The 266,377-nt window shown below is 49.6% G+C and overlaps 5 protein-coding genes and 3 long non-coding RNA genes across 10 annotated transcripts; 3 read left to right on the top strand and 5 right to left on the bottom strand.

Annotated features, from left to right (window-relative positions):
• Positions 1 to 2,223: 2,223 nt before the first annotated feature.
• LOC115655404 (inositol-trisphosphate 3-kinase B-like) lies at positions 2,224 to 13,321 on the bottom strand. The gene is made up of 8 exons (XM_030570825.1): positions 13,224 to 13,321; positions 9,362 to 10,134; positions 5,994 to 6,078; positions 5,507 to 5,720; positions 5,026 to 5,230; positions 4,589 to 4,690; positions 4,165 to 4,236; positions 2,224 to 3,786 (listed from the first exon to the last, which is right to left on the bottom strand). The coding sequence occupies exons 2-8, from the start codon at positions 9,806 to 9,808 to the stop codon at positions 3,547 to 3,549; spliced, it is 1,365 nt and encodes a 454-aa protein (XP_030426685.1). The 5' UTR covers positions 9,809 to 10,134; positions 13,224 to 13,321; the 3' UTR covers positions 2,224 to 3,546.
• An 11,099-nt stretch (positions 13,322 to 24,420) lies between these two features.
• On the top strand, positions 24,421 to 41,261 carry LOC115654774 (atypical kinase COQ8A, mitochondrial-like). Of its 2 annotated transcripts, XM_030569533.1 has the most exons (15): positions 24,421 to 24,527; positions 30,307 to 30,452; positions 31,081 to 31,365; positions 31,677 to 31,743; positions 33,842 to 33,919; positions 35,108 to 35,230; positions 35,519 to 35,604; positions 35,737 to 35,877; positions 36,361 to 36,442; positions 36,896 to 36,989; positions 37,302 to 37,443; positions 37,762 to 37,869; positions 38,835 to 38,900; positions 39,063 to 39,149; positions 39,676 to 41,261. In XM_030569533.1, exons 2-15 carry the CDS (start codon positions 30,315 to 30,317, stop codon positions 39,952 to 39,954), a joined length of 1,776 nt encoding a protein of 591 aa, XP_030425393.1. In that variant the 5' UTR covers positions 24,421 to 24,527; positions 30,307 to 30,314; the 3' UTR covers positions 39,955 to 41,261. The 2 variants fall into 2 exon arrangements, with proteins under 2 accessions (XP_030425393.1, XP_030425395.1); XM_030569535.1 differs by lacking the exons at positions 38,835 to 38,900; positions 39,063 to 39,149.
• Positions 41,262 to 65,566: 24,305 nt separating this feature from the next.
• On the top strand, positions 65,567 to 97,251 carry EHD1 (EH domain containing 1). The gene is made up of 5 exons (XM_030569500.1): positions 65,567 to 66,094; positions 71,333 to 71,430; positions 87,786 to 88,198; positions 93,092 to 93,256; positions 94,480 to 97,251. Exons 1-5 carry the CDS (start codon positions 65,691 to 65,693, stop codon positions 95,002 to 95,004), a joined length of 1,605 nt encoding a protein of 534 aa, XP_030425360.1. The 5' UTR covers positions 65,567 to 65,690; the 3' UTR covers positions 95,005 to 97,251.
• Positions 97,252 to 103,280: 6,029 nt separating this feature from the next.
• On the top strand, positions 103,281 to 161,762 carry CDC42BPG (CDC42 binding protein kinase gamma). The gene is made up of 36 exons (XM_030570754.1): positions 103,281 to 103,437; positions 124,753 to 124,844; positions 125,252 to 125,335; positions 125,708 to 125,803; positions 126,306 to 126,454; positions 126,625 to 126,718; positions 126,994 to 127,194; positions 128,482 to 128,730; positions 129,006 to 129,085; positions 129,648 to 129,763; positions 130,501 to 130,622; positions 130,891 to 131,133; positions 132,605 to 132,715; positions 133,331 to 133,530; positions 134,728 to 134,821; positions 137,207 to 137,331; positions 137,875 to 137,989; positions 138,227 to 138,375; positions 138,857 to 138,945; positions 140,002 to 140,054; positions 140,641 to 140,745; positions 141,136 to 141,204; positions 143,020 to 143,125; positions 143,459 to 143,592; positions 144,039 to 144,178; positions 150,644 to 150,725; positions 151,087 to 151,303; positions 151,712 to 151,774; positions 153,452 to 154,039; positions 154,458 to 154,555; positions 155,007 to 155,091; positions 156,186 to 156,306; positions 156,890 to 157,007; positions 157,442 to 157,556; positions 158,023 to 158,108; positions 160,624 to 161,762. The coding sequence occupies exons 1-36, from the start codon at positions 103,281 to 103,283 to the stop codon at positions 160,687 to 160,689; spliced, it is 4,812 nt and encodes a 1,603-aa protein (XP_030426614.1). The 3' UTR covers positions 160,690 to 161,762.
• Positions 161,763 to 163,581: 1,819 nt separating this feature from the next.
• Positions 163,582 to 164,911, bottom strand: LOC115654951. Its single transcript, XR_004001309.1, has 2 exons — positions 164,450 to 164,911; positions 163,582 to 163,845 (listed from the first exon to the last, which is right to left on the bottom strand). It is a non-coding gene; the product is annotated as an uncharacterized LOC115654951 (long non-coding RNA).
• An 868-nt stretch (positions 164,912 to 165,779) lies between these two features.
• SCYL1 (SCY1 like pseudokinase 1) lies at positions 165,780 to 194,551 on the bottom strand. The gene is made up of 18 exons (XM_030569877.1): positions 194,378 to 194,551; positions 192,658 to 192,798; positions 191,272 to 191,394; positions 189,881 to 190,101; positions 188,875 to 188,965; positions 187,394 to 187,549; positions 186,462 to 186,620; positions 185,371 to 185,478; positions 184,652 to 184,765; positions 181,098 to 181,253; positions 180,398 to 180,586; positions 180,090 to 180,165; positions 179,810 to 179,992; positions 177,419 to 177,558; positions 168,030 to 168,131; positions 166,680 to 166,982; positions 166,263 to 166,329; positions 165,780 to 166,180 (listed from the first exon to the last, which is right to left on the bottom strand). The coding sequence occupies exons 1-18, from the start codon at positions 194,492 to 194,494 to the stop codon at positions 166,056 to 166,058; spliced, it is 2,571 nt and encodes an 856-aa protein (XP_030425737.1). The 5' UTR covers positions 194,495 to 194,551; the 3' UTR covers positions 165,780 to 166,055.
• An 11,035-nt stretch (positions 194,552 to 205,586) lies between these two features.
• On the bottom strand, positions 205,587 to 213,950 carry LOC115654989. Its single transcript, XR_004001314.1, has 2 exons — positions 210,981 to 213,950; positions 205,587 to 210,628 (listed from the first exon to the last, which is right to left on the bottom strand). It is a non-coding gene; the product is annotated as an uncharacterized LOC115654989 (long non-coding RNA).
• Positions 213,951 to 219,464: 5,514 nt separating this feature from the next.
• LOC115655422 lies at positions 219,465 to 226,857 on the bottom strand. Of its 2 annotated transcripts, none has more exons than XR_004001387.1 (3): positions 226,744 to 226,857; positions 224,632 to 225,458; positions 219,465 to 219,732 (listed from the first exon to the last, which is right to left on the bottom strand). It is a non-coding gene; the product is annotated as an uncharacterized LOC115655422 (long non-coding RNA). The 2 variants fall into 2 exon arrangements; XR_004001386.1 differs by lacking the exon at positions 219,465 to 219,732 and adding an exon at positions 222,421 to 222,969.
• Between the last annotated feature and the right edge of the window lie 39,520 nt (positions 226,858 to 266,377).

Raw genomic sequence — 266,377 nt, 5'->3', positions numbered from 1 at the left:
GGTTAAGTGTGATTTCCCCTCTCCTGGTTTCTGGGTTTCAGAGTGTAACACACACATTCCCATTCCATGGGTGTGGATGTATGTACAGGGCCAGCTTTAGGCCAATTCCCCCGATTCCCATGAATCGGGCCCTGTGCCTAAGAGGGCCCCACAAGGTAAAGCCCCGGAAGACAACAGCTGCCGACGAAGGACTCTCCGCCGAAGTGCCATCGGAAACAGCAACAACCCTTTGAGCTGCTGCCGAATGGCTGCCACTATCTGCAGCAGCAACTCAATCGCTGCCGCTGTCTTCTGCCACATTTCGGCGGCAGCTCTTTCGAATTGGGCCCTGCCCGTCCTAAAGCCAGACCTGGATGTACTGAGTGTCTTGTTCAATGAATCAAGGGTCAGCCCTGGGTCATGGTCAGTTTAGGAAATAGACTGTGAAGGGGTAACTGCATCGTGGTCGATAACATACATGGGGCTGGGAGGTGGGCACCTGGGGTGAACCCCTGCTCTGGCATAGGAGCTTGGGAAGTGCCTGTCACTCTCTGCGCCTATAGTGCCCACCAGCACTGCTGGAGGGCTGAGGATAAATCTTGGAAAGATGGTGAGGGACCCAGATACTCCAGGGAGTGCGGGAAGGGTGGATAGGGTCTCTGGTTGGTGTTAGCCAGGAGCTCAGACAAGATGCCCACTAGGGTCCTTGCTGGTCCCAGAAACCCTTGTGCTCCTTTCTCTGTGGTCTTTGTCTCAGTGGAAGCGACTTCCCTTTCCAGGTAGGGTCCTCTAAGCCAGGAGGCAGCCCGAGGAAAAGGGCCCCTGGGCTGGGAAAAGCAGGCTTGAGCCTGAAGGAAGCAAGAAGTGTTTAGCAGTGGGAGCTTCGATGGTTTAGGTAGATACGGGGGGGGCGAGGGGGGCACGGCAGGTGGAGCATGGCCACACTATTCCCGGGGGGAGCTGTGTCTCCCTGGCCTGTGCCAGCTGTGCAGGGGCAGGTTGATGGCCACAGGTGCCTGTGTGCACAGCTCTGGAATGAGCTGGTTTCCCTGGTTTTTTTCTCTCCCCAACCTGTAACCTTGGCATCAACAGTCTCCATGGCAACACAGCCTGTGATTGCCACCCTCCCGCATGCAGCTCTAACAGTGGCAGGGGGGCGGCTCTGGGGCATTGTCTTCAACAGGGACAGGCATGAGACCCACCAGCCCCAGGGCAGAGGGGGAGAGGACAGCACTTGGTTAAGGAAGCAGATGGGGGGCTAGAAGCCAGGAATCCTGGCTCTGCTCCTCTAACCACTCGACCCCTGCCCCTGGCAGGCATAGAGACGCAGGAGTCCTGGCTCCCCAGCACCTGCAGGGAGGGAGCCCTTGGCTGCTTCCCCCCCCTCCCCCACCATGCCCTTCCCAGCTGCCCTGGGGCAGTTGCTGGCATGGCCCTGGGCCTGGGTTTGTGCCTTGTTATCCATGGTGATGGGGGGGGGGCCTCTGGAATGTTAGCCAGCCCTGACCACAACATGCCTGCGGGGACCCCCACATGCACACACACAGCAGCACTTCAGGGGAATCCTCACACACTGTGCCACAAAGGGGCCCAACCCCCATCCTCCCACACTGACCCTCCTGCTGTACTGTGCTAGAGTCCTCCCAGCACCCACCCCCTGCATGTGATGGGCTACTGCATGTAGACAGGTGCACCGCTTCAATGTCTGTGGGTGTGAGAGAGACATGGAGCTGTGTGTCCTGGGGTGTCAGGGATGATAGACACTTGCAAGAGGAGTGGAGCTGGGTGGCTGAGGGAGAGCTCATGGGGCTGAGATAAGATTGAGATATGTGGCCGTGGTGGGGAGCTGGGTGGCTGACAAGGGAGAGCAAGTGGAGTTGAGTCTGTTGAAGTGCAATTTGTGGTGGTGGTGGTGGGGTGTGTGTGTGTGCGTGCACGCGCACAAGCATCCCTGTGCAAACAAGGGTAGGGAAAGTGATTGTGTATCCCCCTACTCTGTGCCCACAGCTGTTGCCAACATTAGAACCCAGGAGTCCTGACTCCCAACTCCCTTGGGTACTAACTCCTGGACCCTACCACTTCTCCTTGCACAAGCGTGCACACCCCCCCCCTTCCCCAGAACAATTAGGCTCAGATTTACCACCTATTCATTAAATGTCCCCCCACCATTCCACCTCAGCCAGGGGCCTCAGGTGCCTCTACGCAGGGAGGGGAAAGCAGGGGCTCAAAGGCTGCTGCTGGGTTAAGATACACTAAGGTTTTATTAAGGGGATGATGCAGTGAGCTGGGCTTGAGGGTTGTAACCTCCACAGATGGGGCCACCTCCCCCCGTGCCACCATCTCCTCCCTGGTCATTATGATCCTGCATCACAGCACCTCAGGTGTGGGGAAGTGTCAGTCCTGTTCCCAAGGGCTCCTGGCACTTTCTGTGGGGGGGCCAACTCGAGCCCCTGGGGTAAGGTGATCGGTACCTGCTTGGCTGGACTGACACCTCATTAATTTCCCTCCATGGGGGAGTGACGCCTCCTGTTGTGGCTGAAGAAGCAACATGGGGAAAACTAGCGTCCCTCCCTCTATTCTAGAATCACAGAACTTGCTGGGGCTTAAATTTAAACCCTGCCCTAATTTCTGATCCCCTGAAACTGGAGCAGCACTGGATCCTCCAAGCTAACTGGCTGAGGCTTTAATTGTTCCAGTTTTTCTTGGTCAAATTCTATCTCCACCCCACCCCTTTTTGTTTGTCCACCTCCCCTCTCCCCCTCCCAGCATGAGGAGCAGCCACCTGTGGTGGGGCATGCAGGCTGTTTGTACAGGGACCCCTTGCCTGATGCTAAGAGGTAGCCACCTCTGGGGTGAGGCATGGGAGCTGTTTATCTGCACACTGCATAACATGTTTTTTTTGTATCCAATTCAAGCTCTAGCAGAGGAGGCTAGTAAGGGCTGCCCAGGGCGACGTAGCCTCAGGGCTGCCTGGGGCAGCGGGGCGCTGTCATCTTGACTTCACAGCGGAGAATCTCCTTCCCATTTCAGGTGCCCAAGGCGATTTTAGACTCCCTCCTCCTCCCCCAATTTGGGTAACCAGAGTCACGGCCAACACCGTCTGGTGCTTGTTGGCAATTGCTACTAAAGGCGACCCCAGGCTGTGGCTATTGGTAGAAGCAGGGCCAATCTGGGCCCCGACCTCACCGCCCGTCCCCTCCTGGTGCTGACTGTTAGGAATTAGTAGCATGAGTCCAGGCTGTGGAACCCTTGGCCCTTCTGCCTGAGAGCCGGGTCCCAGATTTCAGAGGCTGGGCTAATGGATACACTGCACCCTGAGTGTGGTGGTGTTTCCTGGGGTGTCCTATGGAGGAAAGACCCACTGAGCCCTGCCCCACCGGGGGAGGCTCCATCAATGCCAGCGAAGATGCACTGGGGTCCTGGGGAACCCCACACAGCTCCCCCACAATGGCCCTAGAGAGGAGGCGGGTGAGTCACATTCAGATGAGGTCTCACAGGGCCCCACAACGTAAGGCTCAGGGTGAGAGCAGTTCTGGGGCTTCCACGGAGGAGGTGGCTGCCTGGTCCTCAGGGTGTGCTGGGGGTTGGCATCTCCTCTGGCCCCAGCCTACGCTGCGCAGCCTGCAGGGTTTGGGTGAGGTGGTGCAGGCCGATCAGGTAGCCGTCCTCGTGGCTGCCGCGGGTCCATGGCACATCATGGCGCAGGGCCAGCTGGGGTGGTGCCAGCAGTGTCTTGCCGAAGTCGATCATCCATACATTGGCCCGGCCCTGGCGGTCATGGACGAAGAGCAGTGAGCTCCCAATGACCTGTGGGGAGAGATCGGGCATTTATAGCTAGGGGGTGCCAGCTTTGCTACAGCCCCAGGGAGGTGAGGAATGGGAAACAGGGCATTTCCCCTCCCAGGGAGCATCAGCTTCAATCCAGCCCCAGGGCCAGGGCGCTGGCTGACATGGTGGATCCCTTTCCCCTCTTGGAGGTGCTGGCTCACAGCTTGGGGGGGGGGGGTTGTCACCTTATTAGGAGGGTGGGTTTGGCCTCACACCCCTCTGCTCTACAGAGGAGCTGCTTTTCCCTCCTTCCTCTCTTTGCCGAACCTGTCCTTCGCCCTGCACCTGCTGCTGTGGACCTTCAGACTGTGCTGGGGGAGGGAGAAGTCCTGGATGCCTGGGTTCCCCTAGACTCACCTCGTGGGTGCGGAAGAAGGCTGATTCGAGCAGTGCGCTCCGCATGCTCTCCAGGCGGCTCTGGTAGGCTCTCTGTAAGGTAAAGGTGGGCGGAAGCAGTCAGAGGGTACCCAAGAGAAGGGGGGTGTCTGCTTTGTGGGGCAGAGGGGCATGGAGCAGGGCAGACAACCAAGCTGCCTCTCCCCACCTGAGGGCAAGTCCAGTATAGCATGACCACACTGCCCCATGGCCCTGTGCTTTAGCCCCAGACCTCTGTGAGCTAGCCCCACAACTCAGCTGAATTTCCCCGATTGCTCTCCAAATACCACCAACCAGCCTTGTATCACCCACTGCCCCTCCCTGGCCTCCCCGCTCCCGCAGTGCCATGCAGTGGGTAGCAGGGGCCCAGGAAGTGACCCCATGGGACCTGGTGCCCCTCCCTTACCAAGATGCTCCCCTGTCTCTTGGTGAAAATCAGGAAGGTGTCCATGATCTGCTCCTGGGTCCGGGTCTGTTTGAAATCCTTCTGCACAGCTCCCCCCTCTATCTGTGAGACACACGGCAGGGTTCAGGCAGACAGGCAGCCCCCGGGAGACTTCCCCGTACAGCAGCCATCCAGTGAGAATATGCAACTGCCTTGGGAGTTGATACAGGGCCCCCTCGCCTGGTGTGGAGATGCAGCCACCTCTAGGGTGAGGCACAGGGACTGTTTATGCAGGGCCCCTTTGCCTGGTGCTGAGATGCAGCGACCTGAGGTGGGGCACAGGGGCTATTGATGCATGGATCTCTTGCCAAGTGCTGAGATGCAGCTTCCTCTGGGGTGGGGCTGTTTATACAGGGAGCTGCAGCCTGGAGCAGAGCCCCTATTTCCCTTTCACTCACTGTCACGCCCTCAATGCGGAAGCCCAGCGAGGCGGTGGAGCTGATGTGCTCGCGCCATTGCATGTAGCGGGGCTTGGTGACCGCCCTCTGGCTGTGCTCCTCGGCCGTAGCAGCGCTTGGATCCACCTTTACCATCTTCTGGTACATATCCTTGCGGGGGGTTGGCTTCAGCAGGGCCTTGGTCAGCTCTTCCTCCAGGTACGTCCTATGGGCAAAGGCAGAGGGGTGGGGAATGGGACGTGGGGGCCTTTTGCTTCTAGGGGGTTCCAGCTTCAATTTGGTCCCACGGCAGGGGGACAGGAAAGGGACATGGGGCCTTTTGCCTCTAGGGGGAACCGCTTCAGATGTGGCTCCAGAGTGGAGTTCCAGCTGGCTCAGGTGGGGAATGGCACAGAGGCCCATTTTCCTCTAGGGGGCATCGGTTCCACTCTCCAGTGGCAGGGGGTTCCACAGGCATATGTCCCCCATCCACTGCACTGACCTCACCCCCATCTTGCAGTCCATGATGCTGGGTACGTCGAGGCCACGCAGCAGATCGTCCATCTGGATGTAGTGCTCGCCGTCCTTCACCACCACACCGTGGTAGGCAGGCACGTAGGGCCGCAGTGCGTCACCCATCAGCGCCTCCAGGCAGGTGTTCTCCACGGTGCTGAACTTCTTCAGGATCTGGCCCCCCTCACTAGGCTTGAAGTTACCTAAGGAAAGGGGTGGGGATAATGAGGGTCAAGCAGGAACCTTGGCATCCTGGGGCTAGTTGGGAACAAAGGGCAGTGGGGCAATACCTGGGCAGGGAATTCCCCTGGCCAATGATGCTGCCACACTGAGAGACAGTGGCAAGGAATTCCCCAGACCACCACTGTCCCCAGGCACCTGGACATCCAAGCCACCATAAAAAGGGCTGAGAACCCAGCAATTCTCATTCTGCAGTAGGGACCTGGCCTGGAATGCCCCCCGAAACCTCTTCTCACCTTCATGCCCTGCCAGCTGCACCCAGGAGCTATGACGCCGCAGGGACCAGTGCACCATAGTGAAAAATGTCTTCCATGACTTGGTCTAAAGGGAAAGAAGGCAACTGTCAGCATGGCAAGGGATTGTCCCCCGGTCTATTTCCCTCCCCTCTGAAAGTGAGACTCTCATCCTAGCCTCCTAGCACATAAGCAGCCCCTGAGCCACACCCCAGAGGTAGCTACATCTCAGCACTGGGTGAAAGATTTCTATTTAAACAGCCCCTGTGCCCCATCCCAGAGATGGCTACAGCTCAGCGCCAGGGGAAGGATCACTGTAAGAGCTAATCTACAGCAGCAATGCTTTAATGTGGCTTGTGTGGTCGCGGCCCAGCGCTGGGAGACAGCTCTCCCAGTGCTCTTAAAAAACCACCTCCACAAGGGGAATAGGTCCCACCACTGGTGCACTGTCTACACTAGTGCTTTACAGTGCTGAAACTCGCTGTGCTCAGGGGGGTGTTTTTTCACACCCCTGTGCAAGAAAGTTGCAGCGCTGTAAAATTGCCAGTGTAGATCAGCCCTAAGTTCCTGCACCCCACCTCAGAGGTGGCTGCATCTCGGCAGAGAGTGAGGGAGCTCTGTATAAACAGCCCCTGCGCGCCATACGAGAGGCGTCTGCATATCCAGCTTGCGGTGTCCCCAGCTCATTGTTGTGTGAGCTGCCTGGCGCTGAGTCACTCCGGTGCTGGGGCTCAACCGTCCTTCCTGCCACCGGAGCTGGCTGCAGCCGCCTTACTAAAATGCGCCTGGGGGTCAGGGAGGGGCTAGTGCTTGCATGAGGGATGGTGCACGCTTCGGGGAGCAGGTGTGCTCCCATCTCCCACAGAGGGCTGGGCAGTCTCCCGTAGTGCTAGGGGGGCTAGGGTGAAGGGCTGGTTGGGTTTCAAAGGGCAAGGTGCAGCTCTGCCAAGGAGGTGGAGGGGCTGTTTCCTGGATGTGTGTGTGTTCACAAACATGCTTGAGCGACTCCAATCTCAGCTCAGCAACCTTGGTGGGCCTAGTCCCACAGGAAGGGAGCTCCCAGCTGCCTCGCACGCATGCACCCAACTACACACGCTGCAGGCAGAGTGAGTCTGGTGTGTTCACACATTGCACAGCCTGGTGTGATGCACTGCTACACACACACAAACTGCAGGAGGGCTGATCTGGGCATCATGCCCTGTTGCTCACACTGGCATGCTGTACACACTCTACAGAGCCCTGGAGCCAAGGCCCCCTGCAGTGATGCAAACATGCATGCTGGATGCAAATGAACCCTTAGAAAGCCCCTGAGCTAGGTATAGAGCAATGCTGCATAAGAATACATGCTTTGCAGAGACACAAAGCCAGGGGCAATGCATTGATACACACATACACACACACTTTGCAGAGGCATGGAACCAGGCGCAATGCATTGCTGCTCTCTCTCACACACACTTTGCAAGTGCCATGCACTGATCCCAGCCTTGAAGCTTGGCTGCAGTGCCCTGCAGAGGAGCTTGCACTAGGCATACTTATGCAATCCTGTGGGTGCCCTGTGCCCTCCAGGCAGGGCGCTGGCCCTGCTCCAAGTAGCACCCGCTCCCAACCAGTTTGCAGGCTGCAGAGGAAACCCAAGGCCTGGCACCCACCCAAAAGAGCTCACTTTTTCCACAACAGTAGGCTCCAGTCAGCCCCTGGTTCTGTCAGGAGTCATATTAACCCTTCAGGGGGTGGGGGAAGCTGGGAAGGTGTCGGGGGGGCGGGGATAGATTCTGGAAGCAGAGGAGGCAGGTGTCCTGGGCAGCACAGGAGAGGTGGGGAGCAGGGAAGGTTCCTGGGAGCAGGGGAGGTGGGAGGCATGAGACATGGGGAGCACAGGGAATCCCAGCAGGTGGGGCGGGGGGGAGAGAGACGGGGGACTTTCCAATCCTGTCCTCCCCCAGCAGGTCACTGGGGAATTCATCTGTCCAAATCTGAGTGTCCAGAGTGGGTGGGGCTGAGCCGGGTGCTGGTGGGGGAGGGGTGTAGGGAGGGGATGTGGATCCCCCTCTACACCCACCCCCCACTTCCTTCCCTGACATGCCAAGAGAAAGGTTGGAGCCAGGATGCGCCCTCATATCCCTCCCTACCCCTGCCTAGAGACCCCTGCTCTTCCCCATTCCCCATGCCCCCAGGCCAGGGCAATGGGGGGTTGTGGTAGCAGATGCAAGGGGGGTATTGACTTTCCAGGTGCCTGCTCAGCCTGAGAAGGGAGTAGAGGGCTGGAGATGGAGGTTCCCTGCCCCTCCCCCCAGCAGGCAGCTGGCACCAGCAATGCACAAAGACATGGACTGGCATGAGTCCAGGGGGAGGGGCAGGGAACAAAGCCCTTGGCCCCGGTGCTGGCTACAGGGGACCCCGGAGGCCTTTAAGGCAGCCAGCACTTCCCTCCCCCATTAATCACTGCTTGGCCTCCGCCTCCATGGCACCAGGAGGCAGGACCCAGGCACTGATCCAGCTACCAGGGGGATGCCCTATTTCCAGCTGCTGAGCCAGCCAGCCCTCCCCCCAACAGTTTCCTGCTCTATTGACTCATGGGAGGGGGGGCCATTTTCTCAGCCAGGGCTGAGGAAACCACATACAGGGAGGGGAAGTGATGTCAGAGCCCAGAGGGGAATCCTCCTGCAGATACTGAGAGACTGAGCAGGGAGAGACAGGCAACCCCCACATAACACAATGAAGGCCTGCCCCACCCCCCTCTCCTGCAACACAACACAACCCCTCTATACAGCATGCACAACACAACCCCAACACAATACAACCCCTCTGTGCAGTGCAATCACAACACCACACAATCCCTACCCAACACAGCCTCTGTGCAATAACTCCTCTGTGCAGCATGCACAACACAGCACAACATCTCTGCAGTAACCTGCACAAGCCTATCCCCAGGGGAATGGCTGTGTGTGTATGTGTGTGTAGGGGAGTGTCAGTGCACGGGCAGGGTGAAGCTAATGCACCCAGGGACCTCCTCCCGCCCACGCCTGCAGCAGCGCCAACCTAATGGCCGTGGGCCGGAAGGCGTGGGAGGCAGCAGAGATGCGGGGGAACGGAAAGGGGCTGCTCTTCCCACCCGCCTCTCCAGCTCCAGCCAGGCCTGAGGTGCTGGGGGGGAGGGAGTCTGAGAGTCACCTAAGGGTGCTCCAAAAGCTGGTACCCCTCAATCCTGACCTGCAGCCCCCTGCTATCCCAGCCCTGGGCTCCCCCACCAGCTCTGCCAGTGCCCCTCAATCCCAATCTGTAGCCCCGTACTATACCAGCCCAGTTCCCTGGTCAGACCATCACACACCAAAGGCAGCATTTAGCTCCACCCCCTGGGCCCTTTGTCTCACCTTCCTCAGCATCTTCCTCCGCCCAGGCTTCCCTTTCTCCTCTTCCTCACTGAAGACCTCATCGGACTCCTGTGAGGACTCGAAGGAGGAGCAGGTGGAGGAGCTGGAGACAGAGCGGCCGTGGCCACCACTAAGCCCACTCATGGCAAGATGCTGGAGCTTGGTGGCTTCTGGGGGACCTTCATTTCCCTTGGTCCCAGGAGCAGATGGGGCCTGGACTCCCTTTGGAGAGCCATCCTCAGGAGATGCCTTTGCCCCATCCAGGGCCAGCCCCTCTCCCCCCACATTGATGGGGAACCCTGGGCCCTGGACCAGCTTCCTTCTCCAGTTGGGATCCCCCAGGGCACCCTCCTTTGTCACACAGGGAGCAGGGCAGCCCTGCCCTCCCTGAGCCAGAGCCTGGGAGATGCCTTTTGGACAGGCCTTGAGGCTATTAAGCCCCTCCATAGTTGACCCCGTTCCTAGATTGTCTCCCCAGGGCACTCCAATTTAGGGTTCAGCTCAGACTGACTACAGGTGGCATCTCCTTGCCCTGGGGAGCCTGACAATGAGTGGGTTGGGGCGCTGCATTGCTGGAAAAGGGTGGGGTCTGCCCTGCAGGGAAAATAGCACAGAGAGGGAAGGGTTAATCTGATATGCTGAAGGGGGGATGCTTGGTGGCAGCCCTTAGGAGCACCTTCCCCCTACACTTCCCCAGCCAGGCCAGCTCCAGGCCTGTGATCTCTGCCTGGCATGAACCCCAGGGCCCGGAGAAAAGTGATTTCACAACGAGCCTGAAAGAGGAAGAGAGAGAACAGAAAAGAGCTGTGAGAGAATTTTCCTAAACAGCTCTGCACCCCCCGAGGCCCAGCCCATCTTGGGTAGGGTGAACAGACGTCCTGATATTATCAGAACCATCCCAATATTAGGGGGTTTTGTCTATTACCACCACCCTTTGCCCTCCACAGGGCCCTATTGCCCACATCCCGATTTTTCACATTTGCTATCTGGTCACCCTAATCTTGGGGATGCCAGGATCCCCCTTCTCCAGGAGATGCAGCTATACAGACCGAAAGCTATGTTTCCCCATTTGGCCAGGAGAGAAACCGAGGCACAGAGCAGAGTGAGGGGGTCTGTCTCCATGATCCAGAACTCAGGAGTCCTGCTCCTAGCCTCCTCTCTACTTTAACCCACTAGACTCCACTCTCCCCCCAGAGCTGGGGAAAGAACCCAGGAATCCTGACTCCTAACTGTAGGTGGTCGCTTTTGATTCCCTATGATCTAGTGTGATTGCTTGTGATCCACTACAATTGTGATCCGTAATCTAGTGCATCTAATATGATTTGTCACGATTAATTGTGATCTATGTCAGTCAACGTTCAGCCAGTGTGTGATTTACTCCAGGATCCAGCCTGGTCTCTCAGGCTGTACTGTGATCTGGTCAGCTATATAGGGATTGATTGTCATCTACTCTTTTGTTCTGTTAGGACCTGTGGGAAACAATTTTGATTGGCTGAGAGCCATTGAGACTTCCTGTGATCCATTCAGATCTGCTGTCAAGCACTACGATGCGGTGTGGACTTTGTGAACTGCTGAGAGCCAATGAGATTGTGATCTACTTAATAAGCTGTGAGTTCACTGACACCTGTTGAGATGTGTTGTTCTGTATTGTGATTTGCTGGTATCTATTGAGAATTACTGTCATATACTGTGACCTGCTGAAATGTCCCCACAGCTCAGCTGAGATGGGTTGTGTTCTGCTCTGGGGTTTACTGAGATCTGCGGGATCTGTTTTTATCTGCTGTAATCTCATTGTGGTCTTCTATGATCTAGTGAGATCCAATGAGAGGTGCTGCAATCTTATCTTCAGGGCGTCAGCCAGTTACCTGCTGGGGTCAGGAAGGAATTTCCCCCCCCAAATTCAGAACCAAACAGAGGGATTCAGGGCAGAGGCAGAGGGGATCACCTTCCTCTGGAGCATCAGAGATCAGCCACAGATGGAGAGGGGACACTATACGGGGTGGACAGTTGATCTGAGATGGTCCGGAGATTCCTCTTTCTTAGCTGCTTGGCTGGCAGGTCTTGCTCCCATGCTCAGGATGTAACTGATGGCCAGATTTGGGGTTGGGAAGGAATTTCCCCAGAGGTCAGACTGGCAGGGGTGTCTTTGGGGTGTCTGCTGGGATTATCCGGCTATATCTCACCTCACCAATTCTCTGCCACCACAGGGGCCTTAGACACCGATGACACCTGGCTCTGTCCTATTCTCTGCCTGGGGCTCAACAGTTTGGTCTTGTGAGGACTGAAATGCTTCAATCTAACTAAGTAATTGAGCTTGACAGAGAGGTCCCTGGGAGAATTTTAATGGCCTTTGATACACAGTAGGGCAGACTGGATGATCTCGTGATATCTTATGCCCTTATGGGAACTATTATGATCTGATCTTCTGATGTGACCCATTTTGATCTGCTGGATCTATGGAGACCTGTTCATATGTGTTGGGATCTGCTGTGATCTATGGAACTCTACCAATATGGGTTGTGATATAACGAGATCTGCTGTGGCACACTGGGATCTACTGGGACATTCTACCTGGGGAAAGGCCTTGGATCCTTCGCTCTTTGTTAATTGAAAACTAAATCCGCACAGATCCCTGGGGAATGGACCACAGGGACCAACACTGTCCTGGGTCCAAGAAGGGGGACGGGTAGCTGGGTCTCCATGCTGGAGACAGCGGCGGCTTCAGGCTCCAGCGCTCCAAGTGCGTGCCTGGGGCGGCAAGCCATGGGGGGTGCCCTGCCTGTCCCTGCAAGGGCGGCAGTCAGGCAGCCTTTGGCGGCGTGCCTGCGGGAGGTCCACCAGTCCTGTGGATTCAGCGGCAATTTGGTGGCAGGCATGCCGAAGCCATGGGACTGGCGGACCTCCGGCAGACAAGCCACCAAAGACAGCCTGACTGCTGTGCTTGGGGCGGCAAAAAAGCTAGAGCCGTCCCTGGCTGGAGAGTGGGGGAAGTCAGGGAAAAGTGGGTTAAACACCACCACCACGCCCTGCCTCTCAACAGGGTTTTCCAGCCTGGCTCCAGGCCCAGCACTCTCCCTAGCAAAGAGCCCCCGCCTGGGGCTTTTCAGAAGGCGGCTGGGAATGAGATGAACAAACTGAATCCCAGGCCAGGGTTGTGGGCACAGGGGGAGGGGAGCCTGCTGGCCTGTAGCCATAGGGCAACAGCTGGGAGGCAGGGAGGGGGACACAGGAGGGGGTGAAGGAGGCTGGGATCGCTTACTGTGAGCCAAGAGGCTGTGCGCCTCCTCCTCTACCCGCTAGACTCCTTTGTGGGGCAGAGAAGGGCATATTATTAGGGGACGATGTGCGTGTGTGTGCAGAAAGGGGGTTGGGGGAGCTCTCCCTGCCCCAGAGATGCACAAAGGGGTGAGGAGAGGGGTGTCTTGCTGCCCTTCCACAATGATTCGTGTGCATGGAAAATCCCATGGGCAGCTGCAGCCATCAGTGGGTTCATTGGCCCAAGGGGGCGCTATGGGTTTGGGGGAAAGGAGTAGGAGGATCGGATGTGGGGACTAGAACCCAGGAGTCCTGGCTCCCAGCCTAACCGATTAGACCCCACACCCCTCCCGTTCCCGGGGTAGGGGTTGGGGTGGGGGTCCTTTCCGCCATGTGGACCAGGAAATGCTGCAGTGACCCCCACCCCCAGGGAATTCCCGCGGGTCGAGGGCGGGCGTGCATGTGGGGGCGGCGTCCATGCCCAATCCCGGCCCCGAGGAGGGGGGGGGGCGTCCTGCTGCGAAGCAGACGGGACATCTCCTCTCCTCCGATTTCAGCTGCCCCCACCCCGAGGACCCTCCCACCCACGCTGCGCGATGTCCCCTACCTTCCGAGCCAGGGTCCGGGCTAGTGTGGCACAGGCATCCCCGCGCAGCGAGCCTGGCCGCGGCAGGGAGAGGGCGGGGATGGCAGGGGAGGGAGAATGGCTGACAAATTGCCCCCATAAAATTAGTCCTGCGCTGCCCTCTGCTGCTCAGCCGAGGGACTGAGTCCGTCCAGGCCCGGGGGAGCTGCAGGAGTGGGGGAGGCTGCGCCTGGCGGGGGCGCTGGAGGCGGCTGTAATGTGGGGGGCGGGGCAAGGTCCAGACGCGGAGGGAACCACCAGGGGGCATGGATCACAGGTGAGCAAGTCAAGAACCAGCATCAAGTGTAACAATGCACAGTCAACCTGGGGAACTCTGCCAGGGGATGTGAAGGCCAAGACAATAACAGGGTTCAAAAAAGAACTAGATAAATTCATGGAGGATAGGTCCATCAATGGCTATTAGCTAGGATGAGCAGGGGTAGTGTCCGTAACCTCTGTTTGCTAGAAGCTGGGAATAGGCGACACTGGTGGGATGGATCACTTGATGGTTTCCTGTTCTGTTCATTCCCTCTGACGCACCTGGCACTGACCACTGTCAGAAGACAGGATACTGGGCTAGATGGACCTTTGGTCTGACCCAGTAGGGTTATTCTTATCTTCTTAATTCCCTTAGAGCTGAACACCAAACCCGAGGCATAGCTCCGTCTACCCACCCATCCTCATATACACTCACCTGTCCCCAGAGCCACACATCAACGCACACCCCCATCAATCCATCTATTCACTCATCCATTAGCATATAAACCCATCTGTCAACCCAGCCCCAAATACACCCACCCATCCATTCCCATGTCCATCTGTCCATCCACCCATCCTGTGTACCTCTACTCATCCATTCCCATATCCAACTGTCCATCCACCCATCCCATGTACCCTCACCTGTCCATTCCCATATCCATCTGTCCATCCCCCCTCCTCATATACACCCACCCATCCTTTCCCATATCCATCTGTCCATTCCCATATGCATCTGTCCATCCACCCATCCCATGTACCCCCACCCGTCCATTCCCATATCCGTCCCTCCCCCATCCTCTTATACACCCACCCATTCTTTCCCATATCCATCTATCCATCCACCCATCCCATGTACCCCCACCCATCCATTCCCATATCCATCTGTCCATCCCCCATCCTCATATACACCCACCCATTCTTTCCCATATCCATCTGTCCATCCACCCATCCCATGTACCCCCACCCGTCCATTCCCATATCCATCTGTCCATCCATCCATCCCATATACACCCATCCATCCTGTGATGTTGCACCCCATAATGCTTTATAGAAATATGATTATGAATGTAAATAAGACATACCTGGAATATGTTTTATGCTAGATATGCTATGTACAGGGGCAGCTCCAGGCACCAGCATGCCAAGCGCGTGCCTGGGGCAGCAAGCCATGGGGGGTGCTCTGCCCGTCGCCACAAGGGCGGCAGGCAAGTTGCTTTCGGCGGCATGCCAGTGGAGGGTCCACTGGTCCCGCGGCTTCGGCAGACATCCCGCAGGCTGCCGCCAAATCCAGAGGACCGGGGACTTCCCACAGGCAAGCCACCGAAGGCAGCCTGCCTGCCGTGCTTGGGGCAGCAAAATACCTAGAGCCGCCCCTGGCCATGTAACATATCTTTGCAAAGGTTATGATCTACTGAGTGTGCTCATCCTATGTGTATGAATGTATCATTTTTGTTTCTGAAAGTAAGAATATAAAATGTAACTCTGAGGTCCTATTGTAGTTATGCAAAGTGTGGCCATTAATGGTGGTTTGGAATCTTGATGGCTCCCATTAACCAGGACAATTGGTTGTAAATGGCTCTGTTTACTTGTAAGTCTTCCTGTATACGTGTGTACTGGCAAGTGGGTAATGAAGTCTTACAGTGACATGTGATCATGTCACCTGAACTGGAATCCATCTTTAACCTGGTGCTTTTCCATTCAGAAGGAGGGGTGGGAACCCAGAGAGAGACAAAGGATTCCCATCTTGTGCCAAAGATATGTAATCCTTCTGCCCCTCTGAATTGGCAGCAACAAGGGCCGGGTTCAGTATCCAGGGGTTCCGTTTCAATAACACCATGCATAACCGGCTCGAGTCCTCACCCAGTGACCTGGGACACTTACATACCACACCCCCCTGGGCGCCTCTAGGAAGCAATACTTCCCCTCTCGCAAGCACGGAGTCTGAGTGTAGCAAAATCTTTCTAATAAAGGAAGGAAACAATGCGGCATCCCACTGGAGAAACACCACAAACAGGATTATAACACAAACCATAAACAAACACAAAAAAACCCACCCCCATGTACGTTTGGCAATGTCCTTTTCCCCTTAGGGTCTTAAGTCCAATCACCCCAAAGTCCAACAACCCAAAAGTCTCTGGTCAGTGCCACCCCAGAATTCGAGAGTTTATCTGCAGAGTTTTACCCCTCCCCAGCCTGGGTGGAAAGGGGGGGGAAGTCCACACAGGGTGTTAAGGGGCACCTTACGTGGGCCAGGGCCAACTGCTCCGCCTCTCCGTGGAGTTCTACTGCAGCTTTCACCACGACCAGCTCCACCGCACCAGCTGTGCCGCTCCTCCAGCTGTCCCTGCAAACCGCTTCACTCTGCTCACTGTTCCATGGGCTGCTCCAACACGCTGCAAATTGCTCTGCTCTGCCAGCCACTTAACAATAGGTCTTCAGGCTCCCCAACTAGTTAGCACAGCACTCCGTGATCTCAATTCAGCTCTTTCAGTGATTTCAGCTCTTAGTAGGGGAGTCCTGGTGCTGGTGCACCATTGGCCCAACATGAATTCAGCTCAGCAGTCTCTAGATAGACTCCTAATAGAATTAAAAATTAGTTCTACTCTTTAACACTGGAGAGAGGAGGATGTGCAATTGGTGTTCCAGGCCCTCAAAAGGGGCCCATACCATCAGGTACACACACCAGTCCCCAACCTCTCTCCATTCATGGGGTTTTGGAACCCATGTCCCATGTTTAGCAAGTACCACCCAGCTGAAGTTGAGTCATTTCTGTCACAAAGCAGTCCCATCCCAAGCTGCTGTGGGGTTATGCTAAGTGTGGGGGGGGGATGCATGCCAATGCAAATTCTTAAAATTCTTTCCACACTCTCTACAATTCACCACCAGATGTCAGGGTAGCGCTCATCCTGACTCTGCTTACAGATAAATATTAGGGGGTGGAACAGAACAAAGGGGGCTGCAGAAATCCCCTAGCTACTACCTGAGCTGGAACAAGGACTGTACCAGGGGAAAGGATTGTGCCCAGACTAGAAAGGATATATCTCCAATATATATCTCCAGATCAGTGGCACAGCTATGGGCACCCGCATGGCCCCACAGTATGCCAATATTTTTATGGCCGACATGGAACAACGCTTCCTCAGCTCTCGTCCACTCACGCCCCTTCTCTACCTACGCTACATTGATGACATCTTCATCATCTGGACCCATGGGAAGGAGTCTCTGGAAAAATTCCACCACGATTTCAACAGCTTCCACCCCACCATCAACCTCAGCCTGGACCAATCTACACGGGAGGTCCACTTCCTAGACACCACGGTGCAAATAAGTGATGGTCACATTACCACCACCCTATACCAAAAACCTACCGACCGCTATGCCTACCTTCATGCCTTCAGCTTCCATCCCGGGCACATCACACGATCCATTGTCTACAGCCAAGCACTGAGGTACAACCGCATCTGCTCTAACCCCTCAGACAGAGACCAACACCTACAAAACCTCCACCAAGCATTCTCACAATTACAATACCCGCATGAGGAAATAAGGAAACAGATCAACAGAGCCAGACATGTACCCAGAAGCCTCCTACTGCAAGACAAACCCAAGAAAGAAACCAACAGGACTCCACTGGCCATCACATACAGTCCCCAGCTAAAACCTCTCCAACGCATCATCAGGGACCTACAACCCATCCTGGACAATGATCCCACACTTTCACAGGCCTTGGGTGGCAGGCCAGTCCTCGCCCACAGGCAACCTGCCAACCTGAAACACATTCTCACCAGTAACTGCACACCGCACCATAGTAACTCTAGCTCAGGAACCAATCCATGCAACAAACCTCAATGCCAACTCTGCCCACATATCTACACCAGCGACACCATCACAGGGCCTAACCAGATCAGCCACACCATCACCAGTTCATTCACCTGCACGTCCACCAATGTAATATATGCCATCATATGCCAGCAATGCCCCTCTGCTATGTACATCAGCCAAACTGGACAGTCGCTATGGAAAAGGATAAACGGACACAAATCAGATATTAGGAATGGCAATATACAAAAACCCTGTAGGAGAACACTTCAACCTCCCTGGCTACACTATAGCAGACCTTAAGGTGGCCATCCTGCAGCAAAAAAACTTCAGGACCAGACTTCAAAGAGAAACTGCTGAGCTTCAGTTCATCTGCAAATTTGACACCATCAGCTCAGGATTAAACAAAGACTGTGAATGGCTTGCCAATTACAAAACCAGTTTCTCCTCCCTTGGTTTTCACACCTCAACTGCTAGAACAGGGCCTCATCCTCCCTGATTGAACTACCTCATTATCTCTAGCTTGCCTGCATATATATACCTGTCCCTGGAAATTTCCACTACATGCATCTGACGAAGTGGGTATTCACTCACGAAAGCTCATGCTCCAAAACGTCTGTTAGTCTATAAGGTGCCACAGGACTCTTTGCTGCTAGTCTGTGAAAGACGCTTATTGGAACATCTCTGAGGGTGAAGTTTCATCTGTATACAGTTTCTTACTGTATTAGGCTTAGACTTGCATGTCTTTATTTTATTTTGCTTTGTAATTTACTTTGTTCTGTCTCTTATTATTTAGAACCACTTAAATCCTACTTTTTATATTTAATAAAATCACTTTTTTGCTTATAAATTAACCCAGAGTAAGTAATTAATTGCTGGGGGAGAAAACAGCTGTGCATATCTCTCTATCAGTGTTATAGAGAGCAAACAATTTATGAGTTTATCCTGTATAAGCTTTAAACAGAATAAAATGGATTTATTTGGAGTTTGGATCCCATTGGGAACTGGGTGCTAGAGATAGGAATACTTTCTAAGGCATTTTCAGTTAGTCTGCAATTTTGGGGGGACGTGGTTTAGACCTGAATCTGTGTTTGCAGCAGGCTAGCATCTGGCTCAAGACAGGGTATTGACGTCCCAATCTGCCAGGGAAAACGGGCTCAGAGATCGTCTCAGCACACCAGGTGGCGGTCCCAAGTGGGTTTCTGTAACCCAACCCATCACACACCCACTCAGCCCCATACACACCCACCCATCCATTCCCATATCCATCTATCCATCCACCCATCCCATATAAACCCACCCATCTATCTATCTCCATATACTCCCATCCATCCGACCATACCCCCATCTTCTACACACTCACTCATCCATTTCCATACCCATCTCCATACATACACATCCATCCACCTAGCCTCATAAAGACCTACACACACGTTCATCCCCATAGCCACTCATTCATCTACCCATCCCCATTCACCACCCAACAATCCCCATATGCATCTTTCCACCCATCCATCCATCCACATACAAGCCCTGGCATCCACCCATCCACCTCCATATCCATCCTGCTGTCCCTATATACATCCACACACCCATCTATCAATCTATCTATCTAATTCTTTTCTACTTTTATTCTCTCTCTCTCTCTCTCTCTCTCTCTCTCTCTCTCTCTCTCTCTGGATCTATAAACTTCAGCCCCCTCCATGCCCCACCCCACTATCTCAGTTTTTCTCTATCCTTGTTTACATAATTTCTTCTCCAAGTATCTCAAAGCTTAGATTCCTTCACACACTCTTCCCTCCACCTTCCACATCCACCCCTCAGTGATTCCCCACTTGTCATGGTATAATTCCCCACTCTAAACCTTAGCGTCCAAAAGATGGGGTACCAGCATGAATTCCTCTAAGCTCAATTACCAGCTTAGTACTTGTAGCGCTGCCACCAACCAGGAATTCCAGTGCCTGGTACACTCTGGTCCCCCCAAAACCTTGCCCGGGGACCCCCAAGACCCAGTCTCTCTGGATCTTAACACAAGGAAAGTAAACCCTTTCCCTCACCGCTGCCTCTCCCAGACTTCCCCTCCCTGGATTACCCTGGAAGATCACTGTGATTCAAACTCCTTGAATCTTACAACAGAGAGGAACATCCACCTTCCCTCCTCCTTCTCTCTCTCCCTCCCAGACTCTCCCTGAGAGAGAAAGTAATCCTAACACAGAGAGAAATTAACCTTTCTCTCCCCCTTCCCTCCTTTCTCCCCACCAATTCCCTGGTGGATCCAGACCCAGTCCCCTGGGGTCTCACCAGAATAAAAAAACAATCAGGTTCTTAAACAAGAAAAGCTTTTAATTAAAGAAAGAAAAACCAGTAAAAATTATCTTTGTAAATTTAAAATGGAATAGGTACAGGGTCTTTCAGCTATAGATACTGGGAATACCCTCCCAGCCTAAGTACACAAGTACAAATTAAAATCCTTTCAGCAAAATACAAATTTGAACTCCTTCCAGCCAAATACACATTTGCAAATAAAGAAAACGAACATAACCTAACTCGCTTTATCTACCTAATACTCACTATTCTGAACTTATAAGTGCCTGTATCGGAGAGATTGGAGAGAAACCTGGTTGCACGTCTGGTCCCTCTGAGCCCCCAGAATGAACAACCACCAAAAACTAACAGCACACACACAAACTTCCCTCCCTCAAGATTCGAAAGTATCCTGTCCCCTGATTGGTCCTCTGGTCAGGTGACAGCCTGGCTCACTGATCTTGTTAACCCTTTACAGGCAAAAGAGATATGAAGTACTTCTGTTCCATTAACTCTTAACTATCCGTTTATGACACCACTCCAGTCCCCTTCCACCCTCTTCCCCCATCCCTGCATCATTGATCCTCCATCCCAATCCCCCACCACTTGCCCCTTGCCTCCCCCCATCCTCTTACCCCCTGTCTCTCCCACAGTCCCACATCCCATTCTCCAGCCATCTCCCCGCAACAGCACCAGACAGAGCAGGCTTTCCAGTCCTTTATTACCCCTTTAGTCAGAGTCCTCTGAGATCTCATAGACAGTGACACGCAGCTTGTCCAGGTCCCACTCTGCTGGGCAAATCTCCTCTCCCTGGGCCCCGCAAGCCTCTTGCAGCCCCTGAGTTTCCAGCGCCTCCCTGCGCCTCCGCAGCTCATTCAGGAAGCCCTGCAGCTCCCTCTCCATCTGGCTCAGCCTTCGTAGGTGTCTCTCCTTGGCCTTCCTCGGTGTGCATGCAGGGCGCGGAGGCACAGCCACTGCCTTGCTGCCCAGCTCACTGCCTACTGTGCTGCAGCCCTCGCTGGCCTGGCCGAGGGGAGAGAGTTGGGGTCAGGGCCAGGACAATTCCAACTTCTTCTCCCCTGGGGGAGTCCCCACCACCAGGGATGGATGGATGGATAGATCGAGGGGGATGTGTATGTGGATGGTTTGACGGGTGAATAAATACACAGATTAGTATGTATAGGGCTAGATGGGGGGATGGGAGGGGAGCATGGGGGGGATAGATGAAAGAACGGGTCTGGGAGATGGAGGAGTGTGTGGGCATGAATAGATGGAGGGGTATAAATGAAGGTGGATAGATAGAAGTATATAGTGACCCCGCACATTTCGCCATCCTGCCCCACCCTGACGTTTGTAACTGTCTCCCCGGATCCTCCAAGGACCCCATGGCAAACCCTCCCTGGCAGGCCAAGGGCAGTGTGTCTGTCTCATGTCGTGTGCCCCCCACTCTCCTCACCCCTGTCTGTCTCCTGCTGTGATGACCCTGGGGCGGTTTCTCTGCATGCCTGGCCAGCAGTGTATCTCAGAGACAGAGGGCAAGGGCCTGGGCCTGGGATGTCCAAGGCAGGTAGCTCATCCCCCTTTGTCAGCAGGATCCCAGCCTAGGATGCAGGGACCATGGGAGGGTGTGAGATGCACTGGTCTGGAGCCACATGGCAGAAGCTGTCAGCTGAGGGACATGTACTCCAGGCTTTAGTCCTATCCTCTTTGGCAGACTGATGTAGGCTCTCACCCTTTTTGCTGGACTGGTGGTCCCCCCCTCCCCTTTGCCAGGCCACTTTTCCTGCCCCCACCCCGTGCCAGGCCAGGGGCTCCACCTCCTTTGCCAGACTGGTGTGTCTGACCCTATTCCTGGCTAGGATTCTGCCCTCTTTGTCGGATTCATGTCCCCACCTCCTTTGCCAGGCTGGTGTCCCTGCACCCTCACCTCACTCTGTGCTTCCTCGGCCTCCTCCTCTTCCTCACAGTCGGGATCCGATGCCACAGCCTTGATGAGGCCATACAGCACAGCCACAGCCACCCCACACACCATCACCACCTGCACTGGGCTCCCTGCCCGGCCCTCGGCCCCAGGCCCCTCTTGCCTGATGCGGAATTGCTTCTCACAGGGCCCCTCGGCCCAGCCAAGAGTCAGGGTCCCGCTCAGGACAGCCCAGTGCAGCAGGAAGGGCAGAGACCATACTTGGGCAGCCATGGCCTGATCCCCAGGGAGTTGCCACAACCTGGCACATGGGCTGCTCCAGAACCCGCCACGACCTCACAGCCATATCCCATTGTGTCCTCACCACTTGGGGACCTCTCAGCTAGAGTGGCTTGGGGGAAAGGCACCAGACTGGGAGTCAGGGGGTCTGGATTCTGCCACAAGCACCCCTGACCTCGGGCAAGCAATTGAATCTCTCTGCTCCTCAGTTTCCCCATCTGTCAAACAGCAAGAATAATCCCTCCTTTGTCCATCTAGACTGGGAGCAATTCAGGGCAGGAGCCGCCTCTCGTGCATCTGTGCCCCACCTAGCACAATGGAGGCCCTGATATGCCTTGGGGTCTGTGCAGCACCTGGAACAATGGAGGCCTGATCTCAGTTCGGTCCTGTAAAAGTACTGTCACAATAATAATAGGTAAAGCAATTTTGCTGCCCAGAGACAGGAATAGAACATAAGAATCCTCGCTCCTAATCTTCTTGTCTAACCAATACTCTCTTGTTTAACGTCACCTGGAATTTGACATTCCGGACATCAGGAGGCTGTGTGTGTGTGTGTGTGTGCGTGCGTGCGCGCGCGCGCTAACAAGCCAATTAAATTAAGGCTGACAAGTTGACAAGAAGGTGTGAGTATCCGCAGAGGGAAAATTACTTTTTGTAGTGACCCAGCCACTCCCAGTCTTTATTCAGGCCTAATCTGATGGTGTCCGCACCTTCTTGTCAACTGTTTGAAATGGTCCACCTTGATTGCATTGGCCCCATTAGCACTACAAAAAGTAATTTTCCCTCACTTGGTATTTTCCCCTTCTTGTTAACTATTGAGAATAGGCCACTTCCACCTTAATTTAATTCGCTCGTTACCACTGACCCCCCACTTGATAAGGCAATTTCCATCTTTTCACGAAAGCTTATGCCCAAATACATTTGTTAGTCTCCAAGGTGCCACAAGGACACCTCGTTATTTTTGCTGATACAGATTAACATGGCTACCACTCTGAAAACTAAAGAGTTAGGTCACCATAAAACAGCTTATGTCTACCTAACTCTGTAAGCCTCTACACAAAAATGTCGTTTTCGTTGATGTCACTTGCTTGCTCCGCTGCATTAATAACTCCAGTTCCACAAGAGGTGTAGAGTCAGTGTTGATGTAGTTAGATCAATGCAGTGTCAGTGTAGACACTGTGGTGCTCACAATTGCTGTTGCTGCCTTTCAGAAGCCATCTCACAATGCCCCACACTGAGAGTTCAATTGGTACAAGTGCTCCTGACGAGGACATATCACAAGGAGCAAAGTGTAGACACGCACAAGTGGTGTAATTACTGCAGTGGCTGTATGCCAACATAAATTAGCTTGACAATTCTGTATTATAGACGTGCCCATGGTCACTGACTGTATGTCACACACACAGAGTCTTGCACAAGCATTCAATCTCTTACACACACATATGCTCTCTCCATCTCACACAGAGTGGCTAATACACAATCACTCACACATATTCTCTGTATTTCTCACAGTCTGTTTCTCTCACACACATGCACTCAGCTCTCAAACACAGTCCCATACACACTGTGTCTCTCAGACATAGTCTGTCTAATATACACACACACAATCTCACACACATTCTGTCATGCACATTCTTGTGTACACACTATCTTTTAACAGATGTACAGTCTGTCGCACATACACACAAAACATCTTGTGCTCACATATACCGTATCATGCACACACTCCCAGAGTATGCTTCTCTCTCTCACACACACAATCTGTGTTCCACACACACAATCTTTCTCCCTCTTTCAAACTCTCCTTTGTCATGATGCCTACAAAAACCTTAATAGTTAGGCTGCTGGTGTGCAAAAACCACTATCAAGCTGACTAATAATGCCTCCTCTGTCCCTATCTGGCTGTTGTCTCTTATTCTTAGACTGGAAGCTCTTGGGGGCAGGGACCATCTTTCGTTCTGCACAGCGGTTAGCACGACGAGGGCCTGGCCCATGAGAGGGGCTCCTAGGTGCTACCACAATACCCATCATAAAAAGGAAGCACATCTTGTGTTTTGATTCAATTTTTGATGCTTTTTATTTCTCTTGCTAGGAACTTCTCCACCCCCCACCCCCCATGCACCCTGCACATCCAGCAGCCCCCCCCCACACACACACACTGCACCATGGAGGCTAGCTGGGCACCCTGGGGGACGTTTAACCTAATGTCCCCCTGGACATCCCACTGCAGGCTCCCCTCTGGCTCAGGAGCAAGATAGTCCCCTACAAGGAGCTTGTTGCCACCTTGAGTCACAGGTTGCTGATCCAGCCTGCCGGCCCCTCCTTGTGAGCAATGAGCCTTTGGGTGACCCTGTTACCCCCCCTCCATAACCCAGCGGAGGGTTGGTGGGCAGCAAGTGACTGGCTTCGGGGCGCTCTGTGGGCACCATGCCAGCCCCGTGCCACAGGGCAAGCCGGAACGCTGGGATGCAGGGGGGCCGCGGGGGGGCTTGGTGAGGGACACGCCTACTTAGTCCCCATTGGCCAGGATCTACGGCGACGTCATTGCACGGGCTTGGGGAGCGATGTGGGCTGACAGAAAGAGGCTGGGAACAAAAGTGCTCGAGCAGCAGCCGGTCCAGACTTCGGATCGGGGGGTCCAGCTCCTCCCGCCCCAGGATCCGACAGGCTGAGACCCCGCCGCCGCCCCTCTGGGGACCACGGAGGTAAAGAAACAATCTCTGGGTGCGGACAGGGGCAGGAATGGGGGGAGTGGGGCTCGCGGGGCTGGAGGGGGGATGCTTGGGCGGGGATGGGGGAGCGGGGCTGGAGGGGGGATGCCCGGGCGGGAATTGGGGGAGCGGGGCTGGAGGGGGGATGCCCGGGCTGGAATGGAGGGAGCGGGGCTGGAGGGGGGATGCCTGGGCGGGAATTGGGGGAGCGGGGCTGGAGGGGGGATGCCCGGGCTGGAATGGAGGGAGCGGGGCTGGAGAGGGGATGCCCGGGCTGGAATGGGGGAAGCGGGGCTGGAGAGGGGATGCCCGGGCTGGAATGGGGGGAGCAGGGCTGGAGGGGGGATGCCCGGGCTGGAATAGGGGGAGCGGGGCTCGCAGGAGGTGGAAGGGGATGCGCAGGCTAGGTTGCGGGGAGCGTGGCTGGCGGGGTGTTTGTTCTGGCTGGGGTCAGAGGATCGGGGCTGGAGGGGGGATGCCGGGCGGCGATGGGGCTGGAGGGGGGGTGCCCGGGCAGGGATGGGGGAGCGGGGCTGAAGGGAGATGTCCAGGTGGGAGTGAGTGGACGGGGGAGGCCCTGGCGGGAGCGGGGCTCACAAGAGGTGGAGGGGGATGCGCAGGATAGGTTGGAGGGAGCTAATCTGGCGGCGGCGGGGATATGTTCTGGCTGAGGTGAGAGGATCGGGGCTGGAGGAGGCATGCCCGGGCGGCGATGGGGCTGGAGGGGGGATGCCCGGGCAGGGATGGGGGAGCGGGGCTTAAGGGGGATGTCCAGGCCGGAATGGAGGGAGCGGGGCTGGAGGGGGGATGCCCGGGCGGGAATGGGGGGAGCGGGGCTCGCAAGAGGTGGAGGGGGGGTGCCCAGGCTAGGTTGGGGGAGCGGGGCTGGCGGGCTGTGTGTGCTCCGGCTGGGGAGAGAGAATCAGGGCTGACGGGGATGCTCGGGTGGAAGTGGAAGAGCGGTGCCGGGGTTGTCCCGGCTGGGATGAGAGGATCAGGGTTAGCAGCAGGGGGCGCCCGGGTTGAGATGGGGCGGGGTTTGCAGGGGATGCTCCTAAGGCATGAGTCCCGCCCCTCCTCCCCCCGCTGGTGGGGCTGGCGCTGGGTGCCAGGGGACGTGGTAGTTGCCCATGCGAACCTACGTGCATTTCTGCACACAAGCCCCGGGCTTGTGCTGTTGCAACGCCTGGGCTGGGCTGGGCTGGACTAGTAGGAGCGAGCGGGCTTGTTGGCTGCAGCACTGGGAAACAGGGAGGGCGCTGTGATGCACAGATCCCCGGCAGTGGGGTCTGAGGGAGGGGGGAAAGACAGGGCTACAGACAGAGGGGAGGGAATCTGAGCCAGTCATAGCCCTGGGATCCAGCCCAGTGCCCAAATTCTGTGCTGCATCCAAATTAAGCTAGTTTCTGGAGCCCAGACTAAACTGCCCTAACCCCTGTGTCCATAGCCTGATCAGTTTCCTAACCCCATGGCTAGGAGTGAGGGGCAGCAGCAATGACCTCTGATTGCTGGCTAGGAGGAGGTCAGTTCTGGCTTATTGTAAACTGTAAGGGAAATAAGCGATACAATCTATTAATGACATGGGAATGATTGGGATGCAGGGCCTTTCCCTTGCAGGAAACACCAGCAGATCCAGCCCCTGACTGGGCCTTTGCCCTCTAAGCTAGTGGTTCTCATGAGGACCCTTAACAAATTTCACTTGAGGACCCCTAACAAATTTCAAATGGAGGTGCGGACCCCTTTGGAAATCTTAGTCTGTGGATCCCCAGGGACCACGGCTTCAAAACCACTGATCTAGGCCACCAGTTCAAATGCCCAGACTAAATAGGCCAGCAATCAACAAATATCTCATAATAGCAAGATCTCAACCCTGTAACTAGCCTCACAAAGATGTTTATTTGTGGTAGCCTCTAGGAGCCCCAGTCATGGACCAGAGTCCCACTGTAAGAACATAAGAGCTGCTACACTAGGTGAGACCATGCTCCGTCTTCAGTATCCTGTCTCCAGCAGTGGCCCATACCAGAGCTTCGGGGGTGGGGGTGTAGAGAACAGGTCAATTATAGTGTGATTCACCCCTGTGTTCCACTCCAGGCTTCTGTTAGTCAGAGGTTTAGAGTCTCCCCGAGCATGGGGTTACATCTCTCACCATCTTGGCTAATCAATCCATTGACTGACCATGAACGTAGCCAGCTCTTTTTTGAATCCCATTATACTTTTGATCATCACAACATGCCGTGGCAATGAGTTCCACAGTTTAGTTGTGTGTTATCTGAAAAAGTACTTCCTCTTGCTTGGATTGAACATGCTACCTGTTAATTTAATCAGGTGACCCCTGGTTTTTTTTTGTATTGTGTGAAAGGGTCAATAACACTTCGCTAGTCACTTTTTCCACACCATTCATTGTTTTATAGACCGTAGTCATTTCTTTTCTAAGCTGGACAGCCCTAATCTTTTTAATCTCTCCTTGTGTGAAGCTGCTCTGTACCCTTGATCATCTTTGTTGCCCTTCTCTGAACCTTTTCCAGGTCCACAATATCGTTTCTGAGATGGGGCAACCAGAACCGGACATGATATCCAAGGTGTGGGTGCACCATGGATTTATAGAATGGCTTTATCATATTTTCTTTCTTATTTCCTATCCCTTTCCTAATAGTTCCTAGCATACTGTTAGTCTTTTTGACTGCCGCTGTACACTGAGCATAAGTTTTCAGATGACCTTCCACGGTGGCCCCAAGGTCTCTCTCTTGGGTGGTAAGCTAGGGAAGCTTTCTTGTGCTAGACACGGTACTAACAAAAAGATGTCTCTGCCCCAAAGGGCTTCCAATATAGCTGTGGAGCCCCAGTGCTGGAGTATTAAAGGTTTTTGGGATGGAGTAAGGTGGGAAATAGACTGTATGAACCTCCCCCCACCCCAATTTCCCATGATAACCTCAAAATTTGTTTACATGGAAAGAATTTTACAAATCAAATTTACATGGCGCTCTATGTGTTTTCCTTAGATTGATAGCTTTTAAGGCCAGGTGGCACCTTTCATTCCTCTTAGCGCAGACACTGAAACCGATCTGTCAATTTCCACTTCTGATTATGGAGTCAGTTTCTAGTTCATTTCACCCTTGGGGTCTCAGGTCCCAGCTCAGTGCTTCAGTGTTTGATTACAAATACCTCAAGGCCAGGAACGGATTTTGCTTTGCTTTATTTTGAAATAAAAATGATCCCCACTGGAATTTTAAAAATTCCCAACCCCTTTCAGTTGGTCTCAGGTTTTGTATAGAGCCAAATTTGACTTTACAGCAAACTCTCTAAAATCAGAATGGACAAAATCCTAAACTGTTTTGTATAGTATTGTTGTGCACTGTTAAACGCATGCCATGTTCCTTCCCAGAGGTGGCTGCATTTCAGCACTGGGTGGGCGATCCCTGTATAAATAGCTGACGCGATCCCAGCCCAGAGATGGCTGCGTCTGAGCAATGGGCGAGAGATCCCTGTTTAAATAGCCCCTGTGCCCCACCCCAGAGGTGGCCGCATTTCAGTGCTGAGTGAGCAATCCCTGTGCAACATTGCGGTTAATAATACCTAGCTCTTATATAGCACTTTTCATCTTTAGTTCTCAAAGCACTTTACAAAGGAGGTCAGTATCATTAGTCGTATTTTGCAGGTGGGGAAACTGAGGTACAGGGAGGTAAATGCCTTGCCCAAAGTTACCCAGCAGGCCAGTGACTGAGCTGGGAATAGATGAACTCAAGAGTCCTGGCTCCCAGCCACCCCTTCTCTATCTATTAGACCCCACACCCTTCCCAGAGCTAGGAATAGAACCCAGGAGTCCTGACTTCTAGTCCCCCCTTACTCTGATGAGTAGTTACCTTCCGCCTACCTATATGCCCCGGAGAAAAATTCAATAGCAAGCTTGTGTGACTTTTCCAAAACTAGATTTGGGGGCGGTGAGGAATTGAACCCCAGATGCCCTGTACTTTGCTTCTGGGTTGTATTCCTGACTCTGGGAGGAGAGTCGGTTCCAATGATTAGAGTTGTTCAGAGTTCGGACTACTGGCTTCATCCATTGTCTGTTCCTCCTCTCTGCTCCATGTCTTGTGCTCTGTGGGTGTCCCCGAGCTGAGGGAACAAATGAGTGGAGGGTCACAAGGTGAGACAGGGTGTGCATGTGCATCTCAAATTCCCTGGCCCCCAGCACGTTTCAGACGTGCTCCTGCCTGATGAGACTGGGTGACTCAGAGGAGCAGCACAGCCTTTTTCCTGACCACAGCTGCGTCTTCCAATGCAGAGGAAAGATGCTGACTCAGCAGCCTCTGGGGACATGCTCTGTCTGGGTGTGCTCCGAGTCAGGGGGCTGCAGCAGAGAGAGGCGCCCCTCCCCACAAAGCCACCATGCTACCTGTAGCAATGGGTCTCTGGTGTAACGCCTCTGGTGGTAGAAGGGAACTCGGTCTCTGGCCTGTTAGTCCTTAGCCTCTGTTGAAGAGAGATGGTGAGGCCATGGGAGGCTGGGAACCAGGACTCCTGGGTTCTACTCCTAGCTCTAGAAGAAAGATAGTGGTTAGAGCAAGGGGGACTGGGAGACAGAACTTCTGGGTTCCATTCCCATTCTCTGGAAGGGGAGTGGGGACTAGTGGTTAGAGCTGAGATTTAGGCTCCTGGATTCTGTTGCAACCTCTGGGAGGGAAATGGGGTCTTGTGGTTTAGAACACAGGGAAACTGAGAGTCAGGACTCCTGGATTTTATCCCCAGCTGTGAGAGAGGGGCTAGTGCATTAGAGCAGGGAGAGCTGGAAGCCAGGAGTCTTGGGTTCTGGCCCTGGAAGGGGGTGTTGTCTAATGGTTAGAACAGTGGGGAGGGCCTGGGAATAGGATTCCTGGCTCTCTCGTCAGCTATGGGAGGGGAGTGGTCTCCTGTGGTCAGAGCTGGGTGTCAGGATTCCTGAGTTCTGGCCCTGGCTCTGGGATGGCAATGTGAATGCTTCAGAGGAAGGGGTTGGTCAACTAGGGGTGTGAGTGGGCTAAGGGTTAACATGGCTCCAAGGCAGTGGCCAGCCAGCCAGGGGCACCCAGATGGGGCTAGGCCTCTTTGATGGGGTACACTGGCTGCCCTGCATGTAGCCTTATGCTAATGGATTAGCAGTATCTGTGACCTGGGGCGCAATGGCTAAGATCGACTGGCAGCTGTCCCTGCTGCCTCCTCTGCAGGTCCCCAGGGGATTAGCAGCAGAGTAACCCCAGAGCTGTCTGTGGGAGGAGGGCTGTAGGGCAGAGTGGAGTATCTGGAGGCAGGATGCCAGCCTCACTGTCCAGCCTTTTAAGAGCTACAAAAGATCAGTTAGTGAGGGGGCTCTCCTGCACCCGTGCTACTTCCGAGGGGCTGTAGTGATTAGAGTGGGGGAACTGGGATTCAGGACTCCTGGGTTCAATGTCCAGTTCTGGGCAGGGAGTAGAAGTCAGTACTCCTTGATTCTTTTGCTGGCTCTGGAGCAAAGTGTATTAGGCTGGTGACCCAGTGAGGATTTGTACAGTAAATAATCCTGGATAATTTAATATTAGATTTTGTAATATTTATTAACAGAACCCCGGAATCCTGACTCCCTGTGCCCCTGCTCTAACCACTAGCCCACCCTGCCTGTACACTCTGAGATCATCCCAGGTCATTCCTTCACATGCTGGGTGTCTGTGTCCCATTGGTGGGTTCAGGACATGTCTCCGGACAGGGCTGTGTGTGTCTCTGTTCTGCAAGCTCCCTTGAGCTTTTAGTGGTTCCCTCTCTGCAGAGCCCTCCATGGCTGAGATCATGATGAAGAAGGGGCTCCCCCTGGCTGGCCGGACCCTGGGGGAGTTCCCAGTATCCCCTCTTCGCTTTGTATCAGCATCGGGGGGCTGCCAGAGGAAACTGGACCGCTTCAGGAGAGGAGACAAGGTACAAATGGGTCTGGCCAGAAGGTTAGAATCATAACAATGTAGGGCTGGAAGGAATCTTGAGGGATCATTAAGTCCAGCCCCCTGTGCTGAGGCAGGGCCAAGTAAACCCAGAGCATCCCTGACAGGTGTTTGTCCATCCTATTCTTAAAACCCTCCCATGACAGGAATTCCACAGCCTCCCCTGAAGTTTAACTACCCTTAGAAAGTTTTTCCTAATATCTAACCTAAATCTCCCTTTCTGCAAATTAAGCCCATTACTTTGTGTCCTGCCTCCGGTGGACACAGAACAGTTGATCCCCGTACTCTTTATAACAGCCCTTTATGTATCTGAAGTCTGTTATCATGCCCGATTATCTGATGAGAGTGTGCGTATTGGGAATGGGATACGGGGCCTTTCCCCTCTAGGGGGTGCCAGCTCCAATCTGGCCCCAGGATGGGACGACCGGATGACCCAAGAGGGCTAGGAATGGTGCCTAGGTCCTTTCCTCTCTAGGGGACACCATTGCTGATCTGACTATAGGGTGGGAGGACAGGCTGGCTTGTGGGGGGAGGAGACTGGGACAAGGGGTACCAGACAGTATCCCAGGCTCCACCTATAATGGGGTGATATTTCTCCCCTTTCCCAGACTTGCAGCTCTGACGGGACCATTACATCTGGTGTTATCCCAAAATCCTTTGCCAGTCCCAGACCTGCTCACCCAGGGTGCTGGTCTCCTGTGCTGGGGCAAGGGGCTGGCTCTCTGCTCTGGACACCACAGCTGGACCACGTCCTGTCCCTCTTCCTGGTCCGCTCCGTGGGCCCCTGGCGCTTCTACCATCACAACTCTCCTGCAGTGGGCAGGCTGACAGCTGAAGATGTGCAAAAGGCCAGAGACACCAAGGTGCCACCCATCCAGCCCTACAGACATATGGTAAGGGGGTGGGTCTAGTGGTTAGGGCAGAGGTCTGGGAATCAGGGTACCTGGGCTTTATTCTCAGTTCAGGGAGAGGAGGAAAGTAGTGGTTAGAGCAGGTAGTCAGGACTCCTGGGTTCTATCCTCAGCTGTGGGAGAAGAGTGGGGTCTAGTGAGTTAGAGCAGGGGGGCTGGGAGACAGGACTCCTGGGTTTTCTTTGTGTCTGTGACCAGACAGTGGGTAAGAGTACACAGGGCTTTCTGCTCCCATGCCCACATGGGATAAGACAGGTGCTGTCTGGGAGAGTCACCCCCGCTCTGTTTTGCAGCTCAGTGACAAATCCTGTGAGCGGAAGGTCCCCGCGACTCGGCTCGGCAGGCTGGCCAGCTTTGGGGGTAAGAAGCTGTAACAGTGCTGGTTCTGGCGGGACCCAACTGAGAGTGCCAGTTCAGGACAAATTGCTTAAAGCAGGGCAGTTACAGCCCAAGGCTGGGGTTTTCCACCTCTAAGGCAAACCAAACCAGCCAGACAAAGAGGACTTTGATCTCACCCCACTGGCTAACCACAAGTCACACAAGCAATTCCCTTAGACACTCCAGTTTCCCAGTATCACCACCAGTGCCACTCGTCATGGGGATGAATAGTTATGAAAACCAGCACCCCAATAAAAGAAAAAAAGTTCTCTCGTTCCCAAAGAACCAAGCCCCAGACCCAGGTCAATATACAGATCAGATCTTACCCACAAATCACGCTGTTGCCAGTCCTTCAGAATCTAAAATCTAAAGGTTTATTCATAAAAGGAAAAAAATATAGATGAGAGCTAGAATTGGTTTAATGGAATCAATTACATACAGTATTGACAAAGTTCTTGGTTCAGGCTTGTAGCAGTGGTGAAATAAACTTCAGGTTTAAATCAAGTCTCTTGAGTACATCCACAGCTGGGATGGGTCATCAGTCCTTCGTGTAAAGCTTCTGTTTGCAGCAAAGTCCCTCCAGAGGTATGAAGCAGGATTGAAGACCAGATGGAGATGAGGCATCAGCCTTTTATAGTCTTTTCCAGGTATAAGAACCAGGGGCAGTTATAGGTATTTTGCCACCCCAAGCATGGCAGGCAGGCTGCCTTCGGGACCAGCGGACCCTCCACAGGTATGCTGCCGAAGGCAATCTGCCTGCTGCCCTTTCGGCGACGGCAGAGTGCCCCTAGTGGCTTGCTGCCCCAGGCATGCATTTGGCATGCTGGTGCCTGGAGCCACCCCTGATAAGAACACCTCTTTGTTCTTACTGTGGAAAATTACAGCAAAATGGAGTCTGGAGTCACATGGGCAAGTTCCTGCATACTTTGCTGAGTTATAAGGCATATCTGCCTTCTCTTAATGGGTCAGTTGTATAGCTGATGGTCTTTAACGGGCCATCAAGCAGGCTAGGCAAAGCTAACACCAACTTGTTTGGGATGTCACCCAGAAGCAGAGCACAAGTTTGAAGTACAGACAGTACAGAGCCAATATTCATAACTTCAACTTCAAAAATGATACACGCATATAGACACCATAATTATAACCAGCAAACCATAACCATATCGTAGACACCTCATTTGACCTCGTTTATACAAGATTCGGTGCCTCTACAGGACTTTGGTTGCAACCATATTCTATATGGTCCCAGATGATGTCAATAACGTCACAGAAGCATTCAGCGCATGCCCTGATAAGGGACGGTCTTCCCTGCACAGGGGTACCAGCTGACCCAGGGGATGGGAAATGGGGCATTTCCCCTCTAGGCAGGGCCGGCGCTTCCATTTAGGCGGCGTAGGCAATCGCCTAGCGCGCCAGGATTATTGGGGGGCAGCCTTTTGCCGGCGGATGGTGGCAGGCAGCTTGGACCTGCCGCAGTCGTGCCTGCGGAGGGTCCCATGGTCCCGTGGCTCCAGTGGAGCTGCCGCAGGCCTTCCTGCGGACAGTCTGTGGCTCCGGTGGACCTCCCGCAGGCACGGCTGCGGCAGCTGCACCAGAGCCGCGGACCAATGTGTGGGGCGGCGAAATGGCCGTGCACCTAGGGCGCTAAAAACACTAGTGCCGGTCCTGCCTCTAGGGGGTCCCAGCTTCAATCGTCAATCTTGTCAGAGGGGCCCAGCGTTGAACAGATCATGGAGGCGGAGTTGGCGGGGGATAGGTCCCTGTGGGGTCAGGAGAGGCAGCTCAGCAGAGAGCGCTGTGTTGTGTATAGCACTAGCCCTGCTGCACCCAGTGTGGACGGACACACACACAGGCTGGCAAGCTGGTCTCCAGGGCAGCAGGAGACAGTAGGTCAGGAAGGAAAGTGTTCCCAGGGGCCGTGTCAGCAGCTCCATGGGGTTTAAGGGGTGACTTGTTGGATGCTTTGTGCGAGGGTGCTCTGGAGGTCAGTGTGAGGGTGGCTTGGTACCCCCCTCCCCCGGTTGAGCAATGAAGTAGGGCTGGTTGGCGTGGTGTGTTATTCCTCCACTCTGTCCCCAAGGCTTAGCCGTGAGCGTCGGGATTGGGATCCTGGTGGAAGCTGCCAAGAAATCCTTCCAGGCAGAAACAGTTGTGAAAGGTGAGTGAAGGACAATCAGACTCTCCCTCGCACGCTCAGACACACTGGTGGTCGGGTATGGACACAATCAGAATCCTTCTCACACATTCAGATATGCTCCTGGTCAGGTACAGACATAACTGAAATCCCTCTCGCACACTCAGACACTCCTGTGGTCAGGTGCAGACACAATTGGAATCCCCCTTGCATGCTTATTCACATGTACACATGTGGACATACGTGCTCTGGTGAATACACCTGGGGCCCTTTTACACTAACTCACCCCTAACAGTAGCAGTGTTGGAAGCTGCCTTTGGGGGCAGGGGCTCAATGCACAAGTAATCATGCTTGGGCACCTGCGTACGTAGAATCTCACACTCCCTGGCTCACATGCACACTCAGTGTCTTGCACTATTGGACACCCATCTCCATGGTGCACTGAGGCTGCCTGGAGACCGCTGCCCTGTGTGTGCGCAATGGGAGTGGGGCACATCTTTCCTGTGACCTCATTGTCTCCTGTGGGGATTGGGGGAGAAAAGCGGGTCACAACCAAAGGGCTTGAACCCGTGGCTTGGGCTGGAGGGCAGGGCACCAGCTGGGCCAAATGGCTGGTGTGATTCTAGCTCCAGGGGGAGCAGGGTCTTTGCATGTGGCCACCAGGCAGGGTGGGGCCCCTTGCCAGCGGGACTTTTCCAGTGATGTGGGGAGCAGGGGCAGTACTAGCACTGGCTGATTGGAAAGGATTCATGTGGGGGGTGAACAAATCATTTTGTTTTGGCTTCAGAGCCTCTGGAAACAATTTGTCACTGGTAATGAAGGACGTGTTAGATCAAAAAGTCTTTTCAAGTTGCAAAATTGCAATGTTTTGTTTCAGAGCTGACCCAGCCGGTCCCTGCAATTTCTCCTGAATTGTGCTGAAAGATTGAAAAATGTCTTTAAATGAAAAAAGTGACAAAATCCACATGCCTTTGGGAGAGGTTTGGGGGTCGTGGAATTGCCGTTTGTCAGTGAAGTAACGGGTGGGGTGAAAAGGATAAGCCAGCTCCAGTGAGCAACACCCCTCCCTCCCCCCACGAAAGGGGATACTTGGCTGCCAGATCTGTGATGCTATGGTTGACAGGCAGGGATCCATGCTGTTGGGGGAGGGATCTCCCCAGAGGTTATGGGGGATTAGCTCTGACCACTCCTTTGTTCTCCTGCCACCCTCAGGTGAGCCATCACCCTCCAGCTCAGGTGCCCTCCTGTCTGAAGCCAATGCAGAGAGAATCGTCCGGACCCTGTGCAAGGTGCGGGGCGCGGCCCTGAAACTCGGCCAGATGCTGAGCATCCAAGGTGAGGAGGCAGGAGGATTGGGAGGGGGGCAGCCAACACCCCCAAATCCAGGGCAGGATCATTCCCTACAGCCTATTTGCCAGGGCTCCCTAGCACTGAACTCCACTGCATCCCCCCAGGTATAGGGCTTGCTGCGGGGACAGTTCCCTAGCCAGACCACCCTTCGCTCTGCCCAGTTTCACCCCACTGCTCCTCTCCTGCAGCCTGGCATTGTGGGGACTGGCATCCCCAATGTCACATCCCCCCCAGTGCAGCCTCTGATGCTCCCCCTGCTTTGTACCCCCCCAGATGATGCTCTTATTAACCCTTCGCTCCAGAAGATCTTTGAGAGGGTCAGGCACAGCGCTGACTTCATGCCCACTAAGCAAATGATGGTGAGTGGGGTCTGGGAGGGGACAGACTTGGAAGGTGGGAGGACTGGGGGGGGGGGCATGGGAAGGGAGAGGCCAAACCTGAGGTGTAGGGGTAGTTGGCACTTACCCTGCTGTTCTCCCTTCTCCATGCAGGGGGTGCTGAACAGCGAGCTGGGCCCAGAGTGGCGCAGGCGGCTGGCCTGGTTCGAGGAGCGCCCCTTCGCTGCTGCTTCCATTGGGCAGGTGCATCTGGCGCAGCTGCTGGATGGGCGCAATGTGGCCATGAAGATCCAGGTATCAGCAGGGCTCAGGCGAGCCCAGATCCCCCTGCAAGCAGCCCGAACTCTTCGCAAGCAGAGCAGCGGCCATGTGGAGGCTGGTCTTCCTGGGTTGCTGGTGGCAGCCATTAGAGACCGCTTCCCCTGGAGCACTGGGCGAAGGTGGCCATGTTGGAGGGCAGTCCCCCTGGTGCACTGGTGGCCATGTTGGAAGCTGGTTTCCTGGAGCACTGCCTGGCAGTCATTTCACCCCATCCAGTTGGCCGCCATGTCCCAGTCTGGCCCTCTGTGGCTGATGCCTGTTTGCCCAAGGGGCTGATGGGAAAGGTCTTGGCATCTGTATGATTGGACTGAAGGAGCTTCCCTGGCTGCATTTAACCTCCCACTCTGGCTCCTTTGAGGACCTCAATACCCCTGTGTGCCCCCTTTGGTTCATGACATCTGTGCCATGGGCAGGCCCTGTGGCCGCTGGGTCTGACCCTGTTTCCCTTTCCCCCAGTACCCAGGCATCGCCCAGAGCATCAACAGTGACGTCCGGAACCTCATCTCCCTACTGAGTCTGAGCAACGCGCTGCCTGAAGGTACCAGGTCCCAGGCCCAAGGGCCACATTTCCCCTGGGTGCTACCACGCCTTGCCCCCTCCTGGTCCCAAGAGAGCCCAAGCCCTCCTAGGCCTTCCCCCAAGAGTCGGGACCCTGGTGTCCTGGCCAAATCCCAACACTTCTAATGACATTCTGTGAGCGTGGTATGTGTGGGGACGGGGCTGGGAGCCAGGACTCCTGGGTTCCGTCCCCAGCTCTGGGAGGGGAGTAGAATCTAGTGGGTTAGAGCAACAGGGGCTGGCAGTCGGGACTCCTGCGTTTCAAGCTTGACCATATGTGGCTTTGGGCAAGACCCCTTCCATCTGGGAGCCTCAGTTTCCCTGTCTCTGGAATGGGGATAGTGACAGAGGGTGTGACTCACCCTGGGCTCCCAGGTGCTGGGCTGAGCTGGGCGCTGGCACTGACGTCCCTTCCTTGCCCACTTCCCCGCAGGGCTTTTTCCTGAACATGCTATCGAGGTGATGAGCCGTGAGCTGGCCTTGGAGTGCGACTACAAGCGGGAGGCTGCCTGTGCCACGAGATTTCAGTAAGTGCCCATGTCAGTGTCACATCCACACTGGCCCAGTCGCCCAGGAGATGGTACAGTCAGCCATTCTGGCACACTTGCCTGGGGGCTGGTGGTGTCAGCCACACTGGCACAATCACCTGGAAGAATGGTATAGTTGGCCACTCTGGCACAGTTGCCTGGGAGATGGTACACATTGGCCTAACTGCCTGGTAAAGGGATGGTACAGGCGACCACTCAGGCACAGTCCCCCATTGTGTGTGTGTGTTGTGGGGATTAGGCTGGTACAGAGCCCACACTGACATAGCCTCTCCTGTTTCGTTCCCCCCACAGGCAGCTGTTGCAGGGTGACCCGGTGTTCTATGTCCCATCAGTGATCAGTGAGCTGAGCACCCAGCGGGTGCTGACCATGGAGTTGGTGCCCGGCTTCCCCCTTGACCAGGCCCAGGGGCTGGACCAGGAGACACGCAACAGGGTGAGGGAGGAAAGACACTTGCATGCACATGGGATCCCACGCGCTGGAACACAATCCTAGTCTCTCTCTCACCCCCTCTTGGGATCCCCCCATTGGATGCCCTCTGCTCATGCCTGCCTCAGGATCCTGAGCCCGCAGACCCTGTTTCATGCCTGACCCTTTTCCCCTTAACTCTGGGACATGGAGCCAGTGCTGCTGTTATCAGAGAGGGGCAGTTCCCAGCCTGATCCTAGTGGGGGAGGGGGGCTGTCATGAGGAGGGGCAGAGCAGGGCTGGGGGCCACTGTGTTCAGCGCTGGGCTCTCTCTCACCCCCACAGATCTGCTCCAGTATCCTGGATCTGTGCGTGCGGGAGCTCTTCCATTTCCGCTACATGCAAACCGACCCCAACTGGTCCAACTTCTTCTATGAGCCACACAGCGGCAAGGTACGGACACCCCCGCATTGCCCTCCATATCAGAACCAGCCAGGAGCGACCCCTTTCCCCGAAGGGGGGGACCCTCTACAGCCTCACCATGTTAGAGCCAACCAACCACGACCCCCTTCCCTAGGGTGACCAGATGTCCCGATTTTATAGGGACAGTCCCAATATTTGGGGCTTTTTTAATATGGGCTCCTATTACCACCCTCCCCCCGTCCCAGTTTTTCACACTTGCTGTCTGGTCACCCTACCCTTCCCTGAATGGGGGAGCCCCCTACTGCCCTGTGTTGCTGCAACCCTCTTCCCAGCATAGGGAGAGACCCACCACCCCACACATCTGCCTCCTCCCCACTGCACCTCTGTCTTTCCATGTCACAGCCTGCCAGCCATGCCTTCTCCCCAACATGAGGGGATTCCCCCCTGCATCCTGTCTCCCTTCTACAAGCAGTGATCTACTACCCCCACCCCACATGTCCCCGCACTATGTCCCTGCCCCCCATGCCACAGCCTGCCAACTGTGCCTGAATGGGCTGAGGCCCACCCTGCATGGCTGACACCCCTGCTCCCTCCCTCTCATCAGATCCCCCTCCCCCAGCTGCACCTCTCACTATGAACCCCTCAACCATGTCCTACCACCCCGCCACGTGCCTAGACCATATACCCCATCCCAATCATGCAGGGGTTATGGTCCAGATGCTGAACGCCAACCTGCCCCACAAATGTAACACGTTCCACGGTACTGTCCCTAGGGCACAGCTTGGGGGCCTCCCCCTGACCATGGGCAGCAGCACTCCCTTCCCCCAGTAGTGTCACTCAGTTTGGGTCCAGGCAGCTCAACTCCTTGCCCGGCCAGCACTAACAGTGTGATCTGTGGGGGAGGGTGGGCTGATCCTTCCCCTGCCCCCATAGCTCATCCCAGACCTGGGCTTCCCAGCTGATTCTGTCCCGCTCTTCCCTGTGTTGGACACCAGGTGGCGCTGCTGGATTTCGGAGCCACCCGCAGCTTTGACAAGGCCTTTACGGATCAGTACATTGAGGTGAGACTACTACTGTCCAGCAGGGGGTGCTGCCGGGAGGAAGGCAGGAGCTCTGGCTGCTGGTCTCTCTCAGCAGAGGGCGCTGTAGGGAGTGGGGCAGGAGTGTTTTGAGCCCTGTGCCCATCTCACAAGGCCTCTGGGCTGCTCTGCTAATGGTTCCAGATCATTAAGGCTGCGGCTGAGGGCGACCGGGCTGGGGTGCTGCAGGGATCCATTGCGCTTCGGTTCCTCACCGGCTATGAGACTCAGGTGAGACCCTTGGGCCCCTCCCTGGCCACAGCATGGGGGTTGGGGGGCCAGTGCCCAGATGATGGGGGGCAGAACCTTGCTCCCCCAGCCATCTCCATGCCTCCAACCTCTGCCTAACTTCCCTGGCTCTCCTAGCCAGTTCCCTGCACCCACTCCTGCCTGCCTGTGTGCTCCCCTCGGTCACCTCTGTGCTCCTGGGTCCTGCCAACCTCCCCATACCTCTGACCCTCAGCTCCCTCTGTCTCCCCTGCTACCTGACCCCACCCTATGTCTCCCAGGCCCTGCTCACTGCCTCAGTCCCTCTATGCCCCCCACCCTGTACTCTAACCCCATCCATGCCTGCCTCGGTCCCGTCCACCATGTTTCCCTCCAGTCCTTGCCCACCCACTCAGCCCTCTCTGTGCCCCTCAGGTGCTCTCACACTACTATGGTCCCTCATGTCCCCCAAGCTCCCAGCCTACCCCCCCATGCACCTCCTGCCCCCAGGCATGCTGCCCTGGGCCTGTCCTATGCTCCTCTCCCCCAGGCAATGAAGGATGCCCATGTAGACGCCGTGATGATCCTGGGCGAGGCCTTTGCTTCTGATGGCCCCTTCGACTTTGGGGCCCAGAACACGACACACCGGATTCACACCCTGCTGCCCATTATGCTGCAACACCGCCTAACACCGCCCCCCGAGGAAACCTACTCCCTCCACCGCAAGATGGCCGGCTCCTTCCTCATCTGTGCCCGGCTTGGTGCCCGCATCCCCTGCCGGCCCATCTTCCGCCAGGCCTACGCCCGCTACTGGGGCCGGGAGGGCTGAGACTGCAGAATGTCGGTGGTGTCCTGGTAGGGTGGGGGGCCCCAGCAGACATTTTGGGGTGTGGCACCTGGGAGCTTACAGATGCCATCGTGGAGAATACATTGGGAGCCCCTGCACCTTTGAATGACTGGAGTTTCAAGGAACCTTTCTGGGCTGGGCTAAAGGGATTTTTGAAGGAGACTTCATGGAATGATGGGAATTTCAAGGGAGCCCTCAGGTTTGTGACAGTTTCAAGGGGGCTCTCAGAGACTGGAGAATTTCAGAGAGGCCCTCATAGAAGGATGGGACTGGAAATTTCTAGGGACCCTTATGGGTAGGTTTCAGGTGAGTTTTGAGGGAGCCCTCATAGAATGAGAGGCATTTTGAAGGATCCCTCATGGAATAAGAGGAGTTTCAAGGGAGCCCTCAGGGATGTGGGAGTTTCAAGGGTCCCTTATTAGGAAGTCTTATATGAGTTTCAAGGGAGCTTTTACAGGATGATGAGATTTTTGAGGAAGCCTTTAAGACCGGGAACGCCTAACAGAGGGAACCGGGGAAGGGGTGATTGGGTAACTGTCATGGACTTGAGGAAAGGTGGGGGGGTTCCTCTTTCCCACCCTGGTCATGCTGGTGAATTCTACACTGGGGAGCCCAAGGCCTGTCGCCCACTGTAACCCTTCCCCCCACCATGAGTCTGCCTTCTATCCATCTCTGCACCCAACTGGGATCCCCCACCCAGAAACAGGCCCTGCGGCTCCATGGGGAACCCTCCACTTCATGCTGGCATCAGAGGCAGAGCAAAGGAGTTGATGTCTTGACCCTCCCACAGCAGGGGAGAGACTCCATCTGTTTCCCCATCTGCACGTATCTCCCCACCCAGTGTAGCCCATTGCATTGTGGTGTATGCCTGTCTTCCCCTAGGGCCAGCACCCGGCGTTACAGCCCATGCAAACTACAGGGTGCGTGCGCGTGTCCTCACCCAGAGCCTGAGCCAGGCATTACATGCACTTTACTGTTTGGATATCTTCCTCTAGGGGCAGCACCAGGCTGGGTGTTTGTGCATGTGTGCATTTCCAAGTAGGGGCTCAGACAGGCGTTGCAGCCCATGTACATTGCTGTACGCTATCTCCGCCTAGTGGGAGAACCAGGCACTGCAGCCCATATACATTGCAGTGTGTGTATGTCTCCCCCTACCAGGCATTGTAGTCTGGGCACATTGCAGTGTGTGTCTCCCCCTAGGTGTAACTCTAGGTAATGCAGCACATGTGCATTGCAGTCTGGGTGTCTTCCCAAAGAGGCAACTCTGAGGATTGTAATCCAAATGCAGCAACCAACATATCCCCAATAAAAAGAATGAAATGCTGAACGGGTGTGTTTGTGTGCGTGGCAAAGCCATGGGGTGGGGCAATGAACGGGACTTCACAATGGTGTCAAGAAAAGCTCCGGGACAACAGCCCAGTGTGAGTGGCTCCCTGAACTGGTTAAAGACATGTCTCCCACTGCAAAATGGGGAGGGGAAATTAGACCCGTGGATTCAAGAATGCACTTTGGCTATTACGGGGCCTTTTCTGATAGCCAGGTCTGGGAGATGCAGGTGGGGCAGGCTCTTCTACTCTGCTTCCAATTGCTGCATGGGCTGAGCTATAGGTGGAGTGACCCCTGCTGGCCAAAGATGAATAGCAGAAGAGAGTCGATTCCAAGCATAGGGGAGAGGACTCAGACTTGTGCCCCAAAGGTGGTGTCATAGCTTTCCTTCTCAGATCTGAACCTTAGAGTTCAGAAAATGAGATACTAGCACTTGAATCCTCTAAGCTTAATTACCAGCTTAGATCTGATAGCACTGCCACCACTCAAAAATATAGTGTTTTGGGGCACTCTGACCTCCCCAACCTTCCCTGGGGACCCCAAGAACCCAGATCCCTTGGATTCTTAAAACAAGGAGAAATAAACCATTCCCCCACCTTTCCCCCTCCCAGAATTTCCCTCCCTGGGCTATCCTGAGAGATACTGATCCAACCTCTTAAATCACCATACAGAGAAGCATCTCCCTTCCCTTCCACAAAGAGGCAAACAGATTCAAGGAAAACAGAGAGAGATTCTTTCTCTCCCCCCCCACACGTCCTGGTGAGTTATCCCAATCCCCTGGAATAAAACAAGGGAGACAAGAAAAAAAATCAATCAGGTTCTCTAAAAAGAAACCTTTTAATAAAGGAAAAAGTAAAGAATTATCTCTGTAACTTCAAGATGTAAATATTACAGGGTCCTATAGCTTACAGACACCAGAAAGAGACTTTCCCACCAGTACCAATACAAATCAAAATATTCCCAGCAACTACACATATAAAAGTTAACCAGCCAGATCCACAATTGCAAATAGAGTAAAAACAATCAAAAAGCCTAAACCGCCTGTTTTTACTTACTATATGAAAAGAAACTTAGAGAGCCTGTAGTAATGTCTGGTCTCTCTCAGACCCGCCAAGAGAAGAACACACAACGGACAAAGAACACACACAAAAGCTTCCCTCCGCCCAAATTTAAAAGTATCTTGTCTTCTGGTCAGGTGTCCTGTTCCCTGCTTGTAACCCTTTACAGGTACAAGAGACATTAACCCTTAACAATCTGTTTATGACAGGTGGGCAGTGGATCTATCCTGAGGGCAAGATGGGTTAGGCCGCAGCAGTTTCAAAGTGTGGGTTGGGACCCCAAAGAGGGTTGCAATCCCATTTGAATGGGGTCACCAGGATTGGGCCAGCATTAGACTTGCTGGGGACATGAAGCCTGAGCTCTGCTCCCACCCAGACTTGTGGGGCTCTGTCTCCGCCCCCTCCCCCAGGGTCCTGTAGTGATTTTGTTGCCAGAACCGCTGGGCTAGGGGCTGAGGGGCTATGTCTGTACGTTGCACTACTTGCAGCTAGCCTGTAGGGGCAGAGTGTCTCAGCCCCTTCCATTCATGCACCTTTGTTCCTGGTGGCAGGAGAAGGGGATGGAGCACTAGGAATAAACTCCCAGTCCCTCCCCTCAGCCACATGGGGAAGATCAAGGACAGGGCTCCCAGGGGGAGAAGGTTAAGAAACTGCACTTCTGCCATCTGACCACTAAGTGGCGCCCTCATCCCTCAGGCTGATTCACCCAGTGCTGAGATGCCGCCACCTTTGGGATGGGGTGCAGGGGCTGTTTATACCAGGATCTCTCCCCTGGTGCTGAGATGCAGCCACCTCTGGGGTGGGGTGGGGTGGGGAATTGTTTAACAAAGCTGCTCAATAGCTTAATGCAGAAGAATCCTGTATCTCACTGAAATAGCAGGGGGCATTTACGGAGGAAGCATGGAGTGTCCCTGAATTAGCACTTGCCCTTGACGCATGACATACAAGATCATTGATAATAATAGGAGATATACCTATCTCCTAGAACCGGAAGGGACCTTGAAAGGTCATCAAGTCCAGCCCCCTGCCTTCACTAGCAGGACCAAGTACTGATTTTTTGCCCCAGATCCCTAAGTGGCTCCCTCAAGGATTGAACTCACAACCCCGGGTTTAGTAGGCCAATGCTCAAACCACTGAGAGGTGGCCAGAGCTGAATTTCACTTTGAGGCAGGGCCCTGCAGGGTTAAAGGACTGAATATCTGCCACTACAGACAAGGGCTCTGATCCCCAGGACTCTGGCTGCAAGGGTCTCCTCTTCCTAGGAAGTCCTGCAGGAGGCACTGAGAAGAAACCCTTTGTCTGGCAGAGACACCCCTCTCTTAGGCCGAGCTGCGCTCACTCCAGTGACCTACATTTAAGGGCAAAGTGCTGAGCGACGAACATGACTGACCATTTGGAAAGGAGGACACATGGAAAGCCAGGGCATCTATACATCCACACATCCATTGCTGTCCACTTCCCTCTCCATCCATCCCTGCACTCATCTACCTATCAGTCTGTATCCACACCAGCCGGCCAGACACATACCCTACAGCCAACCATCCCCTCCCTCCACCTACATCTCTCTCTCTGACTGAGGTTCTTTCCAACACACCCTGACTCTCAGTGCAGGGCTGAGGTTTGTGGCATAGGCCAGGATTCCTGGAAACTGATTCCCTTTGGGATGGGCTCATCACACACTTTCCCCGCCCTGCCCCACTGTATGTCCAGGAAGTGGGGAGCTCACATGCACACACACACGCACACACTCCCCACACTGCCCTTGGCCCTGACACGCCACCCAAACCGAAAGTTCTCTCCCCTCCACCCCTGGGACCCGCCCTGCAGGCCAGTGAACTGCCTGGTTGCTTTCTAGAGATAAGGTGGGGGAAGGATCCCCAGCCTGGGCCTCCCCCCTGTCTAGGACACATTCCAGAGTCATGGGGGGGCCCCAACTCCCCTGTGTAGGGTCAGAGCTGCAGGTGCCAGGGCAGGGGAGCCAAGAGTCAGTATCTGTGTAGTACCCACTGCAGGCTGGTGTACAGCAGGGGTGTGTGAGCCCCTCTAGGGGGAGAGGTTTGCACACATCCTGGGCTTGGGGAGGGGCTCTTCAATCATGATTCAAGGTGGTGGGATTTGGGTCCAGATGTTATTCTCAGAATGATTCCCAGCCCCCACCCACCTGTCCTAACCACTAGACTCCACTCCCTTCCCAGAGCTGGGGATAGAATCCATGAGTCCTAGTTCCTTCTGGGGTGTGTCCCTTCCCCCCTAGCACAGGAGTGTTTATCTTTAACCTTTGCCAAGCACTGTCTCTGAGCTTAATTGCCCCTCTAAGCATGGGGGGGGGCATTTTTGCCTGGGTCTCTGACCTACCCCCCAGATAAGAGGGTTGATGGGAATGGGGATATAACGATTAATCCTGGAGTTCTTACAAGGGGTCAAAGCCAATGCAGGAGGAGGGCTGGGGGCGTTAGAGCTGGGGGCGCTGGGAGCCAGGATTCCTGGGCTCTATCCCAGTGGTTCTCAAACTTCTGTCCTGGTGACCCCCTTCACACAGAAAGCCTCTGAGTGCGACCCCCCTTATAAATTAAAAACACTTTTTTACATATTTAACACGATTATAAATGCTGAAGGCAAAGTGGGGTATGGGGTAAAGGCTGACAGCTCGTGACCCCCTATGTAATAACCTCACGACCCCCTGAGGGGTCCCGACCCCCAGTTTGAGAACCCTTGCTCTATCCCCAGCTCTGAGAGGGAAGGAGGGATCTAGTAGGTGAAAGTGAAGGGGGCTGGGAGTCAGGTCACCTGGATTCTTGCCCCAGCTCTGCGAGGGGAATGGGGGCTGGGGTTAGAACCAAGAGGTCATGGACTGAGCTAATCTTTTGACATTTAGCCCCCAGATGGGGTCCTTCCAGGGCAGGCCAAATTTGGCCTTTGACTCCTCCGGGGGGGTTGTTGGGGCAGCCCCTCCTTGCTGTGGGGGAGGAGGGCTGGGTTGTGGCTGGCTGTACTTTGAATCCCGAGGTGCTTATCAAATATTTACAGCCAGGCTAATCATTAACTTTCTGGTGCTTTATGGGCCTGGCCTCCTGGTGAAAAGATAGCCCAGCCCTGCCTGGCCCATCAGTCCCTCCAGCCCTGGCACGATATGGGCTGGCAGGGGCACAGCGAAGGGGAGACAGACAGACAGACAGACCCTAGGGAGATGCCAAGGTAAGACTCTTTCCAAGGTTTTTTTTCAATCCGCCTGGTACCCTCCTCCATTTCTCTGAACCTAGCATTGGTCTTTTAACCCCTTCATTTCCAGACAGGTTGATGTGCCTGCAGGGCAACAGTGTCACCTGCCATGTCTTTTCCCGACCCCCTTGCAGGGACTCAGGGGCCATCTCCACGGCACCCTGGAAAGTGTCCCTGAATGCTTTACCTGGCATAGAGATGCAGGCACCCATGGGCTGGGGCGCAGGGGCTGTTTACTACAGGGGCCTTTACTCATCAGTGAGATGCACCTGCCTCTGTGGAGGGGTGCGGGGGCTGCTCATACAAGGATCCCTTGCCTGGCACTGAGATGCAGCCACCTCTAGGGTGGGGTACAGCTGCCGTTTAACAGCACACAGCAACACAGCAGTTTGAGACGGGCAGTAAAGGGGAATCTGGTCTCTCATTGACATGGCATGGGGGATAGAGGAAGGCCAGATGGAATCAGCCCAGCTGGGATGTGCCCATCACAAAGTCCTAGTGTAAAGTACCTCGGGATCTCAACAAGCCACACAGGCTTCAGAGCGCTTGGCCTTTTGATGTCATTGCAACCTCTCAGAGGCACAGCAATAGGAAGGGACAGAGCCCCACGCTGGAGTCAGGACTCTCCTAGGTGTCTGAACAGGAAGTAGATATGGCTTTTCAGTCTGCTATTCTGGGATTCAGGACTCCTGGGTTCTGTCCCTGAATTTGAGAGAAGAGGGGTCTAGGGGCTGTTGGGCATCAAGACTCCTTGGTTCTAGCCCTAGCTCTGGGAGGGGAGTGGGATCTTGGGGTCAGAGCAGGCAGGCTGGGAGTCAGGACTCCTGGGCTCTATCCCCAGCTCTGGGAGGGGAATTTGAGGGGAATATGGGGGTGGGGGCTGCTGAATGTCAGGAATCCTGGGGTTTGCTGCCCCCTCTCTGCTGCCCCCATGTGAATTCATTTGTCTTACCAGAATCTCTGTGTTTCTTCCTCTATTTCCCTACCCAGCCTGGCCCATGTTCCTGTGTGCCCCTGTGTCCCCTCCCTGGCCCTGGGTCCTGTCCCAACCGTCGCCCCAGGGTGCGGGATCCAGGCAGAGTTTATGAAGGAGAAAGGTCTGGTTTATTTCCTTGCTCCTGTCCACACTTCTGCCCGGAAGTTATTGGTTCATGGGGAATAAGGCTAAACCACCCACCAACTGGGAGCTCCTCCCTAGAGATTGACTGGCATGGAAGCCCCCCACACCACTCCCTACAGCACAGCTCCCCCTAGTGCCGCACTGGGACACTGACTGCGTGGGAGAGCGCCCCCACCCTGCTCCCTGCAGCACCAGGAGCTTTTTCTATCTTGATCCCTGCTGAGATCCAATTAGGTCATTTGAGGCCTGGTACAATTAATAAAATCCTTAAAGCTTTTTCAGAGTCCCCTCCCTCATACATTTCCTTGAAACCCTGGACTTTTATGCATCCAGCCCACAATCTGTCAGAGACCTTGGGTCCCACTGGATCAGAGTCCTTTTCTTATGGCTCCTTATCAAGGAGCTGTCTTTAATAGCACTTGGCACCCCAGATGCCAAGGGGCAAAGTTCAGCTCCCGGCCTGGGTGCTGCAGGCAGTGGAGATTGTAAAGCAAGCAGGCTTCATTGCTTTATTGCCCCACACGCCTTATCGCCCCAGCTTCCTTATTGCCGGGGAGCTGGGCTAACGATCCTGTGGATGGTGAACTTGTGACTCTGTGCCAGTTTCCGGGTGGCTCAGTAGGGAAATCTCTCCTCTCCCTGCCAATGGCCCAGTGCAGCACTAGGGGGCGCTTTGCAGCAGTGACCTGGATGGGGGGGCTCAGAGGGGGCGCTCTCCCCTTGCAGCCAGTGCTGTGCAGCCCTCAATGTCCCAATGCCATCTAGGGGTGGCTGTGCTGCAGTGAATGGGTTGGAGGGCCATTAGGGGGCACTCTCCCCTCACAGTCAGTATTGATTTAACACAGTCTGGGCACTGTCATTTGGGCAGCTCCATTCTGCATCCTTTATTCGTTTTTCAGCAAATCTACTTCTCTTCCTGTCCTAAACGTTTGTGCAGCTGCATCTCAGCACCAGGTAACGGATCCCAGTAATCTGCTTTTGCATCCCACTGCAGACAGCTACATCTCAGCACTGCACAAGGGCTCCCTGAATAAACAATTTCCATTTAGCTGGTGTTACAACTTCCACATTTCTGACCAGAAGTTTGAAACCACCAAAGAAAAGACTCCCCTACTGTGAACCAGTCCCTGGATTTGTACTGAGTCCAGTGCTTGCTGGGACAAGATTCTGGAGTACTGTGTAGGTACATATGTAGTGCATACATGATCAAGGCTTGTGGCTATGTATCTCACTAGCAAGTCACAATGTCTTTGATTTAAATTACTCCTAGTAATTTAGCCCAGAGCTGGCTGCGTCTCAGTGGTGGGAAGCACTCTCTGGGATGCTTTAGGATGCTCTAGAAATATTCGTATGATTTATTATTAGGCTAATATCAGAAGGAAGGAGAAACAACTCAGGAAAGGAGAAAAGACACAGCCGCATCTGCTCCTGTGTTTGTATGGCATGTCACATCTCAGGGGCAATTCCTGGCTGGTCCCAAAGCACTTCCATGATAAACATGAAGATCAATCCATAAAAAATACTAATAATTGGTACTGGTTTCCTTATTCCTTCAGGTGCCCAATTCAGGATTCCCTGTCCCTGGCAGGTGACTATCTCTTTCCCCACCTGAGTCTGGCACACAGCTATCACCTCCCACCAGCGATGGACTATCCAAGCATCACCTGTAGAAATGCTTCCCCTCGAACTCGGATCCCAGAGTGCAGGAAGCCCCCATTGCACATGATCCCCTGGGGCTGGAAGTGACCGACCCTGCAACACAAACTGCCTCCTGCCTAGTGGGAGACTGCCCCCTGCTGGAAGGTGATGCCTATTGGATGTAACAGCAACTCCATGTGGAAGGTTTCATCCCTTTTCCAGTGGGGCTGCTGTTATTTTTGATAGGCTGTCAAGAGCATCGCATGGAGCAGGGGGCAGAAGCGGGGAATATCAGCTAAAGAGTGCTCGGGGTGGGGGATAGGAGATGCTGGGTCGAGCCCCACCCCCACCTCCAAAGGGTGTATACGGGTTAGGGCCTCTAGGTATTATTGTAATACTCAGAATAATGCACATACCATAATGGGGATCCTAAGCTCAGTTGAGGCCTCCGGGTGCTACCATAATACTATTAATAATGCACACATAATAGAACCCCAATCTCAATCAGGGCCAGGGCCGGCTCTAGCAATTTCACGGCGGCACGCTGCGGGGGGTGCTCTGCCGCTCGCTGGTCCCGCGGCTCCGGTGGACTTCCCGCAGGCTTCCCTGTGGGGGGTCCGGTGGTCCCGCGGCTCTGGTGGACCTCCCGCAGGAGTGCCTGCGGATGCTCCACCGGAGCCGCGGGACCAGCGAACCCTCTGGAGGCACGCCTGCGGGAGCTCCAGCCCACGGCGTGCCACTCCAAGCACACACTTGGCACGCTGTGGCCTGGAGCCGGCCCTGATCAGGGCCTCTAGACACTACCATTCTACCACTAATAACGTGCACTCCAGAAGGAAACCCTGATGTGGGTTAGGAACTCCTACTGTTACCATAATACTGCTAATAATATGCATCTCACAATGGCATTGGGCCCTCTAGATACAACTTTTATACTACTACTAATGTGCACCCCCTAATGGGGCCCCAATCGTAGTTGGGGCCTCTAGGAGCTACCATAATATTACTAATAGTGGGCATGACATAATTTGTTCCCCCTCCAAATGGTACAGTAATACTGCTAATAATGCACAAGCTTTAAGGAGGCCCAATCTCAGTAATACACTTAACACAGGCTGACAACAGCCAGTCCCATGCTGGGAATCAAGCTGGAGATTCAGAGGGCTCCGGCCAGCTCTTCCTTGTCTGTTGTTCTAGATCTAGACAGTGGGGCCGTGGGTGAGCAAAGACAGGAGGGGGGCTAGGGAGCCGGTTTTCCACCTGAAGCAGGGCTGGAAGGCGGCTCTGGGACACAGTGGCTTTAAGACTGGATGGGGGCAGGGAAAATAGGGAGCAGCCCCCCAAGACCCAGTGCACAGGACTATGACCTATGAATTGACAGCCAGTCCTTCTGCCGCCTCCTGGCTGTCAGTTCTGTAGGGCACAGGTATGTTCACCTCCATGACTTCAGCATGGTGATGGGCGGGTGTGCCAGGGAGCGATGGGTTATGTGGGGCTGGGGTAGGGGAGATGGGGAAGACCTGAGAAGGGGAAATAAACTGGATTCCCAGCAAAGACGTGTGAGGCTTCTTATTGGCTCTACAATCCATGCGGGAGGCTGGGGGGGAGATTTTCACCAGCATCTTCTGGGCACCACAGGATTAATGGTCTAGCAGGAGTCCCAGCAGGAGTGATGCCAGGGTTTTTGGTGCCCTAGGCGGGGGTCCTTCCGCGTTCCTGGTCTTTGGGGCACTTCAGCTGTGGGTCCCGGAGTGAGTGAAGGACCCGCTACAGAATTTCTGCCGAAGACCCGGAGCGCGAAAGGACCCCCCGCCACCAAATTACCGCCGAGGGCAGCATAATGCCGCCCCCCCCAATCCTGGCACCCTAGGCGACCACCTAGGTCGCCTAAATGGAAGCGCTGGCCCTGAGTCCCAGATACCAGACCCCTACCTCATTAGCTGCACGCTCTGGGGGATGGGCAGGGGGAGCCAAGCTCTGAGACCCTGGGGGAACTCATATGGGAACACAAACATCAACCCCCATCCCAGGACCACAACTACTTACCCCAGCCTGGAAACCCTCTATCCTGAGGGCTGGTGCCAGGCTGAGGGGTGTGCCAGAAGCTATGGGTCAGGCCAGGCTTGGAGGGAGTGTGTGCCAGGAAGTACAGGTGAAGCCAGGCTTGGGAGGGGTGTGTGCTAGGAGGTCTGGGTCAGCCAAGGTAGGTAGGGAGTGTGTGTGTGCATGCGTGTGCGTGTCAGGAGGTCTGGTCAGGCCAGGCTGGGGGGGTGCCGGGAGGTATGGGTCAGTCTACGCCTGGGGGGAAGGGTGTGCCAGGAGGTCTGGGTCAGGCTGAGGTGTATGCCAGGAGGTTTGTATCATGCCAGGGGGAGAGGGGCAGGAGATCTGGGTCAGACCAGGCTGGAAGGGCGTGTGTGCCAGGAGGTCTGGGTCAGGCCATGAGGTCTGAGTCAGGTCAGGCTGGGAGGGTGTGTGTGCCAGGAGGTCTGGGTCAGGCCAGGCTGGGAGGGGGTGTGTTCCAGGAGGTCTGGGTCAGGCCGGGGTGTGTGCCCGGAGGTTTGGATCATGCTAGGGGGGAGGGGCAGGAGATCTGGGTCGGGCCAGGCTGGCGGTGTGTGCTAGCTACGGGTCAGGGCAGGCTGCTGCTTGGGGGGTTTCCAGTCCCCCGCCCCCCATCATGATAATCCGGTTCCCCCGCCAGTGAACAGAGTACACCAAGCCCTCCCTGCAGTAACCAATTGTATCCACCAGGCGGCGCGCTAAACTCGCGTTTGCCGCAGGTCTCACAAGACGCTAGCAGCAGAGCTGAGGTTAGAAAAACCCAGGAGTCTTGATTCTCAGGTGCCCCTTTTCCTGCTCTGACTCACTAGGCCCCATTCCCCTCCCAGAGCTGGGAATAGAACCCAGGAATCCTGCTGTAAGCAGTGGGGAAGGCTCCCCCTCAGGTGACACAAAGGGGACATGTGGCCCCCACCCAGGCTGGAGTTTAGCTGGTGCTCCCTGGGGTAACGGGGTTCCCTGGCCAGCACCCCTCCCCCGTGGTCAGCGGAGGCTGTCTGGGCTAGGCACGGGGAGGAGGATATGAGCTCATGGGGTGTTGGCTGCTCTCTCCTGCCAGCTGCTTTGCAGTGAGCTCAGCTCTGGGCTATGACAGGCCATGGCCCCGGAGACGGGAGTGGGGAGGGGTTTCATATGATGGGAGGAAGGGTTTGGGGCTGGGGCTGCAGCTGCTCAGAGGTTAATACACGTGGCTTCCTCCTTTGGACTCCAGCCATGCTAGAGAGTGGGGCCAAGCGGGATAGAGCTGTGGCTCTCAACCTTTCCAGGCTACTGTACCCGTTTCAGGAGTCTGATTTCTCTTGTGTTACCCCAGGTTTCACCTGACTTAAAAACTAGTTGCCTACAAACTCAGATGAAATACAAGTGTCCCAGCGCAGTTACTGAGAAATTGCTCACTCTCATTCGTACCATATGATTCTAAAATAAATCCATTGGAATATAAATATCGTACTTACCTTTCAGTGTGTAGTATATAGAGCAGTATAAACAAGTCAGTGTCTGTATGAAATGTTAGTTTGCACTGACTTCGCTAGTGCTTTTTGTGTAGCCTGTTGTAAAACTAGCAGGGGCAACTCTAGGTATTTTGCCGCCCCAAGCACAGCAGGCAGGCTGCTTTTGGTGGCTTGCCTGCGGGAGGTCCCCGGTCTCACGGATTCGGCGGCAGCCTGCGGGAGGTCTGCCGAAGCCGCGGGACCAGTGGACCCTTCACAGGCAAGCCGCCAAAGGCAACCTGCCTGCCGCCTTTGCGGCGATCAGCAGAGCGCCCCCCGTGGCTTGCTGCCGCAGGCACGTGCTTGGCATGCTGGGGCCTGGAGCCACCCTGAAAACTAGCCAAATATCTAGCTGAGTTGATGTACTCCACAGAAGACCTCTGTGTACCCCAGGGGTATACATACCCCTGGTTGAGAATCACTGGCTTAGAGCAGGGGGCTGGTAATCAGGATTCTTGGGTTCTATTGCCAGCTCTGGAAGAAGAGTGTGGTCTAATGGTTAGAGTGAAGGGGCGCTGAGAGTCAGAGCTCCTGGGTTCTGTACTCAGCTCTGCCGGAGCAGTATAGTCTAATAGTGTGGGGAAGAGGGGGGAGTCTGTGAGTTAGAAACTAGGATTGCCAACTCTCCAGGAATTAAAGATTATGTCATGTGATGAAACCTCCAGGAACACATCCAACCAAAATTGGCAACTCTAGTCAGGACTCCAGGGTTCTCTTGCTAGGCTCATATCAGTATGACCATGAGACGAACTGGATGAGTAAATATATTTGTGTAAGTGTTTGCAGGACCAGGGAGGATTTGATCTAGCAGAACATATGGGATTATCTAGAGGCCCTGACCAAAATCAGGGCCCCCATCAGGCCAGGCACCACACTGCCAAAATTGGGGCCCCTATTGTGCCAGGCACTGTCCAGAAACACAGTCTCTGCCCCGAAGAGCTCACAGTCAGGGCCGCCTCCATCTTTTTTGCCACCCCAAGCAACGAAGAGGAGTGGGGGAAAAGCTGATCGGTGGCAGTTCAATCGCACCGCTTCATTCTTTGGCAGCAGCTCAAAGAGGAAGAGAGGGAATGAGGGTCCTGCCGCTGAATTGCCACTGAAGACCTGGACGTTGCTGCCCCTTTCCATGGGCTGTTCCTTCGCTGGTGCCTGGAGCTGGCCCTGCTCACAGTCTAAGCAGACCAAGGCAAGATTATTCCACCCCATTTTACCTCTGGGGAAATGGAGGCACAGTGTCTGACCCAAGGTCACACAGGCAGTTTTTGGCAGAGATGAGACTAGAACCTAGCTTGTCTAGCTCCCCATCAAACATCATAACCACAAGCTCATCCTTTAATAGCCAGGCATAGGGCTAATTGTTCCCACCAACTGTCCTCTGCCAGTGCTGACCATGGAATGAGAGCTGTCCTGAGACATCATCCGGAGCCAGGATTTTATGGAGGAAGAGGCCATTCTGCGGGGCAAACACTCCAGCCTTGTTTACAAGGTGTGACCAGCCAGATGGGCTAGGGAGAGGGAGCAGTAGAAGCAGGAGCAGAGCCAGTGAAACAGCTGAGAAGGGGTAGGTGTTGCAATGGAGAAGGCTCTTGCACCTTGCTCTATGCTAATACCACGCTCAGACTCCTCTGCATTCACTGTAGTGTCCCTGTGCCCCAGGGCCCTTGATCTCCCTCTCCTCACATATCAATGCTCTCCACTTTCTCCATCAACTGCCACTGCCATGTAAGAGCCCCCTTCTCTGGAGCTACAGCACTCCATGCTGGGGGAGAAGGGCATGCAAGAGCTTCTTTCACTGCAGCCCCCACCCTCACTTTCTCTGGGATCTGGATTATTTCACTCCGAGAGTAGCTCTGAGTTTGGGGCTCTGCCAGCATCATGATAAGGGTTAGGGCTGGGTCTCTCCTGTTTTCAGAGAGGAAGCATATTAGCATGTTAACATGAGCAGGGGAACATTTGCTGTTCAGGCAGGGAAGTTTCCTGGTTTTCAGAGCTTGTTAGAGAGTCTAGACTCCTGAGTTCTGCCCTCAGCTCTGGGAGAGAAAGCGTCAGGGCTCCTGAGTTCTATTCCCAAGTCAGGGAGAACGCTGCTCAGCCCCTGCTGAGTGCATATGGCCTGCAGGAGCCTAGCTTCTGAGTAGATGTTGTAGGGGTCGGGACTCTGCCTAAGACCCTATTGTCTGAATCTCACTCCATTTTTCTAATTAGATGTAGTCTTCTGTCTCCCTCCGAGCTGGTACTTTCCCCTACAGATGGGGACATTAACCCCAAAGTCGAAGCCAAATCCTAACACACTCAGTCCCATGCTGCCTCCCTTCAGTTGGACACATGGTCATCCTTCACTTCCTGTCTTAAACTTATGCTGCATGCAGCAGCCCCCTGTCCCCCACCCCAGAGGCTGCTGCATCTCTGCATTAGGTGAGGGTTCCCTGTGTAAATAGCTCCCCACATTCCACCCCAAAGGTGGCTGCATCTCCTCACCGGGTGAGGGAATCCCTGGATACTCACAGTGGCCCACCCCTACGCCTGGGATCCCTTTATAAACAAGGCCCGATCCATGCCAGAGGTGGGTGTATCTCAGCCTCCACAAAGTTCAGCTGAATCCTTGAGGGGGCAGGAGAGGGGAATGACAGGGCATGAGAATTGCAAAAGCTTTTTGCAGTCCCCGAGGGGTCAGTGAGAAGCACAAACAGGGAGTGGTAAAGCCTGAATTCTTCGGCTGGTTGGAATGTGAGCCAGGAGGGTGCATGGCTGGGCAGGGTTTGAGGAATCGTTGCCATGATCCTCTCCCTGCGAGTCCTTGGTTTTTACTGCCTGCTTTCCCACTCCTTCCCCAGCTCTGCCATGAGCTACAGTTTTCCTTTGCCTGGGAACCCAGACAGTAAACTTTTAATAGCGGAAAAAATGAGGCACTGGCCCCTTAAGGGGAATCCGCAGCCTCTCTCCTCCTGTTCTCCCTTATTTGGAAGGACAACTGGGCTGATTTTGTTCTGGTTTCTTGGCTTGGGTTCTCAGAGGCATTTTTAGCCATTGGTATTTAATCCCCAAGCAGCCCAATGGCATCCCCCATTCCCACAGCCAGCTGGAGGGATCCGCTGGGACAAAGGCTGGTGCAATGAGATCTCTTTGGAGTAGGGCTTTGCAAAGTGCATTGTGTCACGGAGCATGGGGGAGTCCAGTCCTGCACCCCTCTTCCTGGGACTCCCAGTTACTCTCAGCCAGCCAGTAAAACAGAAGGTTTATTGGACAACAGGAACGCAGGCTACAGCAGAGCTTCTAGACACAACCAGGATCCCTCAATCAAGTCTTTCTGAGGGTTCAGGAAGCTTAGTCCCCAGCTTGGGATTCCCTGAATTCCAACACCCAGCCCAAAACCGAAACCGAACTAACCCCCTTCAGCCGACTCCTTCCTTTGTCCGGGTTCCCAGGCAAAGGTGCTGACCCCCTCCTCCCCTACCTGGCTCAGGTTACAGGCTTAGGTCCTGTCCCTCACCTAAAGTCCCCCCCAGCTCTCCCATCCCCCACACAGACAGTCCCTACTGCATCACACATTGCTTGCAAAGTTAGCCCTTTAATGTGGTTAGAGACATGGATATGGTTGGGCTGGATCAGACCCATGGGCCCACCCAGCCCAGTATCCTGTCTCCAACATTAGCCATCATCAGACGCTTTGAGGGGAGGTGCAAGAAAACTCTTTAATGCACAAGCATGGAGCAGCTGGCCCTATGGGCCAGCAGTCAGGTCAATTCTCTTTCCATTCCAAGGGACAGTAATAAATATAACCCCAGGGTGGGCAGTGGAGTGGGGAGCCCCAGCACAGGATTGTTCTATATAGCTATCCCTCACGCCTCCCGAGAAGGGCAGTGTGGTCTAGTGGGTAGGACTGAGGTTTGGGACTCCTGTTTTCTATTCCTGGCTCCACTGTGCGACCTTGAGCAACATTCCTTTTCTCTTCTGTATCCCCTTCTGCTGGTATTGTAAACTCTTTGGGGCAGGGACGGTCTCTCACTCTGTTTGTGTGTGCAGTGCCTGGCACAGTGGGGGCCCTGATCCCGGTCAGGGTCTGTGCAGTGCCTGGCACAATGGAGGCCCCAGTTTTCGTCAGGGTCTGTGCAGTGCCTGGCCTGACACTACTCCAGTCTCAAATGAGACTTCTAGTTACTACTGACAGGTTTCAGAGGAGCAGCCATGTTAGTCTGTATTCGCAAAAAGAACGGGAGTACTTGTGGCACCTTAGAGACTAACAAATTTATTTGAGCATAAGCTTTCATGGGCTAAAACCCACTTCATCAGCTACGTGCAGTGGAAAATACAGTAGGAAGATATATATATACATAGAGACCATGAAACAATGGGTATTACCATACACACTATAAAGGGTACGTCCAGACTACCTGCCGTAGCGATCGATTTTTCAGGGATCGATATATCGCGTCTCATCTAGACGCGATATATCGATGCCGAATGCACACCCATCGACTCCGGAACTCAACCGGAGTGAGTGGCGGTAGCAGAGTCGACGGGGGAGCTGCGGACATCGATCCCACGCCGTGAGGACCCGAGGTAAATTGGCCTAAGATACTTCAATTTCAGCTACGCTATTCACGTAGCTGAAGTTGCATATCTTAGATTGATACCCCCCGCCCCCAGTGTAGACCAGTGCAAAGAGAGTGATCAGTTAAGGTGAGCTATTACCAGCTTTTTGTAGTGGTAATTAAAATGGCCCATTTCCAGCAGTTGACAAGAAGGTGTGAGGAACTGTAGGGAGAAAAAATAAACATGGGGAAATAGTTTTATTTTGTGTAATGACCCATCCACTCCCAGTCTTTATTCAAGCCTAATTTAATGGCGTCCAATTTGCAAATTAATTCCAATTCAACAGTCTATCATTGGAGTCTGTTTTTGAAGGTTTTTTGTTGTAATATTGCGACTTTTAGGTCTGTAATTGAGTGACCAGGGAGATTGAAGTGTTCTCCAGCTGGTTTTTTGAATATTATAATTCCTAACATCTGATTTGTGTCCATTTATTCCTTTACGTAGAGACTGTCCAATTTGGCCAATGTACATGGCAGAGGGGCATTGCTGGCACATGATGGCATATACCACATTGGTAGATGTGCAGATGAACGAGCCTCTGATAGTGTGGCTGATGTGATTACGTCCTATCATGGTGTCCCCTGAATAGATTTGTGAACAGAGTTGGCAACAGGCTTTGTTGCAAGGAAAGGTTCTTGGGTTAGTGCTTTTGTTGTGTGTTGTGTTGTTGCTGGTGAGTATTTGCTTCAGGTTTGGGGGCTGTCTTTAAGCAAGGACTGGCCTGTCTCCCAAGATCTGTGAGAGTGATGGACCGTCCTTCAGGATAGGTTGTAGATCCTTGATGATGCGCTGGAGAAGTTTTAGTTGGGGGCTGAAGGTGACGGCTAGTGGCATTCTGTTACTTTCTTTGTTGGTCCTGTCCTGTAGTAGGTGACTTCTGGGTACTCTTCTGGCTCTGTCAATATGTTTCTTCACTTCAACAGGTGGGTACTGTAGTTGTAGGAATGCTTGATAGAGATCTTGTAGGTGTTTGTCTCTGTCTGAGGGGTTGGAGCAAATGCGATTGTATCGTAGAGCTTGGCTGTAGACAATGGACTGTGTGGTGTGGTCTGGATGAAAGCTGGAGGCATGGTAAGTATGAAAGTATGGTAAGAAAGCTGGTAAGTATAGCAGTCAGTAGGTTTCCGGTATAGGGTGCTGTTTATGTGACCATCACTTATTAGTACTGTAGTGTCCAGGAAGTGGATCTCTTGGGTGGACTGGTCCAGGCTGAGGTTGATGGTGGGGTGGAAATTGTTGAAATCATAGGGGAATTCCTCAAGGGCTTCTTGACAGCTCTGCCCATGCAGCTCAGAGTTTCCGCGTCCCCCCACTGTCCACAGAGGCTGGGAAACTGTGGGGGCCCCCACTGCCCATGGTGACTGAGACCTGTGGGGCCTCCCATCATCCACAGAGCTCCAGGGCCCCACCAGCTCACAGCTCCATCCCTGCCACCCCTGGGCTGAAGCAGAATATGTCACAGAGGTCTCTGGAAGTCACAGAATCTGTGACCACTGTGATGTAATCTTAGCCTTATTGATAGGCCTCTTCAAAAGACTCCATCTCTCTCCATCTGGACAGACTGGCCTTGTCAAGGTTTCTCTGGCTTTTCAACCCAGAACAACAAAATGGCTGTTAGGATGTAAAATGGGAACCAGGCTATAAAAATGGAAGTCATTTCACAAAGCAGACTTCACAATGTGATCTCCCCCTGTCAGTCAGGATGCCTGGGTTCAGTTCCTGGCTGTACCCCAGACACTTATTTTGAGCCAGGGTTTCAAGCCTTGATCTTTATGGAAAATATGCAAAGCCCTACTCAAAAGAGATGGCCAATTCTTTTGGTGCCTAAAGGGGAGCCCATAATTGCTCAGTGGCTCAGTTTTCCCTCTCTGCAAAATGGGGATAATGGTACATCCCTATTTCACAGTGGGGAGTGCAAGGATAAATACACTAACATTGGCAAGGTGGTTAGATGCTACAGTCACGGGGCCATGTAAGTTCATAAGAATGGCCATACTGGGTCAGACCAATGGTCCATCTAGCCCATATCCTGTGACAGTGGCCAGTACCAGATGCTTCAGAGGGAATGAACAGAATGGGCAATTACAGAGTGATCTATCCCCTGTCACTCAGTCCCAGCTTCTGGCAGTCAGAGACTTGGGGACATGGGGTTGCATCCCTGACCATCTTGGCTAAATAGTCATTGAGGGACCTATCCTCCATGAGATCAGGGCTGGCTCCACACACCAGCTGAGCAAGCAGGTGCTTGGGGCGGCCAAGGGGAAGAGGCGGCACGTCGGGCTCTTCGGCGCTAATTTGGCGGCAGGTCCCTCAGTTCCTTTCGGAGGGAAGGACCTGCTGCCGAATTGCCGCCGAAGAAGAAAATGGCACAGTGGAGCTGCCGCCGATCATGATCACGGCTTTTTTTTTTTTTCCGCTTAGAGTGGCAAAAACCCTGGAGCCGGCCCTGCATGAGATCATCAAATACTTTTTATAATCCAGTTACAGCTGCGATCTTCCCAACCTCCCCGGCAATAAGTTCCTCAGGTTGACTGTGCGTTGTGTGAAGAAATACTTCCTTTTGTTTGTTTTAAACCTGCTGCTTATTCATTTCATTGCGTGGCTTCCTTATTCACTTTCTCCACATCATTCATTATTTTATTGATCTCTCTCGTATCCCCCTCTTAGTCACCTCTTTTCCAAGCTGAACAATCCTAGTCTTTTTATTCTCCCCTCATACAGAAGCTGCTCCATCCCCCTAATCATTTTTGTTTCCCTTCTCTGTACTTTTTCCAAGTCTAATACAGCTTTTTTGGGATGTGGTGATCTGAACTGCATGCAGTATTCAAGGTGTGGGCATCCCATGGATTTATATAGTGACATTATGATATTTTCTGCCTTATTACGGTTCCTAACATTCCGTTAGCCTTTTTGACTGCTGCACATTGAACAGATCTTTTCAGAGAACTATCCACAACCACTCCCAGATCTTTCTTGAGCGGTAACAGCTAATTTAGATCCCATCATTTTGTATGTATAGTTGGGAGAATGTTTTCCAATGTGCATTACTTTGCATTTATCAACACTGAATTTCATCTGCCGTTTTGTTGCCCAGTCACCCAGCTTTGTGAGATCCCTTTGTAGCTCTTCGGAGTCTGCCTGGGTCTTAACTCTCATGAATAGTTTTGTATCAGCTGCAAATTTTGTGACCTTACTGTTTACCCCTTTTTCCAGATCATTTATGAATATATTGAACAGCGCTGGTCCTAGTAAAGATCCTTAGGCGACATAACTATTTATTGCTCTCCAATCTGAAAATAGACCATTTATTCCCAACCTTTGTTTCCTATCTTTCAACCAGTTACTGATCTATGAGAGGACCTTCTCTCTTATCCCATGACCGCTTACTTTACTTAAGAGCCTTTGGTGAGGGACCTTGTTAAAAGCTTTCTGGGAGTCTGAGTACACTATATGCATTGGATCACCCTTGTCGACATGTTGTTGACTCCTCAAAGCATGCTAATAGATTGGTGAAGCACGATTTCCCTTTACAAAAGCCATATTGATTCTTCCCCAACAAACAAATCCTGTTCATCTATGTGTCTGAAGTTAGGCTTACTGGCCTCTAATTGCCGGGATCACCTCTGGAGCCTTTTAAAAAAATATTAAAAATTGGTTGTGATGGGTTGGGTCACAGAGACCCCCTTGGGACTGCCACCTAATGTGCTGAGACTACCTCTGAGCATGTTTTCCCTGGCAGCTTGGGACTTCAGTGACCTGCCTGGTTTGAGCCAGACATGCTAGGCTGCAAACACAGACTCAGGTCTGAACCATGTCCCCCAAAAGCTGCAGGCTTAACTGAAAACAGCTTAAGAAGTGCTCCTGTCTCCAGCACCCAGACACCCAGTTCCCAATGGGATCCAAACCCCAAATAAATCCATTTTACTCTGTATAAAGCTTATACAGAGTAAACTCATAAATTGTTCGCCCTCTCTAACACTGCTAGAGAGATGTGCACCGCTGTTTGCTCCTCCAGGTATTAATTACTTGCTCTGGGTTAATTAATAAGTAAAAAGTGATTTTATTAAGTATAAAAAGTAGGATTTAAGTGGTTCCAAGTAATAACAGACAGAACAAAGTAAATTACAAAGCAAAATAAAACAAAAACACGCAAGTCTAAGCCTAATACAGTAGGAAACTGAATACAGATGAAATCTCACCATCAGAGATAGTCCAATAAGCTTCTTTCACAGACTAGACTCCTTTCTAGTCTTGGCCCAGTCCTTTCCCCTGGTACAGTCCTTATTCCAGCGTAGGTGGTAGCTAGGGGATTTCTCATGACCGCAGCCCCCTTTATTCTGTTCCACCCCCTTTTATAGCTTTGGCATAAGGCAGGAGAATCTTTTGTCTCTCTGGGTCCCCATCCCTCCTTCTAAATGGAAAAGTACCAGGTTTAAGATGGATTCCAGTACCAGGTGACATGGTCACACGTCCTGGGAGACCCCAAGCCTTCATTCTTCCCAGCTTAACTCACAGGAAGGTTTGCAAGTAAACAGAGCCATCTACAGTCAATTGTCCTAGTTAATGGGAGCAGTTAAGATTCCAAACCACCATTAATGGCCCACACTTTGCATAATTACAATAGGACCTCAGAGTTATATTTCATATTCCTAGTTTCAGATACAAGAATGATACATCCATACAAATAGGATGAACATACTCAGTAGATTATAAGCTTTGTAACAATATCTTACAAGAGACCTTTTACATGAAGCATATTCCAGTTACATTATATTCACACTTAGCATATTTCATAAAATCATATGGAGTGCAAGGTCACACCCTCCTCCTGAACTTACTGCCAGAGACTTGGACACTGACCATGGCGGAGGCAGTATACCTAAAATTCCTCATTGGGCTCCCCTCTGGGACAGACATTCCTGTGTCCCCAAAAAGGGAAGGTGACCCTGATCTAGCTGTGGACTCACAGCTACCAGCTATGACTAACCCTTCTCTGGCCAGCAAAATCCCCCATCCCCTCCCCTTCACTCAGGTTGGGCTTGTTTTCAGATTCAGAGTCCTTGGGGTCTGTTCTCACTGCAGCAGTTAGCAGGACCCCAACTTCCACCTCCAGGATACATGTCTCTGTGTACCTCTTCCACTTCATTACAGCCAGTTCATGCTTCTGGGATTCAGTTTGTGCTTGTCTCTGGGCCTCAATTGCTTTGTCTTTTAAGTCCAGGGTTTGTTGGTGGGCAGCATTTTCTTTTTCCAAGGCAGCCTTTTCCCGGGCAAATTGCGCATCAGTTTCCATTCGTTTTCCCTTGAGACCATCACTCGATGAGCTGGGATACCACAGATAACCCGCTCCTGCCAGAACAGGCGCCCCTCCACTCCTGTCTTGCTGAGTTAGACACTCTAGTCAGCTTCAGCATAGACACAGAGATTGGGCCACACCCCTCTGCAGTTCACTGAAACTAAGATGCATTCAGCTCAGGGACTTCTTAGTTAACAGAGACCTTCTCAGTGCCCAGCACTCATATGGAGTGCAATGTCACATTGGTGTCACATTAGCTATCCTCCAATCTCCTGGTTTAAGTGATAGGTTACATATTCATATGTGAGTTCCTTCAGAACTCTTGGGTGAATACCATCTGGTCCCCATGACTTATTACTGTTTAATTTATCAGTTTGTTCCAAAACCTCCCCTATTGACTCCTCAATCTGGGACAGTTCCTCAGATTTGTCATCTAAAAAGAATGGCTCAGGTGTGAGAATCTCCCTCCCATACTCTGCAGTGAAGACTGATGCAAAGAATTCATTTAGCTTCTCCACAACAGCCTTGTCTTCCTTGAGTGCTCCTTTAGCGCTTCGATCGTCCAGTGGCCCCACTGATGTACTTAAAAAAATGTAAGGCATCCTGCTTCTGATGTACTTAAAAAAAATTTTTGTTTGCTGTTTGTTTTTTATTCTTTTACTAGTTGCTCTTCAAATTCTTTTTTAGCCTGACTAATTATACTTTTACACTTTACTTGCCAGAGTTTACGCTTCTTTCTATTTTTTTCAGTAGGCCTTCACTTCCAGTTTTTAAGGATGCCTTTTTGCTTGTAACTGCTTCTTTTACTTTGTTGTTTAGCCATGGTGGCACTTTTTTGGCCCTCTTTCTATGCTTTTTAATTTGGGGTTATATATACATTTGAGCCTCCATTATGGTATTTTTAAAAAGTTTTCATGCAGTTTGCAGGCATTTCAATTTTGTGACTCTAATTTTTAATTTCTGTTTAACTGGCTTCTGCATTTTTGTGTAGTTGCCCTTTATGAAGTTAAATGCTAGTGTGGAGTAATTATGTAGATGGTCCCCAGAAGATGAACTAAAGGCTTGATCCCACACACATTGACTGATGATTCCCAGCGACTTGATGGGACTCTTTTCACTGGCTTCAATGGGCATTGGATCACACCCTAAGTCAACTGTTTCCCCTTTGGAACAAGCAGTTTGCCAACACTTGGGGCCTTGCCAGGCTGTTTCTGAGAGGAGGAGGAAGAAGAGGATGTGAGGCGGGTATCTTTTCTGGTGCAATCTTATTTATTTGCAAAGAATGTCCACAATGTCCTGTGTCCCTGATCACAGCAGGAACAACCAACCAGCAGTGTTCCTGCACACAGTTTCCAAGCCTGCCTCGCTAGTCAGTCCTAGAAGATCTCTTTCCTGCCTCCCAAGCCCACACTCACCTCTGCTCCTCTTGCTGTCCGCAGGCTCTCTGCCTCTCTCACGTGGTCACAGACTCAGCTTGCCAAGCAATCCTCCAGCCCCTGCATTTGCAATCAGTCCCAGGGAAACCCCGAAGCCAACAAACATGGCTTAGCCATGCTCATGCTTTTCCACCCAGCTGTTTGTGTTGGGTGGTTTCTGTTGTCTCCAGCTCTATTGCTCCTTGCATTTTTTCCAAAAGAAGGGTGGTTCACACAGCCAGTGGCTTTAATCAGGCTGCTATTGATACCTGCCAGCATGAGTAGAATTGTACGGGAGGAGGATCTGAAAGGAGCTGGGTGATGGGGCATAGCAGCAAGCCTTTACCTAACAGTGACTCATTCCAGAACTTTGCTGACTTCACCTGTGATGCAAGAGCCCACTGGCAAAGCAAGGTTCCAGATCGGTTGTTAATAATGCAGAGGAAGGTGAAAGGAGCGGCCAAAGGGGCCGAAATGGATGAGGGCAGCTCGGGTGAGGGTCGGGCCATCTCTCTTTGTGTATATATGTATATTTGGGGAGCTATAGACAGAGGCAGTGATAAAGGGGAAAATGTGTTTGTCCAGCACTGAGATTCTCCAGGAGGAGAAATGGCAGTGACTGGGCGGAGGGCATGATTCACTCCCAGACAGGAAACTCCTCAAACGCTAGAATAGAAACATGAGCGTGATCCTCTCTCAATCTCCTCAAATCTTTCTGTCTACCCATTGTCTCTTCCCTGTTTCCTAGAAACATAAGAACAGATCAGTCCAGGATTACTCCCTTCCCCACCACACTGAATCAAACCAATAGGCCCATCTAGCCTGATATCCCTCCTTCTTCCCACCTAAGATCACCCCACTAGGGGTAAGCTAGCCCAGTATTCCCGCATCCCTTTTTCCAGCAGTCCCAGATCAGACCCATGGGTCAATCCAGCCAGATATCTAGCCTGGTGTCAAGAAGAAGGTGTCAGGGGATTTAGTGGGATGATGTCAGGCAGTTTGGGGGATAATTTGGAGTGGCAGCATCCAGCAGGATAGAATCAGAGGGCATCTGGGGGAATGGTGTCAAAAGATTGGGGGGACAGCATCAGAGGATATGGAGGGATGGTTTCTGTTGGATTTGGGGGATAAACTGGGTGGATTTGGATGACAGTGGCTGGAGGACTGGTGTTGGGGGAATGGTATTCAGGAGGCTTGGGTGTTTAGGGGGGTAGTGTCAGGAAGTTGATGGGTCATTTCAGTGGACACTGTTGGAGTTGGAGTTTGATTTCAGTGAATAGTGTCAGTGGCTGGGGGGGTTGATTTTAGTGGCAGTGTTGGGAGTTGAGGAGTTGGTTTTGGTGGTCAGTGTTGGGGGGTTAATTTTGGTGATCAATGTTGGGTGTTAATTTTGATGGGCACTGGGGAATAGGCAGGTTGATTTCAATGGGTAGTATCAGGGAGTGTGGGGTTGACTATTTTGGACAATGTCCTGGAGTTTGGGGGTTGATTTTGGTGGTCAGTGTTGGGGAGCTGATTTAGGTGGGCATTGTCCAGGATTGTGAATTGATTTCAGAAGGCAGTGTTGGGTTTGGCCTGTTGATTTCAGTGGGCAGTGTTAGGTGGTTATTTAGGTTAGGGTGACCAGATGTCCCAATGTTATAGGGACAGTCCTGATATTTGGGGATTTTTCTTATATGGGTGCCTATTACCCCCCACCTCCTATCATGATTTTTCACAATTGGTATCTGGTCCCTCTAATTTAGGTGGACAGCGTCAGAGGCTTTGGGGTTGATTTCGGGATAGAATTGGAGGTTTCCTCACATGACATAATCTTTAATTAAAGATTAATCTTTAATTCCTGGAGATGCCAGGACAATCCTGGAGGGTTGGCAACCCATAATTTCGGTAGGCAGTGTCGGGGCTGGGGCTTGATTTTGATGGGGGAGTCAGGGGCTGGTGTGAGGAGATTTTGATTCACTGACAAGGGTATCCGACACCCCCAGCGTGGAAGGAGTCGGGCCAACAGGGTAGCGAGGAAGCACAGGATGAACATAGCCACTTCAGATAACTGTGTCTTTGGTCAAACCCCTGCGGCCCCTGAACACCACATGATCCTATATCAGCCAATGGTTGAGGCTACTTTTGCCTCAGTAACTGTCATGGCGACTAGAGCGGGGAGGGGCGGAGTTCCACCTCGGTAACTGTCATGGAGGGCAGCGAAAGGCAAAAGGCGGACGAGACGGGCGGAAGTGACGCCATTACGATTGTGGAGCTGTGCCAAGGAGCGTAGGGGATGAGGGAGCGGGGCGGAAGCGGCCCAACTGACGGGCACCAATCAGCTTGTCAGGGGCGTGGCCGAGGGGCGGGGATCCATATAAATACAGGCACTGAGGGGGGCCCTTCATTCAGTGGCAAGCGGCTGAGCACAGCGGTGGGCGTTGCTGGCCCGCTCCTCGTTGTCGCGCTCCCGTCCCCGCTTGTAACGCAGCCTTCCCCGCCCCTCCAGTCCCCGCAGCCATGTTCAGCTGGGTGAGCAAGGACGCGCGGCGGCGCAAGGAGCCGGAGCTGTTCCGCACGGTCTCGGAGGGGCTGAAGCAGCTCTACGCCACCAAGCTGCTGCCCCTGGAGGAGTATTACCGCTTCCACGACTTCCACTCCCCGGCGCTGGAGCCGGCCGACTGGGAGAACAAGCCCATGGTGCTGCTGGTGGGGCAGTACAGCACCGGCAAGACCACCTTCATCCGGCACCTCATCGAGCAGGACTTCCCGGGCATGCGCATCGGGCCCGAGCCCACCACCGACTCCTTCATCGCCGTCATGGGCGGCGAGACCGAGGGCGTCGTCCCTGGCAACGCCCTGGTGGTCGACCCGCGGCGGCCCTTCCGCAAGCTCAACTCCTTCGGCAACGCTTTTCTCAACAGGTGAGCCGGGGGGGGGCGCGGGGGCCTGCAGCGTCGCTCGCCCCCTTCCTTCCCACGTGAGGGGGCGGGGCGGGGGGGCTGCGGCGCCCCTCAGCGCCGTTCTCCCTGGGTGAGGGCTGCCCGGGGCCTGCATGGCCACTCATGGCACCACAGCCTCCAGCTTAGCACTGTCCTCAACGGGTGAGAGCCTGAGTATGGGGGGGACCTGCAGCGCCCCCTCCCCCAGCGCCGTACTCAGTAGGTAAGTCTGGGCTGGTGGGTGGGCATGAGTGGCACTGCCTGGCACCTCCAGTTTGAGCGTAATACCATCTCTAAGAGGTGAGACCCTGGTGTGAAGGGATGTGGGGGGGAGGAGAGACTGCCAACAATACTTGTCAGCCCCCAGACTTATGACAACCTTCTTCATGCAGATCCCTGTACTGACTCCTGCATAATACCCCCTGTCCAAAGCTAGAGTTGAGGCTTTCATCTGTTGAGGAACATGGTCACGGGGGTGGTACCTTGGTAGCTGGGGCTGGAGAGCTGCCATTGTACAGTTAATGCTGAGCAGAACCTAACTGAGACCACCTAGGGCCTCCACCAGACTATTTCCGGGTCGTGACAGGCCCTATACGTTCCCAAATGGGTCCTGAGGCCAAAAATTTGAGAACTGCAGCTCTAAGACATAGTTCTTGGATGCCTCACCCTATAAACTCTGCGGCCAAATTCTCTTAACTCCCTCCCTGCCCATAGGCAGTCTTCTGCCTCTGAATGGCCACAGGTAGAAGGGGTTTTTTGTGCAGAAGAGCATAGTGATCCCTTCCCATCAGTGTCTCAGATTTCGATAGCAATGTTATCTTGGCCACCTCTAACTGGTGCATGGAGGGGGCTCTGAATGAAATTGACTAGGAACTGACCCTAAACAGGCATGAAACTGACAGAGCATTTTCCCAAGCTGAAATGGGAGAAATTAATATTAAAGCAAGTTAATTTAAACTTCCCAGGCTCCAATCATCAAAACCAAAGATAGTAACTCTTAAGAAGGGGGCATAGTTCTTAAGGCCATGTCTACATCTAAAATTTTGCAGCGCTGGTTGTTACAGCTGTATTACTACAGCTGTATAGGGCCAGCGCTGCAGAGTGGCCACACTTACAGCAACCAGCGCTGCAAGTGGTGTTAGATGTGGCCACACTGCAGCGCTGTTGGGCGGCTTCAAGGGGGGTTCGGGGAACGCGAGAGCAAACCGGGAAAGGAGACCAGCTTCGCCGCGGTTTGCTCTCGCGTTCCCCGAACCACCCTGCAAACCGTAGGGAAGGAGACCTGCTTGTTCGGGGAACGCGATAGCAAACCGGGGAAGGAGACCAGCTTCGCCGCGGTTTGCTCTCGCGTTCCCCGAACCACCCTGCAAACCGTAGGGAAGGAGACCTGCTTGCTCGGGGGTTCGGGGAACGAGAGAGCAAGCTGGGGAAGGAGACCAGCTTCGCCGCGGTTTGCTCTCGTGTTCCCCGAACCACCCTGCAAACAGCAGGGAAGGAGACCTGCTTGTTCGGGGAACGCGATAGCAAACCGGGGAAGGAGACCAGCTTCGCCGCGGTTTGCTCTCGCGTTCCCCGAACCACCCTGCAAACCGCAGGGAAGGAGACCTGCTTGCTCGGGGGTTCGGGGAACGAGAGAGCAAACCGGGAAAGGAGACCAGCTTCGCCGCGGTTTGCTCTCGCGTTCCCCGAACCACCCTGCAAACCGTAGGGAAGGAGACCTGCTTGTTCGGGGAACGCGATAGCAAACCGGGGAAGGAGACCAGCTTTGCCGCGGTTTGCTCTCGCGTTCCTGGAACCACCCAGCAAACCTCAGGGAAGGAGACCTGCTTGCTCGGGGTTCAGGGAACGCGAGAGCAAGCTGGGGAAGGAGACCAGTTTGATTACCAGAGGCTTCCTCAGGTATGCTGGGATACCTGCTTATTCCACGGAGGTCAAGAAAAGCGCTGGTAAGTGTCTATACTTGATTACCAGCGCTGGATTCTGTACACCCGAGACAAAACGGGAGTACGGCCAGCGCTGCAAACAGGGAGTTGCAGCGCTGGTGGTGCCCTGCAGATGTGTACACCTCCTAAGTTGCAGCGCTGTAACTCCCTCACCAGCGCTGCAACTTTCTGATGTAGACAAGCCCTAAGTCTCTTAACATGACAGCATCCCTTCACAACTCAAAGTCCAATTCTCTGGTCCTGCAAGGGGGTTCAGGAGCTCCCTTGGAAGCAGAAGTATTGCAGAGTACTCCTGCCATGTACTCCTGCTCCCAGGGCTTGCATGAAGCCTCTGTACCAGCTGGGAAGTCCCTTCTTGCTCAGTTCTGTTGGCACCTAGAATAGCTGTTGGCAATGTAAAGGGGCCTGATTTAACTGAAACACCCACTTAGAGCTTTCCAAGCTCTTACGGTAGCATCCCTGTTTTACAGATGGAATAACTAAAAGGCAGGGTTGAAGTGACTCAGCCAAGCCTGTCCACAGCTGGGGGTAAAACCCTGGTCTCCTGATGCCTGCTGTAACTTTGAGCTTGTTGATGCTTTGTTACCCAAAAGCAAGGAGTTGCGAAGTCTAACTTCTCTCAAACTAAACCAATACCTATTTTAGGATGGGTTTTCCCCTTGGGCCTCCCTGGCCTTGTGCAAAGGTGTGACCTCCATAATACAGGGGGGCATGGAAATGTTCTGATGCTCTAAGGCACTGCTTGAAGCCTAATGTTAGTGGACATTTCTTAGCATGTGGCTGCTTCTGTAGTTGAAAGGGGAGAGAGAGAGATTAAAATAGAAAATTGTGACAAAGTGAAACCCATAAAGAAGTGGGTAATTGAGGCATATCCAGCCACAGGTTCTCATAATCATCCAGAAATGGGTTCCCTGCCCTTGGTGATTGAAGATTTCATAGCTGACCATGAGGGTGTGATGCAGGAAGGCACGAATGAAACACTTGAAAGCCATACCAGTAGCATAGCATGCAGCTTGAACTCATGATCAGGGCCCCTCTCTATTCATGGCTGCTTCCTCTCTGCCCAGAAGGATACTTTTTGGACAATTCTAGGTCCGGCTCTACTAGCTGTTTGTGGGCTGGCTTGTTTATAAACCAGTTCTAGATGGCCTTTAAACATCAGTGTTAAATGGTCTCTGGAATGTTGGCCTCTGATCTCCCTGTTGGAGGAGAGTGAAGAGTGTTAATGCTTAACCCAATTTGTCTCATCTTGATGGCCTAGTATGTTTTAAAAAGGGGTACAGCAACTTTAATATGGTATCCTTTTAATCTAACTGTCCTAGCCAGTGGGTTCTTCAGCTGGCATATAACAAGTCTCTCTTGCATTCATCCTAAAGCTCCTTAAAGGAGCACCCTGGGGTCTCTAGGCTCAGTAAAGGAGTAACAGGTTTATCCTCATGCCCTTGGTTTTTCCTCTGTCTACCCCACTGCTGTGCTATAATCACTATGCTAAGGGTGTCTATGTATGAGCAGCAAGGCATGCCATTTGAAACTAGGATTTTTTTTTTGGTGTCTGGAAGAAAATGTAGAAATGTCCAGCTTTTAAAACTGCTCAGTCTCTTCTGAAACACTAGGGCAGGAATTGGCAACCTTTTGGAAGTGGTGTGCCGAGTCTTCATTTATTCACTCTAATGTAAGGTCTCGTGTGCCAATAATACATTCTAATGTTTTTAGAAGGTCTTTCTAATATATAACTAAACTATCATTGTATGGAAGTAAATAAGGTTTCAAAACATTTAAGAAGCTTCATTTAAAATTAAATTAAAATGCAGAGCCTCCCGGACTGGTGACCAGGACCCAGGCAGTGTGAGTGCTGCTGAAAATCAGCTTGTGCGCATGTCATAGGTTGCCTACCCCTGCACTAGGGATTAAGGCTTACATGAGTCTTGTGCAGGAGTTGAGAGATTTCCTGCCTCTTTATGAAATCCATGTCAGATCAGCAGGGTTGCTTTGCTGTTGCAGTTGATCACTCTTCCTTTCTGCATAGCTAACTGAAATCTCCTCCAAACAGAAAGGAGCTGCTGACTCCACTGAGCAACTAAAATTGCTGTCGACTCAGCTTCTGAAATAAGAACAAGCTGAAGATCTTGCCAGTTCTGCCTAGTGGAAAAAATAAATTCCAGCAAATTCTCCCTCTTTTAGATGACTCTTCAAGAGAAGATCTGATCAAAAGTTAGGAAACAGTGAATGGAAGCATTAAATTACCAATCATAGTATTGGCACAGTGGAAAGGTTAGGTGTGGCATTCTGAAATCTGTCACTCTTAACTTTAAAAAATGTGCTGTTTTGGCATCAAGCTTGCCACTCTGTCAACAGCTGGAATGTATAAAGTGCATTAACTTGCCGTATTGACTGACATTTCCAGTTAATATTCCTAATGACTCACATTGCTGCTTGCATCTAACATTTCACTATTGGGCTTAAAGGTTTCAGATACCAGAGAGGAATAGATGTTGGGCTGGTGTAAATCAGAACTCCATTGGAGCTGATCTACACCAGCTGAAGAGCAAGTCTGTTGTTGTCTTTGGGGTTTAATAGAAATGTGTCTAAACAGCACTGCTCCAGTATGGCTCCCTTGTCCTTAGCCTTTTTACATGGTGGCTTTATGCATATAAGGCTGAAGAGCAGGTGTGTTGCTCTGTAGATGATGCACTAATGTGACACTCCAGGTTTAATTTAAAGAGAACTGATTACACTGGTAGCTTAAAAATGGTCAACTGCTAGTAAATCTGCCAAAGAAGCTACAGACTTGCTCCAGTTTCTTTCACATACTTGTAATGCAAGAGATGAACCTTCTGAAGGTAGCCATTTATAAGACAGTGAATCAGAGGTGGAGTGACTTATAGATGCCCATTCTGCTAGTGCTGGTCAAACCTAATAAATGACAGTCCCTTCCCCAAAGAGCCTGCTATCTAGCTTAGCACCCCTCCTCCCACATACCTGAGGCTGGATTTATGCTCACCATACCCTATTAGGTAAAACTCTCCCTGCCTTACAGATAGGGGAGTTAAGGCAGTGTAGGCAGGGGGAGGGAGTGGCAGAGGGGTGGGAGACTTGCCCCATGTCACATAGGGAGTCTGGCAAAGTAGGCAATTGAATCCAGATAGCCTCAGACCCAGCCTACAGCCTTGACCACATGGCTGATCTTCCTTGTTTTTTTTTCTTGCCTCTGATCTTTTACATACCACAGAAGGAAAGTGCCCAGCCTCTCTAATTGAGTATATCTCTTCTCATGTAGGTTCATGTGTGCCCAACTACCCAACCCTGTCCTGGATAGCATCAGTATCATTGACACACCTGGTATCCTCTCAGGAGAGAAGCAGCGCATAAGCAGAGGTAATTGTTTGCTTTAAATGCATACCAGTGCCAACATTGTATGAGAATTTCCAGACTGGATCTGACAGACCAGTGGGACCATGGAGCCCTGAAGTGTGAAACCAGCCCAGGGTGCTCCTACCACATAACAGAAAAACAGACTAGCTTGAGCCAAACTTGACTCTCCCTCCCTCTTTTTGGTTTCTTAGATGTGGTCTGAAGTACATGTGTGCAAAGCATTTGGTACAACAGCAGCAAGTTACTGCTCCAAGCAAAGGCAGCTGGATTTGTTTCACCTTAAAGGCTAAATAGCTTGACATGGTTAAGTCATCCACTTAACCTTCCTGGTTCTCTGTCTACCAAGGCTTGAGATTTGCCCCCAGTGTCAGCTCCTAATATGGAAATGATTGGCATCACTAAATCATATTGCACTGGTGGCTAAAACCCACTGCTAGTCTGGCTTTGTGGAGCTGTCTGTCTTGGGGGCTGTGAATGTTCTCTGGTCTTTGGGTTTGGAAGAGAATAGTGTAGCAGAGGTGATCTCTCACTTGGAAAGTCTGTCCAAAGACTAGCTTGAAGTAGATCTGGGGAGCTGAGACTAACTGTGAAGCTGAGACAATGCACCTGATGTCATAATACAATGGTTCTGGAGTGGACAAGTCCAGTTCATCTTGGGAAGCTAGCATGGCACCTCCTGGATGTATGCAGGATCTCTTGTTGGGTTGTCAATGCTTTAAGGCTGTTTAGAGGAAGAGCATTATGGTCTAGTGGCTAGGGCATTTGACTTGAAGTTGAGGAGTGGTTCTATTCCTGGTTCTGCTGTGACCCAGGGCAAGTCACTTCCCCTCTCACCCTGTCTGTCCTATTTAGAATAGAGGTCCCCTTGCTGTGTGGGGGGCTAGTAACTTTAATAGACATGAAATAAGAGCTGGCTGTTGGGGGTCAGTACTCCTGGGTTCTATTTCTAGACTAAGGAATGCAGTGTAATGGTTAGAGCTGGCGAGCTAGCTCTCCTGGGTTCTAGTCCCATCTCTGCCTTTGCTCTGGGGTAAGTAGCTTAATGTGCCTTTCTGTAGCATAAAATGGGGATGACACCCTCCCACTTTAGTTAATTGTGTAGCATGCTGCTGAGAATGCTTCACAAAGCACATCAGATCATCTAAATGAGGAGTTACTTAGCTGAGCCACCTCTCAAAATGAGTGTATGGTCTGTTTCCTTTCCTCTCCACTGTACTGGAAGTAGGGACAATGGCTGGCTGAGTTTGCATGTTCATATCAGAAAAGCTGCACCTGTTCAACTAAATCTAATTAAATTGATGTAAACCTCAGATGTGTTTAGCCCTTACTTAATCTTGTAACTCCTCTTACAAGCAGAACCAGTTTAAAGCAAGTGTTGAACAAGGTTGAGTTCAAATCCCTAATGTGGATGCAGCAGTGTAAGCTAAGGGTATGTATTCACTGTGGAGATCTTAGGTGACAAGTACCTGGGATAGTTAAGGCCAATTGGCTTGCAGCATGGCTGCCAACATGTCTTTGCAGCTGTTGCATTCCCCAGATCATTAGGATTTGTGATGGCACATCCCATGGTGCTTTGTATAACAGTCTCTGCTACTTTTGTTTTTGTGAATTCTTACAATTCACCTGTCCTAAGCGCACAGAAGGAATTGTGGGAAGGCATTGCAGGACTAATAGTACTTGAGTAATTTAGCCTGTCCTCACTGCAGGGTGGCTTACTAGCCCAAGTGAAAGCAGACCCTGGACTCTAACCCCCAGACAGGCCAGCTGAAAGTCCCTGTAAACCTGGGTGAGGGGTTTTGTGTATGATGGGAGTAGGGTGCTAGGGGCAACACATGGCTAAGAGCTTGGGCTAACTCTCTGCAGCAATATATACCCAAAATAAATGGGAGACCTCATTCAAGGTGTTCCCATGATACTCTTGGGATGATGGACAGATGAGATGGGATATAGTTATGCTTGAAGGTGTTTGATCTATAGACATTGGAGAGGTGCTTGAAGCTGTGGCTGTGTTAAATATGGCAGTGGCTTCATCCTCTCCCTCGTTTTTCCCCCCAAATCAATAGGGTTTTATCTGATGTTGGAATTAGATGTACTGGTCAAAAGGGATCATGTTGCATCCAGACTAACATGATGGAGTTGAATGTAGGGCCTCACTAATTCAGCAAACCAGCTCTCTGGATGGTAGGCCACTATATCCCTGTCCTACAGATTTGAGTGGAAAACCTGAGGCTCAGAGTGGAAGTGATTTGTGTAAGAGGTGAGCAGCAGGGATGGGGGAATAGAACCCTGGTGTCCTGATCATCAAATAACTCCCAATCTAAACAACTAGACCTACTGGCTATAGACAGGAGAACCCAGGAGTCCTGGCTCCCCATTTTGTGCTCTGGTGAGTTACCTTTCTTCCAGCCTGACAAGTGACACTTCAGCTCTCACTTGACTGACTCCCATTCTAGTATTCAGCTTAATGCTTTTGCCACACTAGCTACCCTACAGATTCAATGGACAGTTTTCCAGATATTACTGCTTGATGTGTGCAGTGATGTTGCCTCTGAAATGGCTTCCTCAGCTGTAGCCTGCAGCACCTGTTGGTGCCATGAGACCTCTGGAATGCTAAAGCCAAGTGGCATCTGGGCCTGGAAGCTAGCTTCCCTGTAGAGAGCTCAAGGAGGTGGAATTTGGAATGATCCTTAGTTCCTGGAGGATTTTGATAGCCACTCTGACTGGCTTCCTGAGAGCTGTCTCCTGCATAGATAAGCTTAAGGTAGAAACCTGAAGCAGCATTGTCAACCCTAGTCCCCATCCCAGTGCTGTTGGCTCCTTTAAGTGCCTGGAATGCCTTGGGAGAAACACCAATCAATATCTTGACCTTGTCTGAGAACCCAGTGTAAAGAGGGCAGGACAGGCTGACTTCTGATTGCCCTAGTAATAAGTAGGCTTGGCAGAACCTGATTTTTAGCACTTTCCCACAACTGGATTTAAATAAGAAATCATGGAGGGTAGGGGTTAGACAGTTTAATGCCATGTTGAGATTCAAAATACAATCTTTAACAATTAAAACAATCAACATGTCAGAGTATACAGAGTAAATATCCCTCCAGCTAAATTCTTTTGCCACCTCTTCTCTGACAGCAACTTTTGAGCACTAATCTGTTGGCATGCATAGCTCTTAGAAGCCCCAGCGGAGATTGGGGCAGAGGCCATCTTCGTGTGTGCACAGGGCCTGGAACAATAAGACCACAAAGTGAGAAAAGGAATATTTATCCATGTTTTATGGAGGAAACTGAGTGAGTCAGCAGTAACTTGCCCAAGTCTGCAGAGTTGGGACTAGTGCTCAGATCTTGTGAATCCCAGCCTATTTCCAAAACCACAAGACTAACCTTCCTTTCCTTCTAGAGCAGAGGTCCCCAAACTGTCATGGAGGAACATTCAGGGTGTGTGGCAGGGCCAGGCCAGCCCCCCCAGGGAGCAGGGAGGGGTGACCCACTGGCCCTGGCCCGCTCACAGCCTTGGGCTGATTGCAGCCCAGCTGCAGCTTCACACTTGGCCCTGGTCTCGGACCCACCCCCACCTGCCAGCTTTGGCCCCCTTACCTCTGTCCACTGCCCCACTCCTGGCATGACCCTGAAAAGTTTTTGGGGATCACTGTTCTAGAAACAAATGCTCTGTACTGACCTAGCTCTTCTGGCTCCCAAGCAGCATAAATATTTACTGCTAGCCCCATTGGTTCAGAACTTCTGACTGAATCTCAGGCCTTTTATTGGTCTGTTGGCTTAGTGCTGGCTATTATCCAGGTCTTGAGCTAGTGTGTCAGTTTTTCTGTTGGGTTCTCAATGTTTCTGCCAAAGGATTTCACTCTTCTGTACCCCACACAGCTTCAAAGCACCCCACTGTGACTACTCCCCAGCAGAGAAACTGGGCTTGTCACTTCTGTGCAGAGGATGGTCCCTGTGCATTCCTTTCTGTGTCCATCTCTCTGCTTGTTAAGATCTCTGCAGAGTCTTGTAACTTAGTTTGGCTCTTCCTGAATAGCAAAATCCTGGCATTTGATTGCACTGCTCCAGAAGCTCTTGCTGTATTTGTGGCTTCTTGGTTATGGCAAAGGCCGGAAGGAAAATGTCTTGCTTATTAATCACATCAGCCTTTCCAAACTGATATTTTTTCCAGTGACTAGTAATGCCTGCAGGAAACTGCTTTCAAAGATAAGGCTCTTGCTGCCCCTAGTCAGAAAGAAACCAGGATGTTCCACAATTCATAGTGCTTTGTTTAGTGTTACAATTCTATCCCTCCCCCTTACAAACCACAATTTGTTTGTAATGTAAGAGTTTAGCTGTATCTTATTCCTGTAATGAGACTTTTGAGCCACTTTAGAGGGATAGGCAGATCGCATCAGTCCCCAGAACCTCTTGTAGGAAAATGTGGTCTAAAATTCCTCTAAGAATTTTTTAAAAAAAATTTCTAAACTTTCATTGGGACATACTCCACAGTTTCTGGTCTTGTGCTAGTGCTTCAGATATGGCTTGCATGAGGGAAGCCTGTGCTAATGATGCAGGTACATAGTTGTGATTCTCCATGGCTGACGTTTCATGCCTCCAAGCCTGGCTTCCAGTCTCAGGCTGTTAGGTGGCCTATTTATCTTCATCTGTTCCGTTTGTAGAGAGAGTTGCACTTAATATAAATTCCTACATGTAAGGATGGTGTGTATGCAGTCCAAGCAATGACTGAGGGTATGAACTTCAGACATGAGAGGCTGGAATGGTGCTTTCAGGTGGTACAAAGAATCCTGACTTAGCTGCCTGGTTAGCCTGTGCTCACATGTGCCAGAGTCTTTTGATCATCAGATTTGATGTAGGAAAGGAATTTCCCCTAGATCAGATTATCGTGGACCTTGAGGTATTTTGGCCTTCTGCAGCAAGGGGGTCTGGGTCACCTCCTGAGATCACCTAATCATGTCTCAGCTAATTCCCTGCTGTCACAGGGGCCTCAAGCATTGGTGGGCCTTGAGCTATATATACTACAGCTTGTGAGTGTCACTCAGTGTGAATAAGCCACCCTCCCCACCCCCGAACTACTTAAATTACACTGACCTAAGCATTGGTGTGGGCAGTGTTGCAACATAGCTATCACTGCTCATGAGAGGGCTGGAGTAATTATGTTGGGGTGAGAGCGCTCTCCCATCAGCTTAGAGCAGGGATCAGCAACCTTTCAGAAGTGCTGTGCTGAGTCTTTATTTATTCACTCTAATTTAAGGTTTCATGTGCCAGTAATACATTTTAATGTTTTTAGAAGGTCTTTCTGTAACTCTATAATTTACATACAATAGTTTAGTTATATAATTAAGGTTTTTAAAAAGTTTAATCTTCATTTTAAATTAAAATGCAGAGCCCCCTGGACTGGTAGTCAGGACCTGGGCAGTGTGAGTGCCACTGAAAATCAGCTCACATGCTGCCTTCGGCACCCTTGCCATAGGTTGTCTACTCCTGGCTTAGAGCATCTGCAGTGGCACAGCTGTAAGTTCTGTAGTGTGGCCATAGTCTTGGTCTCGGGAGACTTCTGTCCCAGACACAGAACATGAGGACTGAAATGTTCTAGTTTAACTGAAGTCATCAGACTCAACATAAGGATATTTGGGTGAAGTTTAATGGCCTGTGATACACAAGAGGTCACACTATATAAGCTATTCTAATTGTCCCTTGCCTTAAAATAAGGTGATCTGACCAAGGATGGCCCCAGAAACAGTCACTATTAATGCTGAGTTTTCTCAGCTGATTAGAACTGTTCATAGTGTTTCTCTAGAGCAGGGGTAGGCAACCTATGGCACACGTGCCAAAGGCAGCACATGAGCTGACTTTCAGTGCCACTCATGCTGCCTGGGCCCTGGCCACCAGTCTAGGGGGCTCTGCATTTTAATTTTTAAATGAAGCTGCTTAAACATTTTAAACCTTATTTACTTTACTTACAACAATAGTTTAGTTCTATATTATAGACTTATAGAAAGAGACCTTCTAAAAAGTTAACGTATTACTGGGATGCTAAAACTAAAGTTAGTGAATAAATGAAGACTTGGCACACCATTTCTGAAAGGTTGCTGACCCCTGCTCTGAGGAATACTCATTGGAGGAGCCATCTGCTACATGGAAAATAGCCTTTATCCAGTCTAAATCCTCCCTAATGTTCGGATCTTAGCCAATTAGCATTCCTTCTGTTGGAGTCTGGAATCTTAGCTGCATGAAAGGTGCCAGATTAGGTGCTCTTGAGATTTCAGTCCTGTTCTCAGGTATTTCTGAAATGCCTGCCACAATGGTTTAAGGACCTTTCTTCATAAGCAGGAGTGGTAACTTCATCTGTGCCCTATGTTGTCCCTGTGGTTAAAGTTCTGGACAGAGGGCAAAGTACTTGGCTTCAATTTCCAGACTTGCTTTGGCCTTGGGGAAGGCTGCTTTATCTCTGTACTTCAGTTTTCCCACTTATAAAGCCAGAGAACAATCTTTACTTTCCAGGGAAGGTGGACTAGGAAGGGATGAGGTTCCAAGGTTAGGAAGGGGCAGACATGGGTGGACTTGCTGACACAACCAGCAGTTCTGTTGGTGACTTGGATACATACCTTGTTCATGGGCGCAGACTCGCCAGCTCATCTCACCTCAGATGCTAGTTATTTCCCATAATCTTGGCTAGGGATTAAACCTACATTCTAGAGTGAGTGGCCCTGCATCCTTTCCATCCCATGTCGTCTGAAGCAAATTAATGCCCTTTGAGTACTGCCAGACTGCTGTGCAGAAGGGCTGGCTTGGTCTACTTCTGCCTGATGCTGCTAACACCTTCTGAAGGTCTGCCAAGCTTTCAGTGGCTGAACTGAGACTGGAAGCTGTAGAGTTGTAATTTACTCAACTCAGCAGGGGAATTTAGAATTAGGAGTCCTGGCTTTCCCCAGTCTCTGACCATACTGCTAAGGCATAAGTGCATATCAGAGCATCTCAAGAATGCACAGATCAGCTGGGAACTTGCTGTTTAGAACAGCTTTGAGCACAGCTTGCTTAACTTTGTGTTCCTGATTTACATAACTGTTCTGCACAGTATTGCCTTCCATTGTGGGTCTTCCTGAGTCACAGGAAATCTGGAATCTGCTACATGCAAACTTCTATTCTGTGGTGTAAGAGCATTGCTCAAATCAAACAAATCCAGTCCATGTAACTGGGGTGGGAAGGGGCTGGTGAACATATATGAAAGCTGTTTTTTGCAGCTACAGAGGTGCTGTGGGGATTTAAGTCCTGTGCATGGCTTAATGTTCCAACATAAGCATACTTCAAATGATTTTGAGTTGGCTGAGATCCTAGGCATTGTCTAAAATGAGATTTTAAATAGCTGAATTTGGCTGCCCTCTGCAACTCATGGCTTGCTGCATAAACTGTAGTCTTCTACCTCTGACTTGTAGCAGTGAATTGTGGGGCTTCTAATGCACCAGTACCAGCAGTCCCTACTCTAATAACAAATATGGACTGCTTTGTATGGGGGGAGAAGCTAGTTGAACAAGGGCTTACCAACAACACCAAGGGAGAGGCTTTTTGTGTAGGCTGGCCCTGAGAAGATCCATCAGTGATTTTTAAGTGTGGGAAGGGGTGTGTGTGGCATTGGGTGGTGCTGTATAGCTGTCGGCTTAAGATGCTACAGCCAGTTACACTCCACTTGGTTTTGCCTTTGGGAGCAAATCAAAGGCATCTCTAGCCCAGTTGTCACCAATTGTTCAATTGTAATTGACTGGTCAATCATAGAGGATCTCCCAGTCAATTGCAGTCTCCAGCAGTGCAGTGTGGCTGCCACTAAGGCAGGCTCCCTGACTACCGCAGACCCACACCACTCCCAGAAGTGCCCAGCCAAGCCCTTGGAGGGGGGGCAGGGGTCTCCCTCTGCTCCTGCCTGAAAGCACCACCCCCACAGCTTCCATTGGCCAAGAGAATCGCAAGGGTGGCCCTTGCAGAGGGCCAGTGTGTGGAGCCACATGCCTACTGACACCCTCCCCTTGGGCCAGAGGGCCATGTTGGTCCCTTCCAGGAGCAGCATGAGGCCAGGGTAGCCAGGGAGCCTGTCCTAACGGCAGCCATGCTGCAGTACCTATGGGTGCTGCCAGAGATAAGGGCTGCCTGGTAGGAGGCAGCACCCCAGCCCTGAGCTCCCTTGTGGAGCCTGCACCCTCCTGGAGCTTGCACCCCTCACCCCCTCCTGCACCACAACCCCTGTCCCAGGCTCAGCCCAGAGCCCCCTCCCATATGCCCTCAGCCCCAGCCCAGAGCCCACATGCCCTCCCAACCCCTCTACCCAGCTTAGTGAAAGTGAGTGAGGGTGGAGGAGAGCAAGCAACAGGGGGGAGGATGGAGTGAGGGGGGCAGAGCCTCAGAAGGGGTGGGATATATCCTGGGTTACCCATAGATTCAAAGTGATCTTGGGCATAAAAAGGTTGATCACTGCTGTAGCCTTTAAATGACTGACTCAGTTGCTAACAAGCTCTGGAGTCTAGGACCTCTAGGATCTGTTGCACAAACATAGCTACATCTTCCCCTTGTAACATTCTACCATTCACCACTGAAACGAGCTTTGCCAGTGTTAATTTCAAGGCCCTGCCCACAGATAAGGCAGTTACTTCAGCCTCTGATGCAAATATTACTCTGAAATGCAGCATGTTTTGAGGGAGGCACTGGATGTGAGAAATCAAGCAGAACCACCCAGTGACTTGAGATGTGCCTCCCAAGTGACCAATTGCTGGATGCAAAACCCTAAAAATCTACATTGTAACACTGTGTGAAACTACATTGCAAAGTGGCACCAGAGTAACTTATTACAATGCATAGTGCACTGCAGCTTGTTGACTACATGATGTAGTCTTCCTGTCCTGTGTAACCTCTAAAGATAACAGCAGCTCTGGCTAGCCAGAAATGGGAACACTGAATGAGGAGCACCACATTTCAAAATGAAAGGGAAGAAACTCCTCTAAAAATGTAGTTTCCTGTGGAACTTGGTGTCACAAGGACCCTAGCAGAGTTCCAAGAGTCACTGATGTTCCAGGGAACATTCAGTTGTTACATTTTCAGCTTGTCTTGCGGTAGTACCCAAAGCCCCAGACATAGGCAGGACCCCATTATGCCAGATACTGTACACAAACAGCTCAAAGATCCCTGCCCCAAAAAATACAAGCAAAGGACAAGAGCCAATAGGTGGATGCTCAACTAGACCAGGTCTCAGTGGATCAAGGACTGTCCTGTCTCTAGCACCCAATTCTAAAGCTTGCAGGCTACTGGGGGTGGAAAGTGGGGAATAGGATAATGGACTTGATTCTTAGGTCTCTTACAGTTGAGACACAAGGTCAGTGAGGCAATCCTTATTGGACCAACTTCTATTGGTGGAAAAGGCAACCTTTCAAGCTTACACAGAGCTCTAATATTGTGGGACCAACTTGGCTACAACACCACAAACTTGCAGTTCTGCAGAAACATGGGATGTTTGTGGGCCACTGATTCTGCTTGAATTTGTCAAGGGGAAGACAAGGACTTTCTTTAAACCCTACTTGGCAAAACTTGCCAGTCAAGGCACAAAATTTACTTGTGTCCTTGTCACCATGATATAACCCAACCTTACCTATAGATTGCTTCTCCTGTGAGTGGAGCAATACCAAGACAAATCTGTTCCCCTTGAACAGTCTCAATGCAGTGTCCATGACTTTTTTCTTAACCTCTAATTGTCCTCTACCCAGGAGCAATTGAGAGGCTGTAGGAGAAAGTTCCTCATTTGACCAAACAGGCCACAACTTCAGGAGGTAGTTAAAGGAAACTTTCTTAAAACATTCTTTTTCTTAAAGAGCAAGACCCATAGCAGGGATCAGACTTGCTGATTCACAAGCAGCTGTGGGATTGGAATGTTTAACATTCCTCATGTATTGTAGGAGCGCTGATCTCCAATTCTCTCCATTCCTGACTCTGCAATTGACTAATGTTGTCTTGTAATGTGAGTCAAGGCAGATAGGTGGGGAGAGCCAACCTCCACAATGCACCCTGTACTCACCAAAATATGCCCAAATCCTAATAGTTCCCTGTAAAAAGGGGGAGGAAGCAGGGGAGGGGCTAGGGTGGGGGAGACATACTTGTGGGGCTAGGGGCCCCTGCAGGGCCAAGGGTAAATTGCCCCATTGCCCCCCACAGCCCTGGAGCTCACAGCCCCCCCTTTACCTTGTCAGACGACTCAGGAGCTCAGCTCCCCAGCTGCTGGCCACGCTGCAGCACTGCTGGGGGCAGGGGAGGACATCCTTGTGGGGCCAGGGGCCTGGGGCAAATTGCCCCACTTGCCCCCTCAGCTTGCAGCCCCCTCTTACCTTGCCAGCAGCCCAGAGCTCAGCTGAGCTGCCCAGCTGCTGGACATACTGCAGCTTTGTGGGGTGGAGAAAGCAGGGGAGAGCCTGGGGGAGACATCCTTGTGGGGCCAGGGGCCCCTGCAGGGCCCAGCCCTGGGGCAAATTGTCTCACTTGCTCTCCTCCCTGCCCCAGGTGGCCCCAGAGCTCACTGCCACACCTTGCTTTGAGCAGCTGCCAAGGTAGCAGGATGAAGCTGGAGCACAGCTGGCACCGGCTGGCCATTCTGTGGCTCTGCTGGGGATGGGTGGGGGAGGGAGCAGGGAATCCTGGGAGCTCAGGTGGGGGACAGGATGGTCCCACAGACGAGTTGTTCTCCTACCTGCCTGGCTCTTTAACAGCTGGTCCTCCACTGACATCTAATTTAGCAACTGGTTCTAGCGAACAGCTGCAGCTCACCACTGGGTAATACTGAGTGCTTTCCTCTGTGGGGAAACATCAGGTCAAGATTTTGACAGCACTGTGTATTGTACCTGTCAGGTGTGGTTCAGCAGCCAGAGATAGTAAGGGAGCACACAACTGTCTGAATTTAAGACAGGTCTGTTAAAGGGCTGCGTTCTTTCTGCCTGGCTTTAAAGGAGCATAATGGCTTATCCATGTTCTGTGCAGGTTAAACCTCCAGATGTCCCATAAGAGGGGGGTGTACTCAAGCTTATGTTGCCAAAGGTCCCAGTATAGTGAATTTGGCAGAGCTCATGATAAAACTCAAGTGTCCTGACATGATTCCCCTGTCCTTACCACTAGCCATGCTGCCCTAACTTCAGCAACTCTTGTTTTTTTATATTGGCCTTAATATGTATCATACTTTGTGGTAAATAGATTACCCCAAACTTCTAAAACCACTTGGTCATACAAAACATGATGGATTGTAATCAAGAAAAAGCCAGATTATTTCACAATATAACTTCTGGGACATAAGTGACAGGCCCAAGCACTAGGAAAGTAGGCTGGAGCTTCAAGTAATCCTGAGAAGGACAGATTTGTTTTGTCATCTGGCTTGGGGCTTTAGGAGTCCTACTTTCAAACTCTCCCTTCTGACCGTGAGACTTTTTTAAGGAATGTTGTATAATGACATCTTGAGTTGGCAGTGCCCATACAATGCAGGTCTCTGCCTTTTGGGGTTCCTCCAGAGGAACTGGCAGCTGTTGGTATATTGGTTGGTTTGTAGTGTTTGCCCTTAGACAGAATTCCCCTTTGGCTTCTCAGAACTACACAGTCAGTTACTTCCCATTTTCAGTTCATTGTCAGTAAATTGAACTCATGTTGCCAGTCTGAGTAAATAGTTCATCAGCAGAGCAATGGACTCAAGTACTTACACTCCAATCCTGTGGACAGAGCCAGATGCAGGAGGCAGAGAACTGGGATTTTCCCATGACATAAGGGATTCTATTCTGCTGTGCAACTAAACTTGAGAAGCTTGTCTTTGAATCTGGGGAGATAACATAGTCCCAGCTGCCTTGCTCTAGACACTGGAGTTCACTCTTGGGTCTTTTTCCTAGTGCTGCCAGTGATCTTTGCTGTGATAAGTACCTTCCCCCGTGTCTGTTTCCCCTCTATCCTCTTATGCTGCCAGCTCTAAGTTGGGGGTGTCTAGGCACAATGAGGTCTTGATTTCAGCTGGTGCAGGCCCTTTAGGGCCTTTGCAGTACAAACTGACTCTGGAGTACATCACATCACTCTGTTCTTGATACCAGGTATCTGGAGCCTTTGTATTTGAATGCTCTAAAAGGGCAAGAAGTATAAATGCTGTAGGATGTTTACCAGTGCCACCTCTTCTGAAGTTTAGTCTGAGTTCCTGAGCTTAGGGCAGGCAATATATAACCTAGTGGGCAGGCACACTGGATTAGGACTCCAACTTGGATTCTGTTCTTAGCTCTGCCCCTGGCCTACTGTGAGACCTGGAGCAGTCATCCCCCTTCCCTCTGTTTGTGCCTGAATTTCCCTGTTTGAGAATAATGCTCCTTTGTAAAGTGAGGCCTGTGGAGGAAGGGTGGGGGGAAAATCAGATAGTATCAAACATAGTTTGCATAGCAGTGGGGCTGCTGCTTAGTCTGATTGAGGGACTCTTCTTAATAGTGAATACTGCTGAGTCCCTCTGAAGGCTCCAGAAACTACCCATCTCTTTGCCACAATCACCCTAGCTAAAGGACTCTATTCTCAGGAGACTGAGATTTGAGTCACTTTATAAAACGTATGCTAGCATTTAGCTGAATGCTGGGAATTCTCAGGATGGCTTTAGTCTCTGCTTCAAGAGTGAAGTCAGTATCACTTCTCCATACTGCCCTGGAGAGGAAGGATGGATGGTGTAGTGTGCTTAGGGAGCATCTTAGCACTTGGGAGTTGAACCCAAGTCTCCTAGCTCAGACAACTTCCTATGTGACCTTGGGCAAGTCTTTCAGTCTCTGCCACCATCTGTACAATAGGGATGATAGTACTGCCCTGCCTCGAGATGAGAAACTAAAGGCATTGGAGATTGAGGCCTTTAAATATGGGAAGGGGAGTGACTATTGAATGAGTGGCTAAAAGTTAGCTCTCCTATGTGTAGAGGATCTTACATCTGTTTTACACTTATTACAGTAACGTAGATACTGTGGTGTGTATATAGCAGTGACTTTCAATGTGATCCACAGATTGAGGGGTCCATGAAAGACTTAGACTGAAAACTGAATAGAATTCAGCAATATATACACAACAGATTTCCAAATGGGTCTGCCTCCTTTTAAAATTTTGTAGGGGTCCACAAACTCAGATTGTAAACCACTGAGATACAGCACCTAGTGTGCAGAGTCACTTACTCAGTCTAAATAGACAGAGGGAGCTGAGGCACAGGGGAAAGGACTTGGCCAAAGTAACATGAAGGCTGTAGAAGAGTTTGGAAATCAAACCTGAGGGTCCCAGTCCAATGTTTTAACCCCAACACCAATTCTCTCACGTAGAGAGATTCTGTTGGCTGATCATGGAGTCTGCCTGGTGTGCAATTTCACTAAAAGGTGTAAGGTTTAAATGCAGGCATCCTGATGTCTCTTCAAATGCACAAATACAGGATGTTACAATTGCCAACTTTCACATTGTAAATCAAGCTAATCCCGTTTCAAAATAAACCAATCCCTAAGAACCTCAACACTGATTAGATCCCACAGCGTGCAGTCTGGACTGTGGTGGGACTGCTGTGAACCCCTAACTCTCACCCCTCCTTGCCCAGAGCTTTTTTAAAAAAAAAAGCAGCAGCAAACTACTAGCCAACAAGCAACTCACAAGCCAATTAAGACAGACAAGCCCATTTTCTGTTTTTTTTTGTGGGGGTTTGACATGTCTGGAAGAGAGCTGAGATGTTGAAAGTCAGCATGAATAGTCCTTCCTGCAGTGCTGACAGTGACATCTGATTGTTTTGCAAAAGGGTATGGTGGCAACATAGCTGCCATGCAGCCAGGCTCAAGCTGTGACTTGGGCCTAGCTAGATTATAAGCTCTCCCAGGAGGCATTTACTGTATTGTACTTAGCACAAAGGTGCTGTGATCTTAGGGCCTAGGGGCCCTAGGTAGGTGGCACTTTCCCTGAGTTATAAGTAGATGTGGGTGAATTTTTAGTCAAACTCTTTGGTGAAAATGCAAATTCAATAACATGCTTCACAAATTCATAAGACGGGGTAGCTGAGGTAATATCTTCTATTGGTCCAACCTCTGAAGCTTTCATGGTAGTTTTGCTGCATTTGTTTAAAAAAAAATAACACGAAACAAAACACTTCAGTGTCCTTTCTCAGTTTCCTTGAAGCTTATTAAAATTCAAGACCTGTAAATGGTCAAATTCAAAACACTTGGTTCAACTCAGAACAAGTTTCTTTCAAAATTGCCAGTGGACCAAAAAGTCCTTGTCCAGCTCTAGTTATCACCCTGAGGTGCAGTTTCCCAGATGAGATGGGGAGCAAAGCTTAGCTGGCTCTCAAATGGGAGACAGTCCTTTTGTGAAGACAATTGTCAGGTGTTAGAATCTTGCTAGGGGCTTGTCTACATCAGAAAGTTGCAGCGCTGGTGAGGGAGTTACAGCGCTGCAACTTTGAAGGTGTACACATCTGCAGGGCACCACCAGCGCTGCAACTCCCTGTTTGCAGCGCTGGCCGTACTCCCGTTTTGTCTCGGGTGTAGAGGATCCAGCGCTGGTGATCCAGCGCTGGTAATCCAATGTAGACACTTACCAGCGCTTTTCTTGACCTCCGTGGAAGGAGGAAGCCTCTGGTAATCAAGCTGGTCTCCTTTCCCGGTTTGCTCTCTTGTTCCCGGAACCCCGAGCAAGCAGGTCTCCTTCCCTGCGGTTTGCTGGGTGGCTCCGGGAACGCGAGAGCAAACCGCGGCGAAGCTGGTCTCCTTTCCCGGTTTGCTCTCGCGTTCCCGGAACCCCCCTTGAAGCCGCCCAACAGCGCTGCAGTGTGGCCACATCTAACACCACTTGCAGCGCTGGTTGCTGTAAGTGTGGCCACTCTGCAGCGCTGGCCCTATACAGCTGTACTAATACAGCTGTAACAACCAGCGCTGCAAAATTTTAGATGTAGACATGGCCTAGGACAACAAACTTAACTTCAGTAACTACATCAGCCTTTACAAAAATCCCTCCCTTGCAGTGTGTGGGATATATCTGCATAGTGTTGCTGGGTGCTGTTCAGTTGGCTTCACTCCAGAGGTGGCAGCACTTGAGCTAAGCAATTCTTGTGCAACTTGCATATCTGCTTGGGGCATCCTGTGTTCCAGCAGTGCAGTGCCATGTGAAGTGAGATTTCTTAAACTGGAGTGCATCGACTACTGCAGGTAGCAGCCATACAGCACTGTATCCAGCATTACTAGAGGTTAAAGTAGCAGGCCATGCTCCTGCTGCAGAAAGTCTGATTGCAGACTCACTCACATGGGGTTTGCAGTTCCAGGAGGCTGTTCAGTCTCGAATGTGGAGAATGCTCAATCATTCCTGTAGTGGCCAAAGCACAGGCCTGGGACTTGGGAGACCTGTAATGTGTAGGAGTCCCATCATGGACCAGATCCTGTCAACACAGTTCCTGCTCCAAAGAGCTTTATTCCTAGGTTGGCCACTGGCTTGCATGTTGATCCTGGGAGAAGACACTTTCCTCCATTCCAGGTCAGATTTGCAGAAACAGGGGAAGGGGTGGGACTTGCACAGGCAGAGGTTGCCTTCTGCAGCATGGGTCATCTGCTGGTATCACTAGGTGTCTCACTGCAGCAAATCCCTGCCATTGCAGGGGCCTCTGGCATTGACAGCTCTTTGGTTTCTCTTGTTTTCTAACTGGGGCTCACAGCAGGTTCCTCTCCTGAGGGATGAAATGCCTTGGTTTAACTCAATTGTTCAGTTTGGTATGGGAGTATCTGGTGAAACTGAATGGCTTGATAGACAGGAGGCCAGACTAGATGATCTGATAGTCCCTTCTGGCCTTAAACTTCCTCTTATCTTTAAACCAGGGGTAATGAGATGTTTCTGAAGATCTTAGAGATCTAAGCTTGGAAAAAGTGTGTGGAAAGCTCAGCAGTAACACTTCGCCTATCTAATCCTGTGGCATGTGCTGGGGTTCTAGAACATTCAGTTTCCTAGATGTGTAGTATAGCTTGCGCTGACTGGTAGTTCATCTGATCCTGTTGTGCTAGGTGGTGGGCACAATTCAGTCGCTGATCCAAAGTGTGCAGTCTAATAGATTACTTTGATTGGAAGTTCTCAGAGGCAGTCAGTTTGCATAGTGCATAGCACAACTTCTGTTCTGTGCCTGGTGTTGAGGCTTCTAGGTGCTACCCCAACATAAATAAGTAAAACAAAGATGAGAGGAAACTGAGGCATGGGGGCAATGATTTGTCACGATCAGTGACAGGACTGGGAGTGTAGACCCAGGGTCTCCAGAGTCCCAAGTTGATGCTCTCCTCACTAGCTGCTGCCTTAGCTGCAGTCCTTGTGTATAAACATCCCTCTCCTTTGCAGGCTATGACTTTGCTGCAGTACTGGAGTGGTTCGCAGAGCGTGTGGACCGTATTATCCTCCTCTTCGATGCTCACAAGCTGGACATCTCAGATGAGTTTTCAGAGGTGATCAAGGCCCTGAAGAACCATGAGGACAAGATTCGGGTAGTGCTGAACAAAGCTGACCAGATTGAAACACAACAGCTGATGCGGGTCTACGGTGCCCTCATGTGGTCACTGGGGAAGATCATAAACACTCCAGAGGTGGTACGGGTCTACATTGGCTCCTTCTGGTCCCAGCCACTCCTCATCCCTGAGAACAGGAAGCTCTTTGAAGCAGAAGAGCAGGATCTCTTCAAAGATATTCAGTCCCTGCCCAGGAATGCTGCACTCCGCAAGCTCAATGACCTCATCAAGAGAGCCAGGCTAGCCAAGGTACAGTGTCCCAAGCATTCCCTCTAGTGAGCCACAGACAGTGCTACATAGGTGGGATTTGGTCTAGATGAAGCCTTCTCTGACCAAGGGTGATACTTGACTAGCATTAATATAGCATTTCAGAGTTCCCCTGACCAAGTGGAGGGATGTGCCTATTGTGCCAGGTGTCTGCGGGCACCTCTCCTCCTAGATTGAGATCAGAGTCCCTAGCAAAGATGGGGAAGGGGGAGACATTACGCTATTCACTGCAGAGTCCTAATGAGACAATACCTGCCCCAGAGAGCTCACTCTGAATATCCACAGGGTGGGAAGAGACATCAAGTGGGCTAGGGGCTCATTCAAGGTTGCACAGTAGACCTGGGAATAGCAACCATCAGTGCTGTCTCAAGCTCCCTGCTCTAACCCGCTAGGCCACATGTCCCCACCCAGAGCTGGAAGAGCACTTAGGAGTCCTGACTCCCAGTCCATGTTTCCACTGCTTTAGCTGTGTCAATACAACCCCCTAATGTAGATGCACTGGTGCAGATAGTATGTGGCATTTAGTGCAAGCTCCTAGTGCAATAACAGCCATGGCTCCAATCCGAGGCATAGCTTATACTGCCTGCTAACCTGCAGTGGCTTGTTCTCACCACTCCATTCAAACTAATGGCACTCTAGTCCCAGAAGTATGGGTTTTGTGATAAGGTAGAATAGGGATCTTCTGGGTTCTATTCCTGGCTCTGCCACAGGCTAACTGACAGCTGCATTTTACAGCAGGGAAACTCCTCAGAATGAACATTCCTTGCTGGAGAGTCTTGAGTCAGTTTTGGGAAAAATTATGGAAATTTCTCAGCCATGCTGAGGAAATTCCACCTTAAACCCCAGTGGCCTTAAACTCTTTACCTTGCAATGGACTCTGCACTGTTCTGGGCATTATCTCCTTAAGGCATCACTCTTGCAGATAAGCTATTTGCTTGCTAGCCTAGCTAGAGAAGTGCAGCTCTTTATGGGAACACAGCTGTTTTTATGGCTGTTCTCAGTTTTTCTTTGAACTAGCTGGAAGGAGCTGTAAAAATCCTGATTGCTGAGCCTGGGGTTTCTCTGAAACATTGACATGGGTCAGAAATTGCTTCTGAACCCAGAGCTGGCACAAGGCTTCTCAAAGATCCAAACTGCTGAAATCAAGCAGCAATCTATATTAGAAGGAACAAATATCTATTGAGCTGGCCAGGCCTTCTAAAAATCAGTGCAATTTCAAACCCTAACTCTAATTAGTCTAATGGATCAAATTCTTGTTCTGTGTCCATGATTGTAGTATTTACAGCATGTTTTAAGTCATCGGATGTGTAGGAACATAAATGGATGGGACCACCTGGGTCATGGCATCCAGTCCCTGCTATTGTGGGCAGCTGTAGTCACATCCTGGTCAAACTGATCCACTCCAAACTAGTTAGGTTGCCTTCCACTGGGAGGCTGTTCCAGAATCTCCTTATTTCCAGCCTCAGTGGATTCCTGGTCAGTTTGTTTTGTTCTTGTGCCAATATTGTCTTTGAGCTTCTATAGCTCTCTTCCTTCCCTGAGGTTTACCACTATGTATTTATAGAGAGCAATCAGATCCCCCTCTTAGCCTTTGTTTTTCCTCCCCCCCCCCCCGACTAAACAAGAGCAGCTCTTCCAGTTTCCCTTTGTAAGATGGGCTGATCAGGGGAATAAAGAGCCAAAGGGCCCTTCTTTGTGTCTGGTTCAGTTTGGATTCATATTTCTGTTGATAGTATCAGTTTGGATACTAGTTTGTAATAACTCTCCCTGTAGCTAGTTAATTCAAGTGGCCAAGTGAGATACCCAGTACACACCTGTTAAGACACTGACTCGGACATTTCACTTAGATTGCCACTTCCCCTGGTACTGCCAGTGGACTCCCCAGTTGGGTGGGGGTGAACAGCTTTACACTGAATGTCTAACCTTGTCATGCCAGGCTGCACCCCTCAAAGCAAGTCGATGTACACTAGCCACCTGAAATGATGCTTTGGGATGCAGTGTGGGCTGAGGTACCAAGTGGGAGTTGAAAACTTGGGTTAAATGCCTGGCTCTGCCACTGACCTTGTGGGAGGGGAAGAGACTTCCCAGCTTAGTCCACTTGGCTTGAAAGCAGTTCAAGAGGCTGTCTGGCATGTGACTAACTTGCAAGTTGGTCCCTTCCCCCCAGCTTGACTCTTGGAGTATAAAGACTGAATCCTGATCCTAATAGCACTGGTTTGACAGTAAAGACTGCCCCAGGCAGGATAGCATTTCCATGATAAACTCCATCCTTGTCCTGCCACACAACCACTGCAGGCATAAAAGCCACCAGTGCAGCAACGTGTGGGGGAGAGGGGAGAATCTTACCATTAAATGAGCTGTGCATACAAAGAGCAAGAATCCAGCTTCACCTGATAAGTTGTCCAACCTTTCCAAGGTCCTTGTGATCCTAGCATGCCTTGCAGATGGAAGAAGGCTTTGAAATCACTGCTCTAAAAGCAGAGAAGTTTGAACAGATCTCAAAAATGAATCCAGGAAATCTGCTAAGCCAGCAAGGCTTGCCCAGTCACAACTCTTCAGAGACTGAAGCAGGCCCTACACTTAAAGCACTACAGGAATGCCAGTCTGCTGCAGTGGCAAAGCACTGCTAGTGGGCATGCAGCTATACTGGCAAAACTGTTCTTGTTGGTATGGCTCATTCCAACCCTCCTGAGCAAAATGGGCTATACTAGGAACACTGTGTTTGGCACTCAGCATAGGTGCAGCTCACACCAGCCTGCTAATGAGGTGGCATGTCAGCATAGCTGTGTAGAACAAGTAAGATTTGCCAGCATAGCTACAATGGCAGCAGTCAGACCTGGGCCAAGAGGTGACTTGTCACTGTCTATGGCCCTACATGAGGAAGAAATTTCTGATAGCAGGTGGCTCTTCAATCAAGCAAAAGGCAGAATGAGATGAAGCAAGACATTCAAACTGGAAAGGTGCAGATGTTTCCCAGTAGGGGTGACTGTTGCAAGAACTGACCAAGGAATGTGGTAGATCTCCATTAAGTGGGGTCTTAATGGACTGCATATTGCTTCAAAACAGATGCTATAGTTTCAAACAAATTATGGGCTCCATATAGCTAGGTGAAGTTTACACTCTACTTCAGTGCCTTACAATCCTAAATATACCTGTGGCATCCTGGAGCCGGTATCGCCATTTTATAGGCTGGAAAACTGAATCAGAGCAGTAAAGTGACTTGTCCAAGGTCAGACTCAGTGAAGTCTCAAGTCCTAGGCTAGTGCCCTAACTACTAAACCATCCTTTCTGTCTGGCCTCTTTATGCAAGAGGCTGAGCTAGATCAAGGGTCTTCTAGCCTGAATATCTGATAGCCTATGGAGCAGTCATCAGGCCCAAGCAATCACCCATTCAGACTCCAGTCTCAGTGAAAGTCAATGGGGTTTAAGGAACTAAAGTCACCTAGATGCTCTTGAAAACTTGATCCCTAGGCTAGTGCCAGTTAAGGCCACTTGGCATTCCATGGGGAATGCATTATTAGGTCTAACCTGGCACTTGAGACCTGGGTTCAAGTCTGGATCTGATCTTGATGCCCAAGGGAAGAGACGTGCCCAGTTCCCCACCTGTAAAATGGAGAGAATCCTTCTGTACTTCAGTAGTGAGGATAAAATCCATTGTGATGCTCAATGCCCATATCTAAATAGACAGAGGATTTATGGGAAATATTGAGCAAGAGGCTGGGAAGCAAAGCAAAGCCACTGCAGGTCAGGAGTGAGAGGTATGAGCAGTCTGTGGCTAAGCTTCCCCACAGGCTGGGTTCTGAGTCAATGTCCCTGGTCTTCATATAAGAACAGCTATACTGGGTCAGACCAAAGATCCATCTAGCCCAGTAGCCTGTCTTCAACAGTGGCCAATGCCACATGCCCCAGGGGAAATGAACAGAACAGGTAATCAAGTGATCCATTCCCAGCTTCTGGCAAAGAGAGGCTAACACCATCCCTGCCCATCTTGGGTTAATAGCCATTGATGGACCTATCTTCCATGAACATATTTAGTCTTTTGTAAGATACATATGCAAGTAACAAACAATTCTAGATTTGGCCACCATATAAATACTGATTGGGGGGAGAAGCATGCTGCAAAACCTCCGTGTGTTAAAATAATGGAAGCTCCCCACCCCACAAGGGCCTGCATGACTAGGCCCAACCATCAGAGCTTTGCTTTTAACACAATAAAGGAAGGGGACATCTGAAAGCAGGAAGGCAAAACTGACATGTAAAGCCTTATGGTAGTGACTAAGGATCTTATTGTATCTACTGATATACTGGCAAGAGTTTGACAAGAGAATCCTCCAAACATTTTCTACCTCAGTGAGACATGTTACATTCCCCAAGTAAAATACTCCCCTCCTTTTACTCAAAACAAACAAACAAAAAAAACTCCAGTCTCCAAAATTCCTCATGCTTTCCAACTGAACTCCTTTAGATCCATCAAGTTTCCTTTCCCCAGCACCTGATGGAGGTTCTGTTAGGTGATTCTGTTCCTGGCTCTGCTCCTGCCCTGCTGGGTGACCCTTCCCCCACCCCTGTACCTCAGTTTCCCCTCGCTAAACTGAGAATAAGTACTTGCCCTATATATAGAACTACCTTTGACATTGACTCATGGGTTTTGTAGAGTGACTAGGGCATCTCACTGGGAGTCAAACTCATAGGCTCTATTCCTGGCACTGAGGGGAGTGTGGTCAAGTGGGTTAGAGCAGCAATGAGGCTGGGAGCAAGGACGCCTGGATTCTGCTTCCTGCTCTGGGAAGGAATTGGGGGTCTGTATTAGAGCAGGGGAAGTGGGAAGGTTATGCTGTCAATTGGGCGTCCTAGCTCATCTCTTCCTTTCTCTAGGTCCATGCCTACATAATCTCTTCTCTGAAGAAGGAGATGCCCAATGTCTTTGGGAAGGAGAGCAGAAAGAAGGAGCTGGTGAACAACCTGGGCGAGATCTACTTGAAGATTGAGCGGGAGCATCAGATTTCACCTGGGGACTTCCCCAATCTGCGCAAGATGCAGGTGTGAAGTCATGCTGTAGGCGTGGGGGCTGAAATGCAGTTTACACTGGGCCTTGAGCCATCCTGATTTTTCATCAGACATCTAGGCTCAGTCACTGCACCTGATGTTAGCTGAGGTCAACTTCTTGCATGCCCCAGAGACTCCTGTTTGCTGGTGGCCTTAACTGGCTTTCCTCTGGCATGGAAACGAATCTCATTAGTGCTCCCCCTACTATGGATGAGTAGGACCATCCCTGTCTTACCTAGTCCTCCTGCTGCACAGGTGGTCCTGTGATTCCAGCTCAGAGTTGGGCCAAGACTTCATGTTTAAGGCAAGAGAGATTCCCTCCATGCCATTGTTAAATCCAGCATGACACTGATACAAGGCAGTGGCTGGGCTTCTCTGGTAGCCTGGAGGGAAAGTGCTCTTGCCCTCCAGGACTGGGGCTCCTGAGAGCAGGGCTAATCTGAAAGGAAATGTATTCTCATGGGAAGAGCAGAGGGTGCTGGGAGCCAAAACTCCTGAGCTCTGTCCCCAGTGCTGGGAAGAGTGGGGTCTAGTGGGTTAGAGCAAGATGTGCTGAGATTTGGGATTCCCTGCATCTAAAATACTTCCTAGAACCACAGGCTAATCTCCTGTCTAGGATAACTTAATCCCACTCCCTAAGGAAGGTGAACAGGCCTCCATGCAGGTCACACCATGGGCTGTTCTGGGGCATACCAAAACAAGCTGCTAGCTATCCACAAATGTGGAGAATCCCTGGCTTTTTCCTTAGGAATAAGATTTCTTTCCCTATATGTCCTTAACAATAACTTCCCATTCCCCATGGTTCAGTGTGCCACTTGAAAGCTGTCCTCCATTCCAGAGGTGGCTGCAGACAGTGCTTCACACACCACTTGTAAAGTCTAAGGCCTGGGTGTCTGGAATGAGGGTTGTATCCGGGGGCTGGGGGGAGTGGTCCAGGAGGGGACAAATGGATTGAGTGGGTGCAGCTCAAGGTGGGCACTGGGGATGGGTTAGGGATGGCCTTGTTTAGGGACATAGGGGGATTTTTGGATGGGGCTGTATTTCAGCCTGATTACAGGATAGATGGGATTGAGGACAGCTGGGCATGGCTAGACAGGGGCAGGGAAATGTGGGCATTGAGTGGGTTGGAGTTGCTGGGTATTGGGTAGGATAGGGGAGCAGGCTGCTCCCAAGTGCCAAAGCCCACCCTGAATGCTGATCTCTGCCATCTTTCCCAGGAGCTCCTGCAGAGCCAAGACTTCAGCAAGTTCCAGCTCCTGAAGCCCAAGCTGCTGGACGCAGTGGACGACATGCTGGCCAATGACATTGCCCGGCTCATGGTGATGGTGCGGCAGGAAGAGTCTCAGATGCCCACCCAGGCAGTGAAGGGTGGGGCCTTTGAGGGCACTATGAATGGGCCCTTTGGCCACGGCTATGGGGAGGGGGCTGGCGAGGGCATTGATGACATTGAGTGGGTGGTAGGAAAGGACAAACCCAGCTATGATGAGATCTTCTACACCCTCTCACCTGTCAATGGTAAGATCACAGGAGCCAATGCCAAGAAGGAGATGGTGAAATCCAAGTTGCCCAACACCGTCCTGGGCAAGATCTGGAAACTGGCTGACGTGGACAAAGATGGATTCTTAGATGATGAGGAATTTGCCCTGGCCAACCACTTGATCAAGGTGAAGCTAGAAGGGCATGAGCTGCCTGCAGAACTGCCCCCCCATCTTGTGCCCCCCTCCAAACGCAGACATGAATGACTCCCCAGCATCCTTTAAATGGAGGGGGAATGGGCAGCCAGATACCTGGATTTCAACCTCTAAGTCTGCTAAAGATCCACAACCCCTGAGAGCTGGTGGACAATTTGAATTTTGCTTCAAAGGGCACTGAACTTGCACCTTCCTTCCAAATGCCCTATCTATGGGAGTGATAAGACCTGAATGAAACCCTCATACATGTCATATTGTGCACAAGAATGATATTTTAATATATTCAAGGCTACATTTTTGTTCTTCTGTCATTTGGGTTGCTGCTCCAGGAGCTGCTAATGCAACTGGTTTGTCTTCCTAAGGTGTTGAATGAAAGGCTGTGTGTGGCAGGGCAGCATGGCTGAGCTGCAAACATCAGTTCAATCCCCCTGCCTGGGAGAACTGCTCACCATCAGCTTTACCCTTGTGCTGGGATGGCACAACTGTTCCCCCACTGTCTTTTTTTTATTTTTCTTTTTTTTTCTGAGGGAGTAGGCACTGTAACTTCCCATAGTGGTGAAGCAGTTCTAATTCTCTCTGGAACATGGTCCAAACACATCAGTTCAGTTCTCAGCTGACTTCCCCCATGTACAAAGCAGTTTTTATGCTAATGACCCAGGTGGTTGGTTTTAAGAGGAAGTTGGGTCACTTCTCCAGGGCTTCCTGATCTCCCCATACAAAAAAGTAAACAAGTTACTATTGGCTCTAGCTACCAAAAATGTAGACTACTAAATTGGAGAGGGGTTCTTAAAGGAACATGGACAGACCTCTCTGTGGTGGGGGAACCCTGGTGCTGCTTGTTGTGCCTTTCACTCCTGGTCTCTTACAGAAGACAGCAAGTCTCATACTTGCTTTGAATCCCACTCAGAGCCCTCACTTCCTTTTTAGACACCTCCTTCACTAACCTGGCTTGTCAATTTCACAATCACGCTTCCCAGAACTGAGATGTGGAATTTCTCAAACAGGAAGAGTCTATTCCAGAGGCTGCCTATTCCTTAAAATGCCACAGGTCTGATACCTCACCTCACTGTCCCAGGCCTTGTCTCATCGGTTGTTCCAGTGCAGACTACTCCCTCTGGCTTTGCCCTCTAATGTGCAAGGTATTGCCTAATCTGAGCCTGTTAATCCTCACCTTGTCACTGACACTTTGCACTGCATCACATGGTCAGGTGTTCACTTCTAACTCTTGTCTGTCTAGAAACATTCATCCTGGGAAGCCTTGGAATTAAACTCAATGTGGGGTAAAGACTGTTACTCTGGTAGCATGCTTCAGTCTGATGCTAGTGATGATCACTAAACTCAGCCTGTCTTTGTCAACCTCCAGGGCTAGATCTGGAACTGTTAGGAAAACTTGTTGGGAAAGGGTGGCCATGTTCCTGTTTCACTGCTGCACAGGCCATGATTGCAGTTCCTTAAGGTGCCTGAGTTTTTGGCCTTCTCTGTCAACTTCAGGACCCTGCCAGCAGCCCTCAAACAACTCATCTGCTTGCAATTTTAACCATTCTCTGTGCCAACACTGAGGACCTAGCCCGAGACTGCAGCCTTTAGGAGCACCTACAGTTAGGTGCACTGAATCCTTCTGGGATTGGGCACCCAATTTAGGCTGTTCTCAAACCTTCAAGAGGCAGAGAGCTTCCTGTGAAGCAATGTTATCACAGTCCTGGGAGAGGCCTAAAGGGTTTGCCTCAGAATCATCCTGCCAGGCTGTGAGATGGGGATGGTTAAAGTGGAACGCTCATGTGCCTTATTCTTGCGACTGTTGGAGTGGAGGCAACGTGCATAGATGGGTTTCTTAGTGCTTTCACAGGCAAGCAGCTAAAAATGCATTTTTTCCAGTGTTCCCTATCAGCTGCTTAACAGCCTGGCTCTGCCCAGTATGTACTTGGTTTGTGGGCTGACTCCACTGATGAAGAATCAAAATCTTTTTGGTATGTTGCCAGGGGAGGAGGAAGGTATTTCTGGCAGAGTCCATGTGATAGTCAAGAGACTGAAGCTCTGATACTTCAGGTAACTGGCTAGACTGTTCCCAGCTTCCTGGGCTTCTCCCTGTGGACTCCTGTGCCAAGGAAGTGTCAGACTTAAGGACGTGTGTGCCACATCTGTTAACTATGTATATTTACCTCCTGTACAATGAAGCAGTTCTCGGGGGGGGGGGGGGGGAAGGCCTCCCCCAGGCCTGTGCATCAGAAGAGGGAAGTTCTCTGTTTAAGCCTGTCTAAATCTTTTTTGAAACATTAAAATGTATTGGCAAGTTCTGCAGCTCCTGAGTCTGCATCCTGTCCTGGGAAATGCTGGGGAGGTGGCTTCTGAGTTTTGTTAAAGGGACTGCGCCACATCACAGATGGACCTGTGCTGCAAGAACTTCTACCAACATGGGGCTCCTGCAGGAGTATCTCCTGAGCTGGGGAACTGCTCTTCAGTGCAGGCCCAAAACACCAGCCTAAACTTGACCACGGACCCACATGTAGGAGGTGGCCCTAACATTGCGTGGCTTCTCTTCAGTGGGGGAAGAGGTGTCCTGTATATTGCTCCCTGAAAAGAGAAATGGGGTCAGCTGCCACTTAGTTTAACAGGTGGAAAGTTATCAAAAGGGGAGGGGGAGAAGGGACTCCACTAAAGTCAATGGCAGAGCTGGGAATAGAACCCAGCTGTCCAGAGTGATACCCTAACTGCTGAGATGCTGCTTGCAGTCTAGAGGAGGAGGAGGATTTGTCCCCTTCATCCACTTTACAGATGGGGAAACTGAGCCAGAGGGAAGCTGGGATTTTGAACCAAGGTATCTCGCCTGCCAGTCCAGGGCCTTTAACCACAAGGCTACCTAGCCTCTCTCTAGTGCAATGTACCCCATGGGGAAATGCTTATCCCTTAAGCACAGATAACTCTGCTCCTGAATGCAGCTGTTGTACCATGTTCCAGCCCCTGTAATGAGTGAAGACTCCACTGGGTGAGAGCAGTAAGGGGAATGGGGAAGGGGATACAGAGCTGGAGGGAAGAATTGAGGTGTGGGGAAACCTGATAAGATGAACAGGAGCTGTTGAGGAGCAGGCTCTGGCATAGCTGTGGGGTTGAGGGGTAGGAGTGCAGGAGCTTGGGAGGGACAGACATTGGGCAGTGTCTGGTTGCAACCAAACAGTAGCTATTGAGTCTGTCTAGAGGAGGAAGCTGCTGATGCTCTGGACCTTCAGGGCATCTTCCTGGTGTGATTAAGGGCATGTATAGACATGCCCATACCCTTCCTGTCCCACAGCTTCCCTCTCTTCCCAGCTGGTGGAGGGGATGGGATTTTCCTATGAGACCTGTTCTGCTGCATCCTCAGTGGGCTTCCCTGGGCCTGGTCCCAGAATGTTGATCCTTTCAACACCCAAGCTCCTATTGTTACCAATTGTCCATTCTAACAGGTGGCTGGCAGGCTGTGTGTAGGGAGGATGGGCTGCTATGCAGTGGGGCAGTGTCTCCCTCTTCCTGGAGAGGGCATAAAGTTTCCCTCTATCAGAGGGAAAGGATTGACTCTCTCCTTAAGGTGAGAGTTTGCATGCAATGGTGTGGGGGGGGGCAGGGGAAGCATGGCAGAGGGAGAAGCTTGCCTCCAGGGCTACTGCTGGAAGGAATGGGTTGGGGGAGTAGTGGCACCAGCGTTGAGACTTAGTGAATTCTGTGGGTGGGAAGGGTGGAATGTGGGAACAAGTGGTGGAGGCAGCATGTAATGAGACTGGATTCTGCTGTGTGGGATATAGAAAGGGAGGAAGGGTGGGATGCCACTGCCCTCTGCTGGGTGGAATGGATACTGCAGTTCCAAAAGCCCTGTAGAGCCAGTATCCAAGAGTGGAGACTCCTGGTCAAAGCTTAGTCATTTAAGAGCTGCAGGATCTGAGTCCTGCCATCCTTGGCATGCACCCTTGGATGCTGGAGTTCAGCTGGAAGTGCCTTTTTGTGCCCCCTGCTGCTGAAATGCAGCTGCCATTTGTCTGCAGGGAATTAGTTTTAGGGCCTGGTATTAAGCAGGGGGGAGGGGGTTGTTTGGCACCAGCAGCCCTGAACAACTTGGGGTGGGGGATATGTAAGGTGCAGCATGTGGCAGGGTTTAGAGGCCCACTCTGCCTCAGTTGGGTCTTTTCAACTGAGGGAGGGTAGAATCCAGGATTGGGCCCTCCCAGTGGGTGCAGTACAATCAGGCCCTTTTATTTTTAATGGAAGTGTTGAGTGGGGGCAGACCTAGAGAGGGGAGGAAGATGGGCGAGCATGATCTCACCCCTCTTGACCATCTGGCAGCAGACAGTTCACATGTTCTCATGGTTTCCATGTAAGTGCAGGTTAAACAAAATGCTTTGTGGGAATGTCAGTTTCACCAACTGTTGGAGTGGAGGGATGTGGGGAGTCACTCATTGAGACTCCCATATTCTAACTGTTTAGACTTTAAAATTTTAAATAGATTCTATTGTAACTTTCAACAGGCAGTACAGTATATGTATTATGCTCATATTAGTCAAAGTCCTTTCACTTTTGAGCTGAATCGTATGTTGATGTTCCTGAATCAGACTTCTATTTTGTGGGAAACTTTTTTGCAATTTCAGCTTTTTTGCCTCCATTTGGAATGGGGAAGGGGGGGAAGCTTTGTGAATGGTGGAATTTTATGCAGAGGGGAAGTTCTTAGAGGTATTTTCACTGATTTGGTGAGGTCACTTCCTAGACTAGGACTACCCCTGTATTCTCTATGCTGGGAATAAGTGTGCGGGGGGATTCCTGCTCAAGACTGGATTGCGTCTACAATCCAAAACAGCTAGTGAGTTGCTGTAGGATAAGAACTTTCAATGTGCCTTTAACCCCTTCCCTGCTGCTGACTGCCACCTCCTGTCAGCTGAACTGAGTCCATGTGTGTGAGAGAGATTCTTAGCCCTTTGTAGGGAATCTCAGCTCTGTGTGTGGTGTGGAGGAGGGACACAATCATTAGATCAATCTTTGCAGCATGTGCTGTGAGTTGGGTAAGTATGATTATTGGTGGGAGAGTGGCTTGCCTGAGGACAAGCAGAGTCTGGTGAAAGTAGGAATAGAACCCAAAGTCCTGACTCCCACCCCTGTGCTTTCGCTATGAGATGTCATCACCTCCTGGCCTGGCACATGCTGTCTGGGAAGGCTGTACAGTGTTTTGGATCAATGAGCTGTGTGGGTCCAGCATCAGTTGGTGCTGCTCTAGCATGAGGCCCTGTCTCTCATTTCTCCTAATGACTGGGCACAGCATTCGTTGGTAGCTTTCTGCTGCAATGGCCTGACAGCAGGGAGAAGTCTGTCTTCCTTGACATGCCAGCTGGGAGAGGGATGGAGTCTGAGCTTGGAGTCAACCCTTGAGCTTCCTTGGTTTAGCTTGGTCTTAGCCCAATAACCTGCCTTTAATTCAGTCATCCAGCAGGGGGTAGTGTTGCTTCATGTAAGTTGCTTCCTGCCCCTCATCCCTGCCATGGCCTCTGCTTAAACTGTATAAGGAAACATCACTGCTGTTGGCCTATGCAGCTTGGTGTGATGGGGGACCCCAGTCAGGTTGGGGAGAGCAGTCTATGGAGCACTTGGCAGACTAAGGGGCCCCAGTCTCTGCTGTGACCTCTAGGTGCTTTCACAACATAAAAGGGAAGCCAGCATGGCCAAGAGGCTAGTAGAAGGGATTGAGATCAAGGACATCTGGGTTCTATTCCTGCCTCTGCCCTGGGAGAGCTTGAATGAGTCCTCTCCTCTCCCCTCCCCTCCTTACCCAACATGGCTGTTACTCCTCCCGCCTTTTGTCTGTTCAGACTGCAAGCTCTTTGGGGCACAGGGTCTATGCAGTAGATGGCATGCTAGGGGCACTGATCTAATATGCACATGCCATGGTGGGGCATCAAGTGCCGGTTGGTGCCTCTGGGCTAGTGATTCTCAGTCTATTTACCATGGTGAGCCACATATGCAGGTCTGTCTTAATCTGTATGGCTCTGAGACTGTCACATGAGCTGCAAATGTGTGCTGGTTGGGCTGCAAGTGGAGAACCACTGCTCTAGGCCCTACTGCACTGCTGGTGGAAACCCACACTGCATAATGTGGGCTCTAGCCACTATCCTAATGTTGCTAGAGAGGGCTGCATTGCCCTTAATATCTTAACAGCGACCCTGCTTCTTCCCAGCGTGGGGGAGCTGAGAGGGGACTGCCTGAGACCCTCCACTTTGCCTCCAGCCACAGATTGGTCACAGTCAAACACCAATCTCTTTCAGTGCCTCCTGACCTGGTGTGATGAGTTTTCTGGATCAAATGGACATAGTGTACTTAGATTTCCAGAAAGCCTTTGACAAGGTCTTTCACCAAAGGCTCTAACATAAATTTAGTTGTCATGGGATAAGAGGAAAGGTCCTTTCATAGATTGAGAACTGGTTAAGACAGGGAACAAAGGGTAGGAACAAATGGTAAATTCTCAGAATGAAGAGGGGTAACTAGTGGTGTTCCCTATGGGTCAGTCCTTGGCCCAATCCTATTCAACTTATTCATAAATGATCTGGAGAAAGGGGTCAACAGTGAAGTGGCAAAGTTTGCAGATGATACTAAACTGCTCAAGATAGTTAAGACCAAAGCAGACTGTGAAGAACTTCAAAAAGATCTCATAAAACTAATTTCATTTGCCATTTTGTTGCCCAATCACGTAATGTGGATAAATGTAAAGTAATGTACACTGGGGGTGGGGGAGGGAATAACCCCAGCTATACATACAATATGATGGAGGCTAATTTAGCTAAAACTAATCAGGAAAGAGATCTTGGAGTCATTGTGGATAGTTCTCTGAAGACATCCACGCAGTGTGCAGCAGCAGTCAAAAAAGCAAACAGGATGTTAGGAATCATTTTAAAAGAATAGAAAATAAGATGGAGAATATCTTATTGCCATTGTATAAATCTATGGTACGCCTACATCTTGAATACTGTGTAGAGATGTGGTCTCTATCTCAACAAAGATATACTGGCACTAGAAAAGGTTCAGCGAAGGGCAACTAAAATGATTAGGGGTTTGGAACGGGTCCCATATGAGGAGAGATTAAAGAGCCTAGGATTTTTCAGCTTTGAAAAGAGAAGACTAAGGGGGGATATGATAGAGGTATATAAAATCATGAGTGGTGTGGAGAAAGTTAATAAGGAAAAGTTCTTTACTTGTTTCCACATATAAGAACTAAGGGCCACCAAATGAAATTAATGGGCAGCAGGTTTAAAACAAATAAAAGGAAGTTATTCACACAATGCACAGTCAACTTGTGGAACTCCTTGCCTGATGAGGTGGTGAAGGCTAGAACTATAACAGGGTTTAAAAGAGAACTGGATAAATTCATGGAGGTTGAGGCCATTAATAGCTGTTAGGATGGGTAAGGAACAGTGTCCCTAATCTCCGTCAGCGGGTGGGGATGGATGGCAGGAGAGAGATCTCTTGATCATTGCCTGTTAGGTTCACTCCCTCTAGGGTACCTGACATTGGCCACTGTCAGCAGACAGGATACTGGGCTGGATGGACCTTTGGTCTGACCCAGAATGGCCATTCTTCTGTCTCGTTTGGGTTGCCAGTGAGGAAGGGGTCTATCTTAGCCTGGCCCTGGTGGGGTTGGCCTAGCTCCTCCAGGCTGAGCAGAGGTGGGGAGAACAAGCATGTGCCATACCTCTCATTCCATCTGCCTCTTTTTCATGCTAAGCTTAATCTCTCTTTCTCCCCCCCTCTCCCTCTGTTTTCTTTCTGTTCTCTGCTCTCCTGTCGGTCCATCCACCCCGGCCCCGGCTGGCTGTCACTCCTCACCTCTTCATCCCTTCTCTTGAGCCAGCCTTCCCCGAGACTGTCCTTGTTTTCAGCTTTGCCTCTCCAGGCACCCCCCTCCCCACCCTCTCTTTTTTCCATTGGCCGTCCTCCATCTATCCAGCCCCCCCTACTTGCGCCCGTCTCTCCTGCCATCTGTCCATTCCTCCCCCTACACACCTTCCTTCCCTCTATTTCCCCCCCCCCCTCCCCCGGCTCCTGTCTGTCCATCCGTCCTCCAACCACATCCGTCGGTCTCCCTCCATTCCTCCTCTTGTGGTCTTTGCCCCGCTTTCCCCTTCTCTCCCTCCCCAGCCCTGGGGGCGTGGAGCTGTCAGAGCACATCTGGCACAGCTGGCCCCGCCCCTTCCCCACCTGGCCCAGGTGTCGGTAGCTCCCTCCCCATTGGGGGCCGGCCGGCAGGGGCGGGGCCCGGGCCCGGGCTGCGGGGAGTGGGGAAGGGCAGGCAGGCAGCGAGGCTGGAGCGGCTGGAGTGGGGCAGCATGTGCAGCCCGGTGGAGCGGCGCCTGGCCGGGCTGCGGGAGCTGCTGCAGGGGCCTGGGCTCGAGTCACTGCTGGACGTGCTGCTGTGCCTGTACCGGGAGTGCAGCGGCGCCCCCCTGCGGCGGGAGCGCAGCGTGCAGCAGTTCCTGGAGTGGGGTGAGTCTCCTGCCCCCAAAGCGCCATGCAATGGGGGCTGGGCGCTAGAGTCCCACGTGTTAGAGGAGGCTGCCCCCTCATAGCTCTTGCAGTGAAGGAAAGAAGCCTGTCCTGTAAGCCCCCCGCCCTGTGCAATTAGAGGGGAGCTGTAGGCTGTGGGGGCTGCCCTCAGGATGCAATGGGAGAGCTGACCCTGGGGTGCAATAGCAGGATATACCGCCACCTAGTACTCTGCAATGTGGGGTGGGATATTGGAAAGTCAGGAAGGGGAGAGGACTTGCCCACACCAGGTGTGATGGCTAGGGGTCACCCATTACACAAGGTGGGGGATCCCTGTGGTGGGTGGGGGCAAGGCAGGAGTGGCTGTGCCTGTGTGCCCCCACCCCGTTCACGAAGGGGCAGGGGGAGGAAACAGAGGTGCAAGCATGTAGCACAAACTCTCACACTGCTCCCTGCAATGCTTACCCTACCTCCTGCCCTTTCTTCCCTGGGTCTGTGCTGATCGAGAAAGTAGCTGCTTTTATTTATATGAGGAAGTGGGCACTAAATGACCCACTGGGGACAAGTCTGAGACTTGGCAAACCCATTCATTCAGCCCCATCAAGCAGTTGGCTTGAGTCTGGATCACTGCTAGGTGCTTGGGGCTTGTCAATACAAGGAAGCTATTCTGAAATAAGGTAGGGTGTGAATTTAAAGCACAATAGTTATTGTGGAATAGTTCACTCTTACTCTGGACTAGCAGTGCTGGTCAATCGCCCTGTGCCACCCTGGCCTTGCAGGGCTCTTGTCATTACAGTATCAGAGTCTCTCAGTCTGGCTGGCTTATATTCAAAGCATCTGTTGGCTAGCGAACCACTTACAAATGGGGCAAACTAAGGCAGAGAGGCTGTAGTGTGTTGCCCATAGTGAGACAAGGAGTCAGTGGCAGAGCCGGGGATAGAACTCAGGTCTCCGGAACCTTAACCACAAGTCCAGATGTGCGGCACTGCTTTGGAGGACGGTGATGGATTGAGAGGTCCCTCTCATGCTCCAGATCAGTGTACAAGTATCTTCAGAGAGAGGAAACAGCAGGTACTAAAGGGCTCTTTAATTTCTAGCTGTTGGTTCTTATTCTACTGTTCTCCACTAGATTAGTCAGAAACATTCAAGTTAGAGTTAAGACTCCAGTGTTTCTCAGGGACCAAACTCTGAAAGCAAGGGGGGGGGGAGGGATACTCCATGTCTTGATGTCACCCGCTCCAAACTGGCTGCCCAGCTGGAAGGTGCTCCAGTCAAACGTAGATTCATAGACTCCATGGCCTAAAGGGAATGTTGTGGTTATCTGGTCTGGCCACCTGTATAGCACAGGCCAGAGAACAGCCCCAGTATCATTCCTAGAGCAGCTGTCTAAGAAAAACATGAGTGATGGGGCTCAGTACAGGGATAACTGCTGTGGTATTCTCTGGCCTGTGTTAGACAGGTGGTCAGACTCGGTGGTCTAATGGTCCCTTCTGGCCTGAATCTGAGTATTCTTGTCGTAGTGTGGCAGGAGCTCCATTTTAGTTCAGGCTGAGACATTCTTGCTGTTTTAACAGCCAGTTTTTTCTAAGTGCTCAAAAATCCACCTGCTGTCTTTATTTAAAAATACAGAATACTTGGCTCTACCCATCCAGCTGTGTTCTTATGGAGCCTTTGCTGTAGCATCTGGCCACCTTTCTCACAGAAGGAAACCTACACATTTGATACCAGAGCCTGTAAAAAGCTTGTAAATTTCCTGTTTGGCCCATTGCTACCAGTATATTGGCTCCTAGGAAACTGGTCCCTCTCATGCTCCACATACAGAGTGAATGATGGGAGGGCTCAGTTTTTTCCAAAGTGCATAAGGATTTCTGGGTGCACAAATGGAGACCTTCCTTAAAGGAGCCTGATGGAAGGGGTCCATTTAAGGCACATCCAGTTGGGCAGCCCCCAAATAACTAAGTGGCGATTTGAAGCTGTTTTGTTAACAAAGGAAGGTCCCTGCCCCAAAGCTTGGTCTAAACAGAGGAAAATAGGACAGGGGAGGGATGCTGCCAAGTGCAGAACTTTGGTTCTGAGAGTCATTTGTACATTTACTGCAATGGGTTGGCCGCAGCATCGCCAATGCTTGGGGGGGGGGGGTCTTTTTCTGTGTCCTGCCACCTACTGCCAATCTCTGAAGCCCCAGAGCTACATTCATTTGCACCAGCTGTGGATCTGTCCCCAACTCTGGCTGAAGCCTGTAGGTCCTAGTAAAGAGTGCATTGTAGTTCCATGCTCACTCCAGTGGAGAATGGCTGCTCTTTCACCATAGACCAAGCCTCCTGAGATAAGTCGATCAGCTAATAAATGAGAGGGAGAGGGTAAATCAGGATCTTCTGGCCTCATAGCACAAGAACAAGGGCCGACAGTGAAGTCTGAAGGTAGCAGTAAAGACAAGTGCAAAGCACTACACTTTGAGAAGGAAAAAAACAAATGCACAGCTATAAAATGGGAAATAGCTGGCTAGACAGTGGTACTGCTGGAAAATAATTTGGGGGTCGTAGTGGATCACAAATTGAATGAGCCAACAGTCTGGTGCAGTTGTGTGGGTTTTTTAAAAAGCTGATATTATTCTGGGGTGTATTGTATGTAAGACCCAGGAGGTCATTGTCCTGCTCTGCTTGGCACTGGTGAGGCCTCAGCTGTAGTGCTGTGTCCAGTTCTGGGGGCCAGGCTTTAGGAAAGATGTTGATAAACTGGAGAGAGTCCAGAGAAGAGCAACCAAAATGGTAAATGTCTTTAGAAAACCTGACCTGTGAGGAAAGGTTTAAAAACAAAACAAAACCTGGGCATCTTTCGTATTGACAAAAGACTGAGTGGGGACCTAAGTCTTCACCATCCTCTTTAAAACAGCCCTTAACGTATCTGATCAGTTGTTCTCCATGTCCACTAATGGTAGGACAAGAAATAATGAGCTTAATCTGGAGCAAGGGAGATTTTATTTCAAACATTAGAGCATTTTTTCCTAACTCTTAGGGGAGTTGAGCTCTGGAACAGGCTCTGAGGAAGGTTGTGGAATCCACATCACTGGAGTTAAGAACTGATTGCAACAAACACCTATCAGGCATGGTCTGGGTTTACTTGATCCTGCCTCAGTGTTGGGGCTGGACTTGATGACGCCTCGAGGTCCCTTCCAGCCTGACATTTCTATGACTTTATGAAACTTGCACCGGATTAAAGGATAGAGTACTTCTTTTAGACTATGGTACTTGCTGCCACAGGAAGTCACCGAGGCCAAGAATTTACCAAGCTTCCAAAAAGGATTGGACAGGTTATATGGATAACAAGAATATCCAGCTATAGTTAATGTTAGCAAAGTTTGGCAGGGCTATTAAACCTCAGGCTTCAGGGTTTAAACTCATCTTTTTTTAATTGATTACTAATCAGGAGGAGACCTTCACTGGGAATATATTATCCTACATCAGCTCCCTCTGGTGTTCCTGCATCTTCCTCTGAAGCATTAGAGGACGGTGTTTTTGTATTGCTATAGTGCCTATAAGTCCCAGTCATGGGCAAGGTGCAGTACAAACACTAAACAACTCTATTCCTGCTCCCAAATTATGATGATCCGAGTTCTGGGTTAGACAACCCTCTGGTCTGAGCTAGTCTGGCAATACCTATTTTCCCAGGTCTAACCCCTGAGTCTGCCCCTCCCTTGTAAAACTGAGGCTGATAATTCAGCAGCTGCAAAGGGTGGGTGATGACATTTCGTTAGCTAATTGTAAAGTGCTGTGTTCTCTCCTTCCACTCCCTGAGAGCTGGTTTGCAGGAAAACAGGAATCTCTGTGCTGTGAGTTTGCATCCACTCCCACTGCTTACGTGTATTCTCCATGCTGGGAGTGATTTATGCTGCAGGAATGAAGATTGGAGGGAGGCGGGAGGGAATGATCCTGCTTCCGTGTTCTTTGTTTTTGTTTTAAGTCCTTTCTTCACAAGTGAAAATGTGGGAGAGATTCAAAATGAGAAGACATGACTCTCTGCCCTCCTCCTGTGTTAACGTGAGAGCCGCATCAGGCCCTAATGTCTTGCTGTGTGGGCGTCTCTACCCCATTTGCAATACCATTGCTCTAGCACTAGAGTGACTGAAATTTGGGATTTCTGCTTTGCAGGACATGTCAGACTTGCTGAAAACTGTTAATTTTAGAAATACGGAAACACTGTTTTCAAAATGTAATACCTATCTCAGCAGGTCCTCAGGGGAAACTGACATGATTCTTGTCAGTTTCACTCTGCTCTCAACTGAATGACAGGTGACACTAACCTGAATCATGTGAGCAGCTGCTGAGGACCCTGGGGATTGTATCTGCCCTGGTTCTGGGGACCCAGGACTTCCAGCTTACCAGGTCAGCTGGTTCCCTTGGCTACCTGGGGAGCCAGCTGCCCCAAGACACTGGCTAATAGTAGGGAGCCTGAAAGTCCTGGCAAGAGAGAGCTGAGCCAGAAGGACACATTGTGGTTCTCTAGTCCGATTTCTGTATATCCCAGCTTCTAGGATGTCTCTGAAGTAACTCCTAGTTGAACTAGGACTGCTCTGTTAGAAATACATCTTGTCTTGATTTAAACGTTGCCAGTGATGGTGAATCCACCACAGCCCTTGGTTAATTATCCTGTCTGTCAAAACAGGCACCTGGTTTCATTCTAAATTAGTCTTGCTTGTGCTTCCAGCCCTTGGGTCATGTTCGACCTTCATTGGTTAGACTGAGGAGCCCATTTTCAAATTAGGATTCCTCATAGCGGTACTGCTAGACTGGGACCAAGTCATCCCTTCACCTTCTCTTTTGTAATCAAAGCCGAGTGAGTGCCGGGGCTTTAAGGGATGTGTGATAAGTTGTGAAAATGCCTCCAGTTGTTAGACTATTTCTATCCATAATAGATCTGTCTTCATGCATACTGCAGTCAGACCCAGCAGCCTTAGTCATAGATCAAGACGCATTGTGCTAGGTCAGGGATAGGCAACCCAAGACACGAGTGCCGAAGGCAGCACACGAGCTGATTTTCAGTGACACTCATACTGCCTGGGTCCGGGTCCTGGCCCTGGTCCGGGGGGCTCTGCATTTTAATTTAATTGAAGCTCCTTAAACATTTTTTAAAACCTTATTTACTTTACAAACAATAATAGTTTAGTTAATGTATTATAGACTTGTAGAAAGAGACCTTCTAAAAACATTAACATGTATTACTGGGATGCAAAACCTTAAACTAGAGTGACTAAATGAAGACTTGGCACACCGCTTTTGAAAGGTTGCCAATCCCTGCGCTAAGTTCTGTACAAACTGAACAAAAGACAGTCCTTGCCCCGAAGAGCTCACACTCACGCTAGTCTGGCTCTGGCCCAGCAGCCTGCTTCTGGTTATTTTAAAGGCGTGTGAGTGAATTTTCGGAAAACCTCAGGTTAGTCAAAAACAAGCTCTTCTGAAAGGTTCAGGCCAGTGGCCTCCTTCCTCGGGCATCTTAAGTTCTCCCCTGTAAATAACTGACATTTTCCAAACAGGTTTCAGAGTAGCAGCCGTGTTGGTCTGTATCCACAAAAAGAACAGAAGTACTTGTGGCACCTTAGAGACTAACAAATTTATTTGAGCATAAGATTGGGGGAGCGGGGGCAGGGAGTAGGGGTGGGCCAGTTGCAGCCCAGACCCCTGCACTGAAATGGGGGGAGATGTCCTGTTCCATCTGACTAAGAGCATGGGGCTGTCCTTGTGCTAGACGCTGCCCAGACCTGCCTGCCAACAGAGGTATGTCCCCATGGCGCTAGGTTCTGTGCAGCCTCCTATCGAGAAGCACTTCCTGCCCCAGAGAGCTTCCGGTCCAAGCAGAGTTCATAATTAATGAATTTTCCAGTCCAGAAAGGGGTTGTTATAATCTAATTGGGCTGCATGCAGCACCCTGGCTGGAACACCTGCCGCTTCCTGTGTTGAGCCAACAGGCTGGGGAGGGACCCAGATCTAGCGCATTGGGGCAAAACATCGAGGCTTGATTTAAAAGCTCTGCTGGTGACGGAGGAATCCCCCTTTCCCTGGGTCTCCAACAGACAATTTGCTTCTGCATTCCCAGAGTGAATTTTAATTCCACTCCCAGCTGCTGGTTCTTCAAACCCTCTCTCTGGGTTAAACTGGGGCTCATTTGCCCTCCCAGTTGAGAATCGTTCTTAGTTTACCAAGCCATTGTGGATGGAAGACCTGGTCCCTGAAAGAGAGGGGTGTCATCACCGGGCAAGCAAGGGGATGAGGCATGTTAAACACATGCAGGAGTGGAGGCTTCAATCGGCTAAAGAAAAACATAGTTGTACAATCTTATTACTCAGGCCTGGCCTACGCACAGATGTCGTACTGGTGGTTGTGGGGGTAGGTGTGAGAGAGACGTACCACGACATCAGCTAGCGTGGATGCTCTTTCATAGAGCTTAAGGCGAGAAGGGACAATGAGGTCATCTAGTTTGATCTTTGGTGTATCTCAGGCCCTTTTAACTTAACCCAGCCACCTCTGTACTTTAGTGCATTTCAGTCCTTGGGCACCTGACCCCTTGTGAGCCCTGGGCCCGGAACAGGAGAGACCACCAGTGCCTGTTTCCCTGCCATAACAGAGGCCTGAATGAGGCCTAGATGATCCCAGCAGGTGACCCCCATCCTATGCTGCAGAGGAAGGCACACACACACACCCCGGTCCCTGCCAATCAGATGTGGGAGAAATTCCTTCCCAATCCGAAATCTGCTGATCAGTAAGAACCTGAGCATGGGAGCAAGATCCACCACCAGGCCTCAAAGCCAGCGAATTCTGTGGACCACCTCAGAGCCCTAGTTTGACTTGTGTCCCGTCTCTAGCTGTAGCTGATCTTCGATCTGTCAGCGGAAGGTGAGAAAATCCCAGCTACATTTGGCCAATTGTGCAATGGAAAAAAATTTCCTTTTCTATTCTGCAGGTGCCCCGTGCCTTAGATTGGTCTATCTTATTCCCCCTCCTGTGTGGCAGTGGTTTTCAAGTTTTCTAGGCTGTGTACCCTTTTCCAAATGGAGTCTACTGTATACCCTCATCTGATAGGGTCATAAAATACCTACAATTCCATTGCCAAGTCTTAATAAATGTGTTGTCCACCATTACAGGAATCTTTGCACATATCCCTGGTGAGAACTCCTGTCGCTAGGTTTACACGTGCCCCAGTTTGAAAGCCACTGTTCCATGAGAATAATTGTCCTAGTATATATATATTGATTAGAGTAAAACTCTGGCTATGTCAAGTGCATTGTGCCACTTTAACTAGAGCAGCATTAAAGTGATACAACTACTATATGCAGACAAGGGCTGAAAGCGGGGGTAGTCAATAGGTGGGCTCCAGGCTGAATCCAGACCAGCAGATACTTTTGGACGGACTGTGAAATCTTGTTGTTTACTTATGATCGTTATTGGGTTTTTATTATTTTCTCTGGTGTCTGGACCTTGATGAAAAAATAATTGACTACCCCTGGCTTAAGGAGAAGGCACATGCTCTAGGCTAGTAATTGAGACAGCTGGGTTCTAATCCTGCCTCTGCCACTCCTGTAATACACAGCATGGAGTACGCTCTTGTTCAGTGTCTGCTTGATGTAGAGAAATAACAGGAAAACCACATATTGTGTCTCCTAGCGCAATAAGGAAATTGGCCACAGTAGCTTGTCCTCCCTGTGTGTGTGTCTGCTTCAATCTTCAGCAGATTTTGGGGTGGTTTTGTTTTAAATTTGTTTGGAAGAACAGCAATTTTAAATTGATCTAAAAAAATCTTTGAGGGAGGGACCATCTCTTGTTCTGTGTCTGGACAGTACCAGACACAAGGGTCCAGGTCCATGAGTGGGGCTCCTTGTTACTGTTGCGATACATATAATAATCTAAATATTGCTTCCTTGGCTCCTTATTTGACCAACCTCTTGAGATCTCCAGCAGCCTATAGAATCACCCAGTGGAGACAAGACTTTGCTTTTTCTACCACAGTAATACACCAGAAAGGGATCTGAGAATCGCAATCATCCAAGGCAGCATCTCCCTGCGTGCCGCCTGCCACTCCTGTCTGAAATGCTCGGCTGTACCAGCCTTTTTAAAAAACATCTATGATGTAATTCTTACCTCTGCTGGCTCTTCTTGCGAGGCAGTGGAAATAGGATTACTCACGCTCCCCAACTGCACAGGACCCGTTTTTCAGGTTTAGGCGCTGGCTGCGTTAGGTAAAGCACTTCATCTTGCTGTAGGAGCCAACAACCTCAGAAAACCATGCCTGATACTTGGCAGGAAATTACCTTTTATTTTTTGTTAAGTTAATCAATCATTTTAGCGGCAGGGCATATTCTCTGTGGGACCACAGCAGATGCTTGTGTGACTAACTTGAAAGGAAACGATTGATTTCAGCTCATGATCTGTATTTCAGAGATGATCGGCTGTTTAAAAACAGCTTTTGAAATCACTTCATTTTTACTGCACCTTGGTTTGTATGACAGCAGGGGCTGGAAGCCCTGTGAGACGAGGAAGGGGGCCCTGATGTGCCAGGCACTGCACAGACCCTGATCCAGATGCAGAGGGGTGGGAGAGGCATTATGGCAGGTGCATGAGCAATAGTAGTAAGGTACAGCCAAAAGATGCCGACCAAGATCAGGGTTCCCTTACGACATGCACATTATTAATAGTACTGTGGTAATGCCCAAAGGGTCCCAGTGAGAGCAGGGGGCCATTCTATGATATGCAGTAGTAGTATGATACTGCCATGTTGCTCTAACTCAGACTAAGGGGCCTGCTGTCAGGCCAGGTGGTGTCCCCTGGCTGAGACTGAGGCCCATTTATGGCATCTGTATCATTGCTTGCACTACAGTTGGGCCCAAAGGAGATCCCTTGGTGTGGGGAGCCCTGCACACACCCAAAATCCCTTGATTGTTTTGTTTTAATGCCTTCTCCTAGGTAAGAGTGACACATACTCCATCTCAAAGCCAAGCCAATGATGGCTTTCTGGTGAAAGCACTGCACTAACCTGCAGGACACCTGGCTTCAAGGGCTGGCTCTACTGCACAGTTCTTGGGAACCCTCAGCCAAGTCACTTCATCTGTGCCTCAGTTTCCCTTGTCTGTAAAATAGGGATGGCTTATTCACCCCATCTGCTTGGACTGTGGGCTCTTCAAGGCAAGGCTGGTCTCCCATTGTGTCTGTGCAGCACAGCTTGAGGGGGTCAGGGATTTTCCCCAGATCTTGGTCAGGGGTGTGTGTGCAGCATTTGGCACAGCTAGGGCCCCCAGATCTTGGTTGGGGAAGGGGGAGGATGTCTGTGCAGCACCTGGCCGCCCAGGTGCACAGGGCTGCCCAGAGGATTCAGGGGGCCTGGGGCAAAGCAATTTTGGGGGGCCCCTTCCATAAAAAAAGTTGCAATACTATGGAATATTATATTTTTATGGGGGCCCCTGCAGGACCCGGGGCCTGGGGGAAATTGCCCCACTTGCACCCCCCACCCCTCCAGCAGCACTGCTGCAATACAAACATCTCCCTGTACCTTTTGCTATCAGTGAGTAACTGCCAGGGCTGAGTGGGGATGATAGCTACTAAATTAAAAAAAAAAAATAGCACAAGTGTCAACTGTGTGTGCGTGTGTGTTGTTCCTGTCGTCAGGGTAACCTGGCTGGAATCTTGGTTGGCAGGTAATTTTTGGATCCAGCACTGCCTGTTGATTTCAGAGGGCTCGCTTTGTGTCGAGTGATTGACTGGTAAAAGAACTGAGGCTTCCTGCCAACTCTTTTAAAAAGGGACACTACCAATTTTTTTACCATCGCCCGTCCAGCTCCGGCTACATCAGTTGGATGTCTCAGATGGGTGTTAGGGCTGTTTTTTGTTTTCCTTAGGGTCCAGAGTTCACTGTTGAAGTAGTTGGTGTGAGATTTTGTGTGTGAGAGAGAAAGAGAGAGAGAGAGAGAGAGAGAGAATAGAGCTAGTGAGAGTATATGTGTGGTTAGCTGGTGTGTGTGTGTGTGTGTGTGTAGCTGGTGTGAGAGCGTGTGTGTGGGTAGCTGGTGTGTGTGTGTGTGTAGCTGGTGTGAGAGCATGTGTGTGGATAGGTAGTGTGTGTCTGTGTGTGTATATAACTATGTAATGGGTGGAGTATGGCCATGTGCATGTATGTATGTATATACACAGCTGGTGTGAGAGCGTGCACATGTATGTACTTCACTTTCCCCACCACAGCAGAAAGGGTAGGTAAAGGGTGTATAACTGGGGTATCTGTGGTATGGAATCCTCCTCCTTAATGCAGGTCAGTGCAGGAAGCCCTGTGTTAAGACACCATCTTGCAGCTCTGCTGAGCGTGCACGCTGGGATGGCAGCATCAAGCCTCGAGCTGTTAAATGTCTCTTGAAGGGGGTTGTTAATGATCAACTGTACAGAGCAGGGCAAATGTGAGTCACACTGGAACCTGTTGGCTTGGGGCTCGGTCATTGGGGCTCTCACAGGAGTCAGTGCTGCTCTTATGAGTCAGGACTCTGCCAAAACCTCTAACTTAACCGCTAACAAGATGGCAGCTGTAGCGGCTCACTGCCCTAGGATGCATTTGGTTAGTCGGAGAGTCATTGTGGCTTGAAGAGTAAGTGCAGAGAAGGGAGAGGGAAATGGAGCTGTGGTTAAAATACAGGCCGGGAAGTCAGCGCTCTAGGTTCATTCCATCCCTAGTTGCACCAGAGAGTGGGGCCTACTCTTTAGGGAAGCGGGAGTGGGAATCAGGACTTCTGGGTTCTATTCCCAGCATGGGAGGGGATGTGCGTGGGGCAGCAATTTGTGGTTAGAGCATGAGATTAGATACCAGGGGTGTGGGGTCTAGTGGTCAGAGCAGGGGGCCTGGGAGCGAGGACTCCTGACTTCTCTTGCCATCTTTCGGATAGTAGTCTAAGCACAGCAGCAGGAAGAAGGGTGGTCTTGTGGGTAAGTCACACAGGCATGTTTTCAGTTCCTTGCTCTGCCACAGGCTTCTTATGTGGCCTGGGGCTACTCAGTCCTCCTCTCAGCATCTGTTTCCCCATTGGTGAAACACGGAGAAGAATCCTTCTTTTGTCTAGGGAGAGCATAAAGTCCTGGGGGCAGGAATGGCTTGATGCGACTCAGAGGCCCTGATCTTGGGGGATGATGGGGGCTAATCTTTGTTGGAGGCTGTCTGTGTAACAGGGTCCCTAATTTCAGTGGTGGCCATCCATTGAGTGAATGGGAATCTCTGCAATGCCCAGCGTGATGGGGGAGCACCAATCTTGGTGAGGGCTGCAATGGGCTAGCGTAATACTGATCGTACAGGAAACCCCACTCCCTCACATGCCGCCTCAGCCTTGTGACTCACGGGGGAGCATGTATGTCAGCTCTCTACTTCCCAGTAATAATGATAAGCCAAGAATGAATTGGCTGGTCTGGCCGGACATTCCAGCACCATGATGCAGGAGCTTTGTTGACCTGGTGGAGAACTTTTCAATAACTGAATGGCTGTTAAAGGAAGCTGCGCAGCTGTAGCAAGGGGGAGACCTGGAACTATTTTATCGACAGCTTCGTTGACACCCAAAAGGGTGTAAGTGAAGGCGTGAATTTTAACCAATACAGTTATGCTGGTTTAGCCTCACGTGTGTTGTCTGGTTAAAAAGGATGTTGAAAAATCAGTGTGTGTGGAGAAGAGCCACAACAACGACCCAAGGGCTGCAGAAAAGGCCAGCCAGTGAGAGCAGACAGAAAATCAAGAGGTGACTTGCTCACAGGGTAGAGCACCTGCATGGGAGTGGGGAATCCCAGATACTAAAGAGCTCTTTAGCAGAGAAAGATAGGGCAAGCTCCCATGGCTGGAAGTTAAAGCCAGACATGCTGCAATTAGAAACAAGGCAGCAATAATTCCCTATGAAGGTGATTAGCCACTGGAAGTGGTGGAGTCTCAGTCTCCTGATGTTGCCATGTCCTGTCTGGCTGCCTTACTGGAGGATGCTTTAGCCAGACACAAGTTATTGGGCTCGGTACATGGGGACCAAGTGGGGGAAACTCTCTGGTCTGGGATATACAGGTTAGATGACATGATCTTATGGTCCCTTGACGGCTGTGAAGCTAGACACGCATGTTCTAGTAGAAGAGGAACTTTTTTTCAGGTTAGTTAATGTCACTTGGGAAGGAGTTTAAATCTAAACCTCAAATGCCACTTTTGTGCTATGTGTCCCCATGGGGATTGTACATTATGACTAGACTGATAAACTATAACTGGTAAAGCTTTCCTGGTTGGATAAGGCCTAAGGAACAGGATGCTGATGGTGAAGAGACAGGAAGTGCTGTCTAATGGTTAGATCTGGGAGGCTGGACTCTGGGGTTCTCTGGGAGGTGTCTAATGGCTACAGCAGGCAGAGTGGTAGTCAGGACTCTTGGGTTGTATTCACAGTTCTCTCTCCTGCATTGTCAGCTACAACACACAGATGCTGCTGCCACCAGCAGTCACTCTAGAGAGGTTTTCCCAGCCCCATGCCTCAGTTTATACTGATTATTTTCCTTCCTCTAATGGATGTCCTGCTAGGCTGTAAAGGGCTCTGATCCTCCGCGAGAAAGGCGCAGGGAGAGTTCAAAGTGTGAGTTAGCAATGTTTGTCCTTCCGTGTGCAAGGTAATGGGGGTAAAGCAAGCTGGTTGTGAAACTAACGCACCTTATTTTTATATAGCATCAGTGATGCAAACAGTGTCTCAGGCCAGGTCCTCCGAGCTATTTAGGCAGCTGACCCCTAATGGGGAGGATCTGGGCCTCAGTGCTTCAGAGAGGGGTGTGTGTGTGTGTGTGTGTGTGTGTGTGTGTGTGTGTGTGTGTGTGTGTGTGTGTGTGTGTACACAAAAAGTAAGAATGAAGGAGGAGGGGAAGCGTGGCCTAGGAGCTAGCCCTTGGCCTGAAATGCAAGAAACCTGGTTCCAGTTCCCAACTCAGCCATTGACTTCCTCTGTGACCCTAGGCAAGTCCCTTCCCCTCTCTGTGTCTTCACTTCCCCATCGTGCCAGGCACTGCACAGACCCTGCCAGAGATTGGGGCCCCATTGTGACAGGCGCTGCACACAGTGAGACACAGTCCCTGCCCTGCATAGCTCACAGTCTGAATGGACAAAGGGTGCAGTATTCAGAGGGGGAACCTGTGGCCCAGAGCAGGGAAATGATTTCCTTAAGGTCATGCAGGGAGGCCATGGGTAGTGCTGGGTAGAGCTGGTAGTGCTGGGAAAGCTGCAGGGGCTTCACTTAGGGAAAGTGTTACGTTATACAGCTCTAGTTACTCCAGCATAACCAGCATGGGAAAGGATGTACTGCTGGTTAGCAGGCTGGGCTGGGACTTAAGTTGCGTATCTAAGGCACCAGTCTGAACCCAGGTTGCAGACTGGGTGCCCTAACCTACTTCAGATGTCCTGCATCCTAATTCAGCTGCATAAGCCTATGGCTGTCCTTTGCCGGAGCTGCCCACCTGCGAGATTTTAGCAATGTTCCTCAGGCACAGGCAGGGCTGTGGTTTGCTCTGCACTTGCCAGCAGGCCCCGGCTTCATGCCCCTCCTGACCTCAGAGAGCCACTCATTAACATGCTGCACAGTGCCCAGGGGTGGGTGTTGGGCGTGCCCCATGCCCAAGCATCCTGTCATCTTCTCTGCGCCTGCTGCAGAAATCCACAGCCCGGCACAGACACCAGGGACTGAGAGACACCTACCGGCCTGGCTGGAGGAGGAGAACTGATCATAGGGCCTGTGGCTGCAGTTAGTAACTCGGCAGTGAAGGAGATGTAGGACTTGTCTAAATGGGAAAGCTGCAGGGGCTTCACTTAGGGAAAGTGTTACGTTATACAGCTCTAGTTACTCCAACATAACCCGCATGGGGAAGGATGTACCACTGGTTAGCAGGCTGGGCTGGGACTTAAGAGACCCACGTTGCTTGCCCTGCCATGGCCTTCCTATGAGATGTAGGGCATGTCACTTAGCCACTCTGTGCCTCAGTTTCCCCACCTGTGCAATAGGGATAACAGCATTGTGCTCATAGGGATGTTGTGAGGATGAAGGCATTGAAACTGGTTAGGTGCTCAGATATTACGGAGATGGGGTCAGACAAGCAGCGGCGGCTCCAGGCACCAGTGCTCCAAGTGCATGCCTGGGGTAGCATGCCAGTCCCTGCGAGGGCAGCAGTCAGACTGCCTTTGGTGGCTTGCCTGTGGGAGGTCTGCTGGTCCCACGGATTCGGCAGCAATTTGGCGGTGGCGGCTATACCGAAGCTGTGGGCCCAGCAGACCTCCCACAGGCAAGCCACTGAATCCGCGGGACTGGGAACCTCCCCCAGGCACGCCGCTGAATCCACGGGACCGCGAACCTCCCGCAGGCAAGTCACCGAAGGCAGCCTGCCTGCCGTGCTTGGGCGACAAAAAAGCTAGAGCTGCTGCTGCAGACAAGGACACTAGTAAATCTTGTCTTGCCACAAAACTACTTGTATGTAAGTAAGCACACAGGTGTCCCAGGGTGCAATGTTCCACTGATGGGCTTTCTGCATTCTGGAGTTTTTCACATGGTGGGTCTTTGGCTCTCCCATGAGTCCTCTCCAGCTATCCCATAATGCATCTGGTTTTCATGAGCCAGTGCTGTTTTCAAACAGCTGCTGTCTTGTTTTCAAACTGCAAAGAGAAAGCATCGCAATCCAGGCGATGCTAGGGGTTAACCATAACCACTAGGGATTGTACCAGTACAATGATATCAACTAAACAAATCACACCCTAGCAGACATAATTATATAGTACCAGGGCACAGTCTGGGTGGAGACCATGCCTTCTGTTGGTAGAAGAATGGCTTTTTTGGGATTAGCTTAAATCCCTTCCCAAGAAACCAAAACTAAACCAAAAAAGGTCACTCATCCCAGAACGAGTGTCCCCACATCGGGGGTTACAGTGGTAGAACTATATTGGTTTTAATTCATACTTGATCTGATACTGACACACCTTTCCCACAGACAACAAGATAACACCTGAAGTTGTACTTGTGCTGGTAAAAATACACACACAAGCCAGGGAATTTTGAGTAGAAGTAGAGAGGTCATATTACTTCTGAATTTGGCACGGGTGCGGCCGCTGCTGGAATACTGCTTCCGGTTTCAGGGACTACAGTTCAGGAAGGATATGGATAAATTGGAGAGGGGTAAAAAAAGCGCCATGAGAATGATTATAGTGAGAGACATCAGGGGCTTAGTCTGTTTAGTTTAACAAAGAGACGGTTAAGGGGGAACTTGGTCATAGTCTGTAAGAACCAACATGGGGAAGGGAATAGAAATCGGATAATAGAGAGCTCTTCAGTCTGGTGAGATCCAGTGGCTGGAAGTTGAGGCTAGGCAAATGCAGGCTAGAAATAAAGTGCAGATTTGTAACGGTGAGAGGAACTAACCATTGGAAAAACGGCCCAAGAGCGGTGGTGGACTGTCCATCACTTACCATTTTAAAATCAAGGTGGGATGTATTTCTAACAGATCTACTCTGGTTTGAATGGGAATTATTTCAGGGAAGTTCTTTGGCCTGTGTTATGCAGGAGGTCAGACCAGAAATATGATCACAGTGGTCCCTTCTGGCCTTAGGGTCTATGTATCTAATATTGCCCCCTCCCCATTGCCCCCTTGTGCCTCCTAATGCTGCCCCTGCCACCCCTGTGCTCCCCACCAGTCAGGACCCACATGGTCCTTAGAAATGGGTTTAACTACACTGCTGTAAATTCACTCTTTTAAGCTTAAACTGGTGTAACTGTCAGGGGTGGCTCCAGGCCCCAGCACGCCAAGCACATGCTTAGGGCGGCAAGCCATGAGGGGCGCTCTGGCATGGAGGGGGTCAGAAGAGATCCATGAGAGAGATTAAACGAGTGGGAGCTCTGTATACCAAAGAGAGGGTTAAGGGGTGGCTGGAACCGATGTGGGGAACAGAAATGTGATCACAGAGGGCCCTTTGATTTGCAGACAAAGGTCTAATGAAATCCAGTGGCTAGATAAGAGTCCAACTGGAAATAAAACATTTAACTGTGAGGGAAATTAACTCTTGGAACGCCTCACCCAGGGTGGGGGTGGATCCTCCAGCACTGGCAATTGGAATTCCAGATGGGAGGCTTTTCTGACAGATCTGCTCTGGTTCAAACAGGGAATTAATTAATGCAGGGATGCTCCATGGTTGGTGCTAGACTGGAGGTTGGACCTGGTGATCACAACGGTCCTGTTTGCCCATGGAACCTATGAATCTAATGCTGCTCCCTCCTCATTGCCTCCACGGCTTTTAATGCTGCCCCTGCCTGCCCCCCTAATTCTGTGTCTCTGGTCCCTCCTTCTGCACCCCAGCACCTCCTGCTCCTAACCCCCCTCGTCTCTCAGCAGCCTCCAAATCTACTCTGTAGGGAGCGTCCCTGTGTGTGTGGCTGAAGCAGAGAGGCTGTTTGTTTTTTCTTTACACTACTGGCGCCTGTTCTTCTGTGACTCAGCTGGCACCTGCCCCAACGTGCCCGGGCACTGGCCGTCTCTCCTATCGCCCCACTGGGGAGCTGGACTCCTCCCAGTGCTAGGTGCGCCTCCAGAACATGGGGGAATAGAACCCAGGTGTCTCGACTTCCAGCTTCCCCATTATTCTAACCCCCTAGATCCTACTGCCCTCATAGAGCTGGGGAGAGAACCCAGGAGTCCTGGCTCCCAGTCCCTGCTCGCCACTGTTCTAACCCCTAGATCCCCGACCCTCACAGACCTGGTGCTAGAACTCAGGAGTGGGGTCTAGCTGTGGGAACGGGGCGCGGGGCTGGATGGGGATCAGGTCTCCTGGGATTGATCGCCAGCTCGAGGTGCGGGGGTGGTGTCCAGTGGTAGGAGCAGGGAGGGCTGGATTGCAGTATGCTGGTCAGTAGAGCTGAGTCACTGCTGCCCTCTGCTGGCTGGCATCAGGCCTGCTCAGCTGTGTGTCATCAGCTCCGTACTGCTAGGGGCTAATGGCAATTGTCCATTAGCTGAAGAACGCAGGATTTTGGCAGCAGGAGGAGCTGAGCTGTCTCCTCGCTGCCGCTGCAAAGTGCTGAGTGGCCTCAGCATGCCAAGCCGCGTTATTGTTAGATATTGGTGTGACGGGCCCTCATGTGTCATAGCTTGTGTAGGCCAAGCTCCTTACCTACCCCAGAGCTCCTTGCCTCCCTCCATCCCCCAGCAGCTGCCTCGGACTGCCTTCCCAGCCCCCACTAGATCAGGGACTCCCTGCAACCCCCCACCCATCCCATCAGGGGTGCTATATGCTCATCCCACTCCCATAAGAGGGTCCCCTTTTCTCCCCCCACTGCCAGCAGCTCTGTGTGTGCCCCCAGTCCCACCAGCTATACCCTCCATTCTCCTCAGTGGCATACACAGTGCCCCCTTACTCCTCCCCATGCAATGAGCTCTGTATGCCCCCCCACCCCAAGATCCCCTATTATTCTCCTTGCCAGGGTTCTGTGTGCCTCCCATGTCTCGCTCCCTCGCATACCCCGCTCCCGCATTCTCCCCCCACGCCAGAGGCTGAGTGCAGGCCCACATTTCACCACCACCCCTGCCATCCCCCACTTATTATTTGTCTGGGCAATGTCACTCCGGGTTTGGGGGCGTCTCCATGTTACACTCTGTTGGGAGGCTGAGCTGAGCAGGGCTGGTGTTATGCTGGAAGCATTAATAGGTGCCCTCAACCAGTGCTTTGCTCTGTAGACAACTGCAGAGGTGCTCGGAGCTGTGGCTGTGCAGAGGCTCAATGGGTCCCCCCTTTTCCCCTTCTGGTTTCTCGATTTGCTCCAGAATCCAGAAGATTCTGGGCAATGATGCCTCGACTGTTCCCTGAAATGCTGGAAGCGATTGGCTGCGGTGCTATAACTTATAGCCTGGCCCACAGACAGACCCAGAAATGCCAACCGAGTGTCAGGGCCTTTGTGAGCTGGGCCGGGATTATGGTACGGCCCACAGGCCCCAGCCAAGAGCACAGCTCCGTTATCGTGTGTGCGTCATTTGTAGTATTACAGTAGATACTAACTGGCCCAGCTGAGATCAGGGCCCTATTACAGGATGCGTGTTTCTATTAACGTTACGGTAGAACATCAGGTGTGTGCAGTGTTCATAGAATCATAGAATCTCAGGGTTGGAAGGGACCTCAGGAAGTCATCTAGTCTAACCCCCTGCTCACAGCAGGGCCAATCCCCAACTAAATCATCCCAGCCAGGGCTTTGTGAAGCTGGGCCTTAAAAACCTCTAAGGAAGGAGACTCCACCACCTCCCTAGGTAACCCATTCCAGTGCTTCACCACCCTCCTAGTGAAAAAGTTTTTCCTAATATCCAACCTAAACCACCCCCACTGCAACTTGAGACCATTACTCCTTGTTCTGTCATCTGGTTCCACTGAGACCAGTCTAGATCTGTCCTCTTTGGAACCCCCGTGGCCTATACTATACTATACTATATACTATAGTTGGTACTATAACAGTAGCAGCTACAGACCCCAAATGAGTTCAGTCCCCCGTTATGTCCTGCACATTACTGTTAGGGTTACAGTAGTGCCTGGAGGCTCCTTCTGAACTTGGAACTCTATGATTGTGTGAGCCCAACTATCTCGGTATCCCCTGACTCTCCCTGCCACCCCCAATCACACCTGGGCCCACCCAGCCTGGTATCCCTCCCACCCTCCCTGTCACCCCCAATCACACCCGGGGCCCACCCAGCCTGGTATCCCCCCCACCATCCCTGCCACCCCAGCTCAGACCAGGGGCCCACCCAGTCTGATATCTTGCCCTGCCCCCCCCCAGCTCAGACCTGGGACCCACCCAACCTGGTATCCCCGCCCATCCTCCCTGCCACCCCCAATCACACCCAGAGTTCCACCCAGCTTGATATTCCCCCCACCCTCCCTGCCACCCCCCATCAGACCCAGGGCCCATCCAGCTGGTAAGGTCTGTCACTCTGTAGCTGGGATCCTAGTGGCTAGGTGAGGGCCTGTGACCGGGCTGTGGGAAGCAGATCTGCAGCCTGGCAGCCTCCCCTATGTGGTTCCAGACCCAGTTCTGTCCCTGAGGGAGGAATGCAGCGATGCAGGTTCTCCCAGGCACATCCAGGCCAGACCACACCCTCCACACTGCTTAAACTAGATGTCCTTGCCATCACTGTGCACAAGTGGGAAAGAAAAGTGTGAAGACCCAAGACTCCTTCACTGGCTTCTGCAGTAGCTGAGAACAGCACCCAGGAGTCCTGACTTCTAGCCTACCTGCTCTAACCCACTAGACTCCACTCCCCACTCCCACAGCTGGGATAGAACCCAGGAGTCCTGGCTCCCACTTCCTCTGATCCAATCACAGGACCCCACTCTCCTGTCAAAGCAAGGATCATGAGCTTTGGTTTGTTATTGTAGGGTAGCCTGCAAAGGTCTGTGCACACCCAGAGATTTCCCATCTGGCCACTGTTGGGTGTCTCACGACTGCAACGAGTTTGATGGGTCTCAGCTGTGTTCCTAGTGACACCCATGCTCTAGCTTCTCTCCTCACCCTCAGACTCCTTGGTGAGATTGGGGGCTGAAATGACCTCAGAGTCAGACACTCTCTTTCCACTTCAGGCGAGCTATCCCAATCTCTGTCCTGGGCCAAGGGGGCATGGCATGATGGAGCATGCCCTGATCACGCTGTGCCTTGGGATGCTGCAGAGAGGCGGGGGAAGGGGCACCTCAGGCAGGTGAACAAGTTGGTGCATAGCAACCACAAGCGCCTAATTGGAGACAATCTGGAAAAGTTACAACATCATAAATCACTTTTGCGTTGTGCTTGCTGCTGTGAGCAGGCAGGGAGGCTGGGTTCTGTGCCTGGCTCTGGAAGGGGGGTTAGAACAGGGGGCGCTGGGAATCAGGACTGATGACTGGTGGGAGGGTGATTTATACAGCCCTGCCCGGCAGGCCCAGCCTTTGATGCACATCTGCAGACCACCTCCCTGGGCTGTGTGACCCCTTGGCAAGTCCTTTCCCCTCTCAGGGCCTTTGTTTCTGCTGCCACCTGTGCCTGTCTTGGCTGTAAGAGCTTTGGGGCAGGGACTGTCTGTCCCTCACTGTTGGGTCTGTGCAACGCCTGGTGCAATGGGGCCCCAGCCTTAGTCAGGGCTTCTTCACCCTACCGTAATACTTCTAGCAATAAGCCTGTCACACTCATCCTCTCTGCAGCCTTCAAATGTTACTCTTACTGGGGTAACCCCACCAATCCCAACAGTGTGGGTCCTTGCCCCCTCTAGGGGCTAATGAGTGTGCTACTGCTCTTGAGCTAGAGGCGCTGTGCCCAAAGGTTAAGGTTAGAGGCTGATAATTTTAAATCAAGCAGTTCTGGCTCTAATTCCCTGTAAATAACCCAACCAGATACATCTGTGTTTTGGTAGTGCCCAGAGGTTGTAAAAGAGATCAGGGCCCCATTGTGCTGCCCAGATGCTGACCGAGACCAGGCACTGCACAGACACCGACTGAGATCAGGGCCCCCATTGTGCCAGGCGCTGCACAGACCCTGACTGAGATCAGGGTCCCATTGTGCCAGGTGCTGCACAGACACTGACTGAGATCAGGGCCCCCATTGTGCCAGGCGCTGCACAGACACCAACCGAGATCAGGGCCCCATTGTGCCAGGCGCTGCACAGACCCTGACTGAGATCAGGGCCCCCATTGTGCCAGGCGCTGCACAGACCCTGACTGAGATCAGGGCCCCCATTGTGCCAAGCACTGCACAGACCGTGAGTGAGATCAGGGCTCCATTGTGCCAGGCGCTGCACAGACACACGAGAGTGAGTCTCTGGCCAGAGCTCACAATATAACTAGACAAAGGAAGGATTTTTTGCCCCATTTTACAGGTTCAGGAGCCAAGTCCCAGAGAGCCAAATCTCTGACTGATGGAGATGGGCACAGCTCCACTGGTCAGTGAAGTCACAACCATTTACACCAGCTGAGGAGTGCAGAGCCATTCATTGACTTGCCAAGGGCAAATGGGGAGTCAATGCTGGAGCCAGAAGCCTCAGCCTAGTGCTTTAACCACAGTGCCAGCTTTCCTCTTTCAAACTGTTGATACACCCAAGAGGCCTGACTTGCAGCCCTCCCTCCCCCTGCGCTTTAACCCACTAGACCCCAGTCCCCCCCCCAGAGTCAGGGATAGAACCCTCGATCCTGGCTCCCATTTCTATTTCTGGGTTCCAGCCACTAGCCCACCCATCTGTCTCCACACAGCTCCCCTCATTTGCAAAGCACCTGGGCAGTGCTGCCCAAACTGAGGTCTCTCTCTGTCTCCCTGTCCAGCCACCCCATTCGTCACCAAGGTGAAAGAGATGTGCCTGCGCCGGGAGGACTTTGAGCTTCTGAAGGTCATTGGGCGAGGGGCCTTTGGTGAGGTGAGTGCTGCCAGCCATCCCTGCTTGGACTCACGAGGGGCTCGTGGTCCTCAGTTTTGGCCATAGTCCCAGGTGCAGTGCCAGGCATCCTATCGCCTGCTGCCACCGCTGTATCCTACTGGCTGCAGTATCACCTGGTGTCACTGGGTGGGGCTGGAGCTGTTGGAGCTCTGCAGGGCACAGTACCGCCTGCTGTCACTGGGAGGCTGGGGAGGTCCTGGGGCACGTGGGCTTCAGGTAGCAGAGGGAAGACCAGGGAGTGAAGCTGTGGCAGGTTATTCCCACAGGGGGAGAGGGCAGGGCTCCATGCACCCATGGTCCCTTCCTGCTGCCCCTGCAGCTATTTCGGGGCCAATTCAGACCGGCTCCTGGAGGTCTCCTCTTTGATCCCATTCTCTGGCCGCCAGGTGGCAGTGGTGAGGCTGCGGAACAGTGAGAAGGTTTATGCCATGAAGATATTGCACAAGTGGGAGATGCTGAAGAGAGCAGAGGTACCTAACCCTACCCTCAGACTCTCCCCCGCACCCCACCCCAGGACACTCACCACCCATGCTCCCCTCCCTCCCATCTCACAGATTCCCCGGGCTAGTGGCAGTGAACAATGGCAGGTATCCCATTTTCAGGCTGGATGGGCCCATGGGTCTGATCTGGAATGGTAGAGGATGGGGGAGGGATACCAGTCTGGATGGGCCCATGGGTCTGTCCAGAACAGCAGGGGGTGGGGGGAGACTAGGCTGGATGGGCCCATTGCTCCAGTGCAGCAGCACTTTCTGCAGTGGCCTTGCTATAACAGAGCCCTGCAACCTCCCTGCTCTGGGGTGCATCCCCTGAGGCCTCGCCATCTCCCTGCAATCCTCTTGTAGACAGCCTGCTTCCGGGAAGAGAAGGACGTACTGGTGAAAGGGGACAGCCAGTGGATCACTGCCCTGCACTACGCTTTCCAGGATGAGCAGTACCTGGTAAGACTCTTCCTTGGTGGGGGGAGGGCGGTGCTGCATTGCAAGCAGACCCTTGGTCCCTTGAGCACCATCTCCTTGCTCCCATGGACCAGAGACCCTTCCCTGGAGGAAGCGGCTGCATAGGCCTGGTTTAAATCCTGCTCCGGCTGCAACCAGAGGAAATTTATAGGTGGTATGCATCCGGTTGCCAGCAGGTGGTGCTGTGGGTACTGGGTATTGCCAACAGGAAGTGTGTGGGGCAGGCTGGGCATTGCCAGCAGGTGGCACTGTGTGAGACAGGCTGGGTATTGCCAGCAGGGGGCGTGGCATGGGTGGCTGGCATTGCTGGATGAGCTGCAGGTGCTGGATATTCCCAGCCGATGGCGCTGTACAGCTGCGTTGCTTGCGGCTGCCGTGAGTTATTTTGCATGTCCTGCAAGGCTCATTGCAGGTGACTGACGCAGCCTCCAGGGAGGGGATTCCCCGCCCCAGCTCCCCAACTAACGCTGCCCCCTGTCTGCAGTATCTGGTGATGGATTATTACGTGGGTGGGGACCTGCTGACCTTGCTGAGCAAGTTCGAGGACCGGCTGCCTGAGGACATGGCCTGCTTCTACCTGGCTGAGATGGTCCTGGCCATTCACTCCATCCACCAGCTGCAATACGTGCACAGGTACAGCCTGGCTCCCAGACCCACCTGCTCTAACCGGTCGGACCCCACTCCCTCCTAGAGCTGGGATAGAACCCAGGAGTCCTGGCTCACAGCCCCCTGCTGTAATCATATAGCCCTGTTTACTTATCAGTGGCTGGTCCCTCTCTACCTTCTCCCCTCTCTCCCCATAGGGACATCAAGCCAGATAATATCCTGATCGACATGAATGGGCACATCCGCTTGGCTGACTTTGGTTCCTGTCTTCGACTGCGACCAGATGGGACGGTGAGAGGCACAAGCTGCCACAGGCACTGAGTGTGTGCTGCCTGCAGAACAGGAACCCTCAGAGACCCAGGCCTGGGTCAGTCCCTACAGCCTATTGCCCAGGACTCCGGTCAGTCTAGGGTTACTGCTCCTGGGCAATGAGGCTCCCGGCCCTTCCTTTGTGGAGATGGAGGTGGATTGACCAGCTCCTCTCTGCTCCAGGAGGTGGATCCCATGGGATGGGGGCTGTCATGGCCACACATGGAGATAGACACCCTGTTTCCTCTCCTGGCCAGGTGGAGTCTGCGGTGGCAGTGGGAACCCCTGACTACATTTCCCCTGAGATCCTGCAGGCCATGGAGGACGGAAAGGGGAAGTACGGCCCCGAGTGCGACTGGTGGTCCCTGGGCGTCTGCATGTACGAGCTGCTCTTCGGGGAGACACCCTTCTATGCCGAGTCCCTGGTGGAGACCTATGGCAAGATCATGAACCATGAGGTGAGCTTGGCAGGGTAGGGTGCCCTGGCCAGGCCTCCCTGAGCTCACTGAGGGGGCCTTGGAACGGGGGATGTATGGTGCAGGCTTTGCTGCAAAGAGGTGGATGCTTAGGAGAGTCTGAGAGGAGGTAGGGTTGTGAGGAGGGTTGGGGGAATCTGTGGGTAGATGGGGAGGGATGGATGAGGAATGGGGATGGATAGATGGGTAGATTAATATGAGTTGATATCTAGATGGATGGATGGATGGATACAGATGGATGGAAGAATATGGGTGGATGGATGGGTACGTGAAGATGTATAGATGAATGTGGGTAGGTGGATGGATGGATAGGTGGATGAAGATGGATGGATGGATAGATTAATATGGTAAGGTGTGTGGATGGATGGGGCATGGTGATGGATAGATGAATATGGGTAGATAGGTAGATGGAGGATAGATGAAGATGGATGGATGAAAATGGGTGAGTGGATGGGGATGAGTGGATGTGGTTAGGGATGGATAGATGAATATGGGTGGATAGGTAGGTAGATGATGGATGAGGAATAGGGATGGATAGACGGGTAGATTAATATGGGTTGATATCTGAATGGATGGATGGATGGATGAATGGATACAGATGGATGGAAGAATATGGTTCGGTAGGTGAAGATGGATAGATGAATATGGGTAGGTGGATGGATGGATAGATTAATATGGTAAGGCGGATGGATGAATGGGGCATGGTGATGGATAGATGGGTAGATAGGTAGATGGATGGATGAAGATGGGTAGATGGGGATGGATGGATGGATAGGTAGATGAAGATGGGTGGATGGATAGATGGATGCATAGATTAATATGGTAAGGTGGATGGATGGGTGTATGGATGGGGATGGGCAGATATGAAGGAAGGGAGGAATGGAAGGGTAGATGAGTGTGGGTGAGTAGATGGAGTGGAAGGAAGGAGAGGGATGTTTCATGAATGGAATGGAGGAAGGATGGGTACATGGGAATGTATTGTGATAACATGGGTGGGTAGAGGGGGATAAATATGAATATATCTGCATGTACTTGAATAAATTGTGCATACAGGAGACTGATTTGTGCGGCCATTTCAATCAATTGTGTGTATTCATGTTAATTTGCATACATTGTGATCATTTGGCATGTGCTGATAGCTCTGTCCAGAGGTGCAGATAATGTGATGGGCAAAGGGGCATCAAGCTAGGAAGCCAGCAAGGAACTCCAGCCTGACTCCCCCCATCAGTCCCTCTGCACTGAGCCCCTTTGCCTTGTACCCCTCTCCAGAACCACCTGCAGTTCCCCACGGACATCACGGACGTGTCGGAGCCAGCCAAGGACCTGATCCAGGGGCTTCTGTGCCGCCAGGAGCTGCGACTGGGCCAGAACGGCATTGAGGACTTCAAGCGGCACCCCTTCTTTGAGGGCATCGACTGGGACAACATCCGAGCCAGCACGCCCCCCTACGTGCCCGAGGTCAACAGCCCTGCAGACACCTCCAACTTTGATGTGGACGACGACACGCTCAAGGAGTTGGTGAGCATAGCGCTAGGGGGCACTGTGCTGCAGGGTGGGGAGGTGGGGCTCAGTAGGGGGCACTCTGCTCTCACAGTCGGTGCTGGCCCCAGTGCTATGCTATGGGGTGCTGTGCTGCTGGCAGGGCCTACTTTCCTCTGAGGCACAAAGGATCACTGAGGTTCCTCAGACTCTGTGTAAACAGCCCCTGTGTCCCACCCCAGGAGTGGGAGTTTATCCGTGCTGGCTGCCGTGATTTCTTTGTGACATGTGTCGTCCCCTCTCTCATCTCCCAGGAGACGCTGCCCCCTGTTTCTCACAGTGCGTTCACTGGCCACCATCTCCCCTTTGTGGGGTTCACCTTCACCTCCGGCTGGTGAGTACAAGCCCCTGGCAGGGGCACCCCGTCCCCTCCACAGCTGTTCCCCTGGGAGCCAGAGCAGCCAGCGTTGTTATCACTTCATTGCGCATCCATGATCCCCTCTCTCTGGATCAGACCAATGGGCCCATCCAGCCCAGCATGCCTCCTCTGGGCCGCCCCAGGTCAGACCCATGGGCCCCCCTCCTGCCGCCCCAGGTCAGACCCATGAGCCCCCCTCCCTGCTGCCCCAGGTCAGACCCATGGGCCCCCCTCCTGCCGCCCCAGGTCAGACTCATGAGCCCCCCTCTGCTGTACTGAGCCCATCCAGCCTGGTATCCCCTCTTGGGCCACATGTGAACTCAGCGCTCTCTGGCCAGGACTGAACTCATCACCTTGAGATCTAGAGACATGAGACTCTAGGGGTTGGGCTGAAGGACCATCCAGTCTGGGGATGCCGAGACTTCTGCCACTTGGTGCAGCCACCAGGGGAGACAAAGAGTCACACCCTGGGCTAAGCTGACCTTTGGGCTTTCCGGGCCAGTTCCAGCTCACGCACGCTCCTCCCCGTGTCCTGCAGCCCAGTCTCCGAGCAGAAGCCCCCGTCCCCTTCCACATCACCTGCCGTGGCCCAGCTGGAGAAGAAGATCCGGAACCTGGAGCGGGAGAAGCTGGAGCTGGCCCGGAAACTTCAAGGTGAGGCAGGTGGTGCTCCGAGGGTTAAATCCCAAAGATCTGCCCTGTTTAGCAGCTTAGCTGCCCCCTCTTGTACCTTTATCCCTGTGGTCTCCACACACCTGGTCATGAATGTATCTGCATCATCCCCATCTGGCAGAGAAAGTGACAATGAGTCTGGGAACAGAACCAGGGTGGAGCCCTGCCTGCCAACCTCCTGTTCTAACCCACTAGACCCCTGACCTTCCCAGAGCTAGGGATAGACCCCAGGAGCCCTGACTCAGCCTCCTGCTCCACTCCACCCCTCTCCCCTCCCAGAGCTGGGGAGATAATCCAGCAGTTGTGTATGAGGGATGCCCCAGGAGGGAGCTTGCCGCCATCCCTCTCCTTCCTGTTTAGTCCCTTTCACCCAGTTTTTGGGGCTGACCCAGTTTGCTTCCACCTGGCATTTCCCCATACAGACATGCTGCCCAGATTCCCACCCCTACCCCGACCCCCACCCCAAGTTTCCAAAGCCCTGGCCAAGAACTCGGAAATAGGGAGCTTGAAGAGAGAAATAGAGATGTTGTTGTGTAGAAAGTTGACAGGTACTGATGCCTATAGGATAGCAGCCATGGATCAACTGGGGCATTGATCTGATCTGGGATCTGATCTAGGGTAGTGGGGTTGTGAGAGAGGAGACTGGACTGGATGGGCCCATGGGTCTGATCAGGGGTAAGGAATCCCAGTAAATTCCCTGGTCTCTCTCTCATGCTCAGAGAACCAGTTGGAAGCCGAAGACATGGTAAAGCAGCGGCTGGAGGGGGAGGCATCTGGGCAGGTGAAAATCCTGGAGAAGCAACTGAAATTGCTCAGACAGGAGAGGAACGAGGCCTGTAAGGTGAGACACTCCCAGGAGTCCTGCTACTGCTCCTTCCACCTGTATAGAATAACTGTGATTCCTCACCTGGCACTGAGATGCAACCACCTCTGGGGCGGGGCACAGGAGCTGTTCATACAGAGAGCCCTTTCCTGGTGCTGAGATGCAGCCGCCTCTGCGGTGGAGTGCGGGGGCTGTTCATGCAGGGATCCCTCACCTGGTGCTGAGATGCAGCTGCCTCCAGGGTGAAGCACAGCAGCTGTCTTTAACAGTGATTGTATCCCCACAGGAACTGTCAGAGGCCCAGGAGCGGCTGAAGGCCCAGGGCCAGGAGCTGCAGGAGCTCCTGGCCAGGCAGAAGCAAACAGCAGAGGAACTGCGCTGCACTGAGGCCAAGTGCGGGGACCTGCAGGCCCAGCTACTCCGGCATGTGCGCCAGCTGCGGGAACGTCAGGAGGAGACCGAGGCAGCTGCCCGGCGTGTGGATGGCCTGCGCAAGGAGCTGGCCCGGGTGGAGAGTGGGCGCAAGGAGGTAACCAGGCAGTGCCCGCCCCTTCCTGCCTGCACCAAGTGTGGGACACGTTCTAGTGAGGAACTTGTGTGCACTCCACCAGGCCATGTCCCTCCCTGCTGTGTGCATAAGATGCCCCCTGGGGGTTGCCCTGCAGCTTTGCATTGTGCAGCACCAGCCTCAGCTTCCCAGTGCTACGAGTGGAACTTTGCTTGGTGGTTCCTTGCACCCATGCATCATGCAGGGCCGGCGCTACCATTTAGGCGACCTAGGCAATGGCCTAGGGTGCCAGAATTTTTGGGGGGCGCTATTTTGCCTGCGGTAGGTCCACCGGAGTGTTTAGACCAGCGGACCGCCCGCTGGCATCACTACGGCAGCTCCACCAGAGCCTTTCCAGCAGCGGACCGTCCGCCGGCATGACTGCTGTAGGTCCACCGGACCCGCGGGGGGTGGCGAAATGGCCGTCCGCCTAGGGCGTCAGAAACCCTGGTGCCGCTCCTCTGCAGCACTGACTGCATCCCCTCCCCCCCCCCCAACATCCTCTGCTGGCAGCCCATCAGCTGTGCATGATGCTGAGCCACATGCCTCTTGTGCTGAATGCACAATGCCCCCTGCTGGCCAGCACTGCCTCCATTCCCCAGCTGGCAACTGGGGGACAGGGCAGGGGTTAAATCCCAGTTATCTGGCAATCAGTGGCAGTGGCATAATTAAGATGAGTGCCTTTAAGAACAGGCAAGGCAGAGTTGTGCTGGGGTTACCTGGACTGCTCTGGGCAGGACTGTGCTGTGGGCTTGCACCTGAAAAATAAAAATAACCTCTCCCATCAAAAGGACTTTGCTGCTGTGTCCCCCAGTAATCCTGGTTTCCCCTGTGCTGTCTCTGAGGCTCTCTGGGTGGCTTGGAGGATGCAGGGGCAGAATCCAGCCCCCTTGTGAGTTGCCTTAGGTCAAGAGGGTCTGGCATCCCTAGGGGTGATCTCAAACAGAGAGGGGGTGTGCCAGGGTTAGAAAAGGGTCCCTGCTGCCTTTGGACCTGACTCCTGTGTGCTTGCCTGGGGTGGGGGCACCGGCAGGGAGCGTTTGGCCTCCCCTCCATGTCCTGGGTTAAGCCCCTTCTACTGGGACTTAGTCTCTGGGCCCTGTCCTCCCATCTCTTGCCTGAGGCTGGGTATTGAGTCCTGGTTCTGCTGGGCCCTGCAAGCCCATGTCACCAGGGGCTAGCAGTGGGGGAATGATTTGGGAGTGGGCTGTGATCCATGCCAACCCTCAGCCAGGCCCCTCACACCCTGGGGCCGGGTCAGAGCCAGGGGGCCCCAGTGGGGAATGGCTCCATGTCTCATTCCCCACCCCCGCGAGCCAGCCATTCCTCCTCCCCCGGGTCTGACTACCGGGGAAGGGCCCAGGTCCCCCCGCGCCCTCGCCTCAGGCCCACTGTTCTCCCAGCCCTGGGGCTGTGGGGGGTGCTGGAGGCTGATGGCCCCTCACCCCCACAGCTGGAGTCTCGGGTCAAAGGTCTCTCCAGCGAGGTGTCCAAGCAGCAGAAGCTGAAGGAAAGAAGTGAGCTGCAGGCGAGGAAGATGAGGCAGGAGCTGGAGGGGCTGAAGGTGAGGAGGAAGGGGGCTGGGTATGTGGGGAGTAACGCACTAGTGCTCCTTGCCCAGGTAGGCAGAGAGTGCAGCCTTCAGAGCATTTCCCTCCCCTGCCCGGCAGGATTAGTGAGAGCATGTGGGCCCCTTGACCGGTCAGTGGGAACCCCTGGGGGGGGGCAATTGGTGAGCGCATGAGAGCCCCTAGCCCGGTCAGTGGGAATCCCTGTGGGAGTGTTTTGCAGGTGCATGAAGGCTTCTGCTCAGTCATTGTGGCCCTGGGGAGGGGGGTTAGTGAGTGCATGAGGGTCTTTTGCCCAGTCAGCGGGATCCCTTGGTGGGGGGGATTGGTGAGCACATGAGGGCCCCTTGCCTGGTCAGAGGCGTCCTTGGGCGTTGGTTGGTGAGAACACAAGGGACCCTTGCCCCGTCAGAGGGGATCCCTGGGGGCAGTTGATGAGTGTACGAGGGCCCGTTGACCCATCAGTTGGGGTCCCTGTGAGGAGCATTAGGGCCCCTGGCAGGATTAGGTATCAGCACTCCTCTTTGAATAGTTAGTGATATACTACATAAGCGCCCCCCATGGTAATGGGCAAGTGGGTGCCTGTGGCTGAACTCTCCTGCTCCCTGCAGGTGAAGCATGGCACAGCCTCTCTGGACTCTGCCAGCCCCAACCACACCAAGGACCCCACACTCCTGCGAGGGGACCTGCAGCCCAAGGGGGAGCGGAGGAGCCTGCGTGAGCCACTGCATCAGAGGGAGAGCCAGCAGGGGGTGCTGCAGGGTGAGCTTATCCCACTGCAGGGAAAACTGGAGAAAGCCAGGAAGGAGAGGTGAGTGGTAATTTGAACCCAGAACCCTCTCCTGGGCTCAGCATCCCCATTGGTCAGGGGCAGGGAGGGGAATTATGTTTTTTCTGAGGGAGGAGAGGGAGAAGGAAGGTGGATTTTTCCTGTGAGATAATTTCTCTTTTTTTATTTGGAGACATTTTTTCCACAATAAAATGTTTGGAGTTTTTCTTCGTTTTCCTATTTCCTTTTTCCTCCCTCTTCTCTCATCCTCTTTGATTTCATTTCTCCACTTCTGCCCCAGACCTGGACACTCCATTTTTTCCAATAATCATTTATTTTTGCATCCTAGGAATTTTTTCCCTTTTCCCTGCTCGGTCGAGTTTCAGGAATTTGGGGAGTTTCCGATAGCGAGAGTGACCGAATGAAGGAGGAGGGGGAAGGACCATTTATTCAGTTCCATTTAATGGTTAAAAGGAGGGGAAAGGATAAAATTGTTAATTTGAAGAAATTTTTTTTTTAAAAATCCACACTTTTAAACCCAGATAAAAGGGGAGGAGTTGGTAAAGAAATGTCCTTCAGACACAGTTGCTGTTGTGTGGCCGAGCGCTTACAGCCCTAGACTGGGTTCTGTTCTCAGTTCTGCCACTGGCTTGTTGGGTGACCTGGAGCAAGTCAGTGCCTCTCTCTGTGCCTCAGTTTCCCCATATGTAAAATGGGGATAATGATATCGACCAGATTTTTCAAGCAGTAGCTCTCAACCTTTCCAGACTCCTGTACCCCTTTCAGGAGTCTGATTTGTCTTGCATACCCCCAAATTTCACTTCACTTAAAAAGTACTTGCTTTCAAAATCAGACTTAAAAAGACAAATGTGTCCCAGCACGCTATTACTGAGAAATTTGTACCAGATCATTCTAAAATAATTCCACTGGAATATAAGTATTGTCGTTACATTTTAGTGTATGGTATATGCAGCAGTATAAACAAGTCATTGTCTGTATGAAATTTTAGTATGTACGGACTTCGCTAGTGCTTTTTATGTAGCCTGTTGCAAAACTAGGCAACTATCTAGATGAGTTGATGTACCCCCTGGAAGACCTCTACATACCCCTGGTTGAGAAGCACTGTAGTAAAACACTTTGAGAGCTACAGGTGGAAAGTGTTGGATAAAAGCTAGGGATTAATATCATTATTTCTTTTAGTCGTGGCTCTAATGTTCCTTTCCAACCCCTGGACTCTAGTTTAAGGGAACATAAGGAGCTGAAAGACCGGAACGAACGGGAGAGGACTTTGCTGCAGGAAGAGAACAGTAAATTCGTCCAGGAACAGGAGAGGGTAAGAGGAACTTGAATCTCTCCATTTCTCCAATGTGGGCTTGATTTGGATCTTCCAGAGTTAATGGGGCTCAGCCTCTTGCAATCTGGTTGCTGCTGGGTTGCATGGCTGATGTGCTGTGGGCTGTACTACCAGCTGCTGTCACTGAGTAGCTGCAGGGGCTGCATCCTGCAAGGTGCAGTACCGCCTGATGCCACAGGGGGCGTCTCTTGATGGGAGAGTGCTGTGGTCTGCCTGCTGCAGCTGGAGGGATTGCACGTGGGCTGCAGGTAGCAGAGGAAGGGGTCTTGGAGCAGTGAATGCAGGCTGCAGTAGACTATTGGATGTTAGCCCCCAGAGGCAGAGTACAGGGTCGCTGGAATCCCTGCAGCATGCGGGAGGAGGCACAGAGCCCTACCGCATGCCCTAGCTGGTACCTGAGGGCCAGTCTATCTCATCTCATTGGCCAGCAGAGCAAGCTCTGCCCTGCGCTCAGAGCTGTACATGAGCAGCTGTTTGCAATTGTGCACTACAGCTTGAATTGGCCCTGAAAAGCCCAGGAACAATTCTGCATGAAGCACCCTCTACTAGAAATTTAAATAGCTGTTGTATGTAGACAGAACTCTCCCACGTACAGCGCACTCTCAAGATGCTCCTTAACTGGCTATATACAGATCTCTCCCATGTGTTATAGCCTACCACTAGCTCTGCTGAGGTTAAGGTTGAGAAGCTCTTTCTGTTTAAAGGTCAACTCTGTCAGGTGCTGTAAAATTCACATACTTAACTGAATTGCCTTGAAATTTGGATTGCCTCATGGGGGCACAGGGTATGGTTAGTGATCCAAATTTGGGGGCATTCAAGCAAGAGGTTCCGGAGATACAGCCCCCCAGTTCCCCAGCATTTCTTAATGCTGACGCTTTTCCATCAAGGTTGATTGCACAGATCTGGGGCTCACACTGTGGGTCTGATTGTCTCAAACACTTCTGTGGCACCTTATAGAGTAACAGAAGTTTTGGAGCATGAGCTTTTGTGGGTGAATATCCACTTCCTCAGATGGATCCGAGGAAGTGGGTATTCACCCATGAAAGCTCATGCTCCAATACGTCTGTTAGTCTATAAGGTGCCACAGGACTCTGCTGCTTTTACAGATCCAGACTAACACGGCTACCCCTCTGATTTTCAAACACTTGTCATTTATCCCTGCTAGTGCATGGCATTGGCACCCACTGCTTTTTGGGGGAAGCAATATTGAAAATGTTATTTGGAAAAGAGTTAAGCTGTCTGGCTAGACTCGTGCTCTGAATGCATTGCAACGTACGCGTGCAGAGAGAATAGCCAAGAGGGTTTTGTCACTCACTATTCACATGACCTGGATGGACCAAGGGGACATGCTGCTGGTACTGAACCTGAGCATACGACCTAGGCAATAGGCAGTGTGCATTTAAAACCTGCTCAGCCGCGAAGTCAGAGAAAGATTTGCTGGCATGTTGATCCAATCTGCCTCCATCCGAGGGAGGGGGAGCAAGCTGAGGTTATTTGGGGAAATGTAATCTGAGAACACCAGATAATTAGGAAAATGCATATGCCTTAATTCTGGATGTCCTGGTTTCCAGAGGTTTGAGTTTTGCTAAATTTGATGTTCTGGAACAGCAAGAGATCAGCCGTAACTCTGCATTAGCCAAGTTTTTGGCCAGTGAATAGAGCATGATTGGGACACTCAGCGAACAAGCTAGCTACCTGTGGACAGACCAAGCTCTCATGGCACCCTGAGTTAAAAGAATAGGAGGGATTTGAGGGGAGGGGGGAGGTAGAGCTGCCCAAACTTTTTCCATCACAACTTTTTTTCAGTGAAAAATGCAGATTCAGGCAGATGGAAACATTTTGTGAATTTGGGTTGACTTCAGCAAATTGTTTTGGTTGAAATCGAACAAATCAAAAGCTCCAAAACTTGGAACATGTTGACTTGTTGATGTGAAATGAATTCTCATTTGAAATTGCCTTTAATTTTATTTAAAATAACATTTCAAGGAGAGAGAGGGACTCGAAAATGACACATTTCAATTGACCTGAAATAAAACTATATAAAATTAAAACTTTTTTGCCTTTTTGATTCGTCGAAAATTCCAAAAAACCTTGATTTTGGGTCGACTTGATACAAATTTTTTTCTGACTTTGGAACTGAGAGGGGATGAAAGTCCATTCTCCACCCAGCTCTAACTGCAGGGTCCTTCCTTCCAAGGTCCCTGTGGCATTGTCTTCCTCTCCTGTTTGTAGGGTGACCAGATGTTCCGATTTTATAGGGACAGTCCTGATTTTGGGGTCTTTTTCTTATATAGGCTCCTATTGTCCCCCACCCCCTGTCCCGATTTTTCACATTTGCTATCTGGTCTCTCTACCTGTTCGCAGCTCCTAGGCCAGGTGGAGAAGCTAAATACAACCAACAGGCAGCTGGAGCAGGAGCTGCGCTCACTGGAGGACTGGAGAGAAACAGTCACTAACTGGGAGGCCCAGATCTCTGACATTTTGAAGTGGTATGAGCCCCCCATGCTGAGCCGGGTGGTCCAGGGATTAGAGCCTCTAGAAGGGCTCACTGTGGGGTGAGGTGGGGTGGGGTGAGAGCATATGAGGGTTATCCTGCTCTTAGAATGAGACAGCATCCCATCGTACCAGGGAACAACAGTATAGCCTGCAAGCCTGGACTCTAGGTTCTGTTCCTGGCTCTGGGAGGGGAGTGGTGTCTAGTGGTTAGAGCAGGGAGCTGGGCTGGGAGTCAGGACCCCTGGGTTCTATCCCTGGCTCTGGGAGAGGAGTGGGGTCTAGTTGTTGGAACAGAGAGGGTTGGGAAACAGGACTCCTGGGTTCTATTTCCGGCTGTGTTGCTGGCCGTGTGACTTGCCCCAGATCACTTACCGCTCTCACCTGGTTGACATGAACGTGTTGGGCTGGGAGCTTCTTTCCCTGGGATTGGGAAATAGGTTTCAGGGGCAGATGCTGCTGCCATCTTGGTCCCACTTGGGTTTGTCTAGCTGGGTCCTGGCAGGGCTTTCTCCTGACTCTCTCTCCCCCTCCCCCAGGGTCAGTGACGAGAAGGAGTCCAGGGGCTATCTCCAGGCTCTGGCCACCCGGATGACCGAGGAGCTGGAATCCCTGAAACACATCAGCACAAAAACCTCAGACGCCAGAAGCCCAGTACGAGCTCAACGGGGTTGTGTGGGCCTGGATTGGAGCCAGCATGTGTTTGGTGGGGCTGGATTGGAGCCCTATATCCCATTCCCCACCCCTTTGAGCCAGCCAGTACCCTGCTTTGGTGCTGGGATTGGAGCTGGCACCCCCTAGAGGGAACGCCAGGGGTCCCATTCCCTCTGATCCAGCCAGCCCTGGGTTTCCCTGCTCCTAGCTCAGCCCTTCCTCTCTCTGAATGTGAAGGACAATCACTGGAAGGCCAGGCGCCTGCAGAAGATGGAGGCCTCAGCCAAGCTGGAGCTGCAGTCAGCACTGGAAGCCGAGATCCGGGCCAAGCAGGGTGTCCAGGAGGAGCTGACTGAGATGAAGGCTGCACACCTGGCCACCGAACGGTGAGGCGGGTGGGGAGCTGATACTTGTTAGCCGGGGAAAGGGTGGGAGCCCCATGCCTTGGGACACTTGCCTCAGACAGCTGGGGGACTGTCTGTGGCTGAAATGGGACTCGAACCCAGGAGTCCTGGCTTCCCGGCCCCTCCTGTTCTAACCACTAGATGCCATTGCTGTCCCAGAGCTGGGACTAGAACCCAGGAGTCCTGGCTTCCAGGACCCCTGCTCTAAGCACCAGATTCCACTCCCTCCCAGAGCTAGGGATAGGACAGAGGAACCCACAGCCCCCTGCTACAATGGCTTGACAATGCTACTGCTTCAACAATTTTCACCCCCTGAGATGTTCATCAGGGTAAAATCTGTCTGGGGAGGGGCTGACGCCTCTGCCGTCAGCTGCGTGAGACAGCGTTGTGCTGCCCTGGCCCCGTGGCACCTTTGGAGCAATAAAGACAAGGGTTTCCCTTGTTGTTGGGATATTTTGACAAGGAAATTGCAAGAGGCCGAGGCGCAGAACCGCGCCCTGCAGCTGGAGCTGGAGAAGCTGAAGGAGGAGCTGAAGGTCAGGTCTGTGGAAGGTAAGGCCCTGGAATTTCCAGCCTGGCTGACTACACACACAGGATGGCTGCTGTGTGGTTACTGCTCTAGCCTGGGGCGCCCCAGCTGAGATCAGGGGTCTTCGGGTGGTGGGGAGGATCCCTCAAATGAGATCAGGGACACCCCACCATGCCAGGGGCTGCATGGACCCTCCGATTGAGATCAGGGGGGCTGCCCTTGGTCCTTATCAGGCCCATGCTTGAATGAGGTCAGAGGCTCACCTGTTGTACCAGGCACTGCACCAAGACTGGGGGACCCAGTTGTGCCAGGCGCTACACAGACTGTGATCAAGGGGCCGTGACGTGCTGGGCACAAAACAGACCCATGGTAAGAGAGTCCCTGCCCCCGAGAGCTCCAGGCCTAAACAGAGGGTGAGAGGGACAGAGAGGAGAAGGCACTCTCCTGAGGTCGCTGGCAGAGCCAGGAATAGAATCCAGGTGTCCTGCGCCCTCCTCACTAATTCCACTCGCAGCTCAGTCATGGCTTGACCTTGGGCAAGTCACAGAGTCACTCTGGCCTCAGCTTCCCCACCTGTAAAGTGGGGAGAAACCATCTTTTGTCTGGCCAGGCTGTCAGCTCTGGGGGACTGAGACTCTCGCAGTGTGTGCAACGACTAGTGGGGGGCACTTGGCTCAACCAGGGTGGGAGAGGCCTGCGTGTGGGCCCACCCAATGTCATTTGGGGTCTATAAACGCTATTGTAATAATTCATTTCTGGTGGGACACACTTAGAAGTGAAAACTCCCAGTTCCCAGCCCTAACCAGCACGTCATGTTCTCATTGACCAACACAGTGGTTGTGTGAACTGGCTTCTGTGTGTGTCTATGTGCCATTGTCCTTTGCAGGATGCAACGGGAACTTCTCTACCATGTGTCAAACCACCTGTACTGCTAGCAGCTAATGGGGAGATTCTCCTTTTAGCGCAAATAGGTAGAGTCTGTGCTTTTGGGAGGGAGGAGCTGGGGTCCACCCTGGGCCATAGACAGGTGGCTGTCGAGGTGTTATAGTGCTACGTGTGAATCTTTCTCTTTCTTCTAGGCACAAAACAACAGGGGCCGTTAATTCCCTTCCTATCGTTCTGGAGTGCGGAGGTGCGTCCATCAGGCTGTGGCTGTAGCAGGGCAGGCTGGGAATCAGGGCCCCTGGATTATATCTTGGCTCGGGGAGTTGAGGGAGTTAAGACTCCTGGGATCTGTCCACAGTTCTGGGCGGGGAATGGGGTTTGTTGGTTAGGCTGGGGGGGCTGGAAGTCAGGACTCCTGAGTTCTCTTCCCGGCTCTGGTCTCTCAAGACACTGACACAGGGAACTTTGTGTTTTAGCTGCATGCAATGATGGTCCCACCCATCCGGGGGAATTAATAGCTCCTTGATTCATATGGTGCCCTCTAGTGCCACGCTGCAAGGGAACAGCGCCCCCTACTGAGCCTCCACAGCACCCCACAGTGCTGCTCTGGGTTCAGCATTGACTGCAAAGTAACAGCGCCCCCTACTGAGCCACCACCCCATTCCCTCCAGCACAGCACCCCCTAGTGCCATACGGGGGCCAGCACTGACTCAGAGGGGAGAGCACCCCCTAGTGCCATGCTGAGGCCAGCACTGACTCCAAGGGAGAGCGGTCCTGCCTTATTGCCTTACATGCTGCAGGGTTGGGTTTGCATGGTGCTTTTTCTTTGGCAGAAGGATGCGATCAGTTTTGGGAGCCCCCCAGACACGCAGGAGAATCGGAGATCGGCCAAGGAGGCCCAGCTGCGCCCAGAAGGGAGGCGAAGCCTCCGAGCCAACGTGAGTTGTAAATGCTAACAGCCTTGCTGTGTGATGCCCAAATGAGGAGCTCAGATGGAGGATGTAGCTCTTGGCTTGCCAGGGCTCACACTTCTACCCCAGCCCAGCCCATGGCAGTCTGTCCCTAGCTCTGGGAGGGGAGGGGAGTCTAATGGATGGGAGTGGGGGGCTGAGAGCCAGGACTCCTGGGTTCTATCCTACCTCTGGGAGCGGGAGGGAGTGTGGTGGGTTAGAGCAGGGTGGGGTTTGGAGGCAGGATGCCTGGGTGCTATTCCCATCTCTTCCCCAGATTTGATTTAGAAAAAGTCACTTACTTGTAGCTCCTTTTGAAATGTTTCCCTCCGAGCTCTCTGTGCTGACTCTGCCCTCTCTCTCCTTGCATCCTCACAGCTGGCTCTGAGCAAACCCCCAGCACAGGTAGCTGTTGCTGTAGAAGGAAGCAGCTCAGGTGCACTCAAGGTAACCTGGGGCTTGTGTGTGTTTGCTCTGTTGTGCGGGGGAGGGCATGGAGTGTGTGTATATGGGGATATTTTAGTTGTGTGTGTTGGAACAGGGGGTTGGGGGTTGGAAGTCAGGGCTCCTGGGTTCTAACCCCCGTTCTGGGAGGAGTGAGGTCAGGCTGGGAGCCAGGACTAAGTGTTGCGTTTGTGGCGTTTCAGCGTGTGTTGGTACTGTGTGCGTGTGTGGGTTTTGTTTGTTCATGGGAGAAGGTTTTGTGTGTTCAAGTTCTCTCCGTGTTTCAGGTGCATGTTTGCGGTCATGGTATGTGATTGTGCTGCTACATAAGATCAGAGCCTTCTTCGTTTCCACGCTTAGCCAGGTGATTTCTCAACACGTAGCGCAGTGGCTGAGTGGGTCAGGTGCTTGGCTACAGCCCGGGAGCTTGTGGGTTCAAGTCTTGCTCGATCTCGCCCGGACAGGCCACCTCTGGTCCACTCAGCTACAGCTGGGTACCTGATCCATCAGGTTAGAGGAGCCAAGAGTGTTTGGATGTGGTGCTAGCCCGTGTGTACCATGGGCTAGAGAAACTGATGGGCTTTAACCACCTCAGCCTGATGGCGCAGGGTGGGCTTTGTCTATGGTTGAGTGTATGTGATAGTTGGGGTGTGTGTACACGTTTTTAGGCATCTTTGCTTCTGCACACGTGGCTAGCAGAGAAATCCTTTCTTGCCCTTTTCTAATGGATGTACGTAAGTGCGTGTGTGGTGTGAATCTGTGTTTATATAGGCATGTGGTTGTGGTGTCTCTCTGGCATATGGCATGAGATACATGTGAAAATAGAGCATTTGTGTAGAGAGGTGTCAGAGGGGTAGCCGTGTTAGTCTGGATCTGTAAAAGCAGCAAAGAATCCTGTGGCACCTTATAGACTAATAGACGTTTTGGAGCATGAGCTTTCATGGGTGAATACCCACTTCGTCAGATGCATCTGAGGAAGTGGGTATTCACCCACGAAAGCTCATGCTCCAAAACGTCTGTTAGTCTATAAGGTGCCACAGGATTCTTTGCTGCTTGTGTAGAGAGGATTTGTTGTGTGGTGTTGAGGTGTCCATATGTTTGGTGTGGGGTGGGTGTGATGGAGAGGATTTATACTATGGATTGTGTGGGTGTGTGTTTCCTGTGTGTGGTGGTGTGGGTAAGTGTGTATATACTTGCCAGTGTCAGATAAACCCTGTCTAGTCAGCTGCCATGGGAGCTTTTTTCCACACACATTACTACATTGTGTGTTGCATTTGCTTTGTATGTCTGCCTGTTGCATGGCAGGGAGTGTTTGGGTATGTGTGCAGGTGACATAAATCCCCTGCAATTTCCCTGATACTGTATTTTTTTTCTGCGTGTGTTGAGAGTGTGGGGGTGTATTTAGAATGCCCGGAGTGTGCGGTATGTCAGTCTATTACAGATGTGTTGTGTGCAGATGGGGTGTTCTCTGGATATGTACGTTGTGAGCATGGAGGTGTGTGTGTCAGTGTGTTGTACAGTTGTATGCGGTGAACGTGGGGATGTGGCATGTGCGCCTGATGTATGTGTGGTGTGTTTGTTGCATATTTGTATGCTGTGTGTGCAGATGTCTATCTAGGGGTGTATTTAGGTGTGCATGGGGCTGTGCTGTGGGTGTCAGATGAATGTGGGTGGTTAGTATGTGTGTGTAGTGCGTTGTGTGGGTCTGTGTACACACACTGGACAAATCCCCGTTTATCCCTGTGTCTCTGGCTTCCTGAAATCCCTCCCCCACCGCAGATTGAAACCCCGTTTTGTTGTTTCCCCCCCATTTTCCAGCCAAAATCTCACAGCTTCAAGATGCGGAGCTTCGCCGTGCCTACCAAATGCACACGCTGCACTGCGCTCATGGTGGGGCTGCTGCGCCAGGGCTACGCCTGTGAGGGTGAGTGAGGCCGGGCTGGCTCTGCCTCGTGCGGGCCCCGTTGCAATTGCTTCCCTGAGGTGAATTCCTGAATGGGGCTAAGCACTGGCCTCTGGGCCTGGAACCCAGGTCCCTGCCAGGCTGGGCATTGAGTGCTGGGCCATGGGGCTGGTACCCAGGTCTTCTACCAGATAGGGCACTGGAGCCTGGCACCTGGGTCTCCTGCCAGGCAGGCTTGGATGCTGGGCCTTGGGGGGGTGCCTGAGTCTCTGGCCCCTCTCCCTGCACCAGGTGCCTGTCAGAGTCCATCTCCTTCCCCTCATTCATGCATTGCATCCTGGCTTCTTCCTGCAGCTTGTAACTACGTCTGCCATGTGTCCTGCGCTGGGGGCATGGCCATCTGCCCCACACCCCCTGAACAGCTCCGGAAAACCATGGGGGTCAACCCGGTTACTGGGACAGGCACAGCATTTGAGGGGTATCTGTCGGTAAGTCCTCCCACCCTCCGCAGGTGCCCTGTGTCAGGCTGGCTTTTCTCTGATGTGGCGTGGCAGAGATGATTCTGCAAGCACCTTCCCCCAGTCTTCTCAGCTGTGGTGAATGTGGTTAAAGCAGGGGCACAGAAGTCAGGATGCCTGGGTCCTCTTCCCAGCTCTGGGAGGAGAGTGGGGTCCAGTGGGTTATCACAAGGGGTCTGGGAGCCGGGACTCCTGGGTTCTATCCCCAGCTGTGCCACTGATGTGCTGTGTAACTTTGGGTAACTCGTCCTCTCTGTATCCAATTCCCATGTGACAGACACCCTGTCCCAAGGGAAACTGAGGCAGGGTCAAGCCCTGCTGGGTACTATTAGCACCCGAGATGGTGCACCAACAACAGGCCAAATCTTCCTGTGGCGAATGGGGCTGTAACTGTCTCCCCTCCCCGATCCCCGTAGGTGCCGAAGCCGGCGGGGGTGAAGAAGGGCTGGCAGAGGGCATTCGCCATGGTCAGCGACTTCAAGCTCTTCCTTTACGACGTTCCAGAAGGCCGGGGCTCCCAGTGTGGTGTCAACGTCATGCAGGTCGTGGATATGAGGTAGGGAGGGGCACGACCAGCCCCCGCACAATGCAGGGAAAGAGGACCCATGAAGTGCCTTATTGGTCAGTCCCCTGAGCCCACCTAGCCTTGCATCCCTCTCTGTCATCGCAGATCAGCGCCTGGGCCCAGCCAGCCTGGTAACCCGCTTCCTGCCACCCTGGCTCACATCCCTGGAGCCATCCAGCCCAGTGTCACTCCCTTCTTTGCCTTCCTGGATCAGACCAATGGGCCCAACTAGCCTGGTATCCCCCCCCAGGCTCTGCTGCCCCAGATCAGACCAATGAGCCCACAGGACTGAGTGCAAGGCAAGAGCGCCCCCTGCTCAACCACCCTTCCTGCAGCATAAGGTCACTGTTGCCCCAAGGGGTTTACCACCCCTCCAGATATGAAAATCACTGCTGGGTGAGTCGTCGAGTTCTCTGTTTTCTCCCTAGAGCTCATGTAGGTTGCGATCCTGGTGTCTGGGAAAGAAACTTCTGCTCCCTCGGGGTTTCCAATTGTATGAGTTTTATTCACTAAACCGAATAATGAAGCAAAAAGCATGACGTAAATAATCCGTATGAACGGGTTGATACCAAATCAACTGCCGTATCAGATTGATTAAACCATGTGCATAGACAATAAAGCCAGAAGAGACCAATGTGATCATCTAGTCTGACCTTCTGTGTTGCCCAAGCCGTAGGCCAGCCCTGAATTAATTCCTGTTTGAACTAGAGCAGATGTGTTAGAAACAAATCCAACCTTCATTTAAACATTCCCAGTGATGGAGAATCCACTCCAGCCGTAGATCAAGTGTCCCAAGAGCTCATTCCCCTTGCTGATAAACATGTGCACCTCATTTGTAGTCTGAATTTATCTAGCTTCAACTTCCAGCCAGTGGTTCTTGTTCAACCTTTGTCTGCTAGACTGAAGAGCCCCATGCTATATAGACTGTGATCAAGTCATCCCTCAAGCTTCTCTTTGTTAAGCTAAACAGCTTGAGCTCCTGGAGTCTCTCACTGCAAGGCAGGTTTTCCAACCCTTTAATCCTTCTCGTGGCTCTTCTCTGACCCCTCTCCAATTTATCCACATCCTGCTTGAATTCTGGGCCCCAGCACTCCAGCAGTGGTCACACCAGGGCCAAATACGGAGGTAACTGAACCTCCCTATTCTGAGTCAAGATTTCTGTGTTTCAAATGAACCAACAATTCTGGAGCGGCACCACCTCGTACGTGAGAAGAGCAGCAGTCTTGTTTAGCTCTCAGCCCCTAAGTGACTGGGCTTTACCGGGTCCAGTGCCACTTGACACACGTATATTCTGGTTGAATGGCTGATATTGGGAGGGTCAGATCAGTTCAGGTCGAAGCTAAAGCTGAGGCTACACTCTGATGCCAATGAAGGCAGCATGCCCAAATCATGGGCGATAGCAATCTCTTCCCCCGGCACAGGGTTACATAGAAATGTCAGGCTGGAAGGGGCCTCAAGAGATCATCAAGCCCAGCCTCCTGTGCTGAGGCAGGGCCAAGTAAACCCAGAGCATCCCTGATGGATGTTGTCCAACCTGTTCTTAAAACCCTCCAGTGATGGGGATTCCGCCATCTCCCTAGTAACCTGTTCCAGTGCTTAACCATTCTGGAAGTTTTTCCTAATCTCTCACCTAAATCTCCCTTGCTGCAAACCAAGCCACATGCTCCTTGTCCCACCCTCAGTGGACACGGAGAACAATTGATCCACTGTCCTTCTTGTAACAATCTTTTACCTATTGAAGGTTGTTATCAAGTCCCCCTTCAGCCTTCTCTTCTCTAGACTGAACATGCCCAATGGGTCAGGCTTTCTAAACCTCGGATTGCTTTTGTTGCTTTTCTCTGGACTCTCTCCAGTTTGTCCACCTCTTTCATACAATGCGGGGCCCAGCCTGGACGCAATACCCTAGCTGCCTCGCCCATGCTGAGCAGAGCAGGATGCTGACCTCCTGTGTGTAACTATCATGAGGTGGCTGGTCCCTTTAATGAGTGTTGGCCCTGTTTAGGGTTTCTTTAAGGGGAATGAGCCCATCTCAGCCAACTTGTGAGCAATTAACTGTCTAGGTGGCTGGCTGGCAGCTAATTGACTAATGAGCACCTGGCTATGCTAAAAGGCTAGCAGAGCTCAGTCGGAGGGGTTGCTCTTAGGGGCATGGTGCTGCTAAGGAGAGGCGCCCCCACAGAAGTTAGCAGGTGGAGGACATCTGCCGGCTCACCTGAAAATGTCATTTATCTGCATTAAAAATTGGATGCACTTGAAAATTTCCCTGTGAAATGTTTGTCCAACTGAAAATGCTGACACTTCCCAGGGCAGGGAGCATGTTGATTTTGACACAATCTCATTGCAGGGGGCATGGGAACGGTATGTCCATTAGCTTGGAACGTTAGCATTAGCATTTTGACATTTTTTGAATGGAACATTTCAACCTTGAGTTTTGAAATCACTTTTTCTTTAAAAATCACTTTCTAAAAAATAAATCAATACAAGAAGTCAGAATCCAGTTGAAACATTTTGATTTCTTTAAACTACATTTGTTAAAGATTATTTATTTTGTTGAAAATTTTATTTTGCAGAAAACTTCATAGTTTGTTGTCTTCCCCCCAGTTTTGCATTGAAAAAAGTTTGAAATGGTGGGAACAGAAATTCCAGGTCCTGTCCAGCTCTATTATTAATACAGCTCCTCACCCAGGTAATAGAGGCACGTATGATCTTTTAGACAAAGAGGTAGAGTTGTTTTAGGTGTCTGAGAAATTATTTTGTAGGTGCTGTTCTCAGATTCTGTGGGTTCTAGCCCCCATAAGAACATAAGAATGGCCATACTGGGTCAGACCAAAGGTCCATCTAGCCCAGTATCCTGTCTACCGAGTCTGGCCAATGCCAGGTGCCCCAGAGGGAGTGAACCTAACAGGTAATGATCAAGTGATCTCTCTCCTGCCATCCATCTCCACCCTCTGACAAACAGAGGCTAGGGACACCATTCCTTACCCATCCTGGCTAATAGTCATTAATGGACTTAACCTCCATGAATTTATCTAGTTCTCTTTTAAACCCTGTTATAGTTCTAGCTTTCACAACCTCCTCAGGCAAGGAGTTCCACAGGTTGACTGTGCGCTGTGTGAAGAACTTCCTTTTATTTGTTTTAAACCTGCTGCCCATTAATTTCATTTGGTGTCCCCTAGTTCTTATATTATGGGAATAAGTAAATAACATTTCCTTATTCACTTTCTCCACACCACTCATGATTTTATATACCTCTATCATGTCCCCCCTTAGTCTTCTCTTTTCCAAGCTGAAAAGTCCTAGGCTCTTTAATCTCTCCTCATATGGGACCCATTCCAAACCCCTAATCATTTTAATTGCCCTTCTCTGAACCTTTTCTAGTGCCAGTATATCTTTTTTGAGATGAGGAGACCACATCTGTATGCAATATTCAAGCTGTGGGCGTACCATGGATTTATGTAAGGGCAATAAGATATTCTCTGTCTTATTCTCTATCCCTTTTTTAATGATTCCTAACGTCCCGTTTGCTTTTTTCACTGCACACTGCATAGATGTCTTCAGAGAACTATCCACGCTGACTCCAAGATCTCTTTCCTGATTAATTGTAGCTAAATTAGCCCCCATCATAGTGTATGTATAATTGGGGTTATTTTTTCTAATATGCATTACTTTACGTATATCCACATTAAACTTCATTTTCCTTTTTGTTGCCCAATCACTTAGTTTTGTGAGATCTTTTTGAAGTTCTTCACAGTCTGCTTTGGTCTTAACTATCTTGAGCAGTTTAGTATCATCAGCAAACTTTGCCACCTCACTACTGACCCCTTTCTCCAGATCATTTATGAATAAGTCAAATAGGATTGGTCCTAGGACTGACCCTTGGGGAACACCACTAGTTACCCCTCTCCATTCTGAGAATTTACCATTTGTTCCTACCCTTTGTTCCCTGTCTTTTAATCAGTTCCCAATCCATGAAAGGATCTTCCCTCTTATCCCATGACAACTTAATTTAGATAAGAGCCTTTGGTGAGGGACCTTGTAAAAGGCTTTCTGGAAATCTAAGTACACTATGTCCACTGGATCTCCCTTGTCCACATGTTTGTTGATCCCTTCAAAGAACTCTAATAGATTAGTAAGACATGATTTCCCTTTACAGAAACCATGTTGACTTTTGCCAGACAATTTATGTTCTTCTATGTGTCTGCCAATTGTATTCTTTACTATTGTTTCAACTAATTTGCCCGTACCGTTAGACTTACTGGTCTGTAATTGCCAGGATCACCTCTAGAGCCCTTTTTAAATATTGACGTTACCTTAGCTATCTTCTAGTCATTAGGTACGGAAGCTGATTTAAGGGACAGGTTACAAACCCTAGTTAATAGTTCCACAATTTCACATTTGAGTTCTTTCAGAATTCTTGGGTGAATGCCATCTGGTCCTGGTGACTTGTTACTGTTAAGTTTATCAATTAATTCCAAAACCTCCTCTAATGACACTTAAATCTGTGACAATTTCTCAGATTTGTCACCTACAAAGGATGACTCAGGTTTGGGAATCTCCCTAACATCCTCAGCTGTGAAGACTGAAGCAGAGAATTCATTTAGTTTCTCGACAATAACTTTATCGTTTTTAAGTGCTCCTTTTTTATCTTGATCATCCAGGGGCCCCACTGGTTGTTTAGCAGGCTTCCTGCTTCTGATGTACTTAAATATTTTGTTATTACCTTTGGAGTTTTTGGCTAGCTGTTCTTCAAACTCCTTTTTGGATTTCTTATTACATTTTTACACTTAATTTGGCAGTGTTTATGCTCCTTTCTGTTTACCTCACTAGGATTTGACTTCCACTTTTAAAAAGATGCCTTTTTATCTCTCACTGCTTCTTTTACATGCTTGTTAAGCCACGGCGGCTCTTTTTTAGTTCTTTTACTGTGTTTTTTTAATTTGGGGTGTACATTTAAGTTGGGCCTCTATTATGGTGTCTTTGAAAAGTGTCCGTGCAGCTTGCAGGGATTTCACTCTAGTCACTGTACGATTTAACTAACCTCATTTTTGCATAGTTCCCCTTTCTGAAATTAAATACTACAGTGTTGGGCTGCTGTGGTGTTCTTCCCACCACAGGAACGTTAAATGTTATTATATTATGGTCACTATTTCCAAGTGGTCCTGTTATAGTTACCTCTTGGACCAGATCCCGTGCTACACTCAGGACTAAATCGAGAGTTGCCTCTCTCCTTGTGGGTTCCCGTACCAGCTGCTCTAAGAAGCAGTCATTTAAAGTATCAAGAAATGTTGTCTCTGCATTTCGTCCTGAGGTGACATGTACCCAGTCAATATGGGGATAATTGAAATCCCCCACTATTATTGATTTCTTTATTTTGATAGCCTCTCTAATCTCCCTTAGCTTAGTCACTATCACTAGCCTGGTCAGGTGGTCGATAATAGATCCCTACTGTTATATTCTTATTAAAGCATGGAATTACTATCCATAGAGATTCTATGGAACATGTGGATTCATTTAAGATTTTTACTTCATTTGATTCTACATTTTCTTTCACATAGAGTCCCCACCCCCACCCTCCGCACAACCTGTTCTGTCCTTCTGATATATTTTGTATCCCGGAATGATTGTGTTCCATTGATTGTCTTCATTCCACCAGGTTTCTGTGATGCCTATTATGTCAATATTCTCCTTTAACATGAGTTCACCCATCTTATTATTTAGACTTCTAGCATTTGTGTACAAGCACTTTAAAAACTTGTCCCTGTTTATTTGTCCCCCACCCCATCCACACTCCCTATCAGTCTCCTGCTCTCTCTTGTTTGTTCTTGATGCTCCTCTGCTGCTGTTGATGGGGAATAGGAGCAGAGGATAATACAGAGAGGCTGGGGAGGTCATGGGCAGGAGGTTTTTGTAACCAACAGAGCATGCTTTCAGCAAATAGCAGCAGAACCCAGTGGGAAAGCATGTGCCTCATCCACACTGAGGATAAAGCCTACTACTGCTACCAGTTACTTTAATTTGGCGGGGAAATGCAGAAAAACCACCAATGGCTGAAAGTTAAAGTTAAATGAATTAGAAATAAGCTACATTTTTTTTCCACAGTGTGGGTGATTAATCTTTGGAACAAACTCCTAAGGGAGGTGGTGGATTCTCCATCTCTGAATGTCTTCAGATCAAGCCAGGCTGCCTTCGTGGAAGAGATCCACAAGCAACTGGGCTCCATAGAGGGGTAACTGGGTGATGTTCTCTGGTTTGTGCTGTACAGGAGGTCAGACTAGATGATCGAGCGCTCCCTTCTGGCCTTAAAATCTGTGACTGTCGTGAGCAAATCTACATCCCTCTCCTTTCCCAGGCTTACAGTTGCTCCGTGGGGCACAGCAGCTGACACGGGGGTGTTGTAAGGTGCAGCTGGGGAGATTGCACTAGTTGGTGCTGATGCCTCTCGTCTTCTCTTTAAAGGGACGAACAGTTCTCGGTGATGTCGGTTCTGGCCTCGGACGTCATCCACGCCAGCAACAAGGATGTGCCCTGCATATTCCGGGTAAGTTCTGGGACTTGGGACACTTACAATCTTGGGTGTGCCTCAGGGCCAGAGCAGCAGAGCTCTGCAATCATGTCGCTCCAGCCTGGGTCAGATGACTCAGTCCCGCAAGTTCCATCTCAGTCATCTTGTGTGTCAGATCCTTATTGCAATGGGCAAGTGCTACTCGCTTACATCACTGGTGCAGAGCTGGCATCGTTGCATTTACACCAGGAGTAACTGACATCAGAATCTGGCACTGGCCCCATTGTAGTCAGGGCTTGAATCCCAGATTGACCCAGGGGAGCTGAGCTCCGAATCCAGCACTAAACATCTGCATCTTTTAGAACAACGCTAAGCTGCCCTCCCCTGCTCCCCATAGATCACATCCTCCCAGTTGGCCACGCCCCCCACCACCAGCTCCCTGCTGCTGCTTGCTGACAGTGAGAACGAGATGAAACAGTGGGTGCAGGTGCTCGTGGAGCTGCACCGGATCCTGCAGGAAAACCGGCACCACGACCGCTCCGTCTATATCCTCAAGGAAGCCTATGACAATGGCCTGCCGCTAATATCTCAGGCCCTCTCCGCTGCTGTCATTGGTGAGCTGGCATAGGAGACAAGGACAGACCACCCAGGGAGGACTGTGGAGTCTGCTGGGTGAGGGGAGGGGCTGGGAGCCAGGACTCCTGGGTTCTATCCCAGCTCTGGGAGGGGAAGTGGAGTCTAGTAGGTTAGAGCAGGGGGTGACTGGGGGAGGGGAGGGTTAGGACTTACGGATTCTATGTCCTGCTGTGTCACTGACTTCTATAACTTTGAGCAAGTCCCTGCGCCTGCTTTGCCTCAGTTTCCCACTTTGTAAATGGGGAATAATAAAATCCCCCAGCTTCCCAGGAGGTATTGCCGTCTGAGAGCAGTCAGGGCCCATAGGGAGGAGCCAGCCTGTGCAGCCTAGCCTTTTCCACGTCCAGGCTGCCTCGCTCTGACATTTGTCCCTGTCCTGCTTGCAGATCGGGAGCGAATTGCGCTGGGAACCGAAGAGGGGCTGTTTGTGATTCATCTGCACACCAATGGTAAGAGCTGTCACAGGCTGAGTTCGCAGGCGTATGGGAAGGGTGGTTGGAATGACACACGCTTGCAGCTGGGCTGGTCCGAGGACCAGCAGGGGAAAAGTTGGGTGGCTTAACTTGGCACTAGTTAAGACTCTGGATCAGATTCTGATCTTGGTTACATCCTGGTGTAAATCTGGAGCTACCCCAGAGAAATCCTTGAGGCAGACTGGATTTTAGTTATACTGCTTGTTATATATAAATGGCTAGTAAATCTGGTGTAGCTGCACTTAGGTCTGTGGACTTAGGAGCACGTGTTACTCCAGTTTGTAACCAACAATAAGTCAGGAGTAAGTCCATTAAGTCATTCTGATATATAGATAATCTATTATGAACGGGGGGTACATCTTGGGTATGAGACAGATTCTGTTAAATCTGGTGTGAATCTGGAGTAACTTCACTCAACGAATTAGGTTTAGGGACGATGTTCTGATTTCAGTGACCTGGGTTGAAGTCTGGAGTAGTTCATTTTGAGATAATTAAAACAGAGCTGGTCTCTGTTACACCTTGGTATAAATCAGGAGTGACTCCATTGACTTCACGGGGCTCAGAACTGCATTCTGACCACGGCTACATGCTGTCTGAAGTAGCTGCAGTCAACTTGTTGAGCCAGATTCCAGCCTGGGTCACAGACCTGGTGTAAAACTGAAGTAGCTGCACTGAAGTCACTGGGGTGTATTCTGATTTCAGTTGCACACTGGAGTAAATGTGGAGTAATCTGTTCTAGGTAATTAAGCCAGATGCTGGTCTGACCTCTAAATGCTGGTGTAGATCAAGATTAATTCTACCGAAGTCCATTATACACTGACTTTATTTTGGACCATTGTGTCACACCCTGACATTATGTATAATCTGATAGAAGTCCAGCGAGCCAAGTTCTGGTCTCTGTTACAAATTGGTGTAAATCTGGAGTCACTCATGGAGTCACTCCAGATTTACACCAGTTTCTAACTCAACAGAAGTCCACCGAGCCAGATTCTGATCTAGGTTACAAACAACTGCAGAGGGAGAGTAGCTCATGGAGTTAATCGGAGTCTCTGGGTTTACACCTGTTTGTAACTCTGCCAAGCCAGAGTCTGATCTAGGGTGACCAGACGTCCCGATAAAATGGGGACTGTCCCAATTTTGAGGAGTTTGTCCCACGTCCCAACCAGAGTACGGCCGGGATGCCATTTGTCCCAATATTTTGTTTCCTGGTCTTCAGCGGCAATTTGGCCGAGAGTCCTGCAGTTGCGGAGGGTCTTCAGCAGTATTTTGGCAGCGGGTGCTTCTGTCTTTGGCGGCAAGGTTTATTACCCCCCGCTGAAATACCGTCAAAGACCAGCTGCGACTGACAGGCTCTCTGCCGAATTGCCGCCGAACTCCCGGACGGGTGAGTGTTTAAAAAAAAAAAAAAAAAAAAAAAGCCCCCCCTGCAGCGGTCCCGATATTTTCCCTTAACATCTGGTCACCCTAGTCTGATCTCAGTTACAAACCAGTGTGACTCCTTGAGCTACTCTGGATTTAATCAGGGATTGCTCCAGATTTACACCAGTGAGTACCTGAGATAAGTATCTCCCTTCCCAGCGCAGCCTCCATAGCACTTTGGCAATGCTGACTGTACATCTCTGACTCTCATCCTTTGTCTGTCTTGGTTTGCAGAGGTGCTCCAGCTGGGCGACTGCCGGCGGGTCCAGCTGCTCCTTGTCTCCCCCCAGGCCCAGGTGCTTTCAGTCCTGTGTGGCAAGAACCACAGTGTGCGTCTCTTCTCCTGGGTCGAGCTGGAGACACCAGAGTCCCCGGGGACCAAGATCGCCGAGACCAAGAACTGCCAGACCATGGTGTCAGGGCTGATCTGCCGGGGAACCACCTCCGTGCTGTGTGTGGCCTCCAAGCGCCAGGTGCTGTGCTACCAGCTCACCCACTCCCGGCCCCACTCCCGGCGCATCAAGGAGATCCAGGCCCAGGGCTATGTGCAGTGCTTGGACATCATGGGCGACCGGCTCTGCGTAGGCTACCCCTCGGGCTTCTCCCTCTACCCCCTGCTGAATGAGGGGGCACCCCTCCACCTGCCCCACCCCGAGGATCCCCGTGGAGCGGCCGTGGCCCAGATGGAGGCCCTGCGGGCCGTAGAGGTCAGCCTGAGTGAGCTGATCCTGTGCTTCAGTGGGCTGGGGCTCTACGTGGACGGGCAGGGCCGGAGAACACGGCAACAGGAGCTGATGTGGCCGGCAACCCCCCTGAGTTGCTGTGAGTGGTGGGTCTGTGGGATGAAGGGAGGTTGGGGGCAGGCAAGGGAAGATGGGGGTGGTTCCTGCTTTCAAAGATGCTGCATTCATGGAGCAGAGGAGAGCAGCAGGGGGCAGCAAATGCCCCATCACCAGAACTGGCTGCCCCAGATCACATCCATGAGGCCATCTAGCCTGGTAGCTTCCTCCTCCACTCGCCTGCCACCCTGGATCACACCCGTGGGCCCATCTAGCCCAGTATTGTCACACCACAACCTCCCTGCTGCCCCAAATCAGACCTATGGGCCCATCTAGCCCAGTATCCCATCTTTGACAGGCCAACACCAGATGCCCTCTAGTGGGCACCCAAGGGAACTGACAGCTGTACTGGCTGGGATTTGCATGCAGGTTTAAAATGCCCTTGGTCTCTCAACTCCTAGGCTACAGCACTCCCTACCTGAGTGTGTTCAGTGAGAACGCCCTGGACGTGTTTGATGTGCGGAAGGCTGAATGGATACAGACAGTCCCTCTGAAGAAGGTGAGGCTTTTAGAGGGAAACAAGCCCCAGGACCCAGGATTTAGCGAAGTCTGGGGTGAATGTGGGACGGATAGGCTGACAGAGCTTAGCAAAACTTTTCTTGATTCATTCTTATTTTAATGGTCCATTAAATGGGGCTGGGAGCCAGGATTCCTGAGTTCCATTTGCAGCTCTGGGAGAGGAGCAGTTTCTAATGGTGAGAGGAGAGACGGCCTGGGAGAGTTCCTGGTTTATATTTCCAGTGGTGAGAGAAGAATGGGGTCTAGTGATTGGAAAAGGGTCATGCTGGGAGCCTGGGTTCTCTTTTTGGCTCTGCCACCATCTCTTTGTTTGAAGTCTGGGCACTGCCATAACCTCCCTGCACCTCAGCATGGGGGTTGTGATGACCTGCCACCCAGCAGCTCCTTGGGAACAGCAGCCTTCCGGAAATGACTCTTATTCTCTTACTCAGGTGCGGTCCCTGAACTTTGAGGGCTCTCTCTGCACCTATGGCAGCGAGAAGGTGCGCCTGACCTATCTCAGGAACAAGTCTGCAGGTAACCACCCACCCCCTCCTGCTCCCTGTTCCAGGCCGCCCAGTCAGAACACTGGGGGGCTCAGCCCCAGAGCGGCTTCCCATCTCATTTACACTGACCTCAATGTGGACTAGAGCCATTGAAGTCACTGGAGTTACTGCAGATTGATACCAGCATACCAGCTACAGGCACTGGCTGCTGTCAGGGATGGGAGATCAGGCTATGTGGGCTCATGGGTCGGTTCTGGTTCTGGCAGTGCACCTGGGCTGATAATCTTACTGCCATCTAGAACTCCATACAGCAAAGGCTAGTAACATTGTGGTAGCAGTATTATGGCAGCTCCTAGAGGCCCCATTAGGGTCCTGTTACCGTATGCATATTATTAAAAGTATTACGGTAGCACCTAGAGCAGTGCTTCCCCCCCAGCCCCACCCCTAATATCATCTCTCCTGCCCTCCCGGGAGCCGCAGTTGGAGGCTGAGGCAAGAGCTGCGGCTGGGGCTGCACCCAGGAGCAGAGCCGGGCCACGGTTGGGAGCAGGGACTACAGCTGGGGGTGGGGCTGCGGCTAGGTCACAGTCAGGAGCTGGGGGCCGAGGCTGGGGGAAGAGTAGGGCTGGGTGGCGCTCTCTCATCGCACTGGCCCAGACCCCCGCCACACACCCTCCCATATGTTCCTCTGTGCTCCCCTGTGGGGTGCACCCCACATTGTGGGGACCACTGATCTAGAGGCACCAGAGAGAGATCAGGGTCCCATTATGTGCTCTCCATTATTAGTAACTTTATGGTAGAGTCTAGCAGTCCAAGCTGAGATTGGGGTCCCACAGCTAATATTACAGTAGTGCCTTGTGGCACTGACTGAGATTAGGGGGCTCCCTTGTGCCACACAGTGAGAGACAGTCCCTGCCTGGTAGGGCTCACAGCCTGAATGGACACAGCTGGGAAGGGAAACCGAGACGCAGAGGGTCGCAGGGGCTTGCCTCTGTCAATGGCAGAGACGAGAATAGAACCCAGGACTCATGATTCCCACTCCAGTGCCTCAAGGCACCTAGTGGCTGAATTGTGTAATTGCAAGTAGACCCACCATCGCAACCTCATTTTGCCCCTATGCTCCAGACAAGGATGAATTCAATGTTCCCGAGACCACAGACAACACCCGGCGGCAGCTGGTGAGGACCAAGAACAAGCGGAAATTCTCCTTCCGTATATCAGCAGAGGAGTGGCAGCAGCAGAGGAGGTGAGGCCAGGGCGGGGCAGGGGGGAGGTGTGTGTGTCCTGCACTACCCTCCTGTCCTCACCCAGAAGCCTGGAGGGCAAGAGAGGCTTGTCATTCCATCCTAGCTAGTATGGTGCACATGTTGTTTGTATTCATGGGAATGCTGTACGGAACACGATAGTGCCTGTAGCCCTCAGTCCCGATAAGGGTCCCATTGTGGTGTGCGTGGTGTTAGTACTATTATGGTAGTACCTCCAGGCCTACAACTCATCCTGTCTGGCGCACTCCCCCCCGAAACCATTAGGTGTATGTGTGGTGCCTTTCCGAGACGTTATGCAGGTGACAAATGGAGGTGTACAGCATGAATGTTCACACAGCTGGAGAGCCTGCCTGAACTCACCCCACAGTGCTAGCTCCTGTCCAGCCAGGTTGAGCCTGGCTCATCATGCTGGGTGCTGCCATCTGGGACACTGGGTCACATCTGTCACCCCATGTGTGTCTGTCTGTCAGCGTCCTCCCCCCCCCCCCCCGCACCGAGGGTGTTGCAGAGCCCACGGTCAGGGCACACTCCAGCTCTTCTTTGCTTCTCTTTGTTACCTTGTAGGGAGATGATGCGAGACCCCAATGTGAGGTCAAAACTCATTTCCGGCCCAACCAACTTTAACCACCTGGTGCACGTGGGGCCAGGCGACGGGCAGCACCGGCTGCAGGACCTGCCTACGGTGAGCACTGAGGGGGTGGCAACCCGGCCAGTGAGGTGCTGCCCAGGGCAGGGGTGAGGCTACAACCAGCTCTGAGTTTGCAGAGAGGGCAGGATCTTCTGCCAAGGTGGCGTTTACCAAAATCTAGCCCTCGTGACCCTACAATAACAAGCCAGCCTGGCTGAGCTGGAGCAGCCCTATAATAACAAATTTGCCCTTGCAGTGAGCCTTTGGTGACCCTATGGTAACAACTCACCCTTGGCTTGGAGGTATCACCTCTTTGAAGGGATGTAAGCAAATAGTGAGAGCTGTGGGGGGAGGGGTTACCTGGCGAGCACCCCCTGCCTATGCTCTCCGTCCTGCTGATGTTCCCACACTAAGCCAAGCTCCCTCCCCCGGCCCTGTGCTTCCCCTTTCCGGGCTTTCAGCCCTATGCTGATTATTGTCTCTCGCAGGCCCAGGAGGAGAAAAAACGGGAGTCACAGGCCAAGCTGCGTCGACGCAGCTTCACCGAGACCCGGCACCCATCATCCTCGGGCAGCGACACCGCCCTGGGGGACTCTGCATCTGGTAAAGGGACCCAACTGGAGGGGGAATGAATCGGGGAGGGAGACACCCCTCAGGTCCTGTCTGGCCCAGAGGGGAATTACTCTCCCAGAGGACAGCAAGTCCTGTGAGACTAGCTGTGCTTCTCAGCTCTAACCACTGGGGATTGCTGCAACCCCATGCACCCCAAATCCCCTGAGGCCACGTTCAAAGATCCAGAATTGCAATGGGACCCTGAGCCCTTTAGAACAGAACAAGGATTCCTAGTGGCTAGGGTGGGAGGCATGGGAACCAGGACTCCTGGGTTCTATTCCCAGCTCTGGGAGGGGAGTGGGGTCTAGTGGTTAGAGCGGGGTGGGGGCTGGAAGTCAGGACTTCTGGGTTCTATCCCAGGATTTAGGACCCAGGCTGGTTGTGGTCCCAGATTCCCTGTGTAGTAGCTGGGAAGGTTTGCACCAGCCAGTGACTACCACTCTCTGTCCCCTTGCAGCGAAGCGTAAGTCGGGCAGCTCCATCTCTGATGACTCCTTCACCTCCCCACAGGGCCTGTTCACAGGCACTGACATGCTGACGGAGGTAAGAGACCCCAAGCAGCCAGACCTGTCCGAGGAGGGACAGGCCTCCCTTGCCAATACCCTCAGCGTCACCCCACTGAGAGGTTAGGGGCTGCAGCACCCTAATACTTAAAGCTATTTTTCAAGAGACAGCCTGGTTTGGTAGTGAGGGTCCTGGGCTGCGAGTTAGGACTCCTGGGCTCTGTTCCTGGGTCTGCCACTGACCTGCTGTTTGGGCAAGTCCCTTCCTTTCTTGGTGCCTCGATTCCCCTCTCACCCTTTGTCACCTCAGACAGCACGACGGGGCCTCGATCTCAGTGTGGGCCTCTACGTGCTACTACTGAAGCACTGGTCCACTGAGGCAGGACCAAGTAAATCCAGAGCATCCCTGACACCTGTTTGTCCAAACCATTCTCAAAAACCTCCAACCACAGTGATTCAGGAGCTTACCTGCCCTTAGAATTATAAAGTTTTGCTTCATATGTAACCAAAACTCCCTTGCTGCAGATTAACCCCATTACTTCATGTCCTCCTCACCATCCTCTTTATAACAGCCCTTAATATGTTTGAAGACTGTTACCTGGTCCCAACTCTGTCTTCTTCTCTCAAGCCTAAACATACCCAGGTTTTTAACCTTTCATAGATTCACAGATTAATAGATTCTAGGGTCAGAAGGGACCAATGTGATCATCTAGTCCAACCCCCCGCACAAAGCAGGCCACGGAACCTTACCCATCCACTTCTATAAACCCCTAACCTATGTCTGAGTTATTGAAGTCTTCAAATTGTGGTTTGAAGACCTCAAGCTGCAGAGAATCCACCAGCAAGTGACTCATGCCTCACGGTGCAGGGGAAGGCGAAAAACCTCCAGGGCCTCTGCCAATCTGCCCCGGAGGAAAATTCCTTCCCGACCCCAAATATGGCGATCAGCTAAACCCTGAGCATGTGGGCAAGACTCACCAGCCAGCACTCAAAAAAGAATTCTCTGCAGTAACTCAGATCCCATCCCATCCAACATCCCATCACCGACCACTGGGCATACTTATCTGCCGATAATCAAAGATCAGTTGCCAAAATTAGGCACTCCCATCATACCATCTCTTCCATAAACTTATCAAGCTTAATCTTAAAGCCAGATATGTCTTTTGCCCCCACTACTTTCCTCATAGGTCAGGTTTTCTAAACTGTTCATCATTTTTGTTGCTCTGCTCTGACTCTCTCCAATTTGTTCACCTCTTTCGTAAAGCGTGGACACAGCACTCCAGCTGAATTCTGAGCAGTGTTGAACAGAGCAAGACAGTTACCTCCTGTGTCCCTTACATATGGCACTCCCGTTAACACACCCCAGAATATTAGCCTTTTTTCACAGCCGCATCCCATAGAGTGGATCACAACTTGAATGTGATTCAACCCACGATCCTTTCCAGCAGTTCCGCTGTCCAGCCAGTCATTCCCCATGTTATAGTTCTGTTTGATTTTTTTTTTCTTCCTGAGCATAATACTTTGCACTTGTTCTATTGAATTTCATCTTGTTGATTTCAGCCCAGTTCTCCAATTTATCAAGGTTGTTTTGAATTCTAATCCTGTCCTCCAAAGTGCTCGCAACCCCCACAGCTTGGTGTCATCCATAAGTTTTATAAGCAGACTTTCTATTTCATTATCCAAGTTGTTAGTGAAAATAATGAATCGTGCCAGACCCAGACAGGCAGACACCTGCGGGACCCCACTAAATGCATCCCCCTAGTTTAACAGTGAACCATAGTTAACCACTCTTTGAGTCAGGTTTTCATCCAGTTTTACAGTAATTCCATCTAGACTGCATTTCCCTAGTTTGTTTTTGAGAATGTCATGTGGGACTGGGTCAAAAGCTTTACTGAAATCAAGATAAATCCCATCTTCTGCTTCCCACTAGCCGCTAGGCCAGTAACTTTGTCAAGGAAGGAAATTAGATGGGTTTGGCATGATTTGTTCTTGACAAATCCATGTTGGCTATTCCTTAGTCTTCTAGATGCTTACAAATTGATTGTTTAATAATTTGTTAGAATAGCTTTCCAGGTATCAAAATTAGCCTCACTGGTCTGTAACGCCCTGCATCCTCTTTGATCCCCTTTTTCCAAAATAGGGACTTAGTTTGCCGTTCTCCAGTTCTCTGTGAGCTCACCCATCCTCCATGAGTTCTCAAAGATAATCACTAACGGTTCCAAGATTGCTTTCACTTAGGTCCTTAAGCATCCAAGGGTGAATTTCATCAGGCCCTGCTGACGCGAAGACATCAAACTTCGCCAGATATTCTTTAACCTGTTCTTTCCCTATTTTGGCCAGTGTTCCTTCCCCTTTGTTGTTAATATTAGTTGAGCATCTGGTCACCAGGGATGTTTTTAAGGATGAAGCAAACAATAACTGTCTTGGGGCCCTGATTCTGATCGGTGCCTCTGGGTGTTTCTGTAACCCACGTGGTGGTAATCACAGGCTGCCCTGCTGTGCCAGTTCCTTGCTTCTGGTGGTCCCCCTCCACCCTAACTCTTGTCTCCTTGCAGATCTCGGATCAGACCCGCAGCCTCCACCTCTCTGTCAGCTCCAGCCAGGGGAGCTCCAGTTCTTAAGTGGCAGGACCGATGCCACAAACCAGCCCCTCTTGCACATGATAATCTGTGTATTTTAGCTGGAGACGTCAGCGCAAGGTGCTGTAATGCTGCTGCTGCTGCCGCTGCCGTCAGTGGAACATTCCCCTCGCTGAGGCTGTACTCTGCAACTGGGGAATTTGTCCATCCTGTATTGAAATACATAAATGTTGGTACCAAAATATCTCCACCTGGTCTCCCCTATCTCTCCGCCCTCCATGCATCACCCAAAAAACCTTTGCCCCAGGACATACCACTACTGTCTCTGAGACACCCCTGTAGAGAGGAAGCTAAGTGTTAAAAGAAGTGAAGACAGATCCCCCTCACACATGCATGCTTTCACCAGAGAGACTAGCGCCTCCTTGCTTGCATTCCAGTCTTTGCCTCTGGATAGCGCAATGGGATGATGCCCCAAGTGGTGAAAAGCCTGAAAGGAAGCAGGTGAAGGTACACCTAACTTACCTGGGGAGTTGGAGCTGCAGCGCCTGAAGAGCACACCCTGCTGGCCATGGATGGTACTACTGCAGTACTTGGAACCACTAGAGCAGAAAGCAGCAAAGATTGTGGGGGGGTGTTGCGTCTCCCAGAAATCACCAAATTTAGCAGCCATCTGAATCAGGGATGGATTCTGCTTTGTTTTTACTGCTGTTTAACAGAAATGAGTCCAGCTTGGGCCAGATTCTGAGCTCAAATTATCACCATTGGCGTAAATCTGGTTTCACAGGGCTCTGTCTGGATCATCTTGTGCCACTGTATATCCAGGGTTCTTTCTGAACTACTCAGGGATTGGGTTGCTTTGCTGAATGGTCACGACATTGTTTAATCCTGGTTGTATTTCCTTCAGTGTTTCCTTAAACTTTGCCATAGTTCTGCAAGAACCAAGAGATGCTGAAACCAAAGATTATCTATTTCCATTCAAAGGGGAGCAAATCCTACCAGGAATTCAATTTCTAGAGGACACTTATTTAAAGGTACAGGGTGGGTCAAAGACCGGATTTATTTAGGAAGCAAACGTGTAAATAATTGGACAACTGCACCATTAAATGCTGTGCAAAGATTTGCAGTCTGCTCTGTTCTATACAGCAAGGGAGGATGTGCTGAAGGAGAGACAGAGGCAACTAACCTCTAAGGGGGTTGGGGGTTGATAATAAGGCACAGGTTTTTAATAGCGCGGATGATTAAGCTTTGGAATAGTTGTCCAAGAATTGTGGGACTGATTTTCCATTGCTGGCAGTTTTTACACCAAACAGGAATTAATTCTGGGCCCATTAGACAGGAGGCCAGAAGAGGTGACATTAGTGGGCTCTTCTAGTTTTCAATGCTGAGATGATGGCGTTAAAACTTGCTCGTGGGGTGGGGGCTGATCAGTGTGGAGCGCTCAGCTGCCTCCTATGTGCAGGGGCTACTTTGAGGCCAGGCCTTGGGGAGACACCCCCCCCCCATAGTGGCGTTTCCCACCTGCAGCCAAAAGCTGAGCCAACACCCTTTAACTATAGCAAGTGTCTCCTGTTGGTCATGGCTGTAGACAATGGGGAGGCAGGAGCTGGGTACAAACGCGGATATAGCCTGTGAGTGAGAGGTGGGTGAGCTGGAGCAGTGGGCGGGTCTGAGCACCCTGGAGCCGTGCTGCGGAGTCCTGAGGCCACCTCCGATGCCTTCACCTTTCTCCCCTCCCCGCCGGGGCCATCTAAAGACTAGACCTGGTGTGTCTCTTTCCAGCTTGCTCTGCTAAGAGAGTATCCTGCATGTGTGTCTCACTCTTAAAGAGTCTCTCAGTATGTGCATGTTATGCTCTTTCTGTTGCTAAGAGCCTAGCCTCAGTGTGTGTGTGTGTGTCTGTCGCTAAGACTCGGTGTGTCTCTCTCTTTCTAGCTGGCTGTTGTCTAAGTGCATAGACTGTCTCTTTTTGGTTGGATATGGTTAAGCAGGTAGCCTGTGTGTGTGTCTTTTTCTGGCTGTCATTAAGAGAGCGAGACAGTGAGGCTATGCTCTTAGAGACGTACACACTGTGTCTCTGGCGGTCACTAAGCGTAGCCTCTCTAGCACTCTGTGTGTGTGTGTGTGTGTGTGTGTCTGTGTCTAAAAGCAAGTAGACTGTCTCTCTCTCTCATGCTTACTCTTAGAGACACAGACAGAGCGAGTCTGCCTTGCTGTCTCTAGGGTATCGCTACACTATGAAATTATTGACTCGTGGAGTGATGCACTCTGGGTAGCTATCTCCCAGACTCCACTGCCCATTGGAATTCTGGGTTAAGCGCCCAGTGTCTGATGCAGCTGGTTGATAGAGTGAAACGCCCATTCTGGGGCCAGCAAACAAGCACAGACAAGTGGGACCATATAGTTATGGGATGAGTCCCATCCAAGGGCTGCGAAACATTCACAAGTGTACGGCCACTTTCCTGGAACTTTGTCAGTTGCTCTCCCCTGCCCTGAAGCGCAGGAATACCATGATGAAAGCTGCCCTGACAGCTGAGAAGCGATGAGCCCAGTAAGCACTCAACTTCAGCTAACAAGGGTAGTGACTCTGGGAATCGTGGACAGCTTTGCTGCAATGGGGTAATAGGGATTTGCGTTCTATCTTGGCACCATTACCATTGGGGATGTTGAAATGCCAATAGTTATCCTTGGGGACTCAGCCTACCCCTTGCTCCTATGGCTCACGAAGCCATACACAGGCACCCTGGACAGTAGGAATGGTGGCAGAATGGACCTTTTTAGATCTCACCGCAACCAATATTCCCATTCTTACTGCTGCTTGCTGGGTGCTCCATAATATCTATATCTGGGAGATTAAGGGGAAGATGGTACGGGGTGAGAGTTGTGTGTATTTCTCTTTGATGCAAAACTGTCCCCTTTGTTGAATATTGTTTTGAATCCATGCATTCTTTATTTATTTATTTTTTTTAAAAGGCAGATCAGACACAAAGTAGCCTGGGTGGAAAGAACAAGGCTACATTGCTTATTGTAGCCACACTACAAATCAAAGATGGTTAAATGATAGCCTTCTGTTGCTTGGGCCATCCGCTGGAGTGGAGTGGCTGGATTCTGATCACGCTCGCTTAATGCCTTCCTGGCCTCTGTCTGCCTCCATCCATTCAGCTGTGCCCAAAGAGAAGATAGGGGAAACATTTGCACCTGCTGGGGGGGATAAAAAAGGAGAGTAAGATTTAAGATGATACATTTCTGAGAACAAATGAAAGAGACTTTCACAATGAATCAAGCAATTCAGAGCAGACAGCACATGTGCTTTAGGTAGAAGGTCGCATTTTGTCTTGCATACTGAGCACCTGCCAGTATGATGACACATCACACACGGCTGGGCAACAGAATTCAGTTTCCAGGCAGCCACAGTAATCCGCAGAGTTGCCTTCATAACAGGTGGGAATGGTTTTGAATGATATCACTCTCCTGAGGCTAACAAAGAACGAATGTTGCTTGAAGGTGACCAAAACCCACGACCATTCACTGCCATGCTGTGTGCTGCAATGATTCCAGACTACTGGCTTGGCATGGCAAAGTGTCCTACCATGGAGGATGAAATAAGGCAGCCCTCCCCAGAAACCTTCTGCAAAGGCTTTCAGAGTACCTCCAGGAGAATTCACGCTCCATCCCCAGCCACGTTAAAACAGACGTCTCCAGTTGCTGTACTGGCCACAAATGCTGCCCAATTCTTCACAGCAAAATCAAACAGTAAACAAAATTGCTTTGTAACTACATTACAGGGGTTAAAATGTGCACTCACCAGAGGTGTCTTCTCCAGCTTCAGTGTCCGGGAAATTGCCTTGGAAGGGTATCAGCTCCAGGGTGATGAAAAAATCCTGGCTCCTGGGGAGAATGGATTCTCCTCCTCTTCCTCATCCATAAAATCATCCTCCGTATTGCGTGAGACTCCCCCCCCTTGCAGGTGTCCATGGACAGTGGTAGGGTTCCCCCCAGAATGGCATGCAGCTGATCACAGAAGCAGCATGTATGGAGCTCTGACCTACTGTTGGGTGTCCCTAGTGTAGCCTCACTCCACCATGCCCTGTGCGATTTTGATATTTATATTACCATTTCTTCTTTTTGATCAGAGTTCAGCCTGCACAGTCCTGTTCAGTTCATGCTGGAACCTGTTTGCAGTTCCAGGGGGACTTCATGGTCACCTGTGCTGCTGAGCTCACCATGCTGACCAAACTGGAAAGAACATTCAAAATTTCCTGGGGCTTTTCCTGTGTACCTGGCTAGTGCATCGGAGTTGAAAGTGCTGTCCAGAGCAGTCACATTGGAGCATTCTGGGATAGCTCCCGGAGGCCAATTCTGTTGAATTGCGTCTCCATGCACTACCCCAAATTTGACCCAGCAAGGTCAATTTTAGCGCTATTCCCCTTGCCGGGGAGGAGTACAGCAGTCGATTTTAAGAGCCCTTTAGGTCAATGGAACAGGATTGGTTGTGTAGATGCATTAAAATTGATCTAACCTCTTAGTGTAGATCGATCAGGGCTCAGACAGTCACACAGAGAGGCTATTTAGACAGACACTATCACTAAGAGCGTAGTCTCTCTCTGTCTCACTCTCTTTCAGGCTGTCATCTAGGGCAGAGCCTCTGTCTCACTCAGACTTTCTCTCTCTCTCTTTCTGGCTGGCTAAGTGAGTAGCGTGTGTCTCTCTCTCTTTCTGGCTGGCTGCAGCTAAGAGCGTATCCTCTGTGTATGTCTCTCTGTCTCTTTCTGGCTGACTGGCTGTCATCTAAGAACGTAGACTGTGTGTGTCTGTCTCACTCTTATTCTTAGTGGCTGTGTCTTGCTATGGCTAAGAGCGTAGCCTGTGTGTGTTTGTTTCTGTCTCTTTCTGCCTGGCTGTGGCTAAGAGAGTAGACTGTGTGTGTGTTTCTCTCACTCTTGGTTTCTGTCTAAGAGAGTAGACTTTCTCTCTCTGTCTCTCTCTCTTTCTGGCTGTCGCTAAGAGAATTAGACAGTGTGTGTGTATCTCTATCGCTAAGAGCGTAGACTATGTGTGTCACTTTCTGTCTTGCTGTTGCTAACTGTCTCTGTCTAAGAGACTAGTCTGTAAAGTGTCTCTGATTTAAACACAGATCATTTAAAATTAATTTATTCCTACACCCTTTATATACAAGAAAGATTGCAGCACATACAGGAAAAATGTAAATAGCCACACAATCACAGACCCCTATCTGCTTTTTACTGAGAAGCTGTACAGAATAAATACAGTAGAACCACAAGTTTGTGCATCGCTCTGCATGTGAGTGTACCTGGCTGAGGGGGTGTCCTTATTGCTGATGTATGTATAAACTAACATTCTAAGAGCATATGTACAAGCTATAGCTAAAGCTTCCACTGCTCTGTTGCCCATCAGTCCAGCTTCCTAGCGCCCAGTTTCATAGGTCCCTTTGCCACCTTCCTGTCCGCCCGTTTAGCTTCCATCTCCTTCTTCCGCTCCTCTCGCTTCTTGCGTGCTAATTCTGCCCTGCTGAGCCCTAGGGAGACACAAGAATTCCCAGCTAGTAGGAATGGCTGCATGGAACAATCACGTGCAACTTTGCTGCTTCAACAACTCACCCTGGTCAGAGTCCACAGATTCCCAGTTTTCCTCTGTACCCCAGTCGCCAATGGCATCCATGCGTCTCTGGCAATTGAAGTTAGACACAGAATTAGAATTCAGGGGAGTCCTTCACAGTTATACTGGTGGAAGCACTCAGTACACATTTATCTTTCCACAAAGGAAGAGACGTGAAGTAGCTAAGCCCTAAACTGAGGGGGTATCCCAGCCTGCCTTCCCCTGGAACTTCAGTTAAATGGTGTGTGTGGTGGTGGTGGTGGTGGGGGGAGCACTAGCCATTTCCTGGCCTTTGAGGGGTGTGTACACCCTCCCCGAAAAACTCCAAAACAATGTCATCCAGGTAGTAAGTGGCAGAGCTGGGAATTGACACACACACACCCCCCCCATCCACGATCATGAGACATGGAGAAACTTACCTGGGTCTCTGTTGTTGACTTCTGAGTAGGGATTATGGAGAAGAAAGGATCTGGTTTCTCTGCACTTGATGAGCTGTCCCAATCATATTCGCTGGCCAGTTTGGTCCCTTCTGGCTGGGCCAAGGGAGCTTGCTGTGAGGGGGTCGGTTTCTGCATTGTCCGGGAATCAAAATCCTCCTCCCAGCTGTCCTCTGCCACGGAGCTTTGTCCCTGAGCGCCCCACTTCTTGTGACTCCACGTGGATCCAACCTCCCAACCAGAGCTGGTCCAGTCTGATTCCTGTTTCTTGGAGGAGCTGCTGGTCTGTTAATGATTTGGGGGTGGGGGTGAGGATTGATCAGAACAACCAAAAGAGGACAAATGAGCTATGAGAGAGGAACTGAAGGGGCTTCTGGACTAGTCATATTCTACCTGCAAGATTTAGAAGAGGTGACTTAGAGCGTCCAGGCTCAACAGATAAAGGCCAGGAATGGGAAAAGTCTTGCCTCCCATCCTAGCCGCTAGACCACACTGTCTTTCATACTAGTAGGCACTTGAACAATGGTTATTCCCATCTGAGGGCCGTATGGTGACTAAGGCGAGAAAGGTTAACAGACTTAATTTAAAGACCATGATCAAATCGCCTTTTAACCTTCTCTGGGATAAACTAAACAAGCTGAGCTTCACAAGGCTCTCCCTATAAGGTGGATTTTCCAGACCCAGACTCATTCTTATAGTTCTCTGCTGACCTCTTCCAGTTTGACATCCTTTTTGAAGTGTGGACACCAGAACCAGACACTGTATCCAGTAATGGTGTCACCACTACCATAGACACTGGTGATGCCCTCTTCCTTTACTCCTACTCAATATTCCCCTGCTTACACGTCCAAGTTTGTTTGCGCCCTTTCAGCTCTAGCATTGCCCTGGGAGCACTTGGTTATTTATCCTGATGTCACTGTAGTCCAGGATACAGTTCCCTTGCCCCATTACAGTAATCTATATTCTTTGTTCCTAGATGTAATAATCCTTAGTTCTTATACAGCACTTTTCAGCAGTCGATTTCAAAGCATTTAACAAAGGATGTCATCCCCATTTCCCAGATGAGGAAACTGAGGCACAGAGATTTGCCCAAGGTCAGTGAGCAGGCTGTGGCAGATCCAGGAATAGAACCAAGGACTCCTAAGTCCCAGTTTAATACCCTATCCACTAGGCCACACTATTGCCCCTACAACCTTCCCAGCTGGTATTAGCTTGAGGGTTACTCGCTCCCTCCCAGAGACCATGGAGACCAAATGAAAGAAAGGGACACCTGCACTTAAGACAGCACATGGTGCGTCATCACAGTGATAGCATGTGCGGAAAGTCACCTACCATCCTGGCCCCAGGCTTCTTCAACACCAAGGCTGGTTCTGACCACTCCGGGGTGTTCCAGTCATCCAGGCTCACCTGCCCTTTGGTTTGCTCGGCCTCTTGCTAGAAGCAAAAGCACAGAAAATGAGGCACAGCACGCAAGGAAGCAAAATCTCAAACCAGGCAGCAATAGAGCCTGCAGCTAATTTGGCAGAAGTCATTGGATGGTGCTGTGGTGCATACTTTTCTGCATACGAGCAGCGGCCAGTCTTGGAAAACATGCAAAGCTGTTGTTAACTTGGTGATGCATTCATGTATTTTTTCCAGGGGAGCTACTACTGCAAGCAGTGCAAGGATATTTGCTGTCTACCCTTAAAAGACAGTTCCTCACCTTTGTAACTGTTGTTCTTCGAGATGTGTTGCTCATATCCATTCCAATAAGGTGTGCGCGTGCTGCGTGCATGATCGTCAGAAGATTTTTACCCTAGCAACACTCGGTGGGTCGGCTGAGGCGCCCCCTGAAGAGGCGCCCTCATGGCGCCAGATATATGCCCCTGCCGACAGAGGGGAAGGAGGGTGGGTTTGGAACGGATATGAGCAACACATCTCGAAGAACAACAGTTACAAAGGTGAGGAAAAGACAGTTACTCACCTTTGTAACTGTTGTTCTTCGAGATGTGTTGCTCACATCCATTCCAGTTAGGTGTGCGCGCCGCGCGTGCACGTTCGTCGGAAACTTTTTACCCTAGCAACTCCAGTGGGCCGGCAGGTCGCCCCCTAGAGTGGCGCCGCCATGGCACCTGATATATACCCCTGCCGGCCCACCCGCTCCTCAGTTCCTTCTTGCCAGCTACTCCGACAGTGGGGAAGGAGGGCGGGTGTGGAATGGATGTGAGCAACACATCTCGAAGAACAACAGTTACAAAGGGAGTAACCGTCTTTTCTTCTTCGAGTGATTGCTCACATCCATTCCAGTTAGGTGAATCCCAAGCCATACCTAGGCGGTGGGGTCGGAGTGAGAAGGAGCGGCATGGAGCACTGCAGATCCGAAGGCCGCGTCCTCTCTGGACTGCTGGACCAGGGCGTAGTGGGAAGCAAAGGTGTGGACCGATGACCAGGTCGCTGCCCGACAGATTTCCTGGATGGGCACACGGGCGAGGAAAGCCAGCGACGACGCCTGCGCCCTGGTAGAGTGCGCAGTCACACGGCCCGTAGGAACGTGAGCCAAGTCATAGCAGGTCCTGATTCAGGACGTTACCCACGAGGATTACCTCTGCGAGGAAATGGGAAGCCCCTTAATGCGGTCCGCTACTGCCACGAAAAGCTGGGGGGATTTGCGGAACTGTTTGGTCCTCTCCACATAAAACGCGAGAGCCCGACGGACATCAAGCGAGTGGAGTTGTTGCTCCCTGCGTGAAGAATGAGGTTTCGGGAAAAAAACTGGGAGGAAGATCTCCTGGTTGACGTGGAAGGCTGAGACCACCTTGGGGAGAAAGGCAGGGTGCGGTCTCAGCTGCACCTTATCTTTATGGAAGACTGTATACGGGGATCTACCGTGAGAGCCCGGAGTTCCGACACCCGTCTAGCTGAGGTAATAGCTACTAAAAAGGCAGTCTTCCAAGAAAGATAGAGCAGGGAGCAAGTAGCTAACGGCTCAAAGGGGGGCCCCATGAGCCGAGACAATACCAGGTTAAGATCCCAGGTAGGGGCAGGGGGTCGGACGTTAGGGTATAGACGTTCCAGCCCCTTAAGGAATCTAGTCACCGTCGGGTGAGAGAAAACGGAGCGGCCATCCCCACCCAGGTGAAAGGTGGAGATAGCCGCCAGGTGGACCCGCAGGGACGATATCGCCAGGCCCTGTTGCTTAAGGGACCAAATATAGTCCAAAATATTGGCCACCAAAACTTCCATCGGGAGGAGACCCTCCTCCACGCACCAACAGGAGAAACGCTTCCACTTGGCCGAGTACGTCGCTCTAGTGGAAGGCTTCCTGCTGCCCAAGAGTACCTCACGTACCGGGGTGGAGCAGCGCAACTCAGAACTGGTCAGCCACGCAGGAGCCACGCTGCTAGGTGCAGCGACTGGAGGTCCGGGTGACAGAGAGTTCCGTGGTCCTGGGTGATCAGGTGGGTGAAGGGGCAGGGGAACTGGGTCGGCTATGGCCAGGTTTAGCAACATGGGGTACCAATGTTGCCTGGGCCACGCCGGGGCTACCATGATCATGCGGGCCCTGTCCCTGCGCACCTTCAGAAGGACCCTGTGGACCAACGGGAACGGGGGGGACGCGTAGAACAAGTGGGTCGTCCACGGAATAAGGAAGGCATCCGCTATAGACCCGGGTTCCTGGCCCTGAAAGGAGCAGAACGCCTGGCATTTCCTGTTCCCCCTGGACGCGAAGAGGTCCACGCGGGGACAACCCCACCTCTGGAAAATCGAGAGGGCGATGTCCGAGCGGAGGGACCATTCGTGCGCGAGGAAGGATCTGCTCAGGTGGTCCGCCAGCGTGTTCCGTACTCCGGGGAGGAAGGAAGCCGTGAGGTGAATGGAGTGGGCTATACAAAAGTCCCAGAGTCGCATCGCCTCGTGACATAGGGGAGAGGATCTGGTGCCACCCTGCTTGTTGATATAGTACATGGTCGTCGTGTTGTCGGTAAATACCGCGACACAACGACCCCGAAGCTGGTGACAGAGCGTTTGACAAGCAAGGCGGACCGCTCTCAACTCCTGCATGTTGATGTGTAGCTCCACCTCCTGTGGGGACCACAGGCCCTGTGTCCTCAGGGTTCCCAGGTGGGCCCCCCAGCCGAGATCTGAGGCATCCGTCGTTAGGGACACCGAGGGCTGGGGTGGGTGGAATGGGAGCCCCGCACACACGACGGACTGGTCTAGCCACCAACTGAGAGAATCCAACATCCCCTGGGGGATTGTGATCAGCATGTCTAGTGACTGCCTTGCCGGCCGGTAATGTACGATGAGCCAAGACTGGAGGGGCCTCATGCGGAGCCGTGCATACCCGGTCACAAATGTGCAGGCTGCCATATGGCCTAACAGGGTTAGACATGTCCGTATCGATGTCAGGGGGGATGCCAGCAAGCGCTGAACGATCGCCGACAACGACTGGAACCTCGGCAACGGCAGAAGGGCCCTGGCTACGGTGGAGTCCAGGACGGCCCCAATGAACTCCACTCTCTGCGAGGGGAGCAGGGTGGACTTGTCCACGTTGATCATGAGGCCCAAGGTAGCAAACAGGCCGGTGATCCTGCGGACGTGGCTGCAGACCTGCAGCTCCGACGTGCCCCGAATTAACCAATCGTTGAGGTAAGGGAACACGTGAATGCGACTGCGCCGAAGATGTGCCACAACGACGGCCATGCATTTTGTGAATACCCTCGGAGCCGTAGAAAGGCCAAATGGGAGGACCACAAATTGGTAGTGAAGGCGGCCGACCACGAACCGAAGGAAACGTCTATGGTGTGGCCATATGGCAATATGAAAATAAGCGTCCTGCATGTCGAGGGCGGCATACCAGTCTCCAGGATCCAGGGATGGGATAATGGTCCCCAGGGATACCATGCGGAACTTCAACTTCACTAGATATTTGTTGAGCTCTCGCAGGTCGAGGATAGGCCTGAGGCCTCCCTTGGCCTTGGGGATCAGAAAGTAGCGGGAATAAAACCCCTTGCCCTTCTCGTTCTCCGGAACTGCCTCTATAGCTCCTTTGTTGAGGAGCGTCTGTACCTCCTGGCGGAGGAATTGCTCGTGAGAGGGGTCCCTGAAGAGGGACGAGGATGGGGGGCGGGAGGGAGGAAATGATACAAACTGCAGACGGTATCCCGTCTGCACCGTACGTAAGACCCAGCGGTCGGATGTTATCCGGGACCACACCTGGAGGAAAAACGAAAGGCGGTTGGAAAACGGGGGGGAAGGATCCATGGGGGATACTGGTATTACGCCCTCGGGCGCACCTTCAAAACGAAGGTTTGGGTCCAGGTGGGGCTTTAGAGGAGCTTTGGTTTTGCCCCCCTTGATTGCCCGACGGCCTGCGCCTGCCATTTCTGCCGCGGCGCCTATTAAGGTCCTGCCGCTGGCGGAACTGGGGGTATGGCCAACGCTGCTGCTGTTGCTGCGGTCGGAAGGGTCTGCATTGCGTCCCAGGCGTGTGCATACCAAGGGAGCGCATAATGACCCGATTGTCCTTAAGACTTTTCAGTCTGGGGTCTGTCTTCTCCAAGAACAGGCCCTGGCCTTCGAACGGGAGGTCCTGGATGGTGTATTGGAGCTCCGGAGGAAGGCCAGAAACCTGAAGCCAGGAGATGCGGTGCATCGTCACCCCCGAGGCGAGGGTACGGGCAGCCGAGTCTGCAGCGTCCAAGGAGGCCTGCAACGAGGTTCGTGCAACCTTCTTGCCCTCGTCAAGAATCACCGCAAATTCTTGACGCGCCTCTTGTGGCAGCAGCTCTTTGAACTTATCCGCTGCCACCCAAGAGTTAAATGCGTAGCGGCTAAGAAGGGCTTGCTGATTGGAAACCCTGAGCTGAAGGGCCCCAGCCGAATAAACCTTGCGGCCGAGGAGGTCCATACGCCTGGCCTCCTTAGATTTGGGGGCTGGGGCTTCCTGTCCGTGACGCTCCCTCTCGTTCACCGACTGTACCACCAGGGAACATGGTGTCGGGTGAATTTGGAGGTACTCATAGCCCTTGGAGGGGGCCATGTACTTCCTTTCGACGCCCCGTGCAGTAGGGGGGATGGAGGCCGGTGACTGCCAGATCGTATTGGCGTTGGCCTGGATCGTCCGAATGAAGGGTAGGGCGACCCTGGTGGGAGCATCGGAGGAGAGGATGCTGACGACGGGGTCCTCGATCTCAGAGACCTCCTCAGCTTGCAGGCTCAGATTCTGTGCTACGCGCCTGAGGAGGTCCTGATGTGCCCTGAGATCCAGCGGAGGAGGGCTATTAGAGGAAGTGCCAGCCACCGCCTCATCGGGAGAAGACGATGAGGAGACCCCTGGCAAGAGAGTGTCCAGCTGGGGGTCCGCCTCAGCCCTCGCCTCTGGCTCAGGAGGGAAATCAGGGTCCTGTTGCTTTGACCCGTCCTCCCCGTCCGGGGAGGGAGGGGGGCAAGACAACGACGCCTCCGGTGCCCTGTGCTCTGCCATTGCAGGCCTAGGAGGAAGCTGTTGGGGGCCCTGGGCTTGATGGTACGCCCAGGGTGTCCAGAACCCCCACTGTTGCGGACCCTGGTCCTGTTGCGGAGGGTCTTGAAAAAACGCCGCTTGTCTGTCAGTGCCCAGCGTGTATACACTGTCCGCCTGCGATGACACCGACAGCTGTCTGGAAGGCCATGGAGGGGCCGACCGCGGCTGGTAAGAGTCTCCGCGTCCTGGCACCGAAGGTGTTCTCGGTGCCGGGGATCGGGACCGGGAGTCATACCGGTGCCGGGATCGGGACTGGGGTCTGTCTTGGACTCGGTGCTGGGATCGGGACCGGTACCGGCCGCTGCCTCGGTGCCGGGATCGGGACCGGGACCTGCCACCAACGCGGTGTCAGGAGGTCGACCGGGACCGGGACCTGCCACCAGCTCGGTGCCGGGAGGTCGACCGGTGCGCTGATCAACGGCGGGACTGGCTCCTAGAGTCCCGGTGCCGGTATTGGCGGCTGGAACCAGACCGTGACTGTCTGGAGGCCGATCGGTGCCACAAGTACGACCGGTACCGCCGAGGGGAGCGGTGCCGGGACTGCGAGCGGCAGCGGGATCTTGAGCGACCATGGTGTCGGGACCTCGACAGCGAGCGTGAGCCCCGAGACGGCACTGACATCATAGGTTTGCCCCTGGACGCTACCCGCACCGGAGGTACCGGGGGTGTAGGCTGAGTTGACTCAGTCAGGACAATGAGGTCCCATGCCGAGTCGAAGGTCTCTGGCGTCGATGGGACCAATAGCTCAACCCCAGATCTTATGGGGGAGCTCGGCGGGACCGGACTCGACGGACCCTCCGGGCCCGGAGTCGACGGTGCCGGTAGCGCCGCGGCAGATGTCAGTGCCAGGCGCTCCACTCGAGTCTGCCTGGATGGAGTTGCAGACTTCGAGGGTCTTGCTTCTGCACCCGGTGCCGGGGAAGGTCGGTGCCGGGGAGTCTTTCCGGTGCCGGCGCGATCCGGTGCCAGTGTCGAGATGACGGCCTGCGAAGCTGCCGGGTCGAGCGCCGCTTCCATGAGGAGAGTCCTAAGTCTCTGGTCTCTCTCCTTCTTTGTTCTAGGCTTAAAAGCCTTGCAAATGCGGCACTTGTCCGACCTGTGCGATTCCCCCAGGCACTTTAGACACGCGTCGTGAGGGTCGCTGGTCGGCATCGGCTTCTTACAGGCCGCACATTGCTTGAAGCCCGGCGAACCAGGCATGAGCCTGGTGCCGGGAGCCGGGAAGGGCTACGGCCCAAACCAGCTAATAAATATCTACAATATTATTTACACTATTAACTATATATAACTAACTACACTTAACTACTAACTATCAACCGTAGAACAAGGAGAGCTAGGGACGTGGAGGACAGCTATGCCGCGCTCCACAGTTCCAACGACCGACACGGCGGTAAGAAGGAACTGAGGAGCGGGTGGGCCAGCAGGGGTATATATCAGGTGCCATGGCGGCGCCACTCTAGGGGGCGACCTGCCGGCCCACTGGAGTTGCTAGGGTAAAAAGTTTCCGACGAACGTGCATGCGCGGCATGCACACCTAACTGGAATGGATGTGAGCAATCACTCGAAGAAGAACCGTCTTTTCTTCTTCGAGTGCTTGCTCATATCGATTCCAACTAGGTGACTCCCAAGCCTTACCTAGGCGGTGGGGTCGGAGTGAGATGTCGCAGAGTGAAGGATCGCTGAACCAAATGCAGCATCACCCCTTGCCTGCTGCACTATCGCATAGTGCAGCATAGTGGGAAGCGAAGGTATGTACTGATGACCAAGTTGCTGCCCTACAGATCTCCTGTACGGGCACACGAGCCAGGAAGGCGGAGGACGAAGCTTGAGCCCTAGTAGAGTGGGCACTAAGGTGCATAGTCGGGACACCAGCCAGGTCATAGCACGCATGGATGCATGATGCAATGCAGGATGAGATGCGCTGTGTGGAGACCGGGAGGCCCTTCATTCGGTCTGCCACCGCTACGAACAGCTGGGTCGTCCTCCTAAAGGGTTTTCTTTGTTCAATGTAAAAGGCGAGGGCCCTGTGAACGTCTAGGGAATGCAGCTGTTGCTCTTGTTGAGAGGCGTGCGGCTTCAGGTAGAAGACCGGAAGGAAGATGTCTTGGTTGACATGGAAGGCAGGGTGTGGTCTCAGCTGTACCTTGTCCTTATGAAACACCGTTTACGGTGAGTCCAACATGAGGGCTCCAAGTTCCGACACGTGTCCCACCAAGGTGATAGCGATGAGGAAAGCTGTCTTCCAGGAAAGATACAGAAGCGAGCAAGTGGCCGTTGGCTCAAACAGGGCATCCATGAGCCTGGACAGGACCAGGTTGAGGTCCCACGTAGGAGCCGGATCCCGAATTTGCAGGTACACATGTTCCAATCCCTTGAGGAACCTGCTGACCATGGAATTGGAGAAAACCGAGAGCCCATTTCCGCCCGAGTGGAAGGCCGAAATTGCTGCTAAGTGTACTCTGATGGATAAAACTGCTAGGCCCTGCTATTTCAAGGACAAGAGATAATCTAGGATGGTAGGTACTGGGACCTCCAGAGGGGCACTATTGCTCATGGCACACCAGCAGGAGAAACTTTTCCATTTAGCCAGATACGTGGACCTAGTAGAGGGCTTTCTGCTACCCAAGAGTACGTGCTGCGCTGAGCAGGAGCAACTCAGCTCAGATTGAGTTAGTCATGCAGCATCCACGCTGTGAGACGGAGAGATTGCAGGTCCGGACGACACAGCTGGCCGTGCTCCTGAGTGATCAGGTCCGGCCCAACAGGAGTAGAATTGGTGTGGTCACTGACAGATCGAGGAGAGTGCTGTACCAATATTGCCTGGGCCATGCTGGGGCGATCAACATTAAGCGGGCCTTGTCTCTTTGCAATTTGAGAAGGACCTTGTGAACCAATGGGAATGGAGGAAAGGCGTAGAGCCAGATGATCTTTCCACAGCATCAGGAAGGCATCTGATAGTGCCCCTGGAGAGAGCAGAACACCTGACACTTCCGATTCTCGCAAGAGGCGAAAAGGTCTATCTGGGGAAACCCCCACTTCCGGAAAACAGAATGGATAATATCCAGGCGAATCGACCACTCGTGAGCCAGGAAGGACCTGCTGAGGCGATGTGCCAAGGTGTTTTGGACTCCCGGGAGAAACAACGCCACCAAGTTGATTGAGTGGGCTATGCAGAATTCCCACAGGCAAATGGCTTCCTGACAGAGGGGGAATAATCGCGCTCCCCCTAGCTTGTTGATGTAAAACCTGCCCATTGTGTTGTCTGTGAAGACTGCGACACAACGGCCCTGAAGATGTTCATGGAACACCTGACACACCAGACGTACTGCTGTCAGTTCCCAAAGGCCCTGTGTGCGAAGGTCCGCAAGGTGAGCGCCCCAGCCCAGAGATGATGCATCCGTGGTTAGGACTAGGGAGGGCTATGGGGCATGGAATGGCATCCCCCCACATACGATGTTGGGGTTCAACCACCAACAAAGGGAGGTTAAGACTTCCGTCGGTACCGTGAGCACCATGTCTAGATTGTCTCCGCCTGGACGGTAGACTGATGAGAGCCAGGCCTGAAGTGGGCGGAGGCATAGTCTGGCATGTCTGGTCACGAAGGTGCAAGACGCCATGTGTCCCACTAGGCCGAGGCACATGCGTGCTGTCGAGGTCGGGAAGCTTCAGGGCCATGGATAATGCTCACCATGGACTGGAAGCAGGTGGTAAGAAGGAACTGAGGGGGTGCTGGGTTGGCAGGGGCATATATCTGGCGCCATTAGGGTGCCACTCCAGGGGATGTCCCAGCTGACCCACCGAGTGTTGCTAGGGTAAAAATCTTCCGACGATCATGCACGCAGCACGCACACACCTAATTGGAATCGATATGAGCAAGCACTCAAAGAAGAATATTTTTAACTATGGCAGGTTCTTGGGGCAGAACTTCTTCTGGGGAACTGGGCATGGGGCACTGGCATCTGGGCTGAGAAATCTGAAATAGGATTCCCTGCATGCTGTTTGTGACCACGTCTGCCCCAGGACTATGCATGCAGTGTAAATAAATAAGTTACACTAAAAAATTGCCCCCCCACTCTACTAATTTCCTCACCAGACTATAAGCTCCCAAATCTGCTCAAACTCAGCAGAGAGGTCACGAGTCCTTACTCCAATCACTGAGGCAGCCCACCTGTCATCCTCAAACAAACTCTATTGCAGACAGAAGTGTGTTGCTCACCTCCAAGCTTCCCCAGTCATCATCGTCCCATCTATCTGTGGAGTTCTCTTCTTCCTCGGTCACATCTCCCTCCAGATCCCACCGGCTGGATGGAATGGGAGCTGCTGGCAACGTCGCCGGGGAAGTGATCTGGCTGGCTCCTTGAAGACAAAAGCCTGCAGTATTAGAAGGTGTCTGAGCACTTCAGAGGAACTGCGCCCAAGTTTTCTCCTGTCTCCTATTACAGCTAAGGCTTGTCAACACAGCGATTGCTATGGCTATACTGATCAATTTCCCCAGGGGATCCCTTCCAAATCCCTTGTTCATTTAATATTTTAATGTTGAAGGATGCTAATTGCTGCCATCACCTGAATCTTGGATCCAAAAACAATCACAGCCCTAGTTACAGCCAATGGGTGTCCCAAGCAGACCCAACGGAAAGAGCAATTAAGCAACTTTATGTAGTAGAGACAGCTACAAAGAATGGAGGGATTGACCAATGCATCTGGCAGGTCAGAGCCAAGACTGCAGGGACTAGGTGATCAGTTGCAGCCTGTGTATGTTGGCGGCAGGAAGCCCAGGGAAGCACTGAATATTTGAGAGAGGAAGCGAGGGACAGAGCTTCTTGGGCACAGAGTGATAAATTGGGATCAGGTTACTTCCAAACCTTCTCTGTTATGCTAAATAGATCGAGCTCCTTGAGTCTAAGTCCCCACATGGGGAACAGAAATTTGTCAGTGTAACACACAAAGACCTAACAAGATCCGATGGCTGGAAGTGGAAACTAGAAAAATTGAGACAGGATATAAAGCACACATTTTGAATAGGGTGCAGAGAGAATTGTGTTAAATCAGCAAGCAGGAAACTTGGATTTAAATCATCCATTGTTAATTTTATTTTACATTTGTACTTTTAAATTATTTGCCTAACCAAAAGTTATTTTCACTGGTTGTAATCATTAAAACATGCTGATTTGCAACTAAATATTGCCTTTACATTAAATGTGATGCTATTTTTTGCTAACCGGGTGGATGCACCAGACATGGGCAAACTACAGTCTGCGGGCCAAATCCAGCCATGGGACCGTCCTGCCCGTCCCCTAAGCTCTTGGCCAGGGAGCCTATTCCCCAGCCCCTCCCCCGCAGCCCACATTCTGGCCTGCCACTCCCGCTGGGCAGTGTGGGGTGCGCAGCTGGCTCTGGCTGGGTGTCATGGCTGCAAGCTCCTGCTGCTGGTAAGGGGGTGGGAGCGGGGGGCTTGGGTAAGGGAGCGAGGGTCCTGGGGGGCAGTCAGGGAGGAGGGGACAGTTGGATGGGGCGGAGGTTCTGGTGGGGCGGTCAGGGAATGGGGAACAGGGGTCAGGGAGGGTTGGGAGTGGGAGTCCCGGGGGGCCTGTCAGGGGGCAGGGATGTGGATAGGGGTTGGGAGGGCAGTCAGGGGACAGAGTGTAGAGGGGCTGGATAAGGGGGTGGGATCCTGGAAAGGGGCAGTCAGGGGACAAGGATCAGGAGGGTTGGATGGGTTGGTGTTCTGAGGGGGGCAATCAAGATGGGATGTTTTTCAAAGAGACCTGCTCTATTTCAAATAGGGATTAACACAAGGAAATCCTATGGCCTGTGTTACAGCAGAGGTCAGACGGGATGATCACAAGGTCCCTTTCTTTAATCTTGATCAGAAAACTGCCTGCTGTTGCTTGGTTCTGCTTTGTTCAGGGAAACAGAACTTTGTGTGCATTCTTTTTAAATAAACAAGATTACATCAAGATTAAAGTTGGGCAAAACAAAATTCAGCAAACAGTAAATTAGCTAAAAATGCATTTTGAGGGGCACTAAAACTATATGCCATATTCACCCTTAGCTTGCAAATAGTTTCAGTTAAAAAAATTATTTCTTTTCCCCAAAAAAGTCAAAACTGTTTCTTTTGACACTTTTGACTTTTTGTTTAGAAAAGTTTCATTTACAAATTTAGCTTAGATTAAAAAATAAACAAACAAAAAGTGTTTTGTGTTCTTCATTTTGCTTCAGGTGTTTTTTTGAGCTGAAACAAAGTTTTTCATTTCAGCAACCACCACCATCACCCCCGTCAAAAAAATTACATATTCGCTCAGCTCTAACTGAAAATATACCTGACTTACGTAACTGATTTCCCTTTTTCTGGAAACAACCGTGCAAAGTCCCAAATACTGACCAACTGCTTGAGCCAAAGAGGCAACCATCCTTACTACTACACTCTGGCTAGTCTTCTGTAGGCTAACTGCGTGTCATGCAAACAAGCATTTCCTTCTATCGCTTGAGATGGTGCTGCTGGCTTCAGTGAGATTTGCCGCATGGCTACTCAGTTCTCTGATGCCACAACCCCAGGGTGAATAAAGCCCAAATCAAGCTTTGAGATTACAGCTGTGCAAAGACGGACCGACACTGGGTGGCTCCGGTGCACCTCCAGTGGGGGTTTCCACAGCTGTTTGTTCTACCGTGGTCCCGGCGTTTGTTCGGATTAGCTTCGACGTAAGCGATGAGACCCCTGTCACAGCCCAGCCCGCCCAGCTGGCAGCTGCTCCCATCCCAGGGCTGGCTGATGCTGCGTGAACATCCTTCTCTGCAAAGGGAGCAGAAAGAAAAGGGGCAAAAGGTCCATTAGTTCTGTTTGGTGTTTAAATGCCTGAAAACTTCAGCACGATATCAGGATCACTCACCCAGTTCAGAGAGCTGAGATGGGTCTTCAGAGACAGTTTCTAGCTTAGTTACGAAGCTTCGAATGGCCTTGAAAGTCTAGGAGATTTAAGTTACTTTATTATTATATGCTGTAGAGATACCCCCATTGTACAGTGGGAGCCCTTGTTGCACCAGTGACTGCACTGACCCCCAACTGAGATTGGGTGCCACCATCACACTGGGCACTAGAATGGACAGGTCCAAGGTTGGAGGCCTCCACTGTGCCAGGCATCAGAGCTGGAGGCTTGGAGTTGGTGGCTCTGCAAATTTCACTGCAGATCCAACTCACCTGATCCCTGACTGTCTTTTCAGGGTCAACTGTCAACGCACACAGAACCGGCAGGATTTTGAATGCACAGTCATTCATAGAGTAGAAGTTGTGAGTGGCAGCGAATCCCAAGACGCCCGCTGCCCGGGAGGGAGCAAATGGGTCTTTTGTAGCACGGCTGAAGGCAGAGATCAAAATTCTTTGTCTGGTCTGGAAACAAGAGAATGGGCAATTTATTATGTGTATTATGGTAGCACCTGCGAGCCCCAGTCACAGACCCACTGTGCTAGCCCTGCACAAATACATAAAAAAACATTCCCTGCCGTGATGAGTTTTCAGTTGAAATAGACTAGACAGACACAGGGTGGGAGAAAGGAAGATTATCCATGTTTTACAGCCAAAGAACAATGAAGGTTACACTGACTTTGTAGCAGAGCCTGGAATCAAAGCCAGGCCTTCCAGGCTCTGGGCTGGTACTTTAACCACAAGACCCTCCTGTCCCCTTCTCCTGAAAGCTAGACCACTGCTGGGATCTACAATCCACAATTCCCCACTTAAAGAGGGTCACAATCTTCCTCTGCACCATCTGAAGCCTTGGTGAGAAATAGGCATTTTAAAGAGAAATCACCCTGGGAAAGAAACCAGGGTCTGTGTCTTATTTTCCCCCATCCCGCCTGGCATCGGGTCCTCCTGGAGTGCAGGAAACGATCTCACTACTCACGCTGGCATTGAGGTAAGGACCGATCTTTCCAAGGCACACAGTGGTGTTGCAACGAATGGGCCCCTGGTCATCCTTGGCCTGCAGACGGGCAAAGTGCTTCATCAGCTCCATGTTGAGATTGTTCTCATTCAGCTTGGGGGCCAGCAGCAGCATCGACTGTGAGGGGAGGAAAGACGCTGGTCATGAGGTAGTCCAGATCTAATAACATCTAGCTCTTACACAGCACTTGTGATCAGTAGCTCTCAAAGTGCCTTACAAAGGAGATTGGTACTATTATCCACATTGTATACATGAGGAAACTGAGTCAAGGGGCTGTTAAAGTGATTTGCCCAAGGTCACCCAGCAGGCAAGTGGGAGAGACAGAAATTTAACCCAAGTCTTCTGAGTCCCAGTCTGATGCTAACCCATTAGGCCATGGTGCCTCCCTAGCTCATAGGATGTGTTGACAGCATGTCTAATAACAGGGAGTAACTCCTGAAGCATCCCTTGTTGTACAGCTGTAGTAGGGCTTTTATCCTCTATAGGACACTAGAATTACGCAACATTTATATCGCAACAGAATTTAGAGGATTTGGGCCCCACTGCGTCAGGCAAACAGAATAATCATAGCTGGACTAAACCTTTTTGACAAAACAGTTTTTCATAGAAAAATAGTCTGGTAGAAACTGAAACAATGTGAGGGAACGTGGTTTTTAATAAAATTCTCAATGGAAGAAAGTCAAAGCAATTTGTTTAGACTGTTTCAACCATTCATTTAACTTTATTTTGTTTCTACTTCTATATTATAATAATTTTAATATTAGATTATATGCACTGTATTGACTTACATTTAATATTTTACAGTGTTTTGACAAACCAAACTATTCCAACATTATTGATACAAAATGAGAGGCTAAATGATTCAGTTTCATTTTATTTCGCCGTTTATATTATATTCATTTTTAATGTATAGTATAATTTATATATTGTTTTGACATGAACTAAATGCTTTTACCTTATTAAAATGAAACAATTTGACATTATCAAAACAAAACGTTTCAATGGTTCCAAAGCAAAATTTTTCAGAGCTTCCATTCTGTGGAAAATTTAGGAATCAGAATAAAAATCATTTTTGAAATGTCAGAATTTCCCACAGAATGGAAATTCCATTTCCCAGCCAACTCTAAAAATATAGCAGTCCTGCCCCCAGACAGCTTAACAAGTCTGGGCCCCATTATTTCAGGCACTGTACAAACATATAATAATAGTAGTAACTGTCCCAAAATCAGGCAACAGAGTAACATCCCTTGGGGTTTGGATCTGATATTATGTCCTGCAGTGACAGATATTTCTATAGCCCTTTGTCTGTCAACGAATCCCCTTCGGATAGTGGCAAGGGTTGGGTTAAAGCTCATTAAAACTGGGAGAGAAGGGGGTAACTGCTGCCCTTCATTAAAGGGAGTTGTAAGAAACTATTAACGCTTCTTTATGGACTCAGAGCTCAAACATCAGGGGGCTTGCAAACAAAACTGTGTGTTTTGGCTCCTGAGGCTGCTCAGGCATTTTCATTCAGGAGGCAGAGGGGCTTCCCTGGGTATTGTTTTAGTAGAGGGGTGAGAAGAGAAAACAGCCAGGATGCACCAAACACAGAAGCACTGGGAAAGGGCCCTGAGGAAAAGCCAAGAGAGAGCTTTTGAGTGCTGGCTGAAAGCAGCTGGGAGCAAAGAAACATCAAACAAAGATGTCCTGTTGTTTGATTCCTGCTGTGTTCAGAGAAACAGCACTCTGTACATTCTTTGTAAATAAACAGGATTGCATCAAAGAAAACCTGATGCTATCATCAATTTCTCCTCCTAACCAAACAGCCTGGGGGACCCCAAATTGTGGCTAACCACTCGGGTCAAAAAGGGGGAATATCCAGCTCCTAACATTCATTTATCCCACAGCAGTTTACAAAGGAGGATCACTATCACTATCTGCATTTTTCAGATGCGGGAAAAAGACAGGTGGATGACTTGCCTGAGATGAACGGCAAAGCTGGGAATAGGTTTCAGAGTGGTAGCCGTGTTAGTCTGTATTAGCAAAAACTACGAGGAGTCTTTGTGGCACCTTAGAGATTAATTTGTTAGTCCCCAAGGTGCCACAAGGACTCCTCGTTGTTAAAGCTGGAAACAGAATCCAGGCCCAAGGGAAGTGGGGGAGGGAGAGGTCTCAGCTAGAGACATTGGAAAAGGGTCTGGTTTTCAGAGGGTGGGTGCTCAGTACTTCCTCCAAATCAGGCCTCTTTCGAAAAGGCATCAAATCAGGCAACTAAAATCACTAATCACTTTTGACAAATCCTTGCCCGGGTCTCCTGAGTCCTTGGTCCAAAGCACTATTTACATATTGCCTATCTATCCAGCCAACGTACACAGCAAAAAGTGCATCCTCTGAAAACTGACAGGACTCAGGACAGACTTGTCTGAGGTTCTTTGTGGGAAAGACTGTCCAGATCATGCAAACCAATATCACATAAAATCTCCTCCCCGTGCAGAGGTAAGAATTAGCAACAGGGTCTGACAAGATCAATAGTCCAAAGCAGCATCATTTTCCCCCTTAACTCCACACCATCAGCATCCTTCAAGAAGGAGGAACAGAGCAACCCTGAAATTGATTTCTAGATTATAAAGTCAGAAGGGACCACTGTGTTCATCTAGTGCAGGGGTCACCAACCTTTCAGAAGTGGTGTGCCAAGTCTTCATTTATTCACTCTAATTTAAGGTTTCGCGTGCCAGTAATACATTTTAACATTTTTAGAAGGTCTCTTTCTATAAGTCTATAATATATAACTAAACTATTGTATGTAAAGTAAATAAGGTTTTTAAAATGTTTAAGAAGCCCCCCTAGAACCCTCCTGGACCTGGGGCCAGGACCCAGGCAGTGTGAGTGGCACTGAAAATCAGCTTGCGTGCCATGCTGCCTTTGGCACACGTGCCATAAGTTGCCTACCCCTCATCTAGTGTGACCTGTATCACACAGAGACTTCTCTATGTTAATTCCTATTTGAACCAGAGCAGATCCATTGGAAAAACATTCCAGCTTGATTTTAAAATGACCAGTGATGGAGAATCCATCACATCCCTTGGCAAGTTGTTCCAATGGTTATTTATCGTATTAAAAACGTGCACCTTATTTCCAGTCTGACTTTTTCTAGCTTCAACTTCCAACCACTAGGTCTTGTTAGACCTTTCTCTGCTAAACTGAAGAACCCATTAAAAAAGATTTGTGGCCCATGTATGTACTTACAGACTGTGACCAAGTCACCTATTAAACTTCTCTCTGATAAGCTAAATGAATTGAGCTCCTGGAGTCTCTCACTGTCAGGCAGGTTTTTCAACCCTTTAATCATTCTCCTGGCTCTACTCTGAACCCTTTACACTTTATCCATATCCTTCCTGGAAGTGTGGACATCAGAACTGGACACAGTATTCCAGCAGTGGTTGCACCAGTGCCAGATACTGAGGTAATGGAACCTCCCTACTCAAGATCTCTCATTTATACATCCAAAGATCACATTAGCTCTTCTGTTGTTCTACCTTCACTGTCTGCTCACGAATGGCTGGGTTGGTGTCCAGGAAGCCATGCACAACGTGGGGAAAGATCTGGGTGTTGACGGTGGGTTCGTTGAGATATTGGATGAAGTTTTCCATCTGCAACACAAACACACACGCACGTATGTGCCGCCAGTCAGGACTTAACGTTTAGTCTAGTGCTGAGGAAGATTTATGCACAGTCAAAATTAGCAGGGCTTGACACTATCTGGGGAAAGCCAAGAGGAGAACCCAGATGTCCTGTTTCCCAATCTCCTATTCTAAGCCCTTGACATCACATCTCTCCACAGCCAGGAACAAATCCAGAAATCCTGGCTCCAAGTCACCCCTGCAGCATGCTTCTTCCCAGAGCTGGGCACAGAACCCAGGCGATCTAATTCTCAGTCCCCTTGTCCTAACAACTAAGGGTACTCTCTCCCAAAGCAGAGCCCAAAAATCCGGTCTGCTAATTCTTTGATCTAGCCACAAAACCATTCCCCTCCCAGAGCTGAGAGTAGAACCCAGGAGTCCCAACTCCCATTCTTCTTGGTTCTAACCACTAGATAGGCACTATTCCTCTCCCAGAGCCAGGGACAGAACCCAAAAGTTTAGACTCCCCGTCCCCTCCCTGTTCTAACAAGAACAGAAAAATACTGCTCCTGCCAACCCGTCTGAGCCCTGGATCCGCCCAAGTGCACAGATGCAAAGCAAGGCTGATCACTGACCTGCTGCAGCAGCCGTATCCTCATGGCTCGGTCAGTGGAGGAGAACATTTTGACGATGACAGGAATGATCTTCTGCTGATACTCTTCAGTGTTCAGGAACTTCCCCACCTGCAAAAACACTGGAAGTTAAAGAGGAGGCTTTGATCCTGGAGGAGAGGAGGGGCACACAAAGCTTTAGTGCAGAGATGGAAAGTGGTGAGGTGGGCCCATGAGCCTTCCAGAGCTAAAATAATCCAAGGTGGGCCACACCAAGAAATTAATCTGTAGATGTTCCTGGAGCACTGACGTCAGCTCTTGGCACCATCTCCAACATGGTCCATGTATATTGGGAATGGAGTCTCCATATTTACACATACACACACACACACACACACACACACACTCTCCCCCTGCAAGGCCATGTGTCACTTGATGAGGAATGTGTAGTGATGGCACATCTCTCAGGCCTCAGTTTCCCTTTTCCAGGCATAGGGTGGGGTAAAGTAAGGGAAGGGGAGGTGGGAATGAGAGAGCACACAGAGCCCTGCCATGGAGAGAGAATCAAGGACTCTGATATAGGTGGAGTGAATGTAGCACATCCAGCCCGCCATGAGAGGCGGGCGTTGCAGGGAGTCCCTGAATGAGAGGGTGGTTCACAGCCCACTTGTGCGGGAAATTGAGAGATGCAAGGACCCCTGGTGTATGCAACATGTGCAGCCTACAGAAGCTACAAAGCGCGCAACCCCTTAATAGGGCAGTTTAGCCCTAAAATGCCTCTCTCCCCCAACTTCACTGAGTTACAGGCGGAGATCCAGCCCTGTAGGGCTCTGGCAAATAGAGCAACAGTCTGTTCCCACTTTGAACTGTCCCCATAGTGTTACTTTGTGTTTGTCTGTCTCCTCCCTGTCCCTTCCATAGGTCCTGCTCAGTTGCTGGAGATCTCCAGCAGCAACTGCTCTCCCCTCCCCACAAGCAAAGTCCACTTGCCAGCAGTCCTTGCTCGCTCTGGGAACAATGATCCTCAGAATGCCCAAAGACTGGAAACAGGTCTGTAGCCCCATCCTGTCACAAGACGTAAACAGAGGAATGCCACCATTAGAACAGCAGCTCACCTTGAAGAGGGGGGTCAGGATGACAGCACCAGCGCTACCAAACTCAAAGGCCGTCAGCAGCTGTGGGAGGATCTTGTGCTGGCAGAAATCTTCGGGGAAGGCGTCTAGGTTGTTGCTCAGCTCCTGAAAGAACTTCTGCCGTTCTGCTGGTTCCTTAATCTGCCGGGACAGTGGGAAAGGGAAATGGGGTCACTGGGCAGACTAGCCTGCTCCTTGTGGCTCCATTCTGCCCTTTGGAGCTGCCAACAAGAGAACCAATGACAATGGTGGCTTGGATGGAGCAGTCTCCTCTCCCACTAGGAAATGGATGGAAATACAGCAAGTTCTTGTTCTACCATACAGGGGCATGAATTTCCAGCTCTGCTAACATAGGCTGGAGTTGAACTAGTGACTTAAAGCTGAAGTGGTCTTTATCCTGTATAACCCTGAACCCACCAGTCCCTCCCACAACCAGTCCCTCCCACAACTTCGGGCCACATCAGAACTAATGCCTTGGGGAATGAAGACACCTTACCCCTTTCCCTGCCCCCAAGCCAATCAGTCCCCTACCCTGCAGCAGGATTGACGCCAGTACTCCCTAGGGAGGAAAGGCCTCACATCCCATTCCCCACCTCCTTGATCCAGCTAGTCTCCCCCTCAGGGCTGGTGCCCTCTGGAGGGAAAGGGCCTCATATCCCATTCCCCGCCACAGCCAGTTCCCTCTCAACCTCCCCCTAAAATTAATTGTGCTCCAGAAGCCACTTTTCCCCATCAAGCAAGCATATAACGGACCCAAGACAAAGTTCAACAGGATCATAAACCAAAGCAGGGGGTCCTCAAGCCCCAACAATTGATTGGACACTCTCTTGGGCACCTCTGGCCTACACAGAGGAATTCTAATACTTTCCACCCTTCCTGACCGGAGGTGAGAAGGCTACAGGCATCGCTCTCACCTGGATCTCTTCCAGGAAAAGGTTGGTCTCTACAAAGCTGTTCTTCATGAAGCCATTGGGGCCCCGGCAGTTCTGGAGGAACTTGGCAGGGTTGGGGCGGATTTTGGGGTTGGCCCCCACCAGTTCACAATAGTGGGGGACCAGCGACTTGGGGATCTGGAGAGAGGATACACAGATTCTACAGTCAGGAACAGGTGTCCCCCATGTGTGTCAAGCATTTGCTATGTATGTTAATTAGTTTGGGATCTTTTCAGCTTGGATGGCAAAGCAGCTGGCAATGGCCAATGGATCTCATTATCCCTGTTCTAGGAATGAGGAAACTGGGGCACAGGAAAACAGGCTGAGCAGCCCAAGGTGACACAGCAACTCCATGGCAGAACTGAGAAGAGAACCCAGGAATCCTGACTCCTGTCTCCACCCCTCCCAAAGCTGGGAATAGAATCCAGGAGTCCTGGCTGCTTCCCTTCCCCCACACTAATCACTAGACTTCCCAGCCCTTCCCTCCCAGAACTGGGAGTAAAACTCAGAAGCCCTGACTCCCAGCCCCTCCTGCTCTAACTCCTAGACCCCACTCCCTCTAAAGTTCCCAGCTCCCAGTTTGTGCCCTATCTATTTCACTCCACTGCTATGCTACAGCACAACCACAAAACTCTTTACCAGCCCATCTGAAATTGCACAGCTCCATAAGGGACTGCTTAAGGAATAGCCCCTGCACAGAGACTGCGTAAAGCAGAGAGTGATCTGCCATCCTTGTCATGCTCCTATAAGTTTGGCCAATAAACAAAACAGAAGGGCCACTATTTAGCCACAAGATGGACAGACGCAGGGCAATATGCTACCAGTTCCCCACCAATGCACCCCTATAGAAAACTGCATCGACTCACCCTCACATTAATAGGGTGAAGCTGACAGTTAGCTCTGGGGCATGTGGCCTAGCGAACTGGGACAAAGGAGACTTTGGTTCTATTCCTGGCTCTACCATTGGCCTGCTGGGTAACATCTTGCCCCCTCTGTGCTTCAGTTTCTCCATCTGTAAAATGGGAATAATGAGTCTAACCTCCTCTGTAAAGCCTCTATGATCTACTGATGAAAAATGCTACATAAGAGCTAGGGTCTATTATTACTGAAGTCAATGGGGCCTGAAAGATACATTCTCCCCGCACAGCATATTGCGAGACCCACCAGCAATCAACTGTCCCTGCTGGGTCCCTTCTGTGTATAACCCTGATCCACTCCATGTGGTGCTCTGTCCCCCTCTAGCCATGGCTGGGCCAAAGACAGAGGTTGATGAGTCTGCTACAGCTTGGTTCTTTCAGCACACGTCACAGAGGCTCCTGATTCCAGGTTTGATTCCTGTTGCCAACAATCCACCCACTGGTGTAATATTACAAGTAGAGGGATAGGAGCCAGGGGGATCTGCTGATTAATTACTTTGCCAGGCTCTGTCACACAGCGGGTGGGAAGGGGACTGACCACATTACCTTGCCGAGGGATCGTAAGGAGGACGGGCGGGGCAGGGTGCCATTGAAAACCTCCCAGATCAGGCAGCCAAGACGCCACATGTCCGCAGACCTGGCACAGCAGAAGAACCGATGTAACTTTCCCAGTGGTTTCCCCATGGGGAAGGAAAATGCAACCCAGCTGTATTTTGCTTAGCATGATCCAAACCCCAAGACACTTTAGGGTTAGGCAGAAGGGCTATGCAGGAAAATAAACACTAGGGGAGCTTGAAATGAGACAGAGGCTCTTGCATGAGCGTGTACACACACTGTCAAGAGGTGGCAGGGATTAGATAAGCAGAACGGGGCTGCAGAGGGGGATACAGCAATTCTGTTTGCAGACAAGCATCTTGCACACACAGAGAAGCAGCAGGTGCTGAGTGAACTGAGAGAAGAGCAGAGAGAGAGATATGCAGGGAGGAGGATTCCTGAGGGCAAGAGGCTGCAGAGGAAAAGGCTCTTGCACATGCACACAGCGGGACACTGTGGAGAAGGAAAGACGAGGTCATGGAGGGTGACTGGAGAAAGATTAGAGAGTGAGTTAACAATGAGGAGGGTAATATGGAACTGGTCCCTGAAATAACAATAAAACCCCAGCAATGCATGTACGGCACACTAAGCAGAGCTCACAGCCTCTCCCTTCTAGACCTTGGGCTTTGTTAGTTATTGGGCTCAATGCAGGAATCATAGGGAGAAATTCTCTGGCCTGTGATAAACAAGAGGTCAGACATAATGGTCCCTTCTGGTCTTAACATCTACAAATCTCTTTGTATTACACTAGTGTCTAGATAGGCCCTGACAGAGATTGGGAGGCCTCTGTCATGCTGCGTGCGCTGCAGACCTCACTCAGCTGAGATTAGGGGGCCCATCGTACTGGGCACTGCACAGTCACACAGTGAGAGAGAGTCTCTGCCCCCAAAGAGCTTACAGTCTAACTAGATAAAAGGGTGGGAGGAGAGGAACGGGCCCCTCCCCGTTATCCACTCACCATTTCTCCCCAGGGGTTTTGCTGTTGTCTGTTTTCTCTGGTGGGTCGTATCTCTCCAGCTCAGGGATCCCTTTCCGAGGCAGGGTGTTGTCACCCTGGGTTGAGTACATGTAATCCAGGCCACCCAGCTTCCACTCACCAGCGCGGTCCACAAAAACAGCAGCCATGCACACATTATTGTGGATGAGGTTGCAGTCATTCACCAGGAAGCTGAGAGCTTTCTGGAAAGGCAAGGGAAGGATAAGTGAGAGGAGCAATCAGCTGGGACCCTTGTGAGAAGAATTTTAGAGACAGAATGGTCTAGTTGAGGGGTGGAATTAGGAGTCAGAACTTCTGACTTCCATTCCCAGTTCTAGGACAGGAATGGGGTCTGGTGGGTTAGAGCAGGGGAGTCTGGGAGCCAAGGCTCCTGGGTTCCATTCTTAGCTGTAGGTCATGAGTAGGGCCTAGCTGTGAGAGAAGAGCGGGGGAGCTGGGAGTCAGGACTCCTGGGTTCTATTGCCAGCTCTGCAACTGATTCCCTGTGTGCCCTTGGACAAGTCCCTTTTCCTTTTCCACACCTCAGTTTCCACATCTATAAAATAGGGATAATGCTATTCACTTGACTCATAGTTGGTTTACCCCAACAGCCTGGATCAGACAATATGATAACATAGTGGGGAACGACAGAAGTCTCTTTCTAACCTCAGTTGGGTCTAACCTGGACAGTTCTACCCCTGGACAAATCAGGGAATCATTGGCAGGACTGCAGCCCTCAACAGCTATACCTGGTTAAAGAAGAAGCAGAAGAGGTGTGTTCTGTCGGGGCACAACTCGAAAACTCACAAGGGCACCACAAAATAAATCATCATTACTATGGCAGCACATTGCTCCATTCAAACTAGGCTTGGAAAGATTAGATTTTTATTGGTAAATCTCAATTTCACTGTACACACAAACCAACGAAAAAATATCTCCTTCAATAACAGAAATTTACAGATAGGCAAAGTAAGAAAAATGCTGTTTAAGCACATAGTGGAGTTTGATTAAAAGATATTTACTTTTTATATTCTGACGTGAAATTGACAGTTTGTTTTAATGGCTATAAAGCTTTAACTTTTTGAATCTCAACATCTACTGCCATTAAATAATTAGCCTGAGACCCCTATTGTCTAACCCCACTCCCATAATTTCCTGCAACTGTGAAATTTTAAAATCAATAAAAATTGAAAAACAAGTTAAAAATAAAGATCAATATTATCTGTCAAAATTAAAAACAATAAAAATCTAATTCTGCCAAGCTTAATTACCACTGAGGGGCAACCAAGACTGGGGGCTGTGGGCAAACGAGTTGGTGATTTAGGATTTTCTATACAGGCACAACCCATCTGCTTGAGATCACTGTATCTTACCACAATCTGATGGAGGCCCCACGATATCTCCTGTTCGTTTAGCCCGCCAGAGTCTGCTTTCGACTTCAGGTAAGTACTCAGAGATGTCACAGGCTCTGTCACCACGTGCAAACATTTCTCTGTCTAGCCCCCCCAGTAAAAAAAAAAAAAACACCATGTTTCTTCTTGTCACAGAAGCACCTAGAGGCTCCAACTGAGATTGGAGCCCCTTTGTGCTGGGCACGTTATTAGTAGTATAACAATAGCATTGTGAAGCCCCAACCAAGATCGAAAGGTCCTGTTGGACCTGGCGTTGCACAGACCACCCCCACAACTGAGATCAGGGGCCCTGTCGGGCAGAACGCCACAAAGACCCCCACAACTGAGATCAGAGAGGCACTTCACAGACCACCCCCAACTGAGACTGGAGACCCCTGTTGTGCCAGGCACTGCACAACCCACCTCCAACTGAGACTGGAGACCCCTGTTTTGCCAGGCACTGCACAACCCGCCTCCCACTGAGACTGAGGCCCCTGTTGTGCCAGGCACTGCATAACCCCCCTCCAACTGAGACTGGGGCCCCTGTTGTGCCAGGCACTGCACAACCCCCTTCCAACTGAGACTGGGGCCCCTGTTGTGCCAGGCACTGCACAATGCTCTCCCTTCCTCCACTAATTGAGAGCAAGGACCCCTTAGTCCCAGTCACTGCACAGAATCTCCCAACCAAGATAGGGGACTGCACAGACACAAACATCCCAGCAAGATCAGGGACCCCCATTGTGCCAGGTTCCACACAGATCCCCCCACAAATAAGATCAAGGGACCCTTCATGCCAGCCACTGCACAGACACCACTGCCACCACCAACACTAACTGACCCATCCCCATTAGGGGGTCCAGCATGCAGCCCCTAGCAATGGCAAAAGGCCCAGATCTCTGTCAGGATCCATGCGGTGCCCTAAAGAGGATCACCAATCTTGTTCAGGGTTGCTGGGCCCTACCATAATACAAGTAAACAGATAATAAATAAATGCATCCACTAAGGGAAGACAAAAGTGTAATACACTGTGCTGTCCCACTGCAAGCTGGACATGTCAGGTCACACTGCTTTATCCAGATTCACGATTAGCTGCAGTTTCATAAAGGCAGTGGATAAATAACATAATTCCATCCAGTATCAAGCCAGCACCCTAAGCATTGGTGTTTTTCAGCATAGGAAACACACTCTGGGGCAGAGATCACCCTTTACTCCATGCCAAATGTGATTCAAATCCAGCCCCGTTCAGGGCCTCAGACACTACCACAAATCAAAATCATAATCATCAAAGCCTGTGGACATGGCCACAATACAAAATCATAAATATAACAGGCTCTAGGTAACACCACAAATAAAAATCATAACCAGTACCTCCAATCCATCGATGTAGGACAGAATATTGGGGTGTCGGAGGGTTTTAAAGCGTTTGAAAGCTGCCTTGGCGACCTGTGTCTGTTCATCTGAATTAGGTTTAACTTCATAGACAAAAACAGATACCAGATCCCCTGTGGTCTGAAGCAAAACAAAAAAGTGTTATGTACTATTTATTTAAGGGTGTCTATTGTCCTATAGAATTTGAACAGTGCTATTATCCCCATTGTACAGATGGTGAAACTGAGGCACAGAAAAAGGACATGACTTTGCCAGAAGCTGGGAATGAGTTGACAGGGGATGGATGGATCACTTGATGATTGCCCTGTTCTGTTCATTCCTCTGAAGCACCTGGCCTTGGCCGCTGTCAGAAGACAGGCTATTGGGCTAGACAGACTTTTGATCTGACCCAGTATGGCCGTTCTTATGTTCTTACTTGCCCAAGGTCTGTGGAATTGAACCCAAGCCTCCTGTGTCCCATGCTGGCATTCAAATTGCTGGCTCATCTTTCCTCCCACGCGGGGCAGGAGGGAGTAAGGGATGGTCTGTTTGGGGGAGGCAATGTAGTCTAGTGGACAGAGCATTGCACTCATAAGACTTGGGTTCTATTCCAGGCTCAACTACTGGCCTGCTAGGTGACATTTGGCAAGTCCCATCCCCACTCTGTGCCTCAGTTTCCGCATATGTAAAATGGGGATAATGATACCAACTTCCTTTGAAAGGCGGTTTTGTGATCTACTGATGAAAAGCTCCATACCAGAGCTAGGTATTAAATAATTATTACTATTATTATTATATGGACCCTATCATGAGGGTAACTGTCTGCCTTTGGGTGGAACACAGCAGACATTCTGGAAGCAGGCTAAACCCTCCCATTTTCATGCCGCTATTTGTCCCCTGACCCTAGTGGACTACAATTAGTACTAGATCCAGACCTTGGATGTCCCCCAGCTGCTTTAGAAAGTGGTGTGTGTGTGTATGGCAGGAGATCCTTGGGACTAAGCAGGAACTAGAGAATCCCTCAATTGGGGGTCCCTGGACCTTTATTTTTGGGGATGCTCAGGAGTGGGGAGAGCTTGGAGGGACCCTGAATATCCTTGTTACTGGCGGAAGGAATAGCCTAGAGGGCCCCCTAAAACATCCCTCCATCCTAGTGGGGTCCCCCTGGAACCCCTTCTATACTTGAGACCAGTATCTGAGTGGAGGCTTGGACCACACCTTCCCATAAACCAGGGGAGAAGCAAAACTCGGGGGATCATTAAACACCTGTTGGGGGGGGGGGTTTCCTGGAAACCCTGCCTCCGTCCAAGAGCTCTCTCAAACTCCCTCTTTACACCAAGAGCAGGGCTTGAACCCCACCCCCACTATATCCCCCACCTCTAGCTCAGGCTGGGGAAGAGGAGCGTGGATACCCTCTACACCCTGGCCAAGGGATGAGGGCCTAGAAACCCATTCTTGAACCCTGGACTGGGGGGAGGGGTTTGGAAACCTCCCCCGAACCCCGGGATGGGGAGGAAGAGGCCTGGAAACCTACCTCCCCCCCCGTACCCCTGGCTGGGGGGCCTGGAAACCTCCCCCCGTACCCCGGGCTGGGAAGGAAGAGGCCTGGAAACCTCCCCGTGTCCAAGGCTGGCAGTCCCGGTGGCGGCGGCTCCAGACCGGGGAGGCCCCGCCACGTCAGGCGGGCGGAAGCCGGGCCGGGCCCAAGGGGGGGATTCACCTTCCTCTTGCCCCGGTGCAGCTGCCAGGGCCCCGCGGGCTCCCCCTGCTCCGCGCCCGCCTCCGCGCCGAACTCATAGGGGAAATCCCGGACCGGGTCCCGGGAGAAGAACCACATCGTCCGGCCGGGCCGCTCCGGGACCGGGATCCGGCTGCTCCGGGCTGCGCGGAGCAGATGGGCCACCAGGGGGCAGCAGAGAGCGCGGCGCTGCGGTGGGGGGAGCGGGGAAGGCGGCTGGGAGGGGCTGAGCAGGGGAAGGCCTGGGGCAGAGCTAATCCCGGAGGCTGCCCTCTCCTTCCCCCGCAGCCGCACACTCTGGTATGGGGCAGAAGGGCCTCAGCGGCTCCTGGCACTTGCCGCCTCTGTTTCGCTGGTGGAGCTGTCCAGGCACAAAGAGGTGACCTGATTGTCCACAGGGTCCCACAGCAAGTGAGTGACAGCCTGGGAATGGGACCCAGGAGTCCTGCCTCCCAGTCTCTGCTCCACTGCTAACCCAGGCTCTCCTCCTTGAGTCAGGAATCAAACTCTGTCTCCCAGTCTCTGTTCTAACCAGGAGATGACCACCAGCACCCCCAACATATTTTGTGGGGAACTGTTTTTCATTTGTCTCGTATAACTGAGAAATTAGATGTGTTCTGTTCCTAGCTGTGCTGGGTGACCTTGGACAAGACATTTCACCTGTCTGTGCATCAGTTTTCCCCTCTGTAAAATGCCTATAATGATACCAACCTCCCTTGACAAGCACTTTCAGATCCAGAGATGCTATCTAGGAGCTAGGTATTATTGTGAAGCTTGACAAATTCAGACTAGAAATTGAGTGCACATTTTTAAAAGGGAAGGTGATTAACTACTACTAGAATAGTTGGCCTTGAGGTGTGGTGGATTTTCCATCACTTGGAGTCTTTCAATCAAGGCTAGATGTCTTTCTAAACAATCTGTTCAAGCGCAAACAGATTATTAGCTTAATGCAAAAATCACTTACTGTGTGAGGTTCTCTACCCTGTGTTATACAGGAGGTCGGACTACATGATTATAAAGATCCCTTCTGATCTTAAAATCTATTAATTTATACCTCACACAATAGAGGTGAAGAACCTTTTTTCTATACTGGGCCATTGACTCAGAAAAAAATCAATCGCAGGCCACGCACAAGTAAAAAGCAAGAGTCTGATTCAAAGCCCCTAGCCCCGCCCCTTCTGCCTCGAAGCCCTGAGCCCTCTCACTACCGCCACCGGCCCTGCCCCAGGCTAGCTCCCCAGCCCCAGAGGAGTGCCGGAAGGGCGGATGGCACATGGCCCCAGCCCCAGAGCACCAGGAAGGTGGACAATACACAGCCACAGCCTTCCCAGCCCCGGAGCACTAGGAAGACATGCAGTGTGCGACCACAGCCTCCCCAGTCCTGGAGTGCTAGGAGGGCAGATGAGCCGCACCGCCGCAGCCCGCCCAGTCCCAGCTGGAGCACAGGGGGACTGGAGGAACTTCACACTGCATGGCAGTAAATAGGAGAGGGAGAGGCCTGGGCAGGTTGAAGCATGGGCAGGTCTACACCTGGCCGTTTGGGGAGGCACAGCCTCCTCCAATCTATGGTACCCACGGCCCATACACTGCCTAGATGATAGTAAGCAACGGGCCGGATCCACCCCACGGGCCATAGGTTCCCCACTCCTGCAATAGGGCTTTGGCCTCTGGCATTTTGAACCCTGATTTTGAGGTATTTAAGTATTGCTACATTCAGTGTTGCAATGCCTAACTGATTTAGTACCAGAAATCTAATTTTCAGAAGAGATTTAGGCACTTAGGACCCAAAAGCCTAAGGATTTAGGCTCCAAAGTACCTAAATCTCTTTTGACAATTAGATTTAGGCCATGTCTCCTAAATCTGTTCGGCATTGAAACACTGAGTGCAGCAATCCCTAAATACTTCTTAAAAGCTGGACCTAGGCACTGTCATAATACAAATAATAATATCCTGTGTTATTCAGTTTCCCCAAGATATCAAAGTTTCAAAAGTTAAATCCCTTTACCTTTCACTTGTATATTTTTATTTAATTAATTCCTTTCAGCCTCTTTTAAGATCTGTCATGCTGACCAATATAGTCTGTTGTTTCCTTGTGCTCCCCCATCTGTCTGTCTGCATCCACATTGTCTCTTGACAAAGGTAATCTTACCCCCACTCATATCTATTCAAAAACCTTCTGCAAAGATCGTTTTCTAGCCTTTCACTTTGACGATGTCACCCCTCCTTGTCTCTCTCCACTGGCTCCCTTTTCTTTATTGCATCAAACATAAGCTACTTGTCCTCACTTTCAAAGTCCTGCATGTCTTACGCCAGTAGTCCCCAAACTGTGGGGCACGTCCCCACTAGGGAGAAATGGAGGAATATCCAGGTAGTGTACGATGGAGCCTGGAGCCAGCCTCCACCGGGAGCAGGGAGGGAGAGCCACCCAGCCCCTCTCTGCCCCAGGCTCCTCTCCAGCCACCAGGTCCTGGCCCCCGCCATGGCCTAACTCCCGGCTTTTGTCCCATCTCCAGCGGGGCGCAAACCAAGTAAGGGGGGAGACGTAGCCAAAAAAGTTTGGGGACTACTGCCGTATGCTACCTGACCTATCATCTCTCATTCACTATCAAGAGGTTGACTCCTGCCTCCACAGTGCCTGCGCTTCCATTACCCACTTGTTAAATTAGCAAACACCCAGGGCTATCCAGGCACCAGTGCAGGAAGCAGGTGCTTGGGGCAGCCCATGGAAATGGGCGACACGTCCAGCTCTTCAGAGGCAATTCAGCAGCAAGTCCCTCAGTCCCTCTCAGAGGGAAGAACCTGCGGCCCAATTGCCGCCAACGAATGAAGCGGCAGCAGTAGAGCTTCCGCCAAAGTGCTATCGATCACGGCTTTTTTTATTTTTTTCACCACTTGGGGAGGCAAAAATGCTGGAGCTGGCCTTGCAAACACCTTAGTGCATCCTCCCATGCTGCCCGTGTAAACATTCACAAACTACTTCATCTTCCTCTTCAAATCTCTCTTTTGTTGTGATGCCTACAAAAAAATTTACAATGGTTAGGTTGTTGGTGATACTGAGCATAGGTGCTGATTCTATGGGTGCTCTGGGGTTGGAGCATCCACAGGGGAAAAAAGGTGGGTGCTTGCCCCCATATCAGCTCCCTCTCATTCCCTCCAGTGCCTCCCTGCGGATCAGCACCTCCCCCTCCCTCCCTGTGCCTTCCATCCACCGCAATCAGCTGTTTCATGGCATGTGGGAGGCTCTGGAGAGGAGTAGGGAGGACTGAAAACGCAGCACACTCAGGCCATGTCTACATCTAAAATTTTGCAGCGCTGGTTGTTACAGCTGTATTAGTACAGCTGTATAGGGCCAGCGCTGCAGAGTGGCCACACTTACAGCAACCAGCGCTGCAAGTGGTGTTAGATGTGGCCACACTGCAGCGCTGTTGGGCGGCTTCAAGGGGGGTTCCGGGAACGCGAGAGCAAACCGGGAAAGGAGACCAGCTTCGCCGCGGTTTGCTCTCGCGTTCCCGGAGCCACCCAGCAAACCGCAGGGAAGGAGACCTGCTTGCTCGGGGTTCCGGGAACGAGAGAGCAAACCGGGAAAGGAGACCAGCTTCGCCGCGGTTTGCTCTCGCGTTCCCGGAGCCACCCAGCAAACCGCAGGGAAGGAGACCTGCTTGCTCGGGGTTCCGGGAATGAGAGAGCAAACCGGGAAAGGAGACCAGCTTCGCCGCGGTTTGCTCTCGCGTTCCCCGAACCACCCTGCAAACCGCAGGGAAGGAGACCTGCTTGCTCGGGGTTCCGGGAACGAGAGAGCAAACCGGGAAAGGAGACCACCTTCGCCGCGGTTTGCTCTCGCGTTCCCGGAGCCACCCTGCAAACCGCAGGGAAGGAGACCTGCTTGCTCGGGGTTCCGGGAACGAGAGAGCAAACCGGGAAAGGAGACCAGCTTCGCCGCGGTTTGCTCTCGCGTTCCCGGAGCCATCCTGCAAACCGCAGGGAAGGAGACCTGCTTGCTCGGGGTTCCGGGAACGAGAGAGCAAACCGGGAAAGGAGATCAGCTTCGCCGCGGTTTGCTCTCGCGTTCCCCGAACCACCCTGCAAACCGCAGGGAAGGAGACCTGCTTGCTCGGGGTTCCGGGAACGAGAGAGCAAACCGGGAAAGGAGACCAGCTTGATTACCAGAGGCTTCCTCCTTCCACGGAGGTCAAGAAAAGCGCTGGTAAGTGTCTATATTGGATTACCAGCGCTGGATCACCAGCGCTGGATCCTCTACACCCGAGACAAAACGGGAGTACGGCCAGCGCTGCAAACAGGGAGTTGCAGCGCTGGTGATGCCCTGCAGATGTGTACACCTTCAAAGTTGCAGCGCTGTAACTCCCTCACCAGCGCTGCAACTTTCTGATGTAGACAAGCCCTCAGGGGAGGGGTATAGAACTGTGTGGGAAGAGACAGAGCGGGCCAGGAAGAGGTGCGGTGGGGTGGAGCAGGGGTGGAAAGACATGGAGTGGGATGAGGCCTTGAAGGAGGGGTGGATTGGGGGAGAGGCCTGGAGCAGAGCCGGGAGTGGAGCACCTCCCCCCATTCTGGAAAGTTGGTGCCTGTGGCACTGAGATTGTCTCATATTGTCTCATTGTTTCCTTGTACTCCCCTGTCCATCTGTTGGCCCTTGTTTTATTCCTAGATTGTGAACTCTTTGGAGCAGCGACCATCTTATTTGTACTACACCTAGCACAATGGGGTTCTGGTCTGTGACTAAGGCTCCTAAGAGCTCTTGCAGTACACACAATAAATAATACTAATTGATTTTGTGTCCAGGCTTTCTAACTACCAACCTTATTTAATTGAAACCCAGGCTATTTCTCTGATAGCTCACCCCATCTGCTCCTCCTTTTTGAGAAGTCCCAGTAACCTCACTGTACATCGTGGTCTAAAAAGTGTTTAGCTACAGGTACTAAATGCACGGTGAGAGGAAGCAGCATTCTGAATCGTACATTGCAATTTTGACTTTGATCACTAGAAGGAGCTAAAGGTATGCAAATAATTTCTGTTCCTTCCTAAATCTGGGCTGTCTGAGCAAGAGGAAGCAACTCACACACAGAGCAATGATTCCAGAAAATTCTGGTTTCAACCAGAGATACAATGTAATTAAAATAGAAAATGATTGTATGGCTTTTTATGCTAGAATGTCACTTTTAAACAGTCCCTACATAAAAGAATAAATGGACACAAATCAAATATCAGGCATGGTAACATACAAAAGCCAGTAGGAGAACACTTCAATCTCCCTAGACATTCAATAACAGATTTAAAAGTAGTCAACAACAAATCAAAAACAGACTTCAAAGAGAAACTGCAGAGCTACAATTCATTTGCAAACTTAACACCATTAGGGCTTGAATAGGGACTGGGAGTGGCTGGCTCACTACAAAAGCAATTTTCCCTCTTTTGGTATTGACACCTCATCGATTATTGGGAGTTGACCACATCCATCCTGACAGAATTGGCCTTCTCAGCGTTGCTTCTCCACTTGTAAGGTAACTCTCTTCTCTTCATGTGCCAGTATATTTATGCCTGTGTCTGTAATTTTCACTCCATGCTTCTGAAGAAGTGGGTTTTTTACCCACAAAAGCTTATGCCCAAATAAATCTGTTAGTCTTTAAGGTGCCACCGGACTCCTAGTTGTTTTTGTGAATACAGACAAACATGGCTTTGTAGACTGTATCAAAGGTCTGAACAGTGACATTCTCTCACTGATTTAACTCTGAGAGGCAAGGAAGCCCAGGGAATTGCACACTTGCATCTAAGGGGCCAGATAACCTTGTGGTTGAAATAGAGTTCAGAGCCGGAGTACTCAGGAGATGGCCAAGTAATTCTTGTGTAATCCTGGGGGCTAATTCTGCATGGCTTGAGTAATCTTTACTCACACAGATAATCCCACTAAAGGGAATGGGATTATTACACACATGAGTAAAGGATGCAAGATCTATTCTGTGCCTCAATTTCCTCTTCTCTCAAATCTTGTTGACATACACAAATGCCTCTTGCCAGTACAGTTAGAGCTGTACAACCATGCTAGTGTGGATGCAGTTATACTGGTATAAAGGTGCTTTATTATGGTATAGCTGTTCATATAGCAGAAGGAGAGTAAGCTATATTCTTATAAAGCCAGGTCTATACTACAAAATTCTGCTGGCATAGCTATGTCAGTCAGGGGCCTGATCTCTGACAGCACCTAATGACTGACAGAGCTGTGCCAGAAGAAGCCTCTAGCGTTTTTCTGGTATAAATTGCGTCCATACTAGGAATGCTTTGCTGGTATAGTATACCAGTATAGATATACAGTCAGAGAGCTCTTGTTGTAGATCTGGCCTAAGAAACCTTTATATCAGTGTAACTGCATCCAAACTAGGTATTACAGTGGTATAATTATTTGGGTAAAAAACACCTCTCCCCAACAATATAAAATCTGTGCATAAACCAGACCTCACATAAGAACACAAGCGGATGCACATATGCAAACACACATATAATGTAAATGTACATATACACATGCATGTAACATATGTCCACAAATGTGCATGCACACACAAAGGTATGCAAACATACATATATGTACATATGTGTGCACACACAGGGTAGGCAAACATATAAAAATAGGTGCACAAACACACAAGTATATATACAAGCACAGGTATACAAAAACCACATGCCTGCTATGTGCATGCATGTATCTTTGCACTTTCTCTTATGCACAGATTGAGTTTCTCATAAAATTCTGTAAAGGCAACACATTATCCTCCTCCAAATCTCTTCTCACTTCTGACATGCTCCCTATAAATCACATTAGAACGCTTAGGTAGTTGGTGTGCTTCAGCCACTGCTTATTATGCTCTAATCATACTAGTCTCCTTGTCACATTGATACAACAAAGGTAAGAATGCAATGTATTTTCTCTCTTAATGATGTCTGGGACAGAGACTGTCTTTTTATTATGTATGTGCGTACAACACCTAGCTCAATGGGACCGAAATCTCAGCTGGGGCCTCAATGTCCTACTCTAACACTTGTTACCTACTTGACAGTTCAGCTAAGTAATATCACAGGTAAACTGTTAGGATGCCAAGTTCATGAGTGTGAAGTACCTTGAGATCAGGGAGGGCAGAATTACAAAGTAAGATTGTAAATTGTAAAATGCATTACTGCATTATTTGCACTGACCTTATTACAAGGCTGGAATGGGGGGCAGGGGGCACACAGAATCCCTAGTGTGAAGAGACTTGGGGACCCTGGCATATGGCTGAATGAGGGACACAGAGCCCCAGGCATTGGGGTAGGAGGAAGTTGCAACAAGTCCTTGAAACAGGGGAAGATGGAAGGATGGCACACAGGGGACTTGTGGGGTGAAATGGTGGAAATGCAAGGAACCCCTGGTGTGTGCAATAAGCTTGGCCAAAAACAACAAAGTGTGCAACCTAGTTTACACTGTGACCTTGAGTGGCTATTCATATACCCTATTTCTGAAATGACTCACTAGGTGAGACCTGCTCTCAGGAGTGTGACTTTTGTACTGATATAGTTAACTGATTCAATCCCTCATGTAACAGTTATGCCAGTATAGCTTATTCTTCTTCATGTATGGAAATAAACTATAACAGAATTAGCAAATTAGCAAAGGGGGAAAAGGCAATATTTTCAAACATGAATGTCTAAAGTTAGTTTCATAAATAAATTGGCCTGATTTTTAGAGGTGGTAGGACCCTGTTAGCCAAATAGGCTCGTTTCCCCCTGGAGCTACTCAATTACCCCAACGAGGCACGGAAGACAGGAAGACGGGTACCAAACCTTTATTCTCGGTCAGCTGAGCGGGTGCCTCTTTCTCGGCTAATGCCAAAGGAAGAGGACACACCTTACAAGCTCAGAGTCAGCCTTCTTATACTCTGTAACAAACAACTTAGTGTGCATACATTCCATTAGCATATACATTGTTAACATTCCTCTTTAGGGGTAATCAGGATGCATCTGCCTAGCGTCTATCCTGAGTAGGTGGGGAGGAAGCAGCCTAGATGATAAGCGAATAGTTCAGATAGTTAAGCCTTGCTCTAACACTAGGTTACAAACATCCCTTTCGTGCAGAGCTTCCATTTCTCAAGTTCCTTTTACAGACAAGTTGGTTCCGCTTAACATCTTTCTCCTATGTATTTTGCCTACGTGCATTAAGTAGGGTTACATACATGCAAAGATTAGCTGGGTAGATACTGGGCGGATAAGCAGAAGTTGCCAAAAGCAAGGAATTGGCACTCCCTTTTGCTCCAACAACCCCATAGAGCCAAATTAATGTGGGAAGAAGCACAGTATCTGTGAAAGTCAATTATATGTAGGTGTCTAAAGATTGACTTAAGTGTTCAATGTTCAGCACCCAAGTTTGACAATTTTGGGCCCCATCTAATGTGTAGGACACTGGTTGATCAGGTAAGTGACACTACATGGAGTTACAGTAGTGTCAACACTACAAGATCCTTCACTGTATGTTTCTGAACCAGGTTTCTTCATTATGGACAAAAGCAGACACATTTCTGCTTGATTTCATAAGAAGCGTTTAACACTGAAAAGATCGTTGTTTTGAACAAGGTGGCATCATCAATCATGATCTCTAGCTTTTACATATTTTGATTAACCATATTTTGTGTCTGCCATATTTCTAGAGATCACTAATGCCTCTCATTGGCTCTTGAACAAATGTAATAAATATAACACATGGCATCAATGTTCCTTTACAGTTTACCATCCAGTAATTCTTCCCCCATCTTAGCGAGTTACATTAGTTTTAAAACCATGTACTGAGGGTGAATAATTATTCCTTAAGGAAAGCACACTGCTGTTCCAAAACGTTCTGTCGGTTCAAGCTTTTAAGACTCTTCAGTGCCAGTAGGTCTTGTACTTAAAGCACCCACAGGGGAAAAAAAAGTACATCTGGAGGCAGTGCAGTCTAGTGGGAATCAGACCAGAGACTAATTCTGTTGTTTCACTGCTACTTACCTGTTTCCACCACCCCAGACACCCACTTAATGCTTTCCTCCCTGATGCAGAGTAATTGGAAATCTAAAAACAAGAAGCACTATGTAATGTTGATTATTAAAAAGATCCAGGCATCCCTATTATCAAGAGGCCAAATCCTACTCATCTTACTTACCAAATAGTTCCACTGCAAACAGTGGGACTATTCTCATGAGTAAGAGCAAGATTTGGCCCCAAAATGGCTTTTCTAGTCTTGTACCTTAATCCTTTCATGACCAGAGCTTGATACTTGTGGTGCAGCCATATGACACTGGTTAATGCATATAGTGAAGGCTCCCAGTTCTGAAGGAGAACCCCTCAAATTTACAATGGCTAATTAATTTTAAACAATTGGCAATGGCGTGCTGCGAGCCATATTTGAGGATACCCAGAGTGCGCTGGTTTACTATTTCCCTATTGATCGATGCAACTTGTGTCTGCCCAGATGCAGGCTTTTATTTATCGATCAGCCCCAATGCTAATTGAAGTAGTCTTGTGGCCTAAAGCATAAGACTAAGATCTTTGTTCTAACCCTCACTCTTACAACAGGGAAGAAAATCACTCCCTTGGTGTACCTCAGTTTACCAGTCTGATAAAGAATACTACCCTACATTTCAAAGTTAGAGAATCTTAATATTTTTAAGTACTGATTTTTGAATAGGAAGACAGTACATATGCTAATAAATTATTGATCACCATCCAACTCTATAATACAAGCTGTACAGTACCGAATTCACACTATATGCTCTTCAACACAGCAGGAAACTTTTCTTGCAAGTTTCTTGATCACCACATACATAAAAGACACACTACACTACACAGTAAAAAAAATGAGAGTGGAGGGAAGAAGGCGCAAGTGAAAGCTGCACTTGTTTTGCACTGCAAAACACATTTTGGAAGTTCAGGGTTTGAGACTGTCTACATCTACAATTTTGCAGCGCTGGTTGTTACAGCTGTATTAGGCCAGCGCTGCAGAGTGGCCACACTAACAGCAACCAGTGCTGCAAGTGGTGTTAGATGTGGCCACACTGCAGCGCTGTTGGGCGGCTTCAAGGGGGGTTCGGAGAACGTGAGAGCAAACCGGGGAAGGAGACCTGCTTCCCCGCGGTTTGCTCTCACGTTCCCCGAACCCCCGAGCAAGCAGGTCTCCTTCCCTGCTGTTTGCTCTCGTGTTCCCCGAACCCCCCTGCAAACCACGGGGAAGGAGACCTGCTTGCTCGGGGGTTCGGGGAACGCGAGAGCAAACCGCGGGGAAGCAGGTCTCCTTCCCCAGTTTGCTCTCGCGTTCCCCGAACTCCCGAGCAAGCAGGTCTCCTTCCCCGCAGTTTGCAGAGGGGTTCGGGGAACGTGAGAGCAAACCGGGGAAGGAGACCTGCTTGCACGGGAGTTCGGGGAACGCGAGAGCAAACCGGGGAAGGAGACCTGCTTCCCTGCGGTTTGCTCTCGCGTTCCTCGAACCCCCCTGCAAACCGCGGGGAAGGAGACCCGCTGGGGGGGGGGGAGGATTCGGAGAACACCGGAGCAAACCGCGGGGAAGGAGACCTGCTTGATTACCAGAGAGGCTTCCTCAGGTATGCTGGGATACCTGCTTATTCCACGGAGGTCAAGAAAAGCGCTGGTAAGTGTCTACACTTGATCACCAGCGCTGGATCCTCTACACCCGAGACAAAACGGGAGTACGGCCAGCGCTGCAAACAGGGAGTTGCAGCGCTGGTGATGCCCTGCAGATGTGTACACCTCCTAAGTTGCAGCGCTGTAACCCGCTCACCAGCGCTGCAACTTTGTGATGTAGACAAGCCCTTTTACTATGAATAACCTTGATTTGAAACTCATTTTCTACAGAACGAGGTACACTTTAAGAGAGGAGGGTTGCCAGTGGATAAAGCCCTGGACTGAGACTCAGAATATTTGGGTTCTATTCACAGCTCTGCCACTGGGCTGACGGTTCATCTTAGGCAAATTGCTTCACCTTCCTGCGTGTCAGTTTCCCTATATGTAAAATGGGGATAATAATGCTTACCTTCTTGATAAAAGCATTGTGAGATCCACTGATGAAAAAGCAATTATAAAAAATAAAAGCTAGGGGGTTTATTATCTGTATTATTATATAAATCAGCAAAGCACCTCAAGAAAGACAACAGACAACAAAAAATTGTATTCCAGATTTATTTATTGTTTAAATCCCCATATAGTGAAATGGATGAAGTACAAATAAGTTGTACAAGGCAGCAAGAGATTCCATCTCCATCACAAGCTAAAACCCTCATAACTTCTAACACATTGCAATGAAGTTAAGTAATAGCTGTTGAAAGCAACCCGGTTAGACTAGTCAGCCCTCGATGCAGTTAAATTAAAACTTTTTAGAAGGCCGGCAGACATTTATTGCTACACTCGCTAAGATTTCAATGAGTTTCTGCAGTTGTTCATTACCATGCTTGTGGTGCCAAACACCTGCCAGTAGGAAGCTGGTTTAGAAGCAAGGCAAATTATTTAATGCTGTCAACAAGAAACTGGTTTCTGCATGAACAAGTTGTTGTTCAGGGTGGCTGGTCAGGGACTGTAAAAGGCTATTGTAATTTTCACAGCAGGACACTGTGTCCATTAGATCTGTGATTTTCAACCTCTGGTCTAAGATTCCAAAAGGCAAAAAAATATAGGGGTCGGCAAATGAAAAAAGGTAGCAAACCACTGCCCTAGTGAGAGGATTGTCAATTAGGACTCCTGGGTTCAAGTCACAGCTCTGTCACTGACTGGCTGTGTTAACTGTCCTCTCTGCATCTGTTTCCCATGTTGTAAAAGGTGAAGAGTTACTCCCACCATTGTGAACTGCTCTATGACCTACAGATAAAGTGTAAGTGCAAAATATTATCCAAGTACTGTCTGTCCAGGCAAACAGCTCTAATTTCCCCATGAAAAAGTTACTCTCACCTAGGAAAACCCACACTGAACTGGTCTGTATTTACACCTCTATGCTATAAGAAAGCAAAGACACTGTAGGGATTTGAACCCCATCCTGGAAACCAGGAGTGCCAACCACCAGCATCTTTTGCTTTTTTTGTTAATATAATAAAAGGTGAAAAGCAAAACCTGAGAGAACAGATTGTTCTCTCAGGAAAAGAAAAACCTTGAAAGAGCACTGAAGAAATCTGCTTCATCTAAGCTTCTACTTCTGACAAATCACTTATTTCGAGTTTGTTAGGACACCTGAAAAAGTCTTAGCAGAGAGTTGCAAAAGCCCTCCCAAAAGCCACCTCACAAGACAGTTGAAATTTACTTTCTAATTGTTTATTTACAGACAGTATGGCGGGTAACCCACCCCCTAACATTCTTCCAAAGCACTGTTAGGTTGTTTTGGTTTTTGGTTTTTAATTAAGTATTTTGCCATCTGTTATGTCTAGATTTACTATTTAGTTTTGGGACAGTTTTGCCTGTCAATATTATTCTGAGTGTTATTTGAAGGTAAAACTATTTTAGTAAGTTTATAATAAGCATCATTACATTTTTTAAATGTGATGTTAGCTTCCAAAGTTAGGAGAGTTCCAGGCAAAGTATATTATCCCAATTTTTTGTAGACTTACATTTTAGAATTTTACCTTAAGAGAAAACTGCATACCAGTGACAACGATCCATGCTACCAGCTGAAGCAAGAGGAAAAGCGCTGTGTGTAGTCTGAACTACGTACTGAATAGCAGGTTTCTGGAAAAAAAGTCTAGCGAAAACTGGTTGTGGTTTATCCCCGCCTCCCCCTCCCTTAAGTATTTACATCATTTTAAAGTATTAAGCCATGAGCTGCAAATTAGTGTTTTTAAATGGGGGCGTTACATGAAGTGATAACATGGCTATAAGTACACAAAAGGTACTCAACATTACTTTTAAAGTAATGTATTAACTTGCTCAATATATAGGTAATGCAAAGAGCATCTTTTGAGGCACATATCCTCAGTATATGCAAGATTTATATTACAAGTGCAACCCCATTGCCTTCAATAAACTCATGTAATTTTAAGAGTGACCTTGATGTAACTGCTTTGTCGTCATGTCAGTTTTGTCACAAGATGTCTGTAAAGGTCCATGGTTCTCCTACTTTTTAAAAGCCTTTTCTGTCTTTAAATGGGGACACCTGCAAAAGTCTTAAGCAGAAGAGGTCTCAACCCATTTTCCCCCACCCACATCCCTAAAAAGATTCAAAGATACAGTCTCTCATTTTAAATTGGTGCAACTGCAGCATAAAGCTGGATAAAAGTTAATTATTTCCCCTCTTTTTTTTTTTTAAATTGTGGGTGGGGTGGGGAGGAGATTCCAATGTTTTTTAATCTTTTTATCTTTATGGTAAATACAGAAAAGTTTATTCACCTGTTTGCTTTTTGTCCACTGTGGTATTTTCAATTCATTGGGTCTGGCTGCTCCTTCTACAGGTCTGTGAAAAGTAATCTTAAAACTAGGTTGCACTCCCTCCTTCCCCCCCCCAAATTCCCAGTAAACTCCATGAAAATGAATTAAATTTTTTGTTCTACAGTAAATTAAGAACTATTCTTACTGGGTTGGCTTCTGTGGCCCATCATGAAGAACTGGCTTGTTTGGTATTTTCTTGAAAAGAACTGTTAAAAAACCAAGAAAGGAAGAGACCCATACAAAAAGCAAAGTACCGAAAATGGTCACTAAACTGGTGGAATTTAAAATGTCACTTGCCAGTTAGTTTCCTGGAGGATTGTTGCTTGTTTGGAAGCTTTTATTTCTTGTCAATGAGATGTTTTAGATGTATCTGGAAGAGACTAAAGGCTTCAGTACCCCCTCCCCCTACCCCCATCCACTTCAGAAAGGGAACAACAAAAAGCAGTTACCTAAATAAAGCAGCACAGCCAAAGGAACTTGGATCTCAGTCACAAACACCGACTGCTTAAAGCTGCAGCAAATTTTACTCGAAGGGTAAAGAGCTCCTTTCAATACACAGGCACTTGTGTCATTCAGCTGTATTTTTTTCTTTCAAACAATCACTACTCCACACATGGACAAGCTTTGGGACACGTATTTCAATCGATTCAAATGCTCTACCCAAGCAGATCAAGCATACTGCACATTACTTGCCAACAGACCAGACCTGCTTCAGACACTGCATTCTCTGCGAAAGTCTGTAAAAAGAAAAGCTAGAACAAAGTTGTGAGCCCCTCCCACCCTACCCCAGCCACAGTCCAGATATTAAAAAAAAAATGCTGTTAATGTTTGAAGATACATTGGTTTAACTCACTGCAGGGGCCTTCACATACACACACAAAGGTGTGGGGAATAGAAGAAAGCGCCAAGGCATGTCAAGCAAAATCATCCTCAACAGCTTCATGAAGGGATGGATCAGGGTCTATACATTATGAAATGAAGCTTCTACAAAGGAAGATACTTAAAAAAAAATTGCCCATTTCCCCCACTAATGTTAATTGGAAGTAGAAAATGAGACGTCACTAGCACTGAAGGAAATGGTTGCAAGCATTGTTAGCATGCAAATTTCAAAATATGCAAACTGACTAGTGTTAAATTTAACAAAATTATTGTGCAGTTAAAAGTTCTCCCAACTATAAGTCAGTCGGTTTTAATTTTAAGACGACTTTAGCTCTGGAGACAGAGCAAGTCTTATTGCCAAAATTTTACCTGTTATGAACTTACTCCAATTGGTACGTTTTGCCCCCAATGGTCTAGTTTAAAGCATTTTAGAAATCATTCCTTGGGCAGATACTTTCCTTAATTACAGGACTTCTATTGCCAAGTACCTTGATCTACATTTGTCTCGATGGAGGGGTGGAGAGGGAGGGAAGGAAAAGATTCTGCAAAGACTTTCCTGCCTGAATAAAAAAAGTATTTCAGTCTTCTGTTCAATTCCTGCTCCCGTCCAATTAAGATCAGGTGTTCTTGGAGAAAGATTCTGAAAGATTAAAGAAGAATCCCCCCCAACACACTGCCCCAGAGCTAACCACACACAAAGAACATTGACAGCACATTTTTATTAATAAAAATGAGACAAACTGTCTATTCTTGGAGCACATCAGTAACTTTATTAACAAGTGCCTTTATAGCCTTTTGTTTTTTAAATCCCATGTTTTCTGCATATATTTTAATGCTACAAAATAGCAGAAAAATATGGTGGTTTTTTTGGCAGCATGATGTGCTGTTTGGTATAGCATTTCAGGCTCTCAAACTGTAGGCCCAGAGTAGGCTCAGCCTCCAAAGGAGGATATACATTGCATGTTTGCTCCTAAGCACCACAGCATAGCTGCTATGCTTGTCTGCCTGTAGGTGATGGGCAAATCCAACTGTGGCCTGTGCACAGAGGGCAAAGGGATTTAGAAAGTGGAAGTGCAGCCCTGAATTGGCATAGGGGTAGGTTAAGTCCCTTATACCCATTCCACACACTGCTAAAAGCTGGGAATGGGAAATGCCAGTTCAGATGTTTAAAGGCTTCCACTGCTTCATAGCATTTAAAAAGTATATTTCCCTAACATGCAATATCTGCGGATATAATTGATAAACTTATCTGTAATAGATGCCTGCTTGTTTTTTTCAGCTCCCAGATGAAATGAAGCAAAACTCCTCATTAATAGTGCAGAAAACCTGTCTCAGGTAAACAGTGGAACACAGCACAAGCCTCCTCTCAAATCCAACAGTAGTGAAAGTTGATCCCAAATTAGATTGTGGTTTCAAAATAATTCATATTCTTTCTTCAAATCCATAAGATTTAGGTAGTAATATTCATACCAAATAGTTTGGTAGAAGCCATATGTATTTGCATATGCATTTTTTCTGCCGGTATTTTCTTTCAATTTAATTCCAATGATGTGGAAGTAGTTGTTCACTGCTTTAATTAAATTATTATTTCAAGGAGGACATTTGCTCTTCACTGCATATAATTTTGAGATTTCTTAGAGCAAATATTCTGATCAGATATTTGATAGTCAATGCTTATTACTTCAAATTTTTCAGTTTCATTGCTTATGGCTTTTTTTTTTTCCGTTGACACATTGGATTTTCACTTGTTAACATCTGGGATCCTTTTCCATCAAGTAGTAAGGAACATTAGAATCTTTTCTGCCTTTACTTATCATTCGCCAAGCTGTTCCCTCTGCATTTATGAGGCCATATTTTCTCAGGGCTCGTTGGGGCTATGATTCTGATGGCGGCTATGATTCTGATGGCGGATCTGAAAAATGTCTACAAGACAAAAAGTTGTTCCCCACACCATGCCCCACCCCCAGAAAGAAAGACACATTCAAACTAAACACATTACAACTAGGTTTCTTACTTTTTTTAATTACTGTGTTTTAATTTTAAAATTACCGTATTTACATTGATAGCTGATCTGCTCTTGGGTCTTTTTATTTTTTTTTTTTACTATGACAGTAAGTGCACTTGAGAGTTTTACAGGATTTTAAGTATGGTGTAACATACTGTGTTCCATTTTTTAACACAAACAAAACAGAATCTAAATTAAAAAAATGTGTAATTCCTACACTCAAACAAACCCACATTTCTAGGTTACAGACAACTGAAAGCAGAATCTTACTTGAAAAATACACAAGCTACCATCAGAAGGAATCACACCAGGGTCATTAAGCAACTTCTTTCTCTCTGAAGTCTCTACAGTAGCATTAAGTTATATTAAGCACCTGGAAAAAAATGCCAAAAGAAGAAAAAGCCACACACCACCATATCCAAGTTTTCAAACCTATTCCCCCAAATACATATATGCACCAGAATATGCATCTAGACACCACAACCCTAACAGTTACAGAAGGATTTGAATATGTGTTTTATCTGTAGTCCATGTTAATTTGGACTAGTGGAAGCTTTCCACTTCTGAGAGAGTATTTTCAGTAAGTTTTATGCTACAGGGAAAAAAAAAATTAAACAAGCTACTTTGTGTTAGTCTGGGTTACAGTTTTAACCTTGTCTATTCTCTTTCTAGCATTGTGTGTGCTTTCTGTAAGTATATACACATGCATATGAGCTGTGTGTGAACATTCCCGATTACTCAATAGGGCACCTCCTCAAGAACAATTTAAAGCTACATTATGAGAATTACTTGCCACGATTGAAGCTGAACATTCTTTTTTTCAGTCCTAAGGTTATGGATGTTTCTGCAGTTTAGGGAGAGAATCTGAAGAACATATAGACGATTATGTTGCCCCACCCCCGCAAATATGTCAAGCCATATAAAACTACACCTAAAATTCCACCCCAACACACATAACTGTCTGTTTTGTTTGTTTACTGGAGAAAACTTAACTGTCAAGTTCTGGACTAGCCAAGCTCTTCTTAAATTCGCCTTAGAGGATGACTGAACGACCATGAATCCTGAATATAAGCTCCAATCCAACTTTCCAACTCCATTTTAGGTAAACTGTCCTTTCTTCCAAGGCAAAAGCTGCTCCGACTCTGGGGAATGTTCTCCCAACAGCACAGTAGATAGAACCACCACACTTCTAACCAAGCCAATAGGAACTATAGTATCTGCAAAGAGTCTAGAAACAAGCTTGTTTTTACCCCTACCCACCACCACCCTTTTCAACATACACAAAAATGTTTCCCTCTCCCAAAAAAAAGAGTATCTTTATAGTTTGATAATTAAAATGTGCAAATTACTTTATGAAGAATCCAAACTTATAAAAATAGAATATAATTAACTTGCATTTCCCTCTGTCTGGCCCGTTTCTTCACACACTTCAATTGATATCTACAGCTGCAATACCGGTCAATCACATTTCTAAACCACTGCCATCATCAATACAATAGAGGCTTTATCCTGATTACTGGTTCTCTTTTATCCTTTACATTGTCACCTCTCCAGTCGTCTGGCTCTAGGATCTAAGACACACCTAGGGGGGAAAAACACTGAAGAAGTTTCTGGTCCCCTTCCCCTCCCTTCCAAGAAAAAAAAATACACTTTGAGCAAGACTAACAGCAGCCTTTTCCCTTCCCACTAGAATGCATGACAAAAATACATTTATTTTCTCTTGCTAGGAACACCAAGGATACATGGGGAATAATACATTACCTACAATATTTTAAGACGTGAACAAACAAGTTTGTTCTTTTGTTTGGCAATAATCTTTTAAAAAAAATTATATGTGATTTGCTTACACTTCACTGTCACCAGAGATGCTTGTCGCTCCACCAGGCTCACGACTTCCCCAATTTGGGTAGGGTTACAGCAATACAGACGCTAGCTACAACTCACTCCTAAAGCCGAAAGGAAAATTCCAGAAGTTTTCTAAACACTCGGGAAGATGACCACACTCTCCAGGCCTTGGCAGACTGCCCATTAGCTTCCAGACAAGATGCAATGAGTAAAAAAGCCTGCAAAGAGAAAAACCTACGACACACCACGACTTGACCCACTCCAACAAACCCCCTCTCATAACAATAGGCACTTTTACAAATTACTATTAATAAAGAATATAGCAAAGAAAATAGTTTTTTAACGAAATCAAGGAGAAAGTAGGTTACCAACTACAGGTTAAATTAGTGCTGTCTTCACTCATTTTTCCACTTCTGCCTTTCACAAAGGAATCTTGATCTAGAAGCCTCTAATCTATTCTTTCAAAAATTTCTTGCTTGATCTTGTTTTCCGTGATTCTTTTTCCTCTAGTTTCACCAATTTGTGCACCGGCTCTTTTTTCCCCTCTAACTTCACCAATTTGCACTGGCTCCTTGAAATCCTGTCTTTCTAGCTTCACTGAATCCACATTCCACCTTGGTCAATGCATCAGATGTAAAATAGCTGATTTTATTCTAGTCCCTTGTCAGCTATTTTTTTTTAAACGTTTTAGCCCAAGACACATTTTTTCCACTTAGTCCAACACAAAAAATACATTATTCTTGATCTTGAAATAATTTTCATACACAAAGTCCTTTGAATTAATAGTTATAGTATGCTACGAATTTGTAATTTTGATTTTTATGACAAAAACTGAGCTAGTTTGCATTAAGAGATTAAATTCTTCAGCAAATATTACTCCTTAGATTTTACAAGTATCAATGTAAGTCTTTTTCACCCTCCTGTCTTCACATTTTTTAACTAATCTGTAAGGGCACAGTTACCCATCTACTATATATAGATATATATTTTGGTCATCTTTAAAATGCAACTCCCCTTCTCTCTTCTTTTTTCCTGGGTCCTCTTCTAAGTTACCTTCTGACTTCTAATATTACCAAAAAAAAAAAAAACCAACAACACAACCTTCTCTCTTCTCAGTCTCCTGTCTTGAAAATCTTCCCAAACTTTGTGTTTCTAATATTTTCTTTTCTAAAAATCACTTCTTTTTAAATAAATTCTTTGTTTCTTCGTATTTTCTTCTGCTTGAAGCAGACTTAATCTGGCGTTTTTAAAACAACCAGCTTCTTAATTTATTTTTTCACCCCAAAGTGGTTTAAAGCATCTTTTGGGTTTCAATTTATCTTCAATTTTATTTTTGTCTTGTTTTGCTTCTAAATTAACTTCATTTTTTAAATCTTGTTTTTTTCTTATCTTCAAATTTTAATTTTTTCTTTCCCAATTATCTTCAAATTTTAAAAATTCTTCTTTTGGCTTTTTTTTTTGAAATGTAAGATCTATATTTCAAATTTTAGCATTTTCTTAATCTTCAATTTTTGTCTTGTTTTTTTCTTAAATTTATCTTCAAAGGTTTTCTTGGTTAAATTTTTATTATGGAGGCATTTAAAATGCCCCTTTTCTTTCAACCTTTACCCAAACCTCCACTGATCACCCTCCTGCACTTATTGAATACTTCTGATTCTTTAATTCTTCTCTCCTCTTCCAATTGCCTTTCATATTATAAATCTTCATATTTCTTGTTTTTAAGAACTTTAAGTGGTTTAAAAACCAGCGGCGCACTAATTAACCATATCTTTTTAATTATCAAACTATAATTAATATTTTAAGAGTAAAATCCTCTTTACTGATTTACTTTAAAAAATATTAGCTATAGTTTCTAATAGATTATTAATCTAGTTTAACTTTTTTTTTTTTTTTTTAAGCTATTCCTGCGCTGGTTCCCCTCCCTGTTTTATTTCCCTCTCCACCTGCCCTTTCTCCCTAGCTCTCCTGCCTGCAACTCTAACAGTATGTGGGGAGGAGGACATTTTATAGACTGGTGACAGACTCACTAACTGCAGCATAGCATCTCCTTCCACCCCTCCTCTGATAAGGGGGAGGGAAAACAAACAAAAAAATAATCCCTGAAAATTCTATAAAGTTTTTCAATGTCCATTGACTGAAAGGAGTGGAGTGGATTTATTCATTTTTAATTAGAAATAAAGAAATAAATTAGTTAACTGGAGAAATTTAGTTTCTTTTGCTCTGTAAATGGGTTTATTAGACTGAGCCATCCTAATGAATTTGTAACAAGATCCTAAATCATTTTTCTGAATTCTTTTTTTAAGGTTAGTGGAATAAATCCTCCGTACAATGCCAGGCACGAAAATAACTTCTCAATTATTTTTATAATGTTTTAAATAAAAACATACACAGTTTTAGTCTGAACATAATCTTTCTTATGCAGCATCATAGTGTCTATGACAGTAAGTTTTGACCTATATAGAAAGTTTAAATTTTTTCTTGTAAAAAACAAGATCTGCAATGCCAAATACAATCCTTTAGACAAAGGTTTTGATCAAAGGTGTATATTCCATATTCCAACTACACAGAGAAATGTTATGTAGCTTACATTTGAAAATAATTTTACTTCCAGTCTACCTACCTATGTGTCTGAATAGTTATCCTTGTTTACTGCTTGCAATAGCCATTATAAGACTTTGGTATCTGGTCAAATAAATCTAAGTCTATGAGTTTTAATAAAAATTCACAGTCCCACTGAGTCCTTATAATGCCATTGACATTTAAGCAGAAAAGTTCTCCATTAAGTTTGTGTTTTAAAACATTTTGCTGTACCATTCATTATAAGGCACGATTTACAATATTTAAATTACCAAGTATATATGTTGCAAGGACTTTTGTCAACAGGTTATTCAAAATAAATACAGCGCAAACAAATGGAGGATTTTTTTTTTTTTAAATAACCTCACTGGTTCAATTTTAAAAACTTCATTAACTTATTTTGTTGCTTTGTGAAAAGACTGATATTTTTGAAAACTTAAATGGTAAATTAAGACACTATGTAGATTTAGTAACTTTGATTATGTATATAAGGAATTTGTTAAATGAGGAAACTAATTCTTTGTATTTGTTAATATCAGCGATACTGTCTCTCTTTTACTATTTTTAAGCAAGACAAACATTTTGACTGCTGATGAGAAAAGGAATACACCCAAAGAGACTTTTAAATACTGACTTGTAGATTTCATTTGTAAACATCGTGAAAACCCATCAAATTATTTAACAGCACAAAAAGAGTGTAGATAAATTTCTGCTGCTTAAATAAAAAAAAATTCCAGTTTTAATTTCTGGTCACGCTTTCAAAAAGGATGAGGTGTGGTCTTATTAATTCAAATTGGGAGTTATTTTTTAAACATTTTTTTCTGGAAAAGGTATTTTATTTAAATTAAGGCTGATAAGCATTATTATAGCTGGAAAACAACAAGGTATGGAAAATCAAACATTTGTATAATGGTTCGTAAACCCTTATGTCTGATGCTGATTTCCTCCGAGCAAAAAAGCAGCATATGTGTGTGTGTGTGTGTGTGTGTGTGTGTGTGTGTGTGTGTGTGTGTGTGTGTGTGTGTGTGTGTGTGTGTGTGTGTGTGTGTGTGTGAATTCTCTCTCTGGTTTGAATCCTGTTTGTGCATTTTTTTTTAACATTTACAAAAATTAGTAAAATTACTCTAATATATGTGTTTGTTTTTAGATACGTTGCTCGTAATTATCACAAAGTAAACCCTAGGGCTTTATGGGATGGTTTTAAAATCACTGCTGGGGCAAAACATTATTTTCCAGTTGCTTGTGGTTGATCATTTCAACATTCAAGAGCACCTAAGACAGCAAATTATTAAAGCTCTGACAAAATCCTCAAAATGAACTCCAAAATGTGATGGTTTCAGACTTACTTCTGAGGATAACGATCCAATTTGAATCTCATTTGTCACTTAAAAAAAAAAAAAGACAAGTTTCCTCAAATTCTTGATTCCCATCAATTAAAAGCATTTCACCCCCTCTGCAAACATTTGTTGTCTGTAAAATCTTTCACAAAAATTCAAAATCAGCCAAAAATAAACCTCCGCAAAAATCAGAAGTTTTGAGTAATTAAGGAGTTAATTTCCCTCAAACTTTTTTAAATCCCTGACAGTAAGCTAAAGTCTTGCCCGCACACCAACAAAAAAAACAAAGAATTTTAGTTTTGAGGTAAAATAAACTCCCTGGTTTCCATACACAAGCATAGTTGCCATTTTTAAGTGACCAGGCCTCAAAGGTATTCAGTCCCCTTCGCAACAGAATTATATTAGTTCAAAATGAACCAAACAATGAGATTTCGGAGTCTTTTCTGAGGTAATACACCCTGTCACCCCCCCTCTCATATTGAGCATAAGCCTTATATAAATCTGATACGGAGCTGGACCTGAGCCCCCCCCCGAAATGTGGGCCTTTAGTTCAGTATTATGGCCTGTGCGCTGTGTTTACACTCAGTCTCGCTCGAATGGCATGGGGGAAGGGAGACTGAGTGGCGGAGGGATATGTAGCATGAGGCAGCACGAATTGCTGAGTGGCGCAGTAGCTATTTCAGACGATGGGCGGGGGGAGTTGGACGGCTGGTTCTATCCGGCTCAAACCGGTCCTAGCCTGCTCCTGGCTGGCTGAAAACAACAGCTGCAGTGGCGCAGTGAAGCCCTGCGCATGTCTGCTCCTCTCCCACCCTGCTGCAATGACTCAGGAAGTGGGGGGGAGGGCAAGAGAGGGAACTTAACCTCTTCTCTCCCTGCTGAAATCAGAGTGTGGGATCCAAATGTTTGCCCATAAAGCACAATAAGCATCCCCCCCTCCCCAGTAGAAAATATGCATTTAAAAAATGCCAGTAAAACAAATGCATTTCCCTCAAAATGTCCCCCCAGAATACTGCAAGTAAAAGCCGTTTGCTCAAAGATTGCCTTAAGAAAAAGCATTTGCACCAGTTCCCAGACCTCCAAGTAAACACATTTCCTCCTCAGTCCCACAATGTTCTGAAGATCGCATTATCCCCCTCAAGAGAAGTTATTTGCCCAAATGAAAGCACCTCCCCCAGGTGAAAGTATTTCCCAACTTCAATTTGCCCCAGAAGAGCATTTCTCCAAGAAAAAGTATGTTCCCCCAAATAGATGCATTTCCTCTCTCAAAATCCTGAAGAAAAATAATTTTTCCCAAGCAAAAACGTATTGCCAGATACAATAAATCGTGGACACTAGTTCCTATATAGGACTTTTAATCTCATAGTGCTTAACAAAGGAGGTCAATATCATTATCTCCATTTTACAAATGGGGAAACTGCTTCCCTACTCTGTGCCTCAGTTTCCCAGCAGGCCAGTAGCCGAGTCAGGACTAGAAGCCAGGTCTCCTGAGATGCAATGTGGCCTAGTAGATGAAGCATCTGATTGTGCCGCAGAATTTCTCAATACATACATTCTCCTTCCCCTCTCCTCTGCCAAGTAACATTTTTTTCCAGTTGGGGTGTAGAGTGATACATTGTAGCCATACAAGCTCTCCTAAAGCTGGAGTAGAAGGCAAGCAATACCATGCTAGCTACTCACAGTATTGCCAATCCTAAGCATACAAAAGCCTCACAAATCAGGCCTAAAGCCACCTCACTAGACTAATAAAAAACACCATGATTTTTAAGACAAATACATTTTGAGTTCTTTTTATTTGCCTTTTGGTTTCTGAGCCTTTAGGCTATGTTTGTAATTTTCAAGCTTTTCACTGCAACTATGAGGGCTAGAAACTCATTTAAAAAAATAAAAGAAAATTCTGATTTCTTCTAACAACATGAATCTAGAGAAGAGCAGAGTCAGCTGAACCAAAGGATGGTTTTAAAAAGATGGAGGATAACTTTGAACTGAATTCTGAAAAGAACAGTGAGAGCTAAGGGCATATTTTGAGGATGAGGAAAAAGCATGATTGAAAAATCAGGAAGGGTAGATCAGAGCCTTTTATTTATCATGCAGTAAAGCACACTAGCATTAGATTTTAATTTCTCATTCTTTTAATGGCAAAATTGCAAGCACATTCACAATGGTTATGAAATTAAGTCACAGTTTTTACCATGTAAGAACTGCAGTTTTAGCCTTTTTAAACAATTGCTGCTACACACCAAGTCAGGAGGGTAAAGACTAATTCCATTTTTACTGACTCAAGGAGAAACAAACATTAAAATCACATTTGCAAAGAAAAGAGAATCTTCCGAATTCTTCTTGCAAATCTTTGTTCCTGAACTCCCCAGCTTCCAGTAAACGACTTACATCTCTGTCAACATGCAAACATTAGCTGCCACAGGAGACTTAAATTCCAGGCATTTTGTTATTTACTGTAAATATTTTCACTCAGATTCCGTGTAAAGATTTTTTAAAAACCCTTGCCCGTCCCGACTCGTTGCTTGACCTTGCTTTGAGATAAGGAGGTGTGGCAGTCTTCAAGTGTGCACTCATATATTACATTCTCACCATGCTCAGTAACTCTTTAACTGCTCTTACCAGTTTCTATTATACTAACAAGCCCATTTGGTTTAGGCAAAAGCAACATTTATAATGTCTTTGTTTTTAGTAAGAATTGTTTGTTCACACATATTAGTAAAAATGTGTGTGTGTGTGTGTGTGTGTGTATATATCTATATCTATACCTATAGATATAGATGTATATATATATACATACATATATATATCTCAAAAGTGTGTCTGTACATCTGGGATAGTGCTTAGATTATCCACAAATACAAAGTTTAATTTTAAAAAAGTCATATGATACATATAGTACATAATCAGCAATAACCAAAACTTAGGTGAATAAATTTAAGAATATAGTTTAGATATTAGCATCCAAGTATTCAGGTACATCACTCATGAAAAGTTGTACAGAGGTGTAGTTGTGGAAAGCAAAATATCAACGAGAAAAGATTGTCCCTCAGTAATTGAGAATTAGGTTAGGCTGTCCATTTGGAAAATACAATCCATCTAGCAAGTATTTCAGTTACTTTCCTTACTGCGCTTCTCATCTGCACTTCAGCTCATCCCTCCTGGTATTGCCCAATGTTCAACAGGATTTTGTTGCAAATCATTTCAGACCTCCGTCATCCATTTTCCCCTCTGCTTTAATCTGCTCAGCTTTTCCAAACTGGTTTCTATTTTAATAAATACATGATCCTTTAACCCCATGTAACTTGCATGCTTACAGTCTTCATTATGGTTTTGGTCTTTTTAAATGGAAACAGAATGAACTCAATCCCAGCTACTTGTGCAGTTACTAGATATACACCCACCTGTTCTCTACTCAGTGTTAGAGCAAGATGTCTCCAAAATATTCACATATACCAGCTCTCTGTAAACCCTATAAGATTCCCTGCACAATTTACTAATCATAAAGGAGTAACAGGAAAAAAATAAACAGAGAATGCAGTACAGGGTCTGGGTGGTGGTCTTCAGGGTGACAGAGTAAGCAAGGCAGAGTGACCATTGGGGCTTTGAGTTAATGTGGAAGCGTGTCTGGGCTGTAACTTTTGGGCCATACGTCTCAGTTTGCCACAGCCTAAATTTGGGACACACACAAATTATCCATGCAGGGAAAGCTGAAATTAAGTGGGATTAATTCCTATAGTGTAACTCTTTTTATAGCCTAATTTCTCAGATTCTTTATGTCTGGTGAAAGTATTTTTTACTAGTAAAATAATTAGATGACATCACATTTATATGGAATATAGATAAGACATCATCTACTCATAAAAGTTGTTCCAAATATACCAGTATAGTATACTTAAGCGGTATAAACCCCTAGTGTGGATCTAGTACACCAGTTTAAAAGGTGTTTATACTGGTATATGTGAGCTCATAAATTTAGTTTCACAGAGTTTACAGACAGAAGAGACCATTAAATCATCTTGTCTGAGCTCCTGCCTAAACCCAGGCCATTCAATTTTATGCCTACCAAGCCAAATGACTTCACTTAAACTAAAGAATTAGTCCTTAAGAGACTAAACTGGTGTGTGCCACAGGTAGAGAACAGGAGAAACCAAGGCACCACAAATGCCCAAGGCTCCTGCGATAGCATAGAATTGATTAGATGAGGCATTCCCAGATGGTCACAGCAGACAATCCACACCTCATGCTGCAGAAGCCCTCTACCCCCCCCCCCCCCCCCCCGCCCCCGGAACCTTGCCAGTCTGACCTGGGGAAAATTCCTTCACAGCTCCAAATTCAGAGATCAGTTAGACACTTAACATGTGAGCAAGACCCATAGCCAGGCATCCAAGACAGAAGATTTTCTGTACCACCTGAGAGCACTGGTCCATCTTTACTAGTAACCTGTCTCTAGCTGTGGCTGATCTGATTGATGATGCTTCAGAAGGGAGATGAAAACAAAACAAACCACCTAGATTACAAGTGTGCATTAGGAGAAAAAGAAATCCTTCCTAGCCTCTGCAGGTGACCAGCTGAAGCTCTGAAGCATGAGAATAGATTATAGTTCTTATAATACAGAGCTACAAGTGTTACGAGCACGTTGAGGACAATTTAGGCCTTGTGTAAATGGGAAAGGTTTTCCAGCATAAGTAGTTATATCGCTATAACCTCCCATATGGATACTCCTTTTGGTATAAGATAATCTTTTTTTTTTGTTTTGCTTACATCACTTGGGGAAAGATTTAAGCTAAAGTGAAAAAAAGCCACTTTCACACAGGAAATACTGGTTTCCACAATGGGTTATACCAACATAACTATGCCTGTATAACTGTAACTACTAAAAAGAACAGGAGTACTTGTGGCACATTAGAGACTAACAAATTTATTTGAGCATAAGCTTTTGTGGGCTACAGCTCATGTAGTCCACAAAGCTTATGCTCAAATAAATTTGTTAGTCAGGTGCCACAAGTACTCCTGTTCTTTTTGCAGATACAGACCAACACAGCTGCTACTCTGAAACCTGTAACTACTAAGTTTCCCATGAAGATGGCTCTTTGGCACCTTTATACTAGTGTATGTTTGGCAAGACGTATATGAGAAAAAGCTTATATCTCCATTTAAACCACAAGTTAAATCTGAAACAGACACAAGGTATTTTGATGAAGAATTTACAGCACAGATGATTACAATCACTCCACCTGACCAAGATGACAGTATGGATTGTGTAGATAATGAGAGAAGACCTCATTTTCCTCAGTTCTCTTATTCAGCCAATGGAACAGCTTAATGTTTTGCCTTTTTTCCCATTCAGAAACAAAACAGACTACATTTTGGGGACCTTACTTCAATGGACACTAGAGAACTGTCTATATTATCTGAATTACAAACTATGTTTGTACTATATGAATTTGTTGGAAGCTTCACAGATTTTGTATTTAAAACAATTCTCTGATGCATTTTTGAGAAGAAAACATTTAAGAATGGATTTAAGTCAAACTTTTATGCTGAATGACTAGGTTTTTAAGACTACGCACCAAAACGGTTTACATTAGAAATAATTAAGATATTCAACATATCACCAGTTCTGAGCAGAAAAATCCCCTTATTTTATTTATTTCATACAGTTCATTATCTAAATATAGAATCTTCACTCTGAACAATTAGATTTATTTAGGAAGCTGTAAAGACTTTAGTAGCTAGTGCAATAATATAAGCAACAAAGTGAACAAACTCTGGAGAGTTGAAAGGTTCAAACTCACTTTGGACAGCAATGAAGTGTCATCCTACTCCAGAAAATCAACTATAGGAACAGCATTAATGGCCTCAGTGAGATAGTTCAAAAGCAACTCTTTCAATTACATAATCACACTCTTAACTGCAATAGTTAAATTGGTACAGAAACTGCTTAGACTAGATTAAACTGTGCTTAGCAAACAAAGGATCCTTTATTTACAGCACAATGAGCTCAGAGCCCACTCTTTTTGTCACAACAATCTTTATGTTATAGATGGGAAGATCAGAAAAAGACAAACAACAACCCTTCCTGAAACCTGATTTGTAGGAAGCAAAAAAAAACTAATTAGAATTAATAATGCTGTCAAAATTGTACTCTGTTGAAAAGCTGGTGGAAATATTCTATAGCCCCTAAAAAAAGACATTGTTCTAAGCAGACCACTAGAATGATCAGAAAGACCTCATCTTTTATGCTCATGAATTATTTAATAGCAGGGGAGATGGAGCTGCCTTGATTATAAACACAATTAAACTGAGTAACCTGGCAAGACAAACAGCCGTTGAGAGGAAACAGGATGCAGTGGGGGAGGGGGAGGAGAGAACTGGCAGAGAGCTCTGCTGCTGAATCAATAATTCTTTGTCAATCAGGAAGGCACCAGAAACCCAGTCTGCAGATTCCCCATCCCCCATTGAGCTTTCTCTCCACCTGGGCATGTCAATCGTTAGCAGCACTAGATGAAAACAGAATGCAAAGTCGTGAACAAATGCCACGCCATATCTCTGGGTGCCTCATCTCTAACATTTGTGCCTCAGAGATTCAGTTCCCCCTCCCCTCCCAGCTCTAGTGCATATAAAATAATGAACTTTTTCAAGCATTTTCCTTTCAGGGCTGCCTCAGCCATTTTCACTGCATTGCAGCAGCAACCGGAGCATGAAAGGTATTATAGAAAACCCTCATTCCCTCTTCTGCAGCAGTAGTAACTCACTTCTGAAAAATAGGGATTATGATGATATGTTCTTTTGACCTTAAATTGTAAGTTGGGTCAGTTACCCCCCACTTCTCACTATTAAATGGTCCTTGTCTCAACTCAGTTTCAGACTCAGTAACTGAATTGGGAATTAGAGGTACTGCTAAATACTAAACTACACAGTAAGACCTCTTAACCAGCTCTGTGATGGAGGTGGTTTGTAGGAAGAAGAGAACTGCTTATTAAAACTCCATTGAAAACTGAAGGGAAAGTTGGGGTGATTTTCCCACCTCTGATGGGATCAGCCCCTGACAGCTGTTGCCTCTGCAGTTCAGTTTGGGGAAAGAAAAATTCCTGCAATGCACCACAGGCAAAAGCATTCCTATACCAATTTCCTGGAATAGGATTCCTGGTCTGCCCTACAAGACCTTCATTCCCATTTCAGATAGCACAGGATGACACAACCCAGGGTTCATTAATGTGCTCAGTATATGGAGGGGCTCAGCAAAGTGGGTGCTGCCTTTTCCTTGGGTAGGTGGTCCTAAGAAAGCATTAAATGGAGAAATAAATGACTAGGATCCCTCAACCTGTCAGCACAAGCACCCTCAAGAAATTGGGCTTCTTGTAGGGTAAGGATGAGAGTGGGGGGTAATTTTGTGAAAGACCCTCACTAAATATTGGTAGCAGCTGCTGACACCTGACCAGAGGACCAATAAGGGGACAAGATACTTTCAAATCTTGGTGGAGGGAAGTCTTTGTTTGTGCTTTTTGTTTTGGGTGTTGTTTGCTCTTGAGACTAAGAGGGACCAGATGTCAATTCAGGCTCTCCAAATCTTTCTAAACCAGATTTTAATGTTTCAGAATTGTAAGTAACAGCCAGGCAAGGCGAATTAGTTTTATTTTTGTTTTCTCAACTTGTAAATGTCCCTTTTTTTGCTGAGAGGATTTTACCTCTGTTTGCTGTAACTTTGAACCTAGGCTAGAGGGCGTTCCTCTGGGCTATACGAATTTGATTACCCTGTAAAGTGTTTTCCATCCTGATTTTACAGAGATGATTTTTATCTTTCTTGTTAAGAACCTGATTGATTTTTCCTTGTTTTAAGATCCAAGGGGTTTGGATCTGTGTTCAGCAGGGAATTGGTGAAGCCTCTCAAGGCTGCGCAGGGAGGGGAAGGTTTTAGGGGGGACAAGAAGTGATCCAGACACTGAAATTTCTGGATGGTGGCAGAGTTACCAGATCTAAGCTAGTAATTAAGCTTAGAAGTGTCCATACAGGTCCCCACATTTGTACCTTAATGTTCAGAGTGGGGAAGGAACCTTGACAGGGGTGTATGTGTGGATATCAGCCTATTGTATAACTGTGTGGATAAGGCTTTATCTTTGAAACAGTCGAAGGCCTGGGCCCAAAATATCTAAAAAAAGCACCTGAAGACTGTTGACAACTCCACTCTTCTGGTCAGATGGATGTCTCCACAGTAAGACTAAAGCTCCTCTGTTCTGGAGACAGAACGTTCTTGGGGGGCTGGTCCGACCGAGACTGTAGAATTAATTCCCCAAGGAATTAAGGACCATCTCAAGCTTTACTGTCTTCTGCTCCAACTGCAAGTGCATTTCTCTAACATAAATACACAGCAATGGATTTAAAGAAACAAACACTGTCAAGACATTCCACTTCACATGCTTCTTTCCCTGGGGCGAGGATTAGAGAACAAACCCCACATGACAGATATGAAGTCACATTGCACTACTAGAAGTGACTCAGATGATGTTTTAAAAAAAAGTTAACGGTACAGAGTTTAAGCATAGAAGTTTCTGGTTATCAGGGAATAACGTACAGATTATCAGCAGGTGTGAAGTCTAGTTTAAAATCGGATGGTGTAAGGAATACATAATCTCAATATCCCTGATTGGGGGTAAAAGGTTAACGGGTCAAAGTACAGACATTGAGCTAGGAGGGTATGTTGTTCATATGATGGCTATGTTCAAGTGTGGAGTATAATGAGTGGATACGATGATGAGGATGGATTGACCCTCATTTGGTGAGATTTAATGTTCAGTGAGTTTATGGTTCCAGTTCATATGGTCCAATGGAAAAAAGTCTCTCAGTCCCTTTCTCATAGTTGATGCATGAAGTCGCTCCGGCTCACTCCTCCTGGTACTGCTTGTGTCTGGTGATGTGTTCGGTGTAGATGTCTCTGGACCATCGGATGGTGTCTGAGACCATGAGGCTGTGATGAGTGACATATAAGAACCTATACAGAATAAAATAGGTGGGAGTAAGAGTGGTGGTGGAAGTTGGAGCAGAGGTGGGATTGGAGTGGGAGCTACAAGAGCTGGTGCAGCATCTCTGCAGAACTTCCTGGACGGTGGACTTTCCCTCCAACGCCCATTAATACTAAGTAGCTGGTGGGGAGACCGGACATGAAGGGTTTGCCTTAATTGCAATACAACTCATTTGTATTGAAGCCTGAGTTGAGGCTACTCAGGTGAGCAAGAGCTGCAGGACCTAGAGAGCGCAGTGATTGGCTATGTAGGCCAAATTTTGAGCCAGGCTCAGCAACCATAATCATGGCCAGATTTCCCAAATGAATCAGCACACTGGGAGATGAGCTCTTTAGAATAAATCCATCTACATGGGTCACAGCAGGAATAGAAGGATATTGAGTGTTTTTTAAAAGGTAGGCCCTTATTTCAGTGCCTAAATGGGAGGCAGAATTATTTGGAGAAAATCTGAGCCCAGTTGTGGAAACTGAGCACTTTAACTCTTTTGAAACTTTGGTCCTGTACAAATAGGATTGTACAGATATGTATTGGGCTTGGATGGATAGATCGTTCCTACAATATAATAGTTTTATTTATAAAGCACACTTCCGGACAAGGTACTGTCTAATACAGGGGCGGGGAAACTTTTTAGCCTGAGGGCCACATCGGGTTTTGTAAATTGTAGGGAGGGCTGGTTAGGGGAGGGGGTCGGGGCCTGTCCCCCACCTATCTGCGCCCCTGACTCCTGCCCCATCCAACCCCCACTTTTCCCTGATGGACCCCCCGGGTCTCCTGCCCAGGGACGGCTCCAGGCACCAGCGGAGGAAGCAAGTGCTTGGGGCAGCCAATGGAAAGGGGCAACAAGTCCAGGTCTTCGGCAGCAATTCTACGGTGGGTCCCTCAGTCCCTGTCGCCGAATTGCCACAGAAGAATGAAGGGGTGTGTCTGAGCTGCTGCCTAAATGCCAATCACCTTTTTTTTTTTTTTTTTTTTTTTTGGTTTGTCACTTGGGGCGGCAAAACTGCTGGAGCCGGCTCTGCCTCTGCGCCATCCACACACCCCCACTCCCTGTCCCCTGACTGCTCCCTGTCGCCCCATTCAATCCCCCCACCTGCCTGACTGCCCCCTCCCTCAGGACCCTTCCCCCATTCAACCCTCTATTCCCCCCACAACCACCCCGACCCCTATCCACACCCCCACCCCCTGACCACCACCCCAGACTCCCCAACCCTCTATCCAATCCCCCCCTGCTCCTTGCCCCCTTACCATGCTTACCCTGCCACCGCCACCACGCAGCTCAGAGCACCAGATCAGGCCGGCCTCTGCAGCTGTGCTGCCCCAGGAGCTCACAGCCCTGCTGCCCAGAGCATTGCACCGGCAGTGGAGTGAGCTGAGGCTGCGGGGAAGGGTAAATAGTGGGGGAGGGGCCGGGGGTAGCCTCCCAGGCCAGGAGCTTGGGGGCCGGGCAGGACAGTCCTGCGGGCCTGCTGTAGTTTGACCACCTCTGGTCTAATATAATAAAGCTACAGTTTAAAGACATAATCATAAAACACCACCCTCATTATAACTCAAACAAATTAACTTAACTAAGGATGAAGAAGTGACAGAGATGGGATGAGCTACCCCTGGGAGGAAGGGAGCTCTCAATTTAGAGTCTTGTCTAAGCTAAGGACAGTATCTGTAACATTGCAGCATACCTCCCTTCCCCCTCCTTGTGCTGCAATGCAGTGAGAGCAGTTGGGTGAGCTAATCAGCCTGCAGCTCTTGCTATTTAAAGAAATCTCTTAAGAAAAGGCGAATCTGATTTTTCAAATGGTGTCTCGTAGGATTGGAACAACTGCGTTAAAGCCACCTATCCCTACTGACGCACATGGCACTTGATCCAAAGTCCACAGAACTAAATGAGAGTCTTATCACTACATTATGTAAGTGCTTATATTCCTTCAGATGTTTGGTCTCCCAACCCCAATAATAACTAGAGATAACACACATAAAATCCATGGATCAAAACAGGTCCGAACTTCGGGGGAAATTTGAACCCACATCTCAACTTTGTTTGGGTCAGTTCTCTAATAATCTGTAGAGGTGGTTCAGAGATACCTACATCTGACCTTCATGCTACTTCCAGATGTCAGCAACCAAGGCACTACTGGCAGTTAGCCTGGAACAAAACTGTGTTTGTATACAAACAAAAGGCCAGGAGACCTTGTACATATCCCATCACAAGCTGCCCCACAGTATTCAAAATCAGAGCTTTTCCCACTGGTCTCTCTCTTTTCTCACATTGAAGATATAGCTCAGTGGTTCTCAACCTATTTAGCATCATGGGCTGCATATGCAGTTCTGTGTGTTATGTGGGCCACATCCATACAATACATACACTACCTGCATGGCCCTGAGGATATCACACTTGTGTTTGACTAAAACATCTTCTAGAAATGCATTTGAAGACAACAAGAGAGAGAATCCACCATTTCTGTGGGTAGTTTTCACCCCAGTGGTTAATCATCTACACAGTTAAAAATGTGTGCCTTATTTCTAATTGGTATTTGTCTGGCTTTAGCTTCCAGCTAAAGTCTAGAAAATACCCAATACTCATCACAAAGTGCTATAATGAAAATGACACATTGTTGTTCTCTAGCAATTTAATCAGTATCTGAACTGTTTGTCACTTATACCATCATCTTTTGAGATAGATGGTTGCCATAAATCAGAATTCTCTTAAAAGCACCACACTATTCTGTCATTATCCCCAACCCCATCTGACTCATTTTCTAGATGGGAAAACTAAGGTGCAGAGTGGCCAAGGAATTTGCCTAAAGTCACACAGTGAGTCAGTGGCAGAGCTGGGAGCAAACAGACTTGTGACTCGTATATTTGCTTTAATCTCAAAAACGAAGCTTCTTCCCAAGAGAGAGGTGTAGTCTGGGCAAGAGAATGGCAGCACTATACCTCTGGGCAGGTCAATCTATTAAATGAGATAGTACTGTGTTAGTTAAGGACTGTAAAGCATTTTGAAGGTTAAATGCTCTAAATCAGTAGTTCTCAGCCAGGGTTCTGGGGCCCCCTAGGGAGCCTCAAGCAGGCCAGCATTAGACTTGCTGGGGCCCAGGGCAGAAAGCCGAAGTCCCACTGCATGGGGCTGAAGCCCAGGTTCCAGAGCCTGCCACCCAGAGTTGAAGCTGAAGCCTGAGCAATGTAGCTGCATGGGGGCCCCAGGCAATTGCCATGCTTGCTATCCCCTAGCCTGGCTTTTATATGCAGAAAACTAGTTATTGCGGCACAGGTTGGCCGTGGAGTTTTTGTAGCATGTTGGGGGACGGGCTCAGAACTCCTGCTCTAAATAAGTCCCTCTCTTCTGCATTCTACCACCATGTGAGTCATACAGTGCTGTGAAGCTAAACACAGTCCCTTCCCCACACAGCAAAGCAGGCATATCTCAAGCTTTGTTTACAACATAGACACAGGATCATCCATCACTTAGGGTAATTTACCTGCCAACATTCATCGACCTTTGACCTTTTCCTGCAATGGCGGCTGTGGAAACAGCCAATGAAAGGAGTTTGGATCTCAAGAATGATTACAAAACCATAAACATGGGAGAGGCCCGCCTCTCCCTCTGCATTCCTGCTTGTTTAGTCTGGTCTCTCCACATTTGAGCTTTGTTAACAACCACCTCCAATGCTTGCCTAAAGACTCACCAGATCCAGAGTCTTATTTCTGTGTGTGAGGCAATTTTTCATTTCCTGTTTTCTCCTACCCCTCCTCAAGCAAAGTCAAGAACACAGAAATGAAGAGCCATCTCAAACTGCTTCAACTGGTCCAATAAACTAGCTTCAGGATCCTAATCAGACATTGGTGCTACTACTATAGTGCTGGTTACTAAAGGAAATGATAGATTAAATGAATTCCCACCTTTCACGTGGGTAGAAAAACTCCATCTTTGCAAAAACTAAATCTAACAAAACCATGTGAAACGTCACATTTTACAGAGGTCGAGATTTACGCATGAATCATTGGTATGACTGGAAATCAAACCTTGAACTTCTGACTCTCCAGTCCTCACTTTAAACTGTTGGCAACATTCTCTCTGGTCTTGAAAGAGACTTGTACTCATCCCTCTTGCCACCCAGTTTTTCCTCCATGACAGTGCTGAATTTGTAACATCACATTCATTTCTCTGGAACAGGTTTATGTTTTTCTTGCAGGATTGAGGCAGTATAACAACATTTCCCCCAATCTTATACCTTTTAGTTGAGATTCTGTACTGCAGCAGAGAAGGCACAACCCAGGGGGAGGAAGGATGTAAAGGCAGCTTTATTATGAGCTGCTCCAGGGACCAAAATGCTCTTGGGACCAGCAATGTATAGATATGGGGTAAGGGACAGAACTTTTCCTTAATCTGAGGATTTAAAAGCACTTTCTATAAAGTTAAGCATCTGAACTGCCTTGTACAGGGAGTGGGTATTATACTATCTCCACTCGTCAATTTTAAAAATGAGGAAACTAAAACACTCAACCTCCTTTTGGTCTGCTCACCGCACAGGAGGAGGCAAGGACACTTGTGAGAGATGAAGAAACAAAAGCACAAACCCCTGCCCCACCCAACTAACGCCCAGCCTAAAAATTTAATCGCTTAAATCCAAGAATAAAAAAAGTGTTTTTTTTTTAATCCCAGTTATTGGATTTTTTTTTAAATCACATTACCAGGAAACAAGTTGATTTAAAAAACAAGTAATAAAGCAACTCAGATCACTGCAGCACTGAGCTAATGCCGAAAGTACTGTAAAAGTTGACACGAATGCTATAAATTAAACACTATTTTTAATTGGTCCTAGTCAGGGCTGCCCAGAGGATTGAGGGGCCTGGGGCAAAGCAATTTTGGCCCCTTCCATAAAAAAAGTTGCAATACTATATTCTTGTGGGGGCCCCTGTGGGGCCCAGGGCAAATTGCCCCACTTGTCCCCCCATCTGGGCAGCCCTGGTCCTATTTTAGCACCTAGATGCTATATTGACTGATTATTACTGATATTTGATAGGAGGAAGATTAGATTTTAACAAACAACACAGTGAAAAGGAAATGAGATTATTTTGTTAAATTATTTCAGGTCCTGCTATCCTGAATGCTGCAGTAACATGGGGAACAGAAGGGAGGTAGTGATATCTGTGCTGTGCAGTTGTTTTTAATAGAGTCATTCCATAATGTTACATAAGATAATTCAGGGTGATGGGCCACATGATGTCTTGGACTCAGCCTCATGGTCTCAGTCCTGGAATCAGTGGCCAAACTCCCAATAGTCTCAGTAGGAAGCAGGATAGCACTCTTGGTTCCCAGCTGCAGGGGAGGTGGAAGAGGGAGGGAGAGATGTGCCGGATCTCGTTTATCAACAGAACTCGCTGAAATTTCCCAGAGCCCTTAAACATGCCTGGACCGCACCAGCCACGTGACTATTACAGTCCCTTTGTTCTCCTTAATCTCATTCCACACCATCCTTTTCATTGGACAGGCCTTCTAGCTGTTATGACAACGTTCTGGCAACAGGATTGGTCTGCTCAATGTTGCTAGGCTGAAGCCTGGATTTCTCTCCCCTCCCCATTAATGGTTTGTCACCATGGCATTGGCTGCCATAGTGATCTGCGCAGAACTGACATGCCTGATGCCTTTGCAGATCTTTATGCATTTCCAGTAAAGGCCTTTTAATATTATTGTTTCTTCCATGGGCTGTGCAAGACCTGTGGTCCCTACTCCAATATCCATCTGACTGCGCTCCACCCAGTCCATGCCAGAGGTTAACACCCTGCTGTCCCCCTGCACTCTGTGTCTCCCATGCCCCAATGTCTGGCCCACATTAGGACATCCCACCAGCATTACCATATATTTGTTCCTCCCTCATCACTTTTCCTGACCCACATTAATTTATGATTTGGATGCCCATAGCACCTAGGAGCCCAGTCATGGGCCAGGCCTCCATTATGCCATACGTTGTACAAACAGAACAAAATAACAGTTCCTGACCCAAAGAGCTTACAATGTAATTATTGATACATCCCATATCAGCTGCCTGACCACTGGCTTCCCTTCGCTTTGCCTGCACACTAGGATCCCAGGAATCAGAGCATGGGCTCCATCTTGATTAGCCTACTTTTCCATCAGTGAGGGATGATTCAGACAAACTATTTTAAGTACATATATGGCCCCATTACCTCACAATCTGAGCACCTCACAATCTGAGCACCTCACAATCTTTAACGTATTCATCCTCAGCACATCCTGTCAAGTAGGGCAGTGCTAATAGCCACATTTGACACATGGGGAAACTGAGGCAAGGATAACCTAAATTACCTGACCAAGGTCACACAAGAAGTCCATGTCTGAACAGGGAATTGAAACTGGGTCTTGTGAATCACAGGCTATTGCCCTAACCCTAACCAGTTAATAGGACTACACTCTACCAGGGATAGGTTGATGCTAGTTTTGACACATCCCCTATCCCTGGCTTAGCTACTAAGCAAAAGAATCTGAATCAGGAGTGGGTTGCAGTCAGCTGGATACTAGAATCTCCCACCCCACCAAAAATAACATCTTTGGCACTACAGCTTTTGCAAAGGACGCCCTTCCAAACCAGCTTGAGGGGCAGGGATGATAATAGCGCAGTTATATTGATAATTGTTAGCCTTGCTGTTTCATTCTCAGGGCCAGATGTCAACAGAGCTATAAACAGGCAGAGCTGCAAGAGGAGGGGATGGGGATATGAAGGAAGAAACAGCAGCAGCTCATTATTTTACGTAAAGATTCTGATTGCAGAGCTGCTTCAGCACTGGGGGCTGGGTGTAGAATGAGTCACAGAGCTTAAAATGGATCCTGGTCACGAAGCAGAGTCTGCTGCTGATGCCTCATGCCAGCTCCTTCTCCTACCAATGCTACAGAGAGAATGGCTCAGAGTCCTCTTCATAAGCCAGACGCCAGGGCGGCCTGTGGGAAGATGGATCCAGAGAGATAGGAAGAAAGGTGATGGGTTGGTGAGCTAATGCAGATCATGTCTTGCTGTTGTTGTTACTCAGGCAAATAGCATGCTTTACCAGAGCAAGGATGGAAGGATACAGCTATAAGTGTATACCTGCCACCACACCCTCTCATAAGCAACAGGCAGGTGATTTGGTTGATTAAAAAAAACAAAACAAACCCAAGCTTCTCCAGTCTTTGGAGATGATGATAATCTCTAGCTCTTATCTAGAGCTTTAATCAGTAGGTCTCAAAGTGATTTTTGAAGGGAGGGTCAGTATGGTTTTCCCCATTTTACAGAGAGGAAAAACTGAGGAACAAAGCAGGTCAGTTTACAAATTGACATTAAAAACCTGTGGAACTCATTACCACATGAAGTAATTGCAGCACAGAGCTGACCAGTTTACAAGTATGATTAAGGCCTATGGAACACAGGAAGTCATTAAAGACAACAATTTAACAAGTCTCCTAAAGGGATTGAACACTAGGGAGTGGTGTGGTTTAGCTGACAGAGCAGCTCACTGTGACTCAGGACACCTGGATTCCATTCCTGACTGTTGTTGGCTGACCTTAGGCAAGTCCCTTCACCCCTCTGTGCCTTAGTTTCTCCATCTTTAAAATGGGGGGTAATGATACTAACCTCTTTTGTAAAGCACTCAGGTTTATTGTAGAAAAGATGGGGATTATTATTATTTACATGGATATAAAATATCCAGTTATAATTAACAAATTTTGGAAGGGATATTAAACCTTGTGTTTTGAGGCTTAAGACAATCTCTAACTATTATAAGGTTATGTCTTCGCTGAAGTAACCCAGACTTTTACCTGGGTTTTAGCCCTAATCCTCCTCCCAGACACATGCAAAACCTTGTTACCCAGGTTTATTTGTGCTTCAAACCCAGGCCCACTTAGCTGACTAGGAGTACAAGTTACGGCCCTGGTTCCATTTTAACTTTGTCTCAAACCCAAACACTTGGTAATGTGGACACAGGCAAGTAACCTGGGGTTCAGAACTGAGATGCCAATAGTCCTCCGTCCAATGCCTTCCCATAATTCCTCAGGGACCATATTTTCCTGCCCTTCTACCTGCTCCCTTCTTCTGCAACTGAAGTCACCTACCAATTTCTATATTAGTACAGCACTAAGAACCAGGGGATATGTCCCCCTGAGATCTCTGCGCTGCCCTGGTTACGGTTAGTGAAGCACCTGCATGCATGGGTGGTGGGTGAACCAGGCTAGACCCAGCTCAGCCTGCCTCTTCCACCTGAGTCCCTGCCCCCCTCCTCCTGCCACAGCCCAGAACCCCCCACACCTCCCTCAGACTCAGAGCGGGTGGCCTGCAACCACCCTCCAGCCCCAAAGCACCAGGTGGCATGGCCTCAGTCACGGAATACTTGCATCACGGCCCCAGTGCCAGGCAGCCCCAGCCCCGCCAAGTCCTGGCTGCCCTAGCCCCAGACGGCTTCCCAGAAGAGGAGCAGCGAGCCTGGGCTGGGCTAACTAGCAGCAAGCAGGAGGGGGCCTCAGGGCAAAGCATGGGCGGGCCCACACAGGGCTGTTTGGGGAGGCATAGCCTTCCCCATCTTGTGATATGTGCCGCCCGTGCCTCCATGGACATAGCTACACAGATATGACCAAAGTGTGGCAGCTTGTACACTCAGGTTCCCAGATCCAGGTAAACTCTGCAGTGAAGACATACCTGTAGAAAAGAGGATAAGACCTATGTGGGAACAGATTATGCTACATCTGCCTACTGCAAGATTTTTACACTTTCCTCTGAAACTCCTGGTTTTGGCCCCTATCAGAGACAGGATATTGTGCTAGATAGAGTTGGGATGAGTTATCTGATCTACGTTGTCAATTCATATGCAAGTTACTGGTCTGGTGGGCTCTGGGCTGGGGTGCAGGTGGGTATGAGCTTTGGGCTGGAGGTGTGGGCTCTGGGTGGGGCCAGAAATGAGTGGTCAGGGTGCAGGAGGGTGCTTAGGGCTGGGGCAGAGTTTAAGGGGTGCAGGCTCTGGGAGGTAGTTTGGGGGTTCAGGAGGGGACTCTGGGCTGGGGCAGGGGGTTAGGGTATGGTAGGGGGTTCAGGGTCCCAGCAGCACTTATCGTGGCTCCTGGAAGTGGACAACAGGTCCTTGCAGCCTCTAGGTACATGGTTGGCCAGGGAGGCTCCGTGCGCTGCCCTCGTGCCCACAGGCACCACCCCTGCAGCTCCCATTGGTCACGGTTCCCAGCCAATGGGGGCTGCAGAGCCAGCACTAGGGGTGGAGGAAAACATGCAGAGCCTCCCTGGCCGCCCATGCTCCTAGGGGCCACAAGGACCTGGCAGCTGCTTCCGGAAGCTGCGCAGAACTAGAGCAGGCAGGGAGCTGCCTTAGCCCTGACTGCTGCGCTGCTGAATGGACTTTTAATGGCCCAGTCAGTAGTGCCGATTGGAGCTGCCAGGGTCCCTTTTCAATGCCTGGCAACTCTACCGCCAGCCAAGTCTGGATTACAACTGGAATAGGGGCAGCAGTCTTTCACCACATTCCTAATCCTCAACCCACACCAAAATATGACATGTTTCAGGTCAGAAACCTAAATTCCAAACATTATATGTAATTAGTAAGGTGGGGGTGGGAAGAGAACATCATGTGAAAACATGCCCATGGTGAAATATGGTGCAGTTGTGAGAATAGAGTCCTTGGAGGAATCAGAGCCTAGATTTCTGTCACATGACCAATTAATTACAGCACTATTTACATGCATTCCCCAGGAGTATCCAGGGAGACTAAATTTAGTTAAGAAGCATTTCTTTCTGCAAAAGTGTCATTAAATAGTGCATCAATTGCATGTTCTAATGTCAGCAGTTAATTTATACTGATGAGGCAGCATGATTTCAGTCATGCACTGGGCCAGGAGTCACGTAATCCTGGCTTCTATAGTCTCCGCTCTGCAATCAACTCATTGCGAGACCGGTAGCAAGTCTCCTCCCATCTCTGTTCCTCAGTTTCCTCCCCTCTAAAATGGGGGAAATGATTAGAGCTGTGCAGGAACTGGAGTTTCCATTTTGTGAGAAATGCCAGTTTCCAAAATAAATTTTCAGTCTGAATCATTTTGATTTCAACTGTTTACTTTTTTAAAATGATGAAATATTTAAACAAAGTCATTTCAAAACAAAACATTGCAATGCTCTGTTCTGAAATTATTTGTATTGCAGTTGCGCATCAGAACCAGTGTCAAAATGGAACATTTAGATCTTATTGTAACACTTCGTTTCCAATTAAAAAAGGTAAAATGTAATTGAAATTAACATGTTCCCGCAGAAAATTTCAGCAAAATAGTTTTTTCTGACAAAATAATTTAATCAGAAAATTTCCACCAAGCTCATATATTGATCTTTGTCCCCTGTGCTGCTTGGCACTAAGTAACATAACCAGACAGATTGTTATTTAGGAAAACATATCCTGCACTGTTAATGATTAAATAGACAATGGACTAAAAGTTAAAAATAGCAATGGAAATTTGTTGGATAGCTATGTGATCTGAGAGGATCAAGATAAAACCCCAAACACAGCAGATAATGCCCAGAAAACTGGCTATTTATTAGGGTTTTGCTGGCACCTAACAGAGCAAGTCCATCTGTATTTTGAAATAGGAAATCTGCAAAGTTTGAGACTTTGGGTGATGGTTCAAATTATTACATCAAACGTGGTAATCTTCACTCCCCTCCCAGAACTGGAAATAAACCCCAGGAGTCCTTCCTCACAGTCCAACTGCTTTAACCACTAGCCTACACTCTCCTTCCAGAGCTGTGATTATTATTTGTATTCCAGTAGGACATAGGATGCCAGTTATGGACTAGAACCCCAATATGCTAGGTGCTGTACAAACACAGATAAATGAAAACAGTCCCTGCCCCCAAAAGTTTTCAACGCAAGTCCCAAGTCCAAGTGCCTCATCCTCCAAATACTACACTGTCACAGTTATACCACAACAGCAGCTGCAAAAAGGCTTATTACCAGAGCTGGATGAAGTTTTTCAATCACAACTTTGTGTTAAGAAAAAAGTGCAGATTTGGTGATGCAAACACTTCACAAATTTGTGTCATTTTGCCTAGTTGTTTTGGTTAAAAATCCCTCAAATTGAGTATAAAATAAAAATATTTAGTTTTGACATTTTCTAACCATTATTTTTTTATTCAAAATTACTTTGCTTAGAAATTTCATTTAAAAGTGTTAAAGAATGCTCAAAATATGAAAGAAACGTGTTTCAGGTGAAACAAAAAGAACATTTAGTTCAACCCAAACATTTTTTTTGACTTCTCAATTCACCAACAATTTTGGATATGATTCGACTCAAAACAATTTTTTTCCAATTTTTCAGAGCTCTCAGACAATGAAAATAGCCATTATTTGCACAGCTCTACCATTATCTCTCTGTAGCGTCTTCCCTTAGTAGTTTGTACCCAAGCTGCTGAATACCTATGCTAGGAGCCTCTTTTGGTTCCAGAACCACTCTCTATTTCATGGGAACTGATCCATCAGAAGAGGTCAACAGTCCATCTGGTTCTGGTATTCAGGCTTTCACTACAGCCTATTTATTCTGCACGTTAAGAACTTGAAGATCAGTGGCTATTAATACACCGGATAACTGTCAAAGCATCAGTCGTGCTGCATGGTAAAGAGACAGGAAGGTGCCTTCCTGACCTATATGCAGATGCTGTCCATATTAAGAGCTGGTGGTGCATGTGGAGGAGTGTAAAGGCACATCAATAATGGCATGTTTGCAATGTTGTAGACATCAATACTGGTGTAGGGCAGGCTACCACCCTCGTGTTACTGATATGCTGAAGGACAGGAAATATGTTACACTAGTTTACATTTCCTTGCTCACATCACCTAAAAAGTGTGGCTTGCAGAGGGGCATACAGAGGGCAGGCTATCTATAACAGAGCGGTATCAGCACAGAGACCACATACCCCTCCTGCTGTTTACCATGTTGAGGCCAGCAGTGGCTCTCCAATATTAATGACTTTGCCAACTGTCGCCTTGGATTAGCTGCAACAGGCCTGGGGTTTGCTCTGTCATCTTGTCACTCTCTCCAGGAACTTCATGATGCATTTAATTCCAGTGGTATGGACTCTGATTTGTAAAGGGGGCATAAAGAGGGCATTGTGTTCCCAGTGGATAAGGCAACAGAAAGGGCGTCAGGACTCCTGGCTTTGTCAATGACTTGGCCATGAAGCCCCTAACTCATGGCCCAAAACCCCATTGTGTTAGGCACTGTACAAACAAACCAACAGTCCCTGCACCAAAGAGCTCACAGTCCTAGTTACTTCATCTCTCTGTGCCTCAGTTTCCTTTTCTATACCAGGAGGTTAAGGAAAGTCTTTGTAGAGCGCTTTAAGATCTCAACCTTTGTGACAATCACCCTTAGAGTCAATCTATCCACATCAAATTGATTTGATACTGACCAATAGCAATGAGGAGGCGCTTCCATGTGGTGATGGCCACATGCTTCTCCATACTGAGGGGAGCTTTCATGTTGGTGTGCTATCACTGTGGTTTTGTGATCTTTTGTGAAATATGCCAAGCAGGACAATTTACCATGCAGCCAAAAAGTCACCTGTCCTTCAACTCCTTGGGCTGTGCGCAATTGGGGGAGGTTACAAAGGAGGTCAGTATCATTAGCCCTGTTTTACAGATGGGGAAACTGAGGCAAGTGACTTGCCCAAGGTTATCCAGCAGGCCAGGGGCAGAACTAGAATAGAACCCAGGTCCTAGTCCAGTGCACTAGCCACTTGGCTTTACCACTGCCCGCAGCATGGTGTATACAGGTATAAGTGTGTTTATGGGGTCTTGGCTACACTGGCACTTTACAGAACTGCAACTTTCTCACTCAGGGGTGTGAAAAAACACACACCCCTGAGTGCAGCAAGTTACAGCGCTGCAAAGCGCCAGTGTAAACAGTGCCCCAGCGCTGGGAGCTTGGCTCTCAGCACTGCGAGCTAATCCCCACGGGGAGGTGGAGTACCTACAGCGCTGGGAGAGCTCTCTCCCAGTGCTGGTGCTGCGACCACACTCGCACTTCAAAGCGCTGCCGCGGGAGTGCTCCCGCAGCAGTGCTTTGGGGTTTTGAGTGTAGCCAAGTCCTGGGAATATATTTGCAGTAGTGTTGTAGCCATGTTGGCCCCAGGATATGAGAGAGACAGTAAGCTTGAAAGCTTGTCTATCTCACCAACAGAAGTTGGTCCAATACAGATATTGCCTCACCTACCTTATCTCTTTATGGGAATAAATTATATTGGTTTATGCAGGAAAGGGAATAAGTTATACTGGTCTAAGGCTGCAGTTTAACTGTACCCACACTACAGTTTGTTCCTGTGTAACAACATGGGTTAAAAAGAACCAAAGAACGAACAAACAAACACACAACACCCCAACTGACAGTTATATCAGCACAAAAATTGTATTCAGACCATACTAGAGTTTGTTATGCAGGAGGTCAGACTAGACAATCTAATGGTGGTCCCTTTTGGTCTTGAAATACGTGTACACAACCCAGGCCAAAAAAGTGCCACGGGCACAAGATCTAAATGTGTATGTCTAACTCGCCAATTGCTGCTTGCAGTTGAAAGGATCACAGAAACAAAACAGCAAGTCTAACTTGCAGGAAAATAAAATGGAGATTGTAGATATACTCACTTTAAAAAAAAAACACCACCATCTTACTTGCTTAGGCTAAAGCCGTTTCAAATCACCAATAGTTAGAGCCATCTCGTGGCCAAAATGTGAATAAAAAGGAGACATCCACACAATTATGTGATGAAATCATGGCTGAATTAGCAAGTAAGGCTGGCCCCAGTTCTCTAGACCTTAAGGACACAACCACCTTTTTGCAAACAGCAACAAAGAGAAAAGGACATGCCATGAAAATCATATAATTAAAAAAAAAACACGTTAAGTGAAAGCGGTTTTAAAAAAATCTGGTCACAAGTAAAGCTAAAGTCTCCAAGCCTGTCTAATAGAGCACAGCAATCTGGGTAGGTAAGAAGTTTTATCTTGAGATGGCCCCAGAAACTGATCAGTCAGTTAATGGACAAACACCCAGGGTAGCTTAATTAAGTGCTTTCCCTTTCTACACACAAATGTTCCAGCTGCACAAGCAGTTTGGGAAAGTGCATTTCAAAGACAAGCCCACTCCTGAACAAACTCTAAAATGGCCACTGTCATGTTGTCAGGGACTCTAACCCTGACGGCAAAGTTTGTTGTCTGACCGCGAGAGAGACAGGCAACACCAACAAGGTTCGATTAAAAGCTTTTTATTGACAAGTGCACACACCAATAGAGAGCAGCTCGTCTTCCGAGAGAACCAGCCTGCTTTTTACATCTTAGTATAAGCCTATATAGACAGTTCCGTCGCGTTATAAATTATTTACTGGAGCAACCCACCCCCTTTTTCTAACAACTAGAAACTAGACACCTTTAGTATACATGCATGCCTAAAGTTAAAAATGTAGGAGAGTTAAAAAACAAACAACAAACAAAACCAGGGAGTAAAAACAAGGAGGCTGGAAAACTAGGGCTTTTATTAGTTTTTTAAAGGAGCTGCCCTAACACAGCACATCTGGTACTATGCCAGAAATGCAGCTTCTCTTTTATTTTACTTTTTTTCAGCATTTGTAAGACATGCTGCTGCTTTTTAGTGTTTTTCACTCAGGAATTACCCACAAACCTCTGTTAGCCTAACTTCGGTCAGGTTGGCATACTTGGTTTTGTCTGCTATATCTTTATTCAGGCCTAACAATGTGATGGCAGGAAGCCATGTTAATTTGGCTAGGCACACTTCCATGGGCATTGGTATTGATGTGGTGGCAGTCATTTTACATTTTCTAGGTCCAATTCAGTAGGCATTGGCATTGTGCACCTATCCTAGTTAGAACTTTGCACTGTGGCCATCACTGCAGTATCAAATACTTCATCCCTCCCAGCCCTTGCTTTCCAGCTCCATCCTACCACCCATCCCAGGTCCCTTATACCCAGCCTCCTCTGCTTTCCCAGTTGCCTCACTTCCCTCCTCAAAGAAACAGATTCATCCCATTTCAAACAGTGCCCCAGTAATTACAATGGAAGCAACATGTTAAGGGCATTTAGGTGTTACCTAGAGAGGAACAAAGTTCCTTAGCCACAAGGACAATCTACCTAATTTAGGGCTCAATTCAAGGATAACTGGGTGAAATTAAAAGGTCTGCATTATACGGGAGGTGAGATTAGAAGATCTAATGGTCTCTTCTAGCTTTACACACTATGAAGATTAAAAGTCAACCCATTCTCCATAGAAAATGTGGTGAACAAACAAACAAAAGCCCCAGGCTCTGTGAAGGCAGGTGTCAAATGGCAACCTACTCTTTATTACATCCAAGCCTATGGGGCCAAGATTGTAAGCTTGTCCGTTCTACTGTTTTAGTCCTGGAAGCAATGATACTAGTCAGATAAATCTTACCAGACCCCATTCTGGGTTCAGCAGCACCCTGAAAAGCTGCTGTAATTTTGCCTTCTTCCCCGAGAGGTCTTTCCAGCTCCATCAACAAAGAGGTGGGACCAGCCAGCTAATGTCAACACACAAGTAACTTTTGAGAGCTTTCTCCAATGGCAGGGTGCAATTTTCAGGCCATTTACTTGTTGCTTTCTCTTCTAAACAAAACCCCAACACCTGCCATTGGTGAGCAGAGTTTTTATTCCCCAGGTGTGTTTATTCCACTGCCTGCAAAGGAAGCTGCCTGTTTTCTTAACCTAACCTCTGCATCTCCTGGACTTTATAACTTTGCCCAACAAGCTGCTTAAAGGCACCTGGGAAAGATTAGTAACTCATTGACCCCTGAGAACAGCAGTGGCAGCTGCACCTTGTTGTAATCCCCTTGCATTAACCCTCTGTCATGGTATAACTCCCCACTCTAAACCTTAGCGTCCAAAAGATGGGATACCAGCATGAATTCCTCTAAGCTCAATTACCAGCTTAGTACTTGTAGCGCTGCCACCAACCAGGAATTCCAGTGCCTGGTACACTCTGGTCCCCCCCAAAACCTTGCCCGGGGACCCCCAAGACCCAGTCCCTCTGGATCTTAACACAAGGAAAGTAAACCCTTTCCCTCACTATTGCCTCTCCCAGACTTCCCCTCCCTGGGTTACCCTGGAAGATCACTGTGATTCAAAGTCCTTGAATTTTAAAACAGAGAGGAAAATTCACCTTCCCCCCTCCCAGACTCTCCCTGAAAGAGAAAGTAATCCTAACACCTAGAGAAATTAACCTTTCTCCCCACCAATTCCCTGGTGGATCCAGACCTAGTCCCCTGGGGTCTCACCAGAATAAAAAAACAATCAGGTTCTTAAACAAGAAAAGCTTTTAATTAAAGAAAGAAAAACCAGTAAAAATTATCTTTGTAAATTTAAGGTGGAATATGTTACAGGGTCTTTCAGCTATAGACGCTGGGAATACCCTCCCAGCCTAAGTATACAAGTACAAAGTAAAATCCTTTCAGCAAAATACAAATTTGAACTCCTTCCAGCCAAATACACATTTGCAAATAAAGAAAACAAACATAAGCCTAACTCGCCTTATCTACCTAATACTCACTATTCTAGACATATAAGAGACAGTATCAAAGAGATTGGAGAGAAACCTAGTTGCACGTCTGGTCCCTCTCGGCCCCCAGAGTGAACACCCAAAAACTAAAAGCACACACACAAATTTCCCTCCCTCAAGATTTGAAAGTATCCTGTCCCCTGATTGGTCCTCTGGTTAGGTGACAGCCAGGCTCACAGAACATGTTAACCCTTTACAGGCAAAAGAGACATTAAGTACTTCTGTTCTATTAACTCTTAACTATCCATTTATGACACCCTCTAACTCACTTTTTATCCTTTAAGTTCAAGCAGTAGAGTTCTATGCTCTGGTGCTAAAGGTAACAACCTTCAAGCGGTGGGAGGGACTTCCCATATACAACCCTGCTGGTGACCCACAGCCTCTCTCAGGCCTGGTCTACACTATGCGTTTATACCAAATTTAGCAGTGTTAAACTGAATTAACCCTGCACCCGTCCACACAATGAAGCCCTTTATATTGATATAAAGGGCTCTTAATACTGATATCTGTTGGCTCCCAACACACAGCCCTGTGATGGCTCCATCCTAACCCACAACTTCCACTGCTATTCCAGTCCTGAGTTCCTCCCACACAGAGCTCTGTCTCCGTTCTGACCCACAGCTCCCCTGCTATCTGTCCTTGGCTTCCCCCTACAGCTGTGATAGTGCCTCTCAGTCAGTCCTGACCTGCAGTCCCCTGTTATTGCACAGCCGCTGTCCTCTACAGCTCTGATGGTGTCCTTCAGTCCCAACTTAAAATGCTGTTACTCCAGTCCTGGGCTCCTCCTCTCAGCTCTGCTGATGATCATCAATCCCATTCCAGAGCCTCCTGCTGTCCCAGGCCTGAGTCTCGTATGAGCAGAGCTGCCAAATTGTGGTTATTCTGTAACATCATATGTGCCCCTCAGGGCCCAGGACCCAGAAGACCTGATGTGAGGGCAGACCTCTGTTAGGGACTGCTGTCATCCAATAAGATGTGGGTCTGCCTCTCTCTCTCTTCCTCTGCTCCCTCTCCACCACTTGTCAACTGAAGCTGTCTAACTGGAGGCCGGTCTGTCCCTTTGAGGAAGAGCAACCAGTGGGTTCCAGCATAACACCCTGAGAGGCACACACCCCCTGCCCTCTTCCAAATACCCTGGCCTCTCATGTCTCCAGGATCTGGAATCTGATCTCTGCAGTTAAGTCTTCTGTGGCCACCACACGTGGGCAGCTTTCTCCTGGAACCCCTGCTGTACACTCCCCTCCTCTGTGCATAGAGGTGCATTGAAGGCTAGTCTCGTGGCTAGTGTCGTGGAGCTCTTTAGCTATGGGTTGCAGATTAGGTGGCCCAGGAGTCCCTTGCATGGTTGCCCACTGCTCATATTCCTAAGCATGTGCCAGAAGCTGGGAATGGGTGACGGGGGTGATCACTTGATGCAGGGCCGTCCTTAGGCATACGCAGGTACGTAGGACACCATGAAATTTGGGCCACCAAATTGCCCCAGATTTCTTGGTGCCCTAGGCAGCTGCGTGCTGCATATGTGGCAGCACCAGCCCTGGCAACCAGCCCTATCCCTTGGCCGGCCCCCCCCCGCAAGGGGCAGGGACATCCCTAAGGGGGTTTGGGGCCCTAGATAACTCCCTCCGCCCTGCCTCTTACCCTTCCCCCTGCTCCACCCCTGGCCTGCCCCCATTCCACCTCTTCCCTCAGCGACCCCGCACTCACCAGCAGCAGTGGCAAGTGGAGCAACCAGGCCCTAGCCCACTCTACTCTGCCAGCTCCCAGCCATGGCGCTCCATTTCCCACCACCGGTGAGTGCGGGGAAAGGATCACCCCCAACACTCACCGGTGACAGGAAGCGGAGAGATGCAGCCCTAGCCTGCTCCACTTCCCGTGCCCTGGCCCCAGACATGTCGCTCGGGTTGGGGAAATGACTGCCTCTGGGTCTCATCGGCGGTGGGAAGCGGAGCGCCGTGGCTAGGAGCTGGCAGAGTTGAGCTGGCTGGGGCAGGGTTGCTGCCACTGCCAGTGAGTTTGTGTGAGGGATCCCTTCCCCCCAACTCCCTCCCCCGAGCAACACAGTTGGGGCTGAGGCTAGGGAAGTGGAGCGGGCTGCTTCCGGCCCCCCGCTAATCCTCCAGGCCACTCTGGGCCTGTGGGGCCCCCAAAAGTGGCTCCCTACATCTCCTGCCTCCCAGACCCTGGGCGGGGGAGGCCTGAGGCCCCGTACAGCCTGCGTAGGGCACCCAAATGGCTAGGGACGGCCCTGACGTGATGATTATCTGTTCTGTTCATTCCCTCCGGGACACCTGGCACTGGCCACTATCAGAAGATAGAATACTGGACTAGATTGACCTTTGGTCTGACCCAGTATGGCCGTTCTTATGTTTCTTATATTACTGGAGCTAGAAGCCACCTTGCCCCCTGGCTGTTTTGCGTTCCTCTGCACTCCACCTCCCTTTGTTCCCCTGTGCATCACTTGATCTCAGCTCTAGCACTTTTATTGTCTCAATCTTTGGTATGTTTCCAACTCCTGGAGTCATGTGAATAAGCAAAATTCTTAACTTCAACTAATTTAAAAAAAAAAAGTTTCTAGGACTCATGGTTTCAGATCAAAGCTTGAAAATGTGACCTGAGCATAAGACCTGGGTGGGAAATGGTTTTCCCTTCCCATTGAAATGTTCAAGATATGGGAAAGTGTTCCTGTCCTGAATCAGGATGAAAAGTCAAAATCTCAAAAATTTACATGAACTGAAAATCCAAACTTTTTTTGTGCTTTGGGTCATTTGAAACATTTCATTTTTTATTTTGACCATTTTTAAAATATTTTTCTACAGGTAGCTTAAGTTTCTATTTGAAAAGTTGTTTCAAACTGGAATTTTTCATTTTAAAAACATCAAAATCCTTCATTTCAACAGTTTAATGGTGTGTGGAGACATTTTTGTAAGGTATGCAACAACTTTTTAGATGACAGATACAAAGATATCTATGTTCTATCATGGATGATTCAGTTCTACACTTGCATGCATTTTTAGTCCCCCATGCAGAACCGCACTAGATTAACTCGCCTCAAAAACGCCACAATGTTTCTCTCTAGCTATAATCTAATTGATTTTATGTGCATGTGTGAAATTTTAGTAGCTGCGTGGTATCAGAATGAAAACCTCAGAGAGCAATAGTGGACTTAATCTAATATCTGCAAGAAACATACAAAGGCATGATGGCTCATTAATAAATATTGAATCACTGAGTCATGCAAAGAGAGATGTCCTCTTCTTTACTTATGTAATGGGAAGTCGCCGTTAAAACCCTGTGTATTCAGTTCTATACTTGCAAACCTTTTTATGATGCTCTACAAAATGGCATCCTCCAGAGAGTGTAACCTTGCATGTATGGTGCATATGAGATCACACTGTGCAGGGGAAACCATTCAATAGAACATGATGTTCAGGGACCAGATGGAATTCCGGCTTGCTGGCCATCAGTTGGACCACGTTTTAACTCTGGGGCAGGCAATGCATGTGCTGGATACATAGATGATCATGGCATACGTGACGTTGCAGTCTATATGATTTTATAAAAATATACTAATTAGTGAATATTATGTAACTGGAAAATGCTTCATGCAAAAGGTCTCTTGTAAGGTAAAGTCTATGATTACAAAGCTTATAATCTACTGAGTGCAATCATCCTATTTGTATAAATGTACCACTCTTGTATCTGAAACAAGTAATATGAAATATAAATCTGAGGGCCTATTGTAATTAGGCAAAGTGTTTGCCATTAATGGTGGTCTGGAATCTTGATGACTCCCATTAACCAGGACAATTGACTGCAGATGGCTCTGTTTTACCTGTAAGTCTTCCCGTGTATGGGTGTGCTTCAGGACCGGCGCTAGGGGTTTTAGTGCCCTAGGCGCACGGCAATTTCGCCACCCTGCACGCTGGTCCACCAGTGGAGCTGCCGCAGTCGTGGCTGCTGACAGTCGGCTGCTCCACGGCTCTGGTGCAGCTGCCGCAGTCGTGCCTGCGGGAGGTCCACCGGAGCTGCGTGAGCAGCCGACTGTCCGCAGGCACGACTGTGGCAGCTCCACCAGAGCTGCGGGAGCAGCCAACAGTCCGCAGCCACGACTGTGGCAGCTCCACCAGAGCCGCCTGCCGCCTCCTCCGGCAAAACGCCACCCACCAATAATCCTGGCACCCTAGGCGATTGCCTAGGCCGCCTAAATGGAAGCACCGGCCCTGGTGTGCTGGCAAGTGGGTAATGAACTCTTGCAGTGACATGTGATCATGTCACCTGAACTGGAATCCATCTTTAACCTGGTGTCTTTCCATTGAGAAAGAGGGGGTGGGAACTCAGAGAGGGACAAAGGATTCCCGCCTTATGCAAATGATATATAAATGGGTGGAACAGAACAAAGGAGGGAGCCATCATGAAGAATCCCTAGCTACCACCTGAGCTGGAACAAGAGCTATACCAGATAAAAGAATTGTGCCCAGGCTTGGAAGGTGTCCAGTCTGAGGAAAAAACTTACTGAAGCATCTTGAAGGGTGAGATTATCTGTATTCAGTTTGATTAGACATAGAGTTGCGTCTTTTATTTTATTTTGCTTGGTAACTTACTTTGTTCTGTCTGTTACTACTTGGAGCCACTAAAATCCTGCTTTCTGTATTTAATAAAATATTATTATTATTAACTCAGAGTATGTATTAATACCTGGGGGAGGCAAACAGGTGTGCATATCTCTCTATCTGTGTTATAGAGGGTGAACAATTTATGAGTTTACTCTGTATAAGCTTTATACAGGGTAAAATGGATTTATTTGGGTTTAGACCCTATTGGGAGTTGGGCATCTGAGTGTTAAAGACAAGAACACCTCTGTTAGCTGCTTTCAGTCAAGCCTACAGCTATTAGGGGATGTGATTCAGACCTGGGTCTGGGTTTGCAGCTAGCTAGCGAGTCTGGCTCAAACCAGACAGGGCACTGAAGTCCTAAGCTGACAGGGCAGGAAAGCAGGGGCAGAAGTAGCCTTGGCACATCTAGTGGCAGATCCCAGGTTTCTGTGATCCAACCCATCACTGCTTGTTCCCGTTTAAACCCTTCAACAAATTTCCAGTCGAAACATTGGTTGAAATGGCCCTTTTTCTACAGAAAAAGACGGTTACTCACCTTTGTAACTGTTGTTCTTCGAGATGTGTTGCTCACATCCATTCCAGTTAGGTGTGCGCGCCGCGCGTGCACGTTCGTCGGAAACTTTTTACCCTAGCAACTCCAGTGGGCCGGCAGGTCGCCCCCTGGAGTGGCGCCGCCATGGCGCCCAATATATATCCCTGCCGGCCCGCCCGCTCCTCAGTTCCTTCTTGCCGGCTACTCCGACAGTGGGGAAGGAGGGCGGGTGTGGAATGGATGTGAGCAACACATCTCGAAGAACAACAGTTACAAAGGTGAGTAACCGTCTTTTCTTCTTCGAGTGATTGCTCACATCCATTCCAGTTAGGTGACTCCCAAGCCATACCTAGGCGGTGGGGTCGGAGTGAGAAGTCGCGGCACGGAGCACTGCAGTTCCGAAGGCCGCATCCTCTCTCGACTGCTGTACCAGGGCATAGTGGGAAGCAAAGGTGTGGACCGATGACCAGGTCGCTGCCCGACAGATTTCCTGGATGGGCACACGGGCGAGGAAAGCTAGCGACGACGCCTGCGCCCTGGTAGAATGCGCAGTCACACGGCCCGTAGGGACATGGGCCAAGTCATAACAGGTCCTGATGCAGGACGTAACCCACGAGGATAACCTCTGGGAGGAGATAGGAAGCCCTTTCATACGGTCCGCTACCGCCACGAAAAGCTGGGGGGATTTGCGGAAGGGTTTGGTCCTCTCTATGTAGAACGCGAGAGCTCTACGGACATCCAGCGAGTGGAGCTGCTGCTCCCTGCCTGAGGAGTGAGGTTTTGGGAAAAAAACCGGGAGGAAAATCTCTTGGTTGACATGGAAGGCTGAGACCACCTTGGGTAGAAAGGCAGGGTGTGGTCTAAGCTGTACCTTGTCTTTGTGGAAGACCGTATATGGGGGGTCTACCACAAGGGCTCGGAGTTCCGACACCCGTCTAGCTGAGGTGATGGCTACTAGAAAGGCAGCCTTCCAAGAGAGGTAAAGCAGGGAGCAAGTAGCTAACGGCTCAAAGGGGGGCCCCATGAGCCGGGACAACACCAGGTTAAGATCCCAGGTTGGAGCAGGGGGACGGACGTTAGGGAATAACCGTTCCAGCCCTTTAAGAAATCTCGACACCGTCGGGTGAGAAAAAACGGAGCGACCGTCCGCACCCGGGTGAAAGGTGGAGATAGCTGCCAGATGGACTCGCAACGACGATAAGGCCAGACCTTGCCCTTTGAGGGACCAAACATAGTCTAAGATTTCGGATACCGAAACTTCCATAGGGCGGAGATTTCTCTCTACGCACCAACAGGAGAAGCGTTTCCATTTTGCCGAATATGTGGCTCTTGTGGACGGTTTCCTGCTGCCCAAGAGCACCTCTCTCACAGGCGTGGAGCAGCGCAGCTCGGAACCAGTTAGCCACACAGGAGCCACGCCGCTAGGTGCAGCGACTGCAGGTCTGGGTGACAGAGAGACCCGTGGTCCTGGGTAATCAGGTCCGGATGAAGGGGCAGGGGAACTGGGTCGGCTACGGCCAAGTCTAGCAGCATGGTGTACCAGTGCTGTCTGGGCCATGCCGGGGCCACCATGATCACACGAGCCCTGTCTCTGCGCACCTTCAGGAGGACCTTGTGAACCAGAGGGAACGGAGGAAACGCATAGTACAGGTGGGTCGACCACTGGATGAGGAAGGCATCCGCTATCGACCCCGGCTCCCTGCCCTGAAAGGAGCAGAACGCTTGGCACTTCCTGTTCCCCTTGGACGCAAAGAGGTCCACCCGGGGATAACCCCACCTCCGGAAAATGGAGAGAGCGACGTCCGGGCGAAGGGACCACTCGTGTGACAGGAAGGATCTGCTCAATCGATCCGCCAGCGTGTTCCGTACTCCGGGAAGGAAGGAAGCCCTGAGGTGAATGGAGTGGGCTACGCAAAAGTCCCAGAGTCGTATCGCCTCGAGGCACAGAGAGGAGGACCTGGTGCCGCCCTGCTTGTTGATATAATACATGGTCGTCGTGTTGTCCGTGAACACGGCTACACAACGACCCTGAAGCTGATGACAAAACGTTTGGCAAGCAAGGCGGACCGCTCTCAACTCCCTCATGTTGATGTGTAGCCCCACCTCCTCCTGGGACCATAGGCCCTGCGTCCGCAGGGTCCCTAGGTGGGCCCCCCAGCCTAGATCTGAGGCATCCGTTGTCAGGGATACCGAGGGCTGAGACGGGTGAAAGGGAAGACCCGCACACAATACGGACTGGTCCAAACCACCAGCCGAGGGAATCTAAGACCTTCTGGGGGACTGTGATTAACATGTCTAGCGGTTGCCTTGGCCTGTAATGACTGATAAGCCACAGCTGGAGAGGCCTCATGCGGAGCCGAGCGTAGTCGGTCACAAAAGTGCACGCCGCCATGTGGCCTAACAGGGTTAGACATGTCCTCACTGACGTCAACGGGGCTGACCGCAAGCGTTGAACGATCGCCGCCATGGTCTGGAACCGCTGCCGAGGCAGCGAGGCCCTGCCCACAGTGGCGTCCAGGACGGCCCCGATAAATTCCACCTTCTGAGTGGGTCTCAGGGTGGACTTGTCTGTGTTTATCAAGAGGCCCAGACTCGCAAACATGCCGGTGATCACGCGGACATGGCTGTACACCTGCTGTTCCGACGTGCCCCGAATCAACCAATCGTCCAGATAAGGGAACACGTGGACACGGTTGCGCCGAAGATGCGCCACGACAACTGCCATGCATTTTGTAAACACCCTCGGGGCCGTGGACAGGCCAAACGGGAGAACCGCAAATTGATAATGACGAGCCCCCACAACGAAGCGGAGGAAGCGTCTGTGGCGTGGCCAAATGGCAACGTGGAAATACGCGTCCTGCATGTCGAGGGCGGCGTACCAGTCTCCCGGATCCAGGGATGGAATGATGGTCCCCAGGGATACCATGCGGAACTTCAACTTCACGAGGTATTTGTTGAGCTCTCGCAGGTCGAGGATAGGCCTGAGGCCCCCCTTGGCCTTGGGGATCAGAAAATAGCGGGAATAAAACCCCTTGCCTTTCTCGTTTTCGGGAACCGCCTCTATAGCTCCTTTGCTGAGGAGCGTCCGCACCTCCTGCCGAAGGAATTGCTCGTGAGAGGGGTCCCTGAAGAGGGACAAGGAAGGAGGGCGGGAAGGAGGAAACGAAACAAACTGCAGGCGGTACCCCGTCTGCACCACGCTTAAGACCCAGCGGTCCGATGTTATTTGGGACCACGCCGGGAGGAAAAACGAAAGGCGGTTGGAAAACGGGGGGGAAGGATCCATAGGGGAAACTGTTACTGCGCCCTCGAGCGCACCTTCAAAATGAAGGCTTAGGACCAGGCGGGGGTTTTGAGGAGCCTTGGTTCTGCCCCCCTTGGTTCCCCGACTGCCTGCGCCTCCTGTTCCTGCCGCGGCGCCTGTAAAGGTCCTGCCGCTGGCGGAACTGGGAAAACGGCCGACGGTGCTGCTGTTGTTGCGGCCTAAAGGGTCTACGCTGTGTCACGGGGGTGTGCATCCCGAGGGACCGCGCAATGACCCGGTTGTCCTTTAAACTCTTAAGTCTGGGGTCTGTCTTATCGGAAAACAGGCCCTGGCCTTCGAAAGGAAGGTCCTGTATCGTGTGCTGGAGCTCTGGCGGAAGGCCGGAAACCTGCAGCCAGGAGATGCGACGCATCGTAACTCCTGACGCGAGGGTACGGGCAGCCGAGTCCGCAGCGTCCAAGGAGGCTTGTAAGGCCGTGCGCGCGACCTTCTTGCCTTCGTCCAGGATGGCCGTAAACTCTTGGCGAGCATCCTGTGGCAGCAGCTCCTTAAATTTGTCCACTGCCACCCAGGAGTTAAAGACGTATCTGCTCAGCAGGGCCTGCTGGTTAGAGACCCTGAGCTGCAGCGCCCCAGCCGAATACACCTTACGGCCAAGGAGGTCCATCCGCCTGGCTTCTCTGGATTTGGGGGCCGGAGCCTCCTGGCCGTGACGCTCCCTATCGTTCACCGATTGCACTACCAGTGAACCGGGAGTCGGGTGAACATGTAAATATTCGTACCCCTTAGAAGGGGCCATGTACTTCCTCTCGACTCCTTTTGCTGTCGGAGGGATGGAGGCCGGGGACTGCCAGATAGTATTGGCATTGGCCTGGATGGTCCGTATGAACGGCAGGGCGACCCTGGTGGGAGCATCGGAAGAGAGGATGGTGACAATTGGGTCCTCTATCTCCGAGACCTCCTCTGCTTGCAGACTCAGGTTTTGAGCCAATCGCCTGAGGAGGTCCTGGTGCGCCCTGAGATCCAGCGGGGGGGGACTGTTGGAGGAGGTACCCGCCACCGCCTCATCCGGGGAGGAGGATGATGAGACCCCAGGCACAATAGTGTCCAACTGAGGGTCTTCCTCAGCCCTCGCCTCTGTCTCCGGAGCCACAGCGGAGTCCTGCTGTTTGGACCCTTCGTCCCCTTCCGGGGAGGGAGGGGGGCGAGACAAGGAGGCTTCAGGGGCCCTACGCTCCGCAGTCGCCGGCCTAGCAGGGAGCTGCTGGGGGCCCTGGGCCTGATGGTACGCCCAGGGTGTCCAGAATCCCCACTGTTGTGGGCCTTGGTCCTGCAGCGGCGGATCAGCAAACAGCGCCGCCTGCCGGTCGGTGCCCAGCGCATAGCCACTGTCCGTCTGGGAGGATACGGACGGCTGCCTCGAGGGCCACGGCGGGGCCGACCCTGGATGGTACGGGTCTGCGCGGGCCGGCACGGAGGATCGTCTCGGTGCCGGGGACCGGTGCCGGGAGTCATATCGGTGCCGGGATCGGGACCGGGACCGGGATCTGTCACGGTGCCGGGCGCCGCTTCGGTACCGGGCGCCGCTTCGGTGCCGGGAGATCGACCGGGACCGGGACCTGCCACCAGCTCGGTGCCGGGAGGTCGACCGGGACCTGCCACCAGCTCGGTGCCGGGAGGTCGAGCGAGACCGGGACCGGGGCCGGGACCTGCCACCAGCTCGGTGCCGGGAGGTCGACCGGTGCGGTGAGTAGCGTCGGGACCTGCTCCTGGAGTCGCGGTGCCGGTGACGCCGACTGGAGCCTGACCGCGACCGTCTCGATGCCGACCGTTGCCGCGAGTGCGACCGGTATCGCTGAGGGGAGCGGTGCCGGGACTGCGAGCGGCGTCGGGATCTGGAGCGCCCAAGACGTCGGGACCTGGATGGCGAACGACTGTCTCTGGGCGGCGCCGACAGCATGGGCTTGCCTCTGGACACAACCCGCACCGGAGGTACCGGGGGTGGCAGCCGAGTGGGCTCAGTCAGGGCAATAAGGTCCCGAGCCGAGGCGAAGGTCTCCGGAGTGGATGGGACCACTATCTCAACCCCAGATCTCATGGGGGAGCTCGGCGGCACCGGACTCAACGGACCCGCCGGGCCCGGAGTCAACGGTGCTGACGGTGCCGGCGGTGCCGCGGCCGATGTTGAGGCCGGGCGCTCAAGCCGGGTCTGCCTGGCCGGAGTATTAGACTTCGACGGCCTAGGCTCTGATTCCGGTGCCGGAGATGATCCCTCTCCTTTTTTGTCCTCGGCTTAAAAGCCTTACAGATGCGGCACTTGTCAGATCTGTGCGATTCCCCGAGGCACTTCAGGCACGCTTCGTGGGGATCGCTGGTAGGCATGGGCTTCTTGCAGGCCGCACACTGCTTGAAGCCTGGCGAAACAGGCATGAGCCTGGCGCCCGGTGCCGGGAAGGGCTAAGCCCCCGGCAAGGAACTACTTAACAGCTATTTACTAAACTATCTACTTAACAATACTAATTAACAACTATATAGAACTAGAGATAAGCGATAAACAAGCGATAGAAACTAGGAGAGCTAGGGACGTGGAGGACAGCTATGCCGCGCTCCACAGTTCCAACGACCGACACGGCGGTAAGAAGGAACTGAGGAGCGGGCGGGCCGGCAGGGATATATATTGGGCGCCATGGCGGCGCCACTCCAGGGGGCGACCTGCCGGCCCACTGGAGTTGCTAGGGTAAAAAGTTTCCGACGAACGTGCACGCGCGGCGCGCACACCTAACTGGAATGGATGTGAGCAATCACTCGAAGAAGAAGTTTCAGTTTTGATGCATCAGTGTTTTCCAACAAAAAGAAAAAATGGTTACTCGCTTTCTTGTAACTGTTGTTCTTCGAGATGTGTTGTTCATGTCTATTACAATCAGGTGTGCATGCACCACAAGCACAACAGCCAGAAGATCTTTCTCCTAGCAGTGTCCGTAGGGTTGGCCTGGATGCCCCAGGAGTCGTGCCTTCATGGCGCTCAATATAGGACCTGCTGACCCACCACCTCCTCAGTTCCTTCTTGCTGGCTACTCTGACAGAGGGGTACGAGGAAGGGTATTGGACTGGACATGAACAATTCATCTTGAAGCACAACAGTTATGAGAAGGTGAGTAACCATTTTTTCTTCTTCAAGTGCTTGTTCAAGTCAATTCCAATCAGGTGACTCACAAGCCTAAGTTCTGGAAGTGGGGTCAGAGTTGTCCACTGATTGGAGCACCATTCTACCAAAGGCCACGTCATCTTGGGCCTGCTGGGTGATTGCACTGTGCGCAGTGGAAGTATGTATGGAGGACCATGTTACTGCTCTGCAAATTTCCTGGGTAGGAATCTGCACCAGGAATGCCGCTGAAGAGACCTGTGCCCTTGTGGAGGGTGCAGTAATCGAGGGGCAGCAACTCCTGCCAGGTTATAGCACTCACGCATGCAGGACATGATCCATGATGAAATCTGCTGAGAGGAGACAGGAAGACCTTTCATTCTGTCCGCAACAGCCATGAATAGTTGGATGGACTTCCAGAACATCTTTGTTTTCTTGATGTAAAAGGCTAGCGCTCTGCAGGCATCCAATGAGTGAAGCCCCTGGTCTCTGCCACCTGAGTGCAGCTTAGGATAGAATACTGGGAGGAAGATGTCCTGGTTGATGTGAAAATGGGAGACAACCTTCGGGAGGAAAGCTGGGTGAGGCCTGAGCCGAACCTTGTACTTATAGAATACGGTGTAAGGGGGCTCTGATGTTACAGCCTTGAGCTCAGACACCGTCCTGGCTGAGGTTATTGTCAAGGTTCCTTCCCCACTCTGAACTTTAGGGTACAGATGTCGGGGACCTGCATGAGAAGCTCTAAGCTCAATTACCAGCTTAGATCTGGTCTAGCTGCCACCATTCACAAGCACTCCCTTCCTTGGGTAGCCTTGAGAAACTACCAATTTTCTGGTAAACACAGATCCAACCCCCTTGGATCTTAAAACAAAGAGAAATTAACCATCCCCCCTCCTTTCTCCCATCAACTCCTGGTGAATCCAGATCCAATCGCCTTGGATCTAAAAACAAGGAAAAATCAATCAGGTATTAAGAAAAAGGCTTTTAATTAAAGAAAAGAAAGGTAAAAGAAAACCCTCTGGGAGAGATTAGCATACCAGCTACTCTCTCAGACAACAGATTCCAAACACAGAGAATGTGCCCCTGGGCAAAAATCTACTACACACAAGAATACCCAATTTGATAATTCTCTTAATTTGCACAAGGACAAGTACAAAAGAAAATAAACATAAACCTTATTCCTGTTTAAAACTTACTACTCTGATAAGAGGCTGGTTCCTTGATCTTTTTCACTCCGGCTGAAACTGAAACTCTAAACAAAGGAAAACTTCCCTCCTTCCTTTTGAAACATCTTGTTCCCCCATTGGTTCCTCTGGTCAGGTGTCAGCTAGGATAGTTGAACTTCTTAACCCTTTACAGGTAAAAGAGGCATTAACCCTTAACTATCTGTTTATGACATTATTGCAACCAGAAATGCCACCTTGTACGAGAGATAGAACAGGGATCATGTCGCTAGTGGTTCAAAGGGCAGACCCATCAGTTTGGAAAGGACCAAGTTAAGGTCTCAAGGCAGGATTGGCTGCCTGACTTTGAATATAGCCTGTTGAGACCTTTCAGAAAATGACTGACCATAGTGGTATAGTGGCAAGTATCAGGGATGAATGATGCTGTGCCATCCAGACTGAAAATCTCTTCCACTTGGCAAGGTAGGCATCCTGATGAAGGGTTTCCTACTGCCAAGGAGAACTTGTCTAATCTGGTGTAGCAGGCAAACTCCATTGGGTTCAGCCATGGAGCTTCCACACTGTGAGGTGCAATGACTTGAGGTTCGGGTGCCGAAGGCAGCCGTGGTCCTGAGTTATTAAGTTTGGGAAAAGTGTCAAAGTGAGTGGGCCTTCCACGGACATTTTCAGGAGTGATGTCTACCACTGTTGGCAGGGTGTCATGGAGTCACCAGGCAATGCTCTGGAACTACTCCATACGAAGCTAATCAGGACTCTGAGAGAGCATGCCTCCTCTCTGTTAGCATACTGTCTCCAGGGCAAGAAGCTTACACAGCTTTGACCTTCCTGTGTCTGACCTCAGAGCATTCAGCATCCCCTTCTCACACGTGCACTTCCCACAGCAAGTCCACACAGGCAGAGATCCTGGGGAAACCAAAGGGCCATGCATCCCAATTCCGCAATCAGACATGTCTCTCAGCCAGCCAGTAAAACAGAAGGTGCCAGTCACCTCTCCCTCTTAGGAAGTGAGGGCAGCACCATGAGTGCCAACAGATCCACTGCCACCTTGAACACCTCCAGCATGGAGGGGAGCTATATGTCCTCGTGGCAGTGGCCCAATGATCAGCTTGGGTCCGGACTCGACTGCAGCCCTCCTGGGGCAGGAGTCGATGGGATCTCAGCCAACTGAGCACCCGATGAGGGCTTGCTGGTTAAATGGTCCTTAGACCTAGCTGGGGAGTACCCTCTGTCCACCTTTTTCTTTTTATGGGGCACCGGGGAGTGAGAGCGGTGGCTCACTGAGTCCTTCCTCGGCACCAGTTCGTGCGTCAAAGGTGCCAGTGCACTGTGCACCGAGGATGTAGCGCTTGAGGCCGGGTCCAGCGCAGCGGGCTCCAACAGGGACCAAAGTGCTGCCTCCGTGGGTAGGACTTGGAGGCCCTGCTCTCTGTCCTTAACAGGCCTGGGATGAAAACCCTTACAGATTTTACAGTGGTCTCTGAGATGCCCCTTGCCAACACACTTGAGGCACAATGAATGCAGATCACTTCTTGGCATAAACCTGCCACAGTCCAAGCACAGTTTGAAATCCAGGGACCGAGGCATACCCCGATGCCAGAGAGAAGACATCGGGGGGGAAAGACCCCGCACAGGAAACTTATAAGAAAAACTATCTACACTAACTATAAACTAACCTGCTGCTAAATTTGACTATGTACATAAAGAGAGATACTGCAAAGCACGCACTTGCCAAGGCAAGAGTGGTAGGGAGTTTCAGCTAGGCATCACAGGCGGGAAGAAGGAACTTAGGGGGTCGGGTCGGCAGGGCCCTATATTGGGTGCCATGAAGGCACGACTCCAAGGGGTGCTGCCCAGGCTGACCCTATGGATACTGATAGAGGAAAAATCTTCTGGTTATTCTGCACGCGGTGCGCACACACCTGATTGGAATTGACATGAACAAGCACTTGAAGAACAAAGAAACAGTTTAATTGGAAAATTTCTGACCAACTCTACCTGGGCACATTTAAAAGGCTCAGAAACCAGAAGGCACACTTTTTAAAAAGCATTTTAAAAGAAAATCTCATTATTTTTAAGCTAATTTCATGAGGGTGACTAATGATTTCTGAAAAGCTTGGGCAATACTCAGACTTGGCAGCACACTAGCCAGTGGTCCACCTCTGGGCCATGAGTGAGCAGTGGTGCTTTAATCAGCTGTGGCTGCCACTCATAGGAACATAGGACTGGGTGGGACTGTGACATTGCACCCCATAATGCTTTATGGAAATATGCTTATGAATGCATTTGGTCAGCTTTTTAAGAAAGGAATTTGCAAGTTAAGTCCCCAATCAAGAAACACTTAACAGACAAGAGAACCTTGGAAGACTCCAATCCACATAAGAAGTCTACCTGGGGATGTTCAAGGTAGCATCTAATCGATGGCAATCCCAGAGGTGGGTTCTGTGATCCAACCTGTCACAGGGACCTCCTGGGTCATTGGGTTTTGTCCCTGCTATTGCAGGCAACCTGATCATATCATCACGGTCATAAACAGATCAAATTCCATCTTAAAACTAGTTGGGCTGTTTCCATCCCCCAACTCCTCCTATGGGGAGGCTGCTCCAGATCCACCCTTCTCTGATGGGTAGGAACCGTCTCATTTCCTCAGTTGATTCCTGGCCAATTTATCTCCATTTGTTCTTGTACCACTGTCCTTTGGATTCAATAGCCTTTCTTTCTACCTAGTGCTAACCCTCCCACCCCCCACCCGGTTGTATTTAGAGAGAGCAGTCACATCCCCTTTCAGTCTGCATTTTGCCAGGCTAAACAAGCGCAGCTCTTTCAGACCCATCTTGTAAGATTGGCTCTCCATTCCCCTGACAGCCTAGGAGCCCTTCTCTGCACACGGGCCTATTTGAATTAATCTCTCTTGAACATGGGTGACCAGAGCTGCACACAGTATTCCATAAGAGGTCTTATCAATGCTTTGTCCAATGGCCTTCATACTTTCCTATTGTGACTGGATAAGAAACTCTTACTGGGGTTCGAGCTCTGGGAGGGAGTTTGGGTGAGGGAGGGGTGCAGAGGGATGGATTGCCGGGGTGAGGGCTGTGAATTGTGGCTGCAGATGAGGGGTTTGGAGTGGGGAAGGGGCACTGAGTGAAAGTAGGGGTGAAGGCTCTGTCTGGGGCTGGGAATGGGAGGTTTCAGGTGTGGAAGGGGCTCAGGACTGGGGGTGAGTAGGAGTAGGAGGGTGAGGGCTCTGGCTCGGGCTAGGAATGGGAGGTTTCGGGTGTGGAAGGGGCTCAGGACTGGGGGTGAGTAAGAGTGGGAGGGTGAGGGCTCTTGCTGGGACTGTGGATAAGGTGTTTGGGGCTCAGGGCATGGGCAGAGGGTTGAGGGTGCAGTGGGGGGGTGAAAGCTTTGACTGGGGTGTGGGCTCTGGGGTGGGGCAGGGCTGGGGATGAGTTTGGGGTGCAGGCAGGCTACTCAGGGACAGGGGCCAGAGAGGAGGACTCCCCCCAGCCCTTTCCCTGCCAGCAGAAGCAAGCTCTGGAGGAGGAGCCCCCACTTTCCTGCCCCCCAGCAGCACACTCACCCCCACCGTCACTGCCTGTGCTCCTAGGGCCCCTCTCAGGTCCAGGAATCTCCCTCGCCTCCCCCATGGTGGGAGCCAGGGGATGCTGCTTGCACCTCCTCCCCTGCTGTTGACCCTGACTGTAGCCTCACTGGGAGTGAGGGGTGGGGCTGCCTCCTTGCCCAGCATGGGGCAGGAGCAGTGACTGCAGGTGGGGGGACTCCCTGTGCTGCTGGAGGGTCCTGTTGGAAAATGAAAGGGTCTGAGAGGGAAGGGCAGGCTCAGAGTCAGTCTGCCCTGGAACTGAGATTGGGGCACTAGGACCCTGCGGCAGCAGTTGCTGCAGGGAGGAAGCATGGAGCTGCTCTGCTCTGGGCTTGAAAGGGGTGGTGGGGAAGGAAGTCCGGCCGGGGGACACTGGGGGGAGGCACAGTGGGGTGGCAGGCAGGGAGGAGGGAGATTCCCGGGTTATAAATATCTCTGTGCCAGCCGGTGGCTTTTCCCCCTCCCCTTTTTCTCCACCACTTTCTGCGCCCCTTGGCTTTGTGTGGCTGAGGCTTTGTGTGCCATGAGGGCAGGGGATTGGACTCGATGACCTCTCGAGGTCCCTTTCAGTCCTAGAGTCTATGAATCTATGAAAGTGCCTCACTCGCCTCGCCCTTGTTATGGCACTGCCATAATGTGTAGAATTAAGTTAATTAAATGGATGGGTGAGAAGTGGAGCCCTTGTCATTGCAGAAAAAAGCTTGGAACCATGAACCCTAAACATTCAAAACATCAGAAGGTAAAAATGTAACTATTATTATTAAACATCTCATGATTTTAAAGCTAAGCTCATGCATGTTGGAGCCTGACTCATGATTTTCGAACACGCGGGGTTCATAATACTGCAAGGAGGCACTTTTCCCCAGTACTAAATTGGTGCTAACAATTGGGATGGAGCCATTGATTGCTTTTTTGCTCGGACACACACAGCTGCAGCCAAAGAAAAAGCCAGCAGACAGAGAAGCATGGGTGAGTGTGGCCCTGGGAGGCTGAAGTGGGACAGAGCTCCTTGGGGCACAGGACTGACTGGAGAGGCAGGCTTGGAAATTGTGAGCAATGAAAATTCTTGTTTGTTCCTATTGCAGTCAGTGATACAGGACCGTGCAGATGTTCTTCTCATCACTTTCCCCTCCTATCAGAAACAGCCCGTTAAGGTCCTGAATGTTGGTGAACCACTCAGGCCAAAGGAGCTACGGTGTTAAACGAAAGACACCGCAGGGATTTGAACCCTGTCCTGGAAACCAGGAGTGCCAACCACCAGCATCTTTTGCTTTTTTTGTGTGCGCTAATATAGTAAAGGAGAAAAGCAAAACCTGAGACAACAGCCTGTTCTCCCAGGAAAAGAAAAACCTTAAATAATCAGAGTTCCTAGCCTGAGAGATTGAATCAGCTCATCTACCAAAACTCTACTACTCGATACTGGATGTTGCAGATGAATATGCTGTTCTTGGCTGTGGATTCATCTTTCCTTCTAAAGAAACTTTTGACCATGGAGGTATGGGCCAGGGACACAATTTTGCTTAAATATCACAGGTTTTGTTCCCTCCTACTGATGGCAGTTTGCCAGGATACTAGTAGGATGGAGAAAGAACATTTTAAGATGGCCTATGGTGACTCCATTTTGGCTTTAGAATGAGATTTAGTTATTGAAGAGTTATTCCTAACACATGAAATAGATTTTAAGAAATTACAATTATTTTGAAAAGATAGACTTCTTGGCAGACTAACTTGCTTAGAAATACTGTCTGCATTTTCAGTATGTAGTAGAACTCTCTTCTTCAATGCAATGAGACCAGATTTCTCTAATGTTACTTTGAAAATCTGAAATAATCCACAAAAGACAACAACATAAAAGATAGAACTTTCTACTAAATTCTGATTAAATCCACATTTAAAGTTTCTGAGAAAATCTTTTTTCCATTAACTCCTGTGTATAATATATTTAAAGCTGGTCAAATCTCCCATCAGTATTAACATTTTACTTTATACACTGACTGCCAATTCCTTAAGTAAATGATTAAAAACATCCATCACCATTTAGTCTAGACCAGATCACAAAATACCACACAGTCTGAGTTATTCCACATTCAATGGATATCTGTTTTTGTTTTATCAACATTTTATGACATCATGCAACTTCTTTTGTCTATGGAAATATCATAGCAGTGTTTTATATTCTCTTTCTAGTCAGTCTCTCTCTTATATTCAGTTTTGTCCTTTTGAGACTTATTAAAAATTCCCCAAATTCTCAATTTCACATTCAAGTGATAGCTAGATAGCTCAGACCTCCACACCGGGCAACGTAGGCCTTTCTTAACCAAATACATTCATTAAGTTAAGCAACTTAAAATGACTGATTTCAGGATTCAATGAGGTTTTAGTTGCAATAACAATTTCAAGATACTGTGTCCAAAAAAACGCTGATTAGTTTAAATCAATTTTGAATCTATGAAGATACCTTGAAACCACCTTTTAAAACTTTGAAATTTCACATCAGTTTTTCCTGTTTCTTTTGTCTTTCTCCTTCCATTTGATATTCAAAAGGTGGCCCTTTTGGAATGTTTATTTCACTTTACCTTAATAAAAACTCAGAATATCTGTAAATTTCTCTTTAGCTTGTACCATCTCAATAGCTTATTTAAGGCAGACAACCTTATACTTCTCTTACTTGGTCCTTTCTTGAAAATAATGTTACTAATTGGATTCAAAACTCAAAATCATTAATTTCAAGATTCAGCTGGGCTTAGCTTCAGCACTATCAAATTTGTTACCCAATTACTCTTACACTGCTAGTTAATTGAACATTATTAGCAGAGATATTACAAGTTTTTCAAACTCACAGGCTTATTTATTATGATGAAAACAGGAGCAGATACTCAAATCAAAATTTTTCTGTACCAGCCATTTTTTATCAAAACATAATGACAAATTTAGAATGGTCTTTGTATTTTTCTCAGTTCTCTATTTCTCCTTCAGCTTTTCCTCCTGCTATTGAAATTTTTAGCAATTTTAGTTTTCAGTTGTTGATTTAAACATTTGCCCACATACCACTGGGGATAATACAATACAACTGATGTATATTTTCCTTATTGTCATCTGAAGTGTTTGCTCACAGTGCCCTTTTAGACATTATTAAACTGAAATCCAACCCTTATTCACTTGAAAGTTGATAGTGTTTTGAACTGGTCACTGTGTAAGTAACAAAATTCTTTGCCGATATGCCAATTTGGGCAGTGTCTGATTAAAATCAGGTTCTCTCCTTCATATTGAGAGGAGTATTTGCTCATCTGACTAGTTCCATTTACTTCCATCCCATCTGAAAAAAGAAATGAAGACCCTTTTTAATCAATTATAAGTTCTTGTCAAAAGACATTCATTCATAAAGTCATTTTAACACTTCTTTAAGGGGGGATATTTCAGCTGTGTCTTGTAAAGCAAATTTAATCTTTAATTTAAATATTGTTGCAACCTTTAACATTTTATTTGAATAGAGAAACAATTTTGCCAAATATCTCAACTAAATGAAGTTGACCTTAGTAACGATTCAAGTCTTGGTGATTAACAAGTGTTTTTGCTCAGACAGTAACAGAGTAACTATTCCAACCTGCATACTATTCATTTTGATACTTATTGGACAGAAATATTTGTCAATAAGAAAATCTTATAATATTTAATGCTTCAGTTAAACCAACCGAGCCTTTGTATTTTCCTTATTCCCGGAAGGCAGTGGTTTTGTTGTTTTAGATAAATGCATAACCCTGTTAAACCAAGATTTCCTATATAATCCTTTATTAGAAGAAACATTAATTAGTAAACCTCAGACTTGTATGATCAGCTGAACTCAAAAACTTGAGCTAATTGTTCTAATCAAAAGGAGTTGATATTTCAAAAATTATCTTTTAAATACATTCTTTTGAAAAGAAAAAACAAAACCCAAATAAGTTAGTCAAAAATAAGTTGACAATTAAAAACAGTACCTGTTATTCCTGCTTACAAAGAGGACTTTTTTGCATTGATGTCTACCAGATCCAGTATTGCCCCAGCATAGTCAGTACCATATTAGTACTTTGAACAATAAGAGTAAAATACCAGCTTCAATGTTAGATGACAAAGGGCAGAAACCTTTTAAGTACTTTCTGAAGTATCACAATTCAAACCTGCCATTTTCAGGTAACCCACCATTATTCTTATGTTGTGAATATCAATCACATATTCTATTTCATATAATTCTTTTAATTCCTGTGTTAAGTAGGTGATTATAAAAAATAGCAATGATTATATATTTTTGTTGGGACTAAACTGGATTTCAAATTCAGCTAGTACCATCTCACCGATTTTACTGAATCAGGTGAAATTCATATTACTAATTCCTGGATCCAACCAGTTCTTTTTGTTTTCTAAATAAAAACTTCCAATTACTCAAAATGCACTGTTAGCAAATTTACAAATAGCTTTTTCAGCCAAAATTTTAAACAAAATTCTTGTTTACACCAAAGAAGAAATATCACCAAAAGCGTTGTTCCAAAGATATTTACCATCTAGGATTTAAAAAATAAATAAAACTGATACATTGAAACCTTGTTTTTATCCTCAGTAATTTCCCATCAGTATTTTAATCCTCCTAACTGAGGTTTTTTTTCCTGATGTTCAAAGTTGTGTCCATTTAGATACCCATCCTCTATTCTTACAAACAGTATCTCCATTTATTTTCACCTATACTATTTTTCTCCATGTTCAACTGTAGACTCCATTGCAATATATTAAATCAATAGTAACCTGACCCAATTTGGAAGCAACCAATATTTTGAGTTACACAGGGACCTCCAGATATCCTGATTTTGGAAATACTGGGCCAAATTTGAAAATCACACCCACAAGGAGTAGTACCTTACTCCAGTGAGACTACTTGCAGAGTAATGCCCCAAACCCAAAAAGCACTTAAGCATTTGCTTAATTTTAAGCATATGAGTTATCCCATTGTTGTCAACAGGAGTATCTACCTGCTTAAAGTCTAACATGCATGTAAATGCTTTGCTGGAGCAAGGGCATAAGGGGGCCAGACTTTCAAAGTTGTCTAGGTACGTAGGTGCTTTTTAAAAACCCGCTAGGCACCTATCTTTGAAAATCTGACCCCAAGCTACTCAATATAAAAAAGGGTTGCAAGATCAGTACATGAGAAGGAATATCATTAAAGAGGGTGAGGGGTGTGGGGAGGGGGGGAAGAGAGAGACCTAGTAAGCAAGACTTTATGAACAGGGATATCATTTTCCTCTGTCAACTATTCTATCTAAAGAGCTTTTCCACAATTACTTGCAACATTTCAATGATGAACTAGTGCAAGATTTGCATATTAGCAAGGTTTTAATATGTGGTTTAATCATGACAAATTGCTTTTACTTTAAAGATGCTTTCATAACTGGATTATGCCACCACTGTCAAAAATCTCTAGCCCCTTCTGATCATTCTGTAAAAGATCTTCATATATTATCAGTTACTTAGATAATTTTTGCCACTAAAATTGTTTGTTTTTATTTCATGAAACATGTAAAATCTTTAGTCCACAGTTTATATATTTAACTTTTGTAGCCCTTAATTTGATTTTGACCAGGAAAAAGCACAATGATACAGAGTATATAAGGTATTAAGCTGACTTTGGTAATAAAAGACAGTTCTCGCTAACAATCTTTCTTGCTAAGACAACAACAGTAATCTGCATATAGTTAATTTTTATCTTTATAATGATATTAGTAAAAACCCGTCATTAAAGGTTAAATTTATATTTAAAAAAAGCAAATTACCCAGTGAATTTTCCTTATAGGAATAGATAATATATCCTTTTAAAGGCAAAGCTTCTGTATAATACTTTAATAATTAAAACAAATATTCCTTAGTAAGCCCAAAAATGTAGACATAAATCCAATGTTCAGTAACTGAGTAGTTTGATCTATTCAGAAATCAACAATCTAGTTGCATAATCATTGAAAAAGATCAGTATAGCTAAAACTGTTTTCTTTCTTACATTATTTTCTTGAATTACTTTGAGAGCAAAAGCTTACGTTAGAGTAACCCAATGATTAGAAATAATTATTCCTATTTCCTAAGAGGACTATTTTGTATTAATGCCTATTAAACCCAACATTTCCATAATATTCATGCCTGGTAGTACATTGAATAATTTCAGTAAGGCTTTGTCTTCACTGCTAAGAAAAAAAAAAAGTGTGTTTTTTCCCTCTAGTTAACTAAGATATATGAGCTGTCCCTAAGTGAAAACAAGGCACTTGCATTTTATTACATGGTGAACTAGGCGAGGGCAATCCCAGATGTGGGTATAGGGCTGACCTTGCCCAGTTGACCTCAATGGTGAAACTGAAGTGCCTCTTGTATATTGTGTTCTTAATCTCAGGGTAGTTTACATGTGTGAGGTACTCTAAAGTAAAACACACAAGTGTGAGAGAATGTGTTGGGGGAGCGTGTGTGTGTGAGAAAGAGAGAGAGTGTGCTGGGGGAGTGTGTGTGTGTGTGAGAGTGTGTTGGAGGAGTATGTGTGTTAGTGTGTTGGGGAGTGAGAGTGTTGGGTGTGAGAGAGCTCACGAGTGTTGAGGGAGTGTCTGTGCAAGAGAGAGCGCACGAGTGTTGAGGGAGTGTCTGTGTGAGAGACAGAGAGAAAAAGCGAGAACCATAGCGTTGGGGGTGCATGTGTGTGCCCCAGAGAAAGCAAGAACAAGTGTGTGTGTGCGCACAAGAGAAAGTGAGAATGAGTGTTGGGGAGTGTGTGTGCGCGAGAGAGAGAGAAAGCAAGAACGAGTGTTGGTGTGTGTATGTATCAGAGCGGGAAAACGAGAATAAGTGTCAGGGAGTGTGTGTGTGTGAGAGAAAGTGAGAACAAGTGTTGGGGAGTGTGCGTGTGTGTGTGTCAGAGAGAAAGCAAAAATGAGTTTTGGGGAAGTGTATGTGAGAGAGAGACAGAAAATGAGTGAGTGTCAGGGAGTGTGTGGGTGTGAAAGCGAGAACGAGTGTTGGGGGAGAGTGTGTGTGTGAGACACAGAAAATGAGAATGAGCGTCAGTGTGTGTGTGTGAGAGTGAAAATGAGAATGAGCGTCAGAGTGTGTGTGTGTGTGAGAGAGTGAGAACGAGTACTGGGGAGTGTGTGTGTGTGTGTGTGTGTGTGTGAGAAAGTGAGAACCAGTGTTAGGGACTGTGTGAGAGAAAGCGAGAATGAGTGTTGGGGGAGTGCGTGTGAGAGTAATAGTGTCATGGGGAGTGTGTATGAGTGTGAGCAAAAGCATTAGGGGAGTGTGAGAGAAAGTGAGAGCGTGTATTGGGGAGTGTGTGTGTGAGAGAGAGAGTGTGCAGGCACTGGGGGAATTTCAAAGAAATGCTTATGTGCACTATAATGATACAATATGTAATTGCTAACACTGGAGGCCTTTGCATAAATGTCTTCTAAGTGTTTACATAATTAATCAAACGATTTTAACACCTGCAGTATCCAGGCAGTACTAACTGTCCTTTTAACTTTTATAATCTTTAGCCACCAGGATGCATCACCCTAGAAATTAAGGCTCATTTTGATAATACCAATTTGACCCAACCCCCTTCACATATTACTTGAAAAAAGGCCATTTTAGCACTTTTCTCTAAGGCAAAGTTTTTCAGGTGCTCCTGATGCAATATTTAAATGTTGCAGCTTCTAACACTTACATTTGACCATTTAAACACTCAGTGACTTCAAATCTCAGGTAAAAGGCTGATCTTATTCTTTTAAACAAGCTTTTTCTTAGTACATTAACAGATTAACCACTCAACTTCCATTGTTTATTAATGAAAAGCCTTCAGTTAAAACACCTGAATTCATTTTTCAACTGAATCAGAATCTTCCTTGGGTTTTCCTGTACTCCGTTTTTTTTGGGGATAAATTAAGCCCTTGTTAAATTAAGACTT

This window comes from Gopherus evgoodei, chromosome 7 (assembly GCF_007399415.2).
Source record: "Gopherus evgoodei ecotype Sinaloan lineage chromosome 7, rGopEvg1_v1.p, whole genome shotgun sequence".
Lineage (NCBI taxonomy): Eukaryota > Metazoa > Chordata > Testudines > Testudinidae > Gopherus > Gopherus evgoodei.
This window is presented reverse-complemented; position numbering and strand designations above follow the sequence as displayed.

What these genes read in the sequence shown, in the direction of transcription:
- LOC115655404 (XM_030570825.1), bottom strand. Translation starts at nt 9,808, where the DNA reads ATGGAGGGGCTTAATAGCCTCAAGGCCTGTCCAAAAGGCATCTCCCAG. An exon ending in GGAGGAAGATGCTGAGGAAG is followed by an intron (nt 6,079 to 9,361) that starts GTGAGACAAAGG and finishes CTTTCCCTTTAG; the next exon opens with ACCAAGTCATGGAAGACATT. An exon ending in CCTTCTTCCGCACCCACGAG is followed by an intron (nt 3,787 to 4,164) that starts GTGAGTCTAGGG and finishes CTCTCCCCACAG; the next exon opens with GTCATTGGGAGCTCACTGCT.
- LOC115654774 (XM_030569533.1), top strand. Translation starts at nt 30,315, where the DNA reads ATGGCTGAGATCATGATGAAGAAGGGGCTCCCCCTGGCTGGCCGGACC. An exon ending in TGCCCACTAAGCAAATGATG is followed by an intron (nt 35,605 to 35,736) that starts GTGAGTGGGGTC and finishes TTCTCCATGCAG; the next exon opens with GGGGTGCTGAACAGCGAGCT. An exon ending in ATGAGCCACACAGCGGCAAG is followed by an intron (nt 37,870 to 38,834) that starts GTACGGACACCC and finishes GTTGGACACCAG; the next exon opens with GTGGCGCTGCTGGATTTCGG.
- EHD1 (XM_030569500.1), top strand. Translation starts at nt 65,691, where the DNA reads ATGTTCAGCTGGGTGAGCAAGGACGCGCGGCGGCGCAAGGAGCCGGAG. An exon ending in GAAGCAGCGCATAAGCAGAG is followed by an intron (nt 71,431 to 87,785) that starts GTAATTGTTTGC and finishes TCTCCTTTGCAG; the next exon opens with GCTATGACTTTGCTGCAGTA. An exon ending in CCAATCTGCGCAAGATGCAG is followed by an intron (nt 93,257 to 94,479) that starts GTGTGAAGTCAT and finishes CATCTTTCCCAG; the next exon opens with GAGCTCCTGCAGAGCCAAGA.
- CDC42BPG (XM_030570754.1), top strand. Translation starts at nt 103,281, where the DNA reads ATGTGCAGCCCGGTGGAGCGGCGCCTGGCCGGGCTGCGGGAGCTGCTG. An exon ending in ATGTGCCCTGCATATTCCGG is followed by an intron (nt 150,726 to 151,086) that starts GTAAGTTCTGGG and finishes TGCTCCCCATAG; the next exon opens with ATCACATCCTCCCAGTTGGC. An exon ending in TCTCAGGAACAAGTCTGCAG is followed by an intron (nt 155,092 to 156,185) that starts GTAACCACCCAC and finishes CCTATGCTCCAG; the next exon opens with ACAAGGATGAATTCAATGTT.
- SCYL1 (XM_030569877.1), bottom strand. Translation starts at nt 194,494, where the DNA reads ATGTGGTTCTTCTCCCGGGACCCGGTCCGGGATTTCCCCTATGAGTTC. An exon ending in TCCTGACCCCCCTCTTCAAG is followed by an intron (nt 185,479 to 186,461) that starts GTGAGCTGCTGT and finishes GTGTTTTTGCAG; the next exon opens with GTGGGGAAGTTCCTGAACAC. An exon ending in ATCTCAGCTCTCTGAACTGG is followed by an intron (nt 179,993 to 180,089) that starts GTGAGTGATCCT and finishes CTCCCTTTGCAG; the next exon opens with AGAAGGATGTTCACGCAGCA.